The sequence below is a fragment of the Trematomus bernacchii genome, unplaced genomic scaffold (assembly GCF_902827165.1).
Source record: "Trematomus bernacchii unplaced genomic scaffold, fTreBer1.1, whole genome shotgun sequence".
In the NCBI taxonomy this organism is placed as follows: Eukaryota; Metazoa; Chordata; class Actinopteri; order Perciformes; family Nototheniidae; genus Trematomus; species Trematomus bernacchii.
Genome location: NW_022987648.1, coordinates 1,253,526 through 1,541,883, shown reverse-complemented (window position 1 = coordinate 1,541,883; position 288,358 = coordinate 1,253,526). Strand labels below are relative to the sequence as shown.

The window sequence follows — 288,358 nt, the reverse complement described above, 5'->3', positions numbered from 1 at the left end:
TACAATCGCTCTGCCTCTCACAGTTCCTCTGACATCCACTCTACTGACCAGACTCATGATGCATGTTAAGATATTTGTTTTCACGTCTCTTCAAGGTGGCCAACCAGGTGGTCCAGGCACTGCTCACACAGAAGGTGAGTCTGTCTCTACATCCTGCATCCAGTCAGCTATTACAGTCAGTCAGAGAAATGGTGACCTTCACAACTAGTGACTATACTGTATGTCAATAACAATAACAATGATTAGCAGCACTTCATTTCTCATCTCATATTCTATGACAATAAAATAAAATCTTATATTTTCATTATAATGCATGTCATGTATGATTACATGTGTAATACATCTCTTTATTTTCTCACAAGAAGCTATGTTTGTCATTGCAAACCAGCAGACGGACAAAATAGAAAATATCTCTGAGCTTTAACCTTAACACTGACAGCAAAGCATACTGAGAATCTGAACTGTGTGAGGCACATCCAACCAGTTTGCTGGAAAAGTTAAGAAACACACAATAATATTTACTATTTCTGTAAACGTATCATACCACTTCTATCTGTTAAATTCCAAAGTGGCAATACTTTTGATGGACCAAAATGTTTTGGACTTGAACGTTAATAGTCTTGCTTCTGATTGCTAAACAATGATTTATTCCACCTCTGCATAAATGTGGAAGAAACATTCCAATAACAAGCCACACTTGTAATCCACACTTGTTCTTTAGCATACTGAACAAGTGGTGTGCATAACATTGGGGGACTTCTTGGAGGAATTAGATCATCTCATCCCTGAAACTGGCCCTCCCACTGTACTTCTCGGAGACTTCAACCTCCAGACAGGGAAGACATCTGAACTAACATCTCTTTTAACCGCCTTTGCTTTCTCACTGTCTCCATCCCCACCAACTCATAAAGCTGGCAATGTCCTTGATCTCATATTCTCAAGGAACTGCACGACTTCTAACCTCTCTGTAAACCCACTTCACACATCTGATCACTTTTTCATTTCATTCTCTCTACCCCTTTCCAAACATAAACTAATCTCTTCTCATCCTGCACCTGTCCGCCGTAACCTTCGTTCCCTCTCCCCCTCTACCTTTGCCTCATCGGTGCTCTCAGCCCTCCCTTCCTCTGACTCGTTCCAACTCCTGCCTCCAAACTCTGCTGCAGAAACTCTCCTCTCCACTCTTTCATCCTCTCTGGACTCTCTCTGTCCTCTTACATCTCGGCAGCCTCGTCAGTCCCCTCCTGCTCCCTGGCTAAATGACGCACTGCATGCTAATAGAACCATCCTTAGGGCAGCAGAGCGGAAACGGTGGAAATCCAAACACCATGACGACCTCCTAACCTATCAGGCTCTCCTCTTTCTCTGCTTCGATTTCTCAGGCAAAAAGCACTTTCTTTCAAGATAAAATCCATTCTTCCTATTCCAATCCCATCAACTATTTTCTATCTTCTCCACCCTCTTAGAAACCCCCAAAGCCCCTTCCCCCTCCTCCCTTCTGTCAAGCGAATTTGTTAACTACTTTGAAAAAAAGGTTGATGATATTCGCTCTTCTTTTTCTGACTCACCTTTACTCACCGCTGGGTCACCAGACCCACCTTTACTCACCGCTGGGTCACCAGACCCACCTTTACTCACCGCTGGGTCACCAGACCCACCTTTACTCACCGGTGGGTCACTAGACCCACCTTTCACCCACACACTAACCTCCTTTTCCCCTCTCTCTCCAAGTGAGGTTCTTACCCTCATTACCTCTGCCCGTCCTACCACCTGTCCTCTGGACCCTATCCCCTCAAACCTCCTTCAGACTATCGCTCCTGATATTCTACCGTCTCTCACCCATCTCATCAACACTTCTCTAACTTCTGGTCACTTTCCAAACAGTCTCAAGGAGGCAAGAGTAAACCCTCTCCTAAAGAAACCCACTCTCAACCCGTCTGATGTTATAAACTACAGGCCTGTCTCTCTCCTCCCGTTCCTGTCTAAAACACTTGAACGCGCTGTCTTTAAACAACTCTCCTGTTATCTCCATCAGAACAACCTTCTTGATCCACACCACCAGTCTGGTTTCAAGGCAGGTCACTCCACAGAAACTGCTCTCCTTGCTGTCTCTGAGGAACTGCACACTGCTAAAGCAGCCTCCCTCTCCTCTGTCATCATCCTTTTGGACCTGTTTGCTGCATTCGACACGGTGAATCATCAGATCCTCCTTCGCACTCTTGGTGTTTCAGGCTCTGCACTTTCCCTCCTCACCTCATACCTCAAAGACCGCACCTACAGGGTAACTTGGAGAGGGTCCAAGTCCGACCCTTGTCAATTAACTACAGGGGTCCCTCAGGGCTCTGTCCTTGGTCACCTCCTCTTCTCTCTGTACACAAACTCGCTCAGATCGGTCATTAGCCTGCATGGTTTTTCATACCACTGCTACGCTGACGACGTAATTCTGTCTTTTCCCCGCTCAGAGACCCAGGTCGTCGCACGCATCTCTGCTTGTCTAGCTGATATCTCTCAGTGGATGTCTGCTCACCACCTCAAGCTCAACCTTGACAAGACTGAACTGCTTTTTCTTCCGGGAAAAGAGTGTCCCACTCTTGACCTAACAATCAACATCGGCCCATCTGTTGTTTCCCCGACTCAGACTGCAAGGAATCTGGGTGTGACCCTAGATAACAACCTGTCCTTCACTGCAAACATCGCTGCCACAACCCGCTGCTGCAGATACACTCTTTACAACATCAGGAGGATACGTCCCCTCCTGACCCAGAAAGCGACGCAGCTTCTGGTCCAGCCTCTCGTCATCTCACCCCTAGACTACTGCAACTCCCTCCTGGCTGGACTACCTGCATGTGCCATCCGACCTCTGCAGCTCATCCAGAATGCAGCGGCTCGTCTGGTCTTCAACCTTCCTAAATTCTCCCACACCACACCGCTCCTCCGCTCGCTTCACTGGCTTCCAGTAACTGCTAGAATCCACTTCAAGACACTGGTACTAGCGTACCATGCTGTGAATGGATCTGGCCCTTCCTACATCCAGGACATGGTTAAACTGTACACCCCAGCACGTGCACTCCGCTCTGCATCAGCCAAACGGCTCGCTGCACCCTCACTACGAGGGGGACCCAAGTTCCCATCAGCAAAAACACGTCGGTTTGCTATCCTGGCTCCAAAATGGTGGAATGAGCTCCCCATTGACATCAGGACAGCAGAAAGCTTACACATCTTCCGGCGCAGACTAAAAACTCATCTCTTTCGACTCCACTTCGAGCAATAAAATGACTAACAAAGCACTTATATACTAATAAAGGACTGGCTTATCTAAAGCTAGTTGAGTAGCACTTGAAATGTTTTGGCTCTATGAAACCTGATGTACTTATATGATTCTGTTTTCTTCAAGTTTGTATCTTCTTGGTCGAATGCACTTATTGTAAGTCGCTTTGGATAAAAGCGTCAGCTAAATGCAATGTAATGTAATGTAATGCAATGTAATGTAATGTAATGCAATGTAATGTAATACTGTAGACCAGCTTTTAGAGAACTGTCACGATGAACACAGCATTGTGTCCTGTTCCCCTACATTAGCATCAGTTACACATGTAGGTCTCTGAAATACCCCATCAGTCGCAGTCATCAGTCCATTCTTGTCCTCCTCTAGGACTTGAAAGAGGAGTGTGTGAAGCTGCGGACCCGTGTGTTTGACTTGGAGCAGCAAAACCGCATACTGAGTGTTCTGTTTCAACAACGTGTCAAGATGTCCACGGCTCCTGTCTCCCAGGTAGGAACGCATGGCAAAATGGATACAAACAGGCTCCGACAGACCACGCTGCTGGCTGCAAGGCCGTTTGAATTTTACATGAGCAGTGCACTACTTCTAAAGGTTACTAGCTAGGAAAAAGGACTAGAAGGAGAGAGAAATCTATTCATGGTGTAATTTAATTCAAATCGTTAGAATGTGCAGATTAATGTCAGATTTTGAGTTGGAAATAGAATAATTTGGGTTTACTGTTCTTCCATTCTTTGCTACTGTGGTTAGTGTCATAGTGGCATGTACTGTAGAGTGCACTGTTGGTCATCAGCACTGTCTTTTTTTATGTTAATCCTGTCAGAATTGAGCCTAATAGTGTGCTAGACCTCTCGTCCATCTGAAGCTGCAAATGTTTCTCTAATTGGAATGCTCTCTCAACCACACCGCCTGGGGGATAATTGCTGAACACCTGGGCCTCCGTTAATGTTAAGCATCATATTCAGTTGTCAAGCTTCACCACTGCACTGGAGAGCTTCAAAGCTGCGCTAATTAATATTTCTATATACAAAAAAATTATTAGTTAACTTTGTCTTCCTGGGTGGGTGTTGTCATAGTGACCCACAGTGAATGATCACACAACTCTGCACTTACTCTCAGCTCGTTGTTCTGTTTTGGTGTGCAACCTTAGCCGTTAATAGCACTTTATGCTTCATGCCCAGCACCAACGAGCCAACAGAAAAGGTTAGCACCTAGCTGGTGGACATGTGGAAGCATTGAGCAACTTAAGAACAGGATATTTCTGTCGTGAGAAGGTGGAGACCAACACCAGAGGTGAAATGAGACTGAACATTTAACTTTCATTGGAGAAGTGGTCCAAACACAACTACAAATAAATGTGTAAATGGGCAATCATTCGCAATATGTTAGCAATAAAAACGATATGGTCAGGATTGAATAGTATAGTTTATAACTTGTACTACTGTCTTTCCAGCCAGCGCTGACATTTAGAAGTGACCAATTTCAATCCATTGTGATCGATTTCCAAATATGAATGCTTTATATCCATTCATAATACTAGTATATTTCACTCCGTATAGAAAAGATTGTTTCCAAAACTAAACCTGAAAGGTGTTTCATAACTAAGTCTTTCGTCACTATATTTGTAATGACTAGGTTAGCTAAGTTAGCTAGCTAGCTTACAGCAGACCTGCAGTAATATCAGAAGGAGTCATGTGATCACATTGTTAAAATAAGACCATAAAACATTTTAGGGACAGTTGTCCAGCTTTATAATCCTGAACATCATCAAGCGCTCCGGTCCCAGCTGTGTGCGCCACTTTTTAGTGTCCTCTGGTCTCCCAGCTGTGTGCGTCACTTTTTAGTGTCCTCTGGTCTCCCAGCTGTGTGTGTCACTTTTTAGTGTCCCCTGGTCTCCCAGCTGTGTGCGTCACTTTTTAGTGTCCCCTGGTCTCCCAGCTGTGTGCGTCACTTTTTAGTGTCCCCTGGTTTCCGTTGTGTTTTGCGCAGCGTTTTAGTAAATGCTGCACATGTTTTGTCATGTGAAGATGTGTCTTCATGTGTTGCGGCTCATTTGTGTTTTTTTCTGTGCATCGTTTTTTAAACTGCAGCGTGTTTCTCCTAATGGAAGTGTGTTGGGCCATTTCAACGCGTTTGCCCCTGTAGGCCACTGGTTACAACAGCAATGAGTTGAAATTAATAACCTGTCCCATGCTGTAAAACTAACTGCATGAATCTAAAGTCAACTTGCCTCCTCTACCATGAATAATTAATGATGGATGATACTTTTGATGGACAGATGAGTATTTTAGCATTCTGAGCCAAATATTAAAAGAACCCTGAAATGTTAGCCTTTCATTTTGTATTTTTTCAAGTGCAAGCTGTAATTGACAGAAGTGCTGGGTTATTGGACTGTAATGAGGATCTCTCACTGTCATTGTACCAGCAGCAATACTGAAACCAATTACAGACAAATGACACATTTAAAGTGTCTGCTGTTGACTAAAGCTCTACACGTATCATGCCCCTTTCACACCAACGCAGCTCCCGTTCTAGCTCTGAGCTTGCACTCTTCTGGTTCGGAACCGTTTTTTATTTTCAGCCCCCGTTTTGTTCACACCGCCCAGAGCCCGAGTGGTGCTGCGTCATTGCGTCATCGTTTGCGTCATGACGTATATTTTAGTGGGAATGCTGATACAGCATTCCAACTATATGTTATGCTACAGACAAAAAGTTTATTATTCCACTGACTTATTTTGGCCCTCTTCTCCTCCCACATTCAACATCGCAGAAACTCCGTTCAAACATCAAAACGTTCAGCTCGGTCGGGAATCGCAGGCTATTACTTTTATCATTCATAACTTTCATAATTCCAGAGATACATCCCATAATACATCACATTTTTAACATTTTAACTTTAACATTGCACAGCTCATTAAGGCAGAGTGCGTGATGTCACAGCTAGAGTGTAGGAAATCTACAAAAAAAATATGCCTTCATATTTTTTTTTTTAAACTGCCATAATTCCCGAACCCTACATTCCTGAGACATCATTTATCATGACAAACATAGGAAAACATCTCGTAGCTTGAAAAATGACAAATAATTAAGCAAAATAATTAAACAAAATGCCTCTTGAGGGCATGAAGTGACAAAAACGTTCAACATGTCTCCATTAAAACCCATTGTAATTTCAGGCTGATATTTCCTCACAGCAGCAGCCGCACACCTTTAGTTAAACTGCCAAAAAGGCCACATTATTAACCCGAAAGTACACACAAATTACACTTCAGATACTCAACTTCCTTGACATGCTTCACGTTTTGAAATTTCACAGATATCTGTTATCGTTCTTCCACAAAACGTTCACATGTAAGAGGTTTATCTCTCATTCAGAACAATGCAAACCTTTGATCTCTACAGAGCTCGTTAGCTCAACTACAAACACCTGTGTAATGGAACACGATGATGTCGTCACTGCAACTGACATGCTCAGAGCAGCAGACTTCAGATAATGGTTAATGGTCGTGCACTCAACAGCTCTACGTCAATTATGGGGTGTCATCATATGCCGTTCAAGAGAAGAGAGAGAGGGCGATCAAGAGTCAGTTCTAACTGTTCATTTCATTCTCTCTCTCTCTATCTTCCTCTTCCTCAATATCTTCCTCTTCCTCAATATCTTCCTCTTCCTCAATATCTCTCTCTCTCTCTCTCTCTCTCTCTCTCTCTCTCTCTCTCTCTCTCTCTCTCTCTCTCTCTCTCTCTCTCTCTCACACACAATGTTCCAAACGGCCCAAAACTTCACAGGTTTGGTAACGATGCAGCCATCAATGCATCTAAGCGTAGTATGGGGTGTCATCAAATGCCGTTGCCATGGCGACAGACCACTCGCCATGAAACACAATGTTGCTATAACTCCTATGAAAATGTTCAAAAAGTGCTCAAACTTCACATGTGTGCTAACAGTCCAGCCCTGAAGACATCTACGGGACAGTTTTGAGATTTCTTCAAATGCCGTTGCCATGGCAACACAATGCTCGCCATGAAACACGGTTTTCTCATAACTTCAGTGAAAATGCTCCAAACGGCCCAAAACTTCACAGGTTTGGTAACGATGCAGCCATCAACGCATCTAAGCGTATTATGGGGTGTCATCAAATGCCGTTGCCATGGCGACAGACCACTCGCCATGAAGCACGATGTCGCTGTAAGTCCAATGGAAACGGTGCGATCGTCCCCCAAACTTCGCTTGTATATCACCGGTCCAGCCGTCAACAGCTCTACATCAATTATGGGGTTTCTTCAAATGCCGTTGCCATGGCAACACAATACTCGCCATGAAACACGGTTTTCTCATAACTTCAGTGAAAATGTTCCAAACGGCCCAAAACTTCACAGGTTTGGTAACGATGCAGCCATCAACGCATCTAAGCGTATTATGGGGTGTCATCAAATGCCGTTGCCATGGCGACAGATCATTCACCATCAAGTTAGTTCAAAAGTTTGCAGTTCAAATATTCTGCTGCTTTTCCAAGCCTTTTTACTTTCTTTTCTTCACTCATCACACATTCAAGCTAAATTCTTCACTTTCTTCTTACACATACACTTTCTTCTTACACATTACATTTCAGCATAGCAGTTTAGCGTCAGCTTTTCAGCATAAAGCATTCCCACTAGCAATTTCTTCAGGAATTGCATTCTCTAGTTCTAACATGTTATTTTCATCTGGGTTAATTGCTTGAGGTTTGATTAATTATTTTATTGAAATAGAATATGTGTTTCTCTTTCCAGTTAAAATGTGCACTTGAATGGAGACTTTTGGTTAAAGCCAAAACAATCAACACAGGCTGCTTCTCAATGTCAAGGAAGGATCCTTCAGAGCCTCTATTTCAAGGATGCTACATCATCGAATCCCGCCGAAGGACTCTTCCAATGTACAGGATCCTTCTATCGAGGACTGAATCCTTTGTTGCAGAACATTTCAAGGCTACTTATGTGTAACCTCGGCGGTCTTAAATTACCCACAATTCTTTGCGCACGGACCAATTTCCACGGACTGGCACGGTGGCATTAATAATGCAGTAATGATGGGCCTGCACAACATAAAGAATAGAGGGCAGTTTCAGTTTACTTGACATTTGTTAATTGTTAATGGTTATTTTTTTCAAATCTGCAATTTGCTTGTGTGTGTGTTTACATTATTAAAAATACAATTTAAATGTGATAACACATTTTCTCCACATCGATAAGTGTTAGAACGACTACAAACATGCACAAACTATATATGCAAAATTGACACGGAAGAAAAGTGTTGCTTGCTTATTGTGCGGGAAGCATGAAATATATATATAATATCTCTTCCTCCATCTCAAAACATTTATGGATAAAAGACAACAACAAAAACATGTCCGTCTTCGCAAATCAGTTATGAGTCTTCAAACAAGTCGCGCTCAATAAGGCGGGGCCTTGCATATGCCGCACACCTGCACACTTGCTAGCCTGTTCCATTCTTCGTTCTCGAATGTCAGGAAAGATTCTTGCCTAGCCTCTGAAGGACCTGACTCGGAAGGATATGTCCTCTCAGTGGCAGGTTCTGTCTGGCAGCTTTCAGACCCGTTGGTAGGTCGTATTTACACTAGGGCTGTCAGTCGATTAAAATATTTAATCGCGATTAATCGCATGATTGTCCATAGTTAATCGCGATTAATCGCAAATTAATCGCACATTTTTTATCTGTTCTAAATGTACCTTAGAGGGATATTTTTCAAGTTTTTAATACTCTTATCAACATATGAGTGGACAAATATGCTTTATATGTTTGTTTATTATCATTTGAACAATGACAAATATACTCATGAATATTAAACACAACAACCTCTGAACATTACAAATATTCGCCTCAATTCAACCTGGAACCTCTCTCATGCAATAATACAATACAAAGTGTGTGTGTGTGTGTGTGTGTGTGTGTGTGTGTGTGTGTGTGTGTGTGTGTGTGTGTGTGTGTGTGTGTGTGTGAATGTACTGTGATGGATCGTTGGAGCTATGTGCAGCTCAAGGCATATATGCTCGAACGGGAGCTGCCTGGACGCTGCAATCATGTTGCGCGCACTATCCGTGCTGAGTGTGCTGACTTTTCGTACAATGTCCCACTGTCTGGCTCCCTGCATAAAGTCAAGTGCTCGGCGCAGTTGTCGGCGAAATGTCGCTCCTCTGTTTTCATTGAAACAGCTCCTTACAGTATATCCGTTAGCGCAGCTAGCTAGCACCAGATGCTAACAACAACAACAACAACACGTAAGGTGTGCCTCGCTCGTGCCACACATACACACTCCCTCCCGGTCCTCCCGATGGCCAGTCCGGGCCTGCCGGTGAGCGTGGAAGTGTGGTCTGCCACAAGCGGGCGGCAGGAGCGGGGCTGTCAGCATCAGCTTGTAGATGGTATTTTAAACTCGATGCGCTCTGAAACTACGGGGCGGCCGAGGACAAAAAATACACATGCGTTAATCGCGTTAAAATAATTAGTGGCGTTAATTGTTTTTTGCGTTAGCGCGTTATTAACGCGTTAACTTGACAGCCCTAATTCACACACATTTTGGAATAACTCAATAAACACTACAGAGACTCATCTTTTTTCATGGCTTTATATGACAGAAGAACACACACACACACACACACACACACACACACACACACACACACACACACACACACACACACACACACACACAGAACAATGAACAATGCAGCAGTTATGAAATGCTGCATGAGACAGTTCTATTTCGTCCCTACTGACCGCCAGAGGCGGTGCTTTTAGCACTGGATATGTCCATCGTGCGCATGCGCAGTACGAGTACCACAGTGTTAATTTTGGCAGCTGTTTTTGATTTAGTCTTAGTCTTAGTCTTTAGACGAAAATGGTTATTAGTTTTATTCACATTTTAGTCATTCCTATCCTTCGTAGTTTTAGTCTAGTTTTAGTCGACGAAAACTCAAAACGTTTTAGTCAACTTTTAGTCGATGAAAAATTACATTTTAGTCAACTTTTAGTCAAAATGTTTTCTCTCTTTAAACTAATTCAGTTAGGCAAATACAGGTATCTGAAATTGGAATCAATGTGACAGCATCAAGTGTTGAAATTCGTAAAGCAACATTTCATTCTCTTAACACTTTACTTGTGTAATATATAGGGATGGGTATCGCTAAGGTTTTTAACGGTACTACTACTCTTATCGAAACTGCTTATCGATCCGGTACTTTAACGGTATTCTTGTAGGTACTTTTTGTTATTTTTTAAAGGGAAAAACTAAACAAATTGTTAACCGAATCAACATTGCTTTATTTACATGTGAAATAAATAAATAAAATATGTATAGGTTGAGGTACTTGTACTTTACATTTAAATGTTTTGCTACTTAGTTCTTCTACTCCTCTACAGTTCAGAGGTAAATGATGTACTTTTACTCCACTACATTTATTTAATACCTTTAGTTACTTCACAGATCTGGATGAATGATGTGAAATATAATCAAGTGTTAAATCAGACTTTAGTTCCACCTGGAGTAAATTCACAAGCTACCCTGCAGTATACAAAGTCATTCAAACTAGCTGCACCTTTACCAGCTTTGAGAACACTTTAATGATCAATAATTATAAAATATATCATATTATTCTGGAATGGACCAATCTGCACAATGACTACTTTTACTGTCGCTACTTTTATACTTTTACTTGAGGAACATTTTGAATGCGGGACTTTTACTGTAACAGAGTATTCATACACTATGGTATTTTTACTTAACTACAAGATCTGAGTACTTCTCCCACCTCTGCGCACCTGATGTGATAACGTTACTCGTAATTGGCGCAACAGAGCTACGAGTTAAGGAAGTCGAAAATTGTGCATTTCTCCGATTGAATATGACGCCTTTTGGCCGGCTGTTTGGACAGACTACTCTACTCGTGTCAACGCGCTTACGCCATAACACTAATGGCAAACAAGCTTTTTCCACATCGAGCCTTGTAGAGTGTCTCTATACTTCTGAACGCTCCGTTCCCGGCAGATCTCTGTGTGCCGCTGCAGCGTGTCTGTTAGGCCCCGCCCCCCGCACACAGAGAGACACAGGGAGATCGCTCTTCTGGAGTGAAGAGAGCGGAAATAATGATATTGCAAGTTAGAAACGTAAGATGCATTTTGACAGACAAGACGGACACTTGGGGGAAAATATGCTGCATTTTGAATGTCCGATAGTCCACCATTAACACCTTAGTCCCGTCTCGTCTCGTCAACGAAAACTAAATATACATTTCGTCATAGTTTTCGTTATCAAGAATCTATTTTTAGCTCGTCATCGTCTCGTCTTAGTCATGTAAAAAAGGTCGTTGACGTCATAGTTTTCATTGACGAAATTAACACTGGAGTACCAATAACAACAAAGTCACCTGTGACCCACGTGACACCGGCTATATCAGCCAGTGTCATCAGAGGATCTGTTCCTTTCATCTTCTCGCTGCGCGAGAGTACCGTGGCTACACTATTGTAGCCTACAGCGTTCAGTTGGAACGTTTGGATTTAAGGATTTCTCTGCATCCAGCTGGCTGCGTGTAGCTTCGCGACTGATCCAGTCGGAGCCGCGGGATTACCCGTCCTCCAGGAGCTGTGGCCGGCTGCGCAGAAAACTTCAACGGACAGGTTGGTGTCGGCTTGGTCGGTGGCGGCAGTGTTTCCACTCCCTCTCCCAGCTAGGTTGTCCTGATTTCTGTCTTGGTTGCTACCTGGCTTGAACTTTCTGGTGACGGTAGCGTTTCCGCCCCCTCTCCCAGGAGTTGCCCTTGTTGCGCTCTCTGTACTTTTCTACTTGCCAAGCTATCGTTAGCATCCTGAGTTCCAGCTTTTGTTGTGTCCTCTTGTTTAGCTAGTTAGCAGTAGCGCGGCTCAGCCTAACTGTGTCCTGCCTGGTCAGCCACTTTGGCTGACGCTTGAGGTAAGCACCGGATTACCCGTGCTGTTTTTTCTTTAGCTTGTTTCGCTATTTTACTCAACCAGTGAAGGCAGTATTTTCACCCCCGCTCCTGGTAAGAGTGTTCCTTGATTGTGAGCAGCAGCCGGCTGGCTAGCTGCCCTGTTAAGCTTCCTTATTTGGTAGCTCTGTGCTTCGTTTACTTAGCTAGGTGAAGGCAGTGCTCTCGCTCCCCGCTCCCTCTGCTAGTAGCTTTGCGCTTTCGTTTACTCAGCTAGGTGAAGGCAGTGCTCTCGCTCCCCGCTCCCTCTGCTAGTAGCTCTGCACTTTCATTTACTTAGCTAGGTGAAGGCAGTGCTCTCGCTCCCCGCTCCCTCTGCTAAGTAACGCGGGTGTAGGACATGACACCCCTATCGCGTTCGGCGAGTAGGAGCAGGGCTCTACTCCTTCCGTTCAGCAGGTAACTGGTGAAGGCTGTGTTCTCGCACCCCGCTCCCGGTTACGCTGCATCTGGCTACCTACATGATGGCTCATCCATGTAGCGCCTGTATGGCTTCTCTCGAGCCCGAGGATGGCCACGACCGCTGCCCCTCTTGCCTTGGTCTCGAGCATTTGAGGGAGGGTCTCACGCAGGATGCCTGCATGAACTGTAGCTGCATGCCTTGGGCGCTTAGAGCGGCCAGAGTCGCAGAGGTGGAGCGTCTGGCAGCAGCCAACGGACACCTCTCCTTGTCGCATCTTCCCCTAGGTCAGTTTGGCCGTTCCCGGCGACCCGAGGGAGCGATGGCTACGGGTTCGCCCCCTAACAGGCTGTCCTCTAAGGTGGATCGGTTAGCCGCCGACATGGACATGATGAAGTCGCTCCTCTTAGCCCTTCAACCAGGGGCCGGTATAGGGGCTGCTGGCTTGCCGCCTGCCCCTCCTTCGGTTGCCGCACCTCTGCATGAGGATGCCATGTCACTAGCGGCCTCGGCTAACCTCTTCAACGAAGAGGTGGAGGATGAGGCCCCGCTCACTCCCGGGGAGGCTTCCCACTCCTCTGCTCAGGGCTCTCTGCAGGGCGTGGAGGACGCCTCCATGGCGGCCATTATTCGTGCGGCCCTGGCACACTTGCAGCTTCCTGTTCCGCAGGCCGACGCGTCTCAGGCTAGCGCCTTCTTCAGGCGTAGCCCTACCCCTGTCCCCCTCACTGTTCCTCCTTCGGAGGAGTACCTGAGGGAGCTCCATGCATGCTGGAGAGACACCAAGGCCCTCTCCCGCTTCAGCTCTGATGGCCGGACCCTGGCTGCCATGCAGTATCCGGCGAGGGTGGGGCTGGGTCGCATGCCACCCATCGAGCCTGCCATCACCTCCCTGATTCTGGCTCCTGATGAGGCCCTAAGGCCTGATGCCAGGTGCCCTCTGCCTCAGTGCAGGGTCACTGACGAACTGCTCTGTAAGGCCTATGACGCAGCGGCACGCATGGGTCGTATCGGGAACTCTCTCTCCCATCTAATGCTGGCCGCCTCCGCCTCTCTGCAGCAGGCTCCGGCTGAGCCTTCTTTGCTGGGCCTCAGTGACGCTTCACTGCAGGCCTTTGCCCTAATGACTAGGGAATTGGGACGAGTTATGTCCCTACTGGTGCAGACTCGACGCCAGGTTTGGCTGGCTCAGTCACCACTAACGGAGACATGTAGGAGTGTCCTCCGCGGCGTGCCGGTCGAACCAGGGGAGCTGTTTGGAGCAGCTGCCCTGGCGGCACTAGAGTGTGCTGCCCAAGCTAGACAGACCAGGCAGCAGCTCTCGGGTCTACGTAGGCCTATGCCTACTCCCAGCAGGCCCAGGTGCCCCTCTAGCAGCCGCACTCTGCCACTGGCTTTCAGTGGTGGTCTGCGGAGGTCCCAGCGGTCTACTCAACCACCTCCTAATGACTTTCGTGCCCCCGGTCGCCAGCCCTCTAGGCAGCCCCGGGCCCCACAGCCTTACCGCCGCCCCCCAAGGGGTCGGGGGGCTAGGCCCTGAAGTCCCTGGGCCGGTCGTCGGCTGCTTTTCCCAGCAGCAGCTCAGCTACTGGGCTGCCTGTACTACCGACCCTTGGGTGGTTTCCACCCTAACCCAGGGATGCGAATTGCAGTTTCGACGCCGGCCCCTAGCCTTCGGCTGGGTCAAGATGACAGTTGTCAGCGACCCGGCGAAGGCCTTAGCTCTGGCCCGAGAGCTGTCCGTCCTCTTGGCCAAGGGCGCAATCGAGCCAGTGGACCCCCTGCTTCAGTCCGGGGGGTTCTACTCGGCGTACTTTCTGGTGAGCAAGAAAGTCGGCGGATTTCGTCCAGTACTGGACCTCAGAGGAATCAACAGATTCCTGAAGGTGCTGCCCTTCCACATGCTGACCACAGCAGACACCCTCCGTGTTGTCACACAGGGGGAGTGGTTCACAACCGTGGACTTGAGGGACACCTACTTCCACGTGCCGATTGCGTCCCACCACCGGAAGTTCCTGAGGTTTGCCTTTCAGGACCAGCATTATTAGTTCCGGGTACTTCCCTTCGGTCTCTCCCTCTCTCCAAGGGTGTTTACCAGGGTCGTGGCGGCAGCTCTCGCACCCCTGCAGGCACAGGGCATGAAGGTCCTGCCGTACCTAGACGACTGGCTGGTTTGTGCGCCGTCCCGGTCCCAAGTGGCCCAGGATACGGCGCGCCTCTTATGTCACGTAGCCCGGTTGGGCCTGACAGTAAACACCGGGAAGAGCTGCCTGGTCCCCTCCCAACGGGTCACTTACCTGGGGTTGGTCCTAGACTCGGTCGCCATGAGGGCCTGCCTAACACCTCGTCGTGTGGACGACATTTCCCACCTTCTCCCCATCTTCAGGCTGGGCAAGAATGTGCCTTACATTCAGTTCCTCCGGCTCTTGGGCAGACTGACGGCTGCCTCAGCCGTTGTGCCCTTAGGTCTGCTGTCGCTGCGCCCTATGCAGATATGGCTGAACAGCCTTCACTTGGACGCCAAGTGGCACAGGCACAGGAGGGTCAGGGTGTCGCGCCAGTGCCTTCACTCTCTGTCACGCTGGAGAAACAGGGCCTATCTGCTGATGGGAGCGCCCATGGGCGCCATCCCATCCCGCCGGGAGACTGTCACTGTAGATGCATGTCTCTCAGGGTAGGGTGCTGTGTGGCAGGGCAGGACTGTTCAGGGTCTGTGGTCCGCCCAGGAAGGTGCATATCACATCAACGTGCTAGAGCTTCGCGCTGTGCTGCTTGCGCTCAGGCACTTTTTACCCCAACTGGCGGACAGGCATGTGCTTGTTCGTTCGGACAACATGTCCGCGGTTTCCCAGATCAACCACCAGGGGGGCACCAGGTCCGCACAGCTGCTCTGGGTTTCACAGAGCCTCTTGTCTTGGGAGTCTCCCCGCTTGGCCAGCCTGCGGGCAGTCTTTCTACCAGGGGACCAAAATCAGGTGGCAGATTTCCTCTCTCAGCACAAACCTCCACCAGGGGAGTGGAGGCTTCACCCAGAAGTGGTGGAGACAATCTGGAGCCTTTTCGGCAGGGCCGAGGTGGACCTCTTTGCCTTGGAGGAGTCGAGGCACTGCCCCCTCTGGTTCTCCTGGGCAGAGGTGACCAGCCCAATGGGGCAGGACGCTCTGGCACACGACTGGCCAGACAGTCTCCTGTACGCCTTCCCGCCGCAGCCGCTGTTATTACAGACGCGTCAGAGGGTCCTTACTCAGGGGCACAGGCTCCTTCTGGTCGCCCCCCGCTGGCCGGGGAGAGTTTGGTTCCCGCTGCTACGCAGTCTCTGCTGTGGCCCACCATGGCGCCTCCCCGACAGGAAGGACCTTCTGTCACAGCTCAGGGGTCAGATCTGGCATCCCGACCCTCACCGCCTTCAGCTCTGGGCTTGGCCTCTGCGGGGCCCAACCCACTGTTGAGCGCTTTTTCGGCATCGGTCAGGGAAACTATCCTGAATGCCAGAGCACCATCCACTCGAGCACAGTACGAGTGCAAATGGAAGCTCTTCTCCCACTGGTGTTTGGGTAAGGCTGAGAATCCGGGGCATTGCTCTGTGGCCACCATTCTGGAGTTCCTGCAGTCCCTTCTGGATAGTGGACGTTCTCACTCCACTTTGAAGGTATATACGGCTGCTATCTCTGCCCAACATGTCGGGGTCGACGGCGCCACGGTGGGGCGCCACAGGTCGGTGTCCCTCTTCCTGAGAGGGGCCTTACGGCAGCGTCCCCCTAGTACCCCGAGGGCTCCGGCTTGGGACCTGCCCCTAGTGTTAGATGCCCTATCATCTCCTCCCTTCGAGCCCCTGGCCCAGGTGGGGCTTAAGTGGCTGTCCTTGAAGGCAGCATTTCTGCTTGCCATAACCTCAGGGAAGCGAGTTGGGGAGTTGCATGCCCTCTCCGTGAGCGATACATGCCTGAGGTGGAACTCCGATGGCTCGGGTGTTGCCCTCTGGCCGAATGTGGCGTTCCTGCCCAAGGTGCTTCCACTTGCCCACTCCAATCGGCCCATCCAGCTGGCACGCTTTAACGTCCCACAGGAGAGCCGCACGCCCGAGTTGCTGTGCCCTGTGCGTGCCCTGAGAGCGTATGTCGATGCTACGGCCTGTGTACGGCAGTCAGAGCAGCTCTTCGTTTGCCATGGCGGCATTAGGAAGGGTTGTGCTCTCTCCAAGCAGCGGCTGTCCCACTGGGTTGTTGATACAATCGCACATGCCTATGGGGCCAGTGGCCGCCCCCTGCCATCAGGGGTGAGATGCCACTCTACAAGGAGCGTCTCAACATCTTGGGCCGCCCTGAGAGGAGTGCCCCTGGAGACCATCTGCGCCGCGGCGTCTTGGGCGTCTTCTGGCACATTCTCCAGGTTCTACCGGGTCAATGTCGCCACTCCCCATCCTTTGGGCGTGGTCCTGTTGCCAAGCTCCGCTGCTTCCAGCTAGGTGAGTATTTGGTTTCTTCATGACATGGTTGGTATAAGTCATCCAGTGCTAAAAGCACCGCCTCTGGCGGTCAGTAGGGACGAAATAGAACGATAGTTACGTCTGTAACTACGGTTCTATGAGTCCCGGATGACCGCCAGAGTTTCCTGTCACTCAGAATTCTTGTGTGCTCGCGAGAAGATTCTGGGAACAGATCCTCTGATGACACTGGCTGATATAGCCGGTGTCACGTGGGTCACAGGTGACTTTGTTGTTATTGGTACTCGTACTGCGCATGCGCACGATGGACATATCCATCTAAATATCCATATAAAAATATCCATCTAAAAGCACCGCCTCTGGCGGTCATCCGGGACTCATAGAACCGTAGTTACAGACGTAACTATCGGTTTTGTGTTTCTGCAGCACTGATTCACACACCTGTAGCTGGAGGCCTTCCTATTATATTCCCTCAAAGGTTTCATCCATTAACTAGCTTGAGTGTCCATCAAATACAGGTTTATGTTTTATTGCAATGACATTTGTTGTTGGAGACGGCTGTCTGACGAAACTTGCAGTACACAAGTCAACTATTTATGTAAACCTTTTTAGTATAGTAGTTCATTTTCAATTCATTGTAAAGTAAAGTAAGATTGACAGCTGAGACATACTTTAGTAATGGCCTAAATAAAACATTGAGTGTATCTGGCTTATAAAAAGTCAGGTTTTCGCAAAGTAAATCTGTGTTGATTCTCTTTCTTTGTCTTTGCCACAATGTAAACTGAGATTCATAATTGGCCTTAACCAGAACGCTGGTTTTCTAAACTCCTCAAACTGATAAAATGACCCTTCTGTCTCTTGCAGAGAATCATTATGCATCAGGCACACGAGAAGTGTCTTTGTTTCTAAAGGTCTCTTTTGATTGCCACGGTTCCCAGCATGACTGACAAAATCCAAATATCTGCATTCAGGAGACCAGTTCATGATCACTGCAGAAATGTCTAGCAATTCCCACAGCAGGTCATGAAGTATGCTGCGATCCTAGGAGAGCAGGAAATGCTGTCCTTCATCTTTGACGTTTCTGTCCAGGTCAGACTTACACACTCTGTATCACTGCTGCTGCTGCTGGAGGGAGCATGTACACCCTGACACTGTTCATTAAAGTCCAATCAAACAGTGGCTTATTGTTAATTTACTGCTGGCCACAAATATTATTAGTTGGATATTTTTCTTTTGACATTTTCCTGGTTGGGCTCTGGTACTGGTACTGTGATGTATAAATCATTTGAGTCAGTTCTGATGGATGAAATATTGCTGTATTATTAGATCCTTGTTAGGCTAGAAAACAGACTTCAGTGTATTTGTGACTGTGGACGGTGAATTCCAAATCTTAAAAGACAATAGGTTGGGCTGTGGGCGGGACGTTGCCAGGAGTTCAATGTAAAGCCAGCCCACATTTTAGTAACGTCGTCATGACGCAGCAAATCTGGATCAGCTCCGTTGTACGGTTGTACCCCCGTTTTTAGAGATTAGGGTACCGAGGAAAAGAGAGAGGGTTGTATTTTCTGACACTTTTTGAGTCTCCTTACACACCGGGGACACATATTTATCCCTCTTAGGTGCCTTACAAACAATGGACGTCCGCTCTCGGGAGCGTCGGAGTGGTGCGGTCACCCTAAGTGACAGACCTAAAGTATCCGGGATTCAGGCATCTTCCCTGGCTTGTACATTTCTGGTGATGCGCCCTGGAGATATCAGACTATTTTAAACAACTTTTCCCCGCCTTTCAAACACTTATTCCGGGGTTTTAGCCAGTCATTTTGCACGAAACCATTTAACATTGACGGTCTCCTGAAAAAGCACATATTCTGTGCATTTTCAGGAGAGCGTCAATGTTAAATGATTTAGTGCAAAATGACTGTCTAAAACTCTCTTCCAGACATTTAAAAATACTTTCCCCGACCATTTAAACATTATTTCTGGCTTGTAAAGTGCAGTTATGCGGCCTGGAGGTATTATACTATTTCAAACAACTTTTCCCCGCTTTCAAACACTTATTCCTGGGTACAAGTGTTATCTTTCCCCCCCTGGGTGTGTGTGAGACAAGTGAACTGAGTCAGCCTGCCAACAAGCAGCAGTGTGCTGTCATTTGAAACATGTACCCCCACTTTTCAACACACTTTTACCCACGTTTTGAGCACTTTCTCCTGGGTCAATGTGTCCTCTTTCCCCCCCTGGGTGTGTGTGAGACAAGTGAACTGAGCCAGCCTGCTAACAACCACCAGTCTGCTGTCATTTGAAACATGTTCCCCGACCTTTTAACACACTTTTTACCCATGTTATGCGTCCTGGAGGTATCAGCCTATTTTAAACAACTTTTCCCCACCTTTCAAACACTTATTCCGGGGTTTTAGTCAGTCATTTTGCGCGATATCATTTAACATTGACGGTCTCCTGAAAAAGCACATATTCTGTGCATTTTCAGGAGAGCGTCAATGTTAAATGATTTCGTGCAAAATGACTGGCTAAAACTCTCTTCCAGACATTTAAAAATACTTTCCCCGACCATTTAAACATTATTTCTGGCTTGTAAAGTGCAGTTATGCGGCCTGGAGGTATTATACTATTTCAAACAACTTTTCCCCGCCTTTCAAACACTTATTCCTGGGTACAAGTGTTATCTTTCCCCCCCTGGGTGTGTGTGAGACAAGTGAACTGAGTCAGCCTGCCAACAAGCAGCACCGTGCTGTCATTTGAAACATGTTACCCCACAGTTTAACACACCTTTACCCACGTTTCAAGCACTTACTGCTGGGTCAATGTGTGCTCCAATGTGTCCTCTTTCACCCCCCTGGGTGTGTGTGAGACAAGTGAAGTGAGTGCAAGGTTATGGAGGTGCCACTGTTATTGGGACATGCTGGTGGTCATGAGTCCGTCCTTCGGGGCTCTGTGAGCGGGCAGAGAGAGGTGATTTCCCCCTGGTCTCTCCTGGAGGTGCAGAGTCCCACTGTTGGGGACTGCTGCTGGAGGTCTCTAGTCCGTCCTTGGGGGCTCTGTGAGCGGGCAGAGAGAGGTGATTTCCCCCTGGTCTCTCCTGGAGGTCTGAAATACACAGAGTCCCACTGTTAGGGGAACATGCTGGAGGTAATTAGTCCGTACTTTGGGGGTCTGTGAGCGGGCAGAGGGAGGTGATTTTCACGGTCTCCGCCCTGGAGGTCTGAAATACACAGAGTCCCACTGTTAGGGGAACATGCTGGAGGTAATTAGTCCGTAATTTGGGGGTCTGTGAGCGGGCAGAGGGAGGTGATTTTCACGGTCTCCGCCCTGGAGGTCTGAAATACACAGAGTCCCACTGTTAGGGGAACATGCTGGAGGTAATTAGTCCGTACTTTGGGGGTCTGTGAGCGGGCAGAGGGAGGTGATTTTCACGGTCTCCGCCCTGGAGGTCTGAAATACACAGAGTCCCACTGTTCGGGGAACATGCTGGTGGTCATGAGTCCGTCCTTCGGGGCTCTGTGAGCGGGCAGAGAGAGGTGATTTCCCCCTGGTCTCTCCTGGAGGTGCAGAGTCCCACTGTTGGGGACTGCTGCTGGAGGTCTCTAGTCCGTCCTTGGGGGCTCTGTGAGCGGGCAGAGAGAGGTGATTTCCCCCTGGTCTCTCCTGGAGGTCTGAAACACACATGTTAACACACCTTTACCCACGTTTTGAGCACTCTTTCCTGGGTTGAAAAGACATGTGCTGTAGCCTGGTTCTCTCCCAGTACTGGGTACTAGTTAATGCCACTATCACCACCACATTTAAACCAGATGAACTGGTAATTATCCCGGGTGCTGCAGAGTCATTTTCAGGCTCCTCTCCACAATTGTCCCCCTAAAATGATTTTAAATCATTATTTTTGCATTTAAATGCATTTATTCTATCATTGATATGGTTCCCCAACACAATGCACATAGTCTGGAGCTCACTGGGGTCCTGCATATAATTTAATCAGGCGTTTTAACACTTTTTCCCATGAAAATGATTTTTAATCACTATCATGGGGCTATGAAAATAAAATTCCGGGTAATGCAGAGCACAAGTGCACCTTTTACTATTTAAATGTATTTGTATTATATATATTTGGGCTAGAAAGGTGACCTCTCTGGGTGATTTAGTCAGTTTATGGAGCTTAGCCCACAAATCCTGGATGATCCAGGCCGAATTTGGGTGCTCATAGGCGGACATAGAAGCACCATAAAAACCACCCCCCTTGTAGAGTCACCAGGGGCACGAGAATACCCTCCACAGAAGGGGTGGTGGTGCCGTGAAGAAGGCCGAATATGGATGCTGATGGGCGGACATAGAAGCACCATAAAAACCACCCCCCTTGTAGAGTCACCAGGGGCACGAGAATACCCTCCACAGAAGGGGTGGTGGTGCCGTGAAGAAGGCCGAATATGGATGCTGATGGGCGGACATAGAAGCAGTAGTTATCCGGGGTGCTGCAGAGTCATTTTCAGGCTCCTCTCCACAATTGTCCCCCTAAAATGATTTTAAATCATTATTTTTGAATTTAAATGCATGTATTCTATCATTTATATGGTTCCCCAACACAATGCACATAGTCTGGAGCTCACTGGGGTCCTGCATATAATTTAATCAGGCGTTTTAACACTTTTTCCCATGAAAATGATTTTTAATCACTATCATGGGGCTATGAAAATAAAATTCCGGGTAATGCAGAGCACAAGTGCACCTTTTACTATTTAAATGTATTTGTATTATATATATTTGGGCTAGAAAGGTGACCTCTCTGGGTGATTTAGTCAGTTTATGGAGCTTAGCCCACAAATCCTGGATGATCCAGGCCGAATTTGGGTGCTCATAGGCGGCCTGCCAGGCGCCCCCACCCGTGGAAAGCAAAAATAAGTGAAGAAAACGCTTAATTATATCTTAAAATAATCAAAAATGAAGTTTTGAAAAATTGTCAAAAAAATGCCAACCGGAGAAGGGGCCAGGTGTTTGGCGCTTCGGGCCGATTTTTCCCCTTCTCCGATGGTTGGTACAACGGAGAAGGGGAAAAGGTCCCTGGGCTTCATTTCCACTTCTCTGTCAAAAAGATTCCTCCATACTTTTCAAACTACCGTCCGCACGAAATCGGAAACCCAGTTTTTGGGTGCACTCAGAAAAAAAACGGCTGTTGGAAATCATGGAAGAATGTATCCGCTCACCAAGCACTCTGAGTGGGCCTAATTTTGTTCCTCAAGACCCCCCAGCCTGGTTCTCCCAATACTTTAAGTTCTTCATGGAGGAATGCGGGGGCACTTCACAGGTGACTCTACCCGATTTTGAGGCCCTATTTTGGGACATAATTTTTACATTTTCCTGGTTCTCCAAATAGTTTAAGTTCGACATTTTGAGCCCTGGAGGAATGCGAGGGCACTTTGCAGGTGACTCTACCCGATTTTGAGGCACTATTTTGGGGTATAATTTTTACATTTTGACCCCTTTGCCCGGTTCTCACCAAAGTTGAGTTGGATGATTTCGACCATGTCAGAATGTCAGGGGAGTCCGCGGGGGACTCCTGCGGGGTCATAAGGCACTATTTTGGGGTACAATTTTTCCATTTTGACCCCTTTTGGCCGGCTCTCACAAAAGTTGAGTTTGTTGATTTTGCCCATGTCAGAATGTCAGGGGAGTCCGCGGGGGACTCTTGCGGGGTCATGAGGCACTATTTCCGGGTACTTTTTTTTCATTTTCACCCAAATTTCCCTGGATGAAATATTTTTTAGTTTTTTTAGTTTTTAGCCCAGTTTTGGCCACAGCGTTGCCTGGAGGATAGGACCGAGATATGACAGACTCTCTGGCCGCCTCACAAGTCACTATTGTCGGACACTTTCTTTGCTTTACCCCGGTTCTATCACTCTTTCCTCCTTTGACCATACAACCCGTTTCCTGCTGGGGTGTTGCCTGGTTCCGGGGTACCCCAAACCCTCTCATTGTCGGGGCACCATGTATTGATGCATCGGACCCAATGTTGCCATCACCAGCCCCGCGTTGGTGTGGAGGTGGGACCATCTGACCCGGTGGTAACCCAATACCTCCCTTGGTCCATGCACCATGAATTGATGCATCGGACCCAGTGTCGCAACCACCGATCTTGCTAACGCATATAAACGGGGCACCATGTATTGATGCATCGGACCCAATGTTGCCATCACCAGCCCCGCGTTGGTGCGGAGGTGGGACCATCTGACCCGGTGGTAACCCAATACCTCCCTTGGTCCATGCACCATGAATTGATGCATCGGACCCAGTGTCGCAACCACCGATCACGCTAACGCATATAAACGGAGAACTATAACATCATTTTGATCAAATTCATTATGTGTGTTTCAGTAAGGATGTCATCTGAATGCCCGGTGTGCAGACTCTTCTATCTGGCATTGAACAAACACCTTAAGCACAAGCATGCAGTGCGGAACTTGGAGGAGAGGGGAATCCTCCTGAAAATAGCCAGTGGAAGGATAAATGTTCGGACCAAACCCTGTCCCATCGCTGGGTGTTCGTACGCTGGGAAGAGACTGGACCGTCATGTAAAACATGACCACCCTGAGTTGTCCCGACATGAGGCACAGCAGGTCATGGCAAGGCTGAAGCATAGTGTGGCACTGCAGTTGCTCCATGACCTCCGTGAGACTAACCCCATCATTGGAATGGCTACATCATTGGATATAGACAATGAGGAGGAATACCCCGGGCACCCTCCACCCTTCTCCCCACATACCGAGTGTGACAACGAGGACTGCAGGCAGGTGATGCTGGAAAATGTGGCATTGAGGGCTCAGAAGGATGCCCTCAATGATGAGGTGAAGACCCTGCGCTCCAGGCTGAAAAAGGAGCTAAAACCCAGGAAGCAGAGTGCTGCTGTTCTTGAGGAAGAGGACGAATGTATACGATTTAAGGGCCTGGCAATCCCAAGTACCTCCGGCATAAACACAGTAGCCTCAGGCAGCAATACCCCTGTGAAGAGCCCGGTGAAGACTGTCATGCAGTCCCCAGTAACCTCCGGTAGCGGGACCCCTGTGAAGAGCCCGGTGAAGACTGTCATGCAGTCCCCAGTAACCTCCGGTAGCGAGACCCCTGTGAGGAGCCCGGTGAAGACTGTCATGCTTGCAGTAGCCTCCGGTGGGAAGAGACCGGTAAAGAACCCTGTGAAGAGCCAAGTGAAGACTGTCATGCTTGCAGTAGCCTCCGGTGGAAAGAGACCGGTCAACAACCCTGTGAAGAGCCCAGTGAAGACTGTCATATTACCAGTTTCCTCCGGTAGCGAGACCCCTGTGAAGAGCCTGGTGGAAACTGTCATGTTTGCAGTAGCCTCCGGTAGCGAGACCCCTGTGAGGAGCCCGGTGAAGACTGTCATGCTTGCAGTAGCCTCCGGTGGGAAGAGACCGGTAAAGAACCCTGTGAAGAGCCAAGTGAAGACTGTCATGCTTGCAGTAGCCTCCGGTGGAAAGAGACCGGTCAAGAACCCTGTGAAGAGCCCAGTGAAGACTGTCATATTACCAGTTTCCTCCGGTAGCGAGACCCCTGTGAAGAGCCTGGTGGAAACTGTCATGTTTGCAGTAGCCTCCGGTAGCGAGACCCCTGTGAAGACCCCGGTGGAAACTGTCATGTTTGCAGTAGCCTCCGGTAGCGAGACCCCTGTGAAGACCCCGGTGGAAACTGTCATGTTTGCAGTAGCCTCCGGTAGCGAGACCCCTGTGAAGAGCCCGGTGGAAACTGTCATGTTTGCAGTAGCCTCCGGTAGCGAGACCCCTGTGAAGACCCCGGTGGAAACTGTCATGTTTGCAGTAGCCTCCGGTAGCGAGACCCCTGTGAAGAGCCCGGTGGAAACTGTCATGTTTGCAGTAGCCTCCGGTAGCGAGACCCCTGTGAAGACCCCGGTGGAAACTGTCATGTTTGCAGTAGCCTCCGGTAGCGAGACCCCTGTGAAGACCCCGGTGGAAACTGTCATGTTTGCAGTAGCCTCCGGTAGCGAGACCCCTGTATGCCGGAAGACCCGTGCCTCTAAGCTGGCTAATGACTTGCCCTCTCCCTCAAATTACTGGTCCACTGGGTATGGACGGGGGAATACCATGCGTGAAATCACGTTGCCTAGAAGCATGGAGGCGTACCTTCAGACATACTTGGATCATTGTTTGGGTGTCGCTCCGACAGTAAAACAGAAAGACAATGTTGTGTCGAAGATCAGCCGGATAAAGAACTTCATAGTATACATGGCCCATGGTGTTAACCGCCTGTCAGACTGGCTGTTCCTAAGAAACATGAAGATGATCCGTGGCTGGAGCGAGTATATTGTAAAGCCGGGCCGGGCAGTCACAACATCAGAGTTCTTCCTGAAGAATGTGCACCAGTTCATGGGGTACATGTCTGAGTCAAAGCCCGGGGGGTGCAGGCTCACCCAGTCTGATATGACCCACATAATGAGAGAGGTGAAAGCCAACATGAAACACTTGAATAAGGCAGTCACTCTACATCAGTTTAAGGTGAAGAGGAACAAACTGGATCGTCTGCCGAGCCAGGCGGAGCTTCTCGCCGCCATGGCGGCCGCTGAGAAGCGCATCCCGGAGCTCCTCGACCTGATGGCCGGCACGCCGACCTCAACCACCCAGAAGCTTCTCTATGGCTATCTCACCCTCCATTGGAGCCTCCTGTATGGCCACCGTACGGGCGTGTACGCAAACATGAAAAACAGTGAGGTCTTAGAGGCAGCCATAAGGGGAACTGCTGAGGGCTACATCATCCATGTGCAGGATCACAAGACGGCCAAGACATATGGCGAAGCACAGCTGGCGCTTACAGTAGAGGAGTTTAGCTGGGTCATGCGGTGGATGGGGATTAAAGAGGCATTGCTGGGTCCTCAGAATGAATTCTTCCTTTTCACAAGGGGGAATCGGGCCTCCAAGAACCTGAACGCTCACTTGAAGAGGGCATGGGCTGATGCTGGGCTAGAAACAGCCGTCACCTTCACAATCCTGCGCACTGCCCTGGCTGACAATATCAAGCATCACCAAGATCCAGAAAGCCGGTCGATTCTCGCCAGGTTTATGTGTCACGACGTAACCACGGCGGACCGGTTCTACGCGAATGCGCCAGGAATAAAGGAGGCATTGAGAATCCGCTCCATGTTCAGGGCGTCATCAGATGCGGCAGCAGCTGCATCATCATCAGAAGGATGTCTACCGCTGTCAGATGGGGAGACCTCCGAAGAGGGCTGCTATAACAGTACTGCTTCATCGTCTTCACCTGATGGGTCATTGGAGCGGCAGCAGCAGCGGAAGCGGAAGCGGGAGGGAAAGAGGCCAATGAAGTCGGGACCGGGGCTGGTTGACACTCCTGATGATGGGGCAGGGGCCGTGGACTCAACCTGTTTGCCCTGGTGCACCGTAAGAATTAGACGCCTAATTTGGTCCCCTGAATCCCGCTAAACATTGTGAATATGTATACCGTGTATATAATTATTATTATAATCCTGTGTATACATTTTGTAAATAGTACAATATCTCCAGGGCGCATAACTGCACTTTACAAGCCAGGGAAGGTGCCAGAATCCTGGGCATACATTTTGTTAATAGTGCAAGACCTTCAGGGCGCATAACTGCACTTTACAAGCCAGGGAAGGTGCCAGAATCCTGGGCATACATTTTGTTAATAGTGCAACACCTCCAGGGCGCATAACTGCACTTTAAAACGTAGGGTAAAAAATGTAGTAGTACTGTTATAGCAGCAGTACTGCTACGTGTAAATAGTTGATGTTTTAGGCTGTGTGTACTGTGGTTTTTGTTCCTGCAACGTGTAAATAGTTGATGTTTTAGGCTGTGTGTACTGTGGTTTTTGTTCAAATAAAAAAAAAATAAAAAAAACAATAACCTTGATGGTTACCAGGGGCAGATAAAGTGCCACTTTCCATCAGCACCGGGGAGGCACTCTCCTTGGTGCTGAACCCTGTGATGAGCGCTCAAGTGTTGGCGGAGGAGGTGTAAGCCAGAGGAGGGTGAACAAAAGTTAAAGTGTTTGAACCTCCAGCCCAGAAGGGGGGTGGTGGTGCCAATAAGAAGGCCGAATTTGGATGCTGATGGGCGGACATAAAAGCACCACAAAATCCACCCCCTTTAGGGTCACCAGGGGCACGAGAATACCCTCCACAGAAGGGGTGGTGGTGCCGTGAAGAAGGCCGAATATGGATGCTGATGGGCGGACATAGAAGCACCATAAAAACCACCCCCCTTGTAGAGTCACCAGGGGCACGAGAATACCCTCCACAGAAAGGGTGGTGGTGCCGTGAAGAAGGCCGAATATGGATGCTGATGGGCGGACATAGAAGCACCACAAAATCCACCCCCTTTAGGGTCACCAGGGGCACGAGGTTCTGGTGGGTGTGAATACCTGTGTTTAGTCCGTGGGGGAGTGCTTAACTGTGGGGGCCCGGGGACTCAGGGTGTGCAAGGTTATGGAGGTCCCACTGTTAGGGGGCCATGCTGGAGGTAATTAGTCCGTCCTTGGGGCTCTGTGAGCGGGCAAAGTGGGGTGATTTCCCCCTGGTCTCTCCTGGAAGTGCAGAGTCCCACTGTTAGGGGGCCAAGCTGGAGGTAATTAGTCCGTCCTTGGGGCTCTGTGAGCGGGCAAAAAGAGGTGATTTCCCCCTGGTCTCTCCTGGAGGTGTGAAATAAACAGAGTCCCACTGTTAGGGAGTGCTGCTGGAGGTCTCTAGTCCGTCCTTGGGGGCTCTGTGAGCGGGCAGAGATAGGTGATTTTCCCGGTCTCCGCCCTGGAGGTGTGAAATAACCAGAGTCCCACTGTTAGGGACTTCTGCTGGAGGTCTCTAGTCCGTCCTTGGGGGCTCTGTGAGTGGGCAGAGATAGGTGATTTTCCCGGTCTCCGCCCTGGAGGTGTGAAATAACCAGAGTCCCACTGTTAGGGACTTCTGCTGGAGGTCTCCTGCATTTAAACAGATTCACCAGTTTATAACGTTACTTTAGCCCTGATCAGAGCCCTGTTTTCTGGGTAAGACAGCGAGGTGCTGTACCCTGAGTCTCTGGCTCTCTGAGACCCTGCTAAAAGCAGTGACTCTGCTGCCTGCATTTAAACAGATTCACCAGTTTCTAACAAGACTTTAGCCCTGATCAGAGCCCTGTTTTCTGGGTAAGACAGCGAGGTGCTGTACCCTGAGTCTCTGGCTCTCTGAGACCCTGCTAAAAGCAGTGACTCTGCTGCCTGCATTTAAACAGATTCACCAGTTTCTAACAAGACTTTAGCCCTGATCAGAGCCCTGTTCTCAAATCGTATTTTCAGAATCTGACCCTCTGCCGTAACTCCGCTCCCCGAGGTCCTAGAGACTCGGCGATGGTACCATTGGATGCGGGATACGTGGAAATGGGGGGGTACAGCAAGGCCTGAACCGAACAGAGCTTGTTATCAAAAGTTATGGATTAGTAGCAAGATTTCACAATGTAGCTCTCCAGAGTGCTGAAGGTCATTAGTCCGACAGCCGGTGGCTGAAACCCGAGTAAATGTGTTTAACTTCCCACAGTAAATGGGACCCATGGGACCCTCCCCGAGACCCCCGATGCGTCCCCCTATTTTAGAAACCCGAGGAAATATGAAAAACCAACCACAGTAAATGTGCATTGGCATATACAGCCGGTGGCTCTATATTATATGCGGAGAGGGATCTGGGGGGCTACTTTTGGTAAGCAGCAGGGCTTCCTGCACGTCCGGTGGCTGTATATTATATGCGGAGAGGGATCTGGAGAATACCTCCATGGCGCATAACTGCACTTTACAAGCCAGGGAAGGTGCCTGAATCCTGGGTATACATTTTGTAAATAGTACAATACCTCCAGGGCGCATAACTGCACTTTACAAGCCAGGGAAGGTGCCTGAATCCTGGGGTAAACATTGTTTAATTGTTTAAGTGTTTTTAAATGTATGGAACAGTGTTTTGTCTCTTTCAAAACTCTCCCGTCATTGGCCGGATACATGGGGACGATTTTATATTCACTATGACCGTTAATATTCCAGTGAGACGAAGTACGTCCGGTGACGGGAGTGATCCCATGTTAATTTTGTCCGAAAACCAGAGCATTCCCTTATCCCTCAAAGACATCAATAAGTGCATTTTGCATAATATGTGACCTTTAAGCAGCATTTTGTATGTGGTGTGACAAGAATATGAATTCACTGAAGGCTGGGAGTACAGAGAGCTTAGTAAATGTGTAGGTAAGATGATGATCTGAAGAGAATCGCAGGTCATTTCATTGTCTCCATCAGTGACCAGTGATGTATACAGTATAGTGATATATTGTCCAGCAGGGAGGACAGCTTGACTGCCATTCTCCTGTCTCCGACCTCCTCCACAGTGTCCAGAGGGCTCCCCAGGACAGGGCTGGTCTTACAATATAGATAACATAGTAATTGTGTTTGGATTATTTAAAAGGGAGAGTTTGTTTTGTATCTGCAAGCCTGATAGATTCCTTTATGTGTGTGTTGGCACAGCTGTTACCATCAGATTCACTGACTCCAAGCAATGTGACAGCATGGTGTCGTGCACTGTATCACAAACATGGCCGTCTCCTTGTTTGGAAAAATTGTGGCTTTTATATTTTCATTTCAAAGTTTACTAACAGTAACTATGTACTAAAGTTTTCTAAGACTATGTTAGAAACTCCCTTTTCAAGACCAGCATTTCCAGTATGTAATATTTTATTTGATTTTATTTGATTATAGGGCTGCGAGGGAGTGCGGCCGTCTTTCAACCAGAAGGTTGTTGGTTCGATCCCAGCCAATGCAGTCAGCATGTCGATGTGTCCTTAGGCAAGATACTGAACCCTGAGTTGCTCCCGATGACCAATGTTGTGTGAATGTGTGTGAGTGTGTGTGAGTGTTAGCTTACTAGAGTAAGGCGCCGTTTACACGAGGAGAAAACTGCTTGTATCTGCATAGTTTCGCGTGCGTATAGCCCTATTATTTACACGAGGCCGATAGAAACTGACCCCACAAACGATAACGGGTCCCAAGGTGGATAGATTTGCAAACGAAACGCTCTGGGGGGTCAACCGAGTCCGTGTAATCACCTCTATACGAATATTTCCTGAAAAAATAGCGATAGCCCCACCTCTCCCCACCTCTCCTGCTCACTGCTGTAGCAACTATCAAAAATAGCTGTGTTAATTAAACGCACAAGGGGTTCTTGAATGAAATAATATTATAAAAGGCAAACCAGAATTGTTAACGCCCAATATACTCCTTAAACAAAATAAACAGAGTCAGATTTCATGCATTGATCCATTATATTGACAAAGGAGCGATCTCACCAGGTGTTTGTAGAGAATATCTCTCTTTCTGAGCGTGTCCTCTCCACAGAGACGTGCTTCTTGGTCGGTCGATGCAATATCCACAGATTCGGTTTCTTTCAGTTAACTTCCCCGTTGCATTTATCCATATGCTGAGGAAATGACTATATCCCGCTGAATACCAGCAATCGCCACACACACTTCCTCCTGTCAGTAGCTACTGCTAGTGCTACTGCTACTGACCATGCTACAGATATTAATGCAAAATCTACAGCTCCTCTACCACAACCATCAGCAACAAGTGGACATGGAGAATTACATGAACTACATGTTGCTAAATACACCGCGGGGCATGAACAGAAGGGTAGCCATGGCAACATTGCGGCGGGGCTGCTCGGGCTGCTCTTCTTCGCTGCTTTTGGTGTATGTTGGCGGAAGTTACAGCGCCACTTACAGTCCCGGCATATGTACTACAGCGTTTCCAGCGGTCTGGTTTGAACAGACACGTTAAATGAAACGAATGCATGTGAACGGAATACTTTTTTGAATACGCATACTGTGCATAAACGCAAACGTTCCCGTGTGAGTGGGGCCTAAGTGGCACTGCTCTGTATGAATGAGGTGTGAAAGGTTGAATGTACAGTCCATTTACCATTGGGAGCTCCTCCTGGATCAGTGCTGGGGGTAATGCTTTTGAGTATTCAGATTACTTTTTTGTTTCAAGGAACGTCACACATTGGTTTTCAATTCATTTCATTTGTATTTAGTTAAGTTTTTGATGAAGTACTTTGTTTCTTTGTAAGGACCATCTAATACTGTGCAGAAGGAGAAGCTCCACCAAGAACTGCACCTTAAATTTGAATGATCACATGCGTTCGCACAGAAGCACAGCAAGGAGGGAAACAATGGCAGAGCTACAACTCTGAAACAACAGCGGCTAGTTTTCTATTCCACTATCACTTAGTGGCGTCTGCCTGCATTACAGAGGTGGTAGAGGAGGCTTCCCAATAACTGTACAGTCATTCATTTAGAGGGAGGTGCACAGGCTATACTTCTTCTAGACCGGCAGGAGAAGTATTCAGATCTTGTACTTGAGTAAAAGTAGAAGTATCAAAGTGTAGGAATACTAGTAATAAAAGTCTTGTATTCAAAATGTTCCTCAAGTAAAATTACAAAAGTATTAATTAGCATCAAAATCAACCCGGTATCACGGCAAGACGTGAACATGTGCCGATTTACCATGCTGGGAGACGTGAAGATGTCACGATTTCGTCCCTTCAAACGTGACAGTTACACGGTATTGTTAACATGGCCCAACCAGTGGAGATATACCCGGAAATGTCAAGCAAATGCTACCCCGACGGTCGGTTGTTATTGTCAATATTAATATAATAATGATTTATTTTGTAATAGTCACACTCGATTTCGCCGATTTTCTTGTTGCCCCAGCTGGTCGACACCTCTTTTAGCAGAACCAAAGGCTACATTAATGTATTAAATCGATGTTAATCCATGTGTGTGGATGTGGAATTAACGGACGTGACGTTGTGCGATTGCGTTGCCAGGCAACAGCTTGGGTTCATGTTAATTTACAAACTCTTCAACTAGAACCGTAGTTATATTTAAAAACATTTTAGAAGGCCTCACGAAATACTTTAATGTACATTTAAATTTAAATGTGAAGGAATGTGTGTATAACAAAATACATCCGTCATAAAAAATACCGGAAACAGACGTAGGCAAGGTCCTCAGCTCAGTGATTCGATGGTTTATCCGCAATGCACGTTGGGAAATGGTGTTTATGCAATGTGAAATCCGAAAACATTTTTTTTAAATAAAATAATACTTTATTCCGAGTGTGCTTGCTTTTCTCTTTGGAGGTCATCACATAACGGCATTGTAATACACAGTTCGGCTGCATTAAATATTACATATCTGCCGTAGTTCTCTATTTATAGAGCCCTGCTGAGAAGACTTCTGGACAAACAGGAAGCACTGCCGCCAAAACTGAAAACGTGACGTGGATCATAAATATATCAGTAATTAAACAACATCTTAGATTTCTTTTCACACAATACGTCTCCTTGCAGTATCAATACTAATTCAGCTGACTTTTATATTTGAACCAATTGGTAGATAGGTTGTATTTACACCATAACGGTGCACAGCTGATAGAAAGGCACATCTAGTGGTTAAAGCACGTTATTGAATTTTATTATTTTATTATTTATCATTAACATCTGGAGCTCTTTTAATGTCCTTTTTGATTATTGTTACACCAGGTCATGTCAAAACCTTTATTCCATATTCAATATCCATTACTAAACAAAACAGCAATTCTACTCCACTACAATTCAGAGGTTAACCTGGTATTTTTACTCCACTACATTTATTTTAGTTACTTTGCAGATTCTGATTAATGATGTGAAATATAAACAACCCTTAAATCAGGCTTTAGTTACACCTGAGTAAAATTCAGTGAAGGTGATTGTCAAGTGCAAACAATCAGGAGAGATATTTGATAAGCTTGAGAAGACTAAACATTTATCTGCAGATCCCTATAAAGTATATTCATTACTCGTTATTCTCTACTAATAGTTAATTAAAGACTGTATATAATGGCTATTTTGCATATCCCTTTCAAGATTTCAAGATTTTCTAAGGTTCATTGACATATCATATACACAACTAATTCAATAACGTGCTTTAACCACTAGGCGGTGCACACAAGGTACACACAGCCATAATAACTTTGTATTATTAGTGTAGGACACTTGTGTATGTATAACATCTGAAGATGTGTAGTTTTATTCATGTTTTCACATAATTGTACAGGATATTGCTATATTATTTCACATGTACTTTACTTCTAATATCTGATTTGTAAAACATCACAGACAGAAAGGTATATCCGTCATTTAACAGCAAGCTATTGAAATTGTGATTCCATAGATGTGTCTCCCATCACCCAAATCCCCTGACTATTCTCTCAACTCAGTATTTACATTCTTTCATTCAAAGAAAATCTGTAATATCTTTAAAAACTACAAGTCCTTTTATATCAGCTGTGCACCGTTATGGTGTAAATACAACCTATCTACCAATTGGATCAAATATAAAAGTCAGCCGAATTAGTATTGATACTGCAAGGAGACGTATTGTGTGAAGAGAAATGGAAGATGTTGTTTAATTGCTGATATATTTATGATCCACGTCACGTTTTCAGTTTTGGCGGCAGTGCTTCCTGTTTGTCTAGAAGTAGAAAGTATCATTGACCTCAAAGTACCTCAAAATTATACTTAATTGAGTAAATGTACTTAGTTACTAAACACCACTGCTCTGGACAATATAACCAAGGATCCATTGTACAGATGAGCTCTGATGATTTGTTATTTTGTTTCTATAATAAGTCTCTGACCGTGGAGGTCTGAATTAATGGTAGAACTATTTACAACAGTCTCTGTGCAGCGGGCAGCTGTTAGAGTCTGCTGGCTCTGTGACGGTCCCCCTCCCACAATGTTACTGAGCGGCAGTGCGACCCTCAAGAGACCCCGAACTGCTAGGTGTGTGAACAGTGGCAGCTTTTGTCTCAGTTAGACTTTCTGAGAGGGCAGCAGCGAAAGATAAAGGCACATCTAAAACACATTTGTTTGACCCTTCTGCAGGGCTGTAAACAGCATTTGATTGTGTTGCTGTGTAACAAAGTCAAATTGTTTTACCCTTTTTGAAGTGTGCATTAGCCTTTGCCTTGCAGGGGCATTTACAGACACAGAATACAACACAAGCTACCTTTCCCTCGCTGCTCTCTTTATTCTGACACATCAGTGAACATCAGTGCATCTAGTTAGAGCCCAGCAGGCCAAACACTGAGCAGCAGCAACGCAAAATGGCAAATGAGGTGAAGGTGACGTAGAAAAGGAAGGCAGCAAGGTGTATATGAGCAGGAAGTATTAATAAGCAGGAAAGTGAAGACAAGGAGGTGTTAGTTGGTGCGTGTGATAGGGAATGAGATGAGAGCAGAGCCAGAGAGTATAAGAGACTGAAGAGCGGCTGAGCGAGTGTGACCTTTTGGAGGGGTGGTAGGGTGGACACATTTTGATGAGAGTGGGACATTTTAAGTGAACACAAGTCTATGGCTTATTACTCTGTTCATAATTATTGAGCCAACTCAAGCGCTATCCCTTTTCCCTGTGTGATGTAAATCCAGCTTCATTTTTTTGGTTATTTTTTTATTGCAACCTTGTGGCAGACAGAATGGTAAAAGCAAAGCGAGGCTTATAGAGAAACAATCTGAACGCAGATGATGTCATTACTCTTTAGCCTTACATTTTCCAATCAATATATACTTCATTATGGTAAGTTAAGCAAAAGAGGTGCCTTGCTTTAGCTACTAACATGATTACTTTACACTTTTTAACATGGATAAAGATCATACTTTGATTTATAAGACAGAATTTTTAGTTTTGAGTCCTTCATTTAGGAGGTTTAAGTTTGCAAGTTTACCGTAAAATGACCATGCTGGTGATTATTCTGTTTGCTTTCGTACTCCTTGAGACTCTATTGCACCACCTGCAACAAAACCTTCACACTCAAGAAGAGTGCACAGGAGTGCACGTCTGAGTGACCTGTGAGTGCAAACCGCCAGGACTTATTTAGCTGCAGAGCACCGGGGCTGCAGGGCTCTCAGAGGTCCATTACCCATGGTGCAGCGGGGTTCCTGGGATGAAAGCCTCAGCATAATGTCAGCTGCAATTCCTACAGAGTATTACAGCAATTAACTTTTTCCACTGCAAACATGACAACTTTAACATTAGGAACATAAGGCTTTTTTCACATTTCAGATTTGATATCATTCAATAGACATTATAGAGACACATATTTATGGTACACACACTCCCCTCCCATTATAATATGGGCTTGTCCAGAAAAGAAGAAACACTCCACAGTATCAGGATGATGTCTTCCTTACCTATGAATATCTAGTTGACAAATCTTTGGCTTTTTTACCAGGCGTTTCTAACAAATATTAGCAAGAAACAACAAATCCAATCCCATGAGCGATAGGGGGAAACGAGACCTGTTTACTCTCTGTGTAGTAAATCTAGCGATAACTAGTGACTGTGGTACAGTAGTGGTTCAGTTATCACTTCAGTAGTTCCAATTCAACGCCTTTATGTCAGACCCTCAGTTTGGTTTGTTGTTTCTATAAGAAAATGAGTAGTCTCCTTTAAAAGTACAATTACAATACTGTAAGTCAATATATTGACTTAGCTATCTCAATATATTGACTAACTATCTCAATATATTGACTAATGGCGCGTTTCCACTACACGGCCTCGCTCGGCCCCGCTCGGTATGGCTGGGCCTCGTTAGGACTGGCTCACTTTATGGCGCATTTCCATTACAGTTTAGGAACTGGGGTAGTATCTATAGTAATGCAGTGTAGGCGGAGCCGTGACGTGATCTTCAGAGAACCCCAGAAAAACAACACAGCCGTTAGCTGTTAGCACTCAGAGCTCACAGCTCCTCATATCTGTTCAGAAACTAGACAAAAGTTAAACAAGTACAAACCACAGACTGCCTGTGTCATGGTGAATACAGTCACTGCTTTATTTATGTCTGTATAGGCCGTTGTTGTGAGTGTGGACGGTCGGAGCATATACTGCGTTAGCTTAGCCAATCTCCATCTAGAAAACACGCATTTTAAAAGGTTTTTCGCCTGCCGTCTGTCTGCAGACTTGACAAAGCATTAATTCATGGTTTTTACTAACCGGTATCAGTATGTTGTTACTTCGGCATCATTTTGAAACGTGTATTACAATTAAATCACGGTCAAATATGTCCATCTGTTGTAGTTGTAGCCCCCTTGCCAGCGATGCTCTCTCTAGTTTAGCATACTCAGCCCGACTCAGCCTCGTTGTCTCTGGCCCTAGACCCGCGATTTTATGAGGCCAGAAAAACTGTGAATTAGGACCCGCCGGCCGGTACTAGGCCAAGTGGAAACGCAACCAAAGACGGGCCGCTGACGTCACAGCCCTCTTAAACCGTGCTCCGTGCTGTAGTGGAAACGCGCCATTAGCTATCTCAATATATTGACTTACTATCTCAATATATTGACTTAGCTATCTCAATATATTGACTTAGCTATCTCATTATATTGAGTTATATATATTTTCTTTTATTGAAACAATTATGTCAAATACAGAATAAGGCACATACTGTAGACATCAATGTTCATCATATAAGCGGTACAACTTTATATTAAGGTACACAAATTAACCATCAACTAGTTGTTAATTAACATGCACATTAGCAGTATATTGGCTCTTTATTAGTCATTATAAAACACTTATTAATGCCTTATTTTACATGACCATATTCTACAAGTAATAGGCCATTAGTTGAGAGTTTTTCCTCAATAACCCTCTAATTAGTGCTTATTTATTGCAAGTAAGGAAGTTGTTGTACATGAGCTTTGGTCTTAATATGCTCTCCTCAATATGTCTAAATAACTCAAAATTAGGTATTTCTATCTAAGAATATGTTCCCTATTTTAAAGTGAAGTCTTGTTCATAACCAATAAGCTAGTAGTTTGACTCTAATGGCGCATTTCCATTGCAGGGCCTCGCTTGGCTTAGTACGGTATAGCTAGGCCTTGTTTGGCTCACTTTACGCTGCGTTTCCATTACAGTTTATTAGCTGGGGCAGTAACTATAGTAACGCAGTGTAGGTGGAGCCATGACGTCATCTTCAATGCGAACGACAGAAAAACAACATCAGCCGTTAGTTGTTAGCACTCAGAGCTCACAGCTCCTCATATCTGTTCAGAAACTAGACAAAAGTTAAACAAGTACAAACCACAGACTGCCTGTGTCATGGTGAATACAGTCGCTGCTTTATTTATGTCTGTATAGGCCGTTGTTATGAGTGTGGACGGTCGGAGCATATAAGGTTCAAGGTTCAAGGTTCTTTATTGTCAATCTGACATAGCTACAGAGTAATTATGTAGTTGAAAATCTTATGTCACAGGCTTCTCCAACAATGCAACATAATAACATAATAACAATAAGAGCAAGAGCAATACAAAAAGAATAATAGTTATAAAATAAAATAAAGTTATGATGTGGAATAGTGCAGTACGAGTCTATATACAAGTTATTGGAATGATATATATATATTAGGTATTAGATACATATTATTGAGTAGCAGATGAATGTTTTGAAGTTGTTTCAACAGTTCCATTTTTTAATAGTCTCACTGCCCGCGGGAAGCAACTGTCTCCGAATCTTCTTGTCCTTGCCAGGATGCTGCGGTAACGTCTGCCAGACGGCAACAGAAAGAACAGTTTGTGGCTGGGGTGATGGGGGTCTTTGATAATCCGTAGTGATTTCTTCCTGAGCCGCTGGGAGTAAAGGTCCTCCATGGATGGCAGCTCCGTCCTGGTGATGTGCTGTGCAGTTTTCACCACCCTCTGTAAAGCCTTACGATCGAGGTCGGTGCAGCTGCCGTACCAGGCCGTCATGCTGCCAGTCAGGATACTCTCTATCGTGCACCTGTAGAAGTTGCAGAGTATCCTGGAGTCCATTTTGAACCTCCTCAACCTGCGGAGGAAGAAGAGCCGCTGTCGAGCTTTCTATACTGCGTTAGCTTAGCCGATCTCCATTTAGACCACGCGCATTTTAAAAGGTTTTTCGCCTGCCGTCTGTCTGCAGACTTGTCAAAGCATTAATTCATGGTTTTTACTAACCGGTATCAGTATGTTGTTACTTCGGCATCATTTTGAAACGTGTATTACAATTAAATCACGGTCAAATATGTCCATCTTGTTGTAGTTGTAGCCCCCCTTGCCAGCGATTCTCTCTCTAGTTTAGCATACTCAGCCCGACTCAGCCTGGTTGTTGGCCCGCTAAGAACCTCGATTTTATGGGGCCAGAAAGACTGTGAAATAGTACCCGCTAGCCGGTACTACGCCAAGTGGAAACGCAACCAAAAACGTGCCGTGCACGGCACGCTTAAACCGCGCTGTAGTGGAAATGCGCCATAATTGACCTGAACAGGTTCCCTATTCTAAAGTTGCCTCCTCTTCACACTTTGTAAATACATTATAGCACACAACTACTGAAATTAACCTCAACAGTACATGAACAAAGTAGGCTCACGTTGAAATGTCTGTTTTATTAATGAACCACTAAAGAGAGGTTCAGACACATACCAAAACATGTCAAGTTTCTCCAAGGCTGAGAACACATATGCAGCATGTACTTTTTAATAGAAACTGATTTTTAACAGAGTTTATGTATTTGTGATCATACTGTGTGACCTGCTTGGTTTATTCTGTAAGATGTTTGGCTTTTAGTACATTTGTTACAGGACACATTTAAAGTGTATTTGCTGATCTTTTCAACCTGACACCATCTGCCCATACTTATTAAACAGTGATTTCAAAACATTAGGAAATGTAATATTAAGAAAAGTAATCTGTGTAAAAGTGTAAAACATTGAAGTATAAGTTGCACAACAAATAAAAACCTCTCCACAGCCATCACATGCCCTTGACTTTAAGCACAGCAGCACTCTGCCTGAGGGTTTTGTTCAACTGGATCACTCAGATCTCAGATACCCTCAACATGCTGACTGTAATTAGTTCCAAGATAAATCTGGACGTGCATTGTACGAAGTGGCCTGTGAAATAAAGGATAATCAACTAGTAGGTGAATATCAATGAATAGACCAAATCATTTGAGTCCCCATCTCCCTTATGCAATTATTTCCTATTCACATTATTTATTGCTAACAGATGACACTAACGACTTTGAGAGGAAGCTGGCCATGGCAGTCTTGCAAACGATCAATGCGTTTCTAAATGGGTTCACCCCCTTTTTACACCTTTGGGTCCCTCTGATTGGAAATGGCATCACAACTAACATAATCTGCTGCCAGTGCATAGTGCCAGCACTTTCTATCAGACTGGGCTTCCTGCAAAGGAAACCAGCAGACCTATAAACCATGAACCAAAGCCATTAGACACTGCTCTTTTTAATAAAGAATTTCACCCTGTGACTATTTAGTGCATACTGATGCCTAAGCACCTAATTATCAGCTAAATTGACACATTGACATTGACCAATTGCAACCCAGTTGTCTGGGACCGTCCTTTCTCCTGTCATTAAAGATGATTATTTCTATAAAGTAACTTATGAAGAATAGAGACAAGTTAGTTTGCACTCTTCTGTTTGGGCTCAACAAAGAAGTTTGAAAATGTAAGGTTTCAGTGATCTACACTGCATATTGTCTACATTGGCTGTATGACCTACAAATCCTTTTTGTGACCAATACACAAACACTGAAGGGAAATTGACTACACATACATTCATATACAACAATAAAAAATAGATTTTATAAAGAACATCTTTAATGTGTTACCCCAACAACGTCCAAAACACATCCTTAGAATGTTGCAGGCAAAACGTTCCACCTTTGTTAACATATCACATTAAAGGAACGTTTTATAAAACAACTATCTGTCATCTCAGGCCTCAATAACATCCTCAAAACATCCTCTGAATGTTGCAGTTAAAACGTTATGTCTTAGTTAACCTTAAACCATAAAGGAACATTATTTGAAATAATAAACATCCTAAAAAGGTTCTTTGAACATCAGATTAAAACGTTTCTTTAAAACATTATTAGAACCTGTAGGTAACGTTAGCCAAAGTTGTGAGAACGTTCCCCGCTAGCTGGGTTTGTGTTTTTAACCTTCGATTCGGAGAAACAAATAGTTTTTTGGGAGTTTAGGATGGCCGAAGACACTACACTATAGGGGTTTCACCAACTAATCGACTAGTCGACTAGTCAACTACCTCTACCACTAGTCGGCGCTGTAGGCCCTAGTCATCTAGTCGTGAACAAAATGGAGGCAAACGTGGGAGATGAGGATGCCGACACTGAGGTGCTGCAAAATGCTCCAGCAAAACACATCTGACATTCAGGGGTCCTCATCTTATGCGCAAATGCGCCACACCTATGCACTCTACAGTTTCAGTTTTAGCTCCGGCGGTAAAAGTTCACGGGCGTGCTCCACTAGCACCCCTCTTTGAACAGCTGTTTGGACCTCATTTCGAGAGCAACAAGAAAACACGGGTCAACAGTGGCGCGGATGAGCTACGGGATTACTGCCAGCAGACACCCCATATCCCCACAATGGATAACCCTCTGAAGTGGTGGGCACAAAACGCAAACCGCTTCCCCCGTTTAGCCAAGCTTTCCAGGAGCTACCTGGCTACACCAGCACCCCAAGTGAACGGATGTTTTCCCTGGCAGGCACCACTGTCACCCGACAGCGGTCAAGCCTCCTTCCCTCACATGTTGATGCTTTGGTCTTCCTTAACGCAAACCAAAAAACCTGGAAGGGTGGACATCGTTATCGAGAAGGACAGTGACAGCGAGTAAAGTGTTGCGCAATGCGCACTGGATTTACGTTGCATTTATGTTCTTAACAGAGTTTTTGCAGTAGATTTGGTGAGTCCAGTTACTGTTTTTTATTTAATCAGCCATGTAACCCATGTAACCCAAAATAAAATGCTGCTTTGTTACTGTGTGTAACGTAACTGTATGCATTGCAATACAAAATACAGTTTTACACCTCTCTTTGTGTGTCTTAATATGACGTAACAACTAGTCGACTAGTCGACTACTATTTTGAAAAACTTGTCGACTAGTAAATATTGGTAGTTGTGAAACCCCTACTACACTACCCATAATCCTCAGCTATCGTTTGGGACTACAACATCCGCTTTGCTTGACAAACCCCGTGATTAGTCCTCAAGCTCTGTGATTGGAGTGGCAGTGCGCCAAGGTTACGCCGAGCGTCAAACAGCTCTTTGAAATGGAATGAAACCACGGCAGACTATCCAAAACTGGAGTCGAACGAGTTATCAAATTTAAAACATTATAATTAATAAATGGGTGAAAATTGCTTTAATATACCCACATGACAGCTAAGGTCAGAAGAGCTTTATTTAATAGCTGGTCTTATGTCTGTGACCCCTCCTGTTGTTAATTGATAAGCCTTGAAACATGCACTTGTCAAGGTTCAGAGGCAAATGTTGCAAATATGGCAGTAGCCATCGATCATCTTAAGATAAGATAAGATAAGATAAGATATACTTTATTATATTTTTTATTTTTTTAAAAGACTACATTAACATAGTCAAAAGGTCCTTTTGTTCAGCCTCACAATGCTATTGGGTAGTAAATGTGTTTATAGGTCCTGCCCTCTGGCCATACATGCCAGGGATTTTGGGCCCCATGAAAAGATATCACATTGGGCCCCACCACCAGGCCCAGGCCACGCCAACCAAGCACAATCACTGTAACCACACCTCCTGAACCCAACCGACTCATTTATGCTTTAAATAACTCTACCTGTACAGGCTTGCATCTATCTTGTAGTCCAATACTAACCGCACAATATTTACTGACACTGAGCTGTGAAACTATAACACTGTGCAGACGTGCAACATTCTGCTGCAGTAGAATTCACTATTTGATATAAGACTAACATTCCTGACAATAGATCTCAATAGTCATCTTTTATGGTGTAAATGCATTTTTAATAATAACATTTTTGAATGGAACATTCTCAACATGAATGCAGAAATCCAAATAAATATAACTTAAATATGTGGAAAAATACTGTGTATGAAATGTGTAATTGAAATTAGATGTTAGCTTTTTGTTTTGATATATATATATATATATGTTGTATTCCAGTCTCCCTTCAGATATGTTAAGTGGCATGTCATTCAACACAATGCTGCTCACCTCCTTCAGTTGGGAGAAAAGCTGGTTCAGGTTCAGCATTATGGGGGGACAGGGCTGCTGAGCCAACACATCCTCACTCCCAGGTCGGCGTATGTTGACGTTATGTCAAGGTCCCCTGTGGTCTTTTTCCAACGCAAGGGGGCGGCCCTTAGCGTACATTTTCAACTTTCCGGGATGTCCATAGGCTTCTTGAGATCGCGAGCAAATGCTTCCCGCCGCGGGCCATTCTCTGCTGAAGCATACGTTGCGAGACTGCATTGTATTAAAAACATTATGCTCTCTATATATTGTCTTTATTATGCTTTAAACAGTGTCTCGGGCTTTGGCTATAGGGCGGCTCAAAGTATTTTGTCCGGCCGTTGTGAAGACTGCTTTGTTTATTGGGGTCTGAGACCTAGGTCGACGAAGACCCTATTGAAATCGGTCGTGCAGCGACCGATAAACCTGCGAAACACACCCAAAACAGGGAAAACGACCGGCAAAAGCACAGAAAAGGTTCGGAAATCATGACGGCAGATAGTCCGCGCGAGCCCAGTCACGTGGGCGTAGCGAAAACCATGCAAAACCCACAAAAAACAGGGAAAAATAGGGGCAAAAGCCCATTAAAAGTGGCCTAAATCATGACAGTCGGTAGCCCACGCGACTTACAGTGACGTGATTTGGCGCCAAAGTTTGCGTTCGCTCGATGCTAGGCGATCCCTCGCCATGGAACACGATGATGTCATAACGCCAACTGACATACTCAGAACGCCACCAAACTTCACATGATGGTTAACACTGCGGCCCTGAACAGCTCTACGTCAAATTTGATGTTACTTAATATGGCGTTACCATGGCATAAAACACGGTGTCGCTGTAACTCCAATGGACACGGTCCCATCGTCCCCCAATCTTCACTTTTATATCACCGGTCCATGCCTCAACAGCTCTACGTGAAATCTGAGATCTCACCGTATGCCGTTTCCTCGCCATAAAACACAATGTTGTCTTAAGTCAATGGAAAATGATCCAAACTGCACCAGACTTCAGATGATGGCTAATGGTCCGGCCCTCAACACCTCATTATGACAATAGTGAGTTTTCCTCAAAAGCTGTTGCCATGGCAACGCATCCCTCGCCGTTAACCACCATATTGCTATAACTCCTGTGTAAATGGTTAAAAAGTGTTCAAATTTCACATGTGTGCTAACCGTCAATCCCTCGAGACATATATGTGTCAGTTTTGAGATTTCGTCAAATGTTGTTGCTATGGTAACAAAATGGTCGCCGTGAAACACGGTTTTCTCATAACTCCAGTTAACATGCTCCAAACGGCACAAAACTTCACAGGTTTGATAACGATGCAGCCCTCAACACATCTAGGCATATTATGGGGTGTCATCAAATTCCGTTGCCATGGCGACAGATCACTCGCCATCAAACACAATGTTTGTGTTACTGCTGTAACTCAAAGACATTGTCCGATCGGCCTGAAACTTCCCACGTTTGCCAACGGCCGAGTCCTCGAGACACCTATGGCGCGTTTCCACTACAGCGCGGAGCACGGTTTAAGAGGGCTGTGACGTCAGCGGCCCGTCTTTGGTTGCGTTTCCACTTGGCCTAGTACCGGCCGGCGGGTCCTAATTCACAGTTTTTCTGGCCTCATAAAATCGCGGGTCTAGGGCCAGAGACAACGAGGCTGAGTCGGGCTGAGTATGCTAAACTAGAGAGAGCATCGCTGGCAAGGGGGCTACAACTACAACAAGATGGACATATTTGACCGTGATTTAATTGGAATACACGTTTCAAAATGATGCCGAAGTAACAACATACTGATACCGGTTAGTAAAAACCATGAATTAATGCTTTGTCAAGTCTGCAGACAGACGGCAGGCGAAAAACCTTTTAAAATGCGTGTTTTCTAAATGGAGATTGGCTAAGCTAACGCAGTATATGCTCCGACCGTCCACACTCACAACAACGGCCTATACAGACATAAATAAAGCAGCGACTGTATTCACCATGACACAGGCAGTCTGTGGTTTGTACTTGTTTAACTTTTGTCTAGTTTCTGAACATATATGAGGAGCTGTGAGCTCTGAGTGCTAACAGCTAACGGCTGTGTTGTTTTTCTGGCGTTCTCTGAAGATCACGTCACGGCTCCGCCTACACTGCGTTACTATAGATACTACCCCAGTTCCTAAACTGTAATGGAAATGCGCCATAAAGTGAGCCAGTCCTAACGAGGCCCAGCCATACCGAGCGGGGCCGAGCGAGGCCGTGTAGTGGAAACGCGCCACTAGACACACACGTCGACGTGCGGACAACAGCCTGCGGAGCGTCGAAGACCCGCTCAACGCTGCTTGCATTATAAAATTATAAAATGCAATAACGTACTTTAACCAGTAGGTGTCCCTTTCTATCAGCTGTGCACCGTTATGGCGTAAATACAGCCTATCTACCAATTGGATCAAATATAAAAGTCAGCCGAATTAGTGTTGATACTGCAAGGAGACGTATTGTGTGAAAAGAAATGTAAGATGTTGTTTAATTGCTTATATATTTAAGATCCACGTCAAGTTTTCAGTTTTGGCGGCAGTTCCTGTTTGTCTAGAAGTCTTGTCATCAGGGCTTTATAAATAGAGTTAACTACGGCAGGCTTTGGATAATTAACTTTAGGAAGAAAATAAGTTAAATGAATTGTAAGTTTAGTGAGTACATTATCGATATAACGTCCTATTAATGTTAATTCTTGATGAATGATGAAAGGTTACTTAAATTTTTTTTTCTTAATGTTCTAAAATTGTTTGGGCGTGGCCAATAGGGTGGCCAATAGGGTGGCCAATAGGGTGGCCAGGATTCAGCTGGGGGTGGCCACCCCCAGCCACCCCCCAGCTCCGCCACTGGTTACACCTGAGTAAAATTCAGGGAAGGTGATTGTCAAGTGCCAAAATAAACTATGCAATATATTAGACGTTAAGTACTTTGTCAGGCTTAATATTTATCTGTAGATACCCCCAAAGTTTTTTTCTTATTCAAAAGAAGACCTTAACTTAAAGTATTCTTTAATGTTTAAATAAAGCCTTATTAGTTTGTCTGTTTTGCACATCCTCCTATTAATATATTTGGACGTCCTGCACTAGCTGTTTTATTGTAGAGATCACTACAGTATCTTCTTGGTATTTTCTATTCTATATTTCTATTATTGACCTTCTACTTTCCCCTTATTTTGTATGTAGGCTACTCTTAATATTTAAATATTTTCATCAAATATAACATATTCAATAAAAAAATGCTTTAACCACTAGGGGTTAAAAAACTGTCAAGTTTACAGTGTTAACACAATAAATTATACTTTATGAAGATGTTACAAATAACACACAGCATACAATGCCATAATAACTTTGTATTATTAGCGTAGGACACTTATGTATGTGTAACATCTGAAGATGTATAGTTTTATTCATGTTTTCACATAATTGTACAGGATATTGCTATATTATTTCACATATTGTAGTTCTACACATTAATATATGAGGTATATCCGTCCTTTAATAGTAAGCTATTGAAATTGTGATTCCATATATGTGTCTCCCATCACCCAAAACCCCTGACTATTCTCTCAACTCAGTATTTACATTCTTATATTCAAAGAAAATCAGAAATATCTTTAAAAACGACAAATCCTTTTCTATAAGCTTTGCACCGTTATGGTGTAAATATAACCTATCTACCAATTGGATCAAATATAAAAGTCAGCCGAATTAGTATTGATACTGCAAGGAGACGTATTGTGTGAAAAGAAATGTAAGATGTTGTTTAATTGCTGATATATTTAAGATCCACGTCACATATTCAGTTTCGGCGGCATTTCTTCCAGTTTGTCCAGAAGTCTTGTCATCAGGGCTCTATAAATAAAGAACTACGGCAGATGTGTAATATTTAATGCAGCCGAACCGTGTATTACAATGCCGTTATGTGATGACTTTCAAAGAGAAAAGCAAGCACACTCGGAATAATGTATTTTCTTTTGTTAAATGTTTTCGGATTTCACATCGCATAAACACCATATCCCAAACATCCAATCACCAAGCTTCAACGATAGCTGAGGATTATGGGTAGTTCGATGTTTTAGCCTATCAAAACCTCTGAAAAAAGAAATGTGTCTCTCAGAATCGAAAGGGAAAAATCTATGGGAAAAACACAAAAGCAGTGTACACAATTTAAACCAATTAATGTTGTGTAATTAATAAATAAACTGATGTGTTTTAGTGGATGAGTACGGCAGATATCACTGTGAAATCATTTGACAGTGAGGGGAATACGGTTTTATTATGAAAACTTCGAGACCGGAAATACTGTTTTCACCCCGTGAGGGTTGACGCTAACTTTACATAGGGGGAAAGACATACACGTTCTCCTGGCGAGACCTCAAATAATCTTCGTAATATCTATCAAACTATAGATCCTACACGTCCACTGGACATGGATTCTAAAAGTACAATATACACTTCTCGCTAGAAATCTAATCAAAAAGCATTTTAATGGCCAAACTATCCTACAATTTAGGATTTTCCAGAGAGGGTTATTTGTGAATAAACGACCCTCCGGAGCGTTTGCAATTGCCACAAATTGTTGTTTCTTACACGACCACTAGAGGTGCTAAACTTTCAAACATGACTATAGGTCGTAATAAGCTGCTGAACAATCGACCTATTTGGTCGTATGAGTTGGAGGACTTGTTGGATACTGCACACTCAGCTCATCAGGACCGATAAAGCAGAGACACTGTGGCTTTGTAATGCAGTTTATGGATAACCCAATCAAAGAGCTGAAGAGGCTGTAGGCTGTTGGGAGTTGTGCATCTATGGTTGGTTCTAATAATTAAGTCCAACCTTTTTATTTCCTTTGCAGTAGATACCGCCTTAAAACTAGTACAGAAAACAATGAACCCATCAATAAATAACCTTTGATGGCAGCTTGATCACCATGCTTCAGATTCAACAAAGCAGTCTTAATGAAAATACAATTTAATTATAAATGTATAAAATATTTAAGGCTTTCAACCTTTGAAATGTTAGAAAAATATCACTCGTCACCAGCTTGAGCTTCAATAACAGGATCCATGTATTTGTGATCCTCTCCAGAATGGAAGTAGTCATCACATACAGAGCATCAACTAGTTCCTGAACAGTGTCCTTCACATGCTGATATACAAGAGAGGGAGTTACACAGTCACAAGATGGAGGAATATAAAGCAGTATTCAATGTTTACTTCAGATTAGCTCCACATCAGAAATGATCATGCTTGTCATATGTCTATCTCCATAGAGGCTGAATCATCATGTTAATCACATAGCTATCATATGCCTAAAACAGTCCTGATGCTCTTCTAGGTAATCATACATCCTGTCATGTACACAGCTATGTATGGCCTTTGTTATCATGTGTACTCTCATATTGGAAGAGTACCTTCAGTATTTTCCCAACACTTTCAAATCATACTCTGTCATAATGTCTCTTTGGAAACAGTATCTCACATCAGCTGAAGACCTTTTTGGAGACAATAGTCTGTGATATCTAGTTTCATTAAGGTTCTATAAGTTATACTTCTGAATGCTTCTTATAAAGACTATTCAATGAGGAAGCTAACAGTGTGCTATTCTCTCCTCCGTCATTTCTGATGGACAGGCACAAATGCTTTGGAAGATATATCTAAAAGACTCTAGCCGATGATAGATGATATAAAGAATCAGTAACAATATGTAAATGCTTATTTTGAGTTGGTAGACCAACTCTAAAGCATTACGCTCATCAAGTTTTCAACCCTAACACGTTTTGCAGTTATGTTTGAAATATGAATCAACAGCAGACACACCAAGAAGTCTCACGCTAAGTGAGTCATGTAAGAAGAGAACCAGCAGTTTAAAATGTCTCATGGACTGGCTCCTGATAAGTTATCATGGAACACCTGCAAAACCAGAGAAACATGAAAACACATTATTTTACAATAGAAGCCATCTGACAAGTGGCCTTAGGTTGTAAAGAGACATGTATCCAGGATATGGACTTTTTGAGATGTCTGACAGAGACACACGGAGGGCTCTCCGTTTGTCTCTGTATAGGACTCTCTTTGGTTCAAGGTTCAATTATTGTCATTGTGAATTGATATCAACAGTGTTGCACAATGAAATACAGGAAGAAGAGTAATGTGTATATCACTCGGACTGCAAAGACAATCTATAAAATATAATGTCAGGAATTGGGTGGATGAACAAACATTGAATTCACTGGTACGAATGTGAGCCATAATCATATTTTTTGTCAGTACTGATCAATCAAGTTGTATATTCTATAAATCAGTCTTTTATTAGCCTGCAACAAAGACATTACATTTTGTATAGCCTGAGGTTTTTGCTTCTTCATCTATTTCTCTATAGTTTTTCTTTCATGTCTGTTGATTCATTATATCATTATTTATTTTCCAGGAGGTCCAAAGGAATGGAAAAGCGGGTGTTCCTGCAGGGCGGTGGCCCAGCCTGCTGAGTCTCACCTGCCCGCGCAGCAGCGGCAGCAGTGGCAGTGAGCTGTCTCTGTCCAGTGCTTGTAGTGAATACTCCAGTGGCTCCCACACCTGGGCGGAGGGGCGGGGATTCTCCAAACAGGTAGGTGTCAATCATCTCCAATTCCTCTTCTTTTGAGTTCAATTATAAGCTGTTTGTGAAAGTAAAATCGTTGTTATGTCTTTATGGCAATTTAATAAAAACAACGAACCATCTGTAAATGCCATATTAATTATTTAAAATATGTCTTGTATTGCAGTGTGCCACAAGCCGGGACAAAAGGATGAGCACGGGTTCAGTCTCAAGTAATCACTCTGCACCCATCGAGCAGACAGACCTGGGATGGAAGGAAGGCCACATTCTGAAAGGCCTAAAGCGTCTCCAGATGTGCAGCTCCAAAGAGGCATCCTCAGCTGCAGCTGTGCAGCACTGCAAAGACTGCATGACCTCCAACGAGGGCATATACTCATTCGGTTTCAAGTGTGGCCAACAAGGGAGTACTGCCAAGCAGGTAGCCCCTACAAATCAACCTTTGAAGGCTGGAGCAGGGACTGCTGCCCTCGACTCTGATGATGCAGATGATGACTCAACTAAATTACAAAGTAGTGAATCCCATGACCAACCAACAAGAGAGCTTGTTTTCTTGGATAAACTGGATGTAGCAAGAGATAATGACAACAATTTCCAAGAAGAACCTGTAAAACTTGCAGGGGATTCTGGTCATTTTCCTTCCCCTGTCACAGACAACTTCTTATTTTTGGACGACCCCACAGTAAAACCTGGCATAAGCCCAACCACTATCCTCACGCATTTGGAAGAAAAAAACAAAGACTCAATAGAAAAACAAAAACCTTCAGGCATGAAGTTAAGTGACAAAAACAATAACCAGGAAAGATCTACTGACCGTAAATCCAGACTTGATCATGTCAAAAAACAACAGGGTAGACTTGCACTTACACAAGTTGAAGCTGGGAACAATGAAGTGAGCTCTTCTATTCAGCATTCTGCAACTAAAGCTCTGAGCTGTGTGAACGTAGCCAGACAGCGTAGCTCCTCTATGGAGGTTCCTCACTGCAGAGACAAGGCAAGTCAAGCTGGCTGTGAAAACCAGAACCACACAATCTCAGAATCTTCACAGAGGAAACCCAAACCTCAGCTTTGTGACTCCGCAAGAAAGGCTTTTATTCTGCGGAGCAAGAGTGCGGATGGAGGGAAAGAACAAACTAAGCAAACACATTCACCTCTCCACCAGAAGCTTATTAAGGGCCACAGGTCCAAAGGACAATCAAACCCTCCTGGACACAGTGTTCCTAGCAAAAGGACAGATCTCAGCAATACAAATTCTTCGAGCAAGGGATCCCTATGTCAAGATGAGAAAGAGGAGGAAGTTGCGGTATCAGCAAATTCCAAGTCTATAAAGAGTGTGCGCTCTCCGCTTGCTTCCCCTGTGAAACATTCAAAGGCATTTAAGCCACCAGGGAACAGTGAATGTTCAAAGAGCCCAAATAAATCACCTTTGCAAATCAATAGACTTCAATCAAACAATGAGCCTGTGGAAGAGAGCATTTATGACAACTTACCTTGCTCTCCACGAAAACAGCGACGCAAAGACCAGCACTGTGATAGTACCCGTTCAGAAATTAGGTCCCCATCCCCACCGCCACCCCCAGGTCGAACAACTTCTCTAGTCCTTAGGCCAAGTAGTGACAGCTTACTTAAAGCAACATCTGCAGGTCAGCCTCAAAGCTCTACAACTGGAAAGACAACATCCAACGTCACGAAGCAACAATCAAATATTTCTTCAATTTCACAGCTGCAACTATCCAACACTACAAAGGACAATCAACATGCAGCCCCACTATTGGGCACTGACGGTAAGTCAACGAAGGATATTCCTGCCAAAGTTTACCCTACCAACTCATCCAAGATGCCCCCTGTCCCAGCTCGAGAGTCTTCAGAGTTAGTCCAGCTCTCTATGGACAGAACTGCCATATGCCATATTGAACATGGTGCTCCCAATATATTTCCAACTCAAAGCATCTTACAGAGATCCCAACAGAGCATTAGTGAGCCAAAACTTTCAGAATTCCTGCCTCAGGCATATTCTAATGTTTACTACCATGGGGTTGCCAATAATCATCAAGGTTCCAACTCCAATGCTGTCAAAATGGCTCTTCCTGCTAATGCTAGATCTCATGAGACTATTGCTGGACAGGAAACTGGTACCTTCCTAGCTTTTGGAAGACATAACAAAGATGACATTAACTCTACTGCAAAAAGTATCCATACCTTTCAGACTTTTACATGTGATCCCCAGATGAAACATGAATGTGGAGCTCATGATAAAGTCCGGCGGAAGATTGAGACCCGCTGTAACTCGCTGGATTCTGAACCCCCAGTTCAACCTGTTGCCTCAGACAGCGGTGTGATGTTAGATTGGGGATTTGATGAGGAAGGTTGGCTGTTTAAACGGTCTGTGTCTGTGTCAACCAGACCTCCCCTTAAGCCAGTAATGGGCATGAATGGGGCTAAGGCTCGTAGCCAGAGCTTTGGTGCACGCTACATGGACAGGCCAAGTTTCAACAGATCTGGAAAGGTCCGTACCCAGATCAAAACACACTCAGGGAGCTCCTTGAACTCTCTAAGTGATGTCCTTCCAGGAAGTATGAGCTGCTCCAGCAGCTACCATTGTCCAATGAACAGATCTCTTTTAAACAATTTCTTGATTGAAGAGGGACTGACAGCCCCTTCACATTTGGGCTCCTCTACTGAAAGACTTCAGAGTCTTAAACACCAACGAGAGCAAGCTAGACGCCTTCAGATTGAGCAACAGTTTTCGAGCGCCTTTGGCGAGCCAGTTTCTGAAGAACCAGAGGGGCAGAGTACTATAACCACAATCGAAGAAAAAGTGATGCTGGGCATAGAAGAGAACTTGCACAAGACTCATGAGCAGGAGAGAACCACTGAAGTGAAGCAAAAATCTGGCTCAACCTTGGCAAATTGGTTTGGTTTTCGTAAGAGTAAGCTTCCTGCTCCAAGCTGTAAAAAGACTGATCCACCAAAAGTAAAAGAGGAAAAGAGGGAGCAAAAGATTACATCACTTCTGGGAGGAAAGCAGTCAAAGTCTGACAAAAAGAAAGACAGAAGAAAAAGTGATGGAAAAGAGTGGTAAGAAATTCATTAAATCGGTAATGATGCCATCTTTTGACTATGTTGTACTTAACACAATACCTGTACAATAACTCTTTGAAATCTTTATTGTCATTTACATTTTTAACTTAACATTAGACCTTCATTTTGTGTTTCAGCAGACGTCTTCATAGCTCATTTATAACTAAGTCATCTATTGTCTCTGATGCCTTCTGTCATTTTTATCAAGTGCTCTTTGACTCTGTCAGTCTCCATAGCCCAGGGACCAGTTGAGATACATTTAATACAGAGGTTTATAGAGATGTAGGGTCACTTTTCAGCTGTTGATTCAGAGGACCTCTGTAGCGATCTGTTAACAAAGCGTTTTCTTTCAGCTCTGTGGGGATAAGAGAGTCTCATGATGCAGTTCGGGCATGCATCTCAATGCCCTGCCCAGGAATGTCCCTGAGTGAGATACAAGGACACACTGACTTCATTGGGGACCCGAAGGTAAATCAAATCCTTACCTAATACAAATGGGAAGTTATTTTATTGGTATGCGGCCGCTTTTAGTTTTCAATCACAAAATGTATTCATATAAAGATGTATACAAACCCTGTTTTATGTAAAGCATGTTTGTTACAGTAATATGACATTACTGCAATTACACCAGAAAGAAGCATCAACAACTAAAACATACCCAGAGAAAAGGAATATATTATTTTGGAAATGCACTTTTCCCAAAACTGAAAGGAAAGAAATAGAGTGGAATCAAATGAAAACAGACAAACACTACACGACTGTCTTAACAACTGAGATGCACTTCAGGCTAATTCCACCACCTGTCCCTCAAATTGTGTTACACACAGTTTCATCATTTTGGGATTTAGTTACCAAACCTTATTTCAAAAGCTTTACCAAACCTTATTTCAAAAGCTTTACCAAACCTTATTTCAAAAGCTTTACCAAACCTTATTTCAAAAGCTTTACCAAACCTTATTTCAAAAATCACTGTGTTGATTGTGTAACCATTAGCGCCCATTTTTTTATCCAAAGAGAATATCAACAATCAGAATCAGAATCAGAATCCCTTTATTAGTCCCACAGAGGGGAAATGTACATTGTTACAGCAGAACAAAACCAAAGACAGCTTAATGTTACCTAAGTAGCATGCATAAAACAAAATATTAAAGATTTAAAACAATTATAATAAAAAAAGTTACACAATTTACAAAAAACACATCCTGTAACAGTTCTGAGGATTTAGCAGCCAGGTATATATCGCACAGTTATTAACGGCATATATATATATTGCACATATTGCACATATTGCACATAGTTGGTGGTTAACAACAAGGAGTGTTAACAAGTCAACCATCAGCTTATATGCTGTAGTCTGTGTATGTATGTGATGACTTTTACAAGTTCAAAACCTGTAAGACTGTATATAAATGCATCCAAAGAGGACCACTAACAATTGAGTAATACATTTAGAGCATGTACAGTGCCAATCAAATGAGGGAAACTGACAAACAATTGATGTGTCGCCGATCTGGGTTGGCATTCAAACTGAGAAACAATCAATGATACTTTACTTGTAGAAGTATGAATGAACATGTCTGTAACTTCTTGTCTTTCCTCCTACAAATTCAAGATGCAGGTGATGAACATCAGAGCGGATAATGAAAATGGATCCACAGTGAAGAGCTCCAACCAGGATGCTGTAATAGGTCAGATTCTTCTATTCTATTCTCTGTGTAAGACTTCAAAACATTCCTTACAGTCAATGCAAAGTTTTGGATCCCCTGAAAAACAAAACTTACTAAGCTAACAATGTTAGCTCTGTCAATTTTAGCATGCTAGCCTTAAGGTTTTATCTGTGCTTACCATTTTACAGTTTGCAGGAAGAAGTGAAGACCAAATATGAAAGATATGTGTAAGTCATAAACATGATGAATATGCTTTAAGCAGTCGAACAAACATGCAAAAGTTTGTGCTTTTTCCTCCATATTTGTGTTCATTTGATTTGTTCTACCTCTACATTTGTTTATTATTTGGGTGGCAGTTTGAAATAGGGCAAATCCAACCATTTCACCGTGGTTGTATTTCACACAGATTGCCTGAATGGAGATATTGTCTTCATCTTCACAGATTCATGCACTGACAATGTGCATGCACAGGCTCGTTGAATTGGAATGACCCTTTCTATCCATTTGGGGGCTGAGGCTACTTCCATTCGTTTTTGTGTGGACCACAGTGATGGGTGAAGATAGAATGGATTGTTCCAGCACTGACTTCCTATAATAATAATAATAATAACTTTAATTTATATAGCGCCTTTCATTAACCCAAGGTCGCTTAACAAGAAACATATAAGGACAAGACATAAAGACATGAAACAGGGGGCAGAAATGGAAGTGTTACATTGCGGGGGGGGGGGGGAGTGAGTTATTGTTGGAAGGCTTTGTTTCTATAGATAAGATAAGATAAGATAAGATAAGATGGACCTTTATTAATCCCCGTGGGGAAATTCAGTAGTTCAAACAGAAACAGGGTGAGAATGAAAAACAGGACAGCACAGATTCACTCAGGTTAACACCATTAAAGATCAAATCAAAGATAACAATTTAAATGATGAAAAACTATGAAATAAGAAATGAATTAAAATGAGCATATATACATATTGGGTCATATAAACTATGAAGTAAGAAATTAATGAAAATGAAAATGAGCATATATACATATTGGGTCATATATACATATTAGATATATTTACATGAATGTGTGGAAACAGTGTGTATTTATGTCCAGTTTGTGTCACATAGTTGACCCCTTGTTGTGCAGCCTGAGGGCTACAGGCACAAAGGACTGTCCGAGGCGCTTGGTGCTGTGTCGAGGAGGGATGAGTCTGAGGCTGAACGTGCTCCTCATCTTCACTAGCTCTGCAGGGAGGGGGTGGGAGGGGTTCTCTAGAGTTGTGTAGTCATAGGATCAAGGTTCAAGGTTCAAGGCTTTTATTTGTCATACGTACATGTGTAGTGATGTCGATGAAAATCTTAGGTCACAGGCTCCTCCAACAGTGCAACACAATACAACTGAAAAATCTGAAAAAGTAGTGCAAGTAATAGAAAAAAAGAAAATAGTAAAATAGTGAAATAGTGCAATAAGAGTCTATATACAAGTGATTGGAATATGATATATTAGATACATAATTTGTAAGTTGCAGCCAGATGAATGTTATGGATGTTCTTTCAAAAGTGTGGAATGAAACTGTCTCTGAGTCTGGTGGTTTTAGTCCGGATGCTGCTGTACCGCCTGCCAGACGGCAGCAGACAGAACAGTTTGTGGCTGAGCTTTCTTCCTGAGCCGCTGGAAGTAGAGGTCCTCCATGGATGGCAGCTCCGTCCTGGTGATGTGCTGTGCAGTTTCCACCACCCTCTGTAAAGTCTTACGGTTGAGGGCGGTGCAGCTGCTGTACCAGGCCATGATGCAGCCAGTCAGGACACTCTCTATGGTACACCTGTAGAAGGTCAGGATGCTCTCTATGGTGCACCTGTAGAAGGTCAGGATCCTCTCTATGGTGCACCTGTAGAAGGTCAGGATCCTCTCTATGGTGCACCTGTAGAAGGTCAGGATGCTCTCTATGGTGCACCTGTAGAAGGTCAGGACACTCTCTATGGTACACCTGTAGAAGGTCAGGATACTCTCTATGGTGCACCTGTAGAAGGTCAGGATACTCTCTATGGTACACCTGTAGAAGGTCAGGATCCTCTCTATGGTGCACCTGTAGAAGGTCAGGACACTCTCTATGGTACACCTGTAGAAGGTCAGGATACTCTCTATGGTGCACCTGTAGAAGGTCAGGATACTCTCTATGGTGCACCTGTAGAAGGTCAGGACACTCTCTATGGTACACCTGTAGAAGGTCAGGATGCTCTCTATGGTGCACCTGTAGAAGGTCAGGATACTCTCTATGGTGCACCTGTAGAAGGTCAGGATACTCTCTATGGTGCACCTGTAGAAGGTCAGGATCCTCTCTATGGTGCACCTGTAGAAGGTCAGGATCCTCTCTATGGTGCACCTGTAGAAGGTCAGGATCCTCTCTATGGAGCACCTGTAGAAGGTCAGGATGCTCTCTATAGTGAACCTGTAGAAGGTCAGGATCCTCTCTATGGTGAACCTGTAGAGCAGGGGTGGGGAACCTCCGGCCTCCGGTCGTATACGGACCGCGAGACCATTTGGTACGGCCCTCGAGGTAATTTTTTTTTTTTTTTTAAGAAATCTGGACCGCAAAAGAATTAAACAAGCGAGTGCCTGTTTTTCAGGTTCCTTGAACACAACACGAGCCTAATGTGTCATCACGTGGTATATGTCTCGTCTGACAGACAGGGGTGCAGTTCTGACGGAGAGCACCAGAACGCCGCTCCAGCACTTCAGAACTGTCAGTACCCATAAGGAGCCGTACACATGCCGCAGTTTCTGCGTGGCTGTGTCTTTAGTTGAAAGCCCAGTGGCGATCTGTTCATCTGTCATACTGATCATACAGTCAATCACTTTGTTGTTATTAGCATCTGGTTAGCTAGCTATGCTAACGAATATAAGAAGCTTTTTCTACAACCAGTGAGGTAAAGGCACATCTTTATATGATCATTATAGTTATCAAAAAATAAGAGAATAAAGTAAACAGGTATAAAATACTATATGACAGTAAAACAAGAACACAGTTTGAAAGGGGAGTGATTTGTAAAATATCCATAAAGAAAAATAAAATCTGCTTACAGTTCTGTTTCATATGGGTGTTGAGAGATGTATCCATAGATCTCCTAATGTTGCTCTCACAGTGCACCAGATTGATGCTTTTAACTTCAACATTTAAAAAAAAATCTTCCCCGGGGAGTATGCCCCCGGACCCTAGAGGAGGTTAGGTCCCCCCCCACTTAAATCATGTTCACATGGATAGGAAATTAATACATTTGCACACATCTTGTGTCCATATCTTTCTGTTTAGGTGGTCATGCCACAAGGTGCACATGCATGCATGCACAGCATGAAAGAGAGGTGAAATGAATGGGCTGTGATTTTAGTATTTTTAAGCAGAGGTCAATAATTTGTACGGCCCTCGGAGGATGTTGAAAAAATTGAAATGGCCCTTGAGAGGAAAAAGGTTCCCCACCCCTGCTGTGGAGGGTTCAGGATCCTCTCTATGGTGCACCTGTAGAAGGTCAGGATCCTCTCTATGGTGCACCTGTAGAAGGTCAGGATACTCTCTATGGTGCACCTGTAGAAGGTCAGGATCCTCTCTATGGTGCACCTGTAGAAGGTCAGGATGCTCTCTATGGTGCACCTGTAGAAGGTCAGGATCCTCTCTATGGTGCACCTGTAGAAGGTCAGGATACTCTCTATGGTGCACCTGTAGAAGGTCAGGATGCTCTCTATGGTGCACCTGTAGAAGGTCAGGATACTCTCTATGGTGCACCTGTAGAAGGTCAGGATGCTCTCTATGGTGCACCTGTAGAAGGTCAGGATACTCTCTATGGTGCACCTGTAGAAGGTCAGGATGCTCTCTATGGTGCACCTGTAGAAGGTCAGGATGCTCTCTATGGTGCACCTGTAGAAGGTCAGGATGCTCTCTATGGTGCACCTGTAGAAGGTCAGGATGCTCTCTATGGTGCACCTGTAGAAGGTCAGGATCCTCTCTATGGTGCACCTGTAGAAGTTGCAGAGTATCCTGGAGTCCATATTGAACCTCCTCAGCCTGTGGAGGAAGAAGAGCCGCTGTCGAGTTTTTTTGGTGATGGTGGTGGTGTGAAGAGTCCATGTCAGGTCCTCAGCGAGGAACCTGAAGCTGCTGACTCTCTCCACCGTAGTCCCATTGATGGTGATGGGGGCGTGTCCCTCTCTCTGCTGCTTCCTGTAGTCCACAATCAGCTCCTTGGTTTTGCTGACGTTGAGATGGAGGTTGTTCTCCTGGCGCTAAGATGTCAGGGTTTCGAACTCCTCTCTGTACGCTGTCTCGTCGCCGTCTGCAGTGGCGTCCCAAGACACTCTGGGGGCCCAGGCAGAAGATACATGCCACCCAACACATCAAGCACACCCGACAGCACCCCCCCACACCCCCACCCCCCCCGGAGCGGAGTGGAGAACTAAACTGTTTCCCGACATGTCATTGCTGTAAATTAAAGGGGGTTTCATGTTGTCGTTGCGGTGGACCTTTTTAATCGACCTTCTTTGGGGGCCCCCTTGGTAGATCTAGATGTGGCAATCTAGTCCAAAGAAGAAAGACATAGGCTGTGGTAGAACAATCTTTGAGGCTTAGGATGTTTCTTTATTGTTAAATAACCGGAAAGTATCTTCCTGGCAGCCATGATAAGAGTTGGTCATATTGTGTTAATGCTTAAGCCCGCATCACACTGTCCCGAAATTGACACCAGATGGACACACGATAAAGGAAATGTTCAAATTCGGCTCTGATCGTAACAACATCGGGCCATTCGTGAGGGCATCTTAAGCCATCGTATAACCGCCGGTGGAGTTTCTCAGACTCTGGCAGCAACTTCGTGAGCGGTGGCAAAATCTTTGGCATACCAAAAAATTGCCGAATGACCTTGCGAAGGTTCATTTTCGTGTTGAATTTGTGTGTCCATTTTGCCCTTCGTAAGGCCATCGTGAGAGCATCTTGTCAAATCGTGTCTTTACTTCGTGAGATCATCGGTGCCATCAGGCATTTTTCGCCTCACGAAGACAATATGAAGGAAACAAGAAGCTGCCCGATTGTCTTAGGAAGGCAACACGACTACGTGAAGCCCTCGCAATGCCGTTGTGTAGCCATCGTATTATAGTACGATGACATCGAGATGGGACCACGGTGTCGGCGAAGACAGCCGAATTTGAGTAGCTCAAGCATTTCCCATGTGTCATGGTAACGTGGACATATAAAAGGCCAGCCTCAGAGCATCTTCCTCAGTCAGTCCTGAGCAACTCTACAGAGCAGAGGCGTGTGTAACTCCCAAAGCTTCAATCACAATTCATCACAATTCAGTTCCTGCAGAATGGCATACTTTGATGATGACCAGGAAAAAGAAGGCAGCAGCATTGCTTCTTTTGATGCACCTCAGAGAACATGATGAGCAACTCTTATGGCGCATTTCCACCGCAGGCCTCGCTCCACTTAGTACGGTTTTGTTAGGCCTTGTTAGGCCCAGCTCACTTTAATGCTGCGCTTCCATTACAGTTTAGGAACTGGGGTAGTATCTATAGTAACGCAGTGTAGGCGGAGCCGTGACGTCATCTTCAATGAGCACCCCAGAAAAACAACATCAGCCGTTAGCTGTTAGCACTCACAGCTCACAGCTCCTCATATATGTTCAGAAACTAGACAAAAGTTAAACAAGTACAAACCACAGACTGTCTGTGTCATGGCGAATACAGTCGCTGGTTTATTTATGTCTGTATAGGCCGTTGTTGTGAGTCTGGACGGTCGGAGCATATATTGCGTTAGCTTAGCCGATCTCCATTTAGCCCCCTTGCCAGCGATTCTCTCTCTCTAGTTTAGCATACTCAGCCCGACTCAGCCTGTTTGTTGGCCCCGATAGAACCACGATTTTGTCGGGCCAGAAAAAAGGTGAAAAAGTAGCCCCGGGCCGGCCCAGAACTAGGCATAGTGGAAACGCAACCAAAAACGGGCCCGGCACGACACGGCACGCTTAAACCGCGCTCCGCACCATGGTGGAAATGCGCCAATACAGGCCCAGCACCTCCTCTTACAGGTAAACATTGTCTTATTTCACTTTGTCATTTCTTGCTATTTGTGACCTGCTCTATCGAAATCAGTAGCAGTGATGACACCTGTATTAAGCAGGTGAAACAGGAGCATGAGGACACGGTGTGCTATGTTTCCTTGCAGATCGCTTCTCTGGTTGTTTTATTGCACAACAAAATCATGTAAACATATTATGTAAATAACCCAATTTGTGTTCTGTGAAACTGAAAAGGATATTACATTGTTTTTGTTACTTTCGTTGCAGTTGTATGTCTTAAATGTAATTTAGGTTAACTTCCTGTTTTATTTAGATGCTTTTATTTTGAAGGCGAGTTTACGCTGTTGACAAGAAGTTGTTGTTGCTATGGAAACAACATGCCTTCGTGTGTGGTTCGGGTGCCATCGTGTGGCCTTCTGTAGGCATCGTACTTGCTTCGGCTGTTGCTTGGCTGTTGACCAAGTTCGGTGGCCATCTTCATGCGAAATTCACAATTACATATTCGTGTGTCCATCTGGTGTCAATTTTGGGACAGTGTGACGCCAGCCTTAGAAAGGTGCTTCAATGCTAACCTTCTTATCTCCTTTAGTGTAAAGTACTGTGAAATGTCCTTTACCTGAGGAAAAAGCCAAATTTGAAGCAATGGACCGTTTGTCAAAACAAACTATCAACATGATCGAAATAGGGACGCAGATTTAGTCTGTTAATAAATTCATACACACTGGGCGGGGTTATGAGGGTGAACCTTAGCAACAATTCTCAATGAAACAACCATCTTTGGAAAGTTGAACTTTTACCACGTCAACACATCCACCATAGAAATGGAGGGATGAAACCCTCTTTAATGGTCACACATGCAGAGCACAGCACACAAAGTGAAATGTGTTCTCTACTTTTAACCCATCCTAGTACTAGGAGCAGGAGTCTAGTACTAGGAGCAGTGGGCAGCTATTGTACAGCGCCCGGGGTGCAATGGGAGTTTGGGGGTGGGGGATTGTCCGGTGCCTTGCTCAAGGGCACCACGGCATGGCAGGAGGTGGACTGGGACCTCTCCAAGTGACAGTCCACACTCCATATGACTGAGCCACTGCCATCGTATAATTAGCACCGCTGTAATCTTTGTGGGAAATCTGTAAGGAAAAAATAAAGGAATATCAGAGCGCAGCCATAGAGTGAAACTAGACAGGAAGAAGTACAACTTTAGTTGCTCCTGATGTCATTGCGGCCACTTGCTAAATTAAAACAGCAGCAGATAAACTCTCCACATTGCTCAGGTAAAGGGCTTTTGACAGACACTGCTGAAACGTTATTGGTCAGAGTGACACCATCAGCAAGGCGCTGCAAATATCAAGCGTGTTTGATACCGGCGGAGGACTGCCCTCAGGGGTTAATCACCTCATTAAAATGTCAGCACTGCACCGGCTAAGCACGCTCCAAGAGTGAATTAACTGTCCCCCCCGCTGGGAGCTGATTAACCATCAGACTGAACAGAAACTTGATGGGCTTCGTGCTGAGTTGAACAAGTAGTTTTAAACTTGATGCTTTAAAATAAGGTGAGCAAAAAGGAAACCTATAATAAAATAATAATAATATAAAACCTGTGGTAATTATTTATTGTCAAATCACAATAACTTATTCTTCTTCTCTTCTGTTTTAAAGTTCAACTACTTGATAAATTGATAGTTTATATGTTCAGAACATCGTTGTCTGCCCTAAATGAGCAAATAATCATTTTCATGTACCATATCAAAAGAATCATTTCAAATAGATGAATCAGCGTTGTCACCGTTTCATTACAGGCTGATGGGTGCACTGACTGACGGCCGGACAGCAGTGACACCTCTCAACCCGCATTAGCTTCCCAGCTAAGGTCTTCTTCTCATCTATAGTAATGGACACGTCTTGTGTTGGACCATAAGCTCTATCAATGAGCCTGCAACACAAAATGCTAATGTCGGTTTGCAGACTTGCCAGTTGCTTAGCTAAAGGTGCTTTGAACAGCTTAAAAACATACCTGCAAAGGTAACACCTGCGTGTTGTGAATACAGCGTGCTGTATTCACAACACGCTGTCGCATTGTGTCCTGCCAGCTGCTACCAGCCCAGGTTAGTTTACCTTATTTCTCTATGGTCCTACCAGATCAGCTTTCAAACCGCTCATACACTGGCCATATACAACACCAGAAGATAATCACTGCAGTGTTGACTTGGGACATGGAGACAGTTATTGATTGAGCTTGGTACAACAGAGGAAGGATGTGAAGCTCACACATGTTCAAGGTTTGTTTAAACCAATCAATGCTCAGCCTGTGTGATGCTGCTTTCAGGGAACACTGTGTCACAGTAACTTCCAACTAACCAAAGTAATCAATAACGTATGTTCTATGTCTTCTCAATTCAATTAATTGTTCTTGTTTACAACAGTTAAAAACAGACACTTATCCAAAGTGCTGCTTAACTTACAATCACCTGTATACATGGAATCTGTAAAGATGTTATTAAAATGTTGTTCTTACACTGTGATATTGATTATTTTACTTAAGTAAAAGAGTAGGAATACATTTCCATGACAAAAAATACCTTTAACTTTATTCATAATTTGTTACCCATACACTATCCTCATTTTCTGGTAATTTCACAGATTTGGAAAAACTCAATTATTTTGAGCAATCCATCTTGAAACTGCAAGAAGTGAAGACAAAAAAGAATGTTGTAGAAAGTAAGAGGGGCGTGAAGTCTCATGGGAGCACGCATTAATGAATGAAGCGGAGCAGCTGTTGCCTTGCTCCTGCCTGAGATGCCTGCAGGTTCCTGCCACAGGGTTCATATTCAACATGAACAGCTAGTGGATATCTTTTCTTATTTAGATTCAGATAGATGGCTGCTGTGATCCATCTTGTTTTTGTTTTATTTCTGCTCTTTTTTATTTCCGCTCGGTTTTTAAAGTTGCTGAACATCAATGTGAACTAGAGAATGCAATTCCTGAAGAAATTGCTAGTGGGAATGCTTTATGCTGAAAAGCTGACGCTAAACTGCTATGCTGAAATGTAATGTGTAAGAAGAAAGTGAAGAATTTAGATTGAAATGATACATGAACACTGGGGGCTTGAATGTGTGATGAGAGAAGAAAAGAAAGTAAAAAGGCTTGGAAAAGCAGCAGAATATTTGAACTGCAAACTTTTGAACTAACTTGATGGTGAATGATCTGTTGCCATGCCAACGGCATTTGATGACATCCCATAATACACTTAGATGTGTGGATGGCTGCATCGTTACCAAACCTGTGAAGTTTTGGGCCGTTTGGAGCATTTTCACTGAAGTTATGAGAAAACCGTGTTTCATGGCGAGCCTTGTGTTATCATGGCAACGGCATTTGAAGAAACCCCATAATTGACGTAGAGCTGTTGAGGGCTGTACCGGTGATATACAAGCGAAGTTTGGAGGACGATCGGACCATGTCTATTGGACTTACAGCGACATCGTGCTTCATGGCGAGTGGTCTGTCGCCATGGCAACGGCATTTGATGACACCCCATAATACGGTTAGATGCGTTGATGGCTGCATCGTTACCAAACCTGTGAAGTTTTGGGCCGTTTGGAACATTGAGAGAGAGAGAGAGAGAGAGAGAGAGAGAGAGAGAGAGAGAGAGAGTAGAGAGAGAAGAGAGAGAGAGAGAGAGAGAGAGAGAGAGAGAGCTAGAGAGCGATAGCGTGAGAGAGAGATCGCAGAGCTCTCGCGCATCGAGCTAGCGAGAGAGAGAAATGAACAGAACAATGAACAGAACAGTTAGAACTGACTGCTGTCAGTTGGAGTGATGACATCATCGTGTTCCATTACACAGGTGTTAACGAGCTCTGAAGAGATCAAAGGTTTGCATTGTTCTGAATGACAGATAAACCTCTTACATGTGAACGTTTTGTGGAAGAACGATAACAGATATCTGTGAAATTTCAAAACGTGAAGCATGTCAAGGAAGTTGAGTATCTGAAGTGTAATTTTTGTGTACTCTCGGGTTAATAATGTGGCCTTTTTGGCAGTTTAACTAAAGGTGTGCGGCTGCTGCTGTGAGGAAATATCAGCCTGAAATTACAATGGGTTTTAATGGAGACATGTTGAACGTTTTTGTCACTTCATGCCCTCAATAGGCATTTTGTTGAATTATTTTGCTTAATTATTTGTCATTTTTCAAGCTACGAGATGTTTTCCTACGTTTGTCATGAAAAATTATGTCTCAGGAATGTAGGGTTTGGGAATTATGGCAGTTTTAAAACAATATATGAAGGCAAATTTCAAGATTTGCTCCACTCTAGCTGTGACATCACGCACTCTAGTTAATGTTAAAATCTGAAGAAAACCTCTTTAACAAGGTCTGAACAATGTTTAATATCTCTAAAAGTAAGAATCAGATTTAAAAGTTGTGTTATAATAATGCCAGAAAGATGTGTAACATTTTAAAGTTGGAATGTGAAAGTATGAATGAACAGTTAGCAGTTGAAGTCGCATGAAGATCTGTTGAAGTTTGAAGAATGTGTCCATTGACTTCCATGTTAAAAATTGGATGAATTATGGGATGTATCTCTGGAATTATGAAAGTTATGAATGAGAAAAGTAATAGCCTGCGATATATAAAATAAGAATTTTGTCCGTAGCATAACATTTAGTGGGAATGCTGTATCAGCATTCCCACTAAATGGCACATCACATATTTGAAATGCAGAGCTGTAGTTTTATCAGTGTAACTCTAATTGTAGTGCTGCACAACCCTGTCTCCTAAAAATTACGTTCCCACAGAACTAAACTGCATTCTCAATTACGTTTAGCTAGAAACGTATTTTCTCCCACGTTACGTTTGTTATGAACGTATCTCAAATACGTTTATTTTCTACATATCTTTTAGTACATACTTTCATAGGGGGAAAGTAGAAGGTCAATGATAGAAATATAGAATATAAAAAATCAAGAAGATACTGTAAGTGATCTCTACAATAAAACAGTTTAGTGCTGGATGTATAAAGATATTAATATGAAGATGTGCAAAACAGACAAACTAATGAACCTTTATTAACACATTAAAGAATACTTTAGGTTAAGGTCTTCTTTTAAATAAGAAAACGGCTTTGGGGGTATCTACAGATAAATATTAAGCCTGACAAAGTACTTAACGTCTAATATATTGCTTTCCTGCAATGTTAACTATGTTGAAGCACTTATTTTAACTGATATTATACACATTAATTATACTCTTATAAGATGTATGTAGATAGTATAAGAAATGTGCAGAATATCTTTAATGGTGGAGGTACACAGATATCGATAGATGTCTTGTAATGCACTGTTGAGGAACCTGTGACCCAAGTTTTTCATTCATTGCATAACTACACCGTAGTTGTGTATATGATATGTCAATAAACCTTAGAAAATTATGAAATCTTGAAAGGGATGTGCAAAATAGCCATTATATACAGTTTTTAATTAACTATTAGTAGAGAATAACGAGTAATGAATATGCTTTATAGGGATCTGCAGAAATGTTTAGTCTTCTCAAGCACCCACTACCAAATATCTCGCCTGATTGTTTGCACTTGACAATCACCTTCACTGAATTTTACTCAGGTGTAACTAAAGTCTGATTTAAGGGTTGTTTATATTTCACATCATTAATCAGAATCTGCAAAGTAACTCAAATAAATGTAGTGGAGTAAAAATACCAGGTTAACCTTAAAGAAAGCCCTCAGGATTATAAAAGACCCCATCACCCCAGCCACAAACTGTTCTGTCTGCTGCCGTCTGGCAGGCGGTACCGCAGCATCCGGACTAAAACCACCAGACTCAGGGACAGTTTCATCCCACAGGCCATAAGACTATTAAACACCTGAACTTAGAAACAACATCCATAACATTCATCTGGCTGCCTACTTAGAAATTATTTATCTAATATATCATATTCCAATCACTTGTATATAGACTCTTATTGCACTATTTCACTTTTTACTATTTTACTATTTTTCTTTTTGTATTTACTTGCACTATTTTTTCTGTGTATCTGTTTTATTGTGTTGCACTGTTGGAGGAGCCTGTGACCTAAGGGGGGGGGGGGGGGGGGGGGGGGGGTAGGACACGTTCGATTCCTGTTTTGAATAGTTTGCCGTCGATGGGATTCATTCCATTTCAAACTGCTGTTTGACGCTCGGTGTAAACTTTGCGCACTGCCACTCCAACATCCAATCACAGAGCTTGAAGACTAATCACGGGGTTTGTCAAGCAAAGCACATGGTGTAGTCCCAAACGATAGCTGAGGATTCTGGGTAGTGTAGTGTCTTCGGCCATCCTAAACTCCGAAAAAATATTTGTTTCTCCGAATCGAAGGGGAAAAATACAAAAGTATTGTACACAATTTAAACCAATCAATGTTGTGTAATTAACAAGGATAATCTGGTGTTTTTGAGTTGATGAGTAGTGCAGATATCACTGTAAAATCAATCGACAGTAAAGAGAATACTTACTTCCGGGTGTAGAATCCTCCGTTATCCAATGGGAATGGACGCTCACATTGCCTTTGAGACTGTGTTGAAATTACACCCTCGCCTACTGATTTTAATTTAACCATATATCGAGCCCGATCGTCGATTTCAAATGTGTGCTCTAAAATGATATTTATAAATGACTATTATCTTTATTATAAGCAAGACAATAAATGGCAAAGATATGTAGAAAATAAACGTATTTAAGATAAGTTCATAACAAACGTAACGTGGGAGAAAATATGTTTCTAGAAGATATGTAGAAAATAAATGTATTTGAGATACGTTCATAACAAACGTAATGTGGGAGAAAATATGTTTCTAGAAGATATGTAGAAAATAAACGTATTTGAGATACGTTCATAACAAACGTAACGTGGGAGAAAATATGTTTCTAGAAGATATGTAGAAAATAAACGTATTTGAGATACGTTCATAACAAACGTAACATGGGAGAAAATAAGTTTCTTGCTAAACGTAATTGAGAATGCAGTTTAGTTCTGTGGGAACGTAATTTTTAGGAGACAGGGTTGTTCTGCAGGCACTATGTCAGACTTTTTCATTGATGTTGAGAAACATCACATAAAACATGACCGCTTGTGTTTGACAGTTGTGTTTGATGTGTTGATAATACAAATACACACATTTGAAGTGTATTTAAGTTTCATTTCATATGGCATTTCTCACATTTCATATTCACAGTGTGATCAATGCATGCTACTACTCACCCATCTGTAATCGAAAGCAGTGGTTTAAGTGGGCTTGATTTGAAAGTGGCCGAGTCATGCTGTGTGACAGAGCTATGTGTATGTGGTAATGAACTGAGTCATTACCCAGCCGCACACTTATGTGTAATTACATTGTACTGAACCAGCATATTTCAATTTGGCTTGCAATAGGAAACTATTGCCAAGTGAGTGGACAATAAATGAGAGAACACACTAACCATCTGTTGGATGTCTGCTTCAAAAATGAATCAAACACAACACTAGAATCAGCTGTTAACAGAGGGTAATATGGCAGGAATAAAAAGGAGGCATGACAGAAAAACAATCACATAGTCCCGCAGAGAGAGCCCTTATTATTGACGTAAAGCTGCCCTCATTTGATAATTGACGCTCTTTCACTGATTCAAATCTTCAGTTTTCATTTCAAGGACTTTATTGATCAGAGTGAGTAAAAATCGATTATTCAAGTGGAAAGTCTTTACACACATATTTCCTGAAGACAACAGTGCAGAGTTACAGCACAAGATATAGATTAGTAACCGACTATTATTATTTTGTGTTAGTATATTTTAAAGGTTTCTTTAGCTCCACTTCAACCATGGTTACCCTGCTGTGTCATTTCTGTTGTTTCCCTCTCTCTCCTCTCTCTCCTGAGCCGCTTCACTGTCCTCCCTGTGCCCAGGCTCAGGCTGCAAGATGCGGACGTTGGACAGTGGGATCGGGACCATCCCCCTTCCTGAATCCTGCTCCTTCTTCTCCTCCATCCTGCAACTCCTCCCTAAGTCCGCCTCAAACCCTGGCCAGTCCCTCAGTCCTCCCAGTGTCCCCGGCTCCTCCAGCAAGGATGTGTCTCCTTCCCCTTTACCCCGCTGGAGAATACCCTCCGGTTTTAAGGACAGCAGCCATGCAGGGGGGCCAAACTCCTTCTCCAGCTCCTCCATGACCCATATCCACTCAGTGCCTTTCCCCACTGTGGCCTTCCTCCAGCCCATCCAACCCCAGTCTCAACCCATTGTGACGTGTTCCAGTGTGTGTGATACCCAGAGCAGGCTGCTCAGACCCCCCCCAGGTACAGTAACGTCCCCAGTGTGGACTGCAGGGGTCCAGAGGACGCTTCAAGGGGATTCTCCTACTAGTTTTCTGGAGAAGGGTTATTTTCATAAACAAAATTAGGCAGTGGAAAATATTTTCGTACGGCAACTAAAACTATATTTACATAAATTGAAATGAACATATATACAAAAATAACCATAAACTAAATAACACTAACTAACAAATGCAAAGTAACTTAAACTAAACTAAAATGAATGCAAAACTTGTAAAACGTTCTAATTGTCTAAAGTTGAATGTGAAAAGGTCTCCGAAGGCAAGGAGTAGGATTTTCCTAAAAGAAATGTATACACTTATACAAAAAATAATGCCTCATAATCATTATTGATGAGCTACTACAAGTGTGTGGGGGTCTCTGCAGAGACCCTGCTGCCCCTATGTTGCTGCTTGTGATGTTTCTGGACACCAACCTCGATTAAAAACCAACAACATGATGCTAGATTGTGAGCATCATCAAATCTGCAAATCTGGCAGAAAAAGTACATAAAAAACACAAACATCTCTAGGTGAAACTTTAGTTACTATGATGTCCATAAATTGATGCATTAGTTTTAAAGTGGGGTTTTGCTCAGTGTATATGCTGCTTCTGAAAACACTTTGGAGTTTCCAACAAGGACATATTCAGTGAAAGTTATGCTTGGGTGTTCATTATTCATGTATCCATCAAGGAGATGTTTAAGAGGCATTCTCACGAAATTCATTTCACGAAGATCCACTGCTGTCACGCTTCCTGCTTTAGTTTAACAAGTGTGCCACTTAAAGGAGCATATGTTTATATATATCCACACGTAATAGACTACCGGAAGCAGCATTGATCATTCCAATAGCCCGAGCCTCCACACTGACAGGCCTGCTCATTATGCTTATCACATAGCATGTGCCAACATGTATTTTATGTTTGGTGGTTCAGAGTGGAGGGTTCTCCGCCAAACATAACATATACGCACAGAAAAAAAATGCTTTTATGCCTGTCAAGCTTTCCAGTCTAACACGGTGCATAAGCAGTATTGAAAACAACGCAATCTTTCAGGGTTAGGTTCATCTAATAAGTACGGTGGCCCTGAAGTGCAAGTCAAAACAGCATTTCAGGAAACACCACAGCATTTCAGAAAACGCCACAGCATTTCACAAAACACTACAGCATTTCAGAAAACACTACAGCATTTTAGGAAACACTACAGCATTTCAGAAAACACCACAGCATTTCAGAAAACACCACAGCATTTCAGAAAACACTACAGCATTTCAGAAAACACCACAGCATTTCAACTTTTACGGAAAGGGTATTCCTTTAGGGAGAACACTTCTTGTTTGTGATTGGACAGAGCCAGCCAGAGAAGCACTGCTGTGATTGTTTGTTTTTGCTGCCAGTCAAGAAATGACGCTTCGTGATTGGTCAGCACCCGACAGCGCAACATGTCCCAACACATCAACCGTTAGCTGTTAGCACTCAGAGCTCACAGCTCCTCATATCTATTCAGAAACTGGACAAAAGCTAAACATGAACAAACCACAGACTGTCTGTGTCATGGTGAATACAGTCGCTGCTTTATTTATGTCTGTAGGCCGTTGTTGTGAGTTTGGATGGAGCAGCTACAGGTTAGTTTATCCTGATCGATCCGATCTCCACTTGACATATCAGAGAATAGAGTGTGATTGCTGAGAAAACCTCTGAAGTTAGTTTAATCCTGTGTTTTCCAGGTGGGATGGAACCAAAGAAGTTGACCTATATCAAATCCAAAACCCGAGCCACTTCGAGCCAACAGAAAGAGCAGACAAGACTTCAGCTCGCCAACTGTAAGGCATAATGGAGCAATACCCACACCCACAAAATCCTCTTTTCTATCAATTATTCATTGATTGAAGAAAACTTGCATGCCCTCACAATGAGAGAAAAAACAAACAGCTGAAAGAAAATCCTCAACAAATTGGAACATTAGCAAAACTATATCGAAAAAAAGACTTTGATGATATGATTATCATGAATTAGCTGTGTAAGACATTGTAAACATATGTTTTGATATAGTTTTACTATTGTTAAACCGATCCCTATTTACTTCAATTCATTAATAGACCTGTCTCCATTTCTCGATTCTGTGTTCAATGTGAAGCAGACAAGAAACGTTTATTGGAGAATTCAAAGTCACACGGGTTGAGTAATTGATAAAACAGATGATCATTATGTGGTCAAAGTATTACACATTTGTAAATCAAATAAAACATAACACCTGTTGTATTCTGTGTCCACTCAACCACAGTGCACATTGTCATTCTTTTACTTTACTGTCATGTGTAGAGAAGGTTCATCTTGATTTGATACAAAAATCCCCTCTGAAAGGTGAAGTAACATTCTGTTGCCTTTAGGTATAATCCTTTAATTAAAACCGTTTAACAGATATACACTCTTCCACACTTTAATGTTCCATACCATATAACAACACTTCACAGTATCCATAGTTAGAATCCATATTATATGAAACAGACCTGGTTAACTCACGTGGGAAACTTATGTTGAAAGTGATATAACTTCACATCAACATGCAGGGCAGCAGGTTTCTTCAAATATCATCGCTGCCCACTGCAATCAAATCCCAAGTTGTCTGTTTCTATTTGCATTTAAACCACAGTTGCTTGTGCACTATGATTGGATGATAAATGTTAAATATACCTCCAACAACACTTTAATACTATTGAAATCACTGAAATGTAAGGTGGCCTGCAGTCAGTTGAAAGAGTTGCTGACTATCTTTGAATAAATTGGTTGTCTATGTGCAGGTTCTTGGGATATAAAATGAGGAATTGTATTACAATATGCGATTAAGCCATTTCTGTAGAAATAAACAAAATAATGTTGCATGTTAATAATTTTTGTAATTTGCATGACAGACGTTTATTTGAGATGTTGTTGGCATGGCACCTTGCTGGTGGATCTCACTCTGCTCTACATTTTCCATTTCAGAGTTCACAAAGCTGACTGAGTCTACCTGAAGCAACAAATCAATCGGATTTCTCACTAACACATGGAGGATCCCTGAATCCCAAAGTGTGGACACTGTGTCTCTGTATCAGGATGAAACACTCAGAGCTGCATAACCAGTGAGCTTGGCATCATGGGCTTCCACCTGTGCTCATTGTGGGGCTGAGATACTGAGTAGCATTTCAGGTGTAGTAATGAACCTTCTGGCAGCCATTTTGGAGGTTTGCAGTTCATTGACATCAGCTGTGAGCTGCTGATAGAGTTTCATAATGTACAGCTCTGCTGTGTCACAGGACTGGAGTTAAACAGTCGTGGTTATTTTACCTGACATTTTATTCTCTATTTTTAACTCTAAGAAGTAACATTTTGCAAAAACATCAAAATGCCAGGCTTCTTTTTTTTTGTTAATATGAGTTTAGCTATTGTAGCCTTTTCATAGCTCATCATCATGTAGACCCAGTTTAAGCTAATGTTACCATTAGTATGTTTACAATGCAAACAACATAAGTTGTTAGCTAGCATAGCTTCCTCTGCTAACTGTTCAACCCAGTCTCACGGCATTTCGTGATATAGTCACGACATTTAATCTATTGATTCGTGTTCACCAACCCGGTCGGGCCTTGGAAGACCGGAAGCTGTGGGGTTCATAAAAACATGTTCTTACTCAATATCAAGCCACGATTATTGTTTTTATTTTTAAATCGTATAATGTCGGATTTTGTTTGCTGTCCGTGAAGAAAATAAATGGGGCTCAGAGCCTCAGAATACTGAAATCTGTATGTTGTTGGTGAACACGAATCAATAGATTAAATGTCGTGACTATATCACGAAATGCCGTCAGACTGGGTTGAACTGTTGGTGGTTTCTGCCACAATGCTGAAGGACCGGACAAACTTAACCACTAAACTTAGACAACACACACATTACTGCAAACTGTTATATCTGCTTCTCTAGTGTGGTGGTGAAAACTGTACCTATAATAACAATTGTACAATAGTTACCATATGTGTACAATCATTTGACCGACTTACATGCTTTCAATACAGCACACACTTAAAGGGGACCTATCATGCAAAATGCATTTTGTACGTCTTTTATACATGAATATGTGTCCCCGGTGTGCCAGGGTACTCACCAAGTGTCAGAAAACACAACCCTCTCTCTTTTCCTCCATACCCAAATCTCTAAAAACGGGGCTGCAACGGAGCTGATACAGATTTGAAATTGTTCTGACGTCAGAAACAGGGAGCTCCGCCTATATGGGCAACTCTCCACCTATCAGGGGAATGGGGGTTTTTTTGCCGCTCGAAAGCGCTGGAGACGCTGTAGTACATATGCCAGGCCTGTAAGTGGCGCTGTAGTCTGACACAAAAGCAGCGAAGAAGACTTCTCACAGAATCAGCCCTTGCAAAAACAGGGCTGGAAAAGAGCAAATAGAGCGAAATGAGGCATGGCTAAAATGCATGATCTGTTTGGTATTTTGAAAAAAAAACTTCACAGACATGTTTTATATAGGTATGGCCCTACAATATATTATTCAAATATAGCATGATAGGTCCACTTTAACTGCCAAAAGTAACACAATGATAATTTTACCATTTTGTGAACCTGATTAGTTGCTCCAGTGAGGAAGGAGTTAAACATCTGGCAGCGCCGTGTATTCATCAAGTTTGGCCCAAAGAAGACAGAGCAAATACTAAGCCTAAACATCGCTGCAGCTTCACAGCTAACATTTTAGCAAATAATGACCCACTTATGTATCCAGCAGACAAGAAAATCCTATTTCAACTAGTTTTAGCAAATGTACACATCCAATAGAGTCTTTATCCTGCTTGCTGTTTTGAACACATTTGGATGGCTTTATCTTACTTTGCATCTGTACAGCCAAAACAAAGAGCTAGGAGATGATGATAATATGAAGCTTAATTTGATTTCACATTTGTTTACTCTGTAAATAATTGGTAAATTCAGGCTTAAAATTGAAAACATTTTCACAAGTGCAAGAAATTCACCACCAGACCTCCATGTTGGCACCAGCTCTGCTCACTTTGGAGAATAATAATGGAAATGAAAGACCTGCACCAAAATCCTGCTCAACAAAGATGAATCATCATATTCATTCTCCAGCCAATCACAGTCAATGTGAAGATCTAATCCTGCTTCACATCTTATGAATACCTAAAGCTACTAAAAACTCACACATATTTCACTCATCTTTTTTTCATGGAACCCGATAAACTCAACAAACTATGGTTTCCATCCTGAAGACCCTATATGTACAGCACTAACTACTGATTGCCATTCATGAGCTCTTAACCTGATTTAGCAATGTGAATCTTTAAAGTGTGCACTATCTGGTTGGAAACTTTTTTTATTGTCACAATGTTAATATCAACTTGCATGCAACCACCCTCTGGACTTATTCTAACCACAGATATCCATTTTATAGAGAGTTTCATCACAAGAGGTTTAACTTGGTGTCCACTATTTTTTTTTACCCACATTGAAATCTCTCGTAACAAAAGCAACGGTCTTCTACACTGAGTCTGATACGGAGGCCCTGAGAGGAAAGAGAGAAAGAAATAATTCTGTTAATCCATTTTATAAGTCTTATCTAATTGGTTGTCGCTTCTGTGCTTATGACTGAAGAACATTTGACAATACAAGGGTTTGTGAAGATAATCTTTCTTTATGCCAGGATTTTATTCTCCATCTGTAGAAGAGGTGTGGGGAAAGGGTTTTGCGTGGAGTTTTTCTAAATTACCTTTATTTCAGCTTTGAAAACATTTGGGAAAAATGTTTGCATGTGAAAGTAAGTTATTGCTTCTTGTTGAAATATTAATGAATTATGGTTATTAATGTATCCCAATAACAATCGGAAATAAAAGATTTCCAACTTAGATAGATTATACTGGCAAAATAGTTCACGTAAACAAAGGAGGAACAACATTATAGATCAGTCTTAGAAATATGATCAGCAGGATTCGTTTTCCTCTCATGGCTTCGTGGTCTGACTATCGAGTCTCAAATGACGTTATACAGGTTTGACACTCTGAAAAGAGTGCACATCACATCTTGTAATGAAACTCTTCAAATGTAAACTGCGTTCTGTATTTTGTACACGTTTCCACAGTTATGACATCAGGACAGTGAGTTGTGCATGTTACCTTAGTTAGAAAGCACCCGGTAGGCCCATTGTTGTGCTAGCTCAGGGAAAGTACTATTTATTGTCTCTGATAGATGCTGTGGATTTATTAAGTAAACCTCAACTTTAACATGTTCAGTCATTTTACTGCAGCCAGTGGACACACCACATTTCACTGTAATGCTTTAAAGATATGAATATTTTCCTCTTGTCTGTTTTTGTCTGTACATTTAACCATATAATATCTCACCAGTTTCTCTCTATTATGTATGCCGTGTCTTTTACTGTAATGTTATTGGTGTTTTGAATGCATCCCGACATATTCGACAGTTTTAGCTGCTTTGCGATGTTTCCCCTCACACCTTCATCAGCTCCTTGCATTTTCATGCATAGATGTTTGCCAAAATGCATATTGCCAAAATCTGCTCTGAGCTAATCACATATACAGAATAATAAATGCAACTGAATCTACATATCAGACTCGTCATGGTGACTATAGCCATAATCTTTTGAAACACTGGAGACAGTTTACACTTGATGTAGAACTATGGAGCACTGTAAGGTTGCACAATATCATTAGTCATGTCATCTTACTCTATTTACCTCTTAAACCTTTACTCACTTGCTACATGTCAATGTTGAAGGTGATGTTTGTTGAGTTAAATGAAATATGTAGCGTACACAGGTGAGACGATGCGTTTATGGATCAGGGATTGGCTGTACTGATACGGGTAGATGGAGCATGGTGTCTGTGTTTCTAAAAAGGCTCACATAATAAAGAGCCTCACCCTCACAAGAGTATTGTATTTTTCTAACATTTACTCTCAAGCTCAGTATTTGTATTCAGCACCAATGAGTGTAATTTACCATTTATTGCACATATTGTTACTCACTATGACAGGTATTCTCCCTCTAAATGTTTTTCTTTCAGAACCCAATAATAACAGTGATGTTTTTGTGTGATAGTCACCTTAGCAGTACCAATTGAGAATTGTATATTACTGATATTCTTTGTTTTATGTAAAAGATTAAATAAAAAAATTAACTATTTCAATACTTACATTAAAGATGCTGACTTGTGTTTGACTGAATTCAGATGGCTGTAGATACTCAGGGGTTTATGTTAGCAGGAGACAGTATGAATGATGGAAGAGCTCCAGATCCCTGGCTCCACTTGCATTCCAATCTTTGTGACAATAACAAATGGGGTTTTTTTCCCAATACAAAATGTAAGTAAACTGTTAGCAGAATACCAAACAACATATCTGGGGCAGTGGATCACATTCTCTCAAACTGGAAATACTCCGGCTGGGCTTCTAGCAGTGTTGTCAGATACTGTACAACATATTAAAAAAAAAATCTTAAAAAACAAGAATGAAGAATTAAGAATGCATCTTTTGAAAATGGACATCAATGTATTTCATCAACTGGTGTGAGGTTGATAGAATGAAGGACAATCGTTATGGAGTGTGGAGTGTGTATATGAACACACTCAGTCACTGGGGGGCTGCCCTCCTGTCCGGAGGTCCTGATAGTTAAAGAACATTTTACTAACTATTGGCCTGAAAGCTCATAGTCTGAGTTTTGGTCTTCCCAACACCAAGACATTTTGCCATTGTAAAATAGATGCATATAGACAGAATTCATACGAGACATTCTTGGAAGAAAAAAAGCTGGAAGCCAAAGGATCATTTCTCCTTATCTGGCTATGTACAAATATTTTGAGCATTTTAGGTCTTGGGCTATCTGGTCCAGTCCAACCTCAAAACTCTCTTACATGTGAAGCCCAGCAGCTGCTGTGACATGCTCACCTGGACGGGGACTGACCTTTGACCCTTTGTTCTGAAGGCCCTTTATTCTGAAATCTTCATTTTAAAGGCAAAGTTTCTGTTGAAACTGCAAAAAAAGGAGGATCATTTTAATTTTGATCTTATATTTTGTGGTTATGACTGATAATGGGGCACGATCTAGGTCTAAAATAAGCTGAAAGAATGTTCACTTTTTGTTCTACAACATTACATACGACAGTAATATCCCACTGAGTGTCTGAAGCTCCTATGTTTCATAATTAAAATGGCGGTGCTGACAAATTACGAGATAAGACTACTGAACGTCATCACGCAGAACATCAGCAACCATGCAACTGTGATGTACTTTGTTGACAGCCTAATGTTAGAGATAACATCAAGATTGATGTTAAATGTGTATAAACATGTGTTTGCCAGAGATCTTATTTCCTGCAATAATCCAAAATAGATTTTTGTTTAAAAACCCATTGCTTTTTGCTGAAGGTTTTCTGCATGCTAACTTCCAGGTCAACCTAAAAAAGCATGTCACCGCTATAACAATAGGATTTGAAAATCCCCAGTAGGAAATCATGCCCTTGTCCTTGACAACAAATACATGTTTAAGTATGTTCTTAACAACAAATGATGATAAACCGTTCTGAGGGTATCAAGGTTCCTGTAACCTTGTGCAGTTTGAGTTGTCAGGGAAAATGTGTTAAGTCCTGGACTCGTACTGTCTTTGAGTTCATAACTTCATTCAATTTATAGACACTCATTTAATAATGAGGAATGCATTATGATCCTTTCCCAAAGACAGAACAAGTGTATTCTACTTATTTATTGAGTACATTAGGTTCAAAAAGCTTTACTTCCACTTTTAAGATGTAGGACACATTGTCATCCCGTATTAGTGTTGCTCCAAACAGCTCTGTGCATAATGCCTCTCAGGGTGCCATCACTCATGTTATGACACTGAAGCTACCGAAGAGAGGAACTGAACATTTAAACGTTCCTGAATGCAGTGTTGTTCTCTCTGACCAAGAGTGTATTTAATTCTAATGAATAAAAACAATAGAAAATAAAACTGGCCAATTAGAAAACTTTAACCAGTCTTTTGGATCCTTTTTTTCCCACAATACTGGACCATATTTGAATCTGACAGCCTCACTAGCTGCCCGTTGTGTCTTTTACTCTCATACCAGCAGGGTTTCACTTTAATTGTCTGCCTGGACATCTTACTCAGAGCAGAATATGTCCTGTTTGATGGTGTGAATCTTCTCATTGCCTAAACTTTGATGTAAATGGAATTTGGCTAATTTAAAGTTTGAGGAAAGTCTGGATTTAAAACATTGAAGTGTGTCTTAAAGGGGGGGGGGGGGGGGGGGGGGGGGTATACACTATAAATGATATGGTGTCAGGCTCAGCGTTGAGGAGCACAGTCATGAGCATGTTTCAGCCAGGTTTCCGTCCTATATCTGATATGACTCCACGCTGACCAGCACTGAAGGGACTAATCCATCTTTTGAATTTGTGAAAGAGTTCAAGCGTTTATTTAACTGCAAGTGCTGCAGACAGTGTTATTAGTTTTGAAAAGTGCCTCACTTCACGGAGCCTTTTCGCAGTGCTTTTAGCTGCAGATGTGTGTGCCTTTCTGTTTACCTCAGACTTATGATGCATTTCACTGCCTGCAATATTATCCTCAGGCTTGCTGTATTATTTGTTCATGAAAGGCAGCCTTTGGTTAAATCCTCCTGTTAGTTCCAATTAAGACCAGAGGACTATAAAACCTAAAGTTAACTCTTTACTATCAGAAACATCATGTGTGCTTTGTTTGAAAGCTCCATGCAGTTCGGATGTGTTTCCTTTGGACACACAGTAACTCTGCTCCCTGTCCCTGCTCTCCAGCCACATTCCTGATTCCCCAGAACCATTCATTGCTATGTTCCATCCAGCCAACAGAAGTCCTCGGACATTTTTAAGTCAATAAAATAAAACATTTCGAGTCGTTAGTCTGTTTAGTATGTGGCAAAAGCGGGATAATATGCAGCGAGCCGTCATTATTGAAAAAAGAACACCCTTCAGGCTGATCAGCATCCCTCCTCTTCGCTCCATGATCACCCTGTCTGCTGTTCTTTTTTCAATAATGACGCCTCGCTGCACATTATCCCTTACGTAGTCAGCTGCTAATCCCTCCATGTCATGTTGTAGTTGCTTTGTGCTTTGTACCTTTGCTTTCTCCTCGGTATTCTGCGTTAAAACGCTGCCTAATTGATCAGGAAACAGAATACACACATTGTCCATCTGTTCGAGTTAAACTCCAGGTCAGAGAAGGGACATCACTGCCAGTCTCCTGTACTCAAGTCCAACTCTACATTCCTTCTTTTCTGCCCTGCTACATAAATAACAAATGACTTCTTGCATCAAAGTCTGAATAAGTTAGCGGCAGAATTGTTTTTGTATGAAGGTAATTCCTATGCATACTGGGCTTGATGGAAAGGAGGATGCTGGAGATATTCTATATTTGTCATACTTATGACACCCAAACAAAGAATTTGGTCTGGGGATTTTCTGAAAAACAATATAGCATCACACCAGCCTTATCATTTAAAGTGGTGTTGGTGTGCTCAGTGGAAAACAGACGCATTGTTTCATTGGGTTTATCTAGTCAAATAAAGTTAGACTGGCTAAAACATTCATTGTTCTTCAGACGAGGCTGTGGTCACTGATGTATATATTGTATTATCATATGTTTTTATAGCTTACAACATAATTGTTCTGATCTTAACTTCATGTCACATAAGTATTATCGTCATAATTACTCCTGCCAGTTATGTTTCTGGTGTAACACCCGTATGTTTACAAGACCTTAAAAGCTGCTTTATGTTGCCTGGCTCATACCTCTTGATTCTTACAATCAATGTCAACTTTCACTCTAAGAAGAAAAAGTAAAGTGGGTATATGTTATGAGGATTTAAGCATGATCATGGTTATGATGCAGCCCTGACAAAACTCAGGGACTTTGGGGGTGAAAACAATGAATCTCAGTTTATAGTCTAATTCCTGGAAAACGATAAGCTATAAATACAACAAATCAAGCTTCTGGAGTGATGTGATTTAGTGGGGACAGCTGGATCAAAGTGACTCGGACACTCCCCCGCCTGTTAGCATCTTTATGACTCTGCACAAGACTTTAATGATCCCATTGGGGAAATCAGTCCGGTGCTCCAGCCGCACATGGAATGGGATTCCTGATACAAAGAGCGCACAGTAATAATAACTATAAGGGCCCCTCGGAGAGGCAGACCTTATATCACAACCGAAATGTGATGAGTTGTTCTTTGGCCAACTCTACAACCTTCCACCAAGTTTAATTAAATCTGAACAATCCTGCTGACGATCAACAACCCAAACCCAGGCTGCTTGGTGGGGGTTATACTGATTTGAATAAAACATATCGGAGGTCCCTCAGTACCAGCATCGCTGTCAAAACAGTCACTTTGGTCACGTGGTACAAAATACAGTCGTGCACGTGCGTCGGAGGCAGGGCCGGCAAACTAGCCGGTCGCCTAGGGCGCCAGATCTGGAGGGGCTGGGAGAAAATAAAAAAAATAAAATTATTCTGCCTAATTTTCTGCCCTTGATGTAATACATTTACATTAATAATTGAATAAAGTAAACACCCTTTGCACCCCGGGCCGGCAACATTTTGCATTTGCCCTGTACGATGGGCGCTGTAAGTGATGAAAGTGGGGGATGTTGACTTATCAGGCGCCCGCAGCTCACAGCCAAAGTGCGAGCGAGCCTCCGAGCGAGAAAGAGAGAGAGAGAGAGAGGGCGCGCATGCATCGGTACCGCGGATTGTTGTTGGATTGAGGCTGATAACTACAGCTCAGTGAGGTAAAGGACTCTGAGGGTTTAGATAGTTCACTTTAGTCTAAGTTATCTCAGTGGGTCTCAAATGGTTTGGTCATAATTTATGTAAACACATATTTCCAAGGCACACCTTTATAATTATTAGGATAAATAAAAACAGGTTTGAAATCATTTCAATGCATACTGGACAGTAACCTAAAATATCGTTTAAAACTGGAGATATTAAAAAATATGCATGAATAATAAATGTTAAATAAAACTAGATCAAATAAGATATGAATGAACAACAAAAAATAAAATACTTTACATTTATTTGTTATTGGCTATGGGTTATTAATTAATTAATTAAGTTTCTAGATCAGGTCTCTAGTAATTCTGCTCAAAGTGCACCAGATTGAAGCATTTTACTTTAAAATGTTAAAAAACATATTTTCGGGGGGGCATACCCCCGGACCCCCCGAGAGGATGTGACGTCCACCCGCCAATTAAAACATGTTCATACAATAATGAATACATTGGAAACCTTCTTTATGTAAATAACCAACATGTCAATACGTTTCAGTTTTTGTAGTGTATTGGTCTTTTGTAGAGATTTTTAATTTATTCTTTATATATTCTATTGTGTATTGCTTGGAGGGGCGGGGGGGGGGGGGGGGGGGGGGACCACATCATAATCTCGCCTAGGGCACCAAAATGTCTAGGGCCGGCCCTGGTCGGAGGTGTAGAGAGGTGCTGCCTGGCAGGAGGTAGAGGAGGATGGTGCCCGCATCAGGCTGTGCGGCGCTCCGTCTCTGCGCCCAGAACCGGCGCACTCCGCCTCTCATGGTCCTGCTCCCGGGGACATCAGCGCACCATGCGGCTGCTCGGCGTCTTCACTCTGCTGCTGCTCTCCCTCAACTCAGGTATGGACGCTTCTCTTTATCAACACGTCACAGGATTACATATCTATTATACGGGGAAGCTTGTAATTTGAAGTATTGATTTCCACACATTTACTTTTGACAACAATAAGAGATATCATCTCGCTGTGGTGCACGCCGCGGTGCGTCGAAAACCATCCAGGGTTAAGTTTTCATAAAATAACTGCTGATCAACAATTTGGAAAGCGGAGGAACTCCACTTTAAACCGTGACATGTGTCCCTGAATTTGACCCTGTTCTTCATCACAAGAATGGTCCGCAGATATCATTGTGTCAGAGAGCTGGTTTCTCTGTCTCTGATGGCAGTTATCTTATCAGCAGGGAAGACAATCCTTTGGCTGAGTAACAGTAACAATCCAACCATTTTAAACAAGTCAATTACTGTAGTATTATATTCTGTAATGTGGAGAGGATGTGTAAAGAAAGAAATAATGAACATATTCATTAAAGAAAGGGTATCTTACAACTGTCCTTATTTAAATGTAATTTTATCCACCTCTGAAAAATATGTATTATTACTGAATCTAGATTCGCATAGGTTTTATGTTTACTGCCGGATGTTAAATGTATTGAAAGGCAAAGTTTAACTGTTGTTGACTAACGGTAAAATATTATGTTTTTAGACTTTTTAGATAGTTAATTCACTGGCCCTTTTCAATGCCAGCAGCGTGTTTAAATCAAACAAATTATTCACATTTCTGACAAATGATGTGGTTGAAGGAGTCCCTCTTAGTAAAGGTGGACTATTGGACCTGGTGATGCTGAACACAAATCACTGTTCCACCGTGTCTGCTGTATTTTACAATGCTACATTAAAGGACAAAAGTGTTAATGCAGATGAAAATACTGAAAGGTGAAAGAGGGCGGTCAGTGCATCAATGACTTCAAGACATTCCTAATGGTTAATTAAAAACTGTTTATCATTCAGAATAAATTAGTGTTTGAAGGACACACAATAATGCCAGTTTGCTGACACATGCATGACTAACATACAGGGGTGGGCATCGAACCTCTCTACATCCGATTGGACGGTGCCCACTTACAGCCCCCCCACCAGCCGCCCTCCTTTCTTTAACAATGATTATTTTATATTATTAGACTTTTTATATTCCTTCTTATTTTCCTTGCGTAGCTTATGTTGCATATCCGCTGAATCTTGGTGGGGGGGATAGAAATAGTGAAATATCCAGCATGAAAGCAAGACTTGATAAAATAACAAATAAATGTTCCGTCAGTAACTCAAACGCAGCTGAATAATTGAGCTGCATGTCTGTCACATCCATTTGGTACGGTCAGAGTGCAAGCAACCACAAGTCTGAATATTCACCAAAATGAAACTAAGAGATGAAACTCTCATTATTCAAGATGCGAGAGAAAATAGATGTAGTATGCAAATGAACGTGTGGTTTCAAGGTTTCAAGGCTTTTATTGTCATGTGTGCATATAGCTACGGTGTAGAGATGACAATGAAAATCTGAGGTCCCAGGCTCCTACAACAGTGCAACACAATAAAACAGATAAAATAGTACAAGTAAATAAAAGAAAATAGAATATAATAGAAACAGAATATGATAGAAACTGTGCAGAATAGTCTATATACAGTAATTGGAATATCGGTATATATGATATATTATGTGAGTTGCAAACAGATGAATGTTATGGATGTTCTTTCAAAAGTTCAGGTGTTTAATAGTCTTATGGCCTGTGGGATGAAGCTGTCCCTGAGTCTGGTGGTTTTATTCCTGATGCTGCGGTACCGCCTGCCAGACGGCAGCAGACAGAACAGTTTGTGGCTGGGGTGATGGGGGTCTTTTGTAATCCTGAGAGCTTTCTTCCTGAGCCGCTGGGAATAAAGGTCCTCCATGGAGGGCAGCTCCGTCCTGGTGATGTTCTGTGCAGTTTCCACCAGCCTCTGTAAAGCCTTACGATTGAGGGTGGTGCAGCTGCCGTACCAGGCCGTGATGCAGCCAGTCAGGATGCTCTCTATGGTGCACCTGTAGAAGGTCAGGATACTCTCTATGGTGCACCTGTAGAAGGTCAGGATACTCTCTATGGTGCACCTGTAGAAGGTCAGGATACTCTCTATGGTGCACCTGTAGAAGGTCAGGATGCTCTCTATGGTGCACCTGTAGAAGGTCAGGATCCTCTCTATGGTGCACCTGTAGAAGGTCAGGATGCTGTCTATGGTGCACCTGTAGAAGGTCAGGATCCTCTCTATGGTGCACCTGTAGAAGGTCAGGATCCTCTCTATGGTGCACCTGTAGAAGGTCAGGATGCTCTCTATGGTGCACCTGTAGAAGGTCAGGATACTCTCTATGGTGCACCTGTAGAAGGTCAGGATGCTCTCTATGGTGCACCTGTAGAAGGTCAGGATGCTCTCTATGGTGCACCTGTAGAAGGTCAGGATGCTCTCTATGGTGCACCTGTAGAAGGTCAGGATGCTCTCTATGGTGCACCTGTAGAAGGTCAGGATGCTCTCTATGGTGCACCTGTAGAAGGTCAGGATGCTCTCTATGGTGCACCTGTAGAAGGTCAGGATGCTCTCTATGGTACACCTGTAGAAGGTCAGGATCCTCTCTATGGTGCACCTGTAGAAGGTCAGGATGCTCTCTATAGTGCACCTGTAGAAGGTCAGGATGCTCTCTATGGTGCACCTGTAGAAGGTCAGGATGCTCTCTATGGTACACCTGTAGAAGGTCAGGATGCTCTCTATGGTGCACCTGTAGAAGGTCAGGATGCTCTCTATGGTGCACCTGTAGAAGGTCAGGATGCTCTCTATGGTGCACCTGTAGAAGGTCAGGATGCTCTCTATGGTACACCTGTAGAAGTGGCAGAGTATCCTGGAGTCCATGTTGAACCTCCTCAGCCTGTGGAAGAAGAAGAGCCGCTGTCGAGCTGTTTTGGTGATGGTGTTAGTATGATGAGTCCATGTCAGGTCCTCAGTGATGGTGGACGCTAATTTACCTGCTGAAAATGACATCATGAAAATACTTATTATTGAGTGTGGTGTGTGTGTGTGTGTGTGTGGTGGTGTGTGTGTGTGTGTGTGTGTGTGTGTGTGTGTGTGTGTGTGTGTGTGTGTGTGTGTGTGTGTGTGTGTGTGTGTGTGTGTGTGTGTGTGTGTGTGTTGCAGGGCTGGCTCTGCAGATCCAGTGCTACCAGTGTGAGGAGACCACCCTGGACTGCTCCACCCCCCCGTTCATCGCCAACTGCACCGTCAACGTGCAGGACATGTGCCAGAAGGAGGTTCTGGTGAAGGCTGATGGTAAAGCTTGTTCCTCCTGTCTGCCTTCATACGTGTGTTTTCATCTCTATTTTCCTGTCAGGGTTTCTCAGACCAGAACAGACTCCAGTAAATCTGGACTGATTGGCCTCAATTTAAGAAAAGCGGATTAGGTTATGGTGGCGATATGGATCTGGCAGTTCAACCCTGACTGTAGAGACTTGACTTAGAATCTGAATCTTTGTTTATGTTTGTCATGAAATCAATTAAGCTTAAAACTTTGTTGAACTTTTGAGTGTTGTTGGTGATCCTGTTGGTTTGCTTGTTTTGTGCAGACGTAGCCTCAGGGTGCACTGTGCCCGCTCAGACTCCATACTTTCTGAATCAATAGAATCATGTTGTTCGGAAAATAAAAACGTTTTGTAATGACGTTGAGGAAACAGTGTGTTTGAAGTACCTTTTACACAGAGATGAGAGCTCTCCAGCATATGGAGCCAGAAGCTAGGCTCTCTCACACTGATCTGAGGTCAGCACGGACAGACCATCAGTATCATTATAGGATGAAAGTCTCAGCTGCAGGTCAGTTTATGATATAGCAGTCATGGATAAAACTGTTCCATTTCCATCTGTGGAGAAAAGCTGTGCATGCAAGGGCAGGTGTGTGTTCTCTGAGTGTGTGCAGGGTGTACACACACAGATCTTATAAAGCTGATACCAGCAGATAGACCAGCATCAATGTACTCTCCAATAATCAATATAATACAATGCAATAATCATTGGGAACAGTGTCCCTACTACCAGGCAGCCACCACAGCGTTAGGTTAGGTCTTTCTGTTTTTTAATTGAATTATGGAATTTTAGTAACACGGGTGAATAATATTACAGTTTTATGTTATCTATCTTAATCCACGGGCTTTCTTTAACAGGCTGGCGCCTGCATGTTTGGCCAGATTATACAGAAATCTGCACTTGTTTATATGCATCTCATCACAATGTTTAATGTGAAAGGGGTCACTTGTGACACACCCACAAATAATTCCATGCATTTAGCTTTTTTCAGCTAATTTGAATCTTCACTGTCCACTGTCATCACTTTAACCTAATTTCAAGCCGCAGGCAATATTAGCACAAATTAACCTCTTAAACCATGTGGGCCAGTAACCCTGACTTTATCATTTTTAAGTATGCAGTTTGTTTATTAGACATCAAAGTGGCAGAAAGTCTGCGCCGCGGCGTTCACAGCGATCGCGGCCACTCTAGTCAATGGGTGCTATTCCACCAGACGCGCCGCGTTACGGCTAGAAGCGTCCCAGAAGCATCCCAGAAGCGTCCCAGCAGCGTCCCAGAAGCGTCCCAGCAGCGTCCCAGAAGCCGGTGTCAGTAGTACTGACACCGGCTCGCAGTTTTTGTTGATTTGGGCATATTTCCTGGACAGGCTACTTTGTACAGACAAAGTTAATAATAACTGTAATATTCCAGTTATAAACGACATGAATCAAAGATGTGTTGCTGTATTTTAGTGGTAAAAAAAATGGTAATTATTCTATATATATAATTTACACAGTGCCTGTAAACCGGAGGAGAACGCTGGCATTTCTCCTCCTACTTGAAAGACTACGGAGGGATAGGGTCTGCAAAATTAGTTTGTGTGTGTGTATATATATAGGTCTATATAGCTCTGAACGTTCCACTTCCTGCCTGCCCGACCTTACGTTACGGCTGCGCCGCGACAAAAATAGGATTCGATCCTAATTTTAGAAAAGCCCTGCGCCGAGCCGCTTCTGGGACGCTTCTGAGCCGTAACGCGCCGCGTGTGGTGGAATAGCACCCATTGACTAGAGTGGCCGCGATCACCTTGAGCACCGCGGCGCAGCCGTAACGCGTCCGTAACGCGTCCGTAACGCGTCCGTAACGCGTCCGTAACGCGTCCGTAACGCGCCGCAGACGGACCCGGTGGAATCTAGGGGTAACTCTTCACATTCGGCTATAGAGCCAGGGGAACGATTGTTCATATCAACAATAATGTTTGGTGCAACTTTTAGTTAAGCTGGAAGATCTTTCAAATGTTGTTCACAGCAGCAGATTGACGAGGTACAGTTGCTAGCTCTGTTGCATGTGACAACATCAAATTAAGCATTATCCCAGAATTGTATTGTAAGAAATACAATGAAAACCAAACAGAAACACAGTTACTTTAACAAATTCCTTGAGCCTAGGCACACTACTTCTTTGAGGATCAATGACAGCCAGGGGCGGATCTACCGGGGTGGCATGGGGTGGCAATTGCCACCCTAAAAATAGCCTTGCCACCCCAGCTGCCACCCCAGTTGGCAGCTTTGTTTTGAAATAAAAGTTGTGGCTCATCTGACATTTATGAGAGAAAATCTCTAATGTCTGAGTGCAAGTGAATGCAGCACAAGACGCAAGCCTTGTAACCCCTCCCCCGGCCCTGGCGCGAGCGTAGAAATGTGATTGGCGGCGATTTCATTTGAACGGGACGCCGCAAAACGAGAAGCATTCGGACCCAGGCAAGCAGACGGAAGGAATGAGGTATTTGCGGTCTACAATGACAGAGAAGAGACTGTCAAGTTTGGCTGTACTCAGCATTGAATCAAAACGCACTAAAGCTTTGGATCTTAATACGTTTGTGCTGAACAACATGGTAATCGCTGCATTCAGCTGTAATAGGCATGCCAACTTGATGCTCTGCTCACGGATGACTCGATGAGCATAAACTGTTAAGATGATGACCTTACGTGTGTAAATATATTTTTTTCTTTGTGGGGGTCTGCCCCCAAAAAACAGTTTTAAGTCCTGAGAAAGTCAAATAACACTGCCCAGCCAAAAAAAAGTAACCACTTTTCACAGTAAAACTGAAAAATCCTCACAATATCCACAGAGCCAGCACACTATGTGAAGCAGCGATGACAAGAGAATAGACGTAATAATTCCACATGGATTACAGGGCATCTGAAAATAGACCAATAGTGGTTGTTGTGTCTCACTGTGCATGGAAATTGTTCAGGTAATGCTGATAAAGTTAATAAAACAATGTCATTATATTGATTTTTTCAGAAATAAGTGAACGGCGTCTTTAGATAAGTTGTTTGGGCACCGTGCTGTGTTACTGTGTTTTGATGACACTGGTTCTCAGATAAAAAAGGAAAACTGAATATGATTTGATTGCTTACACCAGTGCTTCTCAAACTTATTTCAGTAATGTACCCCCTTTGAAACATTTTCTCAGCCAAGTACCCCCTGACCGACCCCGAAAATGTTTGATAGAAAAAGCCTATATAAATAATTACAATATAGTGATGTTCCATCACTCCTTCATGCATTGTACAAACAGAGAAGAACCAGTTAAGCACCAGAAAAGCACAAGAATGGATCTTGAACCCTTGGTGGTTCTAGGAATATTTTATATAAAACTGTGTTTTCTATTTAACTTATTGTACTATAATTATTTTTGTAATCATGCATGATATTTCTTTTATTAACCTTTTTTTTTTTTTATCTCACGTACCCCCTGCAGTACCCCAACGTACCCCTAGGGGTCCGCGTACCCCCATTTGAGAATCACTGGCTTACACGATGGAGGCTGCCAACAAAAGTATCCAGTATAGGTTAAAGCAAATCATTGTAAACTGCTGTGACCAACCACATTCTCATTTCCCTTTTCCTGATACAGTAAATTAACTTTTGTGAATTGCAAAAGCTAATTTAGATAGGCCATGGAATCAGGGGGACACGTCTCCATCCCGCTCTCTGCTCTCTGTCTAACATGAAGACAGTCTCACACCAGCTGGGATAAAGACCTGTCACATGATGTGAAGTGACTGTGCATCATTCTGCTGTTGGCATATTTAAACGTCTGAAAGCTTGGGACAGCTGCCTGAGGCTGTGAGGCCAGTCTGAGAGACCCAGAGGAGGTTTCAGAGTCACATCATGGACCTCAAACCGCACGTGTTGGACGGTTGAAACGCCCCCTTTTCTGCTCCCATTTATCTTAGACGTCCTCATAAATGTCCTTCTTGATGTCAGACATAGAACCAGTACCCTTGAAACAGCATGGTGCCACAACAACTTTGAGACGAGACGCATTACGAGAAATGTTTCTTTTTTGGCAATCCGTTGAATAGCTGTTAAGATATTTCAGTCTGGACCAAACTGGTTTTGCCAGTTCCATCCCTAACGTGGCGTAAAATGCAATGACTCATTTTCAGAATTTTGTACCAGTTCGAATTTGACATAATTTTTACATTCAAGGCTTCTACTGAAGTTTTTTAGATTACGTTTTAAATGTCTGTGGCCATATTTTAATGAAGGGGCTGCTGAAGTGTGTCTGATGATGTGATTGGGCTGTGCTCATGTACAGGAGGGTGTCAGTACTCAGTGTTTGCTCTGGATTCTTTTGGGTTTCCAGAATCATAGCTTTCTTTACTAATTATTTGTGTAGTAAGTTCAGTGTGCTGGCCACACCCAGCTTAAAATACTTTTGGTATGACATGATGTTCAGTTAATTTGGAGTTAATCTTGACGGAATCCAGGCTTTTATCACCAAACTTACCAGCTATTAATTTTATTGTACTCAACTGACCATTTATCAGGAGGGCATCTTTATGTTGGCTCATATAACAACTGCCTTCTAATTTTACAGTATAGTCACGGTTGATTTAGACAGATAATAAATAAGCCCACAGAGCAGATGATACATGTCTCACATCTTTGTGTCTAGAGCAGTCACTGTTTCACACAGATGCTTTATCAAAGCAAGAAACAGAAGAACTGTGCTGAACAAATTATGTGTTCATATTCATTCCTAATATAACTAGCTATACGGAACTATAAGGAGCCAAATGTTTGTCTTGACACTGTTCTGTGCCTTTTCTCTAAACCAAAAGAGCACAACAGGGGCAGAAATGATTCAATTTTTTTGTTAAATTGTCATTAAGCTGAGCAATCAAAGGTTCTCCTGACTCTTGGACATATTGGATTGCTCTCTTCCCTGGTCAGCCAACCGTACTGATTCTCATTAGACTAAAGTTCCCTCAGTGCTCAAAAGTTGATAGGAAATCTCACCCTTTCCATAAATTAACTCAACCGCACTATTTAGATTGAAGTGCTGAATCTTAGAATTCCCACACACAAATGACCTATACTATTTCAAGTTGAGCTCATAGGACTTGATTTATCAATCCCTTAAACTAATCAGCACCTTCTTGAGTTCTTGAGTGGATAAAGGGGTAATAACATCATTGGGGTCATCAGGTGGGCACCCTCCTTCCTCAGTGTTTCGTTGATAGGCCCGCGAAACCTCCAGAGGGCTCAACAGCTACACCTGGCAAAAACATTACTTATAGTGAAAACCACCCTTGAATGATGGGATAGTAGACTAAAAGCTTTAGGAATCCAAACTATAACATATATAAGTACCCTGTATCAAGATTGATGCAAAACAAGTTACATTTGACCTTTTTAGAGAGGTTTAGCAAAAAAACAACACTTCTGGGGTCATTTGGGTGCATTTTCCATATCTATGGCCCCCCTCGGTCGATTTTGGTGATTGACACCTCTTTTTAACCGTTAGAGCCAATAGAATCAAGGGAAGTTCCTAATCCACCTACACGTTACCAAATAAGGAGTGAGAGTGATGCATAGCCAGAAATTGAATAGAGAGGCGAAGTCCCTCCCTTTCCGATGGACCTCATGGGTCCTTATTTCGGGAAAAATTATATATTGAAGTCAATGGAGAGAGAATACGTATCTTTCGATCCCGTTTGAATTGTGCCATGAATTACACATATGATGTTTGTCAATCTTAAAAAATAATTTCCACGTCAAAAAAGTCACAGTTTGTCGTAAACATTTTGAAATATAAGACTATGAAAAATACGCAACTAGAAATACATGATAAGTGATGTCATAATTGTTTTCCTCCACTAAATATAAGAGATAGCTAAGATAAGATAACTTTAACAAGATGCCTGTGTGCTTAGTACCAGGTTGTAATCATACCAGCAATGGGTCTTGCTCGTTCTTTCGCTTCCCGTCTGATGAAAGGCTGGATCAAGTTAGCTACTTAGCTAGTAGCAAGCACGATAGTTAGCATTACAGCCTTAGCCTTGTCATTTTTATTAGCCTTAACATGAAGTAACATTAAGGCCTAGGCTCCACGGGAACGAAAACGGGTTGAATCCGCATATTTCTCTTGCGTATAGCCCTTTAAGCTAGACGACGCCGTAACGGAACGGTAGAAACGGACCCTGCAAACGACAACGGGTCCAAAGGTGGATAGATCTGGGAACGGAGCGCTCTGGGGGGTCCAACGGGGCCGTGTGGTAGCCTATACGGTCATCCGTTTCTGATAATGACGACGCAATAGCCCCGCCTCTCCCCGCCTCTGCTGCTCACCCCCGCAAAAGTACACTGCACACTGAATTCAGATTATTTATCTTTATCTCGATATGGACATAAACGCGAGTGAAGTCTAATCTGACAGGACGGAGACACGCAGCTCCTCCCGCTGTGATGCAGCGGGAGGAAAACACACACTTCAAGTCAGATCATCACCCTTAGCTATTTTAATTACTTTCTCAAACTACCTAAAACTAGTTATAAATATGTTTATTTTTACTGTCGAGTCATCATTACTGGATCAGCTGCTGCATGAGACAGACACTGACGCTGTCAGAAGAGAGGGAAGAGAGACAGCCTCCGTGTATTTTATTATTATATATCATTATATAGAGTCGTTATTCATTTGTTTTAAAGCTCAATAAATAACAAAGAAGACCTTTGACCGGCACTTCTATAATTTTGTCCGGAAGATTTAAACTTTAACACACGTTGACCGGCGAAAAACTCTGCCCGGTTCCCTCGGCCCCCACCACGGTGAATAAACAGAAGTGCAGCCATGACAACCATTCTTCTTCGCTCCTTTTGTGGAGGAAGTTGCTGCTTTTGTGGAGGAAGTTACAGCTCCACGTACAGGCTCGGCATATGTACTGCAGCTTTTCCAGCGGTTGGATGTAAACGGAGCTGTCTCGTGTAGCTTGACACAATCCGGTGTATATTGCGTGTGGGCGGAAGCTTTTTGGCGTTTGCGTTTGCGTTACTCCTATGCGTTTTGCCGTATGCCTTCCCGTGGAGCCGGGGCCTAAGTAACCCAAAATGTTAAACAGTAAGAGTAGTAGTCATATTTCGTGAACCCTTTGAAGAGTACTGTCACACCGGTGTGATCATTCTATAATACACCGTTTAAGCCCGGATGCCCCCTCCCCCGGGGGCAGACATGCTAATGCTAACGCTACATTAGCATCGGCAATCTTTTCATTAAAAAGATCAGGCAGTTCAGGGAGAATCGAAGGAAGCCAGGCAGGCAGGCAGCTTTGCATGACATTCTTCTGGACGTGTTTCATTGTGGTGAGTGTGAGTCAATCCATTTTTTGGCAAAGCAGTAGTGAAGGCCATCTTGGTGTTGGTGACGTGTGTTGTGCAAGACCAGAGATGTAGTTCATCGAGCAATTTCACACACAAAAAAGTGTTACTTCACAGTTTTACGGCAAAAAAATATAGTTTTAACTTGCAAAAGTATCTTTTAAATTGACAAACATCATAATTTGTAGCACAATTCAAACGGGATCGAAAAATTATTTTTCTCTCGCCATTGACTTCAATACATAATTTTTCCGAAATAAGGTCCCAAGGAGGTCCACCGGAAAGGGAGGGACTTCGCCTCTCTATACCCAAAACCGGAAGCTGTCATACACTCTAGTAGCTATCATAGCAGCTATCTCCATTTTTGACATAAAAATGGAATGATGGATTATCAGTAATCATTTCTAAGTGACACAGACACATTGCATTGGATTGCATGGATTAACCTTCAGCCGTGTTTTTATCGTTTTAATGCCACTGAACACAACTTTTGATCAGAAACAGCAAAAGGTAAGACAAATTTCCCGATTTTGCTCCATAAAGCTACGTCGTGTGTTGTCTGGTTTTGCTTCCCATGCCGCGAGTTCTGGAATCTGTGGAATCTCAGCTTGCTAGCTAATATCTTGTTAGTGCAGATCCGATAAGTAATAAAGTATTTATACCTAGAGTTCTGTGCTAAGTGCGTTAGCCTTTTTTTTCGCTCAGGGCTCATTTAGACGCTTCTTGTGAGACTTGTGTTTTGTTTTCGGTAAAAATGGTTCGTATCGTCAGTTAGCTGAGTTTCTTCCCGTTAGGTGGGTATGACACATTAATAGTTTATTAAATGTTAAGAAGCCCTGAGACACAGTTTTGGGGGCTACGGGCTTAACAGGTTAACCCTTTGTGCACACACGCTTAAAGAACAGTGCAGAGACTTATCTAAGCCGACACCATGCCAACACTGTCACTACTGTGATAGAAAATTGCAAAATGGATATATCATCAATTTGTTGGGAAAAACATGGGAGACTGACAAATGAGTAAAAACATTAAAATATAAAATCAACTTAGGAAACACTATCCCAGCTCGGTAAACACTTCAACGCAGAGATGGAGTACTCGAGTGCCGATTTTCGGGACTCGTGATTCGACTCGGACTCGCGCATTGATTGACGCGACTCGGACTTGGACTCGTCAATTCTCGCGCACGATGACTTGGACTCAGACTCGGACTCGTCAATTCTCGCTTACAATGACTTGGACTCGGACTCTTGAATGTTCCCCCCCACGATGACTCGGACTCGGACTCGTACATTGACGCTCCGACTTGGACTCGGACTCGAGCAAGTTTTCTCTGGAGTCTGATGTCCTCTATCCCTGCGTGTGCACCTGCGAGGCGAGTTCATGTACTGGGCCCCGCTATTCCAGTCTAAAGATGTCTAGAGACACACCCCGCATCGTGCTGTATGCACGCAAAATGCTCGTTATGTGGAAACAATATTGAAGAGAAGAGAAGGCTCCATAACACATTACTCTAAGGATCGAGTTCAGACATATAGGCTGTCTTGAACACTATCATCAGAGTAACGTGATCTAATCAATAAATACAGATTCAGCCGATAACACGAAAGCACATGGCTACTTAACATGCAGAATGACGTCATTTTGCATGCTAAGTAGCCATGTGCTTTCTGGGGCTTAATCTTCATCAGTAAACCGATTTAACCGGTAAAAGTTCCTTCAAAATAAGAGTCCCGATCTTATTACTATCAAAATAAAAGTGCAAAACGAAAACGTTACCATGGAAAATATTGGATTACAAATATAATCACTTCTCTAAAAGGTAACTCATTTTAAATATAGTTAGACATATTATGGGTCATTTACAATAATAATAATAATATTAATATTAGTAATAAGCTTTATATATTTGTATAGCACCTATTACAAGAATTGTAGCCAAACTGGCTTCACAGCAGTTCAATAGACACATTAGTATAACATGACAGGATAAAAGCAATGTAGAGGAGCGGCTACATTTCAACACATATATCCACAAAGATTAATACATGAAGACTTGTGACTCGGACTTGACTTGGACTCTTCTTAGGTGACTCGGACTTGGACTCGGACTCGAACACAGGTAATGATGACTCGGACTCGACTCGGACACTCCTTGGGTGACTCGGACTTGGACTCGGACTCGACTACGACTCTCCCTTGGTGACTCGGACTTGGACTCGGACTCGAAGAGTGGTGACTCGAGAGTGACTTGGACTCGTGAATTGGTGACTTGACTACAACACTGCTTCAACGTACAAAAACTATACATTGATGTAATTTACACATTTCTCAACAGTAATAACTCATAGTTTACCTCTTGGTTTAACGCATTGAACGTTTAAAACATGTAAGCATGTAAGACAGTTATGGCATAAGAAGTAAAAAGCTTAATAAGCACAAGAAATGACTTGATCTGCGGTTGTCAGTCCCGATCAGCTAAAGATGGTCTAGTGTGTCCTATGCTAAAGGATGCATTGAGGCTCCTTCCCTATGGCGTAGAGGGGTGTCAAACTCAATTTCATCGCGGGCCACTTTAGCATTGTGGTTACACTCAAAGGGCCGGTTGTAACTTTAAGACTATATAAATATACATATATAAATATATAATAAATATAAAATAATGTATTATATTTAGGGCTGTCAGTCGATTAAAATATGTAATCGCGATTAATCGCATGATTGTCCATAGTTAATCGCGATTAATCGCAAATTAATCGCACATTTTTTATCTGTTCTAAATGTACCTTAGAGGGATATTTTTCAAGTTTTTAATACTCTCTCATACAATAATACAACTGTGTGTGTGTGTGTGTGTGTGTGTGTGTGTGTGTGTGTGTGTGTGTGTGTGTGTGTGTGTGTACTGTGATGGATCGTTGGAGCTATGTGCAGCTCAAGGCATATATGCTCGAACGGGAGCTGTCTGGACGCTGCAATCATGTTGCGCGCACTATCCGTGCTGAGTGTGCTGACTTTTCGTACAATGTCCCACTGTCTGGCTACCTGCATAAAGTCAAGTGCTCGGCGCAGTTGTCGGCGAAATGTCGCTCCTCTGTTTTCATTGAAACAGCTCCTTATATCCGTTAGCGCAGCTAGCTAGCACCAGATGCTAACAACAACAACACGTAAGGTGTGCCTCGCTCGTGCCACACATACACACACCCTCCCGGCCCTCCCGATGGCCAGTCCGGGCCTGCCGGTGAGCGTGGAAGTGTGGTCTGCCGTAAGCAGCGGGCGGCAGGAGCGGGGCTGTCAGCATCAGCTTGTAGATGGTATTTTAAACTCGATGCGCTCTGAAACTACGGGGCGGCCGGGGACAAAAAATACACATGCGTTAATCGCGTCAAAATAATTAGTGGCGTTAATTTTTTAACGCGTTAACTTGACAGCCCTAATTATATTACATTATTGGCTCTGCATTGGATTATTATCAGTTCTGGTAATAACTCCATAAATAACTACGTCTGAAAGAAGAAGTCTAGGGCAAATAATTGAAAGCAAATATTCAACAATTACGCCAATTGTAGTGTACATTATATTCTTTGCAAGCTCTTGCGGGCCACATAAAATGAGGGCCTTGAGTTTGACACCCCTGGATTCAAACTGCTTCTTTTTTTTCTGCTGTAACTACTGTACGTAAATGTCCCCTCTGTGGGACTAATAAAGGGATTCTGATTCTGATTCTGATTCATCTTGTACTTCCGGGTAATTTCTCTCAGTTAGGAGCCTCCCTAAGCAAAAAAGAATATTCGGCCAAAACTTAAGTCTCTGCTTCCCCTCTGTTTCAGACGTCCCAGCTCCTGAAAGACATAACAGACTAAATAACTTCTTGAGCAGCAAGACTAAAGACTGCTAAAGTGTCTGAACTGTGGAAAGTTTAACTGGAGGTTCATCTGAAGACAAAAAGTGAGGCCACTTAAAACACTTAAAACACTCCTCACAATACATATCTACATAACCTGAGAAGTTTCAAAAAATGTATAAAACTTAAAGTCTAGCTCCTGATAAAACATTTGAAAACAGCAGAAGTACTAGAATCACATGATAAGTGATTGTTTGAGGTGAGAAAAGTCATAAAATCTGTATTCTCTGTCAGTGACTTTTACCGCACCTCATTTTCATTTTCCACTGACTGCCCGTGTTATCGCTATTTTCCAATTACTACTCCAGATAAAAACCAACAGATTATCCATTTACGACCACAGGAGTTATTTCAAATATTTGTCCCGTACATTTCTCTTTTTGAGTTCATAACATGAGTGGCTATATGAAGGTTTTAGCAGAAAATGCCAGAGATCCTCAGAATTGTCTGCCACCCTTTCATAATGTGACAGATAAAATGTGAAATATATGAACACAGTGAGAGTCAGATTTTGTTGTCCAGGCTTTGTAGGAAGAAGGGACATTTCCTTCCAGAGCTTTGCAACATTTCACACTGCGTTTTGATTGGATTCCTAAACACCTTCTGGTATCTCCAATGATATTTGCAATAGATAAGACATGGGAGGATGCACATTTCAAATGAAAATGCATTACTTCTGATGATACCATGGCAGTATCTGTTGCACTCGGGTAGAGAGGAGTGACACATTAAAAGGGCTGCTGGAAGTTCATGTGCTCTTATCCAAATTTCATTGAAATAAAATGTCAACCAAATGTTACCGTCTCCCTCCACTGATCTCTCCAACGACTTGTTTCAACAAGCCTTTCAAGTACATCAGTGGTTTCTAGTTCAAAATGGGAATTAAATATATATGGTCACAGCTGAGGGTACTTTTCATTCCCCTGCTCCATAACTAAACTTCATTGTGATGTGGATCATAGCTGTTGGAGTCCACCTTCCTGGGATTTACCAAAAGACACAAAACCCTTACATTCATCTTTACTGTAAATAGGACAGAGCTTGGTTGTAATTGTTATGTAAAATGTAAAGGTTTTCAGCAACTAAATGATTATTCTGGTAGGTGGGCAATGTATTTATTTTAGAAAAAGTTTTGTTATTTTTGGAAACTAATAAATTAAATGCTTGAACAAAAAATAAGATGTTATGGATACTTGGATAATCTTGTTTTTTTCTTGCTGACTTTTCCAATGTTACCTTACATCATATGGAAATAGACTGTGAATGCACATGAGTTTAGCCATAGTAAGCATTGAAGATATTCTCAACTGCATGATGTTATGAATGAGCCTTGCTGTCGGATAAACCAGGTTACTGTTACATGTTAACATTTAGTATAAATGATTAACCAATAATCAACCATCTATTGGATCTTTACTGACACAATAAGTGCATTGTGTTCAGTTCATAATGATGAACGATGCCAGTCCTACCATTTCTGTATCATTATACAGTATATGTACTGTTATTCAGCTCCAACCAACCTCCACCTTATCAGATGTCTCAGAATAACTGCCAACACCCATAGACTGTAGTGGAAGTAGAATCAGACATAACTTGTGTTAGCACTAGCTAGCTAGCTTGGTTTGAAAGCTGCGACTGAAGTTTGTGTCAAATTAATTGAGAAGCTAAACATGCTTGCTTTTAATGATCATAAATATTGAGCAGCCAACCAAACGCTAAACATTGCTATAATAAATGGTAAATGGACTGTATTTACAGTATGTAGCGCTTTATCCAGTGTTTACGACCCATCAAAGCGCTTTACATTCTACAGAGCAATGTGCCACTTGCTCAAGTAAGCACACCCTTGGCCAAGCCATCGGGAGCAACTCTGGGTTAAGTATCTTGCCCGAGGATACATCGACATGTTTAACCTTCCGATTAGAAGACGACCGCACCACCTTGCAGCCTCCGTTGCCCCTAATAAAATGGCTCTGTTGTAGCAACGCTGCAGTAGCAACTTAACAATCACAAGGTAGCCACGTCATAAAACATATGGTGCTTTATCATTTATATTACTATAATGGGATCACAGTTTATACATGTATGTCATGCTGTGTTAGAGAAGACTTGAAACTATATATAGAGACCATAAACCATAAATCAGGAATATGCTTACTGATGTAAAAATGCAATTGAGAAGGAGAGTCATTTTATAATGGTAAATGGTAAATGGACTGCATATAGATTATTTAGTCCATCAGGAGCAACATACAATCTTTAAAACATATTTTTGCAACCAGTGGAATCGCCCACTATGGGCATTAGAAATAATTCCAATTCAAGGCAAAATGTCAGCTGTGATAACTGCTTTTTCTCTTCAAAACATGTTGAGCGACCCTTTTTTTAGGTGCCTGGTGCCGTGGGGAGCTTTAGCCCATGAACAGTCACTATCTAATAAGACCCTTTTCTGGCTAGTGTCACACTCATACTTTAAAACAGTGTCGTTGAATTGTTATATTTAGAACAACCTGGATATAATGCAGACATTAAACCAATATTCAATTTCATTTTGTGTAAAGTTTTATTTCAAGGACTTTCCTCAATGTCTGGATTGTGGCTAACTGTTGACAAAACATCCTGTTTATCATTAATAGCACCTCCACCTCTTGATCATGCTTCCATATGAATATTGAAATGCAAATGTTATTTTTTGAACACAATTTAACTGAATAGGTCATGTCTGAGGCTATTAAAGATCATTGACTGTAATATAATAATATACCCTAATATGTAATCATATACTACTGTACTTCTCACTGCAAAACATTGCCTATTGCTCTACGGTCTCCGTTAAACGGTTTGTGGTAAATCTGACCCGGTGACAGGCTTTAGCAATATCTTTAGGGGGAAGTTGCAAATATTCCCCTTATTGTCCTGTTACCGTAGGTTTGTCATATAGAGGAATACGTATTATATTTGGATTGTTTCATAACCATTTTAAAACTTCTTGTAGTAGCCTGTTTACACACATTGCTTGCAAGACAAACAATATACATTAGCTTGATGGCTCCAGGAACCCATGGACCCTGCTGCCTGCGCAGCTGACCACTGGTTGATTGACCAGTCAGCAATTTCTTTGTTTATTCTTATTATTTGTTATGGGTAACCTTCCACAATTCAGAACTTTGAGGTTCATGGTCTATGCTAAAAGTCACTGTACAGAAATGTGATTTGTGGCTCTAGTGTGTTATATCAAAAGTCGCACCCACTGAGAGCACCAGTTAAAAAGCAAAGGAGCTATTTTCCCAATTCATTAACTAATTAGACTAGATACTGGGACAATTGTATGCAAATCTTTAAGAGACACAGGAGAAAGCAAAGTATTATCACCCCAAAAGGAGCATAAGTCCAATTATGCAGAGATGTTTCCTTTAAGTTGGGTTCCCCTTGATGAAAGGCTACATCCTGTTTATCCTTAATTACATGCCTCCCTCTCACTGTTTCTCTCTTTGTTCCCTCTCATTACCAGCCTAATGCCCTAGTTTCTGTCCTTATTTTCAGGGATACACTACCGCAAGTCATGCGCCTCATCAGGAGCCTGTCTCATCGCTTCTTCTGGCTACCAGCAGTTCTGCACCGGCAAGCTGAACTCAGTGTGCATCACCTGCTGCAACACGCCGCTGTGTAATGGACCGCGGCGAGGGAAACGACCCCAAATGTCGGCTGCCGTTACCTTGAACACACCGCAACTCCATGTGTTTTCTCTTTGCATCCTCCTCCTACTGCCCTCCACCCTGTGCTGACAGACCTCCACACACTGTGTGAGATGTGCATTGGCAGTGGAGACAACATGAACTGTATTAACTGAAACAGTTGAGAGCGCTTTCTGTGAAATATATTTTCTTTGAGGTTGGGGAAGCTTTGCAAAGTATTTGTTCTCTTGACTTGCTTTCCGTCGCAGCTGGCGTCCAAAGGGTCAAATTGTGAAATATTATCATCACGTGTTCATGCAACAAACAAGGTAATCTGCAAGGACAGTTGGGTAGGGGGGGATGGAGGACGGTGCCGTGGAACAGCTTCTGGCTATTTTGTTGGGCAGCAGGTGGCTCATTCACATCTGTCTTTGTTTACTTAAAAATACGACATATTGAAGGTAATAAAGGAAGGTCAGATTCATCATACAGAGGCTTAGGATAACTTTAGAATAAATAAGTCTTTGATTTATTCTAAATGAGATCCGTAACCGTGAGCAATCACCAATTTGCTGTAATGAGGAACTGAAAATGTATCATATGTATGACAATGATACGATTTAATGATTTGGAAAATTAAGTCAGGAAAACGTCTTCGGATGAAGGAAAACATGTGCTAGTTATTAGAATAAAGCCACCTACAGCCCCCATAGCTCTCACATATACATCATCTTATCAGTAGACCCATAAAAAAGTACTTTTCTCAAAACTCTCCTCCAATGGTTTTGTAACAAACAAAAAATGTACATAGAGCTACAAGAACATGTTGTTACACACAACTCTATTTTAAACTACTTACCAGATATTCATTGCATCTCTAATAGCTCAAATGGAAGTGTTTGAAGTGGAGCAGCAGTACTTCAGTGAGCAGGTGGACTCTCTTTAAGAAAGAGTTTTCAGATGAATTAACCTGTTAAGCCCCAAGCCTGTTTTTCAGGTCTCAGGCTCGAAAATGACATTCCCAGAACAAATGACTATATCTTCACTTCTAAAAGGGGTAAATTAATAATCTTTTTTCTCAAAGCAATTATAAACCTGTGAGTTGGATGTAGAAAAGTCACAATCAATATAGATGTTTCCACCAGCTAATGGAACAGAAGCACAGGGGTGTTGGAAACATGGAGGGTCACAAGCTTGTCTGCATTGGAAGCTTGAATCTGTCTTTGTTTGACAACAGCTAGTTTAAAAGGTTTTCCAGGAGTTTCGCAGTTGATGCCCCTAATTTAAGTAGCCATGGGATAAATGATAATGAGGAGCGGCAAACGCGTATCAGTTTATACATTGCCCTTTCAAGGAAAGTAACATCACATGTTGTTTAAGAATAAAGTGTCAGCCCCCTCTAGCAGCTGTTATTTAATTTTATTTATTTATTTATTTTATCGTATTGAATTATACAAAATTAGACTTTAAACAAGTGGCAATGAATGTCATCCCCAGCAACATGCAGTATACAACTTCTGCTTTATTTTCATGTCAGTGTACATATCGAACATATGTCATTGAGTCATCTGATTAATCATAGAATACCGCACTTCATTCTAAATGAACTGAAAAAGTTATTGGTTTGCTCGGGCTGGTGCACTTTGTTTCCCATTGAACATAATGACTTCCTGCTGTCTCCCCAAAACAATTTTCTTATTTACTTCATTTACTTCCTGAATTTTGAAATTTGACTCTCCTGAGGTTGAACACACTGCAAATGTACAGTTCAGCCCTCTGCATGAGACACCGATTCTTAATCATTGTATATACTGTTCGTGTACTATAGAGAGGCGAAGTCCCTCCCTTTCTGGTGGAACTCCATGGGACCTTATTTCGGAAAAATTATGTATTGAAGTCAATGGAGAGAGAAAAGTTATCTTTCGATCCCGTTTGAATTGTGCCATGAATTACACATATGATGTTTGTCAATCTTAAAGGTGGGGTAGGTAAGTTTGAGAAACCGGCTCGAGATACACTATTTGTTATATTCCAGGGAATGCTCTTAACATCCCGATAGCAATGAATATCTTAAGTGCTTTGACAAAAAATTCGGCTAAAATAACTGGATGGCCTACCTGCCTGTCAACCTTCCATCTGTGCACAAACTTATCTCGTGCCCTCATTGGTCATGTGCGCGTTCGTGTGTGTTGGAGGAGGGGCTCTATAAGGAAGTGGCAGATTGTGTATTTTCAAATTCTAGCGCACTCGAGCTGGTTTCTCCAAAATTACCTGCCCCACCTTTAAACATTAATTTCCAAGTAAAAAAAGTTACAGTTTGTCATAAAACTGTGAAGTAACACTTATTTGTGTGTGAAACCGCTCAATGAATTACATCTCTGGTCTCACACAATACACGTCACCAACACCAGAATGAGGTCATTATAGGTATGAAGATATGAAAATCATTATACGTCTGGGCATGTTGAGAGCTGCTATTACACAAAAGGGGAGCTAGTCGGTTCCGTAAGAGCCAGCATGCCGGACCGGCTGTACAATGTTTCTGTGAGTGTTAAACGAGTGTAATGTGTAACGTTAATGTCAGCTAGCTAACATTAGCTAACAAGGTACATTCGTGTTTTGTTTTAGCAACTAGTTTTCTTTGTACCTTGTCCTTGCCAACACTAATGTTATCCACAGCATACACAGCGATTACGCAGTTCTTAACGAGAAAACTAGCTAACTTACAAGGTACACAGAAAACTAGTGGCTAAAACAAAACACGAGAGTTTACCTTGTTAGCTAATGTTAGCTAGCTGACATTAACGTTACACATTACACTCGTCTAACACTCACCTCGGCTCTTACGGAACCGACTAACTCCCCTTTTGTGTATATACAGCTCTCAACATGCCCAGACTTGTAGTGATTTTCTCCTCATTTAATACTTTTCGCCTCATTCTGAAAGAAAGAGGTGAAATGTGCTAACGTGACGGCCAGTTTGGTGTTGGGGACGTGGTTTGTGCGAGACCAGAGATGTAGTTCATTGAGCGGTTTCACACAAAAAAAAGTGTTACTTCACAGTTTTACAACAATTGTTTCTTTTTTTGACTTGCAAAATTATCTTTTAAATTGACAAACATCATATGTGTAATTCATGGCACAATTCGAATGGGATCGAAAGATAATCTTTCTCTCTCCATTGACTTCAATACATAATTCTTCCGAAATAAGGTCCCATGGAGTTCCACCGGAAAGGGAGGGACTTTGGCTCTCTATTGTAAGTAAGCCCACGAGAAGCAAACCAAATGACTGCTCTATAGCACCCCCAGTGGTCAACAGCCCTGCTGGGTACCTTTAACTTGAACTCAATGTGTTGGGTCTTCATGCTAAACATGAATGTTTGAATCATTTGAGCTTTTTTATAATATTTTCTGACTTGATATCAAGTTCACACTTGAGGGGACCCATGAAGCTTGATATTGTGCCAAATTGTCAGCTGAGCATGATCTTTTAATGAAATACCTGACTTTACATTTGGTACTGTTTTAACTGTGTAAAAGGAATATTTCAGTTTTTTTCTGATGACAGCACAAAAATCATTGAGTTGTTTTGACTGTTCACTGTGTTGCATTAAATTGTACATTACACTTCAGTCTCTGATGGTACGTCTGTCTTTGTTTGGAGATCGGACTCTTCAGTCAGGCTGAGAGACGTTTGAGTATTTGAAGCCACTCCAGAGTCACTTTGACTGTGGAAGGTTGTGAAGGTGGGCGGAGGTTCCTCTAGTGCGAGAGTGGGGCGGTTTGCCCTGCTGCGACGCAACGACTTTTTCAGCAAGGGCTTGAGGGAGCGGGCCGAGGCAGCCTGGGAGCTCCGCACCGTGCGCTTATTGATGTGTTCCAGGGTGAGGCGGCACCGCAGCACCTGGACAAACACCTCCCGGAACTGTCTCGACGACAGGTTGTAAAGAAACGGGTTGATGACGGAGCTCAGATAGAAAAAACTGTCGGCCACTGGGTGGAGAGTAACGTAGCTCCGGAAGTAGGAAGTAGTCCAGCGGGATTTGGGCACGGTGGTCATAAGACGACGTATCTGGTTGGGAAGCCAGCAGACCATCAGGGACCCCACGATGAGACCTGGGGAAGAGACAGAGAGAATTCAGAAAAAAAAGAGAAGATTGATCCCACTCACATTTGAACAGTAAATACAAAACTAGAGATGCTTAGCTTAGCCTAGCATAAAGACTAGAAAAAGGGGTAGCAGCCACTGTAGCATCGGTCTGTTCCAACGAAACCTACGAGCACCTTTAAGGCTCACTTTTTAGCAAAATACAATACATTTGTTTAATCTGTAACAGAGCTACTTTAACATGACGTGCTGTCATTTACATTTTAAATACAATAATACATAACACTATTATTAAATAATTATTTGAGGGAGCTCTTGTATTCTTCATACTTATCTAAGCTAATCTAATCTTCTGACTTTATATTTGAAAAAAATGAATCCTGAAAAAGAAAATACAAGAAAATGTAAATAAAACAAAAGATACAAAATAAGATTTTATTTGAAGGGTTACAGTTATCCTATAATTGTCAAAAAGGATACTCAGCATGCGGCAAATGTTCATGACCTGTCTTCAGTTGCAGCCCTTCAGCTGGAGGTTTGATCCTAATAAATTACACCTACTGCTTTTGTCACATCCTCTGATATCTAAACTTGCTGCCAAGGTTTGCCCTTTTCATACTATAACTGATCATCATTAATTACTGCGACTTACATTGCACATCAATTCACAAAGTAGTTAATAGTCCATGTTTAATGGGGTGCTGTTTGAAGCCCCAACACATGCTGAACCTACTGCACAATGCAGCTGCTGTTCTTCCAGTCTTTGACCCCAAGCTGTCAGAGCCCTGTTACACAAAGCATCACCACTTTCCTGTAGAGGGAAGAAGGAAGAATAATTCCTATTCTGAACTGCAGGTGCTCAGAGAAATGACTAATAGTTTCCCTTACTGAATGCTCATGCAGCTTTAAGAGAGCTGTGTTTGTCACTGACTCACTAAAGTGAAACGCACAGTGTTGAACTCCAGAACAGGATGACGTCTCTGAATGCTAACTGGCTGCTGACTTATCTCATTTGTCACATCTGAGTCATCTGTTTACTTTTTGGCTGGACTAATACATCCTCATTCTCTGATCTGGTGTTTATCCGTTTCCCTTGCAGTGTTTTAAGGAGCTACGCAGTAACAGCCTTTTAACATTCACAAAATGATCTGGCTAGAGACTTCCTGCAACAGAACACAGACATCAACACATGTATTTATAATATGGCATCCAAGACTGCGGAAGGAATTATAAATAATCCCAGTGTCATTGGAAATGTGAAACAAACCTGAAAAGTAATCTTTATAAAGAGAGAAATGAAGGTTGTGGAACTCCCTCTTAACATTTGTTTACATGTAGGTCTCCCTTGAAAAAGAGATCATGATCTCAATGGGATACAACCTGGATAAATAAAGGTTTGAAATGAAATGAAATGAAACATGTAAGCAAGGTGTAGCTGTTTGTCTTTATAATTAGTGATAGGCACCTGCTTAAAAATGTTTGTTCAGGTTTTCAGTTGAAAGCAGCAGTTCTTCATTTGTTCCATCCTTAAGTGTCAGCAGGCTTTGATCACTGCAGCATATCTTTCACAAAAATGCTAATGGGGTTATTCAGGGCTGATAGCACCAAGGACATGTCCTCAGTCAGTACCCTGCAGTGCATTTTAGTGTTGGCATTAGACTGTATTCGCTCTATTTCAATATTTCAAAAGCACAACAAATAACAGGGAGGAATGGCCACTGTTACCCTTGTAGCAACCAGGTGTAGTCACTGCAGCAGGAAACAACTGTGTGCTTTAGAGCTTTCAAATAAAATGGGAAAAATGTTATGTTAAAAAAGACTCCTACAATGAAGATAAACCTTTCCTGGGGTGGGTTAACCCCAACACAGAAGAAAAAAACATGTATTGGGTGTATTGTTGTTCATGAAGTCTGGTGCCATGTTGAGTCAAAAGCAAAATAGAGAAAGTAATTGTGCTTTTTAGTAAAAAAACAAACAAACATAAAAACAACAATCTGCTGGTACGAATGTTCTCTTGTCACTGTCAGTGTGTCCCCCCCCCCCCCCCCCCATGGCTCTCTGCAATGCAGTGTCAGTCTGTCAGTCAGTGGCTTGGTTTGCCTGAACATCTCAACAAGTTGTACAGACACTCATGATCCCCAGTGGTTGTTTCTCAATTGTTTTCATCTTCTTTAGTATTGCAGTGATACTCCAGTGATAGTTGTCCACATCCACGGGTACATTGCAAATTAAAACCATTAAAAGTAAGCTAAATTAGCTATTAGCAGTTATTAGCTTTCAGTTATTTGCCCAAAGAAAACATTGCAGTAGTTGTAGCAAACTTGCAACTCAATGACTCAATGTCATTTTGTTTTGAAATCCCCTTAGTTTTTATTTAAATTTCCTGACAACTATTGGTTGGATTTCCATGAAGGTAGGCCGACACACATTCATGTTCCCCTCAGGATGAATTGTATATCCTCTGACTTTTCATCTAGCACCACCATAGCATGTAGCTTAAAGCAATGCTGTGTGTAAAGTAGTCTCACAGATGCTATCATACTTCGTCTTGTTTTCTTTGCACAGGTTCCACTTTTTACCACACCACACTCCTTTTTCACAAAGCAACGACGCCACATGACAGCTCTCAACATGTGCACACACAGCTTCAGTGGAGCCGGAGGACAGTCCATAGCTGTTTCCAGAGCAATGCATGCTGTTGCTTAGCTGCCTCAGCATCTCCTCAACAAGGAAAACAAGAGGTACAGTTAAACTGAAGGAAACACAGCCCTCCATTTATTGTTCTGTTATCTGTTCTTGTCCAACATGCACTCTTGGCATTATGTCATGGACAATGTCTCCTGCTGAAAAAAACATATTGGCCTACAGAAAATGTGTAATTGATTATTTTAAGTTTTCATTATAAATGTGATGTCAGCAGAACGTAGGGCTAATTTATTGTGTGTGCATATGGGTAGAATTTAGTTTAAATATGAACTGACATTTCTTATAGAATGTGGAAAGGTTATACTGTACGGCCCAACCTTACAGAATCTTGTTCTCCACTCAGGATAGTACCACCTCAATGAATGTCTGTAGTCAAACTCTGGATGTGTGCAGGATATCTCATGACGTGCTTCTGACAATTCCCTCTAACCAAACAGGGGTCTTTGTTTAACTTTTAGTATAGATTCAACTTGGAAACTTGGCTGTGGTGTTATTTAAAAAATGACCAGGTACCAGGTCGTATCCCTAGTGGAGAAACACAAATCAAAAAGTTCTGTGTCGATAAGGCCCCTACCATGCAGAACACAGCAGTAGTAGATTATAGTGATTATATAGTATCTCTCTGTTTTTTATAAATACTGTATATCATTTTTGTCTCCACTAACTATCAGTAAACAGCTACTTACACGCAAATACACACTAAGGATGGTTTATGTTATTGTCTTTATTGGTGTTTTGTAATACTTAAGAACTCAGGTACTATGAGGTGCTTGTCATAGACTATATTAAAGGCAATAATAGTAGACCAGGACCCACTGGTTTGTAGACTACTGTCGGCGAATGTTTTGGTGGTTGCCATCTTGGTTTTTAGGCGTCCACATCTATCTTTTTGACCAGCAGATAAACGATAGGGTGTACGTTGGTAACAACTTTAGGGAACCAAGATGTGACAATATCATGAACTGAAAACACACTGTGAAAAGGTAAACGTTTCTGGTGGTTTCAGTGACTGGTATCGGCCAGTCAATCACAATCTACAGACTGCTTTATCGTCTAATTTACAATATATTTATAATGGGATCATAAATTACAAAATGAGGATCATGCTATATTGAACAAGACTTGAAAATAGCATTTGGACCTCAATTTATCTCATGTTTGCAAGGTTTACTGAGGTAACACTTCAAGTGAGAAGTAGGGTGTTCATCATTGGGCTCACTTTTCAGACCCCGAGGCTACGTGTTCTTTTAGGGTCATGGGGAACATAAACTCAGGAGTAAAATACTTAAGGCTAGTACTATGCCAACTCAAAATGGATAAGATAAATTGTCATTGATGATAAATTACATTAATCACTGTTATTGAGCGAGGCAAATCTTGGAACTATTCAAAGTTTGTGAGAACAAAACCTTTCAGACTTGATCTGACAAAAAAGTATTATGCTAATGTAGAGTATCAAATTGTACTGTCTCACATAAGAGGAGAACAAAATATGAAAATGAAGGAGCCGGCCCAGCTGGGGATACTAATGACCTACACTATATAGACAAAAGTATTGGGACACTCCTCTTAATCATTGAATTCAGGTGTTTCATTCAGTCCCATTGCCACAGGTGTATAACATCAAGCACCTAGCCATGCAGTCTGCCTTTACAAACATTTGTGAACAAATGGGTGGTTCTAAAGAGCCCACTGAATTCCAACGTGGTACTGTAATAGGATGCCACCGTTGCAACAAGTCAGTTCGTGAAATGTCTTCTCTCCTAGATATTCCACGATCAACTGGTTATTGCAAAGTGGAAATGTTTAGGAACTACATGTTCCAGCATGACTGTGCCCCAGTGCCCAAAGCAAGGTCCATAAAGGCATGGTTGGATGAGTTTGGTGTGGAAGAACTTGACTGGCCCGCACAGAGCCCTGACCCCCACCCCATGGAACACCTTTGGGATGAACTAGAACGGAGAGCCAGCCTCTCGTCCAACATCAGTGTCTGACCTCACAAATGCTCTTCTGGATGAATGGGCAAACATTCCCACAGACACACTTCAACATCTTGTAGACAGCCTTCCCAGAAGAGTGGAAGCTGTTATAGGGGGGGGGACCAACTTCATAAAAGCTCCTGTAGGTGAAATGTGGAGGTGGCCTGATGCTTCTTGACATGAGAGCAGTTTATCAATGAATGTTAATCTAACTGGGTTTTGATAGATAACATATCTCTTTTTCTTCTCTCAACAATTTTCATTCTTTTGTGCACTCTAATCAATATTAATCAAACTATTGTTCGTTTATACATTTTAAGAATGGCGTTTATCTTTTTTGAGAATGAGTTCTTATTTTATTTTATTTATTTGGGTCTACAACAGATGATACAAATGTTTGTGTCAGTAAATGTGTACTAACAGAGAGAGTTTGTGGAAAAAACGGGGACAGAGCTGGCTGCTGTCAGACGATCAGCTGTGCGGCGTCATCACAAACAGATGTTGCTTCACGTGACGCTCCGGAGGAAAGGACGTCCCATTGCTCTTAAAACTCATTTCCCTGCTTCTTCTCCCTTCTCGTGGTTTCCTTGCGTCTCTCCATGCTTCCCTGGTGGGAGGGACTAAGACGCAAGGAAAATACGCAAGTGAGGGACGCAAGGATTGAAGTTAAGAGAAGTGAGATTAGTCTTGTGTGCATTTAAGTTCTGGTTTTTCTGTCAGTCTTTTTGAGATTCTTGATGTTGCTGGACGGATTTTGATTCTGAAGGAGTTTTTGTTTTGCCTTGCCTTATTTTACCTTGTTGCATGGCCTTGTTCCGCAAGTTTTTGTTTTCAACCAATCTTCTGCATTTGGGCCCTATTGTACCTTGACGCCAAGCCGTGACAGATCCTGGCTGTGTTAAAGGCTGTTTGGTGTTGAAATGCTTTTCATCAAAAACATCCTTTTCTTTCATGGTGTTGAAGTTGTTAACATTAACAACTGTGGGGCGACTGTGGCTGTGAGGTAGTGCTTTCAACCAGCAGGTTGTTGGTTCGATCCCAGTCCATGCATTCAACATGTCGATGTATCCTTGGATAAGATACTGAACCCTGAGTTGCTCCCGATGGCCGTTGGCTGTGTGAGGTGTGTGAGTGTGTGTGAATGTTAGTATCACAATTTTAATTTTGTCTGTCTTGTCATGGTTTTATTTTTGAAATTCTGTTCTCCCTGTGTCTTGTCTTCCTTCCTGTGTTTGCCCTCCTGTGTCTGATTGTCTGATTGTGTTCACCTGTTGCCCTTGTGTTTCTGCCTCCCCTGCCCAGCTGTGTCTTGTCCTGTGATTACCCTTCTGTGTATTTAGTCTTGTCTTCCCCTGGGCTCCATGTCGGTTCATTACCTTTCCTGTCACCCTCCATGTTTGACTGTCAGTTTTGTTTGGATGCTCATGCTACGGATTTATCGATGCTAAATTCTTTCTTGTTTGTTCATCTACAGCTTTTTTGGTCAATAAAAGCTCGCCTTTTGTTATTTGATGCTTTTGTCTTTTTAAACTGCATTTGGGTCCTACCTTACCTCAAAATCCTGACAGTTAGTTCCTAGAGCAAGGTACACTGCTCTGTATGAATGCGGTTTAAAAGGTGAATGATGACTTGTATGTAAATCGCTTTGAAGGGTCGTAAAGACTGGATAAAGCGCAATTTATATACAGTCCATTTACCATTAAGTTGTTTTTTGGAATTGCAGAAAAAATTATGTACAGAAAAATATATGAAATCCTGTTAGATCCAGTTAACATGCTTACTGGAGACAAAATGGCCTGTTGCAGGATTTATATTTTCGACAGTGTCACATTCTCTAAATTAGAGGGAACTTTGAATGGAGCTTTGTATTCCTTTCTTCCATCCAATCAAAAATCAGACGGGGGGAAAAAACCTGGAACAGAACACATCATGACAACGTGTTCAGTTTAAAAAATTGCACTTATTGGACTGAAAGGAAATCTATTAAAGGCCGTTTTCTACAGATTCTGACACAGTGTCAGAGGAGGATGTGTTGTTCTCTGGCATTTCAAAAAACATACACGGGCTGATGTGAGAGCAGCCACCATCACCAAATGTCAGTGTTTCAACTCTAAATCTGCATTTTTTAAATGTTTAAACCTATACCATTTCAATTATCAACATTTCATCAAAAGACTACACAGCTGTTAGCTTCTTCTAGCTAATTGTTTAAGTTCTGCATCTGCTGCTATGTCCTGGGCGTAGTTAGAAGAAAAAACCTTAGGTTTGAGAATTATCTTGGTTTTAAGTAAATGGAGGTAAAAATGTAAATATATATATATGTTGCTTTTTTTAAATAGATAGTTATGTTCAACATTGTTTAACCTGCCAGATACAATATATATTAACAATGTCTCCCAAATAATGGAAAAAGATAGAAGAAAGTCAGAACCTGAATGCACACAATTTCATCCTCCAAGGTATTTTATTGTCTCAATTTGAATCAATGGAGCAATACATTAATATAGGTTTGTTAATTGTTTTCTGCATCAGGGTAACTGTCTCACCTGTGTTCCTCTCTGTGACTTACTGCCCTCTAGCAAGGCTTGATTCCTGTCTGGGAGAGCCGGAGGATGTCCCAGGACCAAAAACCCTCAGGGGCCCTGAAGGCTCCTGTCTTCACTATGTGGCAAATATTTCGGGTAATTCTTACAAATATGGTTGGAAATATGCACCACAAGGATCCAGGGCTTATTTTCTCCCTGGGTCCTGCTGGTCCCTTCAGAGGAACATCGTGGTCTTTGAGAAGTAACGTTTTCTTCACTGAGAGCAATGATGAATACTTGTTTGTCTTTCTGTCCAAATAAACATCTGATCAGTATCGCACACCACTGATCCAGTGTCAATCTAGAAGAAGCATGCATTTTGGAAGTCTAGAAATTGCTAATATGACACATTTTTAGCTTGAACTTATCATTGTGGAGTAAATGTTGACTGCACTATGTAAATGCTACAGAACAACCAAAGTGTGTAAAACAAAGTGCAGTGTATTTAGTGAAAACTAAAACGATCCAGTCGTCTCTCCTACATCGTCATCAAAAATACCTCGTGGAAATGATGGGGGCGGGGCCTCTTTTAGTGGCAAACAGGCCACTAACATGTCCCTTAGTGGGATGATGCAGCTTGTTCCTGATTGGCCCAGGCTGTCTTGATTATCCGTGGTTTTACTCATATCCTGTATGAAATGTCAGTGTCTTTCTTCAGGATGGATTTTTAGCCCTGCTTTGGTTCTACCTGTCACATCGGCTCATTGATCACAGTCCAGGCATTCATCTGGAAAATTGCCACTGAGTCAGCAAAAATCAGTGCTCAAGGCTATATGCAGCTCCTCTTTTGGGAGGCACTCTTGCTGTATGTTGTTGATAAATCTTTACCATTATTATTATTATTACAATTTCACTTCCAGCAGCTCCAGTTCACTCGTCATGCTGAACCCTTTCACATAACTACAGTTATAACAGACACACACTAATAGACTTACTGTTTTCACACCATGGGCAATAACACTAACGACTGCACCGGAAAGTGGCGTAGCCTGTAGCCTACTTCAACATCAATGCATACGAAAGTGCTCGATATATGCTGTATTGAACAAATAAATAACACAAATTAACTGTATCACTATAACATGATGAAGATGGTGATGAAGAATGCATCTAACGTTCCGCTGTTCATTATAATACAAAACAGTGCATTAAACAAACCATCATGCTCTTACTTTGAAATCATGTTCTGTTTCATATGGGTGTTGAGAGATGTGCACCAGATTGATGCTTTTAACTTCAATATTTAAAAAAAATCTTCCCGGGGGAGCATGCCCCCGGACCCCCCTAGAAGAGGTTAGGTCCACCCCCCACTTAAAAGAAATAGCACTTTACCCCTGCTTACACCTATATGCCGTGCGCTGATTATCGAGCCTTCATTGTTACAGTCGCGGGTACACTGTGTGTGTATTTGCGTGGGGAGTGTTGCAGTAGAAAATTCAACTGTAGCGCCCAGTACCTTAATGGGAAACCCTACATGTTTGAGCACCCTCTATGAAACGTCAAGCGACCCCCACAAAATAAAATCTCTGGCGCCACCACTGGCCGCGGCACATGACGGTTTAGTGTGCCCTCCCATGAAAATCATATGCCCTCTCTGTAGATTTGTTCTGGCGCCGGGTCTGGTGTGTGTGTGTGTGTGTGTGTGTGTGGGGGGGGGGGGTCAGTGGATCAGAGTGGCAGGTAACGCTTGCTCCAGCGATTAATCACCCGTCAAAATGCTTCTGACAAATGAAGCTGCTGGGTCGCGTCTTCCAAGTAAATCGCCAGAACGCCGACACCTCCTCATCACTCCACCGCTCCCATGTTTTCTTTTGTGTTGCCATAAGTTAGTCTCTCTCCGTTGGTGCGCTGGGCTAATGCAAATAAAATGGTGGCTTCACAAAACTTTTCGGAGTTTTACGGGGGGTGGTTTGCAATTCGGCGCACTTCCTGGGGGCTTGGACCGGAGTCGGAGCAGCTCATTCGAACACAGAAGCTGTATTTTCAAAATAAGAGTTCATTTTAATATTATGTTTGATAATATCATTTTTTATTAACTAGAGCATTGGGTCATGTTATGAGCATCTTTTCTGTGTTGCTGTGGGGTTTTCCCACGTGTTTGGTGTTACAAATATCAAAACAATATAGTAATAAGCCTTATCAGCCGTAACTATCATCCAGAAAGACATGGGCTGCAGTCGAATAGTCCAAAAATCAGCTCCTATCGTCTATTCCTATTGTCTATTCCCTGACTGTGTTACTTTACACCACTGCTGACTATCACCTTTTTCTGCAATGTCAAGCGAGTTTTTCACAAGAGGTTTATCCTTTAAATAATGTGTGTTTAAGGTTGTGGTTTACCATTATGGTTTCGCTTAAATAGTTATCAAAATCAATAATTTCTTAACATCATGTTAATCTGAAGATGATGGATGGCTACTGCCATATTTGCTAAATTTGCCACTGAACCTTGACAAGTTCAAATTCAAGGCTTATCAATTAACAACAGGAGGGGTTACAGACATAGTACCAGCTATTAAAGTGGACCTATCATGCTATATTTGAATAATATATTGTAGGGCCATACCTATATAAGGTATATTTATACGTTTTCTTTTTCAAAATACCAAACAGATCATGCATTTTAGCCATGCCTCATTTCGCTCTATTTTGCTCTCCTCCACCCTGTCTTTGCATGCGCTGCAGCTGACCACGCCCCCCTGCAAAGGAGGGGGCCGAGTTACGAGCGTCGGGGACACATATTCATGTATAAAAGACGTACAAAAGTGCATTTTGCATGATAGGTCCCCTTTAAATAAAGCTATTTTGACCTGAGCTGTCATGTGGGTATATATTAATGCTGCCCATTATTGACACAAGCAGTTTTCACCCATTTATCAATTATATTTTTTAAAGGTCCCATGTCATGGCCATTTCTACTGATCATAATTCCATTGTTGAGGTCTACTAGAATAGATTTACATTGTTCAATTTTCCAAACTCACATTGGTTTCTCATACAGCATCTCTGTATAGTATGTGTATTCACTCTCTGTCCTAAACGGCTTGTTGGAGCTCCTCCCTCCCTGTGAGCCCAGTGTGCTCTGATTGGTCGCGAAGCTGAGAGGCTCATTGCTGCTCGCAGCTCCTCGCAGCTGTGTGAGCTGCTGCAAGGATCAGACAGGCTTCCGTGCCAGCGTCTCGGCGATACAGGAGAACAAGCTAAACTCATCCTGAGCACACACAAATACTCACAGCCGAAGTAAAAACAATAAGTGTGGATTGATATTGAGTAAGAAAAAGGTTTATAACGCTGTGAGAATGGGTCTGCGGAGAGCATTTCTCCGCGATCCCAACGTAGTAGCCCGAAACACGTTTACCCATTTAAACAGTCGTGGTAGATACCTTGTTTGTTTTAAACATCATAAATACACAAACAACAATGAATACTTACAGGTTGTGTACCCGAATCTCCCGCTGGTCCAAACAAAGTAGGAACAGCATCGTTCTTCAGTGCCCTACGCTGTACATATCCGGCATGAATCGCTGAAAGGTTTGGGAAGCTTTGTTTCGTGAAAGGCTGGCAGAGGGTGCGGCCATAGCTCTGGGCGTGGCTACTGGGTATCCCTACGTAGCGATACCCAGGAAGAAAACATTGGAAAATGAGAAATCTCCAACGAGGCGTTTGGGGAGGTCTTTTCTGTGTTAGAGTTTTACTCGCTACAGGTTGTAGTTTGAGGGTTTTTGACTCTGCAGACCGTTTACATGCATAAAAACCTTCATAACACACAAGGGGACGGGTAATAACCGGAAAAGCATGACATGGGACCTTTAAATGTGATATTACTAGGGCTGTCAAGTTAACGCGGTAATAACGCGTTAACGCAAAAAAAATTAACGCCACTAATTATTTTAACGCGATTAACGCATGTGTATTTTTTGTCCTCAGCCGCCCCGTAGTTTCAGAGCGCATCGAGTTTAAAATACCATCTACAAGCTGATGCTGACAGCCCCGCTCCTGCCGCCCGCTTGTGGCAGACCACACTTCCACGCTCACTGGCAGGCCCGGACTGGCCATCGGGAGGACCGGGAGGGTGTGTGTATGTGTGGTGCGAGCGAGGCACACCTTACGTGTTGTTGTTGTTGTTAGCATCTGGTGCTAGCTAGCTGCGCTAACGGATATAAGGAGCTGTTTCAATGAAAACAGAGGAGCGACATTTCGCCGACAACTGCGCCGAGCACTTGACTTTATGCAGGTAGCCAGACAGTGGGACATTGTACGAAAAGTCAGCACACTCAGCACGGATAGTGCGCGCAACATGATTGCAGCGTCCAGGCAGCTCCCGTTCGAGCATATATGCCTTGAGCTGCACATAGCTCCAACGATCCATCACAGTGTCTCCACATTCACACACACACACACACACACACACACACACACACACACACACACACACACACACACACACACACACACACTTTGTATTGTATTATTGTATGAGAGAGGTTCCAGGTTGAATTGAGGCGAATATTTGTAATGTTCAGGTTGTTGTGTTTAATATTCATGAGAATATTTGTCATTGTTCAAATGATAATAAACAAACATATAAAGCATATTTGTCCACTCATATGTTGATAAGAGTATTAAAAACTTGAAAAATATCCCTCTAAGGTACATTTAGAACAGATAAAAAATGTGCGATTAATTTGCGATTAATCGCGATTAACTATGGACAATCATGCGATTATTCGCGATTAAATATTTTAATCGACTGACAGCCCTAGATATTACCAATGTGTTTCCCATCCAGTTTAATACTGGAAACTTCTAATTATGGGAAATATACAAATGTGTTTTAAAACTACAATTCATTACATTACATTACATTGCATTTAGCTGACGCTTTTATCCAAAGCGACTTACAATAAGTGCATTCGACCAACAAGATACAAACTTGAAGAAAATAGAATCATATAAGTACATCAGGTTTCATAGAGCCAAAACATTTCAAGTGCTACTCAACTAGCTTTAGATAAGCCAGTCCTTTATTAGTATATAAGTGCTTTGTTAGCAATTCTTTGTTAGTAATTCTATCGCTCGAAGTGGAGTCGAAAGACATTCGTTTTCATTCTGCGCCGGAAGATGTGTAAGCTTTCTGCTGTCCTGATTTCAATGGGGAGCTCGTTCCACCATTTTGGAGCCAGGATAGCAAACCCACGTGTTTTTGCTGATGGGAACTTGGGTCCCCCTCGCAGTGAGGGTGCAGCGAGCCGTTTGGCTGATGCAGAGCGGAGTGCACGTGCTGGGGTGTATGGTTTAACCATGTCCTGGATGTAGGAAGGGCCAGATCCATTCACAGCATGGTACGCTAGTACCAGTGTCTTGAAGTGGATTCTAGCAGTTACTGGAAGCCAGTGAAGTGAGCGGAGGAGCGGTGTGGTGTGGGAACATTTTGGAAGGTTGAAGACCAGACGAGCCGCGTAGAGACGCTCCGTAGAACATGTTGCAAAATAGCTGGCATGTGTAGTTCTTCCGGTGTGTGGGTGGACTCGTTCGAATCCTGTTATGTCTTGTCGTCTGCCGTGGCTGGGCTGCGTTCCATTTTACGTGCCGTCGGTCGGCTGCTCGGCTGGAATCCATGTCTTTCTGGATGATACTTACGGCTGATAAGGCTTATTACTATATTGTTTAGATATTTGTAACACCAAACACGTAGGAAAACCCCACAGCAACACAGAAAAGATGCTCATAATATGACCCAATGCTCTAGTTAATAAAAAATAATATTATGTTTGATAATACTCTTATTTTGAAAATACAGCTTCCTGTGTTCGAATGAGCTGCTCCGACTCTCGGTCCTGACGGACTCCAAAAGTCAGACATTATACAATCAAACAAATAAATAAACACAAGGATAATTGTGTTTTATTGTTGAGTAAATAACAGTGTGGTTTAGAAAATAATACAAAATTAGAAGGAAAGAACGATGAAACAATACAGATTTCAGTATTCTGAATATACTCTCCCCCTAACTGACGGCAACAAAAGTCTGATATAATACAATTAAAATAAAGAAGTAAACACAATAAGTGTGGCTTGATATTGAGTAAGAAAAAGGTTGATAAACGCTGTGAGAATGGGTCTGCGGAGAGCATTTCTCCGGGATCTCAACTCGTCTATTACTAACGTTCAGGGAGCTCTATGATAGTCAATGGGACTCCCTGATAGTTGAAAATCGACGCTATAGGGCCCCCACTGCGTTTGATAGTGACGCCAAGGGATCCTGACATAACGTCACTAAAGGACGAGTTGGGAGTGAGCATGTGTTGGTCAGAGCTATCAGCTTTTCTCTCAGCTTCAGAGGTTCCAGAACAGCCTTGATGCTGTTAGAGAGGCCTACTCCAGTTTTGTCCTTTACTCCAACAAACTCCAAAAAACGCTCTGTAACTGTGTTGTCAGGCAGAATGTATCGCTGCAAAATCACCATTTGGGATTTACAGGATATACTGTTGTGACATACTCTTTGGTCCGGAGTTGTGAATACCCGGAATGTTATGTGAGTGACACCAGTTATGATGTAGTATAGAGCGCGAATAAAGCACAGTTACGTAACGTCCACATGGCAGCGTCGCGTTGAAGCTTGCCGGTGGACGTGTCTGGCGTGGACCAACAACCAATCACATTAATCTCCCGCCCCGGACACACACGCACACGGTTTGATTGGCTAGTGCTTGTACTGGCATATGATTTGATTGGCTGGCGCTTCCGTCGACGATTGAAAAGTTGAACTTTTCTCAACTTCCGAAGCAAGCAACGGAGGCAAAGCGACGCGACGGAACCACAATGCAGTTCGGCAAAGCGTGACGTCACCCAATTCAAAGTGAATGGGAAGCGTCTCCGTTGAAGCACACGATGCTGCCGTGTGGACGTACCGTTAATGATACTCGCTGTCTCCTGAGTTGTTTATAATAAAGCAAGATACACATACAAAAGGACAACACTATAACTGGCGACAAGGATACCGCAACACATCGCAGAATGAGGGAAGAGAAAATAATCATCCACAATTCTGGATAAGCGGTAAGCGAACTACGCTGGCTAACACATAAGGCTAACAAACTAGCCAAGCCGTTCACGGGACGCACCATGGCCAATCTCCCACATTTCCCGCAGTTTGATGTGCACACTGGACCCAGCTCTGTAGGCTCGAGGTGGAAAAGGTGGATTAAACGATTCACCAACTTCCTAGTAGCATTAGACATAAAGGAGGATACACAAAAACGTGCGCTATTGCTGCACTATGGCAGTATTTGTGTATGACATATTTGACACGCTGCCAGGAACGGGAGACGCTGATGATTACGATACGGCCATAGAGAGCCTGCAAGCCTATTTCTGCCCCAAAGTAAATACTGAATATGAGATCTATATTTTCAGACAAGCCAGGCAAAATGACAGTGAGACATTGGATGGTTACCACACGCGACTGAGACAGTTGGCGTCAACATGTGACTTTACCGACACTAATAAGGAAATAAAGCTGCAGTTCCGCGCGCCTCCACAGAGCAGTGATATGACACTCAAAAACTACTGGATGCAGGCAGAGCTCAAGAACTGTCAGACAAACAAGCTGCAGGTATGGAGACAGGAAGATCCCAAAAAGAATTCCCAGTGCATGCTGTACAAAAGAAAAGCTTCCAAAGTCATAAACAATTCAATAAACATACAAATGTGAAACATGAATACAAAACCTGCAACAACTGTGGTGGACATTTTCCTCATGAGGGAGGACAAGCAAACTGCCCAGCAAAGGGGAAAGATTGTAAAGGATGTGGACAATTAAATCATTTCCAAAGATGCTGCAGATCACAAAACAAAGATTATACCCCTAAAGCTGCAGAAAAACAACAACATTACCGCCCAAAACACAAAGTGCATCAGGTGCAGAAACAAACTGAGCAAAAGACACAGAGACCAGACACTCCAGACAGCTCAGCAGAAGATGACTATGTGTATGTTGTATGCACACTGCAAGACAAAGCAGAACACAAACGTACACAAATAAAAATGGTGGACACAGTAATAAATGTTATTGTTGACTCTGGTGCGACAGTGAACATATTAGATGATGTTTCCTATGAAGAGCTAAAAGCCAGTTGTGAACTGCAACCATCTGCTGCCAAGATCTATCCTTATGGCTCATCCACTGCTCTTCCATTGAGAGGAAAATGCAAAGCTGCAGTCCTTCAACAGTAAATGCAGCTACATTCTATGTGATACGGGGCGACCATGGCTCACTGCTGAGTCGAAAGACAGCAACAGAACTTCTGAAAGTTGTAAACTCTGGGTGTTTCTCAATCGCGAGTAAAGCTGCTTCAGAGCCACTATTTCAAGCATACTACGTCATCGAGTGCCGCCGAAGTACTGTTCCAATCTCCAGCATACTTGGAAATCTACCAATGTACTAATGTATTTATGCTGTATCTAATGTATTTATGCTGTATCTAATGTATTTATGCTGTATTTGTTCTTAAATGTATTTTGCTTTTAATGTGTAAAGCACTTTGAATCGCCACGTGCTGAAAAGTGCTATATAAATAAAATTGCCTTGCCTTGCCTTGCCGAGCCGAGCCGAGCCGAGCCCGGCGTACTCCGTTTGGAGAAATATCGAGGCTGCACATGAGTAGACTCCGCGGTCTTAAAATCCCCACAATGCTTTGCGCACGGACCAATTTCCAAAATCTGTGGCGGAAGATGTAAGGCGGGGCCTCTCATATGACGCACACCTGCACACTTGCTAGCCTGTTCCACTCTTCGTTTTCCGAATGCCAGGAAGGATTCTTGACTCGCTTCTGAAGCAAGACGCTCGGCAGACATGTGCTACCAAGCAAGCGTACTCGCGATTGAGAAACACCCACTATGTCCACTAGGGGTGTTGAAAATAATCGTTTCTACGATGCATTGCGATGCGGACGTGGACGATTCGGTATCGATGCAGTGACGGAAGATAACCGATTATAGCGTAGTAACGTTGCTTCCTGATTTTCCGGCCGCGGCTTTATTATAACGTTTTTTTTTCTGTCACTTTAATATCAAATCGGTCGGTGACGCAGAGATCAGGGAACAGACGTGACAGCGGCACCAAACACGGAGTCTGCTTTATCCACCAACACAAGAACACCAGTCCAGAACCAACAGCAGAAGGACCCGCTCTGAATCACTCCGTGTCGCTGCGGCTCAGAGACACACAGGGAGGGATTTATGTTTTTCAACAATAATCGCGTTACAATCATGTCAGGTTTTTGGTGGATTTAATGAAGTCTTGGATTGCAGAGTATGAATGTCCTCTAGCAATTTTCAGACGATATATATACGTGTGTAAAGTTTGTGAAGGCAGGAGGAAAAAAAGCTTCCGCGATCACCGTCTCCTCTCCGTTCCTCCAAACCCCGCCCCCTCCCTGAAAATAATGAGTGACAGGCTGATAGTGACCCGATAGAAACTTTATTATTCACTTAATCACTGATTGAGATATAATGAAGCTAACTTAATCTCATACATTCATGGGATGTATGTAACAGTAAGACAGAGAATGTAAGTGTGCACCCACATGCAGTATTTTTGTTTGTATATGCTGTTGTAAATACTCCTGTTGTCTGCTGTGTTCAGACTTAAGTCCTGTGTGTGATGCCACATTCAGGACATTCAGTGTCCTTTTTTTAACAGAAGACCGTTGCTAGAAGCTGCAGCTAGACTGCAGAAGCATTAGTTTTTGAGGATGGAACAACTTCACACACAGATATAGGGAGGCTAGACCTATACAATTAATTTATTTTGGTTTATAAATTAATGTCAAGACATTTATGTTATTGATTTCTGAAGCACTTTCTAAATAATAAAAAGAGAGTTCATATGTATTTACTGCATGTATGCATTGAGGAAAAATAAGCCATGTGCAGTAATATAGAAAATTGAGGATGCAACGCATTGGTATGAATCGTGATGCATCAAGATATCGAATTGAATCGAATCGTTGACAGGATAATCGTAATCGAATCGAATCGTGAGACCAGTGAAGATGCACAGCCCTAATGTCCACAGAAATGCCTATTTCATCCCCAAACCAGCTCCTCCATGAGTACCAAGACATCTTTCAAGGCATAGGAAAACTCAAAGCTTTTCAAGTGAAGCTACACATTGATGAGTCAGTGCAACCTGTGACACAGCCTCACAGGAGGATTCCTTTCCACATGAGAAAAAGAGTAGAATCAGAATTAAACCAGCTACAGTCAACATCAGTTATTATGCTCCAAATATCTGGAACAAACTACCAGAAACCTGCAGGTCCGCTGCCTGCAGGTCCGACTACTTTTAAATCCAGGCTGAAGACTTTTCTTTTTGCCGCTGCTTTTAATTGAACTATTCACATCTTAAACTGCACTGTAACTTTTATCCATGTATTTTTTCTTTTAATGTTTATTTTATTATCTTTTCTTTTTAATGACTGTTTTTAAATGCCATTTTCATAATGTCTTTCATTTTTGTAAAGCACTTTGAATTGCCTTGTGTTGAAAAGTGCTATATAAATAAACTTGCCTTGCCTTGCCTTGCCTACAGGAAAAAGGAGTCATCGAGAGAGTCAGCGGCCAACGCCATGGGTGTCTCCGATAGTTGCTACACCAAAACCAAAGAACCCTGACAAAGTTCGCATCTGTGTGGATATGCGCCTGCCGAACACAGCAATACAGCGAGAGCGCCACATCACACCAACTGTAGATGACCTCATCCACGACCTGAACGGAGCTGTAGTATTCTCCAAGCTGGATCTGAATGCTGGATACCATCAACTTGAGCTACATCCAGATTCAAGGTATATCACCACCTTCACTACACACACTGGCCTCTGGAGGTACACCAGACTGAACTTTGGCATTAACTCTGCCGCTGAAGTGTTCCAAAATGTCATTCAAGGAGTGCTATGGCATTCCCAACGTCAGGAACATGAGTGATGACATCATTGTGCATGGGAAAACACAAGAAGAGCATAACAGTAGCCTCAAAGCTGTTTTTCAGAGACTGAGGGAGAAAAATATCACACTCAATGCTGATAAATGTGAATACAGTAAACCAGAGCTTGAGTTTTTTGGCTATATTTTCTCTGCAAAAGGCATATCTGCAGATCCTAAAAAGATCACTGCCATCAAGAACCTTCCTCCACCCCAAAACGCATCAGAGGTTCGCAATCTGCTCGGGATGACAACATACTTCTCACGTTTTATTCATGACCATGCCACGATCTCTGAACCTTTACGTCAACTAACAAAAAAAGACACTACTTGGCCATGGGGACCACAACAGCAGTCGGCAATGGAGAGACTAAAATTAGAGCTGATGGAAAACACTACAATGGCTTACTTTGACCCAAGGAAGAAATCCAAACTACTGGTTGATGCCAGCCCTGTTGGTCTAGGTGCCATACTCAGCCAGCACAGCCCTGACAAGGAGGGTAATGACCGCATTGTTGCATATGCCAGCCGAGCACACTGCCAGTGGAACAGCGCTATTCTCAAACATAGAGAGAAGCTCTGGCAATCCTCTGGGCATGACTCTCTATGATGCACCTGTAGAAGGTCAGGACCCTCTATATCAGTGGTTCTCAAATGGGGGTACGCAGACCCCTAGGAGTACGTTGGAGTACTGCAGGGGGTACGTGAGATTTATTTTATGTTAATGGGAAAAAAAAATATATACCAATTTTAGGAAAAGTAAGGAAGTTTGAGCAGTGTGGGTTTTATATGAATAGACTAGAGTTACACATATTTCAAAACGCGAAGTGTAATAACTGCAGGTGCCTCCCTGTCAGAATGACAAAGATCCTCAGTGAAGCACAAGCCCATGTTTCTCACTAAATTGTAAGTACAACTTATTAAAAAGATCACTTCAATGCAACTAATGTCGTCTTAGTGTTATTGCATGATGTTAAAATTGGTTTGCCATGAATTTAGTGATGGATTGTAAACATTTGAAATGTAGCATTTAAGTGTTTCTCAGTTACAATGTTGTTGTTTTAATAAATCAGACACTGATGGTGCAAGGCTGTACTGTACCTCTTTATATAGGCATTTTTTCTCTAACATTGTTTTTGCACTGATCAGGGGGTACTTGGCTGCATCTTTTATTCAAAGGGGGTACTTTATTGAAAAAGGTTTGAGAACCAGTACTCTCTATGGTGCAACTGTAGAAAGTCAGGATCCTCTCTATGGTGCACCTGTAGAAGGTCAGGATGCTCTCTGTGGTGCAACTGTAGAAGGTCAGGATGCTCTCTATGGTGCACCTGTAGAAGGTCAGGATCCTCTCTATGGTGCACCTGTAGAAGGTCAGGATACTCTCTATGGTGCACCTGTAGAAGGTCAGGATGCTCTCTGTGGTGCACCTGTAGAAGGTCAGGATACTCTCTATGGTGCACCTGTAGAAGGTCAGGATCCTCTCTATGGTGCACCTGTAGAAGGTCAGGATGCTCTCTGTGGTGCACCTGTAGAAGGTCAGGATGCTCTCTATGGTGCACCTGTAGAAGGTCAGGATGCTCTCTATGGTGCACCTGTAGAAGGTCAGGATGCTCTCTATGGTGCACCTGTAGAAGGTCAGGATACTCTCTATGGTGCACCTGTAGAAGGTCAGGATGCTCTCTATGGTGCACCTGTAGAAGGTCAGGATGCTCTCTATGGTGCACCTGTAGAAGTTGCAGAGTATCCTGGAGTCCATGTTGAACCTCCTCAGCCTGCGGAGGAAGAAGAGCCGCTGTCGAGTGCTGATTCTGGGGGGGGGGGGGGGGGTCGGCGAATAATCGATTAATATTCGCCAGGGCTGTCCGATTTTCGAATTTGATCATGGTCAGTTTCTGGCATCCCTAGATTAAACGCCATATCATGTTCAAAACCACATCAAGGATTATTTCTGAAACAGTGTGGAGCTCAAATGCTTTTTCTCTGGCGGTTTTACCACAAGGACAGTACCTTTTATTTCCTGCTTCTTTACACATACTCTCTCCAGTACAGGTTAGCTCTGAGTGTTAGCGATGCTTGCTAATGTAAACACAGACCATACTGTATTACTTCCAAAATACATTGCGCATTGTTTCAAATAGCGACGTTTCTGATAGGGCCGTGGGTGTAAAGCAGTGGTAACCAACCTTTTCAAGCCCAAGATCACTTTTTATTCCAAAATGTAAACCGAGATCTACCAATCCGATATCTTCCAAAAAACCCACTTAGGAGTCATATTTATTTTCGCAATCAATTTATGTTACAACAGGCTCAATGTACGTGTAAAGATGCACACAAAGAAAGACACAGTTATGCACAGTTATCTGTGCAATGTACAGTATTCATATTTACGGTAGGCATATCTGTTCAATGCAAACTATTAATATTTACAGTATCTGTTCAATGCACTATATTTAGTTTCTCAGTTCAATTAGTAATATTCACATGTACAGATATTAGCCTACAGTTCAATGTAATCCATATTAAGTTTCTCTGTTCAATGCACAATATATTTTCAATGCTCAAGTTGCTCTATCAGCCTGCCTTTAATGAGACTGCTGTGACTGCACATTATCTGTAAGCCTTTTGAAATCTGGCTGATAGTTAGTGATTGCCAGCCGGAGGCAGTCAGTAAGATGTGCGTCAGTCATACGAGTTCTATACTTGGATTTAATTATTTTCATTTGTGAAAAGGCCGTTTCACATAAGTATGTGGAGCCAAAGTAGGCCTTCAGTTTAAGCGCACATGACACAATCAGTGGATACCTCTCTCTACTCATGAGTGACCAAAAGTCCTGATCTCTTGCTCTGGCCTTCAATTCAATGTCGCTTTGCATTTCAATGATCTCCATGTCAACACCCATAGGTAATGTAAACACCTCCTGCATTTTAGCTGACAGCTGTTCAATGTCAACGCTGAGGAAAGGGTTTGATACAAAACCAACTACTTGCCCCATGTCTTGTAGCTCCACAAATCGAGCACCAAATTCTGATGTCAGTTTGTTCAAATGGGCGCAGAATTGTTCAGGATGGAAAGCAGTTTTGTCTGTGAGGTTTTGTGACACCTTTTCAAGATTTGGGAAGTGTGTCAGCCTCGCATGTCTTAACTGAGTGGTCCACAAACTGAGCTTCACTTTGAATGCCTCCACTGCGCTAATCATGTGACCAAGCTCTCGGTCTTTCCCTTGCAATTCTCGGTTAAGGTCATTGAGTTTTGCAGTCAGATCGGTAAGGAACCCCAAGTCCAATAACCAAGTATCGTCGGACAGCTGCTCATACTCCTCGTTCCTTGACTTCAGAAAACTGATGATCTCTGGCAGCAAATCCAGAAAACGCTTGAGCACCTTGCCCCGACTGAGCCACCTTACATCTGCGTGAAGGATCAAATCTCCATACACAGAGTCGAGCTCGTCCAATAAAGACTTAAATAGCCGGTGCTGGAGTGCTTTTGTGCGAATTGAGTTGACAATCTTAACAACAACATTCATTACATGTGACATGTCAATTGCTTTAGCTGCCAATGCCTGTTGATGTATCACACAGTGATAGTTTACAAATGGTGGAAAGTCTGGGTCTTTTCTGCACAGCGCAACAAATCCTGAACGAACACCGAGCATCGCTGGTGCCCCATCGGTTGTGAAGGACACTATTTTATGAATGGGAATCTTGTACTCACGAACATAGTCCTTGAATGCCTTGTACACATCCTCACCCTGGTTCTTTCTTTCAATGGGATAAGGGCAAGAAAGGCCTCCTTGACAGTAAAATCCGTGAAAACCATTCGGACAAACACACCTAGCTGGGCTGTGTCTGTGGCATCGGTAGACTCGTCAAATTTAACTGAAAAGTATTCAGAGAGAGACAAGTCTTTTAATACTTGCTGGGATACATCTTCGGACAATGACTGAACTCTTCTGGCTACAGTAGGTGCACCAAGTGGTACACTTTTTATCCTTGCTTTTATGTCCTCTTTGTTTTTGGAATCCGCAAACAAGACGTCAGCTGTGGCGCTCATTGCTTCTTTAATCATCTCACCATCCGTAAATGTTTTTTTGTGCTGAGCCAAAATATGGCTAATCCGGAGGGACGTTTCTGTAGCTGCATTGCTCTTTGCTGTAGGCGCGATGAAAAGCGACTGCTGTGCTTTTAGTCCTCTTTTCAGTTCATCAATTATTTTGGTTCTTAATGCGCTGTTGAGTGGATATGAGTCTTTGAATTTACCATGGGTGCTCGCATGATGGCGCTCCAGGTTGCCCCGTTTCGCCAAGGCCTGTTGGCATATGAGGCATATAGTCTTCTCTTTCGCTGATGTGAAAAGAAATTCATGCTCCCATTCCGGGTGGAAATAATACGTTTTTGATTTATTTTTCGCCGGACCCTCAGCCATATCGATGTTGGTTAAAGATTAGCAAAACTTGGTACAGTTTAAGTTACTCCTCAAGATGACCGTTAAGATACGATTTTTTTTAACCCCACCCACAATTGCATGCATGCATAGACGTCAACATATCTAATAACCAATTGGAGTTTGTAAAATGACCTGTGCGTGATTCAAATCAACAAACCAGAGCTAGGTCTAAAAAGTTTGTTTAAACAACCAACCAACCAGAGCATGAACATTTTCTTTTTGGAAAATATTTTTTTCTTGGAAAATATTTTTCTTTTGGAAAATATTATTATAATTTTTTTTAAATGCTAGGGATCGACAGTGAAGGCTTTGAAGATCGACCAGTCGATCGCGATCGACCTGTTAGTTACCCCTGGTGTAAAGCCAGCCCACATTTCCGATATTACGTCATATCAGACGCAAATCTGGATCAGCTCCGTTGTACCCCCGTTTTTAGAGATTTGGGTACGGAGGAAAAGAGAGAGGGTTTTGTTTTCTGACACTTTGTGAGTCTCCTGACACACCGGGGACACATATGTATGTATAACAGACATAGAAAAGTGCATTTGCATGATAGGAGACCTTTAACACTAGAACCGCCAGAGATTTTTTATACCTAAAACCGCCACCTGGGTCAAATTGACCCGCTATTAGAATGCATTGATTTTCAAGGTAAAATGTTCTTTTATTGAACAGTGAGTTTTGATCGCACAGGGATGAAACGTATACCAATATAATCTGTGGACTCTCAGGGCTCGACATTATTAAATGGCCCGCTGGGCCGGAAGCATTATTTAGACACCGCAGCCAGCATAACGTACTTTCAACTCGCCCCACAGCTGTTTGCTGCGGAGCGCAGCGCGAGCAGTCTCCCGTGAGCGGGAGCGCACTCCTTCACTACAGACTGTCTCTATCTCTCTCTCTCTCTCTATCTATAACTATCTATCAATATATCTATCCATCTATCTCTCTCTCTCTCAATCTATCTCTCAATCTATAAGGAACCGCAGTAGACAAAAGGCGTTGCTATAGCAACACGTCATGTTTATGAAAAGGGGTGGGGTCAATATGACCCGCTTGGCGGAAATAGGTATAAATGGCAATCTTTTGGGCGATTTCTTCAATCTGACTTCATATTGACAATTTTTAACAACAGAGGGTGCTACATAACACACTTTCAGGAAAAGTCACGGACTGGAAGACTTTAATATTTTATTGAAAAAAAGTTACACACAATAAAAAACAGCTCTGGGTCAAATTGACCCGATTGGCGGTTCTAGTGTTAAGCGGGTACTAACGCAAATCCCGGCAATTTCTACCGTAGCCCCCACCATGCAGGTTATTTTCATGCTGCTGTTAATCTGGAGATCATATCAACAGATTATATAATCAGACAACAGTGTTAAAAAACATTATAACACATATAATGAGAGACGTTGTGCAGTCAGGAGGAGGTTTCACCGATGACAGATGGCTCTGCTGTACACCGGGGAACAGTGAGGTAAGCAGTCACAAGCAAATATAGCTTAGCTTATATTTATATAATTTCATATGTCTGTCAATTAATGAATGATTTCAGAAGGAATGAAAGCATGACCCTATAGGTATCTGTATGTTACACACAGCCTAGATAGCAAAACAAGGCAATGATTCGTAAATACTACGCTTCCTGTATTTTGGTGCGGACTGTGTTCACACCAGCGATGAACCGCTCCAGAGTTCACTAGCAAGCGGTCCGAGACCACCTCTTTTAGGCGGACCAGGGTCCGGTTGTTTAGTTCACTTCAGAGGTCTCTGACTGTGTTCACACCAACCCAAACAAACCCCACCAAGCGGTAAACGCTCCGGGGTTCGATTCAAACATGGCTGGTGTGAACGCGACCTAACTATTACGTCGAAAATAATAACGAAAGTAATCTATTAATTTAAGAGGAGATTTTCTCTTGGAGACATGGCTGCAGAGCATCCTGCAACATGTGTTCTAAAAGCACTTTGTGTGGTCAAAATGCATGAACGCGTTATACTGTATGATGCAGTCCATCTGTAAAACATTACAAAGTCTAAATATCTAAATCCGCCAAACATTATTTTGAACTAAACCAATATGGACACTCGGGTAAAAACAGCCTGACTGTTTCTTTAATGTCTAAAATACTTTTTTATTCAAAAATGTGTGCTGGAGGACTAACTATGTTGTAATGTATTTTGATTTAGTTTGACTTGTAAATCGTGCAGGTCATAAAACCCTTTCTTCTGATTAATGCGTTCGGGGAGTGTGGGATATTCTGTTCAGTCATGTTTTCATTGTCCAGGGGCCTCATTTATAAAGCCTTGCGTAGGATTGGCGTGGGAAGGTTGCTTACGTAGGACAAAGCAAATAAATACGCACCGACACTTTCCGATTCATAAAAGACTGCGTACCGGCACAGGACTTGCGTACGGCACATCCTACGCCGGTTTCCCTTTATAAATCACAATCAACTCGAAATGCGGCGCAGCTTTTGCGGACTTCACGTAACGCCCATATTTGCCTATAAAATTAAATAGTCAAAGAAACGCCCATTCATTCATTTTGACTGACAGCATGAAGAAGATCGCAGGAAATGACGATAGAACAGCTAAAAAAGACATCTCACACCGTGTCAGATTTTGGTTATTTTGGGAAGGTCGAGATAAATCATATTGTTTGGTGGATGCCGTTTGAACCAGAGTAGCAGCATGGAGGTCGGATCGTCACCAAAATAAATAAATAAGTGGTCCGAAAAAAGTTAATGACAAAAAAAATACACATAACCTTCCTCAGGCAGTGTGTTTGTCCCGGGGACAGGAGACCCCCCCTTGATGAGAAACTGTAAGAAATGATCGGGGAATCCCTCCGGAGTGGAGTCATGACGACTGGATCTGAATTATTTTGTTGTATTTGGTGGTTTGTGTTCCAGCTGTCGATCAGCAACTATATATCCATAATCCACCAGTTAAAGGAAATACAACTAATGTGTTGTGTTATATTAGCTGTACAATGTACAGTGGCGGCGCCAGGGTATGGCTGGGGTAGGCTACAGCCATACCAAGAAATGGCTTAGCCCCACATCAGCCCCACCATGAAAAATTATGTTAAAGTAAGCAAAATAAAGTCCGTCAACTCGCGCGGAGTAAATTGCACAGACAGCAGTTAGTAAGATTGATTTCAGTAGCCACTTGTCTGGAAATACCGAAGACTAGAAACAGTTTTGAAAACTTTTGTCACGTAGTGATCATCTTCTCAATAAACATCTTTGATAATGTCTTCTGGCCAATCAGAATCACGATAACGGCGTGGTGTTGTTACAGGAAGTCCCGACGGAGAATACTTTTGCTGTAGTACAGGGGTCTCCAACCTTTCTTCATCTGAGAGCTACTTTCAAAAAATGAAAGTGGCCAAGAGCTACTTGCATCACATCGCTTACATTTATTCACATAGCCCTCATCAGTTGAATTAAGCTATACTTTTGTACACGTGTGAAATTGCAATACCTAAAGCTTATCAAAAATAAGGTCCAAGAAAACGAAGATTTCTCACATATTATTATGGCCCACATAATAAGTACATCACTGAACATTCACATAAGTGTCCTTAATCACCACCTTACAAGCATTTCACTCTTTTGTTAGTGAGATTAATGGCACTGCATACAGTCCACCATAGAGGTGTATGCTGGACCCACTTAGGTTCACTTAATAGAGTCATTTAAATGTTCATCAGTCGGTCTTGTTCTGTATTTAGATTTCATTCATGTCAGAAAAAGCTGCTTCACAAAGGTATGTAGAACAGAACCAAATAAAGCAGACATTTTCAGTGCTGCTTGGTGAATGTTCTTATAGTTTTCTGGGTCTACAAGGCTCCAGAAATGTTGTGAGTTTTGCTGAGACTTAAGCTGAACATTATTTTGGAGATCTCCACAGGATTGACACTGAACAGTTGTTCAGCCATCTTTTTCTTCTTCTTCTTCGTCTTGACATTAAATTATAAACCATAATAAATCAATTGTATAGGTCTAGCCTCCCTATATCTGTGTGTGAAAATGGTTCCATCCTCAAAAACAAAAAAACTAATACTTCTGCAGTCTAGCTGCAGCTTCTAGCTACGGTCTTCTGTTAAAAAAAAGACACACATGACTTGAGTCTGAAAACAGCAGGAGTATTTACAATAGCATTATAAAAACAAAAATAGTGCATGTGGGTGCACACTTACATTCTCTGTCTTACTGTTACATAAATCCCATGAATGTATGAGATTAAGTTAGCTTCATCATATCTCAATCAGTGATTAAGTGAATAATAAAGTTTCTATCGGGTCACTATCAGCCTGTCACTCATTATTTTCAGGGAGGGGGCGGGGTTTGGAGGAACGGAGAGGAGACGGTGATCGCGGAAGCTTTCCTCCTGCCTTCACAAACTTTACACAAGTATTTATCAACTGAAAATAGCAAGAGGACATTCATACTCTGCAATCCAAGACTTGATTAAATCCACCAAAAACCTGACATGACGATAACGAGTGTTTTTCAAAAAACACAAATCCCTCCCTGTGTGTCTCTGAGGCGCAGCGACAGGGCCTGATTCAGAGCGGGTCATTCTGCTGTTAGTTCTGGACTCGTGCTGGTGGAGAAAGCAGACTGCTCCGTGTGTGTTGTCGCTGTGCTGCTGTCACGTCTGTTCCTTGGTCTCTGCGTCACCGACCATTTGATATTCGTGTGACAGAAAAAAATCTAAAATAAAAAAACGTTATTGTCCAGCCGCGGCCGAAAAATCAATAAGCAACCTTACTACGCTATAATCGATAATCGAGCGGCGAGCTACTGAAAAGCTGCCCGCGAGCTACCGGTAGCTCGCGATCGACGTGTTGGAGAGCCCTGCTGTAGTACATCTCTATACATCGATACAACATTACGTGTTGATTTAATAAGACCCCACGGTTTGATGATTGATAGGTGTGGGCTGTCTTTCATTTTGACACACAGAACAATGGGGGCTATCCACCCTTATCCACAATGTAAAGTAATTCACACAGCCTCTTTCCTCTTCTCTCTGTGAGGAGCAGCACTGCTGCAGCAGGTTCAGCTTTCAGAACAAAGTAACAAAAAACAAAAATGGCATTCATTTTTTAAATGTGTAGTAATAGATGTATTTATTTTTCTTCTCAAGAGAGTACCAGAATGTGTATTTTGTGTTAGTATTTCAAAAAAACTACCTGGGGGAGAATCCCCCAGACCCCTCTGCAGGGGTTGGGTTTTCAGCAGGTCAACTCTTTCACCTGTGGGGAAATTGCAGGATTGGCTCCAGGTCGCCCTTTTTGTTTACTACAAGACATTGCAAATACTGACTTTAGCCCCACCACTGAATGGGTTAGCCCTACCATAGATTACACAACAAAAATACTCTGGAGCCGCCACTGACAATGTACCACATATGGTGTTCTTAGTTTCCATACCTCCTGTGTTTTACGAGCGACTTATCAAGTCTTGGCAAACGGCATAAAACACGATTAAACGTGATAGTATATAAAACCATGCTCGTATCTACAACCTATAGAAATGCAAAACGGCGTCAGTTTAGACGTAATTCTGTCCGCCTGCTTTACCGCATCATTTATGAGAAAACATTTCATAACATTAACACAACATATTCGAGGTGGTTTTAAATAACATATCCGTATTTATTTATTTCTCCAAGTTATGTTTTTGTGTGCACTGAGGAGTCTCAAACAGGCGTTTGTTTAATCATTTTAAGATTGGCTTTAATCAATGTTTGAAAATGAATTCTTCATATTTGATAAATGAGAGGTAACATTTTATTTATGGTATTATTTCCACATATTTCTCTCCATTCTTTCTTCTGCCAACGGTGTCGCAGTTTCTCGTCTCTCCCGTTGTTGTGCTTAGTGCGTACGCATGGGTTAGAGTTTGCGTGGAGGACCGCACATTTTCCCGTCAAGTTAGTATTTTATAAATCGCAAACATTGCGTAGAAACTGGCGTACGCCATCTTTTGAGCGTATATCCCTTTATAAATGAGGCCCCAGGTCTCTAAATGCTTGTAAAACGTCTAATGTCGGTGGCTTTAACTCTCATAATGAATATTTTTAAGTATGGAGATGAAATGGTCATATTGTGTGTCTGCAGAGCTGGTCTGCAACATCTGTCGTGTCTAAGCTGTCATTATGGTGCTCAGAAATAAGAGTTAAAGCCCAACCAATGAATGCAATGATAACTAAAGGACATTCAGGGAGCGCAGGCCTCTGCCGTGGCCGTTTACTTAAAATCAAGTAAAGGATAATGCATTTATCCACCCTGTTATTCGTATGTCTTCGAAGTGTAATGTGTTCTTACTTGGCTGATGCTAAACTATTCAAGTTTTATGAAAATGGGGCCAGTAGTTCAGTTATGATCAAACAGGCAGACAAACATCTAACAGAGTGAAAATGTGAACTTTCATAAGGTTTCTTGATGTATTATTTGACTCTTATTAGTACTCGTTTTGCTGTATGGTATGATACGTGTGTTGCACCCAAATAGGATGTTGGGTTTGTATAATTTATTTAGGGAATTGTGACAATACCAAAATGATGAGGGAATGTGTTGACCTAAAGTCAAGAACAAGTTCTAACATATGTATGGCTTTTTGTCCAAAACGTTATCAGACTTGTACTAAGTACTCTCACATGTGTTGGACTTCTGTGATGGTCTATTTGTCGTCAGTTGTGTAATTCATCTGCAGAGACCTACATTCACAATGATGCCGTTCAGATATGATCTGCCAAGATGTGATAGTGCTGCCAGTCATAGGGTCTTCATCTTAAATACCCTCAGGTCGGGCAGTGATAATCTCCTGTGTAGCTGGATGAGTAAAGGACGGACTGCTAACCCTAAAGAAGGTACAGTGAAAACACTGAAAGACTTAATTGAGCTCAACGTTTGAGTTTTTTCAGTGTGTGCATCAGAGACGTGTTGACTCTGGTGTAAGCATGTGTCCGGGCTCAATGCACAGCTTATATTTAGACTAAGGGATGTTCCACACTAAGTCAATTTGAAAAATACGTCTTGCGGTCAAATTTGTGTTAAATATTTCAGGGGAAAATAACAGTAGTTTTGTCCAATTTGATGTCTAATGTCATCTTGTGGCTTCATATCCTTTTATATAACGCTTTTGAGGCACAAAAGAAAAATGGAGTAACTCCTGTCACTTAAGAAAAGTGCCCCCCCGCCTCCACACTCTCACAAGCCTGCCTCCCTCTCAGCCATGATGGAGAGGGTGCCACTGTTACTCTGATTAAATAGGTGTCTTAACACTTGATCACAGCAGCAACAACAAAAAGTGCACCCCCCCCCCCCCCCCCCCCCTATCTTCCCATCAGCCCACTGAGCTACGCCAGCTGGCTTTATGCCAGAGTCCGATCCTCTCTGTTCATCCTTCTCTGACCTGTGGTACTTTTAAGTGCATTTGTTGAAACTGCATAAAAACAAAAGGTGTGAGAATGAAGTCAGATTTGTTTAGGTATTTCATTTATAAGAATGCATTACAAATATATAAACTGGAGGAAGGCATCTCCCTCTACTTTAATGGTATTATTAGTTTAACTATTTAATACAAGGCACTAAATGTCACAATATCTGGGCCTCTGTTGCTTTGATTCGGACATTTTTTTTATTAAATCTGTCTGTCACCATGCCCCATAGCTTTATGAAAGTGCAATACTTCATATTTTGTAAATGCTTAGTTACCAGAGGTCCTCTTCAGTGCTTCCCTGACCTCAAAGCTGAGAGCGGCTGAACAGAGCTCGTCCTGTCTTATTTGATGGAAGGGCTTTGGAGGTTTGCAACCCTTTTGTTTGTTTCCATTTGTCTGACACTTGTAAGTCTGTGCTTTCATGCAGATGATATGACGGATTCATTATGCATTACATTTCTTGAAAATATTTGTATACAGAAATATATTTCCCCACTTTCACTCTCAGTGCCAGATGCTGAAAGCGTTAGGGCCCATTTCCTCTTGTCATTTCAAGTGTTCTGTAGCCAGATACCTTGCACATGGGATTTAAGACACTAAATATACTATATATATTTGCATAAATGATCAAATAATGTGGTTCGGATTAGTTTCCAAATGTACTTCCTCCTTGGCCCATGCTACATCCTTCAGCCAAGTTTCATGAAGTTTTTTAGTAATCCTGCAAAACCAAAAAACATAAACTCATAGCAGTTTAACAATAAGAGCACAACATAACATCAACCCAGAAGTGAGTTGTATTTATGAACCATGAGCGGGTCTGGGTGATCTTTGACTCATGCCTCACTCCCCCACACAGATCACCCTGTTTGACCTGTCAGAAACAGTTTGTGCATGGTTTCCACAGCACTATTTATTCCTATAATATGACTCTTACAGGCTGAGTGAGGAGGAGGAGGGAGACCAGATGAAAGAAGACTGTGTGTTGATGTTTTCCGTATGAACTTTGTAACTTCGGTAGTTTATTTGACATTAGCAGTTCCATCTGAAAAGACAGTGGTCATCTCTGCTGAATAAATCCAAATGATTATATATAACATATTATCCTTCATTTAAGTCAATGCGCAATTTGTACTGTTCATTGATCTTGCCATATTGAAATGACTGTGTTGAAGTGTGGGGCGACACATATATGAGTCATTTCATAAGTTATTTACACTACAGGAAAAAAAAAGCAGTGAGAATTGTGCATAATGCACAACCCCGAGAACACACACACACCATTTGTTGAGTCAAGGCTGTTCGAATGTAAAGATTTAAATGAATTACAGAGTTCTTTAGTTATGCATAGACCAAAAAACGGAATACTGGCTGAAAAAATACAAAATATTGTGTTTTAACTCCAGAAGATGAGCAACATAGGGAATGTAACTTTAAGCATCAGTTTGCATGGACTACTTTAAAGCAGTTTAGCTCTGTTGTTGGCGTTAAACTGTATCATTCTTTACCAAATGATTTAAAGGGCTGTAGGAACATCTTAAGGTTTAAGAAAATGTATAAAGAAAGAATAAGAAGATCAAGTTTATCTGATGGTTGATTGTTGTGTGACTGTAAGTATTTGTAAGCAGCTGTCACTGAAAGTCCATCTTTCTTTTTATTATAACCTTTTTGAATAAGATGCAGGTCAAATAAGATGTTCCCTGCTCCTTTCCATCCAAACTGTGTAAAGTGTGCATGTTTTGTTTTATAATAATTGCCATGAGTGGAATAAACTAATAATAACAATTGAACGTCACACCATTCTAACAGTATGAATGAGTGCTTTGAACCTGGTATACTTTATAATAGCTAGCAGCAGAGCTTTACACCAGGGGTGGTTTTGTTCATGCCAAAGTGCCGTCTGTTTTCTCGGTCCTGTAATAATGTCCACCTTGCAGTGAAGGACTCATTTTTCTTTTTAAGTTGATGTTGCTATCGAATAAAGAATGAATCGGAGTGTGCAGCTGTTCATTTCATCCTGCCACATCCTCCTCCCAGCTTCACTTTTATGACTGTTTGGTTGGAAAGTCATTTAGGAATAAATATGGTAATTACTGTTCAGCCGCTCAGAGCGATGTGATGCTGTTGGACCTTATTAACAAACCTGCTCTGACTGTAGCACAACAAATCTCATGACCTATCCAGAGTAAAGCGTTTCCTTCTAGACATGTCGTGTGCGAATGTGACAGGCTTTTAGTAATGAGGCAGATCAGCAATATTCAACATGTTTCAGCCATGTACAAAATGTCACCAGGGAATGGAAAGCACTCGCTTTGACTTTGTCAATATTTTAAAAAGAAATCACAAAAGTGTAAACTTCTGATCCAAATAATTAAGACCAGCCGTCAGAATAAGATTCAATAAATTATCAAGGTTGTGTTAACATCCAAAAATAAAAGGCTAAATGATACAAAACAAATAAAACAAATAAACAAAAGTCCAAACTTGGCTTTCATTGATGCAGAGAGTATGTTTGCCATGTAACAGGTTTACATCCAGATGGATCGCACATTTTAACCAAAGTTTGCAACAGAAAAAATAGCAAATAAAAAGCAAATGAATATCAGATTATTGAAGAGAACTTGATAAACTCACTAGGAAAATGTTTATCAAGGCAATAAATCAAGTCAGGAGTAGGGACATCTTCTCATAGACATTTATGCAATCTGCAGTATTTTTGCAACAAGTGGAGTCGCCCCCTGCTGGCCATTAGAACATTAATGTTTGCCCCCAGGAGTGACGCACTGCATAACTCAGGCCATCTCAAATGTCTTGCTATCTTGTGTTATTTGATGTTATCTCATGTTATCTCACAGTGAAATGAGTCATGAAGTGATATGCTAGCATTCCTTTCAAGTGAATCATTCATGAAAAATGTACTGCTAAAAGTCAGGTCCTACTGTAACTGTATGCATCATTTTGCAACACCAAAATGCATCATGTAGACATTTCTGCAGCACAGGGACCCTCATAATGTTTTTATAAAATAGTCCTTTAGAAACAATGACATGGAGCTGTGTTCCTCAGGCACTAGCTTTTTAATTGCTTTTAGGGGATGAGCGGGATAACAACATGCCAGGTTTCTTTCATTGAGTCAAAGCTCCTTGAAGCACTGCGTCCCCCAGGACCTTAAAAAGCTCCTCCAGCCCCCCCAATCCCCCCCGTGCCTGCAGCCTCACCTGCAGCAACATCCAACATGATAAAAGCCTCTCATTAGGGAAGAAACTATTTTACAACTTCAGTCGCTGATGGATTCCTAAAGAGAGGGAGCTCAGCAGCGTTCAACTCTGGAACTTAAAACTGAACTCGAAGTTGATTATTTACCACTCATTTTTTCCCTTCTAGTAGTCTTGAAAGCACATTGTGTCAGCAGGACATCAACTTGCTGTTTCAATTGACCAGCAGCCGCTTGCCTGGCCTATGGAAACAAAGTCAAATGTTTTTTGTAACAAACTTTAAAGTCTTTATATTGTATTATATTCGTTTGACGTGGCATAAGGTAAACTGTTTGAATCACAATCTACTCAGAATGATCATTCTATTGCATTGTATGGATTACCATGAAATGGTCAGTTGATGAATTCTATTGACTTTTGTGAGAGCAAACCCCAGAATCACACAACAAGCTTTGTCTATGTCGTGTCATTCCTCACTTGAGTTTTTCTGTTGGCACGGTCTGCCAGTTTTGTTGCTTCTTCTTCGATTTGCGCTTCCGATCTGGCACCTTGTAACTACAGTATGTCTTTATAGAGGTTGGCACACCACATATTGGAAGAGATGAGGGTCCCTGCAGATACTCACAACAACACACACTTCTACAGGGTCCTATGTGATGATTGAGAGGGAAGCCTGATGAATCTCCCACAGTGAGAGGCTCACAGTGAGACCCCCCCTCTTATCCCCCCCTCAGAGTGGAGACTTTACTGTAGTCTGCGCTCCAAATGTCTCTGACGTTTAACTCATCATCTGCAACTTCGCCAGTAAAGCTACAAAAAAGAGATTCTTTAAAAGCTGTGACTGTTTGGGATCAGGTGAATATCAGGTTTAACCACCATCAGGACTTTAGCATCCTTTCTATCTCAAATATCCCTTTCTTATTATTTACCAATTGTATTGTTGAACTATTACAGTATATTAACAATGGATGTATTAACTATGTTAGAAATGTAAAGGCATGCTCACTTATTACCTGACTTACTCTCATTGTTTAGTTTTTTTTTAACAAAATAGAATGTATTTCACAAAACCTACTTACGGTTTAAACTATCAAATACTTTATGTTGAGGCAACCAGTGTGTGAGAAAGTGTTGAGAAAGTATCAGAATAAGAATTGAAACGGATCACTTCACATCCTGCAAATATCAGTCAATATTGTGTAGTAGTGTGTTGTAAAACAGAGAAGTAAACACACCTGTGATCCCCTCAGAGCGCTGACACACCATGAAGCCCCCCCCCCCCCTGTCCCCTCAGGACGGCACCCAGCGGCTGGGAACAGCCTGTCACTCACAGGGAGGCCTGCCTTCAGCTGTGCTGCTGCCAGGGGCCCCCCCACTCTGGAGAATAGCACTTAACTATGCAGCTGTCACTCAGTGCAGGAATGCCAGGAGATATGGGACGTTTTATGGAGGAGAAGTGGTGAGGCACATTCATCAACCTACCCTAAGAGGCTTAACATATCTCCTACAAGGCTTACTTTATATATGAAAATAAAACGGTGCACTCAAACATAAACAGGACGATGGGATCTGTAGTGAAACACAATAAATAAGCTCCATCGATCCGGATGAGGTTTGATGGTGGCTGCAGTTCATGAGCTGCAGGAGGTGGGTGATGGGAACACAAAGACAACGCAAGGCAAACACACTATATTACTCATCAGTATTACGTTTACTTGCATATGAAATGCGGTATTATTCCTTCAAACCATAACTTCACAACAATATGTTTCATGATCCGTTTCACACTGCTGGTATATTGCAACTAATATACTGCTGATTAGAAAATTAAATAGTGTATTGGTATTTATCACAGATCAAATTCAACCAATCCTTCTCACATCACTTTAATTGAATTTGGCCAAAACTTCAGTGATATTCGCGTATCTGTACATTTTTGAGTATATCCTTTAAATCTGCTGCATCTAGTTCAAAGTTTAAGAGCAGTAAAATGAGCAGTGGTCAAATTAGAAAGAGCGGGAGGCACAGCTTGCATCGAGTGAGAATTTAGATATATTGCTTCTGAATGTACACTTTCTGCAGCATTAGGTTGCCTTATGTCGGGATATATTTTTTAATATTCTTATAAAACGGAAATAGGCAACAATTGATCCAATTTGTTGAATTTAATTCATTGAAATTCTGTGACAGTTACTTTTACAATGTGCTCTGTCCAACAAACAGTCCAAATCTCAAACTCAATTTAAAGAATACATTACAGGTTTTAAAATAATAATAATGAACCATTTGAGAAGCTGGAAATATTTTTATATGATAAATGACAAGCAATTAACATAATAGACAACAATTAATGTTCTATCAACATTGTGTGCAAGCATTTTTTGTAAGGTAATAAGTGACTAAATAATCATATTTATTTGAAATACAGCAGATTCTACCAGTGAATTGACAGCCTCAGTCCAGCAGAAAGCTTTTTTCTGTTTTCTAGAAATGTATTGTGTTGGGGATAGAGTCAATTTACTTTACCCACACTTCTCGCTCAAGTAAATGACTTTTTTCTAATACCAGTACAGTAAGATATGCTGTAAACAGGAGATGCAATTGATAGTTTTATTCTTGAAACAAATGATTTATAGTAGTAAATATTGCTCAATTGCCTGAATTGTGTGTGCACCATATGGGCTGCATTTGAAATGTCTCTATGCACTACAGAAAACTTTATGAGGACTAAGAAGTTGGAGTGATACTATCTTTACCGGACAAAATGAGGTTCTCAGCAGCAAAAAGTGACTTGTAATTCCCCCTTAAACCACACATTAGGCCAAATGAAATAAACAATGTGTTTATTATTAATATGTAGTGATGTCAGTAGATGTATTTTTGTAATGATCTAACTATTTGAAAGGAAGGAAACAAGCCTATTTCTGAAAATTTCAAAAATAATCTTTTGAATAGGTTTTTTCAGTTTATTATTTTCTGTGTGGAGAAATGCAGCTTTCCAACATTTTTAAATAGTTCAATATCATTGTGCATGGTACTAACATAACGGCACCTAAACCCAACTTAATTCATCATGTAACCAAGGTTAGCCAAACCTAGCCTCAGAAGCATCCTTTGATCTGACTACGTGTTTGTATGTGTGTGACACAGCATCACATATCCAAGAAAATCTCCAGTTTAAACTAGCCTAGTTTGGGCTGAGCTCTGGCAATCTTCAACATTACTTATCCTTACCAACATTACCTATAACTCAGAAAGAGAGACACTAAGGGAGAGACACAAAACTGTGACATGTGACAGTAAAGTAAGGTAGTAAAGAAAATTAAAATAGCTACAACGTCTATCACGCTGTGGCCTTTCTTAGGCATCAGAATCAGACGGATTTCGTCACACGGAGACGAAAATGAAAACGAACCGATGTCGGTCAAGTGCTTGGACCAGAAGGGAGCCCCCAAATAAAGTAGATTAATCCAATCCAATCCAATCCAACTTTATTTATATAGCACTTTAAAACCTCCAGACCAAAGTGCTGTACAGAGAGATACATAAAATATAAAATCACACAGCTCAGCTCACAAAACATAAAATTAATTAATTAATTTAAAATAAAAGATACAAACACAAAACAAACCAGAATAAACGTAACCATTTTTAAAAATCGTTGCTCCGCTCCGGGGGTGGGGGGGGTGGGGGGGACTTTACTGGCATTGATCCGGACCATTGACCTTGTATAAAATTCACAAGTGGACCTTTAACAAAAAAGTTTAAGTACCCCTGCCATAGGCCAACAACAGCTTCAAAAAAACAATTTCCCTCAAAGAAAAAAACAAACATGCCCTGTTGTCGCAAGAGAAAAAGTGCAGAAGGAAACATCCATGTAAACTCAGTGTGCTGCTCTGTGATGCTAGCTCAAGCCAGATACTTGGCATCTCATCTTGGGTGCAAGTTCATCAAGGTTTGGGGTCAGGCTCTGAGCTGAGGAAATCCTCAGGATTGAGTGAAAGTGTGCGTGCAATATACCGGCGGGCCAGATCTAATTGTAGTTAAAAATTATCCTGCGGGCTGAAATTAAATCCACCAAGGGCCTGATTTGGCCCCCGGGCCTTGAGTTTGACACATGTGATTTAGGGCGTACACACGGTGCCGCAAGCGTTACGTTACCAGACCTTCCCACTTTGGGATGCGTTATCGTTTGAGGGCTCCGTTTCCGCGGTTCCGTTACGGCCTCGTGTGGACGAACCGTCCATACGATAAAGAACTATAGCGGATAACACCCGTTTCTTCTCCGTGTGGACGAGGCCTTAGCCTTCCTCTTCCTAAGAGCAGTTCATTAAAAACCTGATGGGCTATTTTATGGCCCAGTTTGAGCTGAAGGGGAATCACCCATCAAGACCTTATGTAAGTTAAGATGGTGGATGTATGAATAAACAAACTGAAGACGTATATTCGGACAGCGTTAAAAAACAGGTCCTGTTATAGGTGTTTGAATTGTCTTTAAAGGGGCACAATTACGCTTTTGGGGGTTTTCCCTTCCCTGTAGTGTGTTCTCTAGGTTGTTGTGCATGTTAGTAGTTAGTAGTAGTGCTTATATATTTACGATCCACGTCAAGTTTTCAGTTTTGGCGGCAGTTCCTGTTTGTCTAGAAGTCTTGTCATCAGGGCTCTATACATAGAGTTAACTACGGCAGATATGTCATATTTAATGCAGCCGAAACGTGTATTACAATGCCGTTATGTGATGACTTTCAAAGAGAAAAGCAAGCACACTCGGAATAATGTATTATTTAATTTTTTTATACAGTCTAGGATTGTGGGTAATGTAATGTCTTCGGCCATCCAAAACTCATAGAAAACGACTTGTTTCTCAGAATTGAAGGGGAAAACGTGACAAAAGCATTGTACACACACTAAAACCTATCAATGTCGTTTAATTAACAAGGATAATCTGGTGTTTTTGAGTTGATGAGTAGTGGAGATATCACTGTCAAATCAATCGACAGTAAGGGGAATACTTACTTCCGGGTGTACAATTCTCCGTTATCCAATGGGAATGGACGCTCACATTGCCTTTAACTGCCTCCGACACAAACGAATGCCGTGCTTCCCTAAGCGTCAAATACCGCCGCCGATGGGAATACATTGCAATCAGTTGAAAGCTCTTTGCGTCCGTTTATGAAGCTGAAGGAGCCTCGGCGCGTCACAACTGGACGCCACGGGACCCTGACCAAGCGTCGCTCCTGGACGCTTAGGGAGTGAGAGTGTGTTGGCAAAACCTATATATATATATATATATATATATATAGGTTGTTGTGCATGTAAATGCTCTTCAAAGGCTAAATTCCCCCACGGCTGAAACGCCTCCATTGGACTTTTGTCTATTTCCTTAACATAGTGACATCACTACGGAACACATGCGCTTTTATTTGCTAGCGCTCCAACACATTGTATTTGATAGGCTAAGGGTCGGGACAGCTCTAAGTGGTTGACCAATCACAACAGAGCCGGCCAGCTAACCAATCAGAGCAGACTGGGCTCTGGTTTCAGACAGAGGGTGAAAAGAGGTGCTGCAGCACAGGCAGTATGAGAAAGAGCTTTTTGAACATTAAAGCATGGAGACATGTCCCAGTAGAGACACTACATACTGATATACACCTGAACATCAGCAGGAGAGGACTCTTTAAAGTAGAGACACTACATACTGATATACACCTGAACATCAGCAGGAGAGGACTCTTTAAAGTAGAGACACTACATACTGATATACACCTGAACATCAGCAGGAGAGGACTCTTTAAAGTAGAGACACTACATACTGATATACACCTGAACATCAGCAGGAGAGGACTCTTTAAAGTAGAGACACTACATACTGATATACACCTGAACATCAGCAGGAGAGGACTCTTTAAAGTAGAGTCACTACATACTGATATACACCTGAACATCAGCAGGAGAGGACTCTTTAAAGTAGAGACACTACATACTGATATACACCTGAACATCAGCAGGAGAGGACTCTTTAAAGTAGAGACACTACATACTGATATACACCTGAACATCAGCAGGAGAGGACTCTTTAAAGTAGAGACACTACATACTGATATACACCTGAACATCAGCAGGAGAGGACTCTTTAAAGTAGAGACACTACATACTGATATACACCTGAACATCAGCAGGAGAGGACTCTTTAAAGTAGAGACACTACATACTGATATACACCTGAACATCAGCAGGAGAGGACTCTTTAAAGTAGAGACACTACATACTGATATACACCTGAACATCAGCAGGAGAGGACTCTTTAAAGTAGAGACACTACATACTGATATACACCTGAACATCAGCAGGAGAGGACTCTTTAAAGTAGAGACACTACATACTGATATACACCTGAACATCAGCAGGAGAGGACTCTTTAAAGTAGAGACACTACATACTGATATACACCTGCAAATGAACAGAATAGGGCCCCTTTAAATTTGGGAGCAGATCCAAAGCAAGCAGGTTCACATAATGTTTGACTTTTGTGATTATTTCGAGATAATGCAATTGTGTCCTGCATTGTTGTTGTGTTGGAATAATTGGAAAGATTACTTTCTGACTGGAAGGATTTTTCTTTAGCATTAAAATACAAAACATCTCCAGTGTTGTTCATGTTGTTTCCACATAACTTAAAGCTCATGAACACTTCCAAGCTGTAAGAACTTTCCCAACTCCCAATGGGACATCCAAGGGGCTTGGGAATGCACCATTGGTGTTGGGGAAGGTCTGCGCTCAACGACTGCCATTCTAGTTTAATAATGAAATTGAGATTTTACTAAATTTGGTGTTGAAACAGTCAAAATCCGCTAGACCAAACAGGGTTATGTTAAAACAAATATGGTCGATGCCTTATCATATATGGACTATGCTCTTGTTAGTTTCATGTTTTCTACATGCATTCCTTGGCTGGTGGGGACGATGACTTTTGGCCTGGCACATGTACATGTAGCCCCCAGCCTCAGTGTTTTGGCATAATATAATGTATGTAGCCATCACTGTCCTATTCAGGAACAATTGTAAATCCTTGTTGTTTTAAAAAGTAAACTCAAAACATTAAAAAGTCCTCCAAAGACAGTGTTTTCATCAAACCCATGGTCATCATGATCATAGCTGATCGCGGAAATTCTCCTTTCAGTTGAAAACATTGACAGATGCCGGCTGGAAATGATAAACCTTCTACTACCTTTGCCTCAAATCAAGGATTCAATGTTTAAAAAATGAAAAAAATGTGCTAAACCTGAAACTGTTATCGTTGTACACTGGATTATATGCAGTGAGTAAGCTTGGCAAAGCTTAGTGAATGGTCAGCTGTTTCTGAACTGTAACTGTAAATTGTATTTGTTGAAGTGTTTACATTTGTTATGTGACCTTTTGTTTGCGTGAAGTAAAGCACTATATAGATTTGTTCTGCATTTTATCGCAGCAAGGTAAATGTCATGGTCACACAGACGAGAAGGGCTTTAATAATATTTGGCATCTATGTGACTTTTATAACAAAGCTGCGTGTTTCCACTCATTTTGTGTATTGTTTGATACTCAGCAGTGATAACCCAGGTGAATACAGGATTATCACTGCACACATCTTGAATAAAAAGTGGTAATGAATAACAATTGCACTCCCTGCTATCTTATTTGTCTAAAGTATCCGAGCACGCTTTCTTTCACATCTATTCAGCCTCGGTGTGCTCCTATCACAAATAGCTTGCAAAAGCCAAAGTTCACAGGGCAAAGGCTGACGGCAGCAAAACAGAATTAATATTCATTTCACAAATGCTGGCTCCGAGTGACTGAGACAACTATCTGAAGCAATTAACCTTCTGTCCAGGACGTGATGTGTGGGCATCTAACAAGGATGTTCTCTGCTTTTAATTACTCTCCAAAGTTGTACAGCCCAACCAGGATTAAAAGTTGTTTTAAGCTAAAGTGAAGCAATGACAGCATAGCAACAAGAACCACTATGCATCAGAGTGGAACTCAATGCAGTGTGCAACCCGGTCTGTGCTGTCTGCCAAGTGCAATAACAAACAATATTCAGATTCAAGTGCAGGTCTTTCTGGCAGCACAATAAGGAGGGGAGAGAATAATGTTGATGCTAGCAGACTGTGTCATGACCCCCAGTAATATTCAGTAAAATGTAATATGCCATTATGAAGACGCTGGAGTCCAGTGCCAGCGTATTGCTTCTTGAAATGTTGTTTATGAGGTCTGAGCGGTTATGAATTTGGAAGTAGTTATTATGATAATGTGGCCATGAGGTGATTACATTATGGCCTAGCTAACACGTTTGCAGATCTTGCAGCTTGCTCTGTGAATATTGGTCACATAATAACTTCCTAGAGAGAAACACTTTAATTATTTTACAATACTTTTTGGATTTTTGGGTACATTTTTCACAACAATATGCCTTGTATATTAACTGTAAGAAATAATTATACATACTCCAATATTCCAGTCTGTTGGTTATAAGTAGAACAATAACCCTTTGATAGTCCAATAGCGACACTTGGTCAGGCTCCTTCAGCTTCATTAACGGACGCAAAGAGCTTTCAACTGATTGCAATGTATTCCCATCGGTGGCGGTATTTGACGCTCAGGGAAGCACCGCATCGGTCTGTGTCGGCGGCAGTTAAAGGCAATGTGAGCGTCCATTCCCATTGGATAACGGAGAATTTTACACCCGGAAGTAAGTATTCTCCTTACTGTCGATTCATTTGACAGTGATATCTGCACTACTCATCAACTCAAAAACACCAGATTATCCTTGTTAATTACACAACATTGATTGGTTTAAATTGTGTACAATGCTTTTGTATTTTTCCCCTTCGATTCGGAGAAACAAATATTTTTTCGGAGTTTAGGATTGCAGAAGACACTACACTACTCACATTGCCTTTAACTGCCGCCGACATGGACCGATGCGGTGCTTCCCTGAGCTTCAAATACCGCCGCCGATGGGAATACATTGCAATCAGTTGAAAGCTCTTTGCGTCCGTTTATGAAGCTGAAGGAGACTCGACGCGTCACAACTGCACGCCAAAGGACCCTGACCAAGCGTCGCTATTGGACTATCAGGGAGTGAGACTGTGTTGACTGTGCTGTGATTGGTCAGCTTGCCCACTCTGTTCTGATTAGTCAACCACCAGAGAGGCTCCGCCCCTGTCTAACAGAGTGCTTTCCCAGCCTTCCCGTTACAGCTGAACATCAGTTTAATGTTTTACAATGGCGTCGGTTAGCAACCAGGAAATGACACCAGTAATGACAAACAAATGAGAATGCTGCATAAAGTCTAAGTGCCATGTTTGCGGGACATTGCGGAGCTCACGAGTCCGCCCTGTGAGGCATGAAGCGGACAGAGTGAAGAGGATTTCCTGGTGTCATTTCCTGGTTGCTGCATAAAGTGTAAGTGCCATGTTAGCAGGACATTAAGGAGCTCAGGAGTCCGCCCTCTGAGGCATGAAGATTTTCCCCTCACATTTCAGGGCAGAGTACTTTCTTGACATGACTGGATACAATTTTGAACTGAACCTTTCAGCCTTCCAACAGTAAAGGGTCAGCTGGCAGAGGGTGTGCCTATTGCTCTATAGCTATGGGTGTGCGACATTCCAATTGGTCTCCAGATTTACTGACGTCAATGGCCCCCGGAAGAAAAAATGGAAAAAGAAAAATCTAAGATGAGGCTAGGGGGGCAGCATAGACACGACTTTTCTGTGTTACAGTTTTACTCGCTACAGGGTGTACTTTACATGCAGAAAAAGCTACATAACACACGAAAGGACGGGTATTAACTGGAAAAGCATACGATGGGATCTTTAATTTATCACTGGGACCGTTATTCTTCGTAAATAGACAGAGGGTTTTAGCCATATTTAAAAATAAATTCGGATCTCAGTCTGACAGTAGCGTGGCCTAGCATCAGCTAAAGCCTAGACTGCTGGTACTGCATGCTACTTAGCTTAAACTAGTTAGCCGCAAAATGCCTCCCTTCTCTACAGATAACTTCCACAAACTTCTACAGAAGAAACGGTTGGAAGTTAACGTGGAAGTGAATGGACTATGTGGGAATGACACCACTTTACCAGTGCTGCAAAAGAATGGACAAGGGCATGCTAACTCACAGCTAGTTAGCAGCTACAAGGATTCCAAGGAACAGGAGGGCTGTGTACCGGGTAATAAATCTACAAGTGGTAGTCCTCCCTGGAAATGTCTGGGTGCAAGGCCTACGAGTAAATCATTTCCATGGGATTTGGGAGGACGAATAACAGGCAGAGCCTAGCGCTCTGAAATCTGTGATAAGGGAGGCTGTGGCTCAGTGGGTTAGTGCGCTGATCTTCGAATCAGAGGATAGCAAGTTCGAATCCCACTGCAGTCAGCATGTTGTTGTGTCCCTGGGCAAGACACTTCACCCCAAATTGGTCCTGTGGGGATTGCCCACAGTATTGAGTATGTAAGTCGCTTTGTATAAAAGCGTCTAACAAGTGACATGTAATGTAATGTGATCGACCGGCTGGCCTGCATTGTTATATTAACACATGCCTGTGCTTATATAACTAGGGTTACAATACGTAACCCCTCGTTATCACCCAGGAAGAGCGCCTCTTCAACCCCTGTTGGAAACAGCCGTGGACAGCTGCTAAAGGGAGAACTACAAACAATCCTTCTAAACCACCAAGTGTGCCAATCCAGAACAGATACGCTCTGCTGACACAGAACCGGAGATCTCTTTCTGATGACCTGGATAACCTGTCCTCTTCACACAGCAGGGTAAGGACCAATAGCTACTCCAAACGTAAAAGGCTAGAGAGAAAGCTAACGACTGGGCCTGCAACTCTGATTGTGGGTGACTCTGCTGTAAGAGATGTAAAAGGTCTGTGTAGTAAGAACAACACCAAAATACTCTGTTTTGCCAAGGATATGGTCTCTGACTTGGCTGAGAAGATCCTGTATATTGGGGCTGAACATCCGACTGTGAAGAATGTGGTACTGCATATTGGAACAAATGATGTTGTGAAACAACAGTCAGAAGCGCCGAAAGAAGACTTTAAATGTCTATTGGAAACTGTCAGCTCTCTAAACGCGGAGGTGTTCATCAGTGGCCCTCTACCGCCAGTCAGAAGAGGAGGATACGTCCCCTCCTGACCCAGAAAGCGACACAACTTCTGGTCCAGGCTCTTGTCATCTCACGCCTAGACTACTGCAACTCCCTCCTGGCTGGTCTACCTGCATGTGCCATCCGACCTCTGCAGCTCATCCAGAATGCAGCGGCTCGTCTGGTCTTCAACCTTCCTAAATGTTCCCACACCACACCGCTCCTCCGCTCACTTCACTGGCTTCCAGTAACTGCTAGAATCCTCTTCAAGACACTGGTACTTGCGTACCATGCTGTGAATGGATCTGGCCCTTCCTACATCCAGGACATGGTTAAACCATACACCCCAGCACGTGCACTCCGCTCTGCATCGGCCAAACGGCTCGCTGCACCAGCACTGCGAGGGGGACCCAAGTTCCCATCAGCAAAAACACGTTGGTTTGCTATCCTGGCTCCAAAATGGTGGAACGAGCTCCCCATTGACATCAGGACAGCAGATACTGTAGCTTACACATCTTTCGGCGCAGACTGAAAACTCATCTCTTTCGACTCCACTTCGAGCGATAGAATTACTAACAAAGAATTGCTAACAAAGCACTTATATACTAATAAAGGACTGGCTTATCTAAAGCTAGTTGAGTAGCACTTGAAATGTTTTGGCTCTATGAAACCTGATGGATAAAAGCGTCAGCTAAATGTAATGTAATGTAATGAGTGGAGAGATTCAGCAGATTGTTTGCACTGAACACGTGGCTTTCAACTGCCTGTACTGACCATTCTGTCCATTTTATTGACAATTTTAACTTTTTCTGGGACTGCAGACATCTTTTTAAAGCAGATGGACTTTGTCAGGAGTACAATTGTTTATTTCTAACAAATTCAACTGCCTGTGTCATCAATCTGCTCCCTCTGCCAAGGACAAGCAACAAGAGAAATCAAAACAGGAGAAACACACAACATAACGTATAGAAAACCTTGAAGAAGTATCACTGCACCCGCCTGAGGAAACTCATCCTTCACCCCCCAGCTCTCTCTTCTCTCCGCTCACCCTTTCACCCTCGTCCCCCTTCCTGGAGTTCACTGACCACCTGAAGGAGCTACACAGGCTTGGCACCAAGTCCTTTACCCCAAAGCAGAGACGTGCACCATCTCCCCCATCTTCATCACCATGCCCCCACAATCATCCAATCTAAAACCTGCACCACCTCCCCCCCATTCAATACAGCATCTCCTAATTAGAAAATAAAAAATGTTATAGATGCCATTGCTCCCACTAAGGTAAAGGAAGTGTCTGGCGTATAAAAGTCAGCACTGAGCTTCAGCCTGCAATGTTCAAAACTACAGATAACGCCAGAAATCTAGGTGTAGTCATGGACTCTGACCTGAATTTCAACAGTCACATTACAATAATTACTAAATCAGCCTACTATCACCTAAAGAATATATCTAGGATTAAAAGACTAATGTCACAGCAGGATCTGGAAAAACTTGTTCATGCTTTTATCTTCAGTAGACTTGTTCAGTTATTATACTCCAAATAACTGGAGCAAACTCCCAGAATCCTGCAGGTCCGCTGCACCTCTTACTACTTTACATCCAGGCTGAAGGCTTTTCTTTTCACGCTGCTTTTAATTGAACTATTGGCTGTATTTTATACCTGTGTTATTCATGTTTTATGTTTATTTTATTATCTTTGCTTTTTAATGACAGTTTTTAAATGTCATTTTATAATGTTTTTCCGCTGCACTATTTCTTAATGCTCTTAATGTCTTTTATTTTTGTAAAGCACTTTGAATTGCCTTGTGTTGAAAGGTGCTACATAAACGTGCCTTGCCTTGGTGGTGGTGCACAGTAAACATCACACACACTTCCTACTGAGACCATAACAGCACACTGTTTGCATAAAGGACTATCACACTGAGGAGTGGCATTTCAGAACACACGCTGATTAAAAGTCAGTCAGGGCTGCCGCGCACTCCTACTGTTCTCTATGCACTATGGAATTATGGAATTACTTTAATCCTAATAAAGGATTATGTGCTAAGAACTGAAAACAAACCAAAACTCCAAATCACCTCTGTTGATAACTGTTGTGGTATTACATTCCAATAAACTGAGATAAAGACCACAATAAAGCACAAGTTGAAACAGACAGCATAGCCAATAGCATAAATGCATATTTATATAGTTTATTTGATGGTAGAAAGTCAGTTCTTCCAAATAACATGGAGGAGCAGGGAAGATAGTGGCCGACCCCTCCCACCCTGAACACAAAGTGTTTGTCCCGCTCCCCTCTGGCAGGAGGCTGCGCTCCATCAGGACCAAAACCTCTCTCCACCTGAACAGTTTCTTTCCCTCCGCTACCAGCCTCATCAACAAGGACCGGGACCCCCACTGACACTGACTATCATCCACCACACAGACATGATGCATTACATTAATGCACATCATGTGAACAACATCTTGTTCTTTCGTGAGCCATGTTCATGCTCAACTCTCTGAATGCATTTTTGCACATGTCTGCACAGCCCTCCACTTTAAACTATAAATCACCAGAGTTTGCCATATATTGTCATATTGTCTGTGTCCTAAGTGTTTTTGTTTTTTAGCTTTTAAGGTTCTTTGTATATTTAAATACAAATTTGGTGTAAATACTTTATTTTTATTTTTTTATAATGCTTAATAGTTTCTTAAAAATACACATTTGTATTGTCTTCATTTTTATTTTACCTACTATTGCAACTTATTTTCTGTGATTTGTTTATGGTCACAATAACAGACACCAGAGCAAATTCCTTGTACGTGTAAACGTACCTGGTAATAAACTTAGGTCGATGCTGTTCAGTTCACTGTCCTCTATGCTCGCAATAAAGATGTTGTTTTGATTTAGTTTTTTCTTGATGCTGCACTGCCACCATTCCATAAGATTTGGAAATGCATAGTAGGCTTATTTATTTCCATATTCTATGTGTAAGATCTAATGGGACTATGAAGATGCAAAAATAAAAGTGTTCTTCAGAAAGAATCAAATTAAACGTACGTATTTTTCCTTTGTTCCGTTTCTTTCCTTGCAGCTGATTCAAGCTTTTGTTGGATATTTCCCCCGTTTCTTTTTATTTAACTTGTTAGACAAAAAAAAACAAGATTATTTTATATTTTACTCCAGAAAATATAATCAATCATTTTACATAATGAAAACCACTGATTTGATCTGAGACTTTTCACCCTCTGTGAGGAAGCACAAGCTCCCTCACTAACGGCTAAGCCCTTTGTTTGTAAGGAAAGGAATTCTTTTTTTCTTAAAAACTATCAGTCTGTGCAGATATTGTATGTTTTGAATGTGCAATATTTTTGTAAATAAAATAATTAATTGACTTAGGCCTTGAGGATTTTGTTAGTTGTCGAAAAACAATGTTTATTTCTCTGTTTAACTCTTCACTCCCCTTTCAGAGTCATGACCTGATTGGCCAAATTGAATTAGGAAGGCGGGCTGTCTGCTATAAGAGTCACTGGAAAGAGAGAGGAGGGGGTTGGAATTGTTACTTTTGTTGGTGAAAGAGCAGCACCAGGCCTGTTGTGAAAAGGTTGTTTTATATTTCCGTAAAATAATGTGTTTATTTTCGTGTTCCATGGATATGGCAGCGAACGAGGCACACGTCTTTTCTGTGAGCTCCTGGCGCAATTCGATTAAACTCCTGTACATCATCCTTTAAAACTTTGGACACTGATACCAAAATAATGTTTTTTTGTTGAAGGCTGAAAATAAAAGGCCTGTTTCTTTCCAAAAAACCCTCTCTCCAATTGTGATGTTTTATCACCTGAACTTCACGTTACAACAACCTCTCTGCACTAAATCTACATTACCACACAACAATAATCAAACTCTTACAAAATCACCTTTGTGATTACTCTATGAAACCATGTGAAACAGTGCTACGATGCCACTTTCATTATGTCAAATATTAAAAAAGGGCAACAACACTAACTCTTTGGTTAGGTTTGGGTTAAAATAAGATTGCTTTGTGCTTTAATATTGTGTTTAGTTCTGACATCTATGTGACAGAATGTGACTATACGTACTACTATAGTTGTGTAATGTCACTTAAAACAACTTAACATATGAACTTCTGGTTTTACGCGATACATGCCAGTCTTCTGGGTAAAATCCTGTGCTTGTTTGACCCATTCATTCACTCCAACCTCTTCTCTACATTCAGAACGTGCGTACACCTAATCAGTCTAAAGATAATACAAAAGATGAATTTGCAATATATTCCCTTTCTTAATCTTAATCCAATTAGCTTTTTGGTAATCATTTTCTAAGAAAGTGACTAATATGAGGTTGTACATTACACAGGGAGTTTATCTAGAACATATCCTGTGTCTGGCTCTACTTCCTGTGTGTCATGCTTCTTGTCAGCCAGCTGTATTCATGTGTTGATTCTCTGACCGCTGTGCTGTATGATTTAGGGACTTTTATTGGGATCTCTGTTCATGTTAACCCTTCTGCAGTGAGTCATACCAGCATCCCTTATCATCTCTGAGTCCCTTCTTCTCATGTCCAATGCTAGCTGATGTCCAGTGGACCAGGACAGAGCTGTCCTCGGGATGTCCTCCTCAGCTCACAGTGTTTATTCTTCAAACCTGTTTATACATTTGTTATCTCGGTTGGCCAACTATTGGCAGTTCAGGTCTTCGATTTATCTCTAAATGTGTAGGAGAGACTTTCTGTGAGGTCTTTGGTGGATTCCACTTCTGTCTGATTCTCTTTGTTTCTTATTTCTACATTATGACATGGACATGAGAACACCCCAGTAGCTGACCCACTATGTTATAAGAAAGGGCCTGAGTTTTGACCCGCTGACCTTTGCCTGACCTTTGGCTACTTCCTGATGTAGGCAAGCCCAAAGCCCCCCTCAAATATGGACATGGAGCCCTTTGACACAGTGGCAACCTTACAACTGATAATATGACACGTATTGTCCTATTTTCAGTAACTTTATTTGAAGTAACTCTTTTCATGCCACTTTTTACTTCTACTTCATTTATTTAACATATGTAGTTACTAGTTACTTTAAAATATTTTAAAAAAATATGATGTTCGGTTATAAATTAAACTACTCAATATAAAAAAAAGGCCTATAGGTACAGCTGAACATTTTGATTAGTTAGTTGAGTGACTGAACTCTTTTTGTAAGTTACTATCCCCAGAAGGTTTAGCTCTAAACAAACATGTCAGTGTGTGTCAGTGTGTGTCAGTGTGTGTAATCAATCGAAGGAATGGTCACAACATTGGAACTACACACACACACACACACACACACACACACACACACACACACACACACACACACACACACACACACACACACACACACACACACACACACACACACACACACACACACACACACGAACAATGGCCCAAAAATAACACTCTGTAACATTTTTGTTACACTTTTTAGAGATGCCTACGCCCTGCAATATATATATAATGCTGCACCCCCATCACATGCACGTTAACATAAAGGTTACTTCCCTAAACAGAACACCAAAAAAAAGGACAGAAGAGTAAACCATGCGTGTGTGTGTGGCCTCAGCTGGGATAACACTTAATAGGAAGAAGCTCAAGCCCCTTCTTGAGGGGACACAGTTGGCAGAACAATTAGTATTTTTGAAATATTGAATCAACAACCTACCAAGAAAAATGATGGTCTGCTTCCTTGCTGTCTTGACCTTTGAACTTTCATGCTTTGGTGCTGTTTGGACCCCGTTGGTGCCGCTATCCCCGGACCCTAGAGTCTTCTGGAGGACGAGGACCATGGCCCGGCACATGACGGCCACGCAGACCAACACCACCATGTAGACGATGAAGGCTACGAAGATGCTGACCCTGTACATCACCCAGTGCTCCCGCAGGTTGGTACAGAAGGTCAGATTCTGGACCGGCAGCTCTTGTTTTAAGGGAATGTGTCCCTGCGTTCCCGTGGCAACCAGCAGGGGCAGGGCCACGAGGACAGAAACCAGCCAAGCGAAGGTGATGAGGGCAGAGGTGCGTTTTCCACCCAGGGCTTTGAAGCGGAACGGGTGACAGATAGCCACATAGCGCTCAAAGCTAAGCGTGGCCACGTTGAGGATGGTTGCGTAGCTGCAAGCCTCGAACAGGAAGTTGTAGATCTTACAGGATGCATTCCCTTCTGCGGTGGTGAACGGGAACCAGATGGCGCTGTAGAGCTCCACCGGCATGCCAATGAGGAGCACCAGCAGGTCGGAGCAGGCCAGGCTCGCCATGTGGTCCGTGACGTTCTTCTGCAGGTAGCCATTACGCTTCAGCACTTGCGTCACTCTGATAGTGACTGAATTGCCCACGATGCCCGTTACCAGGATGAAGCTGTAAAAGATTGTGAGAAGGATTTTGACGGTGTAGCTGGGTTCAAGCTCAGTCCAGTCTTTCAAGTCTGCTATCTCACCTTCCTCATCCATGGTTACAGAGCTCAGATTTGTGTCGGTTAGCTTATCAGTTCTGCTGGGCGCAGCCTCTGTGATACAGCCTGGATCCACAAGAGACCCGCTTTCCAAGCTAACAACTTACAATGAAGGCTTTTCTTTGTCCCTGATTCTTCAAGGACAGTTTTCCATTGAGCGGTAAACTCCAAATCACAGTAGGTTACACACCACTGTAGGAAATATCGTCAGTACTCTTCTAAATATTTAGTCTCTTAACCCCAGAAATCCAGTGAGTGGTTCTGAGCCTGGTTCAACTCCTCCTATCCCTGATGATCACCTAGGATCCCGGAGAGCCCTTTCACGTTCCAGTCCAGAGTCTGGTGGTTTCAGTGTGAGCAAAGTGTTAGCTAACACTGTGCTCACACAAACCTCCTCCCACCTAGCAGGGCAGGGCGGTTAAACATTAAACTCTGCAACAGGCAGCGAGTGCTGAGGCCAGGTTTCATTTCTTATCATCAACTAATGCGCCTCCCCTTCACACAAACACTCGTTTTACTTCAAGTTGTTGTTGGGACTAGAGATTCCCCTAAATAAACATACAAATGTATGCAACTTAGAAACTAAGTAAAACCTTGAGTCAAGCCTGACTTTGACCAAATAAATAAGTTGGTTGATATTAACACTGTAGTTTTGGATGGAGATCAAAGACAAAGATGGAGCACCGGAGAGTGACATTCAGAGAAGAGCTGCCAGTGAGAACTGGAGAGAACGGCCCTGTATTAAAGACAGAAAAGTGGACAATTGATTAAACAAAAAAAAACTTGCAGGGAAGTTGAAAAGTTCAAACCGGAACCGGACTGAAAAAAGCCAGGCGCGATGCGTAGGTGGAGTAATCACATTTTTCAGTGAGTTCATAGAAATGTTTATATTGAGAAATACAGCATAAACAGAATAGGAATTAGGAGATAACATACGGGTGGCTGATAAAATGATATTCTTAGAGAAGCTGGTTTTCCTGTGTTTCAAAGATAATACAGGACTGTTTCCTTTAAACACTGAGGAGAACACTGGACGCTTTTCAAAGGAATACTCACAAAAAAACACAAGAAAAAAATAGTTAAATCGTCAAAGGTGCACGTTACATGTTCTTTTGGGACATTTTATCATTGTGGTTTATGAATGACAGTGGGCTTAATTTAAAAATAAAACTTAATTGGGCAACATACTTTGCTGGCATGTGACATGTTTCATGTGTTATTTTTAGTTATAATTTATATCATATATACTTCAAAGATTAAAAGAAACACAGTACAGGTCTACTAAAGCCTCAGAGAAAACATATTTTATACTCCAACTGACCTTAAATGTGTTCTTCTTATTGTCTTATGTACTGGCAGCTTTTTACTCAACATTAAGGCCTCCAGTCTTTGCTCAAATGTGATGATACACTGAAGGAAATACAGAAGCTCTCTTTAGAAATGTTTTCAAAGAGCATATTGAAGGAGAACATTTGCATGCTTTTGTGACGAGTATGTGATGAGTAGCCCTGAAGAGGTGAATGTGTGTGAACAGGGCTCTGCTTCTCTGTCATTGGATACAGCTTCCTGCTCTTTTTCAGCACATTTTTCATATTGAATACATTTTCTTTTTTAGCAGAAACATAACAATAAATGTGATTTATGAAGTTTTTAGATTAATTCAAACCAAAAAAAGGCTAAATGCATTCTTCACCAATTTTGAGCTGCCATATAGTAAAATTTTTTCAGTTTTTCATTGACCACTGTCATTTTTTTTGTATAAATGTTTTTGATTTGACCTCCCTGTGAAACCTTATTTAAAGGCTCACAAGGGGAAATGCTTAAATGCTGATCTAGGTATAATGTTTACCCTAATACATTCACAGTGTTAGCAATGTTCACCATCTAATGCCGCACTTTGACTGCAATGTACCGCTGACCTGTCCATGACTGCATGGTCACCTTACAGAAACACCTTACCAACATCAACTGTCTCTTATTGTAGAGGTCCAGCAGAAATAAGCCATTTAACAGAGATTTAAAAAGACTTGTTTAATAGTGCAGTGTACGTATGAAAACAGACTTCAAGAGTTGAGGTTGATACAAGGGAAGCTACTATTACAGCCTTCTTTTACATTTTATAACATTCATTTGAACTTTAAGGAAAAAGACATTTCTCAGAAAAAAAAAGACAAAGAACAGGAGAAAGAAATATAATCATATCTATGATTCCACAAGCACCGTTGATAAAAGATGAAAATAAAAAAAGAATGTCAAGGCAGACATCTGAACAAACTAATCATCCTAAAAAGCTTTTATACTCGACTGATTGGCAAAAACACAGCAGGTTCAATAATGAACAAGAGAAGTGTGGTCACTTGAAGTGCTCCCGTTAGTTCCTCCCCACAGGCCGCTTATTACTTCCGCCACTTCATACGTGCAGTCAACGCCGAGTGCAATAAACACAACATGGACACTTTACCTTCAACTGAAGTGTTAACATCCTGGATTCTATGACAGACACTGAGGCTGCTTAAAGAAACATTTTTTTCTCATCACATGAAATCACAGGCAGTAAATAAATCTTTTTTTGCTGAAGAAAGAAAAGGATCATATACAACCTTCTACTCCATGTGATACAATCTCAGTACAACCATTTGGCTGCAAACCTTTCCTCTGGTATAATTCATTAACAATGACACATACAATATACAAATGATACACAATCTCAGATAAGAATCTGTAGTGGTTATCTGAAATTCAACAAAACTATTTAGTATTTACAGCCATTATGAAAAGGAATCTGTTCATACAATAGACAAACGTTACTGCAGCAAGGCCTTTTGTAGCTTATAGCTGAAGACTGATCATGACTTCATATTCAAAGACAAGGATTATGTCTCAATCACAGTTTGTCTTCATGATTCATCACTGAAACAAAGTGCTGGTGAAGCTGGTGTTGCTTCTTTATTCAGCTGTAGTGGGTTTGAATTATTCTTCATATCAGACTCAGTTTGTCTCAGTGAAAGAGAGACTCAAATATAAAATAACGCAGGATTGCACTGACAGATTTGAAAGGGATAGTTAGAAGTGGGGTTGTATGAGCTGGCTCTCCATAGTCAGTGCATGTCCTACAGTAGACGCAGTGTGGAGATCAGACAGGAGTACGAGCAGTGTAGCAATGCACTACTATGCACAGCTTCTCCTCCATCTTCTGAAGGCGATACACTGACTATGGATAGAGCCTTAAACAATACCAACCTTCCCTTTAAACTTTTGAATTCTATCAGGATTGTGTAACTGGAGCTCTAAAGTAATGCAGGTTACTCTGAAAGGTTTGGTCTTCACCCGAGCTGCCGAGGCTGAGTAAGATGACGTCATCACCGTGCTGTTGTTATGACTCTACCATATGAAGTTTATTACACTGCTGGTATATAAAAAAGCAAGCTTTCTCCATCAAAGTCAACCGAATCAACGTCTTACAGATTGTCATTTGTGAAAATGTGTCTGCTTCACACAAATACTTAACAAAGAAGGAGCCAGGCTTCAACAGACAGACAACAGACAGACAACAGACAGACAACAGACAGACAACAGACAGACAACATCCAGAACAGAACAGTGTTGCTCCTGAAAAATGTTTTGTGAACTGGGAACTCACACATTTTGAAGACACACAAAGTTACTGTATCTCTGTTAGTGTTATGATCAAGTTTAAAATGTACCGCTTCATTTGGTCACATAACAATATGGTAATCACTGTTAATGTCCAGCACCTTGAGAACCATTAGGTTTCTTTTTACAAAGGAATAACGTGAAAATCTTTTAAAGGAAAAGTCTGAAGTCTGTGATGACTGGAACATGGAAATATAAAAAGAGCTTGTAGAAATGTTTGTGACGTCTCAAGACTGTAGAAAATAAATAGATTTAAAGGAGGCACTGGGGTAGTTCAATGTCTCTGAAAGATCCAGATTGTCAGCTCAGAGATCCACATTCACCACCTTTGGAGACAAATAAGAAAACAAGTATGAGAAAACTGAGAAAACAATTCAGGCTAGTGTAATATATAAGTATAAATACTTTATAAATATTAATCTACAGACATGTAGGGGTGCACAATTCTATGTGGTGCTTTAAAAAATGGTCAATCAATTTGGCAAATTGACCTCCCAGTGTACAGGCAGCTGGATTAATGCAACAGGACCAAAGATCTTTTGATTTCATGTGTTTAATGTGAAAACATGACTGAACTCATGGGAGGATTTTACATTCTACAGTTTGGAGGGAATTTAGGCCCACGCCCTACACCTACACCCTACACCCACGCCCTACACCCACACCCTACACCCTACACCCACGCCCTACACCCACACCCTACACCCTACACCCTACACCTACACCCTACACCCACGCCCTACACCCACACCCTACACCCTACACCCACGCCCTACACCCTACACCCACGCCCTACACCCACGCCCTACACCCTACACCCACGCCCTACGCCCTACACCCACGCCCTACGCCCTACACCCTACACCCTACACCCACGCCCTACACCCACGCCCTACACCCACGCCCTACACCCACGTCCTACACCCACGCCCTACACCCTACACCCACGCCCCTACTATTTCGCTGACGTTGTCCGTGGCAACAGGAGTGACAGTCCGCACACACACAAGACCGCAATTGTGGCAGAAGCAAAAAAGCCCAAAATATATAATTTTCACTCCGAGTGGGAGGATGATTATTTTTGTATCTATTCCAATTCAAAGTCCATCTGTCTCATCTGCAATGCGAGCGTGGCTTTATCGAAGAAGGGTCATTTAGGAGCGGCATTTCAAAACAGTGCACAAACGCTACGAGACGGAGTTCCCTCCTAATTCTGTCCTACGCTCCCAAAAGGTGAGGGACCTGAAAGGACAGCTAAATGCACAGCAGTCCATTTTCACCAGGCCCAACAACAAGAGCAAGGCTGCTACCATAGCATCTTATCGTGTCAGGCACGTTTTGCCAAACACATGAAGTCTTTCAAAGACGGCGAAGTTGTGAAAGAAGCATTCCTGGAGGCTGCCGACGCGCTTTTTGGGGACAGTAAAAATAACAGTAGCATTTCAACAGGTTTTTGATATAATAAAAACTCAAGTTAGATACCGTTATTAATCAGCTGTAAGTTTTAGTTTGTTTGAACTTATTCATTATAATTATTGTACAAAATGGTATAAGAATGCAAACTTAAATTGATTATAGTCTAATTCAGGTTAAGAAACTAGTGTTGCTTGCATCCTATTTTAAAGGCATTTCTTTTTATACTCTACTAAAATGCAACAAAGGGTTTGATTCTATTAATTTAGTCTTTTTTATTGCACTTTGGCAGCAGATTCCTGTGTAGCTTCAGATCTGAGTTGTCTTATTAGTAAGCCTAATTTATACTTTTGTAGCAACACTATTTTTATATAATGGCAAAGAAAGGGTTCAGAGTCTTTTCTTTTCCTCCTGTGTCATATGTGGCAGCACTGTTCAATGTTTCTTGAAAACATGACCCACTGTAGTATGTGACGTGTGAATAAACTCCTACTCTGTATCAACAACACTGTTGTGTAACTTCAGTTAAATACTTGTATGTGTGTAGATTAGAAAGAGGTAAGATAAAGGATCTGCAGTATTTTATGAAGTATTAATCGTACAAAGGTCAGTTTTATACAAGTAGAAGTGTGTATTTACCTGGTAGTAGGCTGTCAGTAATGGCTACGCCTCTCTATTTGGACTGGTAGATCTCGGCAGACTGGCCACTTTAAAAGTAGCTCTCGGTTCAAAAAAGGTTGGGCACCCCTGCCCTACACCCTACACCCTACACCTCTGTTTGCGCGGAGGGTCCGCCACATTAAGTGCTGTTCCAAACCAACGAGTGTGGAGGGGGAGTGGGTTATCAAGCTCTCAAACAGCGAGTCTGCATCGGTGCTGACTTCACCTGCTGCCCTACCTGACCGGACTCAACGCTGTGTGTGTCCGTCAGGAAACACGCCGTTTACAAACAGTTCCTGCAAACATCCACTGATAAATTGCGATGTTAACAACCTCATGATAACCTCATGTTTTTTTACTTAGGATCATACCTGTGTTTAGTCATTCCTATGCATTTTATTATAAAGATGTGTATATTTACAGACTGTTGCAAAAACTAAGAAGCTTATAAAAATCAGGTTTAAAACTAAAAGAGCTTTACAAAAAAAAAAAAAAACACAATTAAAGATGTTTGGAGTTTTATTTGAGTTATTAATTTTAATGTTTTGTCTAAGAGATGCTGATTTGAAACCGTTGTTACATACAGTTACGGCATTTCCTGTTTCTGCCGGAGAGAGGGGAGTTAGTCCCAAAGCTTGCCGCTGTATTTACTCCCTCCATCTGACAGGAGGGAGGCTCGTTGAGCTGCGAGTGTCACTCCACGGAGTTCACTCCGTCACGGAGTGGGAGTGTGTAGGGGTAGGGTGTAGGGCGTGGTTTGGGATTGGGCCTTAGTCAGCTGATTCTAGTGGTTTAAAGATGCAATATTTCATATTTGACTTAAATTCAACAAAATAAAGATTTCAGAAATTCCTGGCAGTGTAGAGAAGACTTTGAGACAACATATAAACGTTTGCATTGTGGAAATGAAATTCCCCAAAAATGAAATATGAAAAAGCCACATCCTTTACACTCTGAAGACCTCAGTATTACCAATATCCATTCTAAATGTGAATCACCTATCAAGTCAAACTGCCAAACATTGGGCAGTCCCTGCTTCTCTGTTGTGGGGATTTGATGTTTTTCTTATTTTCCCATCATTAAAACTGAAATATGGTCAGGTACTGAGGATGTAATGTGCGCTTCACTACCTCCTTTACCTGAAAATAATAATCAAAAGGTTAATCGATTAATAACCCTGAGTTTCAAGCTTACTTTTGTGCAAGTGGACACACAGACGTGCACACACATACTATTGCTGCTCCATTCGACACCTCACACCCAGACAGGCTTAAGTTTGCACTTCCTTCATTCTCCACTAACGGCTCTTTCAGAACCTCATGCTGAGTGCAGAATCTGTCTGCGCTGCTGGAAATGACTGTGTGGCTTTGGAGGCCGCTGAGACAAGCTTGACTAAACCTGCGAGTCGTGAACAGACGCAGACTTTGCAAAGCGGGCGGCCAATCTCAGATGCTAAATATTTACGTGAGGATCATCCTGTCCTGCTTGTCTCCTGTCCCTCTTACTCAGCACAATGTCCAAACACTGCGGGCGCAGACAGATGTTCAAAGAAAAACAACTGAGAGAAGCAGGGAGGAGACATCAACTGATGCAGAAATCCTAGTGTTGGGATGCAAACCTACTCAAATGTTGCCTTCAAATGTGTTTGGCCGTTTGGGTGCATTTGAGAGCAAAGCATTGACATGTTATCACCTTACAACGTTTCTGTCGTAATGTGCTGGCAAACTCTTGCCTATTATCAGATTTAGCAGACATGAAGCAACATAAGCCCTTATTTGGAGTTGTGTTTCTGACATTTTCTGCAGACAGGTAGTTCACAGCATAGTTATAGTTCCGACTGGGGGGGCTGGACTAGTGACAGGCAAAGCAAGGTAATGGATATTTTCCATTTTAGCCACACCAGGTACTCTTGCAACTCACCATCCCATCCAACAAAGCTGTTCCTTCTAATACAGCTCAGGGTCAATTGCACTACTACAGTGTTTTCCTACAGTGTTTTCAACAGGATTTTTGAGAGACTGTAGGTGATGGACCACAGTCCCTTTCGGGGGGTCCGGCAGAGCATGCCCAAAGGACATTCTTACCCTCCGGTTGACAGTCTTGGCCGTCTCCCAAAGAGAACAAAGGGTGTAGCACGCCCTGAAAGCCAAGGAAAGGAAAAGTGGGGATGCTTCCTCTCATCAAACCGTGGGGATGCAGCTGCTACACTTTTTACGTTTTGTTCTCCGTCAGTAAATACCGCACTGGTGAATGTCTGGAGCCTCTATGTGTTAATAAAACAGCGGTTGCTAACAAGTGTCTAAATAACACTTCTAAGCCTGATCACGCTAAACATTAGCCGCCTTTAGCTTAGCGGTGTTGATGTGAAGTCATGTGACCGTGTTGTAGTTCCTTTATAGCCCAACAATAGCTTTTTACTTCTGGAGATTGCATTTACGCTTTAAAAATCATAAAGTGGTGTTAATATGTGGAGATAATCCTGCTGAATTAAACATTTAAGTATCATAAAAGTGTGTTGGACACAGATCTTATTTTTCGCTATATTCTAAATTCCATGGAAAAAATCACATTGCTTTTTGTCGAGGCAGTCCTGGTGATGCTAACTTCCAGGTTGGCCAATACCTAAATATCTAAAACGACTTTGTAAAGCTGAGGGTAAAAGCAGAGTTGATAAGAACTCTGGATTTGTGATTAGGAACATCATCTGTCATTGTGTAGATGTCAGTTCATCTCTGGTTTACACAAACATGCATTCATTCAGCCTTGTGATTTTCAAAAATACAGAGGATGCAGTTACTAAAAATATTGCCACATTTGTTAAGCAAAGGCTTGTTTTACTATACTGTATCGAATTATTGGTCTTGATTTAATAATAACGTATTTTTGTGTTCATCATAACTTTACACAAAAATCAAACCAGGAATAACAGTAATAACAACATTGTTTTAAATGATTTTTTGGGAAGTTTGGAAATGTTCATGTTTTTCCAAGGGTAAGATTTTTTTTTTTAAACGAACTGATTTATGCATCTGAACATCGGAATGATCCTTTACTTGTGTTGGCTGCTGGATCACGAGCAGAAGCTTCCTTCGCTGGGGGAGACGCTGTGTAGAGGAATAAGGCTTTCACACTGCTCGCTGTCTTCTGGCAATCTGTGGGCGGGGGGAAGCAGGTGTCAATCATCATCACAGGCATCTTCTTGACAAGCATCATTATTAAAATCATCCCTCACCAAATGGGAACACGCGTTCGAAGAAGAGAGCAGAACTGTGGCAGAGAGCAGTCTGGGAAGCATGCTCATGTGATTACACACTCAGCATCTCTATTGTCCTTGTGAGAAGAAAAGCCTCTAAGTGTGTGTCAGAGTTAAGGTCAATTCATTTTTTAGGGCAAACACCACTACAGAATGAAAAGAAATCACTTTCTATTTAAAACTTTAAAAGCTTGAACTTTGTCACCCTTGTGCGACACTTTAAGAGGAAGACAAAAGCGATATGCCTGTGTTTAGTTTCACTTTGCTGAGTTAAATCCAAGGTCCAGGACCAACAAAAGGAAGGCCTCTGCTGAGGAGATCAGGGCAGCAACATCTGTCAGCTCTTTTAAACCACTGTCAAAACTCACTCTTTTAGAATGACTTTAATGTGATTTTAGTTGTTTTATTTTGTATTGATTTATTTTGGTTTTATTATTTTCTATCTGTTTTATGCTGTGTTTATACGTTTACTAGGGCTGTCAAGTTAACGCGTTAATAACGCAAACATTTTTTAACGCCACTAATTATTTTAACGTGCGATTAATGCATGTGTATTTGTCCTGGGCCCGTCCCCTAGTTTCAGAGCCCAAAGGCTTGACATTGTTGTTGTTGTTGTTGTTAGTTGGATGGTGGGAGATTCTAGCGAGAGATATGGATACAAAAAAAGGTGTTTTAAACAGCAAGCCACGCTCACAGCTGATGCTGACAGCCCCGCTCCTGCCGATCGCTTGCGGCAGACCACGCTTGAAAGTTTGCTATACAATAATATACAATGAGATTTTGTAGTGCAACCATGTCACAGTGCGCAGTAACTACAGTATGTAACTATGTTTTGAAAGATGCTACAATGAAGTTTATTATTATCAAATCTTTGAAGTAACTTCAGTCCTAAAGAAATATACATTCTTGGGGATCTTTAAATTAAAGTTTGTTTACATAATGATTATGGTTATTAACAACATAGATGTTGATGCAATTTATTTTTGGTTGTGAAGAGTCACATTTCCTAAAACAAAGTTTGGTATTTTACAAAACTAAAATGTTTTTAATATATCATATTATATTGTTGTTTTAACTTTCACAGAGTTTAACTTTTAAATAAGTACACAACTAAACCATTCTATATTCATTCATATTTAGAATTGTAACCCTTTCCAATTCAGTTAGTTTACCTAAGGACATTATTTTCGTTTCATAAAAAAAAAAAAGTGTATCTATCTAAATGCAAGGTTTAGCATTTATTATACAGAATTAATAACAGCATTGTGCAGATGACAACATTACTGTATCTGTTGGAATGAATGGAGACAGTATCTGTACTGTACACAGATATGCATCTGAATGTGACTACAAGCTGTCTGAAGGAAGAGGATATGGTGGTGTGTCCATAAGATAAGGACCAGTGTGCATGACCAATCAAGTTCACTTCTACTCCCTAATATTATTGTAGGCCATTAATAATCAGACAATTATAAAAATAACTAAAAACATGCTTGTGATGGATGATCAGTTAGAGAGAGCACCTTTTTGTTTTCTTAAAGTTACATGGGACTAAATATACCGCTTGTTGGTGTGTTGATATACTTAAAACACTCCAAATCTAACTTTTTAAAGTAAGTGAAAATACATTTGAATAGTTTTCTCCCAATATGGATGATCAAATGCCGTGGCATAAGTGAGGCATTCCCTTCACACTGCTGTGGACACTAACACTGGCTAGAATACAGCCTGTATGTGCCTGGGAGAGCACACACCCACATTATGTCGGGTTCTGGAAAAGTATTCCCTCTATATATCAAAACCAAACAGACAGCATTGTTGCCGGTGTTCAGTGGAGCGTCCAGCAGAGCCAAAACTGCTGCCAGGGTATTACGTTTGATTATCGGATTCATCTTACCTCATAGAAGCAACGCTCTTTGGAAACTAAATCTGAAATCCTGTGTACTTCAGTCAACCGAAACGCAACATTTTCAAAACAGTCCGACTTGTGTAACCTTGCCAAAGAAGATAAAGGTGTTCTCACACACAAGTGTCTACACAAGTGGTTGAAGTGTTTGTTGGAAAACAGAACAACACTCTATGGCAGGGGTGCCCAACCAGTCGATCGTGATCGACGAGATGTGTCTAAAAATAGAACAACAATATTCTGTTTTATTGTTAATGTCCTATAACATAATCTTCCTGTGCCAGAATAATGCACTTGAACGCATCAAAGCTTTGTGATTGGCGTGACCCCTTGTGTCGGGGCGTGGCTGGTGGGCAGTCGGCACTAGTTCGCTGACGTTGTCCGTGGCAACAGGAGTGACAGTCTGGCAGCAGATTCCTGTGTAGCTTCAGATCTGAGTTGTCTTATGAGTAAGCCTAATTTATACTTTTGTAGCAACACATATATATTATATTTTTATATAATGGCAAAGAAAGGGTTCAGAGTCTTTTCTTTTTTTCCTGTGTCATATGTGACAGCACTGTTCAATGTTTCTTGAAAACATTACCCACTGTAGTATGTGACGTGTGAATAAACTCCAACTCTGTATCAACAACACTGTTGTGTAACTTCAGTTAAATACTTGTATGTGTGTAGATTAGAAAGAGGTAAGATAAAGGATCTGCAGTATTTTATGAAGTATTAATCGTACAAAGGTCAGTTTTATACAAGTAGAAGTGTGTATTTACCTGGTAGTAGGCTGTCAGTAATGGCTACGCCTCTCTATTTGGACTGGTAGATCCCGGCAGACTGGCAACTTTAAAAGTAGCTCTCGGTTCAAAAAAGGTTGGGCACCCCTGGTCTATGGCTTGCCACTACGACTGTTGATAATAGTGTTAATGCAAGCAGATTCTAGACACTGTCAGAGTGAAGGGTCCTTGTGATCCCTCTGAAGCCGGACAGTGAACTGTACCTCTGAATGCGATGTTTTCTGCAGATGAAGACATACGCTCTCCTCAGGCCCACCAGCACAGGGTCCCAGTTATTGTAGTGGCATAGGAGCGTGGCGATGAAGAAGGAGAGGAAGACGGGGACCGCACCGGCAAAGAACAGCCACGAGAAACGGACCTACACACACACACACACACACACACACATTTTTCATTTTGCAATCTGCTCTGACACACACTCTTCAAACAAACGACATCTTTCATGTCATTTCAAACTCTTGATGGTGATTGTTAAGAGGGAAACATACCTTCTGCATGCAAATATCTGCCATAATAGAGAGTGGGATGGTGAGGCTCAGTGCCAGAGTGCCGATCAGAGAGGAGGTGAGGAAGCAGCCCCTGTGCAGAGAGAGCAGCAACACACATCCACACTGAGTATCAATCTTATTGTTTGGGTATGGAAGCCAATAGAGGACATTATTAAAAAGACTGGAGAATGCAATTCCTGAAGAAATTGCTAGTGGGAATGCTTTATGCTGAAAATGTGACGCTAAACTGCTATGCTGAAATGTAATGTGTAAGAAGAAAGTGAAGAATTTAGATTAAAATGATACATGAACACTGGGGGCTTGAATGTGTGATGAGAGAAGAAAATAAAGTAAAAAGGCTTGGAAAAGCAGCAGAATATTTGAACTGCAAACATTTGAACTAACTTGATGGTGAATGATCTGTCGCCATGCCAACGGCATTTGATGACATCCCATAATACGCTTAGATGCGTTGATGGCTGCATCGTTACCAAACCTGTGAAGTTTTGGGCCATTTGGAGCATTTTCACTGAAGTTATGAGAAAACCGTGTTTCATGGCGGGCATTGTGTTGCCATGGCAACGGCATGTCCCGTAGATGTCTTCACGGCTGGACTGTTAGCACACATGTGAAGTTTGAGCACTTTTTGAATATTTTCATAGGAGTTATAGCGACATCGTCGTTTATGGCGAGTGATGCGTTTCCATGGAACGGCATATGGTGAGATCTCAGATTTGGCGTAGAGCTGTTGAGGCATGGACCGGTGATATACAAGTGAAGATTGGGGGACGATTGGACCGTGTCCATTGGACTTACAGCGACATCGTGTTTCATGGCGAGTGATCTGTCGCCATGGCAACGGCATTTGATGACACCCGATACTATGCTTAGATGTGTGGATGGCTGCATCGTTACCAAACCTGTGAAGTTTTGGGCCGTTTGGAGCATTTTCACTGAAGTCATGAGAGAACCGTGTTTTATGGCGAGCATTGTGTTGCCATGGCAACGGCATTTGAAGAAACCCCATAATTGACGTAGAGCTGTTGAGGGCTGGACCGGTGATATACAAGCGAAGTTTGGGGGGCGATCGGACCGTGTCCATTGGACTTACAGCGACATCGTGCTTCATGGCGAGTGGTCAGTCGCCATGGCAACGGCATGTGATGACACCCCATAATACGCTTAGATGCGTTGATGGCTGCATCGTTACCAAACCTGTCAATGTGACATCATCGTGTTCCATGACACAGGTGTTTATATTTGAGCTAACGACGACAGCTGTGTATCACCAATAATGTATAAAATAGGTGGAACATGTTGAAGTCAGTATGAAGTCTCCATCAGACAGAAAAGAATAGGCTCAGACAGTCTGTTAAACTCCAGTGACCACGTCGTTAGCTCAAACACGAACACCTGTGTGTTATGACATCATCGTGTTCCATGACACAGGTGTTTATATTTGAGCTAACGAGGTGTGCAGAGATCAAAGGTTTGCATTGTTCTGAATGAGAGATAAACCTCTTACATGTGAACGTTTTGTGGAAGAACGATAACAGATATCTGTGAAATTTCAAAACGTGAAGCATGTCAAGGAAGTTGAGTATCTGAAGTGTAATTTGTGTGTACTTTCGGGTTAATAATGTGGCCTTTTTGGCAGTTTGACTAAAGGTGTGCGGCTGCTACCGTGAGGAAATATCAGCCTGAAATTACAATGGGCTTTAATGGAGGCATGTTGAACGTTTTTGTCACTTCATGCCCTCAAGAGGCATTTTGTTTAATTATTTTGCTTAATTATTTGTTATTTTTCAAGCTACGAGATGTTTTCCTACGTTTGTCATGAAAAATGATGTCTCAGGAATGTAGGGTTTGGGAATTATGGCAGTTTTAAAAAATGTTTTCAAGATTTCCTCCACTCTAGCGGTGACATCACGCACTCTAGTTAATGTTAAAATCTGAAGAAAGCCTCTTTACCAAGGTCTGAACAATGTTTAATATCTCTAAAAGTAAGAATCAGATTTAAAAGTTGTGTTACACGAATAATGTCAGAAAGATGTGTAACATTTTAATGTTGGAATGAGGTTTCTGAGTGAAAGTATGAATGAACAGTTAGCAGTTTTAGTCGCATGAAGATTTGTTGAAGTCTGAAGAATTTCTCCATTGACTTCAATGGTTAAAAATGGGATGTTTTATGGGATGTATCTCTGGAATTATGAAAGTTATGAATGATAAAAGTAATAGCCATCGATTCCCGACCGAGCTGAACGTTTTGATGTTTGAACGGAGTTTCTGCGATGTTCAATGTGGGAGGAGAAGAGGGCCAAAATAATTGGATGGAATAATAATAAGAATTTTGTCCGTAGCATAACATATAGTTGGAATGCTGTATCAGCATTCCCACTATATAACACATAATTTTTTTTTATTTTCAAGTTTACAATATTATTTGAATCCCCTATGGGCTTCCATAGGAAGATAATATCTACGCATTATCACCTAGATTATGTTGTTTTAAGGATAAAAGCTAACGTTAGAGTACAGTTGTTTGTTGTCACATTTATTAAATTGTTAGCAACGGCTGTTTTTTTATCTAGACACACAGCAGCTTCAAACATTCACCTGTGGGGTGTTTACTGACATATTTTAGGTCAATAGAGATATTAACTAAACATTAATGTCTCTTTACCTTGTATTGAGCCTTTTATGTCTCATACTCTGTGAAAAAAAAAAAGTAATGTGCTCACCAGAGCCAGAGGAACTCTGAGAGGACGGTTCCAATGAGGCCGTTGATGAGGATGTAGGTCCACACCAGCTGGCTGGGGAGCTCGAAGGCCTCAAAGCCGGTGTAGTGGAGCAGGAGGAAGCCGGGCCACAGCAGCAGCAGGTTGAACAGACCCACAAACCCTGAGACACACAGCAGCAGCAGGTTGAACAGACCCACACACCCTGAGACACACAGCAGCAGCAGGTTGAACAGACCCACACACCCTGAGACACACAGCAGCTGTCAGACGCCTCTGTCCGCTGTGGGGAGACGCCTTCATGGAATAGCAACAGATACACGGAGTATAAACTCACCAAAGAACATGGGGATGTCGAGCTTATCCTCCCGATCCACTCGTCTCTTGATCATGACGATGTAGACCGCGTACAGCACCGCCCCCGCCAGAGACCACAGAGAACCTGCAGGAAAAAAGGTCATCACATTTGGTAAGAAGAAACTATATCAAGTCGCCGCTATTGGGAATAAGACTAACAATTTCATTACACAAGTGATCTGAAATGGGACATATCTCTATGGTTACCTGAGACGCCTTTGTCATCAGGGTTGTCCATGCTGGAGAAACTCACGAGGGTAACACCTCCCATGCTGAACAAAAGATATGTAACATGAACTGACTGACTCAAATAAACAAAGTCGAGTACACTTCAAGATATACATTTTAGATTAGATCTACATCATTATGCAACGAATCTAATGTAAGAGGCAAGTGTGAATAACAAATCCTATCTATAGAGCATCAAGCTATGGTACTTGGCGAACACTTACATTTCATTTATTAACATAAAAGAAAGACTAAAACTAAATAAAAGTTCCTTAGGCAAAAAATATTCAATATGGATCGGGGTCGCAAAAAAAAGACCAAGATCAGGGGGTTATTAAATGAGATTCTAGGGTTCAAAGTTTATATTTTGTTTATTTCTTGGGACCAGGAATATTCACAAAAGATAGAAAACCTAAATAAAAAAGTAAAGGATCAAGACACATTTGGCCAACAAACCATCCACTCATTGAATACATGCTTAGCTCTGAAACCACCTCCCAACATGCTCTCCTTCTCTGAGCCACCAACAGGCTGACGGAGCCCTTACCTCAAAGCCACGGCCAACAGTTTGGATAAGGTGAACCGGTCGCTGCTGTTGCTGGGAAATATAGCTGCCAGGATGAGCGTGAACAGGCCTTGAGAGGGAGGAGAGAAAGCCATTTATATTATTGAACTAACTTCTCTTTAGGTAAATGACACCAACAGCACATAGGCATCACACATGTTCCAATGGACTAAAACAAGGTTGAGTTATAATGGTTTCTGCTTCACAGTGTAGATGTTGTGAGGGAAAGAGTCACCTGAGGTGGAGGACAGGATGTTCACAATAGCCACCTGCGTGTCGGACAGAGCTTCCTGGTAGGACAGGTTAGCCAGGAACCACTGGAGAACACAAGCAGGGATGTGACACCTCATACACCTCACAGTGCAACACTCTCACTTTGAAGTCTGCACACATTCTGAAGGTTCTTTTCTTTTATATGACACTACATTTATCTGATTACCAAGTTACTTGACCTGTTGGAATAAAACAACCAAACCATATGATGACTAAATAAATAATGATGTAAAAGAATCAACACTATAGGGAACAGTTTCATTTAAGCCCTCACTGTACTCACACATCAGTCAAGGATCATGAGTACTTTAAGAACATTTGACCAGAATACTTCTACTTTAGTGAGATTATCTGGACAAAGTAAATGCTTGATATATTTCTGAGACAGAAGCACTTAAAAACCATAACTTTTCTATGTGGGCGGTTTGATTGTGGTCATAATATCAAAAATTATAGCAGGAAAAAAACGTAATGTAATTACATGTGTATTGTGCTAATGTCATTTTTCTATCATTTACAAACCTTGGAGTATAATCCCCACATAAGTAATCAAATAAAGGCTTGAGTTCAATATTCTGCTTTAAGATTTTAGAGACTTTTCTTGAATGTGCTCAGAGAGTATGAGTCACAAATTAAAAACAGTTCATAAAATGAAAGGCCACATGGTCAACGGCTTCATCATGCTTTCATTTTCACAATATAAGTGTACGTGTGTGTGTGTGTGTGTGTGTGTGTGTGTGTGTGTGTGTGTGTGTGTCCATGTCCATCCTAGCTGTTTGACTCACCACGAAGCAGAAGAAGAAGCTGATCTTGGCCACATCAGTGATGGTCAGCTTGCCCACTGTGCGCAGCATGGCCTCATGGTCCTTGGCAGCTGGGTAGGACATGCGGGACAGTTTGGCCTCCAGGGCCTGAGTTGAGGGCAGCTGCCGCACCTCCATCACATTACTGAAGCGCACACGCTGCTTCCTGGAAGCTGCGGGGGGGATCAAATGGAGAGGGAAGTGAGTCGACGGAGGCAGGGGAAAACTGGCTCTATTTCCGATTGCTCCAACACAAATACAGTAATGTAACTTCGGGCCTCCATCTGTATTTACAGCAACACCATCATTGTATTTTATCACACAAAGAATCCCGCTTTTCAGATGCTAATGCATGACTCGGTTGAACACACTGCTGTCATTTTAAACACTGGTGCTAAACATGTGAGGTTAAAACAAACACAACCAACACATTAAAGACTTTCTCAGAACCTTCACTGAGTGATGTTGGAGTCTGGAGATGCATGGCCTTTCAGTCACATCCAGACACTAAGGGCCGTTATAACTCTGCATCGCATAAAGTACAAAAGGGCCGACAAAATACACACAAAATCCTTTTGTTCACAGGTTGTACTTTTTATTTTATGTGAAAAATGATATCAGAGGAAAAGAAAGAAGAGTGTGGCCCTCCTTAAAAGGTCAGACAGTGGTTTCTCTTGTTAAATGTGTATTTCCTATGTTTGGCTCATAACAATGATTAAATATGTTTCCATAGCTCACCACTGCCCTCTGTTGGTGGAATTGTATTAACTTCCTGTGTATCTTGTTTCAACAATTAAGTATGCTTAATTTTGATTTGTATATCCAGACAACATCAACTGTGTACTCACAAGAATCACAGTCTCCCATTAAACAATGTGAGGGCTCAGCAGGTACATCCTGGAACTTCACCGGGACATACAGCGGCTCACTCTGAAGAGAGGGACAGAGGTCAGACATTTGTAGTTGAGCTGCCACCAAGCTGCAAACCAGCCTCAAAGTGACATTTTGTACTGGATTTCAGTAATACTGGTCAAAGCAAATAAGTGGTAAAAATTGAACATACAAGTTAGTTAAACCTGTATCACTTCAACTGGTTTACTCTCTCACTTAAGACTACATACCAAACAGTTGCTCACAGTGGTGTCCGTGTTGCAGGGTGCAAAGTAGGCCTCAGCATCAGCAAACTGCCGAGAGACACAAAGCATCAACTTACAGACCAAAACAACAATAATTCTGAACTTTCACAGTCTTCATGAAAGCTTCACCACCTTTCAAAAAGTTGTGCAGTCATTGAAGAATAGGCACAACACAGAAATACTTTTATTTGCAAAAGAAAACCCAAACAAACTGCTGCAGTTTCAAGCTGAGCTAAGGTGAATGAGTGAATTCTTCGGCTGTAAAAAGAACGATACATTGAAAGGCAAGCTAAGACTGGATAAACAAAAGATCAAAATCCATTATTCCATTCCATTATTTCTATGAGCTTTACTGTAACACACCGTTCTGCTACTGCTGCAGGTGTAGCTCAGTCAAATAAAGTCAATAAAATGGGTTTGTGACTGTCTAATTCAGGTTGGGAAAGTACTGCCTCCACATGGTGAGTGTGTTGTAACCACTTACAAACGCAGAGTGTCGGCGTTTCAGAGAGCCGGTGCACTGCTGCCTCCAGGGCCGCCACAGCAGGAAGCCCAGCAGATACAGGACAAACATGGAGGTCTTGGTGAATGTGCTGAAGAAGGGTTTGTTGTACTCCTGCCGTCTGAAAATGTACTGCAGAAAGAGTCAAGAGAAGCACACTGTTAGGGTCACAAGTTGCCTTTATCTGTATTTCAGTACTTTAATAACTCCCTGTTGCTAGAGAGAGGGGCAGGGTTATGTCAAACTGGGGCGTAACCAACAAAGCACAATGATATATTTTAAGTCTGCAGCCAACCCAGAAGTTAGTACTGCAAGGGCTCCATCGATTAAAAGGAATTAGATTTTTCCATTGGATTTAAGATTAGTTCAGAACAAACGTTTATGATACTCACATGTTTTGTTCAGCAGGGTCATTTCCACCTACTCACACCACGTGTACATTTGTTGAAGCATAAATTCAAAAGCCAGAATTCAAAAGCTAACGTGATGCAATAAACAAACTACAGCAGGTCACATGACTTCACGTCACCACCGCTAAGCTAAAGCTAAAGACGGCTAATGTTCAGCATTATGATGTCTAGTTGTCTGACTTCAACATTTTGTATCAAACATTGTTTTGAATTAACTTAAACGTTTCAGACATTTACCAGTGGGGTAATTACTGACGTGATGTATGTCATAGAACAAAATGTAAACATCTCATATGCTTGCATTACCATAGATCTTTTTTTTAGGTCTCTAACCCAAAACTCTTTGAGACAAGGGAGCCCAGAAGTAAAAGGGGTAAAAGGCTAACTATTTTCAGGGTTTAGGACTCATTCCTGCACCCTCTATAAACCCCTATGGCCTGCTGACCCCAGAACACCTAAATACACTCTGATTACAGAGCACAGCTTCACCCCCTCTCTCATTTAAGACGTCATCTCGTACTGCAACCAGAATTGCAGCAGCCGGTGTGGAAAACTGAGTGAGTGTAACAAAGTCCTTACTGAGGTGAGCTCGGAGGAGACCACCCAGATGACGTCCACCAGCAGGAGGATCACCACTCCGAGCGCCATCCTCCTCCGCTGGGCTGCAGAGCTTCCCTGAGAGCTCATCCGGTTCATGATGAACACCCACTCCATCGGGACACTGGGGACACCTGCATGGACCGACAAGGACATGTGGAAGTTACAAGATGATCAGAAACAAATCGTTAATTAATCCATGAGTGTTCCATGAATGGGACAATCTGCCAACAGAATTCTAGATTCTAACGATAAAGTACAACCTCAATTTGTATCGTACCCTAAATGTAGAACTTGTTGACTGCATTAGTCGACTAATAGGTTAGGGATTTCACTTATACACCCTTTAAAACCAAGAAAAGACTTATGCCATATTACGATTTCCAAAATCTAAGACAATTGATATCAGGATATCAATTTGATATTGATATATTGCTCTCATCTAAAATTGGTCCTCAACAAAACATTAAAGCCAAAGTAGGACTATAATATCCTGGCAGAGAATAACTTTCAAATAGCCGTTTTACATTGCAATACACACCTGTTAACCAGAAGAATGTACACACTGAAATGTTCTTGGCAGAGGCTGACTCCAGGGGACTCACTCTTACAAAAGTCTGCCCAAAAAAGAAAGAGCAAAAATAAGTAATGTTAACATTTTTAAACCAACAACCTGTCAGAAAACATCAGTGGATATTTTACCACTATAATGAGTGACTCAATGGGAATCCAATACGTTTTTAAAATGCATATAATAATAAAGAGAATAACGACAGACATACATTAGTGGAGCTAAATGCCAGCTAGCTATAGTCAGTTGTGTGTGGTGGATAGAAAACCATTGACTGTAAAACATAGCTGTACTGTTCGTAGCAACATATTTTCAGTGTTCAGTTAAATGTCTAGTTTCCATAAGGCATAGTTTAGCTTAACTGAGTTTGAATCCTATCAGAGTTCTCATGTCAGGTGAGCCGTTTCTCCAACCCCTGAAGCTAGCGAAACAGCATACAAGCTAGCTGCTCCAGTAGCTGTTATGTTTACAGACCTGGGGTCAGCTAGTAAAGCGAAGGTTGTGTTTAATGTCCAGTTAACTGTAGTTCATTGATGAGTCGGCTGGGGTGTAGTAATGTGTGTTGTTACCGTTAGCAAATAGCATCGCTGTGCTACGTTTGCTTCTTTATCAATATAGAAAACTAACGTTGACGAGCTAAGCGCTAACAAGCTTGATAAGGTGATCAGATGTTTGATATTAAAGTAGACTTTTTACCTGAATGCGAGAACAAGTCCTTTAGTCTGTGCCATACTAGTATTTACATATGCTGCTAAAATATCGAAACAATCACAGTTTTAATGATCAAAATGTTGACAACACTAAGGTTGTAAACATTAGCACACCCTCTCCTCTTGACTATCAGGTGACATCACTTATGTACTCCTGAGACTTCTGGGAAATGAAGTCTTGCACTGGCTTATATTGTTATCGCACACTTCAGACTTCTTTTTCAATGTAATCTGTAAAACCCTCCATTCAAACACTAATGTATGTAAGAGCTAACAATTATATGTATTATATATATATGAAATATATTTTTCTAAATTACAGCTTTATACGTTTGAGTAGTAAGTGATAAATAATACAGCGTTGTATAGCTTAGTGATATCTCTCAATTGTGTCACTGTTGGTACTGATCTGTACCTGTCTGTGGAAGAACTAAAACAAACATACAATGGACAAATGTTTCCAAACTCATGGCAAATATATCGCTTAAAAATATATACAAATATACCAAGTAATACTTTTTAACCTACTACATTCATTATTATTTAACGACAAAGGGTGCTTCTAGTCCAAATGGTTTCTGAAACAGCATTCATGTGTCCAGCAGGTGGCGCTGCGTCTGCACGTTCACCCACCGTAGAAGAAGAGCGACACCGCTTTTTCAATTAAACATGGCGGCTTCCCTAATGGAGCAGAGTTGCTGAACTTATTGAATATGTAAAAGCTGCTACATTATCAAGCCTGTCACGATAGTCACGTTAAGCTGCAGGTGCTACGACGGAGTGAAGAGTGTGTATCGGAAAGTAAGTAACACATATCTGTCATTATAATGTTATAGAACAGCTTGCAGGTTTAGCATCACGGTTAGCATTAGGCTAGCGCGATGGCCTAGAACAAAGTGTTATTCATTGCTAAACGCAGCTTTAGAATGTTGTTATGAATGCTTTATATCTAATGTATTTCAGTATTCAATGGGATACAATATATGACAATGAAGTCAATAAGTATGACCAGTAGGTTTAATATTAGCACGCTAACCTCACATCATTGTGATTGTTCTCTTAGATCTCCTTATTGACTGTGTTGATGTCAAACAGGTTGCAGTGTCTACTAGGATCTGAAAGCATGCTGTCCACATAGTGAGAGAGACAGAACAGCATCATGGAGTATTCTTCTCAGGAGGGGGAAACTCAACTGAATCCCCAGCAAGTCATCCCTCAGGTGGTCGATATGACCACCAGTGAACGGGTAAGCCGTTTCTTTCCTTGGATCAGATATGGGTTTTAGTAATACAGTAATATTAGCCCTTTGTTGGGCTGAACCGATATATCGATGACTTGGCTCCAGCACACATTCCTACTGCTGATCAAGATTTGACATGTTTATGGAACATATATTTTTTCGAGCAGTGCTGCATACATATTAGCTACACAATGAGAGTTCCATGGTCAATGAAATCAAATAAGATTGTGTGGCCGACACTTGTGTGCGTCCCTCTGGCAGGAGGACCCAAAGCTCTCTCCACCTGAACAGCTCCTTCCCCTCTACTGGCCTCCTCCTCAGGGCTGACCCTACCCCTCAGCTAGCTGGCTCTATAGACTCTATGCATTACATTCATGCACACAATGTTCATCTGCACATTGCACATTGTAACTGCACTTATTTATTTTATTATATTTGTCAGGGTATACGTTTACTTTATCCATATTCAATTTAAATATTGCTATATTTTAATGTTATTATATTTTTCTTAAAGTTGTTTTTCTTTAATCATTGTTTTATTTTGTTCATTTTATTTTGTATCATTGTAAAACAATGATACAAAATAAAATGAACAAATGTACACCAAGATAAATTCCTGGTTTGTGTTAACCTACTTGGCAATAAACCTGTTTCTGATCCTTATTAGTTCAGTCTAAACAATTTGGAAAAAAAGTCCTGCAATTGCAAGAGCAGTATGATTCACAATTGTGGAGGAAATCATCATATTTGCATAATATGAATTGAAAAATGAATACAATCATCTCTTTTTTTTATCCTCAAATGCATTTCAACACAACGAAGGCAATGCTTGTTGCATTTGTTCTAAACTTAATTTGCTCAGTTTGTAAACCTCCTTTACCTCCTTACATTTAGCACTGTTGTTCTAGTGCACATACATAGTGCTGCTATGAAATAGTGTGGCAAAGGGAACTTAAGATCATGAACTTGAAACACTTTACCATCAATCTCAGTAAGCAGTTGATAAGCTGATAAACTATGTCAGTTGAGCTGAAGTATAGGAAAGCAGTTCTTACACTTAACGTGTGAACTATAAGAGAATTAGTATGGTTAAGGAAAAGTGAATTCATTTAGCTTGTTCTGTTCCAGGTGGTGGATCTTCTGAATCAGGCTGCCCTCATACCAACAGATGAAAAGCTAAATGTGCTCAAACAGGTGTGTGTGGTTTTTTATTATATATATTTCTTTACTGTTAATATAGATACAAATCAGTTTTATGTTATTTGTTTGTATACAAAATGAGTTGCATCTGTGCAAATGACTGAATGTTCCCTAAACACAAGCTTTCCAACCATTACTTGGCTACTTTGCACAGCAATGTACTGCAACCTGTCCTAGTCATTGACCTGCTGTTGGCCCCTACTTGGGCCCAGTTATGAAGCCTATTGAGCAGTAAGTGTGTGGAAGACTATATTAAATACATCAACTCGTCTTTTTTAGGTTCAGGAGCTCATCATTAACAAGGATCCCTCTCTTCTTGACAATTTCTTGGATGTAAGTAAACCTGGATGAAGCTTTGTGACCTTACTGTTGTTGCACCTGTAATGGAGCTACTTTATTACAGGAGCTGTATTCAGTATAACATGACACATTGTGCAGTAGAGCTACATCAAACTAACACTTTGATTCATCATTCTTTCTCCTATGACTTGTTCTTCTTTTAGGAGTTGATCGCCTTTCAGACTGACAAGTCTATAGAAGTGAGAAAGTTTGTCATTGGCTTCATAGAGGAAGCATGGTGAGTTTTAAACAGAGACTCCTCCAGCCTCAGTGCTGTACATTTCATGTTTGGCATATAAAGACTTGAGCAGATGTTTTCAGTATTTTCTTTCTATGTCTTTTTCAGTAAAAGGGACAATGAGCTCCTTCTTAGACTGATAGCCAATCTGAACATGTTGCTGAGAGATGACAGTGTGAACGTGGTGAAGAAAGCCATCCTCACACTCACACAACTGTACAAAGTGTCTCTGCAGGTAAGCACTGCCTCCTTTATGAATATTTAGTCTTTCTCTAGTAGTTTTCTGTCTGTTTTTTGTTCTGTTACATATTTATTTGACTAAGATTCAAGTTAAATGTAGCAATAAGTCCACCATTTATAATAGAGTGAGGTGAGATAAAAACAGAGTGTAAAATGTAATCTAACATTAGAATAAAATACTGCGTATTGTAATAATATATACATAAATAAATACTTAGACTCTAAAAAGATCTGTGTTCTATCCATTCATGTTGTGTTTCATATATTTGACTTCCATCTCCTTGTAGTGGCTGGTGCGCTCTAAAGCAGTATCCGAGAGGCAGGAGGCATCCTGGGATATGGTCACACAGATGAAAGGAGATGTTCTAGCCTTGCTGGACTCTGAAAATGACGGCGTGCGCACTCACGCTATCAAGTTCACAGAATCCTTAATCATCACTCTGTCGCCGCGGACGTCAGACTCTGATGTTCCCAAGAGACAGGAAGGAGACATCAGCCTGGATAAAGTTCCCCGAGATCACTCATACATTCGCTACTGTACGTATGTCCCAAATCTGCTCTGAGGTCATAATGTGTTTACATTTTTTTCACATCTGGTTGAACGATACAAGTAAAATATGCAATAATGTTGTTTAATATCACTTACAATACAGTGTTTCCCCTAGGATGGAGTCATAGCAGCGGTGCTAAGGCACGTGGGCCCAGCATAATGTGAGCGCGGAGCGCGTGGAATTTTTTAGTGTGTGCACGTGCGAAGTGCGCCCTGCCACTTTGTTTGTATGTGTCTGCCAGCACAAGAAAGGCTCTTGAGGCCTAGTACCAGGGCCGGTTCTAGACAATTTGCTGCCCTAGGCGAGATTTCATATATAAAGAATAAATGAAGAATCTCTACAAAAGACAAAGACACTACAAAAACAGAAACGTATTGACATAGGTAATATACGTCAAAATGGCTTCAAATGTATTCAGTATTGTATGAACATGTTTGAATTGGGGGGTGGACATCACATCCTCTAGGGGGGTCCGGGGGTCTGCCCCCCCGGGAAGATTTTTTTGAACATTTTAAAGTAAAATGCTTCAATCTGGTGCACTTTGAGCACACAATTACTAGAGACCTGATCTAGGGGAACTCTAAAACACCCATATGAAAAAGATCGGTTTACATTTTAATAATCAATAAGTATATGAACATAACCAATAGCCTACCATAGCCAATAACAAATAAATGTAACTTTTATTATTTTTGTTGTTCATTCATATCTTATTTTACCTTAACATTTATTTATTCATGCATATTTTTGTATCTCCAAATTTAAATGATATTTTAGGTTTACTGTCCTATAGTATACATTGGAATGATTTCAAACCTGTTTTTATTTATCCTAATAATTATAAAGGAGTGCCTTGGAAATATGTGATTACATTCATTTCAAACCTTTATTTATCCAGGTTGTATCCCATTGAGATCATTGACCTCTTTTTCAAGGGAGACCTGCTCAAGTAGGTTCCACATGAAACATTAAAAACATAAACAGAACAACAAAAAGGACATCATACATTAGCATTACAGGGATTACAATTTACATAACTATCCACATGCACAGGTACCAACAGCTTCCGATTCAGTAGCATCTAACCGAGCTTTAAAAACATTTAGTGGCACCAGATTGCTCAGTTTCCATTTTAATTGCAGACTATTCCAGGACAGTGGAGCTGCGCATCTAAATGCTATCTTCCCTAAGACAGTCCTAGCAGTTGGCACATTTAATAAAACCACAGCATGCGATCTCAGGCAGTAGCCACTTACAATTCGCTGTGAGATCAGGGAGCAGATGTAGGATGGAAGTTTCCCTAACATGGCTTTGTATATAAAAATGTACCAGTGACTGAGCCTCCGTGCAGTTAGTGAAGGCAGACCTGCCCTTGCATACAGGGTACAGTGATGGGTTAATGCTTTACAGTTTGTCACAAATCTCAGTGCACTGTGATACGCAGCATCTAACTTGACCAGGCAGTTGGCAGGTGCATTCATATAAATCAGATCACCATAGTCCAGCACAGGTAAAAAGGTCACAGTGACTAGCCTTTTTCTGGCCTCGAGCGAAGGCCAGAAAACATTGTGGTCAAAACGTTTGAGACCCACTGAGATGACTTGGACTAAAATGAACTATCCAAACACTCAGAGAGTCCTTTACCTCACTGAGCCTCTCAGTCTGACAGGAGAGCTCTCCTCCACCCTGGTTGTAGAAACCTCTACTTCTTATATCCGTTAGCGCAGCTAGCACCAGATTCTAATAACAGCGACGGTACCGGTGCGCCCTCGCTCTCTCTCTCTCCCCCTGGCTCGCTCTCATGCTCGCACTTTGGCTGTGAGCTGCTAGCAGCGGCGCGCATATTTCAGCAGCGGCGCTGCGCCGCCACTATTTGTATATAGGGGAAACACTGCAATATTACTTATGTTAATGTCAAACAAAACAGAGAAGCCATCAATAAAAAAAGAAAAAGGATTAGTTACATTTTAAATTGCAATTTTCTACCAAAAACCGCTTTAAAATAACTCTCCAACGATAATAACACAGTCTGTCTTACCCAAGTTAACTTCGTGGTGACAACACGATGTATTGTGCAGCCCTATTCCAGTCCATTAAACCTTGTGATTTCCCTGATGGAATGGAAAGCTGCTCTGTGTGAGGAGGGGAAGGCTGCACTGGAGAATCTGCTGAAGTTCATGGTCCATCCAGCCATTTCCAGCATCAACCTCACCACAACGCTGGGCTCCCTCGCTACAATCGCCCGGCAGAGGCCCATGTTCATGTCGGAGGTGGTGCAGGCGTATGAGACGTTACACGGTAAGTGCTTCAGAGCCAATGTTTCTGTATTGTTATTAATGCAAATCTTTCTGCTCATTTGACTGCACATATTATTATGCTAAATGCTTATTCTTATTTTTTTTCCTCCTTACCGAAACCTTTTTTAGCAAACTTGCCACCAACTCTGGCCAAGTCTCAGGTCAGCAGTGTGCGAAAGAACCTGAAGCTGCACTTGGTGGCGGTCCTGAAGCACCCCTGCAGCCTGGAGTTCCAGGGTCAGATCAGCACTCTGCTGCTGGACCTGGGAATGGCCCAGAGTGAAATAACACGCTCCACACCTGCACCCCGCGAGCAGCGCAAACGGCCTCGCCATGACGAATACACCGAGGGGAAAAAGGTCAAGATGGGTGAGTAGTGGCAGATGATGAGTCACAGACACGACAGGAATTACACATTTATGGACTGGTGGGCAAAGTAAGGAAATATAAACCGAGTTTTTTTATGAATCAGTTTCCAATGTGCTTTCTTCAAAGCAATATAATTGGAAGCATAAACAACATTTTTTTAAAGCTTTTCTTTCATTGGAACTCGTACACATTGGAAAATATTTAGCTTTACTTATATGTTGGCCTATTGTAGAGAGCAAACTATGGATTTGGTTATCTATTTATTATTTTATACAAACCTATCAAAGAATCAGTCTCTTTTGACACATGAATGTTCTTTTACAAGAACATCCAGTGTTTCCCCTAGGATGGAGTCATAGCAGCGGTGCTAAGGCCCAGCAAAATGTGAGCGCGTGGAATGTTTTTGTGCGTGCGAAGTGCGCCCCGCCAATATGTTTCTATGTGTCTGCCAGCACAAGAAAGGCTCTTGTGGCTCTAGATGTGTATTTTGCTCAATCACCTTTATTGAACATACAGTAACACAAATACCACACATCCACATAACAAACAATACAAATAAAATGTATGCAATTAAATTATTTTAACCTGCTTTATTTGGGGGTGGACCTCACATCCCCTAGGGGGGTCCGGGGGCATGCACCCCCGGGAAGGTTTGTTTTTAAATGTTGAAGTTAAACGACGCCAGCGCCACGTATTGTTATTTTAATGTATATATAAAAATATATATATATATATATATATATTTAATATTTTTCTGACTGGTTGTCTGACTGCCTTTTGTTTTTGTTATGTTTGTTTTGCCCCTGTTCTTCTTTGTAAAGCGACCTTGGGTCTCATGAAAGGCGCTATATAAATCCAAGTTATTATTCTAACTTCCAGCCTTTTCCTGTCTGCCCGCGCTGCTGGTAGAGAGCCGCTTAATGCCTTTACTCTGAGCACCATGCATGGCAATTATTCAGCTTTTTCCCTGATGGTCTCAATCATTTGATACATTTCTTGTTGCAACTGGTTTTTAAAATAGAGTCCCTGAGTGGGTCTGAAAAGCGATAAAGCCGCCCACTTGGCAACACTGTGTGGGACTGGCATTGACAGTAGTTGGTTGAACATAAATAATACATATTTGACCTGCTCAGGTTATATCTATACATTATTTACATTTTTCTGTTTATTAGACCTGAGGAATTTGAGCTTGTCTTGAAAGTGTTGGATGCCTGCAGACAATTCTAAACAGCAATATTTCTGTGGTTTGTGTTTTTGTGTTCAGAGCCAGCACTGATTGAAGATGATGAGGACAAAGAGGAGCCGGCCCCTCTGTCGCTCCCTAAACCAGCTGCGGTTCCAGGGGCCCAGTCTGCCATCGACCTGACAGCGGAGTTCCTGCACCCGCTGCTGTCCCCTGAGAACGTAGCCAACCTGGTGAGCAGCCTGTTCTCTTATTTCTGTTTGTCCCTCCCTTACTGACTGTGTGACTCTTCATCTCATATCTGTCTGGTTGTTTAGGTGCTCATCAGCATGGTGTATCTGCCAGACATCATGCCGGCCTCCTTCCAGGCCACATACACACCTGTGGAGTCAGCGGGCACCGACGCCCAGATCAAACATCTGGCCCGGCTGATGGCCACGCAGATGACTGCAGCTGGCATCGGTCCAGGTTAGCAACAGACATTCAGCAGGAGGGGGCCTTAAAATGTCGCCGTTCTGTTTTGAGTAGTTTTTCAATTTAAAGGGATAGATTGACATTTTCTAAAATGCTACTCTACTTTCTTGCTTCATCTTAACTTATTCAAATGTTATATATTTAATGTTTTTTTTAATGTTAATTTAAAAACTGTTCAAAAGTTATTGTCAGCTCTATAAAAAAAGTTATAAAACCCTTTGTTAGTGTATGAATATGTCTATTCAAATGTCATATAGTATATTTGATTGGTGTTTTTTCTTATTTATTAATATTGGTATCAGCCACAAATACCCACGTTTGAAAAATGAATAAAAAAATGTGATCTCTTAGGACTGGAGCAGTGCAAAGCCAGAGAAGACGATGCAGGCAAAGACAACGAGGATGAAGCTGGGTCCAAAGACCTGCTCATCAAGCGCAAACTTCCTGCTGTGATGGTGGGACAGGCCATCTCTGTGGTGGGGGGTTACGAAAAAGAAAAGGTTCCCGCAGAGGCCCCCGCCACAGTCAAGAGGCTCCCTGAACCCATCGTTCCTACGGCTCAAACCAAGTGAGTCCTGGCCCACATCAAGGGCAGAAGTATTATCAGCTTCCTCTTTGTGCAGGTCCGTCTTATGACCCTGCGAGAATTTGTTCTGTTTCAGAATGACGGGGGCGAGTGGAAGAAAAAAAGTGTTTAGATTGTCAGATGTGGTCCAGCCTTTATCTGACACACAGATCGAAAAGTTAACCTCCAGAGCCGTCAAACGCATCCTGCATTCAGAGAAGGCCATCGCTCAAAGCGGCATGTCACATGTAAGTAACCACCCCGCTTCATTTCTCATTTCCTTTACGATGATTGATTTGCACTTGAGGTTTATTAAATGGATTGTGGATTGTTTGAAAGTGGGGTTGTATGAACTACTTCAGTCAGTGTACAGTAGATAGGCAGAAGAGAACAAAAAGAGTACCAGCAGGAAGGAAATCAGTGAACTGCTTTGGGAACTTATTGAAGACACCTACAAAATATTCAAGATTCAAAGGTTAATGTCATATGAACAAAAGCGTAAGTGTAGAAATGGCAAGGAAAATCTTATCTCCCGAGCTCCTCCAACAATGCAACATAGTTATATAAGACATAAACAATAATGCAAGAAGTCTATACACGTAAATAGAATATGATGTATACAAAAACGGAATGTAAAATTAAATATTGTACAGTAGGATGAAATTAAATACTGTTTATTACAGTGATAACTATATAGATTAATAAATTCTAAGATGCAAACAGATGAATGCTTTGGGTTATGGAGGCACTTAACAGAGCTCAGGCGTTTAGCAGTCTTCTGGCCTGTGGGATGAAGCTGTCCCTGAGTCTGGTGGTTTTAGTCCGGATGCTGCGGTACCGCCTGCCAGACGGCAGCAGACAGAACAGTTTGTGGCTGGGGTGATGGGGGTCTTTTGTAATCCTGAGGGCTTTCTTCCTGAGCCGCTGGGAGTAGAGGTCCTCCATGGAGGGAGGGTCTCTGTGATAGACTGCTGTCCACCAAGTTTCTGATGCGTAGTAGTTCCTCTCTACCATATGTGTGGCAGAGTTGGCTTGGTCGGATCGCATTTTGTGAAAAAAGTTAAAAATACACACCGAAGAGCAAACACTGAAATAAAAGCTTGGAGAGAAGCTCGAGACACGGCAGCCATCCACGGTGCCATCTTCATCAAATTCAGTGTATGCTATTTTGTTTAAGAATATTTTCACAGCTTTACCTTACATTATCTCTCCTCATCAAAGCTACCAGACTCCATTAACAAAAACGGTAATAACACCTCAAAGAACACAGGGGTTTCTGGTCTACAGCTGCCTCTATCGGTTAGTTAGTTGGTGTTTTTGTGAGTCTCTGAATAGTTCGTATTCACCAAAGTAACAAACTAACTAAGTTCAGTTCCTCGCTGGGTGGGGCTGATAGAAAGGTGACATCTTTTAGAAGGCTAAAATGTGCCGTCCCTGTTCACGGCAGTGTATTCCTTCCCTTCCTGCTGTTACTCGTGTCTGTTTTTACAGAATGGCGCTGTAATCCACCGCCATGTAATGTCTATAGAGAAGTACCTCATACAACCCCAACACAAAACATCCAAATAAGGACAGGGCAAGTGCCTGTTTTTAGAGGATAACCACGGTAAATCTGTTTGGCAGGTCAGAGTGAAGCTCCTCTCCAAGCTTGTAACACAGTTTGAAGGGACGATGAAAGAAGACGTGCTGAAATTTATCCTGGAGGACATCAGGACCAGGAGTGACCTGGCTTTTTCTCTCCTCTACCAAGAGTACAACACTTACCTCAGCCACCTGCCAACTGGGCTGCTGGACAGCTACGACCACTGCCTCTACACCCTGCTGTCCGGTCTGCAGGAGAAACCCGAGCAGAGGGATGGGTGAGACAAGACACTTGTCATCCTCGCATGTTCACAGCATGTTTTTATCAATCAATCAATCAAATGTATTTATTTAGTAGCCTAATATCAAACATTCCACAATTGCCTCACAGTATTTGCAGCACCCTTTGTCCTTAGACCCTTGCATCACTCAAGAAAAACCCCCGAAACAAACCACACAAAGAAACCTCGGAGAGTGCCACAGAGGGCCGACAGATCTGCAATAGATGTTGTGTGAATAGAATAAAGAAGATAATAAGATAACAACACAAATGACAAAAATGATAATGTGAACGTAGAAGAAAATTATGTATTCAGGAGGATGTAGACCATCTTCCATGTGCCTCCAGAAAATAATAAGGTGTGTGTGTGTGTGTGTGTGGTAGGACCACAGCAACAGGCTCAGCAGGACTCAGGATCCAGATGTTACCTTTTAATAAGGGCAACCTGCCAGCTGAGAGAATCACAAACTCTGGGGATGTTAGTGACATCCATTTATGAGTAGGAGAACAGAGGCTAAAGGTGAAAGTTGAAAGTCCCCTGACAGTCCTGAGCCTGCCCTAACCTGCTTTATGAATCTATTAGCCTTAGATGTGTAGATGTGTCTGCCTCATGAGCACTGCCTGGAGACTGGTTCCACAGAGGAGTGCTTATGCTGTTCATTTCTCACATATTTTGTGAAAATATTGTCTTTTTTAATTTGTTTCAAAAGTCTTTAAAATAGTTTAAAAAATAGTACAATTTGTATTGTATTTTGATTTATTTAGAAAAAAATGAAGTATTGTTCCCGTGTCTTTGTATGCACCATTTACACTAAAGCAAATGATTCGTATGTGTAACCCTACCTACAGCCAAAAGTGAAACATGTTTCGACTTTTCAAATATTCTGTCTCTCCCAGACTCTTCACCAAGCTGGTACTGGAGGCTCCCCTTATAACGGAGTCAGCGTTGGAAGTAATCCGGCGGTACTGTGAGGACGAGGTAAGTGACGTGATGCGGACGCAGCTTCTCGTACAGAGCGAGCCCCCCGTACGTCTGCTCAACTGTGTGTTGTAACCTTTGTTTCAGTCTCGGGTCTACTTGGGCATGACCACTCTGAAGGAGCTGATCGTCAAACGGCCCTCACGGCAGTTCCAGTATCTGCACGTTCTGCTGGATCTCAGCTCACATGAAAAAGAGAAGGTGATAACATCACTTGTCTGGATCCTGTGTAAATCACATGTCCACAGTTAGTTTGTCCCTGTGATAATATTAATAATGACTAATTCCTTGTATTTATTTGTTAGCTTTTCAAAGTGCTCAAAGCGCTTTACATTACATTATATTACATATATTAGACATGTTATACATTGAATACTGAGGACAATACCCACAGGAGCAATTTAGTGATATCTTTTTCAAAGGCTGTTTTATCTTTAGGTGCGAACCACTGCCCTGGCTTTTCTGAAGCGTATGTATGAGAAGGATCAGCTGAGGGACTACATTGAGAAGTTTGCCCTGAACTACATGCAGCTTCTGGTCCATCCAAACCCTCCATCTCTGCTCTTTGGGGCTGACCAGGACACGGGTGAGGAGAATGTTCAGTATGATCCCAGTAGTACTGCTCATAGCTGTAACTGACTTCATGTTTTCAAAACCTTTTTAGACCTCGGACTGCAGTTTTGTTAGACTGTATGTTTGATCAATTATTTCCTACCCAATTAAATATCACTGGTCTTAACTACATAATGCATTTTCTTTAACACTGATGTGTTTGGATGTGGTAAGGTTAATTACCTTAGTAATTCTTCACAAAGAAGAAATACAAAGTAGCACTTTGTCCAGTCCCCTCACAGTGTTGTTGTGTGTTTGTTGAGACAGAGGTGGCTGCCCCCTGGACTGAAGAGACGGTGAGACAGTGTCTCTTCCTCTACCTGTCCCTGCTGCCTCTCAACCACCGGCTGGTCCACGAGCTGGCGTCCGTCTACACCGAGGCCATCGCTGACATCAAGCGCAGCGTGCTGCGAGCCATTGAGCAGCCTGTGAGTCTCCCACTCTCAGCACAGCTGACTCTTTCACTGATCATTGAGGAATGCTCCAGTGTTTGGGTCTTCTTAAAGAACCCTGTTTCAATTATTGTTATTATATAAATAATAATGTTCATCAATATTTGTGAAAACAAACAACTCTCTCTAAACAGCTAAGAAACATAGAAGCACTATACATGTTTTTATTCAATAAGGAAAAGTGTAATATTTAAAGTCAATGACTAAATGATTGTGCCAAGACAAAAATAAGAATCCCAGCATGACTAATAAGCTGAGGGCAGAGTCCGGACTGTTGGACTTGATGTGTATCTACTGTATTTCTTCATGTGTTTTTAACTGGTGATGGCAAACTACAGCAAACAGTGCAAATGCTTCACTGTTTTCAAGACCAAAGAAAACCAGAACACACCTGCAGTTTCAAACCTTTGACATGAAAACTGCACATTCGTGATTTTTGGGAGAACTGTTTGTGTTTACAAAAACATCTTCTGGGGGAAAACACTAAATTGCACAAACATGCATTTACATGATGCAAATGCTCCTCTTGAGTTGTGGTGTTTTAAAATAGCATTGAGTCATTTTCTCCACCCTTGTTGTAGATCCGTGGGATGGGGATGAACTCGCCCGAGCTGCTGCTGCTGGTGGAAAACTGTCCTAAAGGGGCGGAGACGTTAGTGACGCGCTGTCTGCACATTCTGACCGATAAAGGTAAAAAGTTTGAACATCACCTTACATCTGTCTGGAGAATTAGGGTCAATGAATAGAGAATGAAACCAAACATGGAACAACAGCACTGTGGGATAAAGTCAAGGATAGGATAAGTCTAGACATGTAGAATAAGTGTTCTTTTCCCTCCTGCAGTGCCCCCGTCTCCAGAGCTGGTGGAGAGAGTGCGAGACCTGTACCACAAACGAGTGCCCGATGTACGTTTCCTGATTCCAGTCATAAACGGCCTCGAAAAGGTACAGTTCTGCAACTCTCATCAATGGTCTAGTAAACTGATTTGGAACCAGTTATACTTAAAAAAAATGTTTATCACACCACATACAGCAAACAATCACCGCGTGATCATTGTGATGACGTCTTTCACTTTTCTCATAGAATGAAGTAATCCAGGCTCTCCCGAAACTCATCAAACTCAACCCCATTGTGGTGAAGGAGGTGTTCAACCGTCTCTTAGGGACCCAGCACAGTAAGATACATTTAAGTCTTCCCCTGGATAAAGTCTTTACCTGCCTCCCTGTTCTTTTTTTCACAATAAAGGAACACTTTGACAGCTTCTTATATGGATGTCGGGGTCGATGCTAAATGTAGTCCATTGAGGCAATAAATTGCTCAGTGGTTGCTTTATAGAAGCTGGTTTCTCCTGCTCAAAGAGCTATGCCTGAAGTCACACGTACCAGGAATGCATTACACCAGGGCTATTCAATTAGTTTGGAATGGGGGCCGGTTGATGAAAATGATCCAAAGCAAGGGGCCGGGAAAAAGATGGCTTGAAATATGAGCAATCCATATTTAAGAGCTTCAGATACAGTAAATACTACAACAGCATAGTGGAGTGCATATATTGTGTTTAATTCAATCAAACAACATAGCCCCAAGGCCTTTATAGATCTGAATGGCAAGTTCAGAACTCAGTAGGCCTACATGTTTCATTTGATTTCATTTAGGTGAAATGATCTAATCATTCACGCAGAGATGCAATCAATGACAGGAGTCGTCACTACAGTATAGTAGGTGGGTTCGAAACCCGAGCCCGTCGAAGTTTTCAGGCATTGTCTACCCCTCTATCTCTCAATGTAACACCCTCTCTGGAATAAAGGAACTATGGCACAAAAAAAAAAAAAAAAAAAAAAAATCTTAAAAAACAAAATTACTTTTTAACATTATACTCAAAGGGCCAGTAAATATCACCCCGGGGCTGGATTTGGCCCGCGGGCCGCCAATTGAATAGCCCTGCTTTACACGCTTCATCATGGCATCTATGTGCCCACAGAAGCTGAGAAACAAGAAACTTCTGGAGTCTGCACACAAGCCCACGGAGCTGTCCGGGGCTGAAGTCGAATAGTCCATTTAGCTTAGGAACCTTCCTAATGGAGTGAAATTACCCGGAAGTCCCTCAGTGGCAGCCATGATAAGTGCCGTTCGAATTCTCTAAATGAAAGGAAAGGAGGTTTCAAACTTCCTTTATAACCTCCTTTAGCTTAGGAACCACTGGACCCCCCTTTACGTAAGGAGAGGAGAAAATGCTGCCCCACAATGCCTTGCGGCCGCAGCATTTGCCATCACACAACAGTCGGCCGTTCACGGAAACAACCGATTATGAGCGAGAAATGATATCATGAAAGTTGCGGTGCTTATTAAGCATTTTAAAACGTAAGTGGTAAGTTGCCAAAGTGCTTTGTTTTGAACATTCATCAGTATTGTAATCAAAAAGAGAAATATGAACATTAGTTTTTACTGAAATGATCAAATAAAGTCAACATTTCACAGTCTTTACTGAGCTGTGTGGGGTTTGTTCAACTTTTAAAAGATGTTTGAATGGTGATATACACAGTGATAGATGTTAAGGACTAACGTTTATAATAAATACATTTGTATTGATTTTAAGATCTTTTCATACAATCATATGTATTGGGATCATTTGTATTAATGTGGACCGGAGGGAGAGGGTGACAAGCATAAGTTTCACTTTCCTTTTTTATTTCAATTCCAACTTTGGTCATGAAGAATATGTTTCTCTGTTGTCCCCGTTCATAAAGCATAACAGCATCAGAGCACGGTGCAGAGTCTCTAGATGAGTTTACAGTAGTCCCTCGTTCTTATTAAACATCCATGTTGTAGTCCGCTGTATAGAAAACTGTAGTTTCCATAGTTTCCCCACAGCAGCAGACGCACATTTATGACGTCCGCTGGCGCATCATAAACACGTCGGATAGTGAACGTGCAGTCGATTCTCTAAAGTACCGCAGTCTCTTCTCCTAAATCCTTTTGAATTCTCCTATCCACTATCCCTTAACCCCGTGACGTTTCACTCCGAGGTCAAGGGTTAGACGATAGGGATAGACGTTCGGAGCTGATTTTTGGATTATTTGACTGCAACCCAGGACTACAGCTCCCTGGCTTTTGATGAAACCATCAATGGAGGCAGGGAGGGTGGAGGGTGGAGCTTTGGAGAGGGTTGATTTGGTGCCAATGAGCAGGGCCTCTGTTTTGCTGCCATTGAGTTTCAGGAAGTTGCTGCTCATCCAGCTCCTGAAGTCCTGGTGGCAGGTGGTGAGAGAGGTGGGGGGAGGGCAGTGCTGAGTTTGGTGTATATGTAGACCTGTGTATCATCGGCCTAACAATGGAAGTGGACATCATGATGACGGAGGATAGTGCCAAGGGGGAGGTAAATGATGAGCAGGAGTGGACCCAGTACTGACCCCTGAGGGACAACAACATTTACCATCAGCACAAGAGGCTCATTTATCTTTTAAGAACCCTGCTCCCACAATTACACATTTTATCAACAGCTTTAATCTCACTTAATAATTTAGATTTCCTGTAACTAGTAATAGCTAGAATATGTAAGGGATAATGTGCAGCGAGGCGGTCCTTATGGGGAAAATAACACCCGACAGGGTGATCACAGTGTTTTCTGTAACTGTCCAAGTCTGTTCACAGTTTCTGATCCACTAACAAGTCCTTAAACACTACAGAGCCCATACCGTGTTCCTGTTAGTGTTTACTTCCTGTCTGTCTTCTTCTGATCATTTATCTGATGTCCAGAGTCTTTGAACCTCTTTTCCTTTCTCTCCCTTGATCCTACTTAGCAACGGTCATTATAGTGCTTGACAGCGGTCTGTACTGCTGTATTCACAACCTGTCACATGTTCTGAATTGACCAATCAGAATCGAGTATACAACTAAGCTGTGTAATAAGTAATGTTATTACAAATATTATCAAATATTCTTGTTTATTCCTTAAATGTAGTTATTCCGTTATTAATAAGCTCTATTGTCAGCCGCTGTTGAAGCTTCTATCTGAGGGTGTATTCTGACTGCTGTGTTTTATTTCAGGTGAGGGGAGTTCATCTGTGTCCCCTCTGACCCCGGGAGACCTGCTGATTGCCTTGCACAACATAGACTCAACCAAATGTGACATGAAATCTATCATTAAAGGTCAGTGATTAGGAGTTTAATCCAAACAAGACCAAACAGCAGTTGGTACTTCAATCTAGGGCTGCTCGATTATGGCAATAATCATAATCTCGATTATTTTGGTCAATCATTTATATCACGATTATTAAAAAACGATTATCCTTTTACTTTGAAAACATCAATTTATTGGAGACATTTTTTTTTTAACAGTATGATTTTAACAGTTGATTACCCTGAAATGTAAGTATAATTCAACTGAAAAACCAATAAAAAAAAAAAATTATAAGAAAAAAAAAAGTAATAATAAAAAAATAATCGTTTTATTTCGATTACGTTGTTTTCGTAATCGTTGCAAGCCATAATCGTAATTGCAATTTAAAATACGATTAATTGAGCAGCCCTACTTCAATCTGATGTTACTGTCCTCTTTAATGCAATGTTTTGTGGAATATAATTATTTAAATTCATTTTTCTTCATTCACAACATCATCAGTGCCTGCTTTTAGAATCTGAGTACAGCAACAACTACCTCATAATTAGATTGTATGCATGTTGGCCATTATAGGGACCTATTTTAGAAGCTCTATGGATTTTTTGTGGTAAACCTTTTCAGCGGTTAGGTGAGCGGTCTCTTTTTGCATGTGACCGACAGCTACCAACCTGTGCTTCGGGGAGAAGAACGTGTACACGTCGGAGGTTTTGGCAGTGGTGATGCAGCAGCTGATGGAGCAGAGCCCCCTTCCCATGCTGCTCATGCGCACCGTCATCCAGTCCCTCACCATGTATCCCCGGCTGGGAGGCTTCGTCATGAACATCCTGTCCCGCCTCATCGTCAAGCAGGTCAGCGCCAAGCTCCAGCCAAATATTCCGTTTCTACGCTCACTATTCTTCCTGATTTCCAGAGCAATCTGTTCTTTTTACTTTTTTGGATGATTATCTTTTAACCTTATATTTTAAAAAGTGAAAGGATCTTTGTCATCAGACATCTGGATCTTGAAATATCAGAGAAACAACTGAGCTGACATTAGTGGCATTCAAGCAGTATTAGAGAAACCCCGATGTGTAAACTACTTCACAAGAACACCAAACTCTGACTTTTTGTTTTTGTTTTGATTGAAGACCCCTACTGGCAGACATAAATATTATGACAGATATTGTGTGTTTGACGTGTCAGAGACTCTGTCACTTCAGAAACGATTACCAATAAAGTTGTACTTTTCTGCTAATAAATATCAATCCCCATATTCCACCATTACCACAACATCATGTGGTGTCCCCCTGTAGGTGTGGAAGTATCCTAAGGTATGGGAGGGCTTTGTGAAGTGCTGCCAGAGGACCAAGCCTCAGTCGTACAGCGTGCTGCTGCAGCTGCCGGCCGCCCCGCTCAGCAGCGTGTTTGAGCGCTGCCCAGAGATGAGGGAGCCCCTCCTGCAGCACGTCCTCTCCTTCACCCCTCACCAGGTCAGAGCTGCTTCCCCTGAAACAGTCCCAACACTCTACTGTTCTCTGGATTTCATCATGTACCATCTCCTTCTGTTTTTCTGTGCAACAGCAAGCTCACATACCTGCCTCCATCATGGCGGTACTGGAAGCAAATAAAAAGCCAGAACCAAAGCCTGTGGAGCCTGTGGTGGTCATAGAGCCTGTCGTAGAGCAAGAGGTAACCCATGAAGAAACGCACATCATCGATAAAGCCTGCACACTTTCCCCCCCATAAACTGTTCTGATCTTTCCATGACAGGTATTATGATTTGCTTGAATCGTTAATTGGTGTCACGTATTACAAACACTGCTGGTCATTCAGTGTTCACCCAATTTGACCAATGTCTCAAAAAAGTCAAACCATCACTTACCCATAAGTTGTTTGCTTGTGCTTGATCTCAGTAGGAATTGTTTGGGATATTCACAGTACATGCTCCATAACCACAAACCCTTACTCAAAGGTGTTATAGTTCTGCTGATGAATGGCACACTGGAACATTGGGACATATATCAAATGTCTTGCAGTTGTTGTAAAAGTATAGATGTTAATATTTTTACATAAAATCACACAAAATAATGTTTGTTTGCTGTAGCAACTAATGGAGGTGATATGTGACCAAATAGTATTCAGAGAGCAAACTATCATCTTACAAAAACTGCAGACTTGTGAGCTAGGCCACATTATCATGTCTACAATAAGTACTTCCATATGTATACCTGCTCAGATCTCATGAACACATCCTCTTCTTTCAGATGGAGCCAGTTCCTGCCTCGGTTTCTGTCCCAGTGGAAGCAGAGGCTCCTGCTGCAGCCCTGGAAGAGCTGGAGCAGCGGAGCACCATGAAGGAGGAGGAGCAGCAGCAGCAGGAGGAGGAGCAGGAGGAGGAGCCGATGGAGCAGGAGGAGTCTGCTCCACGGATACAGGAGGAGGCTGGGGACACTATATCCCAGGTAGTACAGATTGACAATAAACATTTGATTTATCTTTTCACATGTTTGGAACACCTTAGCATTAGAGATGCACCCATTGGCCATTTCATGGCCGATTCTAACTACTTAAAGTTTGAAGAATGAAATGTTTGTGTTCTTTCTTAAAACAATGATTGACCATTGAATTGAATGTTTTTAGACATTTTCTTTCAAATATAAATGACATTACGTTAATGTGCATTTAATTATTTTTGGGTGAACCGTACCATTAAATTCTAAAAAGTGTTGCATTCATTCATAATGAGAGTGCAAATGTGCACTTATATGAACAAAGAACTACTCTATGCTGACCGGAATTATAAGTGCATTCATTTTGATCAGAAACAAGCCGTCTAGAATGGAGCACCTATATTTTACAATCCACGATAGAATAAAAATGTCTATAACACAACATAAAAAGTACTGACTTTCAAGCTTATTCGTGGTTCTCTACAGGAGGAGCTGACAAGACAAGACGAGACCCCGAGGCCAACGCCAACTCCGACCCCCTCCCCTGAACCAGCAGCAGTGGAGGAGCCGATGGAGGCTGAGCTCTCAGACCTGCACGGGCCCGAACAGCCTGGGGAGGCTGAGGTCACAGGGCCTGGGGCTGGGAGCGGCAGCGAAAATGGAGAATGACAAAACACATGCTCCATACACATTTCTGTCTTTGCAAACTCATGTTTTCCAGAATTTCTGGTTAAGAGGAAGCTCTTTGTTCTTTTTGTACTTGAGAAAAAATCATTTTGTGGAAAAAATATCAAGATATTTGTGCATATGGATTCAATATACTTTAATGTGATGATTCGTTGGCAAATAAAGAAAGAAAATGCTTCAATTTGTCTGCTTCACTTTACTGTGATCTGCACATTTAAATTGTTTAGCTAAATAATGTCCTCTACCAGACCCGGCGCCAGAACAAATCTACAGAGAGGGCATATGATTTTCATGGGAGGGCACACAAAACCGTCATGTGCCGCGGCCAGTGGCGGCGCCAGAGATTTTCTTTTGGGAGTGCTGTGGGGTAGCTTGACGTTTCATAGAGGGTGCTCAAACATGTAGGGTTTCCCATTAAGGTACCGGGTGCTACAGAGGAATGTTCTACTGCAACACTCCCCATACACACACACACAGTGTACCCGCGACTGTTGCAATGAAGGCTCGATAATCAGCTCACAGCATATATAGGTGTAAGCAGGGGTAAAGTGCTATTTTTTTTAAGTGGGGGGTGGACCTAACCTCTAGGGGGTCCGGGGGCATGCTCCCCCGGGAAGATTTGTTTTTAATATTGAAGTTGAAAGCATCAATCTGGTGCACTTTGAGAGCAACATGAAGAGATCTATCGATACCTCTCTCAACACCCATATGAAACAGAACTGTAAACAGATTTACTTTTTCTTTATGGATATTTTACTAATCACTCTCCTTTTAAAGTGTATTCTTGTTTTACTGCCATATAGTATTTCATACCTGTTTTTCATTTATTACTCTTATATTACTATGTGACATCACATACATCGTAGCATTAAAGTTCACAGTTTATCTATAATAAAACAAATTAAAAATATTTTTATTTTTATTTTTATTAAAGAAAAAACGTTTATTGGGGAGGGCAGGAATGTCAAATGGGAGGGCCCTCCCACGGCGCCGGGTCTGCTCTCAACACACCATGTGTATGTCCATACATTCCTCTTTGCAAACGACAGAATGGACCGACTTGCATAGAGTTGTGTATTCAATACATTGGTTACTCTCCAAGCTTAAGTTCTCTGGTCTTAACTCTTGATAAGGCTCACAATGTCCATGAGGTATTTTCCTTATCATAGGACCAGTGTTGCCAACTTGGCGACTTTCTCGTTAAATTCGGCGGCTTTCCAAACCCTCCGGCTACTTATTTTTGTCAAAAGCGACTAACGACTAATTTAACGACTTGTAATGGTGTTATTAGGGACTTTCCTGGTGTTTGGAGACTCACATATTGTTCAGCAGTTAACGAGCCGCGGGTGCTGCCGTGAGCCCGTCTGCCCTCCCATAGTACTCACAGGCGCTCAGACTCACAGTTGCCTCCCGCAGCAGCTCAGCTGCAGTCAGAGCAGAGAGGAGACAGCCACACTCCCGCGTCGAGACGGCAAATGAATTGCGCATGAGCGGGATTTAAATGTAAAATGTAAATGTTTCTGTCACTGTCACTGTCACACTATAATAAATAACTGCCTTTGCTTTGCTTTGACTCACACAGCCTCAGTCACTATCACCTCGTCCACTGTGTGTTTGTGCCTCTGTGACAAGCTAAACATCCACGTAGGTCATCATGTCACAGTCTAAACTGTATTCACAAAAGTACAGAAAGGAGTGGGAATCAAACCCTGAGTTTAAAGGATGGTTGAAGCCATTTATTGGAGATGACACACACGGGCATACTATACTGCCTTTATTGTAAGGGAGATTTCTACTAAAAACTACTTTCTACCTTTTCTAATAGAGACATTTTTGATCTACTGTCGTCTGGATTTACTCTGTCTGGTGGTTTCAAGTTTTGATCCTTGAAGGGGGTGGAACGTTTTTTTACCGCTATTACATGATATGCAAATTAGGCGATGACGTCATTTAGGGACTTCTGGCGACTTTTCGGACTATGGAGTTGGCAACACTGCATAGGACCCTATCACAGCTCTCGGCTACACTTTTGTTTTGAAAGTTGTAACCGGAAGCGCTATAAGGCTTGAGTCTCGCGGAGACGGACTTTTGGTGGACTGTGAACTCGCGAGATGAGTCCGACTGGCCGTGGGTCTTTCCTGTACTAATGTTTAACTTTCCTTCCTACCACATCTTAGGTTAATATAGTGAGAGTCTCCCCTGTTCAGAGGTCAAATGAAAGCTGTAATTCTCGCCGCCGGGTACGGAACCAGGCTCCAGAGGGACGTGGCTGCCGACAGCAGCGGGAGGTTCGCTCACCTGGCTGGGACCGCCAAGCCGCTGCTGCCGGTGGGCCGCGGCGCGCTGCTCTCTCTCTGGGTCCGAGCCCTGACCGCGGCCCGCTGCGTGGACTGCATCCATGTGGTAGTGAGTGATGATAGCAGAACAAACCACATATGTTTACTCAATCATCTCTATGGAATGGTCGAAAGTTACATAAATTCATGAAAAAATACTGTACTTAAGTAGGTAGGCTATTGGGTATACGTAGTTTCTTTTAATGCTAGATTTCACATTTATAACATTATATTAGATAATATTGTTATTTTAAATCCACTGCATTTATCTCACATCTTAAGTTAATTCACCTCAAATAGATTAATACAAGAAAATGCAATTATGATATATATTATAACTGATTAAATTCTGGTAGGAAATCCACACCCAGCTCCAGTGATGCATCAATAATGATAATAAAACTTAAATGTATACATTTCTATTTAAGGTCTAATTTTGCTTAATGAGTACCTTTTATTATTTTAATATGTGTTGATGCTAATATGTTTGTACTTTTTCTTAAGTACATGTATGAATATAGGACTTATATTTACAGAGTATTCATAATCCGTATTGTCTGTATTATTTCTTTAGACCTGATGACCTGAGTATCAGCTGTTCACTTTCAAGTAACTTAGCATATTAATATATTGAAGCAAACATCATCACATTTGAAATAGGATGCGTTGTTAAAAAAGAACCAACTACCAAAGAGTAGGCTATATAAATATATAGCAGTTAAAATGAGTCATTATTAAGCATCAACCTACTCAAACATATTTGAGGAAAATCTAAAATCAGCCATTCTACATAATGCTTTTTCTTGTATTATCTGTATTGCTCTTTAGTACATATGGCATGATGCCAATAGAAATGTTTGCATCATGGATCGGGGATGCTGTTCCTAATAATGCAGTTTGAAGCCGACCTGAGGACGACCTCGCCGCTCATCCCTTTCTCTCCACAGACCAACGCTGTTTACCATGCTGCGTTTGAAGAGTGGGCATCACATTTCACAAATGTCAAGATTCTCAGCGATCAGACGACAAGCAATGAAGTAAATATCATTTTAGAAATAATGCCATGCTTTGTCCATGCCTCTCTTCTACAGCATCCTCTGCCTCTCTCCTTCCACAGGGCCGCCTCGGGGCTGTGGCCTGTCTGCAGCTGGCCGTCAAGCACTTCAACATAGAGGACCATGTCTTAGTTATTGGGGGGTAAGATAACATTACCAACAAAACCGTGCAAAGGTGTTGTTACAAATCAACATTCAAGATTCTCACAAGTCCCTTTGCATCATAACAGAGACACGCTGTTTAAAGAAGATTTCAGCCTGAAGAAAGTAAAGGAGAGGTTCAATGAGCTCCAGGCAGAGAGTGAGGACAGCTGTCTGCTGCTGTCCTACCAGTGCCAAGAGGAGGGTGAGTCAGATAAGACTTTGACCCTATGGAAGCTATCTCCTCATTAAATGTCAAACATGGATTTATCTTATCTGTTTGTGTGTCTGTACAGAAACGAGTAAATACGGGATATTGGAAGTAGACGGTGATCTTCACGTCCTCTGTATGAAGGAGAAACCTCTTCCTGCGGAGACACAGTCGAGGAGAGCAGTAAGTTCATCACACACACTACTGCAGGCCAGATGGAGCCAACAGGCTTCAGGTCTTTCAAAAAAGGGTAGAGCCACCTGAACAATTAATGTTCCACATCAGAAGAATAAGATGTTATTGTTAACCTTTTTTTAGTAGCCTGATTTAGCAAGATAATAAATGATATTTGTTCTTTGGTTTCACATCCTTTGCAGTGGTGGGCTAATGATTCAGACTCATAGAGTGGCGAAGTCACGCCCATCTACTTCCGGTCCATGGGACCTTATTTCGGAAAAATGATGTATTGAAGTCAATGGAGAGAGAAAACGTATCTTTCGATCCCGTTTGAATTGTGCCACGAATTACACATATGATGTTTGTCAATCTTAAAAAATCATTTCCATGTCAAAAAAGTCACAGTTTGTCGTAAAACTGTTGAAATATAAGACTATGAAAAATAGGCAACTAGAAAGACTACAAATCCCAGAATCCCGGTCCCGCATGCTGGCTCTTAGGAACCGAGTAACTCCCCTTGTGTGTATGTACAGCTCTCAACATGCCCAGACTTGAAGTGATTTTCACCTCTTTTAATACTTTTCGCCTCATTCTGAAAGAAAGAAGTGAAATGTGACAACGTGACGGCCGTCTTGGTGTGTGGTGCGAGACGGGAGATGTAGGTCATTGAGCGGTTCACACAAATAAAAGTGTTTTTGACTTGCAAAATTATCTTTTAAATTGACAAACATATGTGTAATTCGTGGCACAATTCAAACGGGATCGAAAGATAATCTTTCTCTCTCCATTGACTTCAATACATAATTTTTCCGAAATAAGGTCCCATGGAGGTCCACCGGAAAGGGAGGGACTTCGCCTCTCTATAGACGTAGGTGGTTTCCCCAATGATGCTCTTATTCACTTTAGTTGCTAGTCTTAAACTATTTCCCCTTCAGCAAGACGAGTACATGAGTACATGTGCAAATACATCTTTACAGGATACCCAGGGTAATGAAATTCCTTGAAAAATTTAAAAAAAAACAGAAATTAAACATTTTCAACATGTGCAGTATATAAATCTATACTCTTGAGGTAATAATGTCCTTTTGTTTTTCAGTGTCCCTGTTTCTATATGTTTTCAAAGAAAAGCCTTCCTCTGTTGGAGAACTTCCTGGAAGAAAAGAAGGTATATGAAATAATAGAAAGTCTCACGTGTGCCGTGAATGAAGAATAAAGCGTTTTATTGTTACCATTTTGCTCCACTTTGTATTTCCACAGGAGGCTCCCATTGAAGAGAAAGATGCCCCAGGAAACTTTGTGTCCTGGCTCATTCCCAGGTAATGTGTGCTGCCCCCCCCGAGCTTTTACTCCTCATAATATAGTATTCCTGCTTAGTGACTAGCAGCTGTTTTTCTTTGTGATCCTTTACTGTGATCACAACATGAGATTTGGATTTATTAAGGTGTTTCTTTATGATCATCCTACATGTATGAACAGTTTTCATACATGTAGGATTTACTCAGCTAAAGCTAACACTTTTTTTTACAGGCACCTTGTCTGTGAATCTTTCAATAAACGAGACTGTTTTGTTTGTTTTTTTCTTATAGGAAGCCAGTATACATTCATGAGATTTCTGGGCGTTTTGATGTCGGAAACTTGCCGTCCTATATTGAATGTGACCTGTACTTCAGAGAAACACTTCAAGATGTCGAGTCTTACATGGTGTAGAGGAAACAGAGATGAACTGAAGCACCATATTTATTTTTGCCATGTTCAAAAATGATCCAAGACCAGCAGATAATCAATCAATATTCAACTATTTGTCTGTCACATTAAATCAAGAATTGTAACTGTAAATAATGTCATTTTCCAATTAATATTTTCTATTAAAAATTGATTTTTAAAGTCTCTTCATTACACTTTACTACTTGAGTTTTTCTACTCAGTGAGGAGTCTTGTGCATTTGTCGGAGGCCCTCTCCCGGTGGTCCTCCATCTTTGCAATGCGGGATCCAAACTGCATGGCTCTCTTGGGCAGGACAGCTGATTGGCCGAGGCCCAGCTGTCTGGCTGCCAGTCTCAGCAGCAGTTTCTCCCCGACGCCTCGAGGGAGGGACAGGTCCGCCTTCTCCCACACAGGCAGAGAGTTCAGGTAGCTCACCACATCTTCATCCAAGTAGGGAAATCTGCAGGCAGAGGCAGGGGTCAGATACTAGGCTCTAAATGGGATTTCTTCACACTTTAATAAAGTCTCTCAGTGAGTCTGCCTCATACTTACTGAAGTTAATCAGTGGGAGCGCGGTCAGAGGACAATACGTCTGCACTGTCCTGCTTTCTATCTCTGTTGACAGGGTGCTTAAACAGAATCCTCCTTTTACTGTGGACTTTTTGACCATTAGTAGCATAACGGAACAATGTTTCTGGAAATAGAGGATTCTAATCAAATCCTCTTTTAATGGTCACACACTACATTTGGTCTCAGCATTTTACCGATCCTAGTATTAGGATTATATAAACGGCGAAGCATTGTGGGAATCTAATGCCTTGCTCAGAGGAACCTCTACAGTACCGAGGAGATGTACTTCTCTCAGAGTACCTCTCCATTCTGGGACTGTTTAGGCACTTGACTGACAAAGTCACTACACTTTGTTTTTATGAGTGTCCCTTTGGTTTGTCCTGCTTGCATCCCACAAGAAACAAACGATTTAAACATTAACCTTAATGGTGAAGTCAAAATATTTGCAAAGATCTTACAGTGCGACTGTTGGACAGATAAAATAGGCAGCTTCAAGACATGCCTTAAGGCTCTGCTGACATGCATATCAACAGCCGCACCAAGTCAAAGTCACCTTTATTATCAATATCTCTTGAGTGTGTGGTACAGACAGAGAACTAAATGTACCACCGTCCCACAGATTAAATACATTTAATATCGACATATACAGCTCTGAAAGAGATGAACCCGTCAAATGTTTCTTAAATCTCTACATGTATTGCAGCCATTCCATTCCAGTGTCTGTTGAATTCCAACACAGAGAAATTTAGTCTGCAGTTTTAAAAAAATCAAATATTTATTTGTATTTTACTCAAACACATACCTATCTATAAATAGTAAAACCAGAGAAACTGAGAATTTTGTAGTGGTCTATTTATTTTTTCCAGAGCAGTATGTTTATATACACAAAATTAAATTAAAAGCTCACTAACCTGGCCTCCTTCCCATGGTCCCCTATCACTCTGTCGTCTCTGCCCAAATTCCTGGAAGGGATCCTGGCCAGCTCCATGGCCAGTTCCTGGATCAGTCCCTGGTGTCCAGACGTCTTAAACCGGACTCTGTGTCGGGAGTAGCCTGCCAGCTGCTCGTCTGCTCCGATGCCGGTCAGAATGACCTGCAGCACAGAATAGCAGGTCAATGTGTTTGTTGTTGATTGTAAACATCTCTTTTAATGTATTTTTGTTTTGTTAAAACTAAGAAAAGCACATCTATGTATTGTTATTTTAGCAATTGTCACTCTACTTTTTTCCCCACCACAATAACTGTAGTTAAAGAACCCAGGGGCCATTTGGTCCTGGAAGGGTTGTTTGTTGTACTTCACCTTTGCGGAGGATGTGAAAGGCTTCTGGTCCCCGTCCCCCGTGATGAAGCCTGCCCCTCGGGCAGCGAACCACACAGCACAGCCGATGCTGTCGTCCAGCACCGTGTCCAGGGGATGCACCAAATGACTAATGCGCTCCTGACGGGTTTTCTGCAGCTCCTCTTTTGTGACGTTGATCTCAACAAACCTCCACCTCCTTTCAGGGTTTAGCTGCTGTAACTCCTTGAGACCGGCTCTCCCTGTTATTCTGTCTGGAACATCGAAAGGGCTGGAGGTCAGGGACTCGGTGCCATCAGTCTTACACTCTGTGGGCTTATCTTTGTGCTTCACAGGTTTCTTTGCAGACTCTTTCTGCTTCTTTGGCACCTGTAGTTTGAACGCTACATTGAGAAGGTCTATTGGTTGATGTGCAGGAATGTGACGGTCAGCTAAGGCGGCCAGGATCATTGAATCTATACCTCCAGAGAACAGCATGGCAATACTGGCATTGTCATTAGACGGAGCAGAATTGTCCTGTGATGGCAGAGCCTGAACGCGACGCCTAACTGCCTCGCTGAGAACATCAATGAGACGGTTCACCGCCTCGCCTCTCTCTTTGCCTGCAGGCAGCTGCTCCAGATCTTGATCACAGGGATGAGCGTTTGGATGAATTTCTTCCTGGTTTAAAGACTCAGGGATGGATGTATTGAGAGGGCACACAGGGGAGGTCAATGCAAGGCCTGACCGGTTAATAACAGCAGTGCAGCCGCTCGGCACAGACTCTAATATAGTTTGAGTACAGCTATAGAAAGGACAATTTTCTCCGTAAGCCCAGGGATAAACCTCAAATGTTACACAACCTGCCTCTGAGACTGCCTTCAGGTCAATCCGGTACACACCAGCTGCTGGGACTTCCTGCCACGCAGATGCAGCAGGTCCAGCACTGTGGGCTGCCACAGAAGTCAGAGTCAAGGCTTTGACCTCTGCATCAAAGTTCCACAGCAAACTCCTCCTACCAAGGAAGTCTCGGCCGAACCAGAGGTAGTCCCCAGCCTTCTGGTAGTAAATAAAGCCCCACGGTCCGCGTACAGTGGAGAGAAAGGACAGAATCTCTGTAGAGCTGTTGCAGGACGAGAGCCGCTGAGAGACAACAGCAGTGTCGTTCTCCTCCGGCATCACTGGGACACCTCCAAAAATCTCCCCGTTCCATACCAGGGCATTTCCTCTGCTGTCTTCAACTGGCTGCGGGGTGAGAAGGCCTCTCAGGTGAAGAACGTGGGCAGAGAATACACACTGATAGCAGGGCTTTGTGCTTCTAACTGTGAGATTCTGGCTCAAGTTGGGCCCTCTTCTCTTTAAATGTTCATAAACTGTCTTGTCCCACTCAAACTGAGTCGGGGACAGACTCAACAGACAGAAGATACCGCACATTGTGGTGGTTAGTCTTATATATCCTGCAGATCCTTTTTCATGTCATCCAGTTCCTCTGTAGATAAAATTGATAACCAGTTATGTCCATTAAACTATTGTGCAGCCTCAGTTGAGAATCAACGTGACAGACAAATAGCGAGTGTATCTGTTAAAATTATATTTCAAAATATACGGCTCTCAACTTACGTTTGCATGCCCCCAGTGTGTGACTTCTATCTGCTAGGAAAAAAATGTTACTGTTCCTCTGTTGGATGTAGACTTTCTGGGGGAGGGAATACACACAAATTGTACCTAAATATACAGATTTTCTGAGAGATACAAGAACTGTATTTAGAGGAAATTCTATTTACCCTGTTTTTCTTCAGATTGGAGAGCTCGTCCACGACCACCTTCTGCTCCTTGATCTGAAAGTTAGCAACATGAATTTATTTCTGACCTGATAAAAGTTCAAACTTCTCAGGATGCCATGGTAAATTATTTAGAGACATGTAGCATGTAGAAAAGAGAACAATGAGTCTGTTAATTTACATATAGCCTATATATTAACGTATATATTCTGTTGAGTTGTGATGACATATGCTACATGTTTACCAGCTAATATTTAGCTTCACATTAGTCAGCAGCTACATGTCACCTTTCTGTTCAGCTCCTCCTTCACCGCAGACTGTCCCTCACAGTTATCGTCGTTATCCCGACTTTTTGACGACATGTTGGTGAGGTTTTTATTATGTATGTAGTTGAAGATAATTCATTTCAGTGTGGTAAACACATGCTCAGCAGCTTTGAAAGCGTTTCCGGGTGCAGAGGTCTGTCCGATGAGACTCTGCTGCCTCCTGCAGGTCGGCGGGAAAACGGCAGTATTAGTGACCGTGTATCCTGAGGACACTGTGGGTGTTTCTCAATCGCGAGTAAAGCTGCTCTGTACGTGGGTATGGACCAGGCGTCAATTAAACGCCTGCAGCTAGTCCAGAACGCAGCTGCACGTCTACTCACTGGCCACAAAAAGCGTGACCACATCACCCCAATTCTGGCCTCACTGCACTGGCTTCCAATTCGGTTCCGAATTGATTTTAAACTCCTTTTATTTGTTTTTAAAGCACTAAATGGGCTGGCTCCGGCCTATATAGCTGAACTCCTCCAGCGCTACACCCCAACAAGAGCTTTAAGGTCTGCTGACCAGCTGTTGCTGATAGTGCCCAAGACCAGGCTCAAAACCCGAGGGCACCGAGCCTTCGCAGCAGCTGGCCCGAGGCTCTGGAACACTTTGCCCCTCCATGTGAGGTCGGCCCAGACCCTAGGGGTTTTTAAATCTACTCTTAAGACACACTTCTTCTCCCTGGCCTTTTAGTCAGAGCGGAGCACGACTCCTGACTTTTCCCTGTGTTTTTTTTTAAATATCTGTTGTAATTTATTGTCTTTTATTGTGATTATAGAAATGTGTTTTTATGTGATTGTAGCCCGACCAAAAATCGCTTTTAAATGTGCTTTATAAATAAACCTTGATTTTATTTTATTTGATTTGCTGCAGAGCCACTATTTCAAGCATACTACGTCATCGAGTGCCGCCGAAGTACTGTTCCAATCTCCAGCATACTTGGAAATCTACCGAGCCCGGCGTACTAGTGATGGGAATTATGGCTCTTTGAAGGGAGCCGGATCTTATGGCTCCGTTCCTTTCAAAGAGCCGTTCAAAAGAGCCGTTTTTTAAAAGGGGGCGGGGTTACTAGGTTTATCTGCGAAATAATCACCAGGATAATGATTGACTGTATTGCCAGACAGACGGTGTTTCTCAATCGCGAGTACGCTTGCTTGGTAGCACATGTCTGCCGAGCATCTTGCCAATAGTATGAAGCTGCAGCGTCGGAGGCTGCACTCTCAGGACCGCACTCACAGGACCGCACTCACATCGCCACCTAGCGGATTGGATGACCGCAAAAGTACAACCAGCGAGTATTGAGTCTCATACACAGCGAGTCTCTTTAGACATTGTAATGCTTGTTATTAACCATCTAAAAATGCATGAAAATATGTTTTTCTTACTGAAATTAAATTATTATTATTAACAACAAGTTGTTGTTAATATGTTTTTGTTATTTAATAACAAATGTATTTTGTATGTATAAAGATAGTCTTTTATATTTGTCTTATCAAATTTGACATACAACATAAATATATATATATATATTGTAGTAATAATGATATAATCTATTTATAATTGTAAATGTATATTGTATGTAGACATACATTTAGATGTATATTTTGTTAAAACAAAACAAAACTGTTAATTTAGTTTTTGGGAGAAGGGGTGGGGTTAAATAAGTGTAAACTCCTTTGAATCAATTTGATACTGCTTATGTTTCTCCAGTATCATAATTCTCTTGTTTCATTTTATTATTATTATATATATTTTTTTTATTGTATTACACGTTCGAAATAAATCAAATCAAATGTGTCTTTGAAGAGGTGCTAGATTACTCAAAAACAACTGTTAGTGTGTTTATGCACCAGGCTGCAAAAGATAAACATGCAATTTGACGAGAGGCATTTCAGTGCAGAATACATTTGTATTTATTGGGCACAATTTCCACACTGTGGATTGTTCACTGGGGTGAGGCGGGGTCTGCTGTTCCCTCAACCACCAGAAAACAGCTCCAGCTGCAGTACCCCGGGAAGCGTCAGCATTGATTGGCAGTAGAAGCAGTGGAAATGAAATCCTGGTCTGCAATTTAATGCACATCTGTGAATGGTATACCCTTAAACATAAGAACATAGAATTGTAGTATTATTATTTTGTGATCATATTATTTTAAAGTGTAAATTATGAATACCAAACATCTGAATCAAGTAACTGGTCACCACAAACAAATCATAGAAGGACTTGTTTTGATTTATTGCTCAAATGGAACTGATCATAACATTCAGGCTGCTTTTAATGCAGACACATTGCAACTTCATTTGCATTTCACAAGAGAATGTTTGCAAACTTTACCTTCATGGAGAACTGCACGGTTGAAGTGGCTCTCTAAATGGGTTTGGACCTTGCTCAGTTTGGCTGGGTGGAACACATTTGAGGCACAGAACAGGCAGTGAAAGACTTCGCAACATGTAGTGCATCGTTGTAAGTCGGGCAAGGATCTCCCCTCTTGGATTGAAATATGCATCTTGAAAAAGAGAGCCTAATTGGTCAAACTGAACATTTTGAAATACTTTCACAGACAGACATAAATTAGGCCTAATTGTTAGATTCTGACACGACAGATTCTAATCTACAGAATAGGCCGACATAATAACTGACTAAAACACCTCATGCAATATTACAAAACATGTCAAAATGATGAGACAGTAAACAGGCAGTCATCACAGTTACGATTATTTACAATGAATTCAAATAGTAATACAATGACTATTAAAGAAGCATTTACACTGAAGACAGAACTTATATTAGGCTACTGCTGATTTAATGTAGCGGACAGACAGATCATATTGACATGCTTTTGTCATCCTTTGAAGTTTAATTAATTAGCTGACTATAATTAATGATCAGGGTTGGGAAGTTTACTTTAAATGTAGTAGGTTACAGATGACTAATTACCCTGTTAAAAATGTAATACGTAATGTAACTGACTATGTAACTATTTGTATTGATAATCTAATGTTAATTATGGTTCTTTTATGTTTTTTGTGAGTCACTTTGGATAAAAGCCTCTGCTAAATAACATAACCATAACATACGGTTTCATTGACATTTAGCACGTGTTGCTTGTATTGTTGTCCAATTGAATACACCAGAATAGTTGTTAACTTTAAACAAACAACATGATTCACATTACTCACACTCTTACTGTAATTAGTGATTAAATCAACAATTAATGTAGGACACCTAGTTGGGCTTGCCAAAATCACGCTACAGTTTCATTAAACAAATAATCAAATATGCTAACGAAGCTAATGCTTTTGCTAACAATGCTTTTGCCGAAAGCTAACAAATAATTGTTTTTAGTGCCTTTAATACTGTTAGAAGCTATTATAAGCTAACAGATGTTTGTTTGTATTGCCTTAAGACTATCATAGTTAATGTTAGCTAATCATACTTCATTTCAAGACACCGGAATTGTTATTAATGTTAAACAAATACAACTTTAAAAGCACTTCACACTACTCACACTCTCTGCGTTGTCGTTCATATTCATGTCTCCTGCTCACTAGGTGGCGATGTTGCAAAACAACTAGGGTCCTGAGAGTGTGGTCCCATGAGTGCGACGCTGCAGCTTCATACTACTCCATCTTGCTTCAGAAGCGAGTCAAGAATACTTCCTGGCATTCGGAAAACAAAGAGTGAAACAGGCTAGCAAGTGTGCAGGTGTGCGTCATATGAGAGGCCCCGTCTTACATTTTCCGTCACAGATTTGGGGAAATTGGTCCGTGCGCAAAGCATTGTGGGGATTTTAAGACCGCGGAGTCTACTCATGTGCAGCCTCGATATTTCTCCAAACGGAGTACGCCGGGCTCGGTAGATTTCCAAGTATGCTGGAGATTGGAACAGTACTTCGGCGGCACTCGATGACGTAGTATGCTTGAAATAGTGGCTCTGCAGCAGCTTTACTCGCAATTGAGAAACACCCTGGCTGCTTCTCAGGTCGATTAAATGGAATCCTTGCGTCCCTCACTTGCGTTGTTTCCCTGCGTTTAGTCCCTCCCACCAGGGAAGCATGGAGAGACGCAAGGAAACCACGAGAAGCAGGGAAATGAGTTTTAAGAGCAATGGGACGTCCTTTCCTCCGGAGCGTCACGTGAAGCGACGTCCGTTTGTGATGACACCGCACAGCTAATAGAGTGGCGAAGTCCCTCCCCTTCCGGTGGACCTCCATGGGACCTTATTTCGGAAAAATTATGTATTGAAGTCAATGGAGAGAGAAAGATTATCTTTCGATCCCGTTTGAATTGTGCCACAAATTACACATATCATGTTTGTCAATTTAAAAGATAATTTTGCAAGTAAAAAAAAATAAAATGTGTCGTAAAACTGTGAAGTAACACATTTGTTTGTATGAAACGCTCAATGAACTACTATCTCTGGTCTCACAGAACAACATACGTCACCAAGATGGCCGTCACTACTGTCTTGTCAACAAAACGATTGACTACCCTCACTATCACCACAATGAAACACGTCCTGAAGAAAGTCATGCAAAGCTGCCTGCCTGCCTGCCTTCCTTTGATTCTCTCTGAACTGCCTGGTCTTTTTAATGTTTAATGTCAACCATTTGTGCAGATAGCATGAAGTAGAGAAGATCGCCGATGCTAGCGTTAGCATTTCTCCCCCGGGCTTAAATTGTGTATTATAGAATGATCACACCGGTGACAGTACTATTCAAAGGGTTCACGAAATATGACTACTACTCTTACTGTTTAACATTTTGGGTTACTTAATGTTACTTCATGTTAAGGCTAATAAAAATGACAAGACTGTAATGCTAACTAACGTGCTAGCTACTAGCTAGCTTGATCCAGACACTGCTGGTCCTTTCATCAGACGGGAAGCGAAAGAACGAGCAAGACCCATTGCTGGTATGATAACAACCTGGTACTAAGCACACAGGCATCTTGTTAAAGTTATCTTATCTTAGCCAGCGCCATATAGATAGATTCTATCTATATGGCGCTGATCTTAGCTATCTCTTAGTGGAGGAAAACAATTGTGACATCACTTACGCGACTCTGGGATTTGTAGTCTTTCTAGTTGCGTATTTTTCATAGTCTTATATTTCAACAGTTTTACGACAAACTGTGACTTTTTTGACATGGAAATTATTTTTTAAGATTGACAAACATCATATGTGTAATTCATGGCGCAATTCAAACGGGATCGAAAGATACGTTTTCTCTCTCCATTGACTTCAATACATTATTTTTCCGAAATAAGGTCCCATGGGGCGGAAGTAGATGGGCGTGACTTCGCCACTCTATAGGCTTGTTTGAGGCTTGTTTGAGACAAGCGAGACCTGCGCAGACCTGCGCAATTGCGATCAACGTCTTGCTAGTGATGCAGGATGGTTAGTAATTTTGTCCGACTTGCTCTGGAGGCTCGCCTACATGAGACGTTGAAATCTCGCGGGACAAAGACGCCCGCAGACTTGAGAGCGAGGCTGCGTTTCGCTTCTCTTATTTTTCATTTCCTCGCTCGTCGGTCCTCGGTATCACCGGAAGTTGATTTGTCTGCGCCATCTTGAGTAGCGTCCCAATGGCCTTATTTCTGCCGGAGGACCGAGGATCGAGGAGCGAGGAGCGATAATGGAGGAGCGATAACCGAGGAATCACCAGACCATCCTTCGATGAAATCCTCAGACACTCGCCCCGCCCCCTTACTGTGTATCGCTCACTGATTGGACGATGCAGCGCATGCACTGATCTGTTGCTTCTTGACATGAGAGCAGTTTCCCAGCGGAGTGGAGAAAACACATGAAACTCACGGGAGTCACTCCTCAGTTCATACTGTGTTTTGTTTCAATTAATGTATCATTCAGTTACAAATATGTGATATATCTGAACAACAAAGTGGTCAAAAATCATTTTATTCATTTTTTGGAAACATTTTCATGATCGCTTTTTCGTTTGTACATTTTCATTTATTGTCATTTCCATTCCGTCAGTCATTAAGTGCTATTTAACATGTTCATTTGCTACATATCCACACAAACAAACAAAGTGTGCAATCCAATGAATGTTAATCTAACTGGGTTTTGATAGATAACATATCTCTTTTTCTTCTCTCAATTATTTTATTTCTATTGTGCACTCTAATCAATATTAATCTAACTATTGTTCGTTTATACATTTTAAGAATGGCGTTTATCTTTTTTGAGAATGTGTTCTTATTTGATTTTATTTATTTGGGTCTACAACAGATGATACAAATGTTTGTGTCAGTAAATGTGTACTAACAGAGGCGGGGGTGTTTGTGAAAATAACGGGGACAGAGCTGCTGTCAGACGAACAGCTGTGCAGCGTCATCACAAACGGACGTCGCTTCACGTGACGCTCCGGAGGAAAGGACCAAGCCCCCAGGAAGTGCGCCGGACTCTGATGAAAATATTCGTGCTGGCCAAACGGCAGTACTACACTTCCTTTTGGTTGCCAGGCCCGGAAACACTTTTTCCCATTGACTTACATGGGGAAAGAGTGGTCTGTAAATCGTTGGATAATTTTTTTTAAACTAAATAAACTACCCAGTATGAACACTTGTATAGCCCTTATTAAAAACATTCGTTCCTCAAGTTGTAAAAATGTGCTAATAACGTTATTCTGAGAGTTATTTCCCTCTGCATTATGAACGCGCATCTAACCCACGGGACCGCGCCGCCCGGCACGTTCATGTTACGTGTTCAGCACTACTACATGCGTTTACCTTTACCCATGGATGCACAATAAGAACGGACCCATATCGCCTTACTGCCAGCCCACGGAGCTGTAATAATGGATATATTGCACATGTTTGCTGTAATTCATCATTTGTAAAATATTATACTACATGGGCTGTATGTTTAAATCTTGTACCGTAAATGTTGTATTAAATAAAGTTAATATTACCGACGTCGATTAACGTCACTGTAGCTTCTTATTGCACTAAGAAGCTTATTGCACTGTATATATATATATACATATATATATATATATATACAGTGCAATAATTCTTTCATGCTAAATGAAGCTCTGTTGCTTGGATATCACTAGATCCTGTTACAGCGTAATATAAAAGTACATAACGATTGATGTGTAAATTAGCATAATTACTAGCTAACCGCTAGCTGCTAACTGCCGCCTCGTTAATATCAAATCTATCATAATAACAAACCATTACCATGCTGTCATGAACGTGCGGTGCTGTTACGTGTACGCAAATTGACGTGCTTGATGTGAACGAGCATTTTGGGGGGCATGGTTAAAGTTGCGCATGCGCTATGAGCGCACATACGGGTACTTCTCAGGCATGCCGGGTAATCTGTGACGTTTCGCTCTATCAAAAGTTGGGCCATTTTATCATCATGCGCGAATGAGCAACTCTCATAGGAATGAATGAGGCCCCGCCTCCCACGCTGTATCCAGTTCTTATTATACATCCATGGAAAGGACGTCCCATTGCTCTTAAAACTCATTTCCCTGCTTCTCGTGGTTTCCTTGGGTCTCTCCATGCTTCCCTGGTGGGAGGGACTAGACGCAGGGAAACGACGCAAGGAATCCATTTAACCGAAGTGAAACCTTTATATATACAGTCTATGAGTGAAACGCAGCCCGACGCGCGGCGAGGCGGCGCAGTTTCTCTCCACGGGCTGCGGAAGCGAAATGCTTGATGGGAAACGACTTGCTGGTATCTCGAGCTGAGCGCTCATTGGTGGTTTTTACCCGTGCTGGTGATGAAACTCTCCATTGGCTCGGCAAAAGTTTGTTGTTGTTTTGTGTCAGTTTTACGTCACCACTTCCATTCACATTTTTCATCATTGTTCCACAATGTTTATCATCATGAAATTAATATCTATATATTTTATACTATACTTGCACTGCTTACCGTTTTCATACTTTATATATCTTAGCATTCATACACACTGTTAATACTGTTCATACTGCTCATAGGCTACTGTGTATATCTAGTGTATTCTTTCATACCCATGGGCGTCGCAGCCATTATATGAGGGTGGGACAAGTCCCCCCCACTTTTTCAAATGGTTAGTTTAGACCCCCCCACTTTTACTATGCGGAAAGTCCGTGAATCGGTCTATCCACTCGCCGCACTTTGTAGAGCGCTGTGTCAGTGCTTCACTATCAAATGAAATCCATTCCACTTGCTTATTGAGAGAATGCCCAAATCAATGAAACTCCGTACCATGTTTTCACTGCTACTTTGTTCCAAGGCAGATTCTCACATAGCGCGCGCATGTTCAAGGAGTGTTGTCATAGTTGGACAGCTCAGATCTGTTGTATGAAGCGATGCCGGTAGCGGAGGTAAGGCACACACACCAAATGTTCAGGAAATGGTTAATACAGCGAAAATCAAAGCTGACGATCTCTTGGTTTGATATGTTTTCTCCCCCAGACAACATGGACATAAGAACATTTTTTTCAAAGAAGAGGAAAATAAGTCATCAGCTGGTAGCAGTTAATCAGTTAACAGTGATGGCGGCGTCTCAATTCTGGAGAGGAGTTTCGTCGTTATGTCATGATAGAGAAATACAAATACTGAATAGTTTAGATGAGAAAAAGGCATCGAAATGCCAGGTTACTAGTATTTATCATGTAAACAGGGAACATGAATAACCCGATCTCTCTGTGCTCATGTAAACACCATATCCCCAATATGATCATAACCGGGATAATACTCATAAACGGCTTACTGATGTCCATGTAGAGACGCAGTCAGTGTGTTTTACTGGAGCCTCAGTTCGATAAGAGATTATTTTATGAGTTCTTTAACTTAGGTACTCTCTCTCAAAATGGTAATGTGCATTATGTTTTAATTATACTTCTTATCATTCAGAAGCTTTTTGTGTGTGTTTATGTTTTACTGAGTGCTTATAGCTATTTCCATCCCAGTATTCAGTTAACTATTTATTTTCTGTGCACATTACATAGAATATTCTACCTACTGCTTGGGACTTTGAGTCTTCAAAATGTCCAATGTCACAGACTGCGACTTGAGTCAGTTGTATTTACATTCAGTATGACTTGTTATGATTCAATGTGAAAGAGTATACTGCTCAATAAATAATTATCACTTCACCACCTCTCTTGACATCTAGGCACTTGAGAGTGAGTCAGAGGCAGAATACAGGGACAGTGGAGAGAGGTCCATTGCTGAGGTGAGTGATGAAAGGGAAATGACAGTTGAGAGTAAATTGTGATGTGGACTCTCATCCCAGGATTTTAAGGAAATCAGTGGGGATCTTGAACAGGAAACATTTCAGTCAAGGGGCATCATATGACCAATATAGACAGAAGAGCAACATTTATTTGAACATTTAAGTCAATGATACCATTCCTAGGTGAACTTAACATCTATATGGAGTCAGATCAGTCTCAATATTAATAAATGCTCACAGAAGGATTCACAAATGTATTTTGCGATTTATATATAAATGACTCTCCACAACAATATCTCTCAATGCACTCACAAATATTTATTGTTGTATATAAATGTACAAAAAATGGGCATTTAAACTGCTTTTTGTTAATTCAAAGACGGCTCTGAATTAATAATCAAATATGTTTCCTTTCTTTACTACTGGATGAAATTACAAAATGTACCCATCATTTTCCTCATGCTAGTATAGCCACATAAAAGTATCAAACCACCTGTTAAAATGCACCAGAATACAGGAAATCTATATTTTTTTTTCGCCCCCACACCCCCCGTTAAAAATGTCCCCCCCACATTCAGGATGCTTCCTACGCCCATGTTCATACCCCTCACTGTTTATTCATCATTCAATTCATTCTATATTTTATTCTGTAGATTGTGTACATTACTTTTCACTTTACTGCTTTATGCACTCCTGGTTAGAAGCTAAACTGCATTTCGTTGTCTCAGTACCTGTAATCTGTGCAATAACAATAAAGTTGAATCTAATCTTGAGCAGGAACAAATGTATTTACTTAGTACATATCTGACATTAACGATTAAACACATTTGTGCATTCTTTAGAAGAGAGAAACTTGCTCTGTCATAGGCCTACTGGGTCAGGCTACAAGGAAGTGGAGAGGAAAATATCACAAACAGAATACTACAGGATTGCTGGGAATATACAAAGTTCCAGGGGCGTGGGTTTGGCTGGACAAGTAAGGAGAGAACGAGGGCATATGGAGTGAAGACCATAACGTTTGCCAAAGCAAGCCCATTTAGCAGTGTTCCCCCATGGCTTTCCCCAGAAGCTAATATAGATGTGAGTATCATAGAAAGGAAAAAAGAGTGGCAAATAAATGAAGTGGGAATTAAAACGAGTATGTACCTGAACGAAAAGTATTACAATTACCTCAAAATGTATACAGATGGAACTAAGAAGCAAGAATGCGTGGGGATAGGCGTGTATATACCAGAATTCAAAATATCAATCTCAAAACGAGTGTCACATAACTTATCAGTTTATACAGCAGAAATACTCGCAGCAGTTATTGGGCTACAATAGGTTGAAGAGACCTGATAGGGTGGTGATATGCACAGACTCACTATCTGCTTTGGAAAGCATACAGTCCACAATAACTGTTAGAGAAGATTTAATCATTGAACTTAACCACTGCTTATTGAGACTTCAGAGGAGGGGAATAGATGTGCAGTTATGCTGGGTGCCTGCACATGAGGGGGTTCAGGAATGAGCATGCTGATAAGTTAGCAAAAGATGCGTTACAGAAGGAAATAGTAATACCAGTTTCACTTGGGAAAGGACAAGGAAAAGCAATAATTAAGAAGAAGGGTATGGAAATATGGCAGAAAAGGTGGGAGGAAGATCAGAAAGGGAGGAGATAGCACAAGTTACCGAAATCAGTCATAACAAAGATCTATACAGAAAGGAACAGACGGGAGGAGATCACCATCACTAGACTCAGACTGGATCATACAGGATTAAACGGCACAATGTGTATCATGGTAAAAAGCGAAGTTGAAGAATGCAGGAGTGAAAGAAAATGTGGAACACATCATATTACACATGTACAAAACAGAGAGGGAACAACTAAGAGGCAGGGTCAGAGTTGCAGGAAGGGAGTGGAGCCTGATGGGGATACTGGGAACAGAAGGTGAGGGGGTAAGAGATACCAGGAAGGCCATTTTTAAGTATTTGAGGAAAACAGGATTGATTGGAAGAATTTAAAACAACGTAAATACATGGTATAATTCCACAAGTGGTGATAGCATGATATGGTGATACACACTCTTGTACAGCAGGTGGCGGTATGCAACTTAAAGTTGTTTGCAATCCGCCAAAAACCGAGAGAAGAAGAAGAAGCCCACTCCGAGCTGTCCGACTTCAGGCGAGCTTTTTGAGACCTCCCCCGACTGCGATCGGCTATTCTCGTCTACCTTCGAGGCGAGCCGCAGCTCGTCTCAAACAAGCCTAGTGGCTCTGGAGCAGCTTTACTCGCGATTGAGAAACACCCTGGGTTCTTATTTTATTTTATTTATTTGGGTCTACAACAGATGATACAAATGTATATGTCAGTAAATGTGTACTAACAGAGGCGGGGGTGTGTGTGAAAACAACGGGGACAGAGCTGCTGTCAGACATCAGGCTTGTTTGAGACGAGCTGCGGCTCGCCTCGAAAGTAGACGAGAATAGCCGATCGCAGCCGGGGGAGGTCTCAAAAAGCTCGCCTGAAGTCGGACAGCTCGGAGTCGGCTTCTTCCTCTTCTTCTTCTTCTCTCGGTTTTTTGGCGGATTGCAAACAACTTTAAGGTGCATACCGCCACCTCCGGAGTCGGCTTGACTCGGTTTGCATTTATAAAGAATGCACAAATGTGTTTAATCGTTAATGTCAGACATGTACTAAGTAAATACATTTGTTCCTGCTCAAGATTAGATTCAACTTTATTGTTATTGCACAGATTACAGGTACTGAGACAACGAAATGCAGTTTAGCTTCTAACCAGGAGTGCATAAAGCAGTAAAGTGAAAAGTAATGTACACAATCTACAGAATAAAATATAGAATGAATTGAATGATGAAAAAACAGTGAGGGGTATGAATACACTATATACACAGTAGCCTAGCCTAGTATGAACAGTGTGTTGTATGAATATGCTAAGATATATAAAGTATGACAACGGTAAGCAGTGCAAGTATAGTATAAAATATATAGATATTAATGTAATGATGATAAACATTGTGGAACAATGATGAAAAATGTGAATGGAAGAACAACACACTTTTGCCGAGCCAATGGAGAGTTTCATCACCAGCACGGGGTAAAAACCACCAATGAGCGCTCAGCTCGAGATACCAGCGAGTCGTTTCCCATCAAGCATTTCGCTTCCGCAGCCCGTGGAGAGAAACTGCGAACAGAAACGACGCAAGTGAGGGACGCAAGGATTCCATTTAATCGACCTGAGATGCAGCCAGGGTGTTTCTCAATCGCGAGTAAAGCTGCTTCAGAGCCACTATTTCAAGCATACTACGTCATCGAGTGCCGCCGAAGTACTGTTCCAATCTCCAGCATACTTGGAAATCTACCGAGCCCGGTGTACTTCGTTTGGAGAAATATCGAGGCTGCACATGAGTAGACTCCGCGGTCTTAAAATCCCCACAATGCTTTGCGCACAGACCAATTTCCCCAAATCTGTGGCGGAAGATGTAAGGCGGGGCCTCTCATATGACGCACACCTGCACACTTGCTAGCATGTTCCACTCTTTGTTTTCCGAATGCCAGGAAGTATTCTTGCCTCGCTTCTGAAGCAAGATGCTCGGCAGACATGTGCTACCAAGCAAGCGTACTCGAGATTGAGAAACACCCACATTCTCAAAAAAGATAAACGCCATTCTTAAAATGTATAAACGAAAAAAGCGATCATGAAAATGTTTCCAATAAATGAATAAAATAATTTTTGACCACTTTGTTGTTCAGATATATCACATATTTGTAACTGAATGATACATTAATTGAAACAAAACACAGTATAAACTGAGGAGTGACTCTCGTGAGTTTCATGTATTTTCTTCACTCCGCTGGGAAACTGAGGTCTGTACTACGAAGCCGGATTTTCGCTTAGCCGGCTAACTTCAGGGAAAACTCGGGCTTTCCGGTCCTACGACGCTGGTTCTCTTTTTAGCAGGCTAGATCTCCATGGTAACTTATGCTGAGCGGCTAACCTCCTCGGGAGGAGGTTAGGTTGCAGGCTAAGAGATCAACTCAGTGAAAGCACCGCCTGCTGACCAATCAGAGCTCCGTGTGCGGAGTTTAAAGCTATCAAGTCATATTACAGGATAGAGGAAATACAGAAAAACTGCCATTGCAGGAAAAACGGCCGGCAAAAATCAACTGACTGTGTGAACGTGAAAATTAATAGAATATCCCCTCCTATCTTCAGAGCAATCTTGACTATTATAACATTAGCGTTAAGAAAGCTTACTTAGTTTAGTTTAGTTTATTTATTTTTTTCGAGCGTGTAAAACCAAAGAAAATACAAATGAAACAAAAGGTGATACAGACATGATACAGTACAATACAAATGAATGCAATAACAAAACGAAACATTTAAATAATAATTGAATAATCTGCAGTATCATTGTCTGATATCAATAACAATAAACAATAAAGCTTTAGCTAATTACACGTCCGAAAAGGGGTCGGAAGAAGTTTACACTTATTTAATCCGACCCCTTCTCCCTTTTTTATTTTTATTTTTATTTTTTTACATCTTAATATATGTTAACATACAATATAAACGTATACTTATAATTTTGAATAATTTATATAATCATTCATATAATATTTACAGGCAAGTTAGGACAATGGTCTCTATATATTTACATATATATACATATATATATATATATATATACATACACAAATTCATACAAACACAAATTCATAAATAAATACTTAAATATCTGCCACAACACAAGTAACCGGATCAGAGTAACATTACGTACAGTCCGCTGCACTGTGAGTGCAGACGTCGATGTGTCCCATTATCATTCATATCACATCATAATGTATCATATATTTCCTTATCTGAGTCAGCTTCTTGAGCCGTATCTGGCCGTGCAACACTCACAGTGTCACATACTGTATGCAGAAGTATTATTTTAAGCAACACATTAAGTTGACGAAACACTCGAGTCAAATGTAATTAAAGTCAGATCCACTCGTGTCTTGGACGGGGCAGTGATATCATAAACCTGTTAATGTACGCATTCAAACACTTTTTCTTTTACCAGCTGTATTCACCTTGCAGGTGCAGCTATGTGGCTTTGATCCTGGATAAAGTGTTTAAGTCATGGATGTTTAAAGTTTAACTTCTTCATATTTGACTAATATTAAAGTTAACTTTTCATTCAGGAAGTATGACGCTGCGCTGTCAGTACGCTTGTCCATGTTTGTGATTGGTCGAATGCTCCAAATACCACCCCTTTCTACTCTGACGTCTGTTATCTCCTTTAAGGAAAGGCCTTGGTGCCATATGTGTTGTTGTTACCAGTTTGTGACCGGTCAACTTGTCTGGCACGAATGGTAATTGTTGTGAGAACGCTGAGGCACTTCCTTATCGGTGTTTGTGGACTCTAAGATGTGAAATCTTTGAGGCCATGAGTGTCGGACGCAGGTGGTTCAGTGTTCCCAGCTGTTTAGTCTACTCCTTCAGGGATGTTGATTACTCTCTGTGAACCAGTTAAAAGGTCTAACATAGAGAGAGGCTCTTCAGAATTGACGTGGCAACTCTACCGTGTAGTCAGAACCTCTGACTCTTTGATTTGTGATGTGAATCCTCCGGCCGATACTCTGAATAAACCCATCAGTGTTTGACATCAAAAGCTCCAACTCTCACCGTGTCTCCTTCCTGAGTCGGTGACTCCCAATGCATTGCTACACAGAAGTTTCCCCCACAAATTGGCGTTGTCGGCAGGATACCAACAAATCTTCAGAACTGGTAAGTGTGATTTCAAATCTACATTTGGACATTGCCTTACGAGAATCTGTGATTGACGGTATCCTAAAATTATCTGTGAAGCTGAGCGGCTGTGTTTCGTTTTGGTTAATGAACATTTGGGGCTGGAAACCCCAGGGGATCATCCAGGGACTCTGTCCTGGCTGATTTCCTCTGTGTGTGCTGCTCGGGACGTATGTGCCATACAGGCATACACAGAGATGTTTAAAGAGACCTTAATGAGGGCATCAGTAAAGTGGAACTTCTGTGTGAAAGCAAAATAGAGATTTGTAATGAACAAATCGCCGAGATTCCGGGGGTTTCAGCGGCCAACACTAGCAGTTAACACAAGCAGCCAGAGATATTACCCCTATCGCCTCTAAAAAAAACACGGCTCCAGCTGCGGCTCCGGGGGATGTGTGTAAAATACCTCCCCGTATCTGCATGGGCTGGTGAAGTGCACTCAGAGGGAGAAAGTCACAGCTTTTGTCTATAGCTTTAACTCACACCACCGCCGTCTCTATTAAAAACGAGATGGTTTAAAAGCACTCTCGTGGCTTGTGGCCGTTTACGACGTGCTGGAAAGTGCGAGGTGCGTGCATTACCTGATGCGCCACAGTTCCCTACATTGCTGGAGGAACTGGTGCCGGTCCGGGGTGCATACATAAAATTATAGGCTAATTGATCATGGCTGGGCAGTGGCATGCAAGTGTAGAACACAACTGTGTTTCATCGTTGTGATGAACATGATGGCGTGTGTATAGGCTGGTCGAGTAGGACTACAGTTAACTGTGTAGTTTAGGATAGAAAGGGTAGCGGAGAAAAAAGTCTATGCGCTCCTGATCGGGGGGGCATAGCACCACTAGAACAGGGTAGTGGGGTCGCAAGAGGATAAGCTAGTTATTGCTCTTGGACGGTCTTCAGGCACCGATCTAGGACTTGTATACAAGGGTGGGAGCGCGAGTCAAGGTGCCCCACTGATGCGGCTTTCACACCAGCGCTTTTCCCTTTCTAGCTCCTAGCTAGAGCTTTTCTGGTTCAGCTCCGGTTTCCCTTTTCAGCTCCCGCTCTGTTCACACCGCCCAGCTGCCGCTGCTGCGTCATGACGTCACCGTTTACATCGCTGATTTTCTCCCCAACGGAGCTCACAACAACAACGGGCCGGGGACTGCGTCGGGTCGATGATCGTGTTGCTTTTAATCATATGAAGCCAGATTAAATTAAATAACGACTTCTCCAACCTTATACTTTTCTCCAGAGTGCCGTGGTTCATTGTTTATTAATGTGTTTCAGCGGCATTTACCGACCGCTGCCGTGCTGGCTGCTCTTCCACGGGAGTTTATTCTCCCGTTAGCTCCGGGTTAGCTCACACGGCTCTAAAGTATTCACTGTCTGACTGTCACACAAGCAGCTGATACATATCCCCAGTTCCCCTTAAGTGAATGTGTGTCAGTCTGAATTGACGCTGTTTGGCATCACAACGCTGTTATGAAAATTTCTCTGGTATAACATGGGTGATGTTAGCATAGCAACCGAAGCTAAACTGACTACTTGCTAAGCCGTTTTCTACAGGCACATTTTACCGGCGTATTTTTCATTATGATTCTACTTGTGATAGTCGGACATGACAACCTGTGCAGCCCATGTATTGATTCCATCCGATAGCTGCTATAATAACAAACAAAACGTCTGCCTGCTCTCCACAATGATCAATAACAGCGAACGGATGGTCAAAGTAAGGTACAAATAAACAGAATCACACGAAGCCTGGTTAGTGTTGCCTGACTTTATAAAGTGTGTTTTTTTTTATAAGTGTGTGGTTGCCTTCTAGTCACTTTGCTCAGCGCTACTGCTTGTAGGCAGGCATGACGAGACTCTTCAGTCTACCCATGTTCAGGGGAGGTGGGTTTAGTTTCCTGCACGCCTCGACGTAAGAGAGACGTAAGCGACGCCGCGTCATAGCTCCGAAGCTCTTGCCTCTAGACCGACAATTTTTTGGAGCTGGAAGTGAACCGCATTCCGGAGCTAAGAGGCGGCGCCGCTGCGGTGTGAACAGGAAAAACCGGCGCTTTTCCAGCTCCAGCTCCGAGCCGGAGCTGGAAAAGCGCCGGTGTGAAAGGGGCATGATAGATAATTCCCTACCCCCTCTGAAACCTCTTTAATTCGGACTAAATTGAGCTGGATGAGCTTTGCTGTCACGCTGGTGTTTATTACGAGTTCATGTTTGTTTGTATCGGGGGTCTATATTGGTTTGTCTAACCGCCGTCTTGTGTATGTTTTGTAACAACTAATAATGAATCAGTCCATAGCCAGGGTAAAATAAACTAAGCTTTAGTAAAAGTAAATGACTTGAGAAAAATAAATAATATATAAATGTAAAGCAAAATACTGGTAGTATAGATGTGCTGCAAAATGAAAATAAATAGCAAAAGAGTGTTTTTATGTCCTGCATCTGAGTGTGCAGAGGAACATGTAAACAAGAAGCACACTGTTCAGGGTGTGCGCTGTAGGTGTAAGAAGAAAATAAGATTATATTACTTTAAGAATACATTTTAAATTGTATTGCTGTTATGTTAAGATATGTTTGTGACCTTTTATAAACCCTATGCCCCGTCCTGCACCCCGAGACCCTCAGAGGCATCACTGCTGGTCGTGAACAACCTGCCTGAGGAGGTCAGGGTTGCAAAATCTGTCTGCTGTTTTAGGTCAATGTTGTATTATTTGTTTCATTTATTCTTAAATCTATGTATTGTATGGTAATAATGAAAACGTAATGTATTGAACACATTCCGAGACAAAGCTGATAAGACAGAACTAGACTCAGACATAATACAAATTATTGTTGAAACATTTTGCGCTGTTGCTGCAAAATGGAAACTTTGTTGATTATCAGTTCCAACTGGCCACTGGATTCAGATAATTAAGTTGAAGTTAAATTACAGTTTTAAATATAGTTTAACATTCTTTAATAAACTGCTTCAAATGATTTCTCGTATCAACCAATTTGTCTCCATAGACATTACTACAATTCTAATAGTTGTTAAACTACTGACAAGTTTTCTGAAACCGAGCTTATGAACAAAAGAGTAAAGGTCGCTGGTTAAGCCAGGATCAATATATTTGTTGATGTTTTCATTACAGTGTGCATAATAAATGTGTTAAATGAATTGAGCAATTCTTTAAAAAGTATAATGTTGCAATCTCTTTACAATAAGTCATTACAGTTAAAAAAATAGATGTTGTTTTCCAAGGGCCTCTCCTTCACAGGCCTACACTTTAAATCATGAGACTTTCAAATCATAACAGACAGAGATCAGTATCACTTTGTGTTACAAGCCAAATCCATGTAAAGGTTCTACTTGAGCCCAATTTAAATACCATAAAGAAAGTATTGAACCCAGCTTAAGCTAAATGTCAAATGTATTTAATTAATGTACAAGTGTTTTGATTTATTTAAAATGTTCCAGTCTAGCTTCTTTCGAGTTCAGTCTAAGCAACAAATTGTTTCTCATAACATTCTCACTGCTGTCCCAAATGTTTTAACCTTGGGCAGACAAGCTGTTCACACACACACACACACACACACACACACACACACACACACACACACACACACACACACACACACACACACACACACACACACACACACACACACACACACACACACACACACACACACACACACACACACACACACACACACACACACACACTTTGGATAAGTATTCACCTTATCCACATTGTAAATTGTTGCCTTCTTTAAAGTTATTAGTAATTTAAGATTAATTATTGATTTAAATGTGGTACATAAAATAAAATAAATAAAATAACTTGACTTGATCATTTTGTTCACAACATTAGACCTGTCCTCTAATCTCTACTAGAATAAGATAAGTGTGCATGTTTGGATGTTTTATCACTCCTGTAATGTCTTGATATCCTTTTCATTACAGAGCTGGGGAAATGGTGTATTGATTAGATTCTGATCCGTGCAAGTCCAATTTTGACTGACTTTAGTTCTAATGTTAATGTTAATTTGACTTCAACCCATAAGTAATTATTTAAATTAACTCTAAATTTCACATGATGATGGATTAGTGTTCCACATTTCTTCCACTAATTTGTTTTACAATTAGGCTAAAGGTAAAGAGAGACATTGATGACCTTGTGTCCCTTTTGTTAGTACGTGGTTCCATTTTGTCTATGGCCTTGGACGGCTTCACTAAAAGTCACCCAGTTCTGCCCTGCTGCAGTCCGGCTGAGTGCACTCACAGAGATGCTATGGCTGCTCTACATGACATTAATGGTCTGGTCCGAGAATGGACACCATTTCCTGCTCCCAGAGAGAATGACACTCCTCAAACTGAACATTACAGCCGTTGATACTGTCTCACATGGGTCTGCTCCCCCCCACTGAGCCATGAACTGAAAGCATGACATCTGCTATGAACACTTGGAAGCCTCCCTGTCACACCAGCACCAACCCTTGGGTCAGTCAGATGAGACTAACGGCTTCACTTAGGGCATTTGGTTCAGATACATGACTCTCGTTACCGCAGAGTGGGTTGTTTTTAAGGCTATTCATACTGCTATGCAGAGGATGCCTGTAAGTTGGCGAGCTGGTAAAAGCCCCTACTATTGTTCAAATAGGCCTAATGTCAGGGGCCGCTTAATGTCTAGTTCTACATGTATTCACATTATATAGACAATGTTTCCACCTAGTAAAACTAAAGGCTGCACGAAACTCAGGCTACAATACAACCATTCTGTTCTGCTCTAACGATTCAATATATAGATTCTACATCAAAACAATTAGCTTTTATTGTTTCCAATGATAACGTCACCTTAAGTGGAGGAATGCAAACCTGTTTTCAAATGTAAGGTTTTGATTTTGTTTGACATTTTTCAGTAATGACACCCTCAGACACCCAATATCATTCATGCTATGCCATCAGTAATAACTCAGATGTTAAAGGGATGAAACTTTTCCTCCCAAATCAGATATGCTTTGTTTTTCAACAAATGTATCAATTTCCTGCATAATATATGTTTATCACAATGGTTTTTGTAAGCTGCACACAGGTGATACTGAGTCTTCTCGATTAATAGATTATAAACTATACCATGCTTAAATAGACTCCTAAGTTATTATTTCATATGTAACATATGTAAGAAAAGGGAGGGAAGAGTCAATTATATTGGGTAATTTATTTCTCAAACCTATGTTTTATGGAAGAGACAAAATATTTCTGATAAACTAATATTTTATCAAAAGGTAAATGGTGAATTAATATACATTTAGAATCATTGGGAAGGGGTTATATCCACAGGGACAAGCTCACCTTTAACTTACAATAACATTTCTCTGCTATGGACTGATGAGTATATGATTCTTGCATGTTAAATGACTAACACAAACCTTCAAAATGATAATGTGCATGTGTCAGGAAGGCTCCCAAATAATTCTGAGGGGCCTATCCTATTTTTGTAATTAAATGATAATGTGCTAATCCATTACTTTGAGTTGTCTTCACTCAGAAAAACATCCCTATCAAGTGTTAACCCAATAACTAGGACAGCTCTCAAGGCCAAGGGTCAGAGAGAGAGGGTCACACTCTCCGGGTGCAGAGAGCACCCCCAGCCACGTGCAAGGAAGCACGAGGTCGTTCGAGATAGGATGCTTCTCTTCATCTTTCTGCTCGGTGGGCTCTAGCAGACAACCCTGCAGGACGAGCGAGGGTTTCAGAGGCTTCTATAATACAAGGTTCCATGTTTCTTGGAGGAGTTTGATGTCTTCCTAACCTCTCCCATCACGGGGGGGACACACTGGGGGATCAGCTACAGTGCTCACTGAATGAGCCACACAATAGCAGAGCAATTGGGGGGGTTGAAATATGGCGCTCTGATGAAGAAGAGTTTGAGCCAATCAGCACCTCAGTGCTAATCTACAGTATCAGGATGCCTTTACACACCAGACACTCGGTGTCATAAAGGGAGGAGGAGAACGAGTCAGGAAGCCTAACGGACATGTTCTCCCAGCTCTCGTACAAAGATGAACTTTGAATTGAATGACCAGATGTTTAAAGATGTACAATTAATGATTGTTTTTTATATTTCCAATGACCAGACATGTGTTAAATAGTGGTGATAAATATATTTTGTCAGATCAGATTACACTTTCACACTAAACAAAATTAATAAATAAATATTTTCAGATTATAAGGTATTGAATAATAAGGTATTTCTAATATTATAACAGATAATGTTAATATCCTTAATCATCCAGCAATCAGGTTTAACAACACTACTCTTTAATGTAGAACCCATGCACAGACAGACCTAAAATTATGTTTCAAGTACTGGATTAATTTCAGTTTTGGCCCAAAACAAATATTTATAATAATTCATATAACAATTATGTAGCATATTTGATCCTCAAATTAGAGAAGTATCATTTAAAGAAATTGATATTCTATATTCAACATTAGATAAACACAGAAGAACCCTTTCCAAGTACCATAAGTAGATGTTCAGGTAAGTATGGCTAATAAGAATAATTGATAGACTTAATTTGGTACAGATCAGTGGTAGCATTTACAAATGTATGAATTAAAGTTTTAAGAATGTTTAATCTTTCCTTTCCAGGTTTTTACAAAAGTCTTTGAATATTTGCCTAACTTTTCCTTTTCAGATTTTGAACAATGTACTTGACTAAAATTAATGTATTGATTTGACTAAGACTAAGTGCCTTACTCTTGGCTAAAGCGTAATTAAGTAAACGTAAAGTAATCCTAAAATTGAGGACACTGCAACTTTGCAGATTACAGATTGATCAAATCATCACTGTGAATGTTATGCCTTAGCTGGATATCTTATGATCCTACGTTTTAAATGCTTTTGACTAGTGATTGCCTTAAAGCAAATCTTTAAGCTGCTGCTGGTTTTGATTTTATAGTTTGATAAATGACATTAACTAATGGTTTAAATGATAAAAGATATTAGTTTAAAGCTCCCATGTCATGCTTTTCCGGTTATTACCCGTCCCCTTGTGTGTTATGAAGGTTTTTATGCATGTAAACGGTGTGCAGAGTCAAAACCCTCAAAGTACACCCTGTAGCGAGTAAAACTCTAACACAGAAAATACCTCCCCAAAACGCCTCGTTGGAGATACGTCACTGCCCATTTGATTCTTCCGGGTACCGCATGATGTCATGCGGTACCCGGAACGAAATGGACCAATCCCGAAGAGCTATGGCCACACCAGCAGCGGCGTGTTCCTCCTCCAGAGGTTCGAAGAACCGGCATTTCACAGACGAAAGCTTCCAAAACATTGCCCAGTTTGAGGCCGGATATGCACAGCTTGTTTGGACCGTTTGGAGCAGGGGAAGATCTGGGTATACAACCTGTAAGTTTGCATTGTTATTTGTGTATTTATCAAACAAGACTGTTTAAATGTGTAAACTGTGTTGGACTGCTAAGCCATTGACACAGTGCTAACTGTGCTAACTAAGTTGCTAGAGTTTCCATATATCAACTCTAATATCAGCAGATGGCCTTGCATACATGTATCTCATAGCAGGAGAATGTCTGCATTCACACACAAAATACCTATTGACAGTATACTCCGGGTGATTTGCCGGTCAGTCGCGAAACGTAATTACATTATAGCTGGCGTAGCGATCTAACACACGGAGCTAGAGCTAGTTTTGGTCAGAAAAACATTTTTGTGATGCTACGTTGCTAGCGTTTAAATATATCAACTACAATGTCAGCAGATGGCCTTACATGTTTGTCATGGCAGGAGAATGTCTGCAGTCACACACACGGAATACTCATACAGTATACTGTACTGTGATTTACCGTACATTGTGACCGTACATATACTGCATGTAGCTAACGAGGCTAGCTGTATGCTAGCGCAAAACAATGTATTCATGCAAGTTACATTGTATGGTAGCAGAATACCCGTATACGATTGCAATTATAAACACGTTATTGCTAGCCTAATATGAACCACTAGCTTTTGTTCATAGTAGTTTTATTACACTGCATTATAGTTGCCTTTCCTCCAAGCTAACGTTCATATCGTGTTAGCTACCAAGGTAAACAAAGCTAGGTTAGCATATTAGCAGGCAAGCTGTTCATTACACAACTACTACTAACTAATCTAAAACAACTAAGTTTCTCTAATATTTTGTGATTTGCATTTGATTTCGTCCAGCCAGATCCTGGCGGACAATCCATGACGGGGAAGGGATTCTACTACTACTGAGGGTGCTAAAAGGCACCGCACCGACTGTGCGCAGGCAAGATGCGAGGAGGAGGAATGAATGATATACCGTGTGTATATATGTATATTTATGTTCATTTTGTACATTTCTAAAAATAAAGTTGAATGGAAATACTTAGTAGGCCTATCCTTTCTTCCCTGAATTCATATATAGCAAACCATGATTTGATTTCTCATCAAACAGTAGTAGTTTATAACGGGTAAAAATAACTTACTCTTTGTTATGAGAGTAGCTCGTAGGCCACAACGGAAAGACAAGGAGACATACACGAGTTTACAAAACCACGGCACATTTATTGTGGTAAATGCAAAGATAGGTGGTTGAGAGGATCGCAGAGTTAGTCTTCCTGCAGCCGCTTTGGAGAGAGACTGTGTCCGGAGGTGTCCGTGATCGTGCTGATTAGCCTCTTCAGCTCCACCCCATCGTAAGACAAAGGCCCTGGGGCCGTCACACTCTTCTATAACAACAGTTAAAAATATATATGTATATAAAATATACCGCTGTACCGACGCCATGATAAGACTGATGTTACGCTGAGAGCAGCCGGGAAAAGCACTGACATGGGCGCAGCCTCTCTGGTGGTTGACTAATCAGAACGAGTGGCCGAGCTGACCAATCGGAGCACACTAGGCTCACAGGGAGGGGGGGGCAAGAGCTCCAACGAGTCGTTTAGTGGAGAAAGTGAATACTGCTGAATACACATGCTTGACAGAGATGCTGTATGCGAAACCAATGTGAGTTTGGAAAATTGCACCGTATAAATCTATTTTAGTATACCTCAACAATGTAATTATGATCAGTGGAAATGGCCATGACATGGGCCCTTTAAAACAAATATTTTTGCTATTATGTATCTGTGTTTTATGTGTGTTCATTATTGTACTTATTGACAAAAGATGCTCCAAACACTGATGAGAGATAATTGTTCCTATTATGATTGGCTGTATCAATCATTGTGATTGAATGTTTCAATCTTATTCTACTTTGTGATGTAATTGAATGTAAGGTGAGACCACACTCGAATCTGAAGACGCCTATTGATTTAAGTATTGACCAGAATTATTATTAGACTAATGTTTTAAGTTTATCAAAAATGATAAAAAGAGAGGAACTGTTAAGGAATAATTCTTCTAGATATCTAACCTTTTGCTCTGTGACGTTGTATGATCTACTCTGACGTCTGTTATCTCCTTTAAGGAAAGGCCTTGGTGCCATATGTGTTGTTGTTACCAGTTTGTGACCGGTCAACTTGTCTGGCACGAATGGTAATTGTTGTGAGAACGCTGAGGCACTTCCTTATCGGTGTTTGTGGACTCTAAGATGTGAAATCTTTGAGGCCATGAGTGTCGGACGCAGGTGGTTCAGTGTTCCCAGCTGTTTAGTCTACTCCTTCAGGGATGTTGATTACTCTCTGTGAACCAGTTAAAAGGTCTAACATAGAGAGAGGCTCTTCAGAATTGACGTGGCAACTCTACCGTGTAGTCAGAACCTCTGACTCTTTGATTTGTGATGTGAATCCTCCGGCCGATACTCTGAATAAACCCATCAGTGTTTGACATCAAAAGCTCCAACTCTCACCGTGTCTCCTTCCTGAGTCGGTGACTCCCAATGCATTGCTACACAGAAGTTTCCCCCACAAAACATATCCAGGTTAGGTTGAACCGGCTTCGTCATACAGGCCTCTGCTCTCATGTCAAGAAGCATCAGATCAGTGCGTGCACTGCATCGTCCAATCAGTGAGCGATACACAGTAAGGGGGCGGAACGAGTGCCTGAGGATTTCACCGGAGGATGGTCTGGTGGTTCCTCGGTTATCGCTCCTCCATTATCGCTCCTCGCTCCTCGCTCCTCGATCCTCGGTCCTCCGGCAGAAATAAGAGCCATGGGACGCTACTCAAGATGGCGCAGACAAATCAACTTCCGGTGATACCGAGGACCGACGACCGAGGAAATGAAAATAGTCGACCTGAGACGCAGCCCCTGTGTATTTTCAAATTCTCGCGCACTCGAGCTGGTTTCTCCAAAATGACCTTCCCCACCTTTAATGGAAATGACTCAAATTACAATATACAAAAGCACGCATCCAGGCAGACAACAATACAGGAACAATATTTTATTTTTAAATGAATAGGTTTAACATGCGCTAGAATTTGAAAGTACACAACCCATGGATGTATAATAAGAACACACAACCGGAGAAAATCTGCCCCTTCCTTCAGACTTCCTTACAGAGCCCCTCCTCCAACACACACGGACGCGCACATGACCAATGAGGGCTAGAAAATAAGGGGTTATTTAAGGCACCTACAGCACACCTCTACATTATTTGGGATTAAGCTAGAGGTGGAATAGATCAAATAATATTCAGTATATCTAACTATTTTATCTTATTCCCGCAGGCAAAGTAACAACGAAGCTTACATTATACAAATGTAATGCAATATACAGACTGTTTAGCTCATGGTGATCAGCAGTCCTTGAGCTCATTCTCTCAGGAATACAGAGACACACACACATCATTTAAATAAGAGTTTTTAAATTAAATTATTGGTTAAGAATAAACATCTTAAAGTAAATAACAATAAACAATAGCCCTTAACCCTGTAAGGCCCCCGGTTGTAATTTTACAACATTACTTTAAGCTATCCTAAAAAAGTCAGTAAATGTTTTGTTTTTTTAAAAGACTACATTAACATAGTCAAAAGGTCCTTTTGTTCAGCCTCACAATGCTATTGGGTAGTAAATGTGTTTATAGGTCCTGCCCTCTGGCCATACACGCCAGTGATTTTGGGCCCCATGAAAAGATATCACATTGGGCCCCACCACCAGGCCCAGGCCACGCCAACCAAGCACAATCACTGTAACCACACCTCCTGAACCCAACCGACTCATTTATGCTTTAAATAACTCTACCTGTACAGGCTTGCATCTATCTTGTAGTCCAATACTAACCGCACAATATTTACTGACACTGACATTCTGCTGCAGTAGAATTCACTATTTGATATAAGACTAACATTCCTGACAATAGATCTCAATAGTCACCTTTTGCCTTTTTAATAATAACATTTTTGAATGGAACATTCTCAACATGAATGCATAAATCCAAATAAATATAACTTAAATATGTGGACAAATACTGTGTTTGAAATGTATAATTGAAATTAGATGTTAGCTTTTTGCTTTGATATATATATTGGTGGGGGAAACTTCTGTGTAGCAATGCAGGAGGAGTCACCGACTCAAAGGAGACACGGGGAGAGCTGGAGCTTTGATGGCAAACACTGATGGGTTTATTTGGAGCTTCGGCCGGAGAGTTCACAAAACATGTCAAAGAGTCAGAGGTTCTGACTTCACGGTAGAGTTGCCACGTCAATTCTGAAGAACTCTACCCCAGACCCATGTATTTAGCTAGTTCAGAGAGAATAATCAACATTGTGCATAACAAGATAGAATCATAACACCTCTATCAGCTGACGCCAACAGGCAGGAACAGGGAGACAAAACACTGAGAGCACAGCAGCCAAGGTTACAGGTGCGTGTGCTCAGTCAGGACAGTATGAACTGATAAACTGGGTCAAAGTTATGGGCCTTGGAAATAATAAATATTTCCCCAACATACGTATTCCAGTCTCCCTTCAGATATGTTAAGTGGCATGTCATTCAACACAATGCTGCTCACCTCCTTCAGTTGGGAGAAAAGCTGGTTCAGGTTCAGCCTTATGGGGGGACAGGGCTGCTGAGCCTAAAGATGGATCTGTTGGTCCTGGCACCAGGGGGAGGGACAACTGATTTAGTATGAATAGCTGCTAAAAATCGACCTGCATTTATTAAATGTCAGCTAAAAGAGCAGTGAAATTAAAAACCTCTGCATTTTTTTAATAGATATTAACAGTACTTAAAGGTAGGGTAGGTAAGTTTGAGAAACCGGCTCGAGATCGCTAGAATTTGAAAATACACAACCGGAGAAAATCTGCCACTTCCTTACAGAGCCCCTCCTCCAACACACACGAACGCGCACATGACCAATGAGGGCACGAGATAAGTTTGTGCACAGATGGAAGGCTGACAGGCAGGTAGGCCATCCAGTTATTATAGCGGGGCCGGCTTAAATGATTGGTCGTGCTTTTTACAGTACTACGGCTTCCACAGATGACATTTTTTTATGGATTTTTTGTCAAAGCACTTAAGATATTCATTGCTATTGGGATGTTAAGAGCATTCCATGGAATATAACAAAAAGTGTATCTTGAGCCGGTTTCTCAAACTTACCTACCCTATTTAGACCTACCCCACCTTTAATGTCAGCTTAGTAAAAAAAAAACATAACAATTATTATTTACAATGGACAAATTTCCACCATTCATGGCCCACACCCACCTTTTCTTTTGAAAAACTGGGTGACATATTGTCGCCCTTTAGTCCCTCTCTCTTGTCTTTCTCTCCTTTCTTTTCTTTTTGAAAGCCTGACTTTGTTAGTCGTTGAGACATCGTACACACGTACTGTAAGTACTAGCATCCCTCCTCACATAGAGTGGCGAAGTCCCTCCCCTTCCGGTGGACCTCTATGGGACCTTATTTCGGAAAAATTATGTATTGAAGTCAATGGAGAGAGAAAGATTATCTTTCGATCCCGTTGGATTGTGCCACGAATTACACATATGTTGTTTGTCAATTTAAAAGATAATTTTGCAAGTCAAAAAAAAAAAAAATGTGTCGTAAAACTGTGAAGTAACACATTTGTTTGTGTGAAACGCTCAATGAACTACATCTCTGGTCTCACAGAACAACACACGTCACCAAGATGGCCGTCACTACTGTCAACAAAACGATTGACTACCCTCACTATCGCCACAATGAAACACGTCCTGAAGAATGTCATGCAAAGCTGCCTGCCTTCCTTTGATTCTCTCTGAACTGCCTGGTCGTTTTAATGTTTAATGTCAACCATTTGTGCAGATAGCATGAAGTAGAGAAGATCGCTAGCGTTAGCGTTAGCATTTCTCCCCCGGGCTTACATTGTGTATTATAGAATGATCACACCGGTGACAGTACTCTTCAAATGGTTCACGAAATATGACTACTACTCTTACTGTTTAACATTGTGGGTTACTTAATGTTACTTCATGTTAAGGCTAATAAAAATGACAAGGCTGTAATGCTAACTAACGTGCTAGCTACTAGCTAGCTTGATCCAGAGTACTCCTGGTCCTTTCATCAGACGGGAAGCGAAAGAACGAGCAAGACCCATTGCTGGTATAATAACAACCTGGTACTAAGCACACAGGCATCTTGTTAAAGTTATCTTATCTTAGCCAGCGCCATATAGATAGATTATATCTATATGGCGCTGATCTTAGATCTTAGTGGAGGAAAACAATTGTGACATCACTTACGCGACTCTGGGATTTGTAGTCTTTCTAGTTACGTATTTTTCATAGTCTTATATTTCAACAGTTTTACGACAAACTGTGACTTTTTTGACATGGAAATGATTTTTTAAGATTGACAAACATCATATGTGTAATTCATGGCACAATTCAAACGGGATCGAAAGATACGTTTTCTCTCCCCATTGACTTCAATGCATAATTTTTCCGAAATAAGGTCCCATTACCCGGAAGTAAGTGGGCGTGACTTTGCCACTCTATACCAAGCCCCCAGGAAGTGCGCCGGACTCTGATGAAAATATTCGTGCTGGCCAAACGGCGGTACTACACTTCCTTTTGGTTGCCAGGCCCGGAAACACTTTTTCCCATTGACTTACATGGGGAAAGAGTGGTCTGTAACTCGTTGGATAATTTTTTTTAAACTAAATAAACTACCCAGTATGAACACTTGTATAGCCCTTATTAAAAACATTCGTTCCTCAAGTTGTAAAAATGTGCTAATAACGTTATTCTGAGAGTTATTTCCCTCTGTATTATGAACGCGCATCTAACCCACGGGACCGCGCCGCCCGGCACGTTCATGTGATGTGACGTGTTCAGCACCACATGAGTTTATCTTTACCCATGGATAAGAACGGACCCATATCGCCTTACTGCCAGCCCACGGAGCTGTAATAATGGATATATTGCACATGTTTGCTGTAATTCATCATTTGTAAAATATTATACTACATGGGCTGTATGATGTAAATCTTGTATTAAATAAAGTTAATATTACCGACGTAGATTAACGTCCCTGTAGCTTCTTATTGCACTTGCAATATACCATTAAAGGAGTTGAACGTTGCTGTTTGCTATTACTATAATACCACGCAGGGATAAACCAGAGTTTACAACCTTTGCATGTGGGCACAACACGTTTTGACCCAGATTAATTAGCTATACCATGATATCGCCCGAGGAAGTCGTCATACTTATACATATATAAATAAAGATATATGTGTCAAAGCTCTAATCAAATTAACAGTTGTATTAATTATACTTGTATATGTATATATATATATATATATATATATATATATATATATATATATATATAGCCTGTGTTTTATATTTATACACACAAATGAACAACCTTGTGTGTGTCAAATAACAAGTTGTATTGTAGTGTTTATTTTAGTGTTGTGTTATGCTTATCCACATTTTGATTTCAGAGCACAGGAGAATGCTGGGCACAACATAAAGCTCAAAAGTGAAGCTGGCAATGCTGAACAAAACCATCTAGTTATAATATTTATTCAGCTGAAAAAGTCAAAGCTCTACGAAAATGTAATTAAAAATACATAAGCATTTTCAGGTAGAAAATCAGCATTTTATATAGAAATTCACAAAAATAAGAAATGTATACCTCTTATGGCTGGCATTGTAGAACTAGGTGGAAAAAATAGTGACAACAAATGTAAATACAATTTATATAGATCAAAAGGTAATATATATAATATTGATTGCAATTATTAGATTAAAAGATCCACCAATTATGATCAACAGGAAAGCCCTCTGAAGGCATGTTGTGGTTTGAAAAAAAGTTGAGGATGGGGTCCAGACAGTTAAATCAGGAGAGACTTCATTTTGTTTAAAGAACATTTATTGACACATGTCATATGATAAATGTTAAGTCTTTGGCGATTAGACCCCGATCCTGAAATCTTATATCTAAAGGGGGAAATGCAGCCGTGAGCATATAGGGAACCTCCCCGGGGTCTAGACACTGGTGATGATGATGAAGATCTGGATTTGATGAGGAGATGGGATGAAGAGGAGGTGTGATGAGGTCTTTGGATTAGCTCTCCTGGCTCTGGATATGATGAACGGAGGTGGGTGGAGAAGAGGTGGATGGGGAGGAGGTGGATGGGGAGGAGGCGGGCGGCAGCATGAACACCTGAAATCACAGCTGACTGCAGGAGAGAGGAGAACCATTTTAAAGTTTGGCTGCAGCTCGGTGATTGGCTGCTGGAGAATGAGGTGAATGTAATAGGTTAAAGAGAACGCCTGTGATGAGCTGATTATAAGCAGCTGCGGAGTGAATGTATACATACCCAGTCTTCCTGAAAGAACTTGCGCTGAGCTTCATTTAGTGAGTCAGACTCATGGTCAGAATGCTGGTTGGGAGGCTCAGTTCTTCCTGTTGACAGAAGATGGCACTTTTCTGAGAGGGAGCCAGCCGGCAGACACTGGACAGTGGCACACCAACAGATGAAACAGGAATCCATCTGAGAGGCTATGCGGAAAAGGATAACAAATAATGTCAGCAAGACATGAACATATATAACCACTATCATTCAATTCTGTAATTGCAGGTTTGTTAGCATGATATTTCAAACATAAATGGCCTGTCTTAGTTTAAAGCCCACTCACCACGTCAAGGTGCAGGCCACGAGTGAGGACACAACAACGATCACAAACAGTACATACACACGAGACAAAACTTACATACATATAAATAACTTACATATACAATGAACAATGATAAAGATTTAAATCACAATTGATCATAACTCAAAATACATATATTTTTATATATTACCAAGTGGTTTCATGTAGGCTACAACCCACACAAGTATCATGCTAAATTAAGCTCTGTTGCTTGGATATCACTAGATCCTGTTACATCAGCGTAATATAAAAGTACATAACGACTGATGTGTAAATTAGCATAATTACTAGCTAGCCGCTAGCTGCTAACTGCCGCCTCGTCGTTAATATCAAATCCATCATAACAACCCATTACCATGCTGTCATGAACGCGCGGTGCTGTTACGTGTACGCAAATTGACGTGCTTGATGTGAACGAGCATTTTGGGGGGCATGTTTAAAGTTGCGCATGCGCTATGAGCGCACATACGGGTACTTCTCAGGCATGCCGGGTAATCTGTGACGTTTCGCTCTCTCAAAAGTTGGGCCATTTTGTCATCATGCGCGATTGAGCAACTCTCATAGGAATGAATGAGGCCCCGCCTCCCACGCTGTATCCAGTTCTTATTATACATCCATGCGTGAGGCAAGTCCGGGTGTGCCGTGGGATTTTGTGACAACCATACATTATTATTGCAATAATCAACTACACAAAAATAATTATTTTTTAATTTACTATATCAGTACTTTGTATGCACTCATTTCATAATACAGAGGCAAACTCTATACCTAAAAACAATTCTTTTAAAAAAAATCCTCACAGAACCCCATATTTCGCTGTTAACGCAGTTGCACAGGTGGGAATTATAAGACCGTGACACATCGAAGGCTGAAGGACAACATTAAAACAGAGAAACACGCAAGAGGGAAAATGGAGCGCTTTCTTGTGCGGAGCAAACCACCAACCACCAGTGCAGAGACTGCCGACAACCCACCACCGAAAGAAAAGAGGAAAAAAACTGTCAGCAGACAGTATCATGAAAGTTACCTGTCTTATGGCTTCAGTTGGACCGGGGATGTCAACAATCCTCAGCCCGAGTGCGTCGTCTGTCGGGAGAAGTTAGCTAATGCGAACATGGTTCCAAGCAAGCTGAAGAGGCACTTGGAAACCAAACATCCCTTCCATGTTCAGAGAAACTTGGCCTACTTCAAAAGAGCGCGGGATCTGAACCAGACAAGCAAGACCGTTTGTTGGATTGTGTGAAAGTGTCTGAAAAGGCAATGGAGGCTAGTTACATGCTAGCGGAGCTCATTGCAAAGCAGAAGAAACCTCACACAATAGCGGAGACACTCATCCTCCCCGCTTGCAAAAAAAGTGTAGGTGTCATGCTGGGTCCAGATGCCGCAAATGAGCTATCCAAAGTGCCGTCGTCTGATAATACAATCAAAAGAAGAATCGACGACATGTCAGAAGACATTGAGCAACATTTGACAGAGAAACTGCAGGCGAGCGGCAGATTTTCCCTAGAAATAGACGAATCTACTGACATAAGTGGGGCTGCCCAACTTCTGGCAAACGTCAGATATGTTGATGCTGACTCTATCAAAGAGACGTTTTTCTTTTGCAAAGAAATCGAAAGCCATACTACGGGAGAAGAAATATTCAGGGTAACTAATAACTATTTAGAGAACTATAAAGAGAACAGTCTGACCTGGAATATGTGCGTCAGTCTTTGCACAGGTGCGGCAAGCATGACGGGGAGAGTGAAAGGATTTATTGCTAAGGTGAGAGCACAAAACCCACATATCGTGACAAACCACTGCATTTTGCATAGAGAGGCATTAGTTGCCAAAACCATGGCCCCGGAGTTGACTGAGGTGCTGAATCAGGCTGTGCAGATGGTGAATTACATCAAATCAAGGCCCCTGAAATCTCGCCTCTTCTCCCAGCTGTGCGCCGAGATGGGAGCCGACCACCGCTGTTTGCAGCGGGGTAAAAAGGCTTTAAAAAGGCTCCCGTGTATGAATCTCACCATATACATTAATGTCTAAAAAGCGATTTTTAATTAATGTCTATGGTGCTATTTTATGCAACATTGCATGGTGGCTAAATATACTGTCTATGCCTGCTGTCCATTCAAACGAAGTACACTGGATATAAACTCCCCAAACAGGCGAAAACCTACCAGTTTCACCCACTGTCTCTACCACCTCCCTCCATGCCTGGCTCCTCCGGTTTGTATCCCGGTAGGTGAACAGGGACTGAAAGCACCGGGTGATTCCCTAGTACCGCTCCGATTATTTTCTCCTCAATTTTTTGGCATATGAGGAAATGAACTGCGGTCTGGCTCTCCCAGCATACAACGGCCCCTACACACGGCGGCGTGCGTTGACGCTTCAACGCTTCTGCCCATTCACTTTGAATGGGGTGACGTCACGATTCGCCGAACTGCATTCTGGGAGCAAAGCGTAGCTTTTCTCGCGGTGTTCGCTGCAAAAGTAGAGCAATGTTCTACTTTTGAAGCTGAGGCGGAGGCGGCAGCCAATCAAATCCCGCGTATGCAAATCTGACAGTTCAAGCGCTAGCCAATCAAACCGCGTGTATGCTGAGAGAGCCAGACCGCAGTTCATTTCCTCATATGCCAAAAAATTGAGGAGAAAATAATCGGAGCGGTAGGGAATCACCCGGTGCTTTCAGTCCCTGTTCACCTACCGGGATACAAACCGGAGGAGCCAGGCATGGAGGGAGGTGGTAGAGACAGTGCAGTACTATTTAGGTTCTCGGTTGTTTGTCAATTTGGCTGTTTAGTGCAGCGTAATTGTGTTTATTTTGCTAATTTGTATTTTAAATATTAAATTTAAAGGAATGGAATACATAAATAATATATATATATATGTGTATGCTAACTGAGGGAGCATGTCCAGTTAGCATACATGCTAACTGAACGAGCATGTCAAGCTAAGAGCTAAGGTATATATCTTAGCTTGACAGATAGAACAATGCATGTACTCTAATTTTTACAAGAATCTGATTTTGTGTAAGTTTTAAATATTCATTGAAGGTGTCTTTCACATTTGAATGTTTATTTATTTAAAACATTTATTAGTTGCTATACTGTAGACATGCAGGCCTGCGTATAATTATATTATTATTTTAAGTGGTTTAAAGGGGACCTATCATCAGGGTGCGTACGGGTGCTGGAAATCCTTGAAAATGCTTGAAATTGTACGAGGTGTTTTCAAGGTTTGAAAAGTGCTTGAATTTTGGGAATGGTGCTTGAATTTGGGATAAAGTGCTTGAAATTGTAAATGCTTTACTTCGCTTTTTAGATTAAAAGAAAATAAAGAAGTCGGAGCGCGCTTAATTGCTTCGCTTTTACATAAAACAGCTCCGCTCCGGCCTTCCCGCGCAATGCGCGTGACCGGCAAGTGTTTTTGTTACGTGTGTGACCTGGGCATTCTGATGAGTGATAGATGACAGTATGCCAGGAGGTTGCCGTTTCAACGAGCGTTGGCTAGCACAAGACAAATACAAGCCATGGCTAAGACGAGGGTCAAGCGAAGCCCAAGAGTAGCCTCCTGCAAAGTGTGCAACAATAACGATGCGAGAGTCTGCGCTGACGCCACACACCACACGAAAGGTACGCTGTCGTAGAACATTTTAGATTAGGCTATCGTTGCATGTAAAATACATGACACTTTTCTCTGTGCGCGGCAAAACAAGCTCGCCAAAATGGCTTCACTAGTCTGGCAGTATTTTAAGTGTCCGAAAATGACAATAAAATAGCGGTATGCAACGTGTGTGTGAAGCAGAAATCCTGCAGCTCCACCCGCTGTGACGGACCGGTGAGCGGAGCAGAACACACATTAAGAGTTAGACCTAACACACTTAGCTATTTTATCTACCTCTGGAACAAGCTAAACTAGTTATAAATATATTTATTCTTCACTGTCGGGTCACTGTACTGGATCAGTGAGCTGCAGGAGATACTGACGGGCTGTCAGGAGAGAGAGAGAGGGGGAGAGAGGAAAAGAGAGCGATATCGGTGTCGGCCGATACTGATTCCGGCGATCGGCCCCAAAATTGGCGATCGGAGCATCCCTAAAATTGTATATGATATGTTTTATAATGATTGATCATGAAAGTGTTCTCAAAGCTGGTAAAGTTGCAGCTAGTTTGAATGACTTTGTATACTACAGAGTAGCTTGTGAATTTACTCCAGGTGGAACTAAAGTCTGATTTAACACTTGATTATATTTCACATCATTCATCCACACCTGTAAAGTAACTAAAGGTATTAAATACATGTAGTGGAGTCAAAGTACACCATTTACCTCTGACTTATGTTTACTGCCAACCTAAAAGTACCTCAAAAATAGTAATCAATAATATATTGAAAAGTTATTTGGCTGATTGTTTTATATTGGCTCAGCCAGGTTATATGGGATGCCCAGTCTACGTACAGATGGGTCACTCATTTTGAAATATTAAACTTAGTTTTCTTTTCTAACATTTTTAATTTTTCATCCTCATGTAGAATGCTATTATGAAACACACATTTGGTTGTTTATAGCATAAAGAACATCTGATTTAATGTGAGGTAGGGAAATAATCATTTGAGTATAAGTATGTGTATATAAATATGTAATTTACAACAGCTGTAAGATGCTTGAAAAGCTTGAAAATGCACCTTGAAAATGCTTGAAAAGTGCTTGAATTTGACTTTGGAAAAGGTGTAAGAACCCTGTATCATGCAAAATGCACTTTTGTACGTCTTTTATACATGAATATGTGTCCCCGGTGTTCCAGGGAACTCACCAAGTGTCAGAAAACACAACCCTCTCTATTTTCCTCCATACCCAAATCTCTAAAAAAGGGGCTGCAACGGATCTGATAAAAACTGATCCAGATTTGAACACTGTCCTGACGTCAGGACGGTGGCGCTACGGCTATTGGGCCAACTCTCCACCTATCAGGGGAATGTGGGGTTGGGCCACGGCCGGCCATTGCCGCTCGAAAGTGCTGGAGACGCTGTAGTACATATGCCAGGCCTGTAAGTGGCGCTGTAGTCTGCCACAAAAGCAGCGAAGAAGACTTCCTGCGCATGGTTGCCATGGTTACCCTTCTGTTTATTCTCCGCTGTGGCTTTTTTTCTCCCTCCCCGAGGCAAGCGTTTGCTCCCGCTGCTTTAATTCAATGCAATCCCTCCTCGTCGAGGCAAGCACTGTAATTCTCTCCGGTTAGTCCACCAGCAGATGACAAACACCCACCTCTCCGCCTCTTCCAAGGAACGAGGGGACCGTGCGGCAGAGTTTCAGTTTCAGTTTCTTTCGCCGGTCAAGATGTCCGTTAAAGTTTAAATCTTCCGGACAAAATTTGAAAAGTCAAAGGTCTTCTTTGTTATTTATTGAGCTTTAAAACAAATGAATAACGACTCTATATAATAATAGGCTATAATAAAACACGGAGGACGGAGATCTATTTTTCTCCCCCTCTTCTGACTTGAAGAGGGGCTCCCCTCTCCTGCAGGGGGGCGTGGTCAGCTGCAGCTCACAGAATCAGCCCCCTGCAAAAACAGGGCTGGAGAACAGCAAATAGAGCGAAATGAGGCATGGCTCAAAATGCATGATCTGTTTGGTATTTTGAAAACAGAAACGTATAAATATACCTTATATAGGTATGGCCCTACAATATATCATTTAAATATAGCATGATATGTCCACTTTAAGTTAAGGCACTATCTGTACAGAAAATTAAAAATATTCTTCATTTGCAGTATTTAAAAAAAAAAAGTGTTCAGAAAGACTGCATCAATTATATGCTATATATATATATATATAATATCAATATTTGTATTAACTAACCAAAGTCAATTTAAATAGCGGGCAAAAATGGGTTAATTGCCATGGATGTGGTGTTTGATATAGTTTACGTTCAATTTCAACTATTTTAGGCAGAAAAACGTATATTGACTAAACCTTTTTAATAATTTACTATAATTTAGAAAGGTTTTTGTGAGAAATAATTTCAAAAGTAAACCACCAGACTCAGGGACAGTTTCAGTTTCATCCCACAGGCAATAAGACATCCACAATATTCATCTGGCTGCTACTTAAAAATAATTTATATATTTACCTAATATATCATATTTCAATGACTTGACTCTTATTGCACTATTTCGCTTTTAAAAAAAAATGTCTTCTTGTATTTACTATTTACTATTTACTTGCACTATATTTTTCTGTTTATCTGTGTTTTGACTTGCACTGTTGGAGAAGCCTGTGACACAAGATTTTCCTCGACATAACTACACTGTAGCTATGTTCGTTTGACAAATAAAGAACCTTGAACCTTGAACCTTACTACATGCGGTGTATTTTGCATATCTCTCAGTAGCCAACGATCTGTGAGTCTGTTGGCTCGGACATAAACTCCGTAATAAATGTAGTCTACATTTCATAAGAGGTGTAAAACCTGAGAGCATTTTAAATTACTAAATGCTTATATAATCTGTAGTTGTATTTGTATTGTTGATTTATTGTGTGAACGAGGTGATATAGAGAAGGTTAAGCTGTCATTATTAGGCTGTTATAAATCTCTTTTTTAAATTTTAAATTTAAATTTTGTAATCATCTCGCGAGTCGCGACCCCCAGTCGGGGTCTCGCGACCCCCCTTTGGGAACCCCTGCTTTAGGTGATAGTAGGCTGATTTAGTAACTGTTTTAATGTGAGTGTTGAAACTCAGGTCAGAGTCCATGACTACACCTAGATTTCTGGCTAGTAGCCAGATAACAGTGGTGAAAGTAAAAGTATATATTGCAAAGTTATTACAGATTGTGTTACAGTAATAATATGAATTATAAAGTGTTTTATATATATATTGCACATAAGTGAAATTGCACACCATATGAGGGGGTCTACCTGGTGCCATGGTTGTAAAGTCTGACTACTGGCAAATTAATGAGCAAATATGAGAAAACATTTGAATGTAATTGGTATATACACTGTCTTAATCTTAAACATTTGGTTTAACTCAAATTGTTGAGTTAACATGAGTGGGTTTCCTATTTGATTTTTTCCTTTCTTTTTTTAATATAGGGAAATGATAGACATGATCACGCAAACTGATGACATGACAACAAAAGTAGCTACATTTAGGGCAATACATCTAAATTGAGGGAGATTGGCACTTGGTATTTTTTATGAAACTGCCCAAGTCTAAGTGAACAACAACAGCATATTCTGTACAAACAAGGAATATGTAGTCTATTTGAGTCTAAAGGAATGTTTAAACAATTAAAGGGTTAATCATTTGAGAACTGTAATTTTGGTGCCAAATGGACCAAAATCTTAAACTCTGAATATTGATCATATTCTTTCCTGCCTGAGCATGAAACCAGCTATTCAATCCATTTTGATTTGCAATGATTTTTTACAAACTACACATTTCAAATAATATACATTATTTACAAATATACAACAAGTGTGCATCAATTTGCCATAGATGTTATGGCCAAACTGATACTAAATATTTGCGTCAGAAACCAATATTGATATGTGGGTATTACACATACTGTATAAAACACATTCACACATAAACATCTCCTCATAAGCGCTCCATAAGATCTGCATCGTGATGATGTGGGAAAGCAGACAGCAGCATCACTTCCTCACTTCTCCTTGGTTAACTGGACTTATAACATTTACACTGTACATTTTATTTATATTTCATTGAATATTCCATTCCATGCATACTTTATCTAAATAATATCCTGCTTATATTGTGTTAACGGAAAATTGGCTCTTCAACAGTAAGACAGTTTATAGATGTTTTATCTTCACGGTCATCTGTATATTTTTCTTACTCTCTAATGCTGGTTTATTTGTATTTCTATTTTGAGATGTTTAAATATTATAATTATTTATTTATACTCTTTTTAATGTGTTATTATGTGCAATGCAATGAAAAACATGTCCCAAATTTGGATTCATAAAGTACATCTTATCTTATTGTTGTCTTATCTTATCAGGAACATGCTAACTCTTTCCTGCTGCAGAAACCATGGTAACCATCAAGTGACCATGAGTCTCTGGAAAATAAAACTTGTGCCAGTCAGTTCCAGACATAAGAATATTGTTCCCTTGTTGTTTCCCTCAAGGAGGAAAATGGTCTCAGGTGATGAGAGAAATAAGGAAGTCCACCATGTAGTGATGACAGGAATATCACAAGGTAGTGCGGGAACAAAGATCTGGGAAAGAGTGCAGATAGGATGTAACAGAGTCAAAGTCTACAGAGGTTACAAAAGTAAAACCACGCTAGCAGCTCTGTGAGGCTGTACTTCAACAATGCAGTGCTATGAGCTAAATGCTAATATTAGCATGCTAAGATGTGTGTGCAAAGACAATAAACACAACTATTTTAGTCAAATGTTTACCAAATGTAATTCATAGTTAAAGCTGTTAGCAAACTTCAATTTGCTAATGACCGATAGAAACAAAGTACATCTGTAAGCTGATGGCATGTCATCAGTTTTATAGATATTTGGTCGTAAACTGAAGTGTTTGACCCCTTACCATCCGAACCTGTTTGTGTGCTAGTGGGAGAGTGAGAGGATCACTGTGGGATTCATCCTCCCAGGCCCATTTGTCTCTACCAAAATGTCAAGGTAAATATCCATCCAGTCTTTTTTTAAGTCTGGACCAAAGTGTAAAAATGTTGAGAAATGTTCGATATTCTGAAAGAAGACATGTTTAGATCTTAGGGAAGCCAATTAGCCCAACATCTAAAATAATTGACATGAGCTTCGCTGGCCTGGCAGAGGTCAACAACAGGTAGAGAAAAGGACCCTGTCTACCCATTCACACCAACGGTGTTTCGGGGCCGGTTCGGTGCTGGTGCTTGAAAAGCACCGGGTTTTCCTGTTCACACCGCAGCGGAGCAGCCTCTAAGCTCCGGAATCCGGTTCGTTTCGAGCACCAAAAAGTTGTCCGTGTAGAAGCAAGAACCGCTTACGTCGGAGGGGGGCGAGATTAACCTGAGATAACAGTTAAGGCGAGTACGGCAAATAAAAGTTGTAACCAGCAGTAGTGCTGAGCAAAGTGACTAGAACGCAACCACACACTTGTAAAAAAAAAACACGCTTTATAAAGTCAGGCAACACTAACCAGGCTTCATGTGATTCTGTTTATTTGTACCTTACTTTGACCATCCGTTCGCTGTTATTGGTCATTGTGGAGAGCAGGCAGACGTTTTGTTTGTTATTATAGCAGCTATCGGATGGAATCAATACATGGGCTGCACAGGTTGTCATGTCCGACTATCACAAGTAGAATCATAATGAAAAATACGCCGGTAAAAAGTGCCTGTAGAAAACGGCTTAGCAAGTAGTCAGTTTAGCTTCGGTTGCTATGCTAACATCACCCATGTTATACCAGAGAAACTTTCATAACAGCGTTGTGATGCCAAACAGCGTCAATTCAGACTGACACACATTCACTTAAGGGGAACTGGGGATATGTATCAGCTGCTTGTGTGACAGTCAGACAGTGAATACTTTAGAGCCGTGTGAGCTAACCCGGAGCTAACGGGAGAATACACTCGTGGAAGAGCAGCCGGCCAGCACTGCAGCGGTCGGTAAATGCCGCTGAAACACATTAATAAACAATGAACCACGGCACTCTGGAGAAAAGTATAAGGTTGGAGAAGTCGTTATTTAATTTAATCTGGCTTCGTATGATTAAAAGCAACGCAGTCCCCGGCCCGTTGTTGTTGTGAGGTGAGCTCCGTTGGGGAGAAAATCAGCGACGTAAACTGTGACGTCATGACGTAGCAGCGGCAGCACCAGTCGGTCTCTGAGCGGTGTGAAAAGAGCCGGAGCTAAACCGAAGTACCGGTTCCGAACCTGAAAAGCTCTAGCACGGAGCTTGAACCGGAGTTGCGTTGGTGTGAAAGGGGTGAATCAGATCAGTTGGTCTTGCTCCAGCAGTGGGTCAAGCACCCTGAACCCTGCAGATAAACACACCTGCCTCACGCTGTGCTGCCCACTGAGCCAATGGACATTGTATTGATTTGAAACAGCTGTCAGATGTTTACCATTTCATTCCTGGGAAACAAGGCCTGTCATGTTGGGTAAGGTGTCCAGGTCACCACAGCCAGACAGTGACCTTTGATGTTTATTGTCCTCTGGTGGAGCTCTCAGGCACATATCAAAGTCTTAGAGTCAGCGGTAGATATCCACAGAAACAAAAAGACCACAACACTGTTATGCTCCAAAAATGGGTAAAGGTTATAATTATAATCATTCTCATGTTTTTTCTATGGCTGAAATGGCGGTAGTCTTACTGTGCCCAGTGCCATGAGACCTCAGCAGCCCAGTCTTAGTTATTCCACTAAATATCAATGACATTGTTGAACCCAGGGAGTTGAACAGTAATATCTTTATTGTAACAAGAGCTCAGCACAAAAGAAGAACAGAAGCCCTGCATGAAGAACAGATGAATAACCTGACAGCCACACGTACAAGGTCCTTCAGGAGAGATTTCACATCCTCCCTCCACCTCTATCCCTTCTTTAGCTGCGGCTTGTGAGTGTCAGACATCTTAAGGCCACAGGAGGCAAGTCATTCTCATATTTTGGTACTGGAAGTTCAAATATAGCCGACGTAAACACCCCTTGTTGTTCCTCAGCCGGGCTGAAAAAAGATCCCGACATACCTGCAGGTCACATGGCCACAGAATGACAGAGCAGCAGCCGTCTGACCGCTGATGACAGGATGGTCCCTGAGCCGGCTGACACACTGGCCCACTAATAGTGCGGCTGCTAATCTGTTTGTACCTGCTCAATGTGTGCAGACTTTCAAATGGCCCAGAGCGCTCTGTGATCCTTGAAAAGATCACAAAAGGAGAGCAGTGCCTATTGTCATCACTTGGCTCAAAATATGGGCTTATGTTAAGTGTTGATTCTGTTCCTTCGTAGGATGAGATGGCAGAGAGGTCTACTTGTTGCTTTGGGCCAAAAAGAAACGTACGCTATATATTTTCAACATGTCCAAACATATAACACGTTTAATAGTGAACCAGCAGACTTTCACAGGTATTTATGATACTATAGGCAAACATATAATACAACTTAATATAGCAGACATTTTTTAGAATTTTGGCAATCAAGCTTAATTGCTTTCTTACAGGGAGTTAGAAGAGAAGATTGATAGTACTCTAAAGTCTTTCTGCTAAATACAGGTTGTCCTTAAAAATGCAGATAGGTTGTCTGTGCAAGCAACTTAATATGATCCATATTAGCATTTTGTCAACATATTTAACTAAAGTAAATTAAGTATGGGGCCTAAATTGCATAACAAACCTACTTATTTTTACCCAAACCATGATTTTTCCCATACGAAACCAAATGCTTTTGTTTAAATTCCCTACAACTGACTCATTACACATGACTGCTGCTGATACTCTCTGGCGGTCTTACGTTAGATATCACTTTACGAGTCATTGGCAAACAACTTATTCTGTCTATAAGGTACAAAGACATTTTGACTAAATAGAAAGCTACTTTCCAGCATGGTTGCTTAGCTTAGCATAAAGAATCTAATTGAAATAAACTGTTGCCCTGACTCCAAAATATCCAAAAGGTTCACTATTTAACACGCTATAATGTGTTTGTTGTTGTTTTTAGTCCGTACCAAACCAAAGAGTAAACATTATAAACCGTTATGTTGGAACACGTTTGCTTGGCCTAGCACAGTAACTCTCCGCTGTGCCTAGCAGTTGAATAGTGACGACGTATTGCAGTTGTTTTTACATCAGTCTTTTTGAAAGGATTAAAGAAAGTTTTATAAAGAGTTCTTTGGAGGTGCTGGCTGGAGGACTTTGTTATCTTTGCACAGAGCCAGGATAGCGTTTACCCTGTTTCCTGTCTGTCTTTACTCCAATGATATGCCAAAAACACATTCCTTGAGAGCAAACGTGAGTTTCCAGTAGTGATATTAACACTAGGGATCTTACTCAGCTGATAAAGTGTGGTAAAGTCCACTGTGATTTGAGGTAGAGTGTGCCGTTGAGGAAACATATTGGCCATGTACCAGTGTTTTTCACCAAGGAGCACTCATCCATGCAGCCTGTAATTATAGCTGTGATTCTGTTCTGTTGACATAGGTGGACAAATGCAAGTCATCCAAATGTGTGATTTTACTCACATTGTCTTTGTTCACTTTAAGCTCTATTGTAACAGACCTCGGGTAAACAGGCAATGACCAACTGCTCCAGTTTGTGTTGTGGGGCATCAAATGCACAGGCGGGCTCAGTTCATCTTTAACCGTTGCAATCTATTTACTCTCTTAAATTTGTTTTCGTTTTATCACAAAAAAATAAATATTGCTCCGTTTTATTTCATACATACAAAGAAAGTGGATGTATGTGACAATATTGGTTTTGGCAAAAGAGGAGCTCTGAAAAGATTTAAAAAAATGTTATAGCTCTGAATGAATCAATTGAATCGTTACTGATAATGGCTGTAGTTTAATTAGTGACAAAGTCTGCTGTACATTTGACCTAGCATAACTGGCAACATAAAGTCAGAGGACAATATTATTATAACTGGAAACATCTGTAGTATAGTGTTACAGTCAGTCCGTTATGGAAAGTCACTGAGTACACTTGCTTATTTAATACACATACTTTAAATATTTTAATTAAGAATAAAATATACCAGAAAGAGGCAAATGTGGTGATTTTTTACTGGAAACGGAAATGTTACTAAATTAAACTTCCTGACAGCATATAAAGAGGTTACTCATAATACCACCTTGACCAACTAAAATATTTAAATTATAATAGGCTACACATTATTGCATCAGCAATAATATTCAAATATAATGTAATCCCATGTCATTATTATATATACTTTTCTCTTTCTTTATTCCCTTGTTCCTCAATTGTTTTATCTGTTCTGTTGACTATTTATCTATATCCTTTTTCGTATGCTCTGTAACTATATAATTCCACACAGACACAACAACAAAAAAAGAAGAACACTGGGTGCCAGGCACGTGCACACATACATCAAAGTGGGCTTGAGCCCCTGCCCTTTTTCTTCCTCCAGAGAAAGTGCCCTTTTTTATTTTTTAAATATATGAATATATATCTACTGCTGTTTGCGCACAGTTTCCCTTTCCAAAAATATATTGATTGAATACAAAATAAAAAGATCAGGTCGGGAGATTGGACTGTGAAGTTCCGATGCTCTCTCTACCCTCCCTCCATCCCTCCCTCCACATCTCGCGCACAGCGGTGCGGACATCGGCAGTCCCTTCAGACAGACAGGTAGCAGCACCTCCCACTTTACTGTCCCTTCAGACAGACAGGTAGCAGCACCTCCCACCTTACAGTCCCTTCAGACAGACAGGTAGCAGCACCTCCCACCTTACAGTCCCTTCAGACAGACAGGTAGCAGCACCTCCCACTTTACTGTCCCTTCAGACAGACAGGTAGCAGCACCTCCCACCTTACAGTCCCTTCAGACAGACAGGTAGCAGCACCTCCCACCTTACAGTCCCTTCAGACAGACAGGTAGCAGCACCTCCCACCTTACAGTCCCTTCAGACAGACAGGTAGCAGCACCTCCCACTTTACAGTCCCTTCAGACAGACAGGTAGCAGCACCTCCCACTTTACTGTCCCTTCAGACAGACAGGTAGCAGCACCTCCCACCTTACAGTCCCTTCAGACAGACAGGTAGCAGCACCTCCCACCTTACAGTCCCTTCAGACAGACAGGTAGCAGCACCTCCCACTTTACAGTCACTTCAGACAGACAGGTAGCAGCACCTCCCACTTTACAGTCCCTTCAGATAGACAGGTAGCAGCACCTCCCACTTTACTGTCCCTTCAGACAGACAGGTAGCAGCACCTCCCACCTTACAGTCCCTTCAGACAGACAGGTAGCAGCACCTCCCACTTTACTGTCACTTCAGACAGACAGGTAGCAGCACCTCCCACTTTACTGTCACTTCAGACAGACAGGTAGCAGCACCTCCCACTTTACTGTCCCATGTTATGCCGGCTTTTCTTGGCTTGTTTGAAGGTGAGTGGTGATGAACAAATGACTAAACTGCCAGTGCCTCGAGTTTACAGCTAATTAGCTAAAAGACAAAAACAAATAGGCCTAACTTGGTAGGCTACTAGCTAATGGATAAGTTAGCTCAAGGTTTAGCTTAGGCAATTTATCATGGGCATACAGGCTAATGTACTGTACTTAAAGGGGACCTATCATGCAAAATGCACTTTTGTACGTCTTTTATACATGAATATGTGTCCCCGGTGTTCCAGGGAACTCACCAAGTGTCAGAAAACACAACCCTCTCTATTTTCCTCCATACCCAAATCTCTAAAAAAGGGGCTGCAACGGATCTGATAAAAACTGATCCAGATTTGAACACTGTCCTGACGTCAGGACAGTGGCGCTACGGCTATTGGGCCAACTCCACCAATCAGGAGGAGACAGCCACGGCCATTGCCGTTCGAAAGCGCTGGAGACGCTGTAGTACATATGCCAGGCCAGTAGATGGTGCTGTTCTCACTGAATCTGCCCTTGCCAAAACAGAGCTAAAAAATGTCAAATTGAGCAAAATGAGGCATGGCTAAAATGCATGATCTGTTTGGTATTTTGAAAAAAAAAAAGTATAAATATGCCTTATATAGGTATGGTCCTACACTATATTATTCAAATATAGCATGATAGGTCCACTTTAAGGGGAGACACTAAAGGTGAATACAGTAAAATGTGTATCTAATAACGTCATCACAATCGCCACATTGATATGCAAATTAGGCGTTAACTAGGCCTAATTAAAATGCGCTAATTTCCATGCAGTTACCAAGGCATTGCAGGTAAAAAGGATAAAACAAAAAAACTAGGGCTGTCAGTCGATTAAAATATTTAATCGCGATTAAATCGCATGATGGTCCATAGTTAATCTGAACATTACAAATATTCGCCTCAATTCAACCTGGAACCTCTCTCATACAATACAATAATACAATACAAAGTGTGTTTGTGTGTGTGTGTGTGTGTGTGTGTGTGTGTGTGTGTGTGTGTGTGTGTCGGCGCAGTTGTCGGCGAAATGCCGCTCCTCTGTTTTCATCACTGTCAAAGCATGAGACTGAAGTTCCCACTGTGGGTCAAAATAATGCGCTGTGACCCCGAGGTAACTGTCATTTAGTGGACTATCTGTTATGCTACGCACGAAATTCTTTATTATTCCGCCGGGTTATTTTGTGCCACTTCTCCTCCCACATTGAACATCGCAGAAACTCCGTTCAAACATCAAAACGTTCAGCTCGGTCGCAAATCGATGGCTATTACTTTTATCATTCATAACTTTCATAATTCCAGAGATACATCCCATAAGACATCACATTTTTAACATGGAAGTCAATGGAGAAACTCTTCAGACTTCAACAATCTTCATGCAACTTCAACTGCTAACTGCTCCTTCATACTTTCACTCAGAAACCTCATTCCAACTTTAAAATGTTACACATCTTTCTGACATTATTCATGTTAAACAATCGTTAAATCTGATTCGTACTTTTAGAGATATTAGACCTTGTTCAGACCTTGGTAAAGAGGCCTTCTTCTGATTTGAACATTAGTGTGTATTGAGCAGCTCGTTAAAGCTGGCTACACACCAACCCGATTTTGGGAGTCAGAGGCCGTCAGAGGCAGTCGGGCATTCGCGGCGCCCTACTCACGTTGGTGTGTCCCGCACCGTCGTCTCTTTACGGCACCTTTTCACATCTCCCGCGGCCTCCCTTCAACATGTTGAATCGGCCGCGGGAGGTCAGAGAAAGTCGGCCCAAGCAATCACTCTGATTGGCTGTTCACACTACCGCTGCCTGCTGGTAAGGACAGTTATTGCCACTCGTCGACTGAAGTATTTGCGGTGTGTTCGTAGGCGGGCGGCGTAGCCGACGCAGGCGACGTAGCTGACGTAAAAGTCGGGACGCCTTCGGTACGCGTTCTTTGGTCTCAGGTGGGTGATCTCAAAGCTATAGTGGAGGACAGCTTGAAATTCGCCTTCATATTTTTTTTTAAACCTGCCATAATTCCCAAACCCTACACTCCTGAGACATAATTTGTCATGACAAACGTAGGAAAACATCTCGTAGCTTGAAAAATGAAAACAAAATCACCAAAATAATTAAACAAAATGCCTCTTGAAGTGACAAAAACGTTCAACATGTCTCCATTAAAGCTAATTGTAAATTCAAGCTGATCTTTACTCACAGCATTAGCCGCACACCTTTAGTTAATCTGCAACTGAAACTATGGGGGGCCGAGGACAAAAAATGCACATGCGTTAATCGCGTTAAAATAATTAGTGACGTTAATTTTTTTTGCGTTAACGCGTTATTAACGCGTTAACGCAGCCCTAAAAAAAACACATCACCTCACAACTTCCCCAGATAGTTACTTACGTTAAGTCAGTATTTTCCCCTGAAATTTTATGTTTAAATGCAGATTAGCTTTAAATCTATAGATGAATTCAGACAGGGTAAAATGAACACCATTTATTTGTGTTTTTGGAAGTTTTCTTTCCATTTGAGTGAAAGAAAACATGGAAGCAAAATAGACCAAAATAACAACATTTACAAGTACATTAAAAAACGATCTTTTTATAAACAGTAACTTCATAATTTTGATTGTTGGCTGCTCATTTAATAACTATTAATTGTACTAGTTTGTTGTCTGCTCTTGTGCGTATGTGAATACTAAAGAAGACCATTGTCTCTGTGTTAACTGATTATTTTGTAGAATTCTGTTGAGTATTAATCAATTGCGTGAGTGTGAGGGTATTCAAATAAATTGGTCACTAAGTCAGAGAAGTGCAACTATATTTAACTTTTTGTTTTTTAAATGATTATGGGAAGTGCCCTTTTTCTCACTTGAGCCCCCGCCCCCCAAAATGTCTGTGCACGTCCCTGCGCGTGAGTATATTCGATGCGGGACGTAAACAGAGAGAGCACAACTCAGCTAACCGTCGGCGGAGCGGGGCTCTTCAGCTATTAGTCGTGTGCTCGAGCGATCAACCGGCCTTTTAGCCTATACAACTATTTATTTCCGACTTCAGCTACAGTGATAGCTAAGTTTGGAAAGGAGGAAAAGGGAGAAACGCCGTGTCTTTTTGTTTTATAGTCGTTTAGCTGACAGTGAGACCCAGCTGTAGCCGCGGTCCTTACAACATCACAAAGAGGAGACAGCGTAAACAGAAATATTCACTCGGTCATTTCTGCCATTCACACAGCTTTACCATGGATAACTCTGGACCCAAGAACACATGCTGTGGTAGGTTATGTTTCATTGCACTCTTTATGACAACATATTCTCTCACGGTAGCCTTACATGCCTGGAGAGGATGGATAACGTCTTTATTCTTTCCTCAGGGTCTGTCCGGGACTTCTTCACTTCAGCCAAATTCCTTATTTACATGGGACATGCCCTGTCTACATGGGTAAGAGAGACACACAATATGACTATTCACATCACATTATAGTCTATTTAAAAGACACTCCATCATATCTTTATTCTCATGATGACAGGATACATATGTAGCGTTTCTGTGTCCAACCTAATGTAATCCAACATGAATGTGTAATTGTTGCATTGTGTGCCATTATACCTGTCATTGCAAAATGACATGTTTTCCCTGTTTCGCTCACCACACAATACAAATAGCTGCACAGGATAGAGTAAGGTGAAGAGGCTGTTGAAAACAGAGAGGATTATTATCAGCCCTAACCTGCATGTCTTATTAAAGATCAGCATCGACTTAAAATAACCAGGATCTAACTTTCCAGGGGGACCGAATGTGGAACTTTGCCGTGGCGGTGTTCCTGGTGGAGCTGTACGGGAACAGCCTGCTGCTCACGGCCGTGTACGGGCTGGTGGTGGCCGGCTCCGTGCTGCTGCTGGGGGCCATCATTGGGGACTGGGTTGACAAAAATCCCAGACTTAAAGGTAAGACAGCACAAATCAAAGGGAAGCTCTTGTAACATAAGTGTGCAGGATCAAAATGCCAAAAGTCTTTTCAGATCTTATCCTGATAAAGCACTATCAAAGGGACTGTGTTGTATACAGTGTGAACATGTGCTATTATCCCCCCTTCCTCATTTTCACAGTTAAATGCACCTCTTGTGCCATGTTTATTCAGAATAATTTGCCATTATTAGATCAGATAAGGGAGTGTGGAATGCAGCCAACCATCTTGCTGAAGCGCTCTAATGAACTATCAGACAGACATCTGTTGTCTTTGATCAGGTTTCTGTCCCTAATGTCCGTCGTGGTGTTTCCACAGTGGCCCAGACTTCGCTGCTCGTCCAGAACAGTTGCGTTATCGTGTGTGGGATCCTCCTCATGGTTGTTTTCCAGTTCAAAGAACAGCTTGCGGAGCTTTACAATGGATGGATTCTGGTAAGGTCCCGTCTGTGCTGTTTCTAACACTCACACTGTTTCAATCACATCTGATCAGGGTTTCAACTGAAAGCTTTTTGAACCTTTTTACCTCAAGTACAACACTCTGACCCTGATTGAAAGTTGCTTTCTTTTACTGATATGGCTCCATGTGATTTGATGAGCACCTGAAGAGCTTTGACAGATGAGCAAATGATTGTAGGTAACTTCCAGAAGACCTTCAACTGTTCCACTCAAAAAGTCGTTATTGTTGCTATTGCTGTATCAAAGAACTGAAATCATGGTGTACAGGATACTCTTGCAGTTCAACAATTAGTTTCAATTTCAGATGCACAACAATTACAGCGTAGCAGTCGTTGGCAATACAAATCTGATTAATGTACTTAAAAAAGGGAAATTCAAGCACAAAAAAGCAAATTCATTTCTACGTCTTAAATGTTGCTTGTATTGAATTCATTTCATTCACAAACAGTTTAAAAGTAAAATCGTTAGACATAATGGAGCTGTGTGAAATGGGGCACTCAAAAAACGATCTGAAGCTTTAGTATAGGGTCCCAGACACTGAATAGTAACTAAATACAATAGATATTATTAACACATATTACTAACACTTCTAGAATTAGAAAGAGTTCATATATTAGACAAAAAAACATATTCATCTAAAACACACCTAACACGAACCAAATCATTCATTAAACTAATCTAACCTTAAGTACGTAGTGGTCCCAGAACATCCATGTCATCAGTCTAAACACTTAACATAGGTTAGATATAATAAACACACACATTACAAGAGAAAATAACATTATAAATTAAATGTAGTTCAGTCCCGAACTATATTATTTCAGCTTTTACACATTTGCTTAACGATTGTTGCCTCAATCCATTTCAAATAAGTGCAAATTAAAATATAAAAGGGCTGAAACATAAACATATGTACAATATAAAATAATGACTACAAACTTTGTAGTCATTATTTTAAACTGTAATTCAAAGGTATGATTGACAGTATTGCAAATAAATAAACTGAATGTAAACAGCAATGTTGGAAATGTAAAAAAATTCTCATTTTATTCAATCAATGTTGAACCTGAACCTTTTTAAACCAAAAACAGAGCTTTGTAAAGAATCATAAATAATGAGGTAATGTTACAGACATGTGATGCATGGGAGGTCATTCCACACCGGTTCTTCTGAAGGAGGACACGCTCTTGTTTACACTTGTTGAACTATGTGTCCTGAGATCTGCCTCCACACAAAGACCTGACTCTGCAGAGCCAGCCTGCCGCGGTGTTAGGTTGAAACAAACGCCTTTCTGTTGCCCAGAATGTCTTCAGTGTGGCCCTCTGCATTTGTAGGACTTTAGAAAGAAGGGATTTCAGCCATGTGAGAGTGTTTAGAGGGATGTGTGTGTGTGGAGGTGGAGGAGTGTGAAACAGGAGATTGAGTGTGCAGTTGAAGGCTGTGTGTAGTCAGCAGGTTCTTCAAGACCCGTCACATGACAGAGGGAGAAATGTGGCCCGGCCTGTTGAAACATTTCTGCTGTTTCTGAGCCGAGCAGCTGCCTCACAATGTTGTCACACAGAGCTTCTTTATTACTGCAGCGGTGGAGGTCACATGTCAAATATTCAATTAGCTGTTGTGCTCCTTTTTTATCAGCAGTTATTGTTCACAGTGGGTTATATAGATAGTTATTGATTTCTCTTTACATTACAGATGACATGTGATAGTAGTTTGTGGGATTTGCATAACTTATCTTCTTTACTTGATTTAATTTAAATAAAAAGGTTCAATCTTACATAACACACCTCCAAACTGTAGGTTACTTTCACAGGAGTAAATACCACTTTTGTTCGGGACTATATTTAGCAGTGGATTAATACACTGTGCAGTGTCACTCCACCTCGAGCGTGGGGTGAATCTGAGGCGTCCCAAGATCTTTTGCTTGTGATATACTGGAGCCTTTCAATCCATCCCTCCATGTTGGTTAAACTCATTTTAATTCATGTCAAATCTTTAACATTGTTAAAAGGATATTTGAAGGGGTCACCGACCAAAGCGCTCTAGAAGTACAGCATTAATGAGTATACTTAGACAGCAGGAGAGTGTGTGTGGAATTGAGTCAAAAGGAGAACTACAGAGTGTTTTCATGGTAATGAAAGAATCCAGTGCAGCTTTAATGTGTTTTTAATAGTTTGAGGTATTAGCAATACAGACCATGCTGTATATATTAATGATATATATTCGTCTTTTGTTTCATACTGACCAGTCTAGATATGAATCAAATGTAATAGAAAACATAAAAATATCCTCTTTTTTCTTTTAGACCACGTGCTACATTCTGGTGATCACCATCGCCAACATTGCAAACCTAGCCAGCACGGCCACGGCCATCACCATCCAGAGGGACTGGGTGGTGGTGGTGGCAGGGCAGGACAGCAGCACGCTGGCAGGTCAGTGTTTCTGCCGGCTTATCACCCAACCTCATGTGACCTGTTATCAGATGACTTTAGTGAGCAGACTTTGAACCCCCCCGATATTGGCTCACTCTCTGTTTCACCCGTTATGTCCCTGATTGTTATAAACTATTTCAAAGATTTGAACAACCTCTATGAACCTGATGATCTGTATCCTCTTGCTGGCTATGACCATCATTAAAACCTGCTGTTATATGAATGTCAAACTTAATATGTGTTAAATCAGCTGTATAGAAACTCTCTTCCACTCTTGTACTAAACAGACATGAATGCCACCGTACGGATTATCGACCAGCTGACCAACATCCTGGCCCCCATGCTGGTGGGTCAGATTATGACCTTCGGCTCTCCTTTCATTGGCTGCGGCTTCATCGCAGGCTGGAACCTGTGCTCCATGTGTGTGGAGTACGCGCTGCTGTGGACGGTCTACCAGAAGACGCCGGCATTGTCCATGAAGGGCGGACAGAAAGAGCAGCAGCAGGAGCTCAAACAGCTCAGCCCCCCCAAAGGTAGCTGCAAGGAACCTTGTGTGGGATTTGAACCATTGTAAAACCACTTAGGCTAAGGTAGCCCTTGAATTTTATTAAGGATGTCTTAGATTTTTTTTTAAATAAAAACAAACATCTTAAAGACCTTAGGATGTTTTCAGGGAAAACCCTTTGATTTCCTAGTGTTTGCCCTTAAGTAAGCTACTTAAGTATTCCCTTATGCGTAGCTGGAAGTCTTCACCTCTGAGGTAGTTTGGTATTTATTTTTCGTACCAAGTATCTCATGAGAGTTTTGTCCTGTGTGGTGATTCAGACTGAATATAACTGCAGCTCTCCCTGTGTCCTCTCCTCAGAACTGGAGAATGGCCAGAGTCCGGAGGAGTCCTCCCAGCCGCTGATGATTGAAGCCTCCATGGTGAAGCCCGGGGCCCCAAAGCAGCGCAGCTGCTGCTACCAGGTGAGCGAGCCGCTGCGCACCCTGAGGGCCGGCTGGGTGGCCTACTACAACCAGAACATCTTCTTCGCCGGCATGTCCCTGTCCTTCCTCTACATGACGGTGCTGGGCTTCGACTGCATCACCACGGGCTACGCCTACACGCAGGGCCTCAACGGCTCCGTGCTCAGCCTGCTGATGGGGGCCTCGGCTGTAGCGGGCATCTGCGGCACCGTCGCCTTCACCTGGGTCCGCAAGAAGTGCGGCCTGATCCGCACAGGCTTCATCTCCGGCACGGCCCAGCTGTCCTGCCTCATACTGTGTGTGGTCTCCGTCTTTGCTCCCGGGAGCCCCCTCGACCTCAGCGTTTCGCCTTTCGAGGACATATACTCCCACCTGATGGGGGAGACGGTGCTGCCTGAGGCCGAGCACTCCCTCACCAGCCTCCTCACCGCAGTCAACGCCACCACTGCTGCCCCCGCTGAAGAGCTGCCCCCCCTGCAGTCCTACATGTCTGTCAGCCTGCTGTTTGCTGGAGTCATCGCTGCTAGAATGGGTGAGTATAACAGCCCCCCTTTTATTTGTCATTGAAATTCAATTATATATTTTCAAAGACAAACATAATTAGAAATACACAAATAAAGTACATTGAAAATGCCTATGCACAAACAAACAATAGAAGAATGGTGGGGAGGGTTGAAAGTGCTCATGTGTTTCTATCTAACATGTAGTGTAAGAACACGTGCATCAGTAGAGTTACTCCACAACATCAATATACTTTCATTATAATTGACTTTATTTATTTGTGTCCTTGCACCTGAAGGATTCTCCGTATTAGACTTATAGTGCTCAAACAGTGAACATTATAGGTCCTATTGTGTTTTTTATTACAAAAGAAATCGATGCTTTGATCCCAGGAGAGACTTAGTTGTTTCTCATAAACTATGATCTCTCATATCCAGATATGACAGGAGGGAGGCAGCTTGTGGTGCTTATCTAAATGCTGTGACATTGTAGTGATTATGATCCCAAAGTGCAAATGATCATCGCTACCTGTGTAGTAAATGGTGCATATTATTTGTTTTATTGTTTTATTCAAAAGGAAATTGTGTGTAGGTATTTCAGTGTCCATGAAAACTTTGTAGTGTTCACTTCCTGTTTCCTAAATGATGACTTCCTAACGGTGAGTCATGCAGGTCCACAGGTTGAACATCTTCATAAATAACTGGAACTTCACACAAACCTACAGATGTGTCAGAGCAATATTTGCAACCTTTGATTCCAATCATTGAGTGTGGTAATGGCTGCAGCAGCTACTGTGCTGTTAAAGTGCTGACAGTGAGGCTGTAAAGAGGCCTTAGCCCTGACTGTTGCTCTGTTCTCGCAGGCCTGTGGTCTTTTGACCTGACAGTGACCCAGCTCATCCAGGAGAATGTGAAGGAGTCGGAGCGCGGCGTGATCAACGGCGTCCAGAACTCCATGAATTACCTCTTAGACCTGCTGCACTTCATCATGGTGATTCTGGCCCCCAACCCAGAGGCTTTCGGCCTGCTCGTCCTCATCTCTGTGTCCTTCGTGGCCATGGGTCACGTCATGTACTTTGGATTTGCCTTCAAGAGCCTGGGCAGCCGCCTCTTCCTCTGCTGCTCCCCAGAGCAGAAGGTGGAGGAGTTGGAGAGCCCCTCCCTTCCCACCACCGTCTAACCCCACTGAAGACACTCTGTCCTGGGTACATATCTCTCAAACCTAACCGTACCCCTGCTGCATCATACCAAACTAACATCTTAGCTTGGAGCTAGCACAATGCTAACCATAGAAAGGTAACTTAACATGCTATGCATACTGTGGCCATGAATCATTAGTAGAAGGAGGTGAGTAGAAACAGTCATAGAAAAGTATTCTTCAGTAAACCTTTGGATTATGCGGGGGTCCCTGCTCTTGGATACACACATGTACTGTCAAACAGGGATCCATCACTTCTAGGCTCGCGACCCAAATGTGGGTGCTGTTAAAGAAATCAGAGGACTGTAAAACAGTGTCCCCTGACATCCTGCATCTACCTGCACAGGTGCTAACTGCTGGAATGCAGAAGGAAGGAGTGTTGCAGGGAAGAGCTTTCACTAATGCCATCATACACTTTGCCTCTCAGATTAAAGGGGGGCCATGTCTGTATGAGAAGGCCCCCCCCCCTTGTTGTCTGACACTTCTCAGTGACTTCATTGGTGCTGTAGCTGTGTCTTTGATAGCCTAGCCTCCATGTTCTTGTATGATGAGCAGGCTGTGGATCTTGTCTCTTTAATACTTTGGTATAAGGGTTATGCAGTTAGCTGTGTTTATTCAGGACATGCAGATGGTGTTTTTTATAATTATCGTGTCATCAGTATTTTGTTGTGCCATAAGTAATAATAATAATCCTATGCATCCTTGTCAACAGCTCTCTCAGTTACCAAAGTCAAAGTCCATATGTGGCATAGAAGGAAGTGAGGGAAAGCAGATCTCTGTCTGCAGCATTCCAAAAACATACTTTACTTCAGGTGAGAGTAGTGGTGTAGCCTCATGAATGTTTCATACACCCTGGATATGTCTAACCTGCTCTGAGATTGTAATTACATTTCAGATAGTTTACATTAATAGTGTCACCTTTTTAATCGTTATGTTCTCTTGAGTAATTTTTCAATCGTGATTGTTGTTACACAGGCACTTTAAGTGATTGACATCTGTCATTACACCGAGCGCGTGATCAGGCATTTGATCAATATTTTTGCACAAGGCTGAAGTCCTGACCCCATTAACCCCCGCACAACCTTTTTTTAATCACTTATGTCTCTGTCAGTTTGCTCAGGCGCCGTGCAGGGACAAAATAATGGCACATTGAAAGCGTTTTGAGGAAATACTGCAGAGTTGACCTCAGACACCCCCACACAGTCAGCCAACGCTCAGCCGCTGGACCTGCAGCCGTATCGCTGCCAGCTTCACATTTGAGTTCTGACAGTTAACCTCTTTGGCCTAACTGGAACATTCATTTCAGTAGCTCTTCTGAAAGTGTGTGGCTTTTTGCATGCTTCTTCTCTTGTGAGGTGATTCTGTAAAAGAACAACCGCAAATCTGAAATCTCAGACATTTGGAAAGTAGCTTTCAAGAGAGACTACTGTTGTTAGCAGTGTTCAACTTTCAACTTTTCTTTAATAAGTCAATTGACCTGAGCTCACTTGATATGAACTAATGTAGCTGACACTAGTTCCTCTCCACCTCTGATACCCGCTGCCTTATTGTAAATGAGCCTTGACAGCTGTTAAACGCACACGAGTGGCTTCTTCCAGACCAGCCGCACCCTACCAGTGAAAAATCTAGGCAGGATTTGGGTAATGATGTGGAGAAATATTGGTGTTGGAACCAGAGGCAGCGAGCAGGAGAACAGAAGGCCTCTTCAGCTGCAGATGCTGAGTCAGGGCGTCTGCAGGTGCATGGAACCCAGCTCTATCAAAACAGCTCTTGCTTCGGCTGATTCAGGAATATCTCACATTGCCATTGCTCTCAAGTTTTTATGTAAATAACTATATTGGTCAGTCAATATAAATATACATTAGAAAATGCTAAATATATATATATATATATATATATATATATATATATATATATATATATATATATATATATATATATATATATATATATATATATATATATATATATATATATATATTGTGTTTACTGTTGTCTGGAAATGCTGACCTTTTTGTACATGTTTTTATACACCACCGCAAGATTTTTTTTAAAGATTTATAAAATGTGTGCATAAAGCATTTACTTTCTTTCATTTGAATGCATCTGTAAAATACTGCTTTAATGTGATTATATACATATATTTCTCTTTTTTATATATACAGTATTTCAGTGTTATTGTAGTTGAATAGACAAAAGCATGAAATCAGTAAGAAATCATTTGTATGTAATGATCGCACTCCCAGGTCGTTGGTACTGCTTGTAATGCATCAGATCTCCTAAATAAAGAAAACCTTCACAACTGTGTGTGTGTGAGAGGGTGTGTGTGTGAGAGAGTGAGGTCACATACCACAGCAGAGTTAACTGCTAATTCTTCCGCAGAATGCCTTTCTTCCAGGGGCCTGACTCTAAGCTGAACTGGATGATCTGGACTTCCTGAAAGACAAACAGTGCTTTTAAGAGTCTATGACTCAGCATGTTGTGTTCATGTCTGTTTGTATATCTGAACCGTGAGCATTTTGGGATGGTCCTACCACTGAAAGGTTTATGGAACACCAAATACCAAAGCACTGCTAATGAGTCCAGCAGCTCATGAATATAAGTCTTAAATGTCCCAGCATCAGATATTTGATACCCAAACATCTCAGCTTTCAACAGCCTTTAAAGACAAAAAAAGCGAGAGCAAATGAGTAATGATGTCTGTAGGAGCTTCAAGAAAATACAACTTTGTACTAACAATATAACATCGTGATCTGTCCAGCAGCACCTTACTGCTTCACTTGCATATCCTGTTTTGTTTGAAATAATTTAGACTCTAAATGTACTTTGACTGATTAGATTTAAGAGCATAATCTGCAGTAGGTATGAAATGCACTATGTGTTGTAGACTTAGCATGTTTTGTTTTTAAGACTGCAGGATTAGTCAGTTTCAACCTTCAACACCCTACAGAAGCCATTTTGGCCCCCGTTGGTTTTTGAAGTACTGCATGTTTGAGAGGGAAAAGAAAGCTGACTAGTCCATTGGCTACAGACAGGAACTCGACAAGTGCGCACAGTGGAAATATCTTCCATGTGCCACATCTCTAGTAAACTCTGATCTATGAGCATTCACAGGAAGGAAGATTCTCTAACAAAATACATGTGCATGTTTGGTCAGAACTTTATGTCAAGGCCTCGTGTTCACTTGTTTCTTTGAAGCCGGAGCTTCCATGAAAAGCTTTTAACTGTAATGTCAAAGGTGATATCAGAAATAATGTTTAACTGACACAATTGCTGATAGGGAGTCAGGTGTTAGAAGCTCAGGCATTGCTCAACATCACAAGTCAGTCATGTAACATAGGCTATACTGCACATTGGGGCACCTTTAACACACACAAGTTAACCCTGTTTAGATTGCTAACCCACTTCCAGGAGTCTGGTTGCCTGATTACCTCACCATGACAAGACACCTGGAAGTCACTACACCCAGCCAAGAAATAGTGCAGTAAATCATACTCCTTGAAACCGCTGTTTCATGAGTGGACATGCTAGCCAACCTGCGGATTTTACATATCAAAGGTGTTGGGTAGAACTATATGAAACAGCATGTATGAAACCTTTTTGTGGCTTCAAGGGAAGTGATTCTTCACTTGAATCCGTGTCAGTTGGGTCTTGGAGACTGAAAAAGATGTAGGGGTTTATAATACATTTAAAAAAACAAGAGTCAGCCTGTTACCGCTCCTCATCTCTGCTTTAAGCTAGCAATGTCAGGCTACGTTGGCTGATACTAGTATAGGAATAAGGTGGAGCCAATAAAAAAACTGCCACAGAAATTCTAGCTTTAATCCCAGAACCTGGGATAATCTGTTATTTATTCATATTTCAGTTGATCTGTTGCTAAGTGTGGTGCCTTGCTCAGTGGCAAATGTAAGTAGGTAGTGAATAAAGAAGTTGCAGGGTTTGGTTATTAGGTTTCTCTTTTTCACCCTAAGGCACATTTCAGGAGAAGTAAAGTTTACCATGACAAATCAGATAGGTCAATAGACTCAAGTCAATAAAAGTGACGGATTAACATTTTAGGACTTGATAAGCATATAAAGTGACCTAGTTTGACCACTAAAGCTCAAAGCTTGTCAAACGCAGAGATGGTGACGGGGCATGATGGATCCGTCCTCATGGTGGGAAGCTTAGTGTCGGAGCGCCTGATACAGAGGAACTGAAACATGCTGAGATGCGCGTTCTTATCCAACCATGGACACTAAACGTGACCTTCTCCTCAGGGACAGCTTACTCAGGACTTTAAGATGTTACTCAAGAGTCCGACATGACTTTACAGCACCAATAGCTTATGTGGAAGATTTCCAAGAACCCAACAGAAGCTGCAATCTGAAATACCATGGAATGAATTTCAGGGCGTCAATTCAAACAATATGTAATAATTATGCATTGTTTTTTTTATTAAATTCATTTAACGTCAATACCTGATCCTAATTGTTTTTGAGAGCAGCAGTCCGACTGTGTGTCAGTTAACTTATAAAACAGGCTGTGAATTGTCATTAAAGAGCAACCTTCCCTCTGAATTACATCACATACATGACGGTGGAAAAAGGCTGCGAGTTTGGACTCTGGCTCTCGTTTAAAAAGTCATGGACGAGGCAGAAAGCTTTATGAATGCATCTTTTTATTACATTTATAGAAAATGTGTTTGAATACAAACAGTACTAATAGAAAGTTATTACCTTGCCCGTTCTCTGATTTTGTCAAAGAATCACAGTGGACATGACATTTTTACAAAACCCACAAAAAAAACATCCCAGTTAAAGTAGAAAAGAAAAGTTCTAAATAAATAATTACATAAGTATTCAATCCCTGGTGGATACGTATACTGCACGTATACTGGTGCAGCCAGTAGTTTGAATACGCATGAGGTGAAATGGTGTTTAATTAAGGCACGGCATTAAAAAGAGCTTTGTGTGGTTTGTGATTATGTTTTTGTTAAGTAAGCAAGTACCTGGGAGCTGATTACAAAAGTGATGTTTGCAAGCTGTAAAGCAAGCATCAGTGGCAGTTTCACAAAAGATTTCAAATGACTGATAAATGTGGAAGTCCTACAGACTATATGGGTGACAAGTCCAACAGTCAAAGCTGCACCGCTGTCAACATTCTGAGAGGCAGAGTCCAGACCTCAATGCAGTCCAGAGTTCATTGGAAAAACTGCTGTTCACACATGATCCCCACCTCTTTTCCATCTCATATTATTGTATTTGTGTTATTACCTAGTTATTGACTGCGATTAATTTTGTTAAACTAATGTTTTCTTAATAAAAATATGAAACCAAAAACCTGTTGAACAGAACCTCTGTTAATGCTTCTAAAGGAGTGAATACTTATGCAATCAGATATTTCTGTTTTGTTCTTGCCAAAATATTTCCTACCAGGGGAGATGCATTCTGATTTAATGGCGTAACAAAAAAACACAAAACACATTGATGAAAACTTTCTACAGGCAGCGCGTCTGTGTGAGTGTCTCTGTGCAGGCTCGTGTTCATTACAGGAAGCCTGCACTCCAGCTGTGGTCCTGTTTCCTGACCCTCCTCAGTTCCCTGAGCTGGGCTTTGGTCAGAGCGGGGGCTTCAGGCCCCCCCTCTGAGGCCTGTTGTGGTCTCGGGTTGCTGGGTTCCATTTCCTCCTCTGAATCCTCTTCCTCGCTATCCATTTTCTCCTCTGCGTGTTTATTTTCCTCCCTGGGACCAAGAGTTCACAAACGGAAACAAATTAAACATGACTCCATATTTTCAGAGATAAACATGAGTCCACATTTTCCCAAGTACAACATTTTAGAAAGATCCTTGAGTTGCTGAATCATGCCAAGCATGAATTCAAGCAGCGTTTTGTCAACTCATGACATTAGATCCACAGTGCTGAGGTCAGTGAAAAACAAATCCTCTTTACTCATATTTACCCTCAATCAATATTAACATGCTAAGAATATAATATAATATATATATATATATAATAATCATTCAGTGCTTCAGTTATTTAGGAATATTTAAGTGTAGCTCTGACCTGGTGTCTGTGACGGAGATGAGCAGAGACTGCACAAACATGGAGCAGAGGTAAGAGGTGGAGGGCATGACGTGAGCCGGGGTCTGCAGCAGCTGAAAAACAAAGAAAGCTCTCTTTAGTGCACTTCAAAAAAACAAAGACCTGCAATCATAGAAGGTCAGGCCACAAGTTCAAGTTGCAGGACACTGAGTGGACACACGGCACTGAACTACAGACCTGTTTGATGGCAGCAGAGCTCTGAGGCACAGTGTCAGAGGAGAGGCTGCTGCTCACTGCGTCTTCAGTGTCCTGTTGGCGATGTTTCCCCAGCAACAGGTAGAAGGGCGTCATGGCAACACTGTCATCCACCACAAGCTAGAAGACAGAAAATGTTGGTATTAAAGCTCACCTATTGTGCTTTATTTGAACACTATATTATAGGGCCATATCTATATAAAACGTGTCTCTGAAGTGTTTTGCTCAAAATACCAAACAGATCACGCATTGTAACGTAAAGCCAGCCCACATTTTAGTAATGTTGTCATGCATGGGTGTAGGAAGCATCCTCAATTTGGGTGGGACAATTTGACAGGGGATGTGGGCAGGTGGTGAAACTCACCTCCTCTAGGGGGTTCGGGGGCATGCTCCCCCGGGAAGATGATTTTTTAAATATTGAAGTTAAAAGCATCAATCTGCTGCACTTTGAGAGCAACATGAAGAGATCTATGGATACCTCTCTCAACACCACCCATATGAAACAGAACTGTAAACAGATTTACTTTTTCTTTATGCATATTTTACTAATCACTCCCTTTTTAACCTGTATATTTGTGTTACTGTCATGTAGTACGAGTTGGAATTATTTCATACCTGTTATTCTCTTGTTTTTTATAACTATAATGATCATATAAAAGTGTGCCTACCATTTGAGATCCACTACTTAGACTAAAGTGAACTATCTAAACCCTCAGAGTCCTTCACCTCACTGAGCTGTAGTTATCAGCCTCTCAGTCTGACAGGAGAGGACTCTCCCTCCACCTCTTTAATGACAGCGCCTTACAGGAGCCTCGCAGCGGGGAAACTGTGGCGCGCATCATTTTACAACTAAAGACACAGCTACACAAAAAACGCAGCATGTGTACGCCTCATGTGCACGGCTCTGAGAATCTGCCTTGGTTCCAAGTAGCAGTGAAAACATGGTACAGAATTTCATTGATTTGGGCATTCTCTCAATAAGCAAGTGGAATGGATTTGATAATGAAGCACTGACACAGCGCTCTACATAGAGTGGCGAGTGGATAGACCGATTCACGGACTTTCCACATAGTAAAAGTGGGGGGGTCTAAACTAATCATTTTAAAAGGTGGGGGGGACTTGTCCCACCCTCATATAATGGCTGTGACGCCCATGTTGTCATGACCTCAGCAAATCTGGATCAGCTCCGTTGTACCTCCGTTTTTAGAGATGTGGGTAAGGAGGAAAAGAGAGAGGGTTGTATTTTATGACACTTTTTGAGTCTCCTGACACACCGGGGACACATGTTTATCTATAAAAGACATCAAAAAAGTGCATTTTGCATGATAGGTGCGCTTTAATATCAAAAAGATCACTCCGTGATCTGGAGGTGTGTCTCTCAGGTGTCTCTCCAGGCTCCCTTACAGTACAAAAAAAACTTGGATTAGTGTGTGGGTGTGGTGTGCGGCATGTGGGTGCTGCATGTGGGTGTGGCACGTGGCATGAGGGTGTGGCCACACACACAGTTTAGAAAAAGTCTACATTGAACCACGGATAGCTCATTTATTGGACAGAGCCTGTAACTTTAGGTAAAAGAATGAACTGGCTTCTCACTCTTCCTCTTTGAAGAAAACTTGAAGGAACGCCTGAACAGGCATGAGTCCAGCTCTCAGATTCCATTGTTTAAGTTTTGTGATCTTCAGACTGTCAAGCATGAGGAACTGAGTTCAGAAAAAAAGAGCTAAACATGTAACATCCTGAGGAGTCAAATAATGTGCACCCTTTGATGTTTGTGCTCAGGTGTGTGTACCTGTCGACTGGAGGCCAGCAGGCGGTCTTCCTCCGCCTTGGTGGTGAATGTCATGAGGTCCTGCAGAGGAGAATCATCATCAGCCAACAGCGCAGACACAGTTACAGCACACAGATCGTGCAAAAAGGTCATTATAGAGTAACATAATTTTGACTGCAATGTTACTTTTTCTCCAATGGCATCCTGGATCATCATTGACATAACTATGATAGCTATGATATTCAGGTGAAATTAGGATGTGAGAGAATACATAGATCCTTTTGGTTTGATTCATTTCCACAGTCAAAAATTGTTATCAGAAACACTAACAAATGTAAGGCTGCAGCCACACGAGGACGATAACGGTCGTATCTGCTACAGTTCACTATCAGATAGACCAGGGGTTCCCAACCCCCGGTCCGCTACCGGGCCGCGGAGGTGTTACTGCCGGGCCGCGAAATAGCTGTGAGTTTATCGTAATATTTGCAGAATTATAAATATATAAAAATATTTTATCATAATATTTTTTCAAAAAGTGTTTAATTTTCGCACCTATGCCACCAGTCATATTATTTCATCCAGTAGCTAGTTAATCTTTCACCAGAAAACCGTTGAAAATGGCTTTTATGATGTTCCGAGGGATTCGGCGGCTCAGCCTAAGGTCTCAGCCTCTTGTGCGCACAAGCATGTTACCGGTGCGCCAAGTAGGAAGAGGAGCGCACAGGAGACAACCGTTTGATTGCAGACTGTTATGTTTATGTGGGGAAATGGTGGTGCATACATTATTTGAGATATATTTCAAACTCGGACTTCATTTTAAGGACATGTCGGGGGTGTAGAGCTATTTGTTTAAGCACCGGATTGGCAAAACAGGAGAGTAAACCAGTCTGCCTTGATCTATGGATTCATGTCCGGGACTCTCACAGTATCTGCTGCCCGCAGCTGTTTTATAGAAGGAAACCCTCCTTCATGAAATGGCTGAAGCATCAGGAGGCAGCGGGACGTATACTCGGTAAAGAGCTGTGTTTACCTTCATCAGAACAGCTTAAGAGTGACTGCAGGCTGCTACGTGTTAACCACACACACATCGAACTGCCCGATTACTCCCCCTTTTATTAGTTTTATGAAGGAGATGTCCAGTCAGTCACCAAGGCGCATGATGTGTGTGTGTGTATGTGCTCTGCTCAGCTCAGCGTGTTCGTGTCTGTCCGACACCGGCATATATGCGGCTGTTCCCAAAATAAATTAGTTTAATCTTAATCTCGATGTAGTGCTAAATGCTGTCGGACACACACACACACACACACACACACACACACACACACACACACACACACACACACACACACACACACACACACACACACACACACACACACACACACACACACACACACACACACACACACACACACACACACACACACACACAAACACACACACACACACACACACACACACACACACACACACACACACACACACACACACACACACACACACACACACACACACACACACACACACACACACACACACACACACACACACACACACACACACACACACACACACACACACACACACACACACACAAAAAACATTGATTTATCTGTTTTGGTTTAAAAACTGAATAACGTCGGTTTTTTGGTTTTTCAAAAAACAACACCGGTTCTTTTTTAAACTTTGTTAATATGTTTTGGATGCATATTGTTCTAGTATTTGTTCAGGCTGTTACATACAAGTAGCCTCTGTTGCTACCTGCTGGTGGTGAGTAAATATTAAAATCAGTTAAAATTGACAACCGGTCCGCGATTTTTTTTTAATGTATCTGCCGGTTGGGAACCCCTGAGATAGACGGTTCAGCCACACGAGGCCGACATGGAAACGCAGAAAACGATAACGGGTCCCAAGGTGGGATCTGCGGACGAAACGCCCCCCTTTGGACCAACTCAACAGCATAGTGACCAAATAGATCATTATCCAACAAACAAAATGTCATCAGCTGTGTTCAAGCTGAATATAACTATTCTACATGCTTGAAAACTGCCTCTGAAAGCCTAACTCTAACGGAACGTCTCCACAGCAGCGTTAAAAAAAATCTTGAAACGCTTCTGCCCATTCACTTTGAATGGGGTGACGTCACTTTCCCTCACTTTTCGCCGAAATGCATTGTGGGCAGGCGAGCGGAGATTTTGAGGATTTTGAGGATTCAAAGTTGAACAATGTTCAACTTTTGAGGCTGAGGTGGAAGAGTCAGCCAATCAAATCCTGTGTACGCAAATCTGACAGTTCAAGCTCTAGCCAATCAAACGGCGTGTATGCTGGGAGAGACATACCGCAGGTCATTTCCTCATATTCCAAAAAATGGAGGAGAAATTAGCGGTAGCGAATCAATCACCCGGTGCTTTATGACCAGACCTACCGGGATATAAACCGGAGGAGCCAGGCATGGAGGGAGGTGGCAGAGACAGTGGTAGGTTTTCGCCTGTTTTGGGGAGTTTATATCCAGTTTACTTCGGGCTTTTTTGCTTCGTATGTCGGGGGCGAGAGATTCATGTGATTGGTTGTTCGCAAAAAATCCCCAAGCTTCAGATACGCCCACCTCCAAGATTTTTTTAACGCTGCTGTGTAGACGTTCTGTAAGGGTGAACACAAGTATATGAGTATTCCTTTGTTCTGCTCTTTGTTGTTTGGTAAACAGTCAGTATGGAGAGATGTTATGGCCTTACCATGTACTGAGTGAGGAAGTGGAGCTGGGAGCGGTTGAGCCACTGGCTGCTCTCCTCACAGCTCTCCAGCATCTCCTCCCGCGGGGAGAAGATGGCTCGAGTCACCTTCCCTGAGCACACGGCCTTATGGGAAAACAAGGGCCGAGGCTCGCTGGGCTTAAACACAAACACTGGAAATAAAAAAAGGGGGGGGGGGAAGTATTATTAAGAGATGCTGCGTCTGCCCCCGGGGGCAAATCGGGCTTCCTTTAAGGAGCTGGTGGCTTGCCAGCGAAGAAATCTGCAAAGCACACTAAATAAAAATATGTATCCACAATAAGGCAAATATCTCCCTGGGTTGTGTTTCTGGATAACTTAAGATAACTTTTTATTTAGTTTTGTGAACAAATGCAGCAGCTGTATCTCGGATCAACAAGCATTTTGTATTTGTTTCTTGGAAGAAATGTAGTATTTTTAGATAGCTGCATGATTCCAGGAATGGAAATGTTGGTGGGTCCTTTTGATCCATCTCTCAAAGACTATCGGATCAGATATTAATGTCTCCCTGGAGTAAAACATTATCATTATAACTTTGGTGATTCCGAGACAATTCCTCTAGCGCCAGCATTAGGTCAATATTTTGTATTTACCCACAATTTGGTTATGACCTGCTAAACGTATGACCTTCTCATTGAGCTGCTAGAATAACAGTAGGCTCGAATACATTTCTCAGATCTAATCTTTAGGACTTTGATACTATTACTTTCAAGTCATTTCAGATTTGTGTTAAAGGTTGTCGTTAACATATTACTTGCTTTGTTTTCAAATTTGTTTTTTATAAAATGTTTTTGTGCCTTGGGGTGTAAAACTTGGCAAAGCTAAAACCCAGATTAAAGCTTACAGTCGGTGCCTCCAGCCTGAAAGCAGAAGGCGGCCATGTTCTCAGTGAGGGGGTCAGCCAGCAGCAGACTGACGTCCATCGTGGTGCTCCACTCCACTGCAGGGGACACAGCACAGAGAGGTATAGTTATATAGGAACAAAACCTACAAAAATATATACATTTCAACAAATGCTTTGAGCAGCAAACGTTTTGACAGGTCCTCTGAAGGTGCAGCCTCACATGAGCAGGTGAGCAGGTTCCAGCAGCAGAGCAGCTTGCTGGCCGTGGTTCCCAGCAGATACTTGGAACAGCTTAGGCGCCCAAAACAAAGATCCCTGTTGGAGAAAAAAAATCCTTTTTATCCCTGGTGCTATAAAGAATCCCAAGTACACCCCCGACAAACCAGCTCCTCACACCACACATATTTCACAGGATTAGCTTTTTAGGTGTTTTCTGCTTAAAGGGCTTCAAAATGAAACACGCAAGCAGGGTCTGAACTCCCACCAAGAATTAGCATTCAGAAAATGCTTGTCTCGCACAAAAATAAAAAAAGGAGGCCAACATTGTCTGCATATTATTTAAAGTAATTGGTGACAATAATTACTTTTCTTGGTAAAGAATGTTTAGTTTTTTATTTCTCTAGTTACACGTGAAAGTGTGGAGTTGGTGAGGTTGGAGGTCAGCACATATCCATAGGTGGTAGTTATGTGAGGGTTACCAGGCAGCTGTCAAAACAGCTGGTCATTAATATTTCCCTCCCTCCAAACTTATTTTTAAGCCAGAATTATCTTCAGCCGCCAAACGACACAGGAAGTGGCTTTCTGGATTTTTAGAACAGTTATGCATTTTTTAATGCGGACAGGTTACATTTGTGGAAAGTCAACATAACTAAACCAAAAGTCTGCCTGCACCCACGCATCACAGAGTTGAGTGTTGTTCTCTTTTATGCCTTTCAAATTATATTTAATGGTTTGAAAGGTTTTTCTCACTATTTGATACATCGCAAGTCGTCTCTCTTTGATGGTCTTGGAAAAATGCTTAGGCTGACTCAGAGCTTATTTCAGAAAGTGGAACAGAAACTAGCAACAGGACTTTTGTCCTCAGTGACCCGAGGGCCCCTTTTTGAGAGCAGGGGGTGGGGGGGGGGGGTCTGCAGAACATTTCAGAGACTGGAGCAACGTTGTGAAGCTGCAGCCTGTCCCTGTGTTCCTCTGGCAGACAGGCGGTAACGTCCCCTGTCTGGTGAGAAACAGCTCTGGACCACTGCCAGGGAGCTAACAAGCTAATTTAACTGTTCTTAGACATCCACTGCTTAGGAGCCAAACTCTCAAACAGCTGGTTGCTTAGTGAATCTGTGTGTGCAGTGATACTTTTCTCCCTTTTCTTCCTGAATGTGTACCCCAGTGTGTCTATTCTGCGCTTACTTGGGATGTACAAATCAACAAACCAGTATTTCTTTAGTGAAGCTACAGTGCAGTGAACAATTGCAATCTATGATCAATTTGAGCCCAACATTTGGATCCATATTAAGTTTCACTTCTAGCAGCAGTCTCTCTCTAACCCTATCTTTGCTAAATCACTTACTTTGTGTTTGTCTTGTTTCTTTTTATACATCCGTTAGTCATTTTTATGACTTTAAGACACTAAATAAGATTCTTGCTTAAAAATAAACTATTATTCTTTGCATTAGAGTGTTGTGTTGGAAGGGAATAAAACCAGCCTTATCCTTTAAAAATATAATGTCAACTGAATGTTTTACTGGGTCAATTATCCTCTTCAAACAAAGATTTGTTATCAGGGTATATGCAGGAATCCTGAAGTCAAATGTAAGACCTTTTAAGACCTTTTTTAAGACCCTTCCCATACATGTTAAGACCTCATCACCATATGGAGTTTTAACCGGTTACATTGGCGACACACTTTACCTCACATTGACTATATACAGTATTGATTGTCCTTCCTCCTTATCTTCCAACCATTTGGACGCAGACTTGCATTTCCCCATAACGATGTTGTTTAACAACCGGCGTAAACGGACCTTCGCGCGCTATCAAGCAGTGAGCGTGCGATGTCCTGTTCAGATGACGTCAAATCCAACGGGATGCCATAACTAAACTACACAGAATCACACTACACACCTACGCATTACATTCAGGCAGACTGTAGAATACAACCTCTTTGGACAATTTATATACTTATTGAAAACAAGCTACAAAATGTAATACCTTGGAAAATGCCGTTTAATACTTTTTAATAGCCTTCATTTTCGCTAAATTGATTTATCAACTTTGAATACTTTTTAAGACCCCGCGGACACCCTGGTTATAGTCTTTGATATTTCTGCTACCAGTCTCAATTTCTGTTACGTTTGTAATAAGCATACAAACTGGCTGATGTTCAGGCAAATTCTGTTGTTTTGTATTCATTTGCTGTCTCTTGTTTGGGCTGAGTTAGCCATACAAATTATAAATACAACTGTAACCATACTGTGTAATATTATCATAGATTTTTCGACAATTCTATTAAAAAAGTGGCAAAATAGTAGTACAAAGTAACACCAACAGCTGGACGGTTAACTAAAATACAATAGCCGCGTTCACACCGGAGTACTTTTCCCCGTACTTTTCGCGTTTAGTCCCGTTAGTACCCCTTATGTCGCGTTCACACCATAAAGAGCACTTCATCTCGGGAACTTTTACCCCCATTTTTAGTGCCTGCTGAGAGATGGTACTTTCCTGGGGGAAAAAAGTGCCCCAGTTCTGATTGGCTGGGCGAATTGCAAACCACGCCCCGTACAACTCTGAAATGTTTTGTAGAGCCGCCATTTTATTATCCTGGCATTAGCATTATTAGCATTAGCATTCGCCCAGCGCACAAACGCAGAGAGACTAACTTATGGCAACACAAAAGAAAACATGGGAGCGGTGGAGATGAGGAGGTGTCGGTGTTCTGGCGATTTACTCGGAAGGCTGCAGTAGAAGCTGCTGGGAGTCCCAGCAGCTTCTACTGCAGCGCTACAATAGTTAAACACATGTTGTGCTTCTTGTGATTTGAACATTGCACGGTTCCATACTGCAGTTTCATAATAATTTGGATTAATTGTGCAGTCCTACGAGCAATAATATTTTCAATACTTAACAACGCTACAAACATAATCAGTTCATCACAATCAACACACAAGTATTGAGGTTCCACAGGCAGCCCTGGAGATGTGTGGGAGGCGAGTACATGCGTGTGCTCTGACCTGATAGCTTGAGGAGGCTGAGACAGAGTGGTGAGGAGCTCCCAGGAAGCCGGGCTCCACACCGTCACCACCTCCTGAAAGCTGACTGCCAGCAGCGAGCCATCGGCTGAGAAACAGCAGCGCTCAGGCACCAGGCCGTGATAGGCTCCGACAAAATCACACGACCAGGAAGGACCTTCATCTGAAAGGGGGGTTAGAGGGAGACAGGCACCAGGGTGTTAGATTAGTGACAAATGTACTCCCCAAGTTGGCTCCAACCCAACAATCAAACTGATGCATTGTAAAGCCATCATAAAATAATAGTGAAAAAAGTGCATTTGCAAAGTGCTGTGTTCACTGGTTCAACCTCGACTGCGCCACTTCCGCTACGAAGCCAAGAAGGTGTTTGATTGCACCAAGTGTCGAGTGCTCCACTCTCAACTAATTAAGACACAGCAATAGTTCTTGGAGATGCACATCAACAACCAGAAGTCTAACCCTCTACAATAGAGAAGGTAGATATGACCACAGTCGAACAGAGCAGAACCAGGACTGCTCACCCTCTGTGTGGGCCGCTGCACTCAGCTGCCAGGCTTTGAAGTGTCCGTCCTTGCTGGTGGAGACCAGCATGGTGGTCTGGCTGTCGGCAGCTTGGCAAAAGCACATGTCTGTAATCCGGGCCTCGTGGGGGGTCGAGATAGTCGTGTTCAGCACAAAACTGCAGGTGATACCATAAGCATGATATAGGGTTGTAAGAAGAAAAAGAAAATATTCATACTAAACACTGACCTTTCCTCAACAGTGTGATTCACAAAACTACAATCTTGAAGACACTTTTAGAAAGTCTACTATTGAATTGTATCCGTTTAAATGAAACACCAGAATATAGAAATGTCAGATGTAGTTTCGCTGTCTGTACCTCTGTGTTTGTTCATCAAATGCCCACAGTTTCAAGTTAAGCTCCAGCTCAGCAGCTTTCTGATTTCTTTCTTCTACTGTTGCCATCCAGCTGCCAGAGGCATCAAAAGCTGCCTTGACCACCTCAAACTGCTCCAGGCCCGACTCATGGATGTACTCCTGCTGCACTATATCCAGCTGTGGGAAACACAGCAGATGACAAACCTCAGGATTATGTTATTAAACCAGTAAACTGTACTACTGGACTGAGTAGACTGTAAAAATGTGGCGTGAAACTGAAAAAAAAGGCAATTTATGACTGGCAGACAACAAAAATACTGATGCACAACAATCAGAGATATTTCATCATAAAGCAGATCAAATAAAACTGAGTGTTAACTTGATTATAATTAAAGAGTTATTTGAAAATTGTTGAAAACAATTGGGAGAACTCAACAAAATATATAACCTAGGTCTAATTTAAATGATCAAATGTTACATACATGTTTATAAATTCAAAGATAATTCACAATGAGGATCAGTATATATATATCTTTGTGTTTAACTCTGTAATCAAAATATGTTACTGCCAGTCCCCATGACCCTATTTGAATGCTTACGTTGTACAGCAGTTTGTCTCTCTGGAGGGAGTAGAACTGCAGTTGGCCTGGTTTCCCGTTCAGCACCAGGGATTTGCTGCGAGGGTCCACCATCAAGTCTGTCCTGACACTTTCTCCTGTACCAGGACAAAAAAAGGAGTGAATATCAATTGCTTCTAGTTTATTCTAGGTTGATTGAAAATATAAAGATTAGATGCACAATGGCTTAAAAATTCACAGTGGTTTTACAGGATACAACATATTTATGCAACTACAAAAGAATACTTGTTTTACACCATGTCAATCTGCTTGAACAAAGATACAAAATATAAAACAAGACAAGATATATCTGGTGATAAATGACACAAAAAACCCACTGATCACCAGCGTAGGAGTCAATTAACCTGTTAAGCCCCAAGCCTGCTTTTCAGGCCTCAGGCTCGAAAATGACATGCCCAGAACAAATGACCATAACTTCACTTCTAAAAGGGTTAAATTAATAATCTTTGTTCTCAAAGCAATGACAAACCTGTGAGTTGGATGTAGAAAAGTCAGAATCAATATAGAATTGTTTCATTTTAAAGTAAATTCAGATTGAACATAGTAAAAAAATGTAAATTATAGTGTCCGTCCAAAATAAAAACATTACTTATAGTGAAAACTACCCTTGAATGATGGGATAGTAGTCTAAAAGCTTTAGGAATCCAAAGTACAACATATAATAAGTACCCTGTATCAAGATTGATGCAAAACAAGTGACATTTGACCTTTTTAAGAGTTTAGCAACACCTTTGGGGTCATTTGGGTGGATTTGCCGTTTCTCTGGTTGGTCGATTTTGGTGATTGACACCTCTTTTGAACCGTTAGAGCCAATAGAATCGAAGGGGAAGTTCCACATACACACTTTACCATTGAGGAGTGAGATTTACGCTCAGCAAGTCGAAAGCTATGTTACGCTCTGAAAACTGAAACCTAGGCTCATTTCATACCTTTATTTAAGCAGAGATTTGAGATCCACAAGCAGAGATTTGAGATCCACAAGCGCATTTTTGGTCGACAAATACAAAATGGATTCACAAATGCCTGATCGAAAGTTGTAAATATTAAAGAGATATTCAAAGATCTTTTTTTATTTGTAAAAATATTTAGCGTATTTGCAGATCCGTTTTACATTTGCAAATGTATTTGTGAGTTTGCAAATCTTTTAAATGCATTTGTGGATGTTGTTTTACATTTACAAATCACATATTTACACTAGGGCTGTCAAGTTAACGCAAAAAATAATTGACGCCACTAATTATTTTAACGCGATCAACGCATATGTATTTTTTGTCCTCGGCCGCCCCATAGTTTCAGAGCGCATAGAGTTTAAAATACCATCTACAAGCTGATGCTGACAGCCCCGCTCCTGCCGCCCGCTTGTGGCAGACCACACTTCCACGTTCACCGGCAGGCCCGGACATCGGGAGTGAGTGAGTGAGTGAGTGAGTGAGTGAGTGAGTGAGTGAGTGTGTGTGCGACTCGCGCGAGCGAGGCACACCTTACGTGTTGTTGTTAGCATCTGGTGCTAGCTAGCTGCGCTAACGGATATAAGGAGCTGTTTCAATGACATTTCGCCGACAACTGCGCCGAGCACTTGACTTTATGCAGGTAGCCAGACAGTGGGACATTGTACGAAAAGTCATTTAGAACAGATAAAAAATGTGCGATTAATTTGCGATTAACTATGGACAATCATGCGATTAAATATTTTAATCGACTGACAGCCCTAATTTACACACAAATTATTTTTAAGTTCACACAAATAATGAGACATATCTATGCCTATAACCATTGGATTAACCTTCAGCAGCATTTTTATCGTTTTAATGCCTTTGAACACAACTTTTGATCAGAACAACAGCCAAGGTAAGAATATATCTGTTTCCTCCGTGAAGCTACGTGTTGTGATGTCTGTGTTTGCTTCCCCTGTCGCGAGTTCTGATCGCTCAGTGATGATACTAATATTTCTGGAATCTGTGGAATCCCAGCTTGCTAATCGATATCTTGTTTGTGCAGATATGATAAGTAATAAGGGTATATATACCTAGAGTTCTGTGCTAAGTGCGATAGCATTTTCTCGCTCAGGGCTCATTTAGACGCTTCTTCGACTTGTGTTTTGTTTCGGTAAACATGGTTCGTATCGTCAGTTAGCAGAGTATGGAACATTAATAGTTTCATAAATGCTAAGAAGCCCTGAGACACAGTTTCGTGAAAAAAAAGCCCCATGCACTCTTGATTGATGCCAAAGTCATGCCAGGGCTTTGTTATTCTCTTTTGGTAATTAAAGATTGTTTTCCAAGAACTGTAATGAAGATATGTATCATTTATGAGCAAATACAGCATATTTATGATCGACCTCCAGTGTGTACTCACCTTTGACCAGGCCCTGGATGACAGCCGACACTTTAACACTACTCTGGATGATCGTAATCTCTAAAAGAGGAAAAACAGAAATCAGTTACCATGGTCTGTATTTTATACTGAAATCTCTTAAACCGTTCTATCTAAACATTTTAGCGCTGCAGCCATTTGCCTTTCTTAACTCCATCAGCGAACTGCAAGGGTCAAAGCGACTAGGAGCAAAATGTACAGTCAAATGTAAAGCTGTCGGGGTTCAAACCAGGTGGCAACCAGAGCATTTGAGATGTAGTACCACTACTGGCCACTAGATGATGGATTCAAACACTATACAACTCTATGTGCATGTGCAATAGGGTTTCCGTTATCTGGTAAAAAAAAAAAGACATGTATTTTTTTATAACAGGAAAAAGTGTTGGAATGTCGTCATATTTAAATATCTCTGATCACAACGTTCTCTTAGGAAGATGTAATGCAGACCCCTGCAGTGCACATAGGTGGTGTCTATCACAGGTAAACTAAGACTGTCAGCTTTGGTTTTGGACCCAGCACCAAGTGATACAAAACTTTTTCAAAGAGTTTGTGTAATATGGGAAAGTAAACCTACAGGCTATGTAGAGGATAAAGTTGATAAGAAACCACCAGCTGGTAATAGTTTCAGTGATTACAGCGAAGTGTAGAGTTGAACAAGCCGCTTAGTGAGCATTACGTATTCAGTTGGCCTGTATTTGGAATTTAATGTATAAGCAGCATAAGCCAACTTTTCAATACAGTTTATTCTAACTCTACATGCTTTGACGATTTCATTCTTTATATAGCCTGCCTACCAGTTGTTTTTAAGCTCAGTTAACACAGACATTAGACCGGTATTTATCACATTTGTTTGGGACACAAAACCCTGGTGTCCACCGTCAAAAAATTCCCAACAGCTTGTTGCGAATTGTGTTTTATCCAAGTGAATAATACAGGTTCTAGCTCCTTACTATTGTCACTGTGTGAGGTACAGAACAGTGCTCCATCCGGTGAGACTGCGATGTGTGTGATGGCAGAACCCAAGCGGGGCAGGAAATCCCGCTGACTCTCTTGGTTGTACCGCCACTGGACGAGCACCGACTCCAAGCCTCCACTCAGTAGGTTAGTGCCTAAGAAAGCAAAGACCAAATAGATACAGAGGCAGGACAATCCGGAACAAATTAAGTCATTCAAGCACAAAATGATTTTCAAAACCGGACAAAAACTCTCGTTGCCTGTCCAAGATCTTAAAATAGCTGTATTAACCTCTTAAGCCCTGAGCCTGTTTTTCAGGTCTCAGGCTCGAAAATGACCCAGAACAAATGACCATATCTTCCCTTCTAAAAGGGTTAAATTAATAATCTTTATTCTCAAAGTAATGATAAACCTGTGAGTTGGATGTAGAAAAGTCAGAATCAATATAGATGTTTTTTATTTTAAAGAAAATTCAGATTTTACATAGTAAAAAACTGTAAATTATAGTGTCCGTCCAAAAATTATTTTTTACTTATAGTGAAAACTTCCCTTGGATGATGGTAAGGTAGACTAAAAGCTTTAGGAATCCAAAGTACAACATATAATAAGTACCCTGTATCAAGATTGATGCAAAACAAGTGAAATTTGACCTTTTTAGAGAGATTTAGCCAAAAACCCCCACTTCTGGGGTCATTTGACCTATCTCTGGCCCCCCTTGCTTGATTTTGATGAATAAAATCTCTTTATAACCGCTAGATCCAATGGAATCGAGGGAAAGTTCTATACACACCAAAACGTTAACAAATAAGGAGTGAGAGTGACGCGTGACCAAAACCGGAAGCTGCATACACTCTGGTGGCTACCATTAGCAGCTAACTTTTCCGCTCCGAGTTTTACATAAAAATGGAATTATGGAGTATAAAAATTTTTTTCAAAGGCACAGGTACATTATTAACCTATGGATCAACAGTTGTAGCATTTTGTTTTCGTTTTAATGCCATTGAACAGGTCTTTTGATCTAATTGACAGCTACGGTGAGACGATCTGCCGTAAAAGCTCCGTAAAGGTACGTGTTGTGATGTCTGTGTTTGCTTCCCCTGTCGCAAGTTCGGATCGCTCAGTGATGATACTATACCTAAATAATCTGTGGAGTCTCAGCTTTAATCGGATATATTGTATGTGCAGCTACGATAAGTAATAAGGGTATCTTTATCTTGAATTGTGTGCCGCAGTGCGTTAGAATCTTTTCGCTCAGGGGTCATTTAGACGTTTCTTATGAGACTTGTGTTTTGTTTTGGTAAAAATGGTTCATATCTTCAGTTAGCTGAGATTCTTCCCGTTAATCTGGTGCTACACAATAATAGTTTCATAAATGTTAAGAAGCCCTGAGACATTATCTCGAAAAAAAACCCGCCGTGCTTAAGAGGTTAAAAAGAATAACCCTGTCTGAAATAGATGAAGAAAGAAAGGATAAAACAGGTGATGTGTGTGTGTACCTTCTGGTGTGAAGCACAGTGAGCTGACAGCACTGTGGTGCCAGTGCAGGGTGGAGTACGTGTACTCCTTCTTGTGGTTGAAGTTCCTCCTGAAAGGACAAAAGGGTAATGTAAGAAAAGCGTGCATCTTCTAGATTCATACACGTCATAAACATCACTACAGAGACCCAATGTGCCTAATCTGTTAAGAATATCAGTTTGAAATCAACAAAGCACTGGATGTGAGGGATATCAGTGTTTCCCCTAGGATGGAGTCATAGCAGCGGTGCTAAGGCATAATGTGAGCGCGGAGCGCGTGGAATTGTTTTAGTGTGTGCACGTGCGAAGTGCGCCCCGCCAATTTGTTTGTATGTGTCTGCCAGCACAAGAAAGGCTCTTGAGGCCTAGTACCAGGGCCGGTTCTAGACAATTTGCTGCCCTAGGCGAGATTTTATATATAAAGAATAAATGAAGAATCTCTACAAAAGACAAAGACACTACAAAAACAGAAACGTATTGACATAGGTAATATACGTCAAAATGGCTTCAAATGTATTCAGTATTGTATGAACATGTTTGAATTGGGGGGTGGACGTCACATCCTCTAGGGGGGTCCGGGGGTTTTAAAGTAAAATGCTTCAATCTGGTGCACTTTGAGCACACAATTACTAGAGACCTGATCTAGGGGAACTCTAAACACCCATATGAAAAAGATCGGTTTACATTTTAATAATCAAATAAGTATATGAACATAACCAATAGCCTACCATAGCCAATAACAAATAAATGTAACTTATTTTATTTTTGTTGTTCATTCATATCTTATTTTACCGTAACATTTATTTATTCATGCATATTTTTGTATCTCTCCAACTTTAAATGATATTTTAGGTTTACTGTCCTATAGTATACATTGGAATGATTTCAAACCTGTTTTTATTTATCCTAATAATTATAAAGGAGTGCCTTGGAAATATGTGTTTACATAATTTGTGGTCAAAACGTTTGAGACCCACTGAGATGACTTAGACTAAAATGAACTATCCAAACACTCAGAGAGTCCTTTACCTCACTGATCCTCTCAGTCTGACAGGAGAGCTCTCCTCCACCCTGGTTGTAGAAACATCTACTTCTTATATCCGTTAGCGCAGCTAGCACCAGATTCTAATAACAACAGCGCCGGTACCGGTGCGCCCTCTCTCTCTCTCTCCCTCGCTCGCTCTCTCACTCCCACGCTCGCACTTTGGCTGTGAGCTGCTAAGCCAACATCCCCCACTTTCATCACTTACAGCGCCCATCGTACAGGGCAAATGAAAAGTGTAACCGGGGTGAAAAGGGTGTTACATTTACTTAATTATGAATGTTGTTACATCAAGGCCGAAAATTAGGATGAGTGCCAACGGTCAAAAATGTTATTTCCCCTCCTAGAGCTACCAGCGCAGCGCCCCCCAGATCTGGCGCCCTAGGCGACCGCCTATGTCTCCTATGCCAAAAATCAGCCCTGCCAGTACATACAGTGGCAATGTCTCAAGATTTAGCAAAAATACACCTTTATTGAACATACAGTAACACAAATACTACAAATCCACATAACAAATAATCAAAAATGAAAAAGGGTCGCCACTCATTATTATTTTAATGCTGGTGCCCCCTAGCAGCGTCGCGCATATTTCAGCAGCGGCGCTGCGCCGCCACTATTTATAGGGGAAACACTGGATATGCTCCAAGGCTATGTTGCTGCTGCACTCACCACAAGCGAATCTTGCCGTCCTCATGCCCGGTGGCAATGCAGTCCTCTTTCTGGTGACAGGCGACGCACATGAATGTGTTCTTGCCTCCCTTCTTGTTGTCTTCTTTGAGGGAAAACCTATTAACAGGCCGCACAAGGACAGACATGCAGTATTATTGATCATCCTTGTGGCTTAGTTGCCAGATGTGAACATGAAGTGTTTCATGATCTTTACTCTTGAGTTCTACATAACTTTGTGTCTGGAACAAAATAAATGGTGTTTTTGGCATTTGCAATCCGTAGCTGTGAATGGTTTTACTTCGCAATTTGACACTCAATGTGTCAATTGATGGAAAATAATGAATTTGCATATTCAAAAAATACTCCACAGCTGTTAACTGAAGCAGTGTGGCTCACCTGTATGACTTCTGCTTCTTGAAGAAGAAGACCTCCAGATGCAAACCTTTAGCTGAAGCAATAAATTCCCCCTGTGACAGATAACATTTTGTTTAAAAGACATACATGGTGGAAGAAACCAAGCAACAACAGGGAACTTTACTCAAGTGGTAATAATGCTAAAGCTGTATATCTTGTTGTTTAAAAGGGTAACAATTGCGATTAATATATATATCTAGTTCTCATTGCCATGAAATGTAATCTCCCACAAAAATGTATTCTGCCACAGCAGAAAAGTCAGATAAAGTTGAAAAACTTTTTGTCTAATATCCCTCTGATACGTTGGCAAGTATGGGACATCACTTTTGGGAATGTAACAGTTCCAGATGGTGTGCAGGTCACAGTAGTGGTGCTGTATTTACCCCATTGCCAAAGCCGATGGCTGATGGGTTGGAGCTGACATCGCTGAGCACAGCAGAAAGCTCTAGGGCCTCCACCAGCTGATCTCCGCTCTGAGGAAGATGCACTGCAACCAGCTGGAACACCTCTGCAAACACACACAGTGTTGAACACATCCTCACCCAGTGAACTCTCACCCAAATTCTACTACACACATGTTAGGTCCACATGATTTAACATTTCTGTGCCTCCTAGTGTAAAAAAAGTGTGCCTGAGTAAATAAACACTAGATAAAATGAAAATGATGCACGTCCTGATTTGACCTGCTGACACTGAAATTAATGGGCTGAAAAAAACACTTGGGAGTCAACCATTTCCATCTAGATCAGTGCTTCTCAAAGTCCGTGAGGGCCCCCTAGTGGTCCGTGAGTATATTGGTAAAATGTCATTTGTGGAGTTAGGTGGTCCGCGAGTGTTTTTTTTATTGGTTAAGTGGTCCTTGGTATGAAAAAGTTTGAGAAACACTGATCTAGATGATCTAACTTTGCTATTTGGAAAACTTCTACTACAGGCACATAAGTATTCCACAGAGAAAAGTTTTAACACATCTCAGTATGAAATATTCGTGTGAGATGTATAATACATATTGATTTATGCCACTACAAGAATGAAAACACCTCTTCCCAACTGAATAGTAGGGTGCTGTAAGTAGTGGTGTGCACCTTTTTGGTTACATTTTCTATTAGGGCTGCTCGATTATGGCAAAAATCACGATTATTAAATACAATTATTCATTGACTTTGAAAACATCCGTTTATTGAACTTTTAAAAAATTAATAATAATAATTTGAACAGTATGTTTTTAACAGTTGATTACCCTGAACTTTAAGTATAATTCCAGTGAAAAAACAAAACAAAATTTAAATTTAAAAAAGTATACATTTATATCTACATTTAAAGGTGGGGTAGGTAAGTTTGAGAAACCGGCTCGAGATACACTTTTTGTTATATTCCATGGAATGCTCTTAACATCCCGATAGCAATGAATATCTTAAGTGCTTTGACAACAAATCCATAAAAACATTTCATCTGTGGAAGCCGTAGTACTGTAAAAAGCACGACCAATCATTTTAGCTGGCCTGGCTAAAATAACTGGATGGCCTACCTGCCTGTCAGCCTTCCATCTGTGCACAAACTTATCTCGTGCCCTCATTGGTCATGTGCGCGTTCGTGTGTGTTGGAGGAGGGGCTCTGTAAGGAAGTGGCAGATTTTTTCCGGCTGTGTATTTTCAAATTCTAGCGCACTCGAGCTGGTTTCTCCAAAATTACCTACCCGACCTATAAATAAATAATATCAAAATAATAAATACCAATAAAGATCAACAAATATTTTGGAGCGCACTTCCACAACCTACTAAACATATATAAATATGATAACTAATGCCACTCACAACCTGTAATGTTTAATTATACTGCTACACGCAGTACTCTTATTTTAGTAACCCCTTATCCGGAAACCGGAAGTAGCGAGCTAAGAGGCTCCGGCTTGACGAGTTAGTAAAATTTGACTGTACGCTAGAGACCGGAGCATGGAAGACCGGAGAATAAAGACACTGCAATGTATTATATGGATTTATTAAACAGACTGCAAGTCACAACACAACCTGGCCGAGAGGGCTTTTAGGGAGGGGCGAAAGCGCACGTGTGGGCAGGATGTATAACGTAAGACAAATTGAGAGCATTATTGCGAAAGGGAATGCAGCAAAATAATCGTTTTATTTCGATTACGCTGTTTTCGTAATCGTTGCAAGCCAAAATCGTAATCGAGATTAAAATACGATTAATTGCACAGCCCTATTTTCTATTATATTATTGTGGCTGTCTCCAAAGTGATCTTTTTACATGCACTGCTTCTATTGGTTTTTTTAATAAATCTGTTATTATTTTATGACATTGCCACCCTAAAATAATGTTTTTCCTATTGTGGTTATAATAGGAGATTCATTGTGCTGTTAGATTACAGTTTGACCACTCAGTTAAAACAGTTCTGCACCCCTTGTTATTTGTTTTGTTGGATTTTTTGTGAATGGTTAAACATCAACAAAAATGGATTGAAACCGAACGTTACGTAATGTAAAAAACATAAATGAGTAAATGAGTAAGTGCATAGCAGTACTTTTATTGTTGGTTTACACTAGTAAAGTCAAATAGTCAAAATAAGTCAAATTTGCCAAAGCACACAGGTTGTCTAAAGGCTGCTGAGACAGCTTGGTCATCATATCCTTTTCACAGCAGACTTTTTTGCCCCTTTCACACCAAGGCGGTTCCAGGGCCGGTTCGGAGCTAGAGCCTGATAAGCACCGTTTTTTCCTGTCCACACCGCAGCGGAGCTGGCTCTTTTCCCCGAAAACCGGTTCTTACCAAGCTCCAAAAAATTGTCGGCCTAGAAGCAAGAACCGCATACGTCGGAGGCAGGGGCGGGATCAACCTGAGCAACAGTTTATTGCGAGAACGGCAAATGAAAGTTGTAACCAGCAGTAGCGCTGAGCAAAGTGACTAGGACGCAACCACACACTTATAAAAAAAACACACTTTATAAAGTCAGGCAACACTAACCAGGCTTAGTGTGATTCTGTTTATTTGTACCTTACTTTGACCATCTGTTCGCTGTTATTGATCATTGTGGAGAGCAGGCAGACGTTTTGTTTGTTATTATAGCAGCTATCGGATGGAATCAATACATGGGCTGCAGAGGTTGTCATGTCCGACTATCACAAGTAGAATCATAATGAAAAATACGCCGGTAAAATGTGCCTGTAGAAAACGGCTTATGCCACAACAGGATAGCAACAAGTAGTCAAGTTATAGTCAGTTTAGCTTCGGTTGCTATGCTAACATCACCACCAGAGAAACTTTCATAACAGCCATCATTAATGTTAAATAAACTGTAATTTTCCTACTTTGGCCAGTCTAAGTTTCTGCTGTGACAAAGGTCAAGACAACGAGGAAAAAAGGTGTCAAACCTACCAGATCTTTTGTCATTCAGCATGGGGGTAACGACGAAGATAACTCCTTCATGGTGTGCAGATGCATAGATGGAGTAGACCGGGTATCCAATGACGTAAGTCTGGACGAGATCAAGCAATAGTCATACATGGCTGCCAGACATCAGAGAAAACATTACACAAGCTCTTTCCCAAACTGATCTCAAACTAGTCCTTCCCTATTGCTTTGTCACATTATGTGGGGCTCACTATACTAAGGTATAAATATATAGGAAAAACTGTGACAGGCTACCCACTCCACAATATGAACAACTTGCTTACGCTGAGGATTTCAAAGTGTGAGACGGTTTTTGATCAGTGGGGTTTCAGCGGAATGGATAACATTACATTTTTACATGGAATAGCTTAAATGTGTGTACAAGAGGTGGTTTAGAGATGCAGTTTTTTTTAGGAACATTTTTCTTTTACCTTCTAAACTAATACAGGTTTTTGGACAGTCCTGTTTATAAACTTAGTAGTTTAAAATCATGTCAATCAAAAGATGTTTTGCTATGGTGGCTCATTTTTTAAATGTCGGGATGATCCACACTGATTCTAAAGCCTGGAGCGTAAACAAGACAATAATCAAGCTGTACCTTGATGTGGATGCCCTCTGTGAAGTCCCAAAGTCTGACAGTGCCATCTGCTGAGCAAGAGTACACCTGCAACAAAATATAACAATAAAATCATTATACAAGCTACAAATAACAATGTTAGTCCTATGAAGCAAGTAATGTCTGAACCAACTAAATAGCGTAACTAAGTCCTTCAAATTTGAATAAATAAAAAAAGAGTATAACAGCTTAAAAAGGTCCATTCAATCATACTTACAAGACTAGGGATAACGCAAAAAGAAAAAATATATCGTTTTAATGCATTTAAAAATGATTTGTTAAAGATTTTAAAATGTTTATTCACAAATATTGTGCTAGTTTGGTCATCATCACTCGGGAGAGGAACTATATGGTGACTTGAATTTATATTTAACATTTTAAGGAAACCCCCTTTTCCATTATCAATTAAGTAAACTAAAATCAACCTTACAGTGAAAATGTTTTACTTATGGTTGTTCAACCACGGTTTCAACCACGTAAGAATTCATCTTTTTTTTTTAAGGCAAGTAAACCGTCCGACTAAGATGGACCTTCGTTCACAGGGAGGTGCATGCCGGATGATGTACCTGCAGGTGGTTGGAGGGTTTGAGCAGTACACCGGTCACCGCGTCGGTGTGTCCCCGCAGGTCGTGGACACACTCTTCAGTGGAGGTGCTGAACACCTTCACACACTCTCCTGAGGCGCACAGCAGGAACCTACACACACACATTACATTACATGTCACCTGCAACTTACATACATTCAGTACTGTGGACAATCCCCACAGGAGCAATTTGGGGTGAAGTGTCTTGCCCAGGGACACAAAGACATGCTGACTGCAGTGGGACTCGAACTTGCTATCCCCTGATTCAAAGTTCAGCGCACTATCCCACTGAGCGCGCACACACACACACACACACACACACACACACACACACACACACACACACACACACACACACACACACACACACACACACACACACACACACACACACACACACACACACACACACACACACACACACACACACACACACACACACACACACACACACACACACACACACACACACACACACACACACACACACACACACACACACACACACACACACACACACACACACACACACACACACACACACACACACACACACACACACACACGCTGTGTTGGACATTTGCGTAACAGTTTAAAAACATTGCTAAAGTGTCAGAGAGATTAGCTGGTGATACTTTGTATCAGCAGCAGCTTCAACAGTTAGCTAGCAGCTTGTGTTGCTAATGCTAACGGCCAGCACCGGCTTCAGCACTCTGGCTAACTACCACTTGTGGAGCCGCGGGAAAACCTTCCACCGAATATTAAACATTACCGGGATGAAAACACACCCTCACCTTGAGTCCTGGGTTATGACAGGCTGCCTGGAGTTAATTTTAGAGCCACCTCGATGAACCACGCGGATATCCCCGTGTCCAACCATGTTTTCATTGAATTCAACTTTCACCTCTGAACGCGTCACTGCGACCTGATCGCGACACTGTGTGTGAGTGCTGCACTGCTCCCTGCTGCACGGGAGGGGCGCAGCTACTGGTAATACATAATGAGCAATTCCATCATGCCTTTTAAAACAATTATTATATCTTTCCTTTTTTAATCCATTATGTTGCATTTATTCTAAAGCAAGTAAGTAATCACTACTTCAAGTACTATTACTATTTGAGTGGTTAGTCCAGGGGCGGTTCTAGGGGGGGGGCAGT

The 288,358-nt window shown here is 41.9% G+C and overlaps 10 protein-coding genes across 11 annotated transcripts in view; 5 read left to right on the top strand and 5 right to left on the bottom strand.

The window, feature by feature from the left end:
• Nucleotides 1-72,189, top strand: part of LOC117485731 (nck-associated protein 5-like) — a 117,306-nt gene extending 45,117 nt beyond the window's left edge. The window contains exons 6-14 of the mRNA XM_034134399.1: nucleotides 96-134; nucleotides 3,653-3,772; nucleotides 48,749-48,925; nucleotides 49,083-51,991; nucleotides 52,348-52,462; nucleotides 53,607-53,682; nucleotides 67,641-68,027; nucleotides 69,770-69,865; nucleotides 71,028-72,189. Of these exons, the coding sequence (XP_033990290.1) occupies nucleotides 96-134; nucleotides 3,653-3,772; nucleotides 48,749-48,925; nucleotides 49,083-51,991; nucleotides 52,348-52,462; nucleotides 53,607-53,682; nucleotides 67,641-68,027; nucleotides 69,770-69,865; nucleotides 71,028-71,029 (3,921 nt within the window). The 3' untranslated portion in view covers nucleotides 71,030-72,189. The remainder of the gene's footprint in view (nucleotides 1-95; nucleotides 135-3,652; nucleotides 3,773-48,748; nucleotides 48,926-49,082; nucleotides 51,992-52,347; nucleotides 52,463-53,606; nucleotides 53,683-67,640; nucleotides 68,028-69,769; nucleotides 69,866-71,027) is intronic.
• An 8,444-nt stretch (nucleotides 72,190-80,633) lies between these two features.
• Nucleotides 80,634-99,808, top strand: LOC117485933 (ly6/PLAUR domain-containing protein 1-like). Its single transcript, XM_034134640.1, has 3 exons — nucleotides 80,634-80,752; nucleotides 83,904-84,035; nucleotides 98,881-99,808. The coding sequence occupies exons 1-3, from the start codon at nucleotides 80,704-80,706 to the stop codon at nucleotides 99,120-99,122; spliced, it is 423 nt and encodes a 140-aa protein (XP_033990531.1). The 5' UTR covers nucleotides 80,634-80,703; the 3' UTR covers nucleotides 99,123-99,808.
• A 2,392-nt stretch (nucleotides 99,809-102,200) lies between these two features.
• Nucleotides 102,201-154,442, bottom strand: gpr39 (G protein-coupled receptor 39). Its single transcript, XM_034134639.1, has 2 exons — nucleotides 153,327-154,442; nucleotides 102,201-103,129 (listed from the first exon to the last, which is right to left on the bottom strand). The coding sequence occupies exons 1-2, from the start codon at nucleotides 154,108-154,110 to the stop codon at nucleotides 102,636-102,638; spliced, it is 1,278 nt and encodes a 425-aa protein (XP_033990530.1). The 5' UTR covers nucleotides 154,111-154,442; the 3' UTR covers nucleotides 102,201-102,635.
• Nucleotides 154,443-156,123: 1,681 nt separating this feature from the next.
• LOC117485931 (solute carrier family 35 member F5-like) lies at nucleotides 156,124-175,302 on the bottom strand. Its single transcript, XM_034134638.1, has 16 exons — nucleotides 175,151-175,302; nucleotides 174,425-174,500; nucleotides 173,866-174,017; nucleotides 172,859-173,008; nucleotides 172,360-172,422; nucleotides 172,087-172,168; nucleotides 171,221-171,411; nucleotides 170,398-170,479; nucleotides 170,145-170,232; nucleotides 169,577-169,641; nucleotides 169,350-169,454; nucleotides 169,016-169,175; nucleotides 166,275-166,365; nucleotides 165,990-166,144; nucleotides 162,893-162,991; nucleotides 156,124-158,092 (listed from the first exon to the last, which is right to left on the bottom strand). Exons 3-15 carry the CDS (start codon nucleotides 173,998-174,000, stop codon nucleotides 162,910-162,912), a joined length of 1,449 nt encoding a protein of 482 aa, XP_033990529.1. The 5' UTR covers nucleotides 174,001-174,017; nucleotides 174,425-174,500; nucleotides 175,151-175,302; the 3' UTR covers nucleotides 156,124-158,092; nucleotides 162,893-162,909.
• A 520-nt stretch (nucleotides 175,303-175,822) lies between these two features.
• sympk (symplekin) lies at nucleotides 175,823-195,178 on the top strand. 2 transcript variants are annotated; one of them, XM_034134633.1, is made up of 27 exons: nucleotides 175,823-175,965; nucleotides 176,260-176,410; nucleotides 177,533-177,598; nucleotides 177,884-177,937; nucleotides 178,108-178,181; nucleotides 178,290-178,416; nucleotides 178,709-178,958; nucleotides 181,100-181,270; nucleotides 181,399-181,638; nucleotides 182,903-183,054; nucleotides 183,139-183,289; nucleotides 183,647-183,863; nucleotides 183,958-184,108; nucleotides 185,484-185,719; nucleotides 186,619-186,700; nucleotides 186,788-186,901; nucleotides 187,139-187,286; nucleotides 187,580-187,740; nucleotides 188,346-188,454; nucleotides 188,608-188,708; nucleotides 188,848-188,938; nucleotides 191,809-191,910; nucleotides 192,542-192,729; nucleotides 193,174-193,350; nucleotides 193,442-193,549; nucleotides 194,125-194,322; nucleotides 194,797-195,178. In XM_034134633.1, exons 2-27 carry the CDS (start codon nucleotides 176,324-176,326, stop codon nucleotides 194,977-194,979), a joined length of 3,738 nt encoding a protein of 1,245 aa, XP_033990524.1. In that variant the 5' UTR covers nucleotides 175,823-175,965; nucleotides 176,260-176,323; the 3' UTR covers nucleotides 194,980-195,178. The 2 variants fall into 2 exon arrangements, with proteins under 2 accessions (XP_033990524.1, XP_033990525.1); XM_034134634.1 differs by having other exon boundaries at nucleotides 176,228-176,410.
• Nucleotides 195,179-197,074: 1,896 nt separating this feature from the next.
• Nucleotides 197,075-200,813, top strand: zgc:136439 (uncharacterized protein LOC678627 homolog). Its single transcript, XM_034134636.1, has 8 exons — nucleotides 197,075-197,403; nucleotides 198,281-198,370; nucleotides 198,451-198,530; nucleotides 198,619-198,734; nucleotides 198,826-198,923; nucleotides 200,014-200,082; nucleotides 200,175-200,233; nucleotides 200,504-200,813. Exons 1-8 carry the CDS (start codon nucleotides 197,212-197,214, stop codon nucleotides 200,622-200,624), a joined length of 825 nt encoding a protein of 274 aa, XP_033990527.1. The 5' UTR covers nucleotides 197,075-197,211; the 3' UTR covers nucleotides 200,625-200,813.
• Nucleotides 200,637-203,944, bottom strand: asnsd1 (asparagine synthetase domain containing 1). The gene is made up of 3 exons (XM_034134635.1): nucleotides 202,492-203,944; nucleotides 202,103-202,284; nucleotides 200,637-201,081 (listed from the first exon to the last, which is right to left on the bottom strand). Exons 1-3 carry the CDS (start codon nucleotides 203,899-203,901, stop codon nucleotides 200,835-200,837), a joined length of 1,839 nt encoding a protein of 612 aa, XP_033990526.1. The 5' UTR covers nucleotides 203,902-203,944; the 3' UTR covers nucleotides 200,637-200,834.
• LOC117485930 (ASNSD1 upstream open reading frame protein-like) lies at nucleotides 203,703-204,730 on the bottom strand. The gene is made up of 4 exons (XM_034134637.1): nucleotides 204,536-204,730; nucleotides 204,252-204,305; nucleotides 204,088-204,163; nucleotides 203,703-203,956 (listed from the first exon to the last, which is right to left on the bottom strand). Exons 1-4 carry the CDS (start codon nucleotides 204,608-204,610, stop codon nucleotides 203,916-203,918), a joined length of 246 nt encoding a protein of 81 aa, XP_033990528.1. The 5' UTR covers nucleotides 204,611-204,730; the 3' UTR covers nucleotides 203,703-203,915.
• A 47,921-nt stretch (nucleotides 204,731-252,651) lies between these two features.
• On the top strand, nucleotides 252,652-259,375 carry slc40a1 (solute carrier family 40 member 1). The gene is made up of 8 exons (XM_034134351.1): nucleotides 252,652-252,970; nucleotides 253,069-253,136; nucleotides 253,483-253,642; nucleotides 253,980-254,095; nucleotides 256,422-256,548; nucleotides 256,836-257,081; nucleotides 257,414-258,049; nucleotides 258,881-259,375. Exons 1-8 carry the CDS (start codon nucleotides 252,937-252,939, stop codon nucleotides 259,195-259,197), a joined length of 1,704 nt encoding a protein of 567 aa, XP_033990242.1. The 5' UTR covers nucleotides 252,652-252,936; the 3' UTR covers nucleotides 259,198-259,375.
• Nucleotides 259,376-263,857: 4,482 nt separating this feature from the next.
• wdr75 (WD repeat domain 75) lies at nucleotides 263,858-288,125 on the bottom strand. The gene is made up of 21 exons (XM_034134497.1): nucleotides 287,996-288,125; nucleotides 287,184-287,313; nucleotides 286,600-286,665; nucleotides 285,987-286,086; nucleotides 282,983-283,107; nucleotides 282,582-282,652; nucleotides 282,186-282,302; nucleotides 280,457-280,545; nucleotides 278,957-279,115; nucleotides 277,989-278,048; nucleotides 275,595-275,710; nucleotides 274,997-275,172; nucleotides 274,638-274,795; nucleotides 274,099-274,279; nucleotides 271,095-271,189; nucleotides 270,875-270,970; nucleotides 269,995-270,164; nucleotides 267,284-267,343; nucleotides 265,477-265,614; nucleotides 265,261-265,352; nucleotides 263,858-264,938 (listed from the first exon to the last, which is right to left on the bottom strand). The coding sequence occupies exons 1-21, from the start codon at nucleotides 288,079-288,081 to the stop codon at nucleotides 264,743-264,745; spliced, it is 2,481 nt and encodes an 826-aa protein (XP_033990388.1). The 5' UTR covers nucleotides 288,082-288,125; the 3' UTR covers nucleotides 263,858-264,742.
• Between the last annotated feature and the right edge of the window lie 233 nt (nucleotides 288,126-288,358).

What these genes read in the sequence shown, in the direction of transcription:
- asnsd1 (XM_034134635.1), bottom strand. Translation starts at nt 203,901, where the DNA reads ATGTGCGGTATCTTCTGTCTGTTGAGTCTGTCCCCGACTCAGTTTGAG. An exon ending in CTTTCACATCCTCCGCAAAG is followed by an intron (nt 202,285 to 202,491) that starts GTGAAGTACAAC and finishes TCTGTGCTGCAG; the next exon opens with GTCATTCTGACCGGCATCGG. An exon ending in GACCATGGGAAGGAGGCCAG is followed by an intron (nt 201,082 to 202,102) that starts GTTAGTGAGCTT and finishes CTCTGCCTGCAG; the next exon opens with ATTTCCCTACTTGGATGAAG.
- slc40a1 (XM_034134351.1), top strand. Translation starts at nt 252,937, where the DNA reads ATGGATAACTCTGGACCCAAGAACACATGCTGTG. An exon ending in GACATGCCCTGTCTACATGG is followed by an intron (nt 253,137 to 253,482) that starts GTAAGAGAGACA and finishes CTAACTTTCCAG; the next exon opens with GGGGACCGAATGTGGAACTT. An exon ending in CAAAAATCCCAGACTTAAAG is followed by an intron (nt 253,643 to 253,979) that starts GTAAGACAGCAC and finishes GTGTTTCCACAG; the next exon opens with TGGCCCAGACTTCGCTGCTC.
- LOC117485930 (XM_034134637.1), bottom strand. Translation starts at nt 204,610, where the DNA reads ATGTCGTCAAAAAGTCGGGATAACGACGATAACTGTGAGGGACAGTCT. An exon ending in AGGAGGAGCTGAACAGAAAG is followed by an intron (nt 204,306 to 204,535) that starts GTGACATGTAGC and finishes GCTAACTTTCAG; the next exon opens with ATCAAGGAGCAGAAGGTGGT. An exon ending in CCAATCTGAAGAAAAACAGG is followed by an intron (nt 204,164 to 204,251) that starts GTAAATAGAATT and finishes TCCCTCCCCCAG; the next exon opens with AAAGTCTACATCCAACAGAG.
- gpr39 (XM_034134639.1), bottom strand. Translation starts at nt 154,110, where the DNA reads ATGGATGAGGAAGGTGAGATAGCAGACTTGAAAGACTGGACTGAGCTT. An exon ending in GCAGACCATCATTTTTCTTG is followed by an intron (nt 103,130 to 153,326) that starts GTAGGTTGTTGA and finishes TCTCTTCCCCAG; the next exon opens with GTCTCATCGTGGGGTCCCTG.
- LOC117485933 (XM_034134640.1), top strand. Translation starts at nt 80,704, where the DNA reads ATGCGGCTGCTCGGCGTCTTCACTCTGCTGCTGCTCTCCCTCAACTCA. An exon ending in GCTGCTCTCCCTCAACTCAG is followed by an intron (nt 80,753 to 83,903) that starts GTATGGACGCTT and finishes TGTGTGTTGCAG; the next exon opens with GGCTGGCTCTGCAGATCCAG. An exon ending in GGTTCTGGTGAAGGCTGATG is followed by an intron (nt 84,036 to 98,880) that starts GTAAAGCTTGTT and finishes CCTTATTTTCAG; the next exon opens with GGATACACTACCGCAAGTCA.
- sympk (XM_034134633.1), top strand. Translation starts at nt 176,324, where the DNA reads ATGGAGTATTCTTCTCAGGAGGGGGAAACTCAACTGAATCCCCAGCAA. An exon ending in TCATAAACGGCCTCGAAAAG is followed by an intron (nt 188,709 to 188,847) that starts GTACAGTTCTGC and finishes CTTTTCTCATAG; the next exon opens with AATGAAGTAATCCAGGCTCT. An exon ending in AGCCTGTCGTAGAGCAAGAG is followed by an intron (nt 193,550 to 194,124) that starts GTAACCCATGAA and finishes CTCTTCTTTCAG; the next exon opens with ATGGAGCCAGTTCCTGCCTC.
- zgc:136439 (XM_034134636.1), top strand. Translation starts at nt 197,212, where the DNA reads ATGAAAGCTGTAATTCTCGCCGCCGGGTACGGAACCAGGCTCCAGAGG. An exon ending in ATCAGACGACAAGCAATGAA is followed by an intron (nt 198,371 to 198,450) that starts GTAAATATCATT and finishes CTCCTTCCACAG; the next exon opens with GGCCGCCTCGGGGCTGTGGC. An exon ending in CTACCAGTGCCAAGAGGAGG is followed by an intron (nt 198,735 to 198,825) that starts GTGAGTCAGATA and finishes GTGTCTGTACAG; the next exon opens with AAACGAGTAAATACGGGATA.
- LOC117485931 (XM_034134638.1), bottom strand. Translation starts at nt 174,000, where the DNA reads ATGGAGTGGGTGTTCATCATGAACCGGATGAGCTCTCAGGGAAGCTCT. An exon ending in TGATGACAAAGGCGTCTCAG is followed by an intron (nt 169,455 to 169,576) that starts GTAACCATAGAG and finishes TTTTTCCTGCAG; the next exon opens with GTTCTCTGTGGTCTCTGGCG. An exon ending in CGACATCCCCATGTTCTTTG is followed by an intron (nt 169,176 to 169,349) that starts GTGAGTTTATAC and finishes TGTGTGTCTCAG; the next exon opens with GGTTTGTGGGTCTGTTCAAC.
- wdr75 (XM_034134497.1), bottom strand. Translation starts at nt 288,081, where the DNA reads ATGGTTGGACACGGGGATATCCGCGTGGTTCATCGAGGTGGCTCTAAA. An exon ending in GTCATAACCCAGGACTCAAG is followed by an intron (nt 287,314 to 287,995) that starts GTGAGGGTGTGT and finishes GTGTGTGTGTAG; the next exon opens with GTTCCTGCTGTGCGCCTCAG. An exon ending in TCAGGCTGGAGGCACCGACT is followed by an intron (nt 270,165 to 270,874) that starts GTAAGCTTTAAT and finishes TTTTATTTCCAG; the next exon opens with TGTTTGTGTTTAAGCCCAGC.